General features: G+C 40.7%; 13 protein-coding genes across 19 annotated transcripts; 8 read left to right on the top strand and 5 right to left on the bottom strand.

The window, feature by feature from the left end:
• Nucleotides 1–9558: 9558 nt before the first annotated feature.
• On the bottom strand, nt 9559–32745 carry LOC117750400 (alsin-like). Of its 6 annotated transcripts, none has more exons than XM_034561598.1 (41): nt 32581–32745; nt 31713–31911; nt 30873–31033; nt 30322–30546; nt 29909–30099; nt 26413–26445; nt 26120–26314; nt 25929–25978; nt 25526–25740; nt 25145–25232; nt 24763–24932; nt 23419–23587; nt 23132–23228; nt 22811–22888; nt 22235–22450; nt 21849–22020; nt 21357–21552; nt 20661–20726; nt 20354–20513; nt 19428–19559; nt 18856–18984; nt 18559–18582; nt 17450–17520; nt 17049–17115; nt 16191–16369; nt 15933–15998; nt 15547–15645; nt 15116–15280; nt 14884–14995; nt 14348–14425; nt 13984–14120; nt 13587–13742; nt 13051–13165; nt 12392–12549; nt 12163–12255; nt 11749–11931; nt 11517–11562; nt 11277–11338; nt 10517–10666; nt 10331–10427; nt 9559–10147 (listed from the first exon to the last, which is right to left on the bottom strand). In XM_034561598.1, exons 2-41 carry the CDS (start codon nt 31730–31732, stop codon nt 10109–10111), a joined length of 4860 nt encoding a protein of 1619 aa, XP_034417489.1. In that variant the 5' UTR covers nt 31733–31911; nt 32581–32745; the 3' UTR covers nt 9559–10108. The 6 variants fall into 6 exon arrangements, with proteins under 6 accessions (XP_034417489.1, XP_034417488.1, XP_034417490.1 ...); XM_034561597.1 differs by having other exon boundaries at nt 32554–32745; XM_034561599.1 differs by having other exon boundaries at nt 32709–32736.
• Nucleotides 32746–47800: 15055 nt separating this feature from the next.
• On the top strand, nt 47801–52719 carry LOC117750937 (frizzled-7-A-like). The gene has a single exon (XM_034562399.1). It carries the CDS (start codon nt 48262–48264, stop codon nt 49960–49962), a length of 1701 nt encoding a protein of 566 aa, XP_034418290.1. The 5' UTR covers nt 47801–48261; the 3' UTR covers nt 49963–52719.
• A 10150-nt stretch (nt 52720–62869) lies between these two features.
• On the bottom strand, nt 62870–63790 carry LOC117750592 (olfactory receptor 6B1-like). The gene has a single exon (XM_034561857.1). The coding sequence runs from the start codon at nt 63788–63790 to the stop codon at nt 62870–62872; it is 921 nt and encodes a 306-aa protein (XP_034417748.1).
• Nucleotides 63791–71288: 7498 nt separating this feature from the next.
• On the top strand, nt 71289–72236 carry LOC117750595 (olfactory receptor 6N2-like). The gene has a single exon (XM_034561863.1). It carries the CDS (start codon nt 71289–71291, stop codon nt 72234–72236), a length of 948 nt encoding a protein of 315 aa, XP_034417754.1.
• Nucleotides 72237–79106: 6870 nt separating this feature from the next.
• On the top strand, nt 79107–80033 carry LOC117750740 (olfactory receptor 10A3-like). The gene has a single exon (XM_034562067.1). It carries the CDS (start codon nt 79107–79109, stop codon nt 80031–80033), a length of 927 nt encoding a protein of 308 aa, XP_034417958.1.
• A 4067-nt stretch (nt 80034–84100) lies between these two features.
• Nucleotides 84101–85045, top strand: LOC117750596 (olfactory receptor 6C1-like). Its single transcript, XM_034561864.1, has one exon. The coding sequence runs from the start codon at nt 84101–84103 to the stop codon at nt 85043–85045; it is 945 nt and encodes a 314-aa protein (XP_034417755.1).
• Nucleotides 85046–89364: 4319 nt separating this feature from the next.
• Nucleotides 89365–90294, top strand: LOC117750624 (olfactory receptor 11H6-like). The gene has a single exon (XM_034561893.1). It carries the CDS (start codon nt 89365–89367, stop codon nt 90292–90294), a length of 930 nt encoding a protein of 309 aa, XP_034417784.1.
• A 7002-nt stretch (nt 90295–97296) lies between these two features.
• On the top strand, nt 97297–98226 carry LOC117750703 (olfactory receptor 6F1-like). Its single transcript, XM_034561989.1, has one exon. It carries the CDS (start codon nt 97297–97299, stop codon nt 98224–98226), a length of 930 nt encoding a protein of 309 aa, XP_034417880.1.
• A 7247-nt stretch (nt 98227–105473) lies between these two features.
• Nucleotides 105474–106403, top strand: LOC117750724 (olfactory receptor 6F1-like). Its single transcript, XM_034562043.1, has one exon. It carries the CDS (start codon nt 105474–105476, stop codon nt 106401–106403), a length of 930 nt encoding a protein of 309 aa, XP_034417934.1.
• Nucleotides 106404–113094: 6691 nt separating this feature from the next.
• On the bottom strand, nt 113095–130500 carry agpat3 (1-acylglycerol-3-phosphate O-acyltransferase 3). The gene is made up of 10 exons (XM_034561374.1): nt 130264–130500; nt 121128–121185; nt 120756–120986; nt 120123–120292; nt 119832–119993; nt 118314–118467; nt 118116–118218; nt 116747–116822; nt 116209–116407; nt 113095–116016 (listed from the first exon to the last, which is right to left on the bottom strand). Exons 3-10 carry the CDS (start codon nt 120931–120933, stop codon nt 115925–115927), a joined length of 1134 nt encoding a protein of 377 aa, XP_034417265.1. The 5' UTR covers nt 120934–120986; nt 121128–121185; nt 130264–130500; the 3' UTR covers nt 113095–115924.
• A 1442-nt stretch (nt 130501–131942) lies between these two features.
• Nucleotides 131943–140035, bottom strand: LOC117751014 (pyridoxal kinase-like). Its single transcript, XM_034562510.1, has 11 exons — nt 139771–140035; nt 138767–138821; nt 135243–135347; nt 134841–134924; nt 134434–134468; nt 134202–134287; nt 134028–134073; nt 133825–133936; nt 133586–133722; nt 133430–133496; nt 131943–133108 (listed from the first exon to the last, which is right to left on the bottom strand). The coding sequence occupies exons 1-11, from the start codon at nt 139849–139851 to the stop codon at nt 132981–132983; spliced, it is 936 nt and encodes a 311-aa protein (XP_034418401.1). The 5' UTR covers nt 139852–140035; the 3' UTR covers nt 131943–132980.
• A 2607-nt stretch (nt 140036–142642) lies between these two features.
• Nucleotides 142643–150399, top strand: chpfa (chondroitin polymerizing factor a). Its single transcript, XM_034561884.1, has 4 exons — nt 142643–143124; nt 144227–144791; nt 146328–146510; nt 146638–150399. The coding sequence occupies exons 1-4, from the start codon at nt 142835–142837 to the stop codon at nt 147898–147900; spliced, it is 2301 nt and encodes a 766-aa protein (XP_034417775.1). The 5' UTR covers nt 142643–142834; the 3' UTR covers nt 147901–150399.
• A 2117-nt stretch (nt 150400–152516) lies between these two features.
• asic4a (acid-sensing (proton-gated) ion channel family member 4a) lies at nt 152517–225610 on the bottom strand. 2 transcript variants are annotated; one of them, XM_034562282.1, is made up of 10 exons: nt 224785–225566; nt 164539–164683; nt 164052–164179; nt 163801–163954; nt 160058–160111; nt 158133–158286; nt 157110–157201; nt 156878–156957; nt 156224–156340; nt 152517–155303 (listed from the first exon to the last, which is right to left on the bottom strand). In XM_034562282.1, exons 1-10 carry the CDS (start codon nt 225358–225360, stop codon nt 155166–155168), a joined length of 1638 nt encoding a protein of 545 aa, XP_034418173.1. In that variant the 5' UTR covers nt 225361–225566; the 3' UTR covers nt 152517–155165. The 2 variants fall into 2 exon arrangements, with proteins under 2 accessions (XP_034418173.1, XP_034418172.1); XM_034562281.1 differs by having other exon boundaries at nt 152649–155306; nt 224785–225610.
• Between the last annotated feature and the right edge of the window lie 62748 nt (nt 225611–288358).

The raw sequence follows: 288358 nt of genomic DNA on the forward strand, positions 1-288358 counted from the left end.
AATGTGCGATCGCTCTTAAAAAGCCTGGACGATGTGAGCCAGCTATGAAATGTCTCATGGTGCATTCAGATGGAAGGAGAAAGTCAAAGGTTGCACGATCGCACACAGACTCACAGTTTACTGTGACAACACAACCTGTTGTCACAGTAAACTGTAGCATCAGTTTGGCCCTGTTGTTCTGGGCTGTAATGAAAGCCAGGTTCTTGGACTTGAGTCTTGTTTGAGATGTTCAGCAGTAGAAACTCACAGTTTAAAAAGCTTTCTTTCTTTATTTTGCTTTGTATATTATCATTGCGTGGAAATGCAGCTGCGAGCAGAGACTGTTGAGTCAATATTGAATATCAGCTGTTGAAGCGTATAGTGTACAAAGAGAGCTTGAACCGCACCCTGTTTCATTTCCTTAAATGAATACTTTACCCACAAAATTAGCATTTGTCAATTACTCCCCTGTGATGTCTTAAATTCTTAGACAAAACTTTTCTCACAATCGCGGTGAACAAAGAAATAAGACAGAGAGAAGTCTAAAGTAAATGGGGGGCACGTTAAACTACATCAAAACATTGTGCAGTTTAAGTTTCATCGTCGTACTCTTTCTCAATACTTTTAAAAATCATCATCATCTGCTGAAAACTTGTTTTTCAAGATTCTTCTCTGTTGATCGTAGAGACATGCAAGAAAAACAACTATCTTCAGGGTTGCAAAGTAAGTGCGAAAACTGAATTAGACAATACACACAAAGTGACAATTGTGGATTTTCTCCTGTTTTTGCTTGCAATACAGTTCAGCCAGTAGCAATAAGAGAAGTCACACACGTGCAGTTAATGGTTCAGTTTAGTTTAGTGTAGCTGAGTAGACAAACTTCTCATAAATGGATGCCTCCAGTACGTGAAGGTGCACATAAGGTGCTGGACCCCGTCGTGGGAAACTTCTGATACAACAATGTTGTTCCACACGTTCATTCTATTTAATTGTGATGCAAAGGATTGTAACTGCTCGTTGACACGCAGGTACTCAGAGCTCTCCGCGTGGGCCGTCTCAGGTCAAGTCTTTCGTGTGGCGTTCAGGTGCTTTGGTTTCACGCGGCACACAAAGAGCTCCTGTGTCGTGAAGATGACACTGCTCACAAACCTGGCTCTTATCCGGTAGCTCGTATATGGCGTTGGTGTGTATGTGTGCGTGTGTGTGCTCTGGGAATGATATGCGACACCTGGCCTCATCACTCAAAGTGTACCGGTAATGAGCACATGGCGTGGGAAAAGCTAATTAATGCATAGCGACCTTCTTTGTCTCTCGTTCCTTTTAGTTACTAAAGTCTGACAAGTGACAAGAACACAATGGAGCAATTACAGACATCAGTGCAAATACATTGATTAACTAATCAATTAATAATAAACGGAATACATTTTAAATGATATTGTTATAAAATATAATATACAAATCTATCAGCAGCAACAAATCATATTTATTTTATTAATGTTAGTTGTAGGGCTGCACGGTGGTGTAGTGGCTAGCACTGTCGCCTCACAGCAAGAGGACCGCGGGTTCAATTCCCGGTCGGAGCGGTCCTTCTGTGTGGAGTTTGCATGTTCTCCCCGTGGCAGCGTGGGTTCTCTCCGGGCTCTCCGGCTTCCTCCCACAGTCCAAAGACATGCTGCAGGTTAATTGATCTCTAAATTGCCCATAGGTGTGAATGTGAGAGTGAATGGTTGTATGTCCCTACATGTGCCCTCGATGGACTGGCGGCCTGTCCAGGGTGTCCCCTGCCTTCGCCCTATGTCAGCTGGGTTAGGCTCCAGCGCCCCTGCGACCCTAATGAGGATAAGCGGTATTGAAAATGGATGGATGGATGGATGGATGGATGGATGGATGGATGGATGGATGGATGGATGTTAGTTGTTACTCTCTTTCTCCCTCCCTCAGGCTTTTAATTGTTTAATTTAGAAGTAAATAACATTAAATTAAATTGCAGTTACTAATCTAAACTTGATTTGTGTTCACTGGTAACACGTTCCTTTGCAGGAAGTCACAGTGAGGACTGTCTGGCGTACAACGTGCACGAGTCCCATCTCGTGCTTCAAATCAGTGTCTTTTTTCCCCTCCTTTTTTTTAATATGATATATTATAACTCAATACCTCGAGCGTGTTCCTGACGGTAATAAAGTATTTGAGTGCTGTAGGAAGGTAAACATATGTACTGTAAAATTAACATTAGCATTACATGTCCACTAGAACAATATAAGGCAGCAATGTGTGCTCAACGGTTTGTATGATATCTAACAAAAAATTATTAATTTTGTTTATGTTTTCCTACAAAAGTCGAGCAACATAAGTCAATATTCATTCTCTACATGTATATGGTCTTTTCAAAATAAACTTCCGAACAGCCTGAAGCGTGCAGTGTTTGAGAGGGTATTCAAATGTTTCTTTTTAGTCGGTCTGATACCACCTTCTAGTGTTACACAGGACTATCAAGCTATTTTTAGGTTTCATACTATAAACTAATTGATTTACTTTCTCATTTTTAGCCATGCTAGCATCATATGGCACTGACATATCTCAAGACCAACCTCCTGCAAAACTGATGACACTCCCATCTGCCTGAGGTGCACTTTGTGTTAATTAGAAGTGGGGTGGTGTTGTTATGGTGATTTGGTATGAAAACACAATGACGCCTTTATTACCTGCAGCTCAATTTACAATACACACCAATATGGTGTAAACTATGGAAGCCCATTTCTGCCAGTAAGAGAACAAAATTAAATGAAATGATAATAAAACAAAGAAAATAATTCTAGATTGTTTTATTAAAAAAAACAAAAAAAAACATGTTTACCTTCGTCTTTTTTAAATTATTCGTAGGAATATGGAATTATAAATGTTTTAAGCCACATCAAAGTGGCACTGTCTTCCAAGTCATTAAGTTGCATTTAAGGGTGCAGCAGTTGAGCTGGAACCTGCATTACAATATCTGCATTACTTTTACTTATTAGTAGGATAAAGGACAGCTAAGCAGTGTCTGAAAAGAAAAATTGGGGGGGCTTTTTTGTAACTTTCTTTTTGTAAAATCCAATTAGTTTTCCCCGAGACGTCAAAGTACCCACATTGTTAACATCTTGGGTGGAGCAACACGTATTTTGAGAATGATTTATTTTAACCACTTGTAGTAGGTATGCTATGATGAAGTAAATGATGCAGTGTGTTATATCTATGCATGTGGTTTTAATGTTTGAAATGATATCTATGTGGCCCTCCAGTTTGAAATACACTGAATTAAACCGGCGGCCATCATGAAAATCATAGTCACAGCACAGGGCCGGAGCAAACGGCTCAAACAAACACACACACACACACACTCTGATTACTGTCTGTGTGCAGACACATTCCTCTCAGCTTTTCACGAGCACTGGCCCACATTCCTGCAGACCACTTTCCAATATATGCAGGATGTGTGTACAAGATGCCCCAGCAGATTCCTGTTGACGCTTACACAAGGCTCGGGCTGAAAGAACAGGATTCAGGGGTGAAGTTTGACTTGATGAACGTTGACATTCTTGGTGAAGGTTGAGAGGTTGAAATGTCAGTTTGCAGTTCAAACTTGACCAGACATTAACGCTGTTGCCACCCCGATGGAAAATGGTGCAAGAAGTGTCCTGAGACGTCTTTGTGACTAAAGCAAACTCAATGTGTTTGTGTCAATGTTTCAATGATAAATAGCTCTACGGACATATAGCCCAAGTCTTCTATGTTGTTATATTAAATAGCATGGACTGTTTGACCCCCACAAGGACCGGAGGAACAACTACAACCACCAATAACATTGTCATATGGGCGGACCTATTTTACTCCTTTCTTGGTGCCGTCCGCAGGATTTTCAGCAGCAGAAGTAAAAGGGTTAACGTGATGAGACTTGAGATCTCTTTTTTCCTTCTCCTCCTGCTTTGTATTCTCAGCCGTGCTCTCGCTGTCTGTCTCTCTTCCGCCTTACTTTCTGTCATCCTCTCTGCAGTGAAGCACAGCTGAGGTGCAGGCAAACCACCAGCGTGTGTGTGTGTGTGTGTGTGTGTGTGTGTGTGTGTGTGCGTGTGTGTGTGTGTGTGTGTGTGTGTGCGTGTGTTGGAATCCGTGCCAACCTGAACTTGCTGAACTGCAGCTCGGACAATCCCTCAGCTTTCTTTTCTCTTTGCAGATGAGCTGAATGTCATCACCCACGACACAAACAAGTCCATTTGTTTCATGAGCACTTCTTATTTTCAGTTACATAAACTCCATGTGGGAGATGAACTACACAGGTTTGAATTTACCGATTAAAGCTGACGTCCTTTAGCCAAATGGGGGTGTACGATGGCGTCAAATCATGACAATTGCAAGATACTGCATCAAACATTTGGTCAACTGAATATCAGTGACTTTAACATCCCTCTTTTTCAGCATCCCTCTGCTGCAGGTCTTTCCAAAACACCAGCCAGCATGGTTTGATATTTAGTAAATACTCTGCAGTTCCTGTGTTTTCCTAAATAGCCTCCAGCTTTGACAACTTGTTCCAGGCCGCTGACACTGGAGGAGGATCAGTATGAACAAACAATACCTGCTGCCAGACATTGTTCAGTTTCTTCCTGTCACATACACAGAAATTACTATTTTCAATTGTAGCATTTCTCACGTCCTCCCCCATTGAGGAGTTTATTTCATAATTAATGTCTACTCTACATACAACTTACAGGGGCTATAGTGTGTATATACATACTATTCTGTCATAGGTTTTGAAGACACACGTTTAACATAATTTAAACACGTAAAAAATTAAATAGCATAAATAAAAAGGTTGCGGGAGCGTAGCTGAAAGTTCAGTTGCTACTCCTCTGCTCCGACTAACAGTCCAGAGCATTTAACTTAATGTTCCTTCACTGGTGAGTTTAAATCAAATCTTACCACCAAAGACACACACACACACACACACACACACACACACACACACACACACACACACACACACACACACACACACACACACACACACACACACACACACACACACACACACACACACACACACACACACACACACACACACACACACACACACACACACACACACACACACACACACACACACACACACACACACACACACACACACACACACACACACACACACACACACACGAGGCCCATCATGTGAGTAACTACAGCATGAATTAATAATGAAAGAAAGATACCGGCTCTAGTTACAGCACGGAGGCTGATCCACGATCAAACTCCATAGGCAGGTGTGACATTCAGGGTCCGCAGCGGAGGCTTTGGTGGCCCCGACATCTGCTGTGAGTGGGACAGATCTGGACTCGAGTTTCCATCTGCAGTCCAACACAGTTATGTATCGGCATATCACAGATGGTCCCGATGGCGGTCCACGAGATCGAGTGCGACATTAACAAAGGTCTTAATCATCGATGGACACGCGGCTGCGTCATGTCACGACACCGATGCTGTCAGCTTTGTCTTCAAATAAGTAGGCTGTGGGTCGTCACATTTATATAACTACAATCATGCTCAGTGGTGGGAGAGAACATATTTACTGTCTTTTCTTCATGTTATGAATCAGCCAACTCTGCAACCCCACACAGAACAGCAAACAATACTGCAGAAAGGTCAAAGCAACTGAAGCAATTTCACATAAAAGAGTAACGTGGCAGACATGAATCAGACTCAGTTAGTCTCTAATCTTGTTTTTTTTACATCTTGCATGCTTTTTGTTTGGGTTTCAGGGCACTTATTAAAAGTCTCCCCACTTCTCTGGATACAGCAGGTATACAGCCGCCGTGTTCCACACGCTCATGAAAGCCAACGGCGCCCCCTTGTGTCTGCTTTGTGCCACTGCTCTACTTACTAGAACTATATCTTGCAGAGCTGGGAAATTCTGATTCAGATTACTTGACTATCCAACAGATTTACATAAAATAGAAATGTGTCTTTGTCACTGGCACATAACAATACACAACAACAACAACACACAACGCACGCACAAAACAATACAACCAAGTGCAAGTGGCAGTAATGATAACTGTGCAGAGTGGGAGAAGTATTACATGGCTCTTACAGTATCGTATATATTGTGTCATTTAATTCAAGTCATAGCTGTTGCAAGATTTCGTCATCAGCATTCACCTCCGAGCTCTTTATTGTAAATATAAAGCGTCCAAATATTTGATCGTCATCGTCAAACTTCTTGTCAGAGATCTTCTTAAAGGAGGAAATTATGTTGATGAGCTTCAGGTGCCGGATTTTGGAGTAAGTGCACACTCTAAAGTGCTCATACAGCCGTTAAGAGGATGTAGCGTTAGTGGTAGAGACACTTGGCAGTGTCGTGGGTTCAATCCCCAGCATCTCTAAGTCTTTCTCCTTTAAAACTCTTTCCATTCTAGCTAATACTTTAAATTCAACCATCAAGCTGTACGTTCTTGTCAAAGACTTTCTTCTTAAAGGAGGACAGGATGTGTCTCTTCAGGGTTCTGATGTTGATTATGAGCACACTAACCCTCTGGAAAGAGCAACGGGGAAAAAGAAAAGCAACCTCAACTTTTTTTACAACTGTGTTTCATTCCATATCTTTGATCACTTTAAACTACGAGGGCATGTAGCTCAGTGGTAGAGTGTGTACAAGGTCCTGGGTCCTCAGTATCTCCACAATTATTTGATCAAATACACAACTGATTGACCTTTAAGTCTGCATTTACACAAAGAGCTTAAATGACAGTTAACTTAACAATGCATCACTGATAAATGGAAGATATACTTCCATGGTAGTTTTATCACTACTGTACATTTAGATGAAGACAACTAGGGACAGTAATACTTGTTAATAGTTTCTCAGAGACTTTGTATAAAGAGGACGTAGCTCAGTGGCAGCAAGGCCCCGAGTTCAATCCCCAGCATCTCCAACATATTCGACAAGCCTCTATTTGGGAATAATAATACACCGTCAGTAATCTTGTTAACTCTACATCTATACAGTCAGGGTAGATTCCGTCAGCTAATGAATAAATACACTTGTCAATAAATAGATCAAACAGAGAAGGAATAGGAATTAAATAGATAATAATCAGTACACATTTCCAGATTTAAACCAGATTTATTGCCCCTTTCTGAGTAAACACATGTTTAATTTGCAATCTCACTGCATTTATCTATCAAAACTAATGTAACATTCTGCAATCAGTTCCCCCGATCATCTCTCTCTATTAATGCAAGTTACAAAAATAAAGGCTTAGTTACAAAATTAATAAACTCAGGTCATACATTTTGTCACGTTATGGCCTCATGTTTTGAAACCTCTAAGAAATGTAGGTTTCTGCAGACCATGACATGTTTGAGCCCAAAAAACTAGACACTATGTGCGCTTATGTATTACCTCCGGCCATTTTAGAAATCAGTTAATTATTTTAGTTAATTTCAGGACAACAAACCATAATCAAGTCTTGCTAGTGATGTAAAATGGTTGGTAGATGGCTAAAACGTGCAAAATATCTGTACTGTGCTTTGACCTGCGTCAATGGAGGCCAGCTGAATGCTTTTGTCTCCTCCATCCTTCGTTGTCACTTCTATATTCAACTAAACTGCAGTTTTTTTAATAGCAAAAAGAAAAGAAAATCCGTCCCAACACAAGTTTACATTCTGCATAAACCTAAGTGACAATAAATTCAAACACATCTCAGTAACGCTGGAAAAGAGAACACTATTTTGAATCCAACAGCTGCTTTTCTGTAATATTGGCCAGTTATTTCAGTCTGAACTTTCTGCCGTTTTATTCCTGATAACTTAAAAACAAGCTCAGTTCATCAGTAATATGATGGTGGTTCTTAAAAACCTCCATAGTTCTGTTTGACTCCACAGGGATGATTAATATCCACACAGGGTTGTCGTACATTTTCTGATATAGGATTTACATTTTTAATATACCTCTAATAAATTATTTTAATTGCTTCTAATAATAAATAAATGTTCAACAATTCCTTTGAAAGTAATTTGAAGGTCCTGGGTCCTTAAAAAAAAGAAGTTTATACTTAAACAAATGTGACAATTGCTGAGGTTGGGACTGTTCTGGGGGCTAAAAGTGGGCATTGTGCCAAATTGTAATCATAAACTTTTTTTTTGCCAGAACAAGTAACAAGGATACTGAAAGTTATTACTCTAACTGATAGAAAAAGGAATACCGGTAAGTACCTTGATGTTCTAGTTAATTAGCTGCATTTAAAACACACAGTGATAGACAATCATGGCTTACACATGCCATATGTTTTCATTTTAGGAAGTGCAGTAGTTCATATGAAAGAAGTGAATGAAAAAAAAAATTATATATATATATATATATATATATATATATATATATATATGTATAATTATTTTTTTTCATTAACTTCTTTCTTATGAACTACTGCACTATATAATATATATATATATATATATATATATATATATATATATATATATATATATATATATATATATATATATATATATATATATATATTGGTAGTCATCACTTTTTGGGGGTCAACCTTCCACCAAAATCCGCAGTAGAATTTCTTTTGGACAAATCCTGCACACAAGCTAAGAGGACCGAACACATTATGACTGTTTGAGACTGGGAGAAATCCTGGAATATATACTGTATATATATATATATATATATTTTTTTTTTAAGGTGTAAAACAAAGTGAATATAAATTCCTGGCTGTTTGCCGAACTAAACTAAAAAGCTGTCAGTGCAACATTAAAAGTGTTCCTCGTTAAACTTGTTCATACAAGCTCGTTCATACACAAACTGAATATCAACAAAGGAATGTACATTCCCATAATTCTCAACTATTCAGTGTCCCTCAATAATTATATCAAGTAAAGTAAAAAACCTTCCCCTCTGTAGTGACATGTCACCAACACACACACACACACAACGTAATTTGAAACGGTCTGTTGAGTGTAATGTTTTGAACTACCTCTCCTGCATTCAAAAGATGTATAAGGGTCTAAATTAGTAAGGGGAGTCAAAGGGGAACATGTAGCCCTTTTCATTTAAATGCAAACAAAGTAAGACTTTTGCTTGCAGACTAATTTACATTTGCATGAACATACTGTTAAATAAGAAATTAAGCTTTTTGACATGGCAGTTTTGGTTTGGCTTCTGAGGAAGACATATAACTCCTAAGTTCAGACATTTAGTGCTTGAAGCTGATGGTTGTTTTGATTTCCCACTGGCAGTAAAACCCTGTTGTGTCTCCTGATGTTGCTGTGGGAACAGTGAAAAGTAATGAAGACACAGTGCTCACACTACTACGAGTGCTAAAAACAATCTTGGTTTTACAAAACCCACGCCGACCCAACAGCACAACATGTTTCTGCAGTTACCAAATCCAGTCTAATGTATGCAGTATTGATGCTGCGCTGTAGGCTTCTTTTGTTGATTTCCAACAGTGCATTTAGTGTAGTTGAGATTTACCGTTAAATGAATGCATGTAGAAAGACAGAAATTATACTTTAAAACCTTGAAGTTCCCTTTTTCTGGCCATTAAAACAATATATATATTGTTATTTCATATTTTCACTTGCCCCTTATGCTCACTTTAGAATCTGATCTGGTCAGTTATCTTTGCTTTGAGTGCAACAACTTACAGGGACATCACTATGTATTTCATCTGTTATTGTATACTCTGTAAAGTAATGAATGAAAACTGAACTGCTGTTACACCCTTTGCAAGAACGTTGTCAGCAAAGAGTTCAGAAATGAGAGAAACTGAGCTGATTAATATAAAGTATTCCCCCAAAAAATCTACCGTGACATTGAGGATAATAAAGTAGTTTTCTTGTCCAGAAGAGGGTGATGTGTATCCTATGAAAACGTAATATACAAAAGAAAGACATTTGTGTGCTGTAACATACTGACAGGATCAACAGTGAACGGCATCATTCTCCCATTTGACAGAAGGAGGAGGAGTAACACTTTCCCCTCCCTCCATCGGTCTGTGCAGCTTCCCAGTGGCCCCCAGTAGAATCCAGGTGGTTTGACTGGTTTTGTTCGGTCAGCTCCTAGGTGTGCCTGGTGTCTTTCTCTCCTCTTCTATATAGCAGACTCATGTAGGATCTGGGAGTAGCAGGCCTGCAGCAGAGAAATGTAACTAACGATTAAGTGATGAAGGACTAACGACTGATGACGATGAATATATTATATTAACTAAAAAGCATGAATATTGCACACATCTTTTAAGGTGGCACAACCTTCTAAATGTATTATTTTAGTAGTAAGAATTGTGTGTGTTGTGGGTGGGGTGGGGGGGTCCACCTGCAGTGTAGTGAACATCAGTCCCATCTCTCCGTGCTGAATGTTGGGATCCATTAAATCGTCTATCAGACTGACCTCAGCTCCCAGGTTCCTGATCCTGCAGAGCAGCAGAAACACAACATGTGTAGTCTGTTCACCACTATGACACATTGTTAATGGTGTGTGTGTGTGTGTGTGGTAACACACCTTGCTCTGAGCACCACATAGATGAAGAGAGGGAGCAGGTCATCCATGCACCACAGGAAGTTGTCATCCAGCATAGGTTTTACTTCCTGGGTCAATTCCTCAAACGTCTTCTGGATGACGAGGAGTTTGTCTGACGGCGTGAATGTGGTGCTGCGTGTGTGGGGAGACATATTTCCTGTTTATACACATGATAATAATACACTTTCTATTTTAGTCACAGGTGAGTCGATGGTTTTCTTTTTCAGTGCTGGTGGTTCAACTTTTAAAATGTGACTTGTGTCATATTATATTATATACGTCCATATATTACAAGGATTAACGAAAAGTCAACCAATTTTGTCCTATCAAAATATTCCGGCAGAAAAAAAAAAACTTTAATAAAATGTATTTCTTTTCAGAATAAAGTATCCTTGCAGAAAAACTGTCACAAGCCTCAACAATCCAACTTCTTACATTTCTGCTCCAAAAGCTGTCAACAAAGCACCACATAATCGTGGCTTTGCAACACAAGAGACCCCAGTCATGCAAACCATTTCAAACAATCAGTAAAGTTGTCTTTCACACGCTGTGAGCACCGTACCCCTCGCTGAGGAGGTGCAAACTTTGAATGTTGTGTTTACAAACAGCAGTTGAAAAATCCTTCACATCGTGTCTTTAAGTTGTGTATTAACAGAGATGTTGGACATTAACTCAATTTGTCTGAATGGGATTTCCTGCTTGCTCATCTGCAATCACACTGCATCGGGTGGTCAGATGGTACCTGATTTGTTGGAGTGTCTCTACAGCAGAAACAAAGCAGGCATCTTTACTGCTGGACACAATCTGTGTTACAAGTTGTAAAAGGAAATCAGTTATAGAGGACAAATCAAAAGAGCACACTTTAACCTCAAGTTGGAATCACAGGCGGTCCCTCATGTGTGTGGGTGAAGGATGGGTGGATTAAAAGCCGGAGGAGGAAATGGAGTAATGTGTGGGGAAAATAGTACATTTGTCATCTAACCTGCTTTTTCTCTCCCAGAATTGAAACCCACACTGGCCAGAACTTCCTAGAAGAAAAACAAAGTCAGCGTTCAGCTCTCAGAACGAGAAGGGGTCCGAATTTCAAAAGACTTTCAAAAACTAACCAAGAATGACGTTGTTGTTAAGTGCCATTTAGAGATGGCATTTGTGGGTGTGCAAACAAACGTGTGTGTGTGTGTGTGTCTGTGCATGTTTGTTGAATGTACACTCACTCATGCACTCCCAGGAAGTTGAGCAGTGACTGGTCGGGCTGTTTGTTGTGGTGGAGGATGCGCTGCCAGTACTCGGCCTCCTCCTGCTCCTGCTGCAGGCAGTACAGGGTAAAGAGAGGAGGGTAGAGTCGAGGGAGCAGCTGAGGGAGGAGCAGAGAGGAGCAGCTCACCACCATAACACCGCTGGAGGACACGGTTGAGGAGGAGAGAGATGGAGATGAAGGTTCAATGTACAATACTGCCTTCTATATTATAACATAACCATTGCATGAGCTCAAATACCAATAACTGCCTCTATTTCCATATATATATATATATATATATATATATATATATATATATATATATATATATATATATATATATATATACACACACAGTATATAGTGACATATATGTGTGTGTGACACTCACACTTGCTCTGCTATATTAGCGTTCTGTTTGCTTTGAGAGGCAGACGGGTCTGGGATGATGCCGCCATCATCTGGTAGCCCTGGAAACAGAAACCTGCGAGCAAATTACAAATGATGTTGTTTAGTAAAGTGAAAAAAATCCTTTTTAAATACACCAATGCGAAGAACACTGCATGCTACAAAAGGCTGAGCAGTGAGGAGGCAATCAAAAGAGAAAGCTCGGAGTCTACCTGACAATGCAGAAGAAATGAGTGAGGTAGGCCAGAAGCTCCTGGACGGCCTGCCTGAGCAGCCGGCGGTTGGATCCCACACCGACGTAGGTCATCCTGTAGACCGTCACCAATGTCTCCACCAGCCAGCCCAGAGGGTGGAGAGGGGTCTCGCACGCCTGACATACAACCAAGATCACACGAGTGCAAACTTAAGTATTACACCGACTAAACTACAGACAGAGTTTTCCTTGATTCAGTCGGACAATAAGTCAGTCCCTACTCTTCTTATGGTAAATCAAGTACTTTCTCCTGGTGCTCTTACTGCACATATCCTTGTTAGCCAAAGCCGGATAGATTCTCTGCTTTCCAGTTTATTAGTTTAGTACACCGCACTAAAACAAATGCAGTCTAATACAATAGTCCTGCAATAAATCTTCCCCTCATGAAGGTTCAAATGCTCAGTTTTAGAGTTGATTCAATTAATTTGTGGTGCTGTTGAATTCTATTACGTTCTGCTGAGAGGTATTTTTTATACTTGATTTACCAGATTCTAACAATGAGGGGTGGACTAAACAGTAGAAGCACTTCTCGTTAGAACTAATTTATTGCAGGGCTGTTGATTATTATAAATACAGAGAGAATGAAAGAGAGCATTTCACACACACAGACACTTGTACCTTGATGAGGTATCTTCGTATGTTGTTGTAGTTTGCCGTGGTCACCGGTTCTCCATGCTGAGGAATAAACTCCAAACACTCCAATACTTTACTCTGAGACCTACTGAGAGCTGGGCTACAAACACACAAACATACACTTATTTTAATATACTGTTGTTTTCCCCACTATACATGATCAGGCGGGCAACACAATTTGCTTAGAATGATTTGCTGCACAAAGCATTCTGGGATACCTGCGATGTGGAGCGAGCTGGCAGTGTGACGAGAGGGTGGGACAATTATAAAAATTCAAACAACATCCAGCTAATTCAGTGACAAGTCTTAGTTACAATAATATTGTTCCGCTGACTTCAGAGCAGGAGTAACATTAACAGAATTTTTTCCAAAATCCATTTCTTAAACAGCAGGCAAATTGGTAGAGACGGAGGATTGTAGGATAGACGAGCGACCGGCGGGGCGAGCGGATGAGAGTTAATGCGAGTTGATCGCGTACAGGGTGCTGCACCCTGCTTCTTTGTGGGCGTTGACGTATCTACCTTTGTCGTCTTGCAGTTGTTATCGTTACAGCAATGTTGTCCCAGGCCGCAGTCCTCTCTCCTCCCCCAGCAGAATCACAGCCCAGTCGACTCCAACATTCGTCAAACACACAGAGCCACCTCTGACCTGCAGGCACCGCATGCTGACCCACCCGGCTGCACATGCACACATAAAAATGTAAATACAAAACACACAACATGAGCACGAGATGATACAAACTCAAATATCCTGTTTTGAGTAACACCAATCAGCCTCACAATAATATTAATTTATAGATAAACTCACTTGAACACATGAACATTCACACAAAAGAATATCGGAAGGCAAAGAAAGAATATACACAAACAGATAAATATGTTTATATCAAGATTTAAAAGAGGACAAAGTAATACTCACAGCAGGCTGTTTCTCTCTTTGTTTTCAGGTTCATCCGCAGATGGTTTGATGTACGTTCCAACTACTTTCAGCCCTGCGGTCCACTCTCCGCTGAACAGGCCCTCCAAGCAGTCGCCGTTAGCCAGGGACAAAATACCCTGGAAAAGAAGGGAATAATGAATGTATAAGAAATTATATTATTATTTCATTAATTAATATTATTATTGTAGTTGTGTAAGTCACTTTGTATTAACAACTGTGAGATTTTAACAACTCATTTTCCAATTACTCATGTAGTCCTAAAGAAGGACAAGCGGTTCCTTTAGAAGGTTGTAAAGACCATTAGACACAAATGGCTCGAGAACAAAGAGCCAGAGCTTTCTACCTTTCCGTTGACAGTCCAGTCATCAGAAAACTCCCCATGTAAAGCCGTGTCATCATCTGACACCAACAGACCTGGGCCCTGACGAAAAGCAATAAAAAGATAATTACGTATATTATTTTATATTATTAATGTTTTCAGCACATCATTACCTGAAGCCGTTTAGCACCTACAGGCGATGAGAGAAAATCAAAACTTAGTGGCATCACCTTTTGTCTTTCAGTGGCGCTCAAGCACCACCTACTTTTAGTTCAAAATAAATTAAAGATGCTTGTAGCTTAAAATAGACTGAATGATAAGAGATATGGCAGGATAAAACTATACATATCTAAAATCTACTGGGAAATCCAGGTTTCAAGATCCTCAGAAATACGTTTCTTTCTTTTTCTTGATAACTCCTACTTGGTGATAGAGATAGCTTTACCATAATAGTTTTCACATACAAGTTCAATGTTTTTAAAATTGACAGGGGTAAGACATTTCATTAACTGGACCTCATTGACTGTTAAATGACGACCTCTGCTTTAGGCTGAACTTACACACATCTTGTTGTCTCTGAAGATCCCTTCATAGTACAAACCGTACTGGGTGACAACAACAGCGCTGCCATGCCGCTGCTCGTCCGACCACAGTCCCATGTACTTCTCACCTCTGGGAATGAACAACATCTACGTCAAATCATCATCATAGTCATTTGTTGCACTTTAGGACCTGATATTGTCAAGATCGAGGGAAATACAACAATGTCAATGGAGCTTTTACAGATCAGACCTCATGATGTCATCATAGACTCCATATCCCGTCTTCTTGTCATGGACCCACTGGCCAATGAAAACGCTGGAAGACTTTTTGGCCAGCTTGCCGGAGTTCAGCATGCCATAACCGTGCCTCTGCCCATCAGAGAAACAGCCCTCGTACACCTCGCCACTGGCATACCTAGGTAGAACCACCAGAGACATGGATACCTCATGAGCAAAAAGGCACTCTGGCTGACATGGTCCTAAGAGTCAGACTTGATTCAATAATGTGACTTTACATTTCGAGACTTGGGGTCAAGGACTGAAACTTAACACGAGACAGGACCTCTGTGATTCAAATACGACGTTGGTGATGAAGACCCCTGTAACTCTGTTCTATACACGTCATTTATCCAATACTACATACTACTTCACTAAAAAGTTAGTAGAAAACAGTGTACTGACTTGTACTTCCCGAAACCATGGATCTTGCCATCTCTCCAGTGTCCCTGGTAGCAGTCTGTCTTATTCAGCACTTTGTCAGGCATTATACACTCTCCATAGCTGGAATAAGAAAGAATAATTGCACAGAAATATTGAGAAAACCGTTGAATCTTCGCTAGTTAATAACACAGATATGAATAGGATAAAACACCTGCTGGTTTCACTGTTACATGCATACTGGATGTTTAAAACTGAAAAATTTAAATCATAAACACTATTCTTTGATTTCTGCAACTATTTAAAATGTTTCACGTCTCCCTAAAAGGTAGAGAGATGTGTCATATTTCAAATGAACAACATCGAACATAAACTAGCTCTTTGGTCCTCCACCAGGTTAATGTACTTACCCATCCTCCTGTCCGTTCTTAAAGTTCCCGTTGTAGGTCCGTCCATCTGGCCACTTCATGGTCCCTCTGTAAAGGCAAATACATTCAACGATCAAACTATTTGCATCAAGCCTGTTGTGAACTCGGTGGCCATTTAATTAGCTACTACTGGTTATAATCAACTTGTCTCACTGTGATGACATTTACTGCTGCATAGGATTTACCGATGCATGTTGAATATAAGTAACTTATATCTGAGAGACAAACACGCTCTCTGACCTGCCATTAACTCGTCCTAACAGCCAGCCCCCGGTGTACTGGGCGTCTTTAAACCGCCCCTCTCCAGTGAACTTGTAGGAGGCCGTGCGAGTCATTGCTGTCAACCCCGGCGACGATCCCTGACCTGCACCTCCCAGCACCTGATCCACCGCCTGGTTAAGAGACCGTAGCCACTTGTTCTGGAGAGAGAGAAAACAAAAGTTTGTTTTTAAGAAAGAATGGCCACGGGACAAAGAGGCAGAATAAGCAGAGAATTTTGAATTGAAGATCACGTCATGAGAGAACAAAATAAACATTATACACAGATAAACATTTCAGACTAAACTCCAAAAATTAGCTGGTCACCTTTGCTCCTAGGGAGTTGTATTTCATATAGTGACAACTAATCTCTACATCAAAAACAACACTGAAGGAAACTCGCAAAGACTGAAGAACTGAGCCGTAAAACAGCTGTTTGATGTTTTTAAATGAGCTGGATTGGAATGAATAAATCTGATTCCTGTTTAGCAATTCATACAGTATTCATCAGTATATGAGGAAAGCTAGTTGCATTTGATGCTTGCAGCTAATAAGCAAAACAAAAAATAATCAGTTCGTAGTGAAAAACACAGAATACAAATATGCCATTCTCTTGCTGTTTAGTAATAATGCCGACCCATTGATAATGCCAGACGTCATTGAATCCCATCACTAGTAATCACAAAATGTCGTGGTACTTAATACTTATTCATATAAAAGAAAAAAAGAATACTACTTAAAACAAGTTAAAATTGTGTATCTCAAGGTTTTATCTTTATTTGAAAAAAACTTCTTGAGTGACAACCAAGTGGGTAATGAGTGTGTAAACTATAGGTGTACCTTCTCTTGTGGTGTCGAGGCCACCAGGGTGAAACTCTCCTCTGGGCATGTTATTTTGATGGCATAGCTGAAGACACAAAGAAAATAATAAACTTTATCTATGTAAAATGTTCAAGATATCAACTCTTCTTAGCTTTTAGGGGAATGAAAACAATCTGACAAATAGCCAAGTAGTAAGCAACCACTAAATGTAACTAAACTACGCGCCACTAGATGCTGGAGCCAAAACATTTAGTCAATAAAAAGAGAACTCATTTCATGGCTGTGAGGAAATGGTGCCTTATCCTGGATACTACAGAGTGGTATGTTTCGTGCCAAATGTTCTTCAAATGACAGCCAATGTGTTTGGCTTGTTTTGCTTGTTTGATTAGCTTCTAACTTTTTAAATGCAACAAACTCACAGTCCGCTGCTGTCTTCTGTCACTGGTTTCACCCACAGACAGGTCAGAGGGTAGATGTGATGCGTGGCGAACTGCAGAATGAGAAAGAGCAGCGGTTCAGGTATTTATCACCATCTTTTTGCAGATGTGGAGCTTGATAGTTCTCACAGTATTCAGTCCAGTCTTCCAAATCAATGTTCAAATCCAGATCATGTGGGATGCGTATGAGAGAGATAAATTCCAAATGTTGATCTCATCTTATCTTAAGTAAATTTCAAGTCGATGACGGTTACTTTTATATACTGCAACTAAAAACAAGAATTCTTTGTCGGTATGGAATTTAAAAATCACTTGAATGACTAACAAACGATGCCAAGTACATATGTGATTTATTAATAATACACAAAAACATGTGAAACCTCTGATGCTTTAGTTCAACTTTGTCCAGATTATTTAACATAACAACAGCTCAACAACTAAATGTATATGGGAGGATGCATACACAATAGGCAATGCTGGAAAAATAATGTGTAAAAACACAACACCGGACATGAACCCAAAACCACAGAGAGAGAAACAGGACAGGTTTCACCACTATCGGCTGTCTAAGAACACATCACACACAACACACACAACACACACAACACACACAACACACACAACACACACACACACACACACACACATCCCTTTGGTAGCAGCTTAAGCTCAGAACCAGCCATCAGGACACGTGCAAAATAAATGTTAACTTAGGACGTCTGCAATGCTGAGGTGTGCAATATAACAAAGCCTGATATTCATTTAGTTAGTCTACCCTCATTGGGGTGGAAGAAATATTAAAGAATATCACAATACTGGGATTTTCAACATAACATTGCTGAAAAGAAAAATCTAATCCTCCGTGAAAGGAGGATTTATTGCTAGAGGGGAATTCTAAACTAGCAAGCGAAGAATGTTTTGGGTTTTGTGTGTACAGTTCCTTTAACATTACACACATTCCTTGTTAACATTTCTTTATTTGCTCACTAATGCCATGTGAACCTGTCAGATTGTAAGCACCAGAGGCTAGCCCGCCCATGCTGCTGCAGCACAAAGCTGAGGCTGGTTAAACTGGTGTCAGATATACTTACAAGGCTCTGAGAGGGAATGGCACCCTGAGTGAATGAAAGATGTACAGATATCAACTTTATCTGCAAAACATGGTAAATGTGCAGAAACACCAGGATGACAGATGAAAGCTTTGTCTGATCTGAACAAGACTAACAAAGAGTATGTGGCTTTTCTATACTACACTGTGTGTGTTGTTATTCACTGAAGTTAAATATTAAAAGTTCCGTCTGCAGAGAATTACTTGTGTCCACAGGTAGAAGAAAAATACAATCATTTAACTATTTGTGGATAGATGTCATGTTGGCATGTTTGTGTACCTGGGTGTGCACCAGTGTGTCGTTGAACAGTATGAACCAGTGGTTGGAAAACCGCCCGGCGTTCTGCAGAGTCAGAGATCTGTTGCTGCTTTCACACACCACACGACGCTGCGGGAGACGCAGAACCTCCTGATGGACACACACAATGTATATTTCTGATTAAACTTAACAGTATGATGACATGACACCAACTTTAGACTCTCTGTACCACTTTCACATTTCACCCATTTTGGGGACTTTTTACTTTTTACAGAAGTTGTCATTTTGGGGTGACATGGTTTCCATCTGGGCACCTCACAACTTGCTCTTCAATATTTGCAGCTAGTGGACTAATGACAGAATGACAAAAAGCTTTCTTTGTGAATAATATTGGAATTAAAAAGGAGCAAACAGACAGCCATGGTTGGTAAATTAAACGTGTCCTGTATCCTGTGAGCACAGTAGCTTAAATGGTTTCAAGATTATCTTCAAGAGCATACTCTCTTTTTCTTCTTGATTGAACTAACGTTTCCTAAGTACGATCAAGAGATATGATAGCAGGTTTAAATAACTTAACATGGAGTTGTGCTCACAGTAGTTTTTCCAGAGTGGGTACTCCAGAAGAGGAAGGTGGTTTCAGCCTCCTTCTTCCTCCTCAACAGGGACAAAGACAGGGAGTCATACTGACTACAGCCCTGATGGAGGGACTGGTATTCTGTAGTTAACTGGGGAAGAAAAAGAAAAACAATGAGAAGGGTTTATTTTAGATTCTACTTGGCCGTTCTTATGACAGTAAAACATAATTAATGGATCACAGTTGAAAATAGACCGTGCATTCAAGAAAACTGCCTGAACACTGGAACAACTCTGCCCACAAAATTAGGAAGATACAGTGGAATATATATATTTTTCTCCACTGTCGTACAAATGAGGACTGACTTCATCACAAATAACAACACAACAAAGCGCAAACCTCTGCCAAGACTGCAACATTCTCAAAATCTGTAAGAAAAGAAAATAAGTATACAGCATGTTCCCAAAATAATCACCAGTATGTTAAAGAGACTGAAATCTCTGTTTTTTAATGTCTATTACCTGCAAAAAGCATCAGAGAGCACCAAACTGTTAAATTCAGTAGCTAAGGCGTATTATTTTCAGGTGTTTACAGGGAAATAAAAGACTGTTAAGTTTTAGTGTGTCATACACAGGTATTTTATCTACTGCTAAATAGCTCAATTAAAAACATGATACCTTGTGTTATATTATTTAAGCTATAGTATCCTGGTGTAAATGTGACAATACATTTTAAGTTTTCTTTTTTTTTTACGTAAAAAAAGGACAATCATATTTATTTTTATCAGTGTCATATTCAGGCCAATACAATGACCGTAATAGGTTAAAAATATATATAAACTAACTCAATCGTGGGAAAAAAGAGAAACTAGAAGAGAGGGGGAAAACGTTTGTGTGGCAAAAGAGAGAGGAAGTAAAACAAGAGAGCAGTGAGTTTCCTTCTCACCACATCGTAACAGGCTGCCAGTTTGAGCAGGACTCGGCTGTACTGGTGGAGCTGCTGCAGAGGCCAGTACAACAAGGAAACCAGATCAACATTACCACTGACGGACTGGTCTGATACACACAGCTGAGCGAGCACGGTCTGCCGAGAGCCTAAACACTCACTGCACAGAGACAGGCAGAGAGACACAAAGAGGAATAAGACACTAATAGGACTCATTTATCTTCAGTACAAAATATGTGTCTGTCTTCAGCTTATGGGAGCTCGATTTACTTTTCTAAAAGCAAAGAAATAAATAAAAGGAGCTTACAGTGAGAGTTTATGGAGAGATCGGAATCCACCCATCACCTGGAAGTTACCTACTGAAGAACAATACCTGGAGAGAGACAAACGCAGAGAGAGATGTTAATCAGGGTTTTTGTTTGACTTCACACACTAGATACAAGATAAAAAACATCAAATGAGCTGGAAAATAACTTGTGCCACCCTCCTGGTATATGTCTTTAACTCATGTAACTGATTTTCAAAATTTGTTGTAACAAGCCCAAAGAGCAGAATACTGAAATTCAGGAAAACAAGTGCACAGTTTGGCTACTGTCCAAAGAAGAAAGATCTATTTCAAAAGCTTTGTATTCAAATAGATGAATAAAGTAATTTACAGTACAGATACAGTATGTGGAGTCTTTAAAATTGAGGCAGGTATTCAAAGCTAGAGTGGGTAATGTATTTTAGAAACTGAAATTCTCATTACATTTCAATATAAATCTAAAAACCAAATGCTTTGACAAAAAAAGAAAAATATTTTGTGTCCGTGGTTGTCTAGTGACTGTCCAATTATTTCATTTAGCTTGAATGAAATAATTGTCACTGCAAGAAATAAATTAGCAAAAAACAGTAATGAGAAGTAAATGAGTGGAACATATAAGCATAAGAAAATAGTGAGACAAAGAAATCCACAAAAGCAGGGAGACTAAATATCAAAACGAGATAAAAAGATAAACCTTACTCTTTATAAATCTCCAGAAAGTGCTTAGTGTGCGTCAGCAAGGGAAGGGAAGTGACATCACAACCCTGCACATCATGCAGGAAGTAGCTGAGTGACGTGGACTGTCGACCGATCAGGAAGCTCAGACGAACAAAACTCTCACAGAGAGAGAAGAAGAGATGAGTGCATGGTTCCCCTAACGACGGACACTCGCTCTCTGTGGAGGAGCGCACACAGACAAACACATAATGAGTTTTTGCATTCACTTATTAGATGCTCAAATCATGCATGCATTATTTCACAGATACATTGTTGTATTTTGCGGACAGTTCTTTCCATTTGTCACAATTAGTTTTTTTCCATTTATATTAAAGAGGAACATTCAATTCCCATATTCAAAACCACCAGTAATATGGGGGGGGGGGGGGGGCATCAGAGGTGAAAATGCAGAGTTGATACACCACAGCAAATGGTGCTGATCAACAGAGGGAGCCAGTAGAGAGTCCTCCTCACCTCTGTTACGTAGCGGTGTGAGGAGGAGCTTCTTCACGCTGCTCAACCAGCAGTAAAATTGTCTCTCTCTGGAGGCCAGCTCATGGATAGCTGAGATAAAACCCATGATGTTCTGGTCTGCCAACACCGCACAGCTCAGACCACCGCTGCAAACACCGCTAATGTAACCCATCTACACACAAAGAAGAAATAAAGGTTAAACATGCATGCACAGCATGATAACATTGTTAAGTTTTTATATAACTTTATAGCACATCTTTTTGTACTTCAACCAAACTTAAGTAATGAGTAAAAACAAAAATACTCTAGTGTTGCACTTCCACCCATCCTCTTTTTTGCCATCAGTCCTGTTGAAGGAAAACAACAAACAGTTTGGACATACAAACCTCCATGCAGAAGGGCAGCAGGTTGGGTCTGACTGTATAACTCTGTGCTCTGTTGGGTGACCTTTGAGTCTGGCATGACCTCCCCCTCTGCGTTGACGTTGGCTCTTGCTGCTGGCCGCAGTACAACAGGACCGGCTGGACACAGTCTCCATCAGCCAGGAAGAGGGAATGGCTCTGACCGGCTGTCACGTCCCAAACCCGAAGATCATCAGACAGCTACAGTGGCCAACAAGGGACAAATATAGATGGCTATGTACTGTTTTTTTGTAGATCTGTTAGTGTGATCACAGCATGATTACTTCACTGTACATTCTAGCATGTTACCTGGCATACAGTGTAATGGAAGCTATCTATTGTCTTCTCTTTTCAGTCTTATTTATGTGTATAATGCCAGGATATGGAATAAATTGATTGATTTATTAACTAACTAATTCATTGTGTGAATGACTGGATATATTTAAGTGCATACGAAAAGAAGAAATAAGCATTTCAAGAATTTTTTTATATTTGACTAAACGTGAAATACTGTAATTTAGAATGAAAGAATGAAAGATTAGACATGAAAGATTAACGTACCTTTGTCTGTTGAGGTACAGTGACAGGACTGTTGACATGTCCGAGCTGTCCACACATGTTGCTTCCCCACGAGTACACCTGAAAAAACACGAGATATGTTAACTAGTATAAATGTGTGTGTGCACATCTGTTTGTAAGAAGCAACTTGACTTTTAGACCTTAAAGATTACTACATTAGGTTCAGTTGTCAGAACACATTATTTACAGATTAAGGTTAGACTTAGGCTAGGGTAAGGCAGTTAGTTGGGATGGTTAAGAATAGTGGGGGGGCATATTATGTTAATGAGTCGCGTGTGTATGTACGCGCTGTGTGTTTGTTACCTGGCAGTGAGCTGTGAGAGCCAGTGAATGGTGTGACCCTGCGGCGACTTTCATCACCTCCTCGCCTGTCAAAACCTTGATGCACAGAGGCTGGAGTCTGAACACAGACACAAAAACACACGCAGTGACACAGCTTGTCTACATTGGAGGAGTTTAAGCTCTTTTTAAGTAGTCCATCCCACAACTTCAGTTTCCCACTACATACAAGTTAACGCAAAAAATTAACATGGCTTTAAATACAGGTGGTGTTATACTATAAGTGTATGTGCATGTTTGTGCATCCACACCTGGCGAGCTGATCTCCATGTCCCAGTTGCCCCTCAGACCCGCGGCCCCAGCTCCACACTTCTGTCTCCAGAGACGGCAGCCCTTCTCCAGCCTCCTCTGGTGCTGCAGCCTGTGTCCGACAAGACGAGGACGGACTGCAGGCGCAATACACCTGTTGCCGTGGAGACCCTGAAAGAAAAACACATGATCTAATGATAAAGCCCTGGTAACAGTGTTGATTCAACCAACTGAATCATCACCTACTAGTTACAGTACATTTGAGTGTCTCTCGAGACTTAACATTTAAAACAGCACACAGAGGAAGTAGATGATGCATCGCATACTGCAACACAATGGGGGAAATACAATACATGAGATAAATATCTATACACAATATTTATGTCACATATAAGATGCATCACAACAGTCTGTAACTGGTCTGTGTGGCCTTTTCACCACAAGAAAACTGCACTAGAGTCTGCATACAATATGCTCACCAGCCTAAATAAATAAATGTATGCTGACTGAAGAGACTTTCATTCTGACACGCCTAAAACTGGCAAACCAGAAAATAAGAAGTTAGTCTGCTGAGTCTGCTAATCACAATTCCCCTAAAAAGTCCCACAACATGTTGGCCTGTCTTTTGTGGCTTTATCCATACTGTCATACATTATGCTGTGGATATATAAAGTGTAAAGTGACTTTTAAATGGTCAATTGAGCAATGGGAAGGGTCATATATCCCAACATGTGTCTCATTTGGCTTCGGCAATACAAGTTATATTGCGTCTAAAGGACTTTCTCAATTTCAATGTGAAGTCATTTGATCTTGACTTGTATATCAGTTGATCTGAGCTGATAACATCAGATGAAGGGAAACCCCTTATTGTTCAGTGTGTCAAAGCAAAAGACAAACACAGGGAAAGGTATTGTATGTTTCTGTTGGAGATACCATTTATATTGTTCTTCCTTGTTAGCCATGCTGCAACTTTACAGAAGAACACATTTCAAGGATTCTGCAGATATTATTTACTCCATTGGTACCAGATAATTTATGAGAAGTGCATTTGCACTTTCTGTGGACACACATTTGAGAATATTGGAACTAATCTCTAATCTGTGCTCTTAATATGAAGCTGGACCAAACAGACAGTAAGCCTAGGACGAAGACTGAAAATAGGGGGCAGCAGCTAGCCTCACACATGGCAAAATATTTATTGGTAAACATCGTCTGCCAGTCTTTATGCTAAGCTAAGCTAATAGCCTTCTGTTTCTATTCTTACGGCTATTCTGATCTAACTCTTAGGAAGAAAGTAAATATTTCCCACAGGTGTGGCCAAGTTGTTCAAACCCTACCACTCCTACCACGGGTGGGTATTCCTGGCAGAGAGCGTCTCCTGTGTCCTGCTGCTTTCCCCTTCTGATTTATATTTGTGAGACTGGTGCTCTTTGGTCCCTGCAGTGCCTGCTTCTCTGTCTCCAGACAAAGCCGAACTTCTTCCAAACACACAGGCGAGGAGGAGTATGCCACTTCACTGTTACATTAGGAAAGAAAGTAAAAGATAAGGCAGCAAATACATTGTATAGGAGAAAATATCCTTTAATATGCTATTTTTTCCACACATAGATCCACACAAAAATGCTATTTCAGTGACAACTTCGCAACATGGGAAAATATAAACACTGATCAACTGTAGTGTCTAAAATGATTGTGCTCCATTGTCAACTACGGTGAACTTGGTCTTACTTGTTGGTTTGACTCTTAATTGGTGAATCTTCTTTGTAACTGGAAGTCAAAAGATCCGTCGAAGGAGTTGAGGAAACACAGCTGTCATCTGGAGGGAACAATGGCAGGAGAAAAGGAATAACAACATTTAGTAGAAAGAAAATAAGATTCAATTCTAAAGAACAAAGTAACAAACAATGAAGTGAACAAAAGAGTGAACGGAACAAGCTAAGCAATAAACAACTAAATGAACAAGGTGCAAACACCTATGAATAAATAGAAAAAATAAGTTTAGGAACAAAGATGCAAAAAAACACCGGGATAAAGATGTAAATGAGTTAATACACAAAAAAACAAATACACAAACTTCAAATTGAAGAAAGAAGGAACAGAATTACCAACCTGAAGTGTAACTGCTCAGTGAGTCAGTATCTCCAGGCCTGGTGGTCTGGCGCATCTCCAATGAGTGATTGGAGAGTTTCTGGAGGAGGTTCTGAAGTTCTGCTTCATCAGGGAAAGCAGGATTCTTATTGGTTCTCCAGTCTGACAGTGTGTGAGACTTGGGGCTGCTGTCTGTTTCATTGAGGGGGTGAGTGTGCCTAACTGGAATATTCGTCCTTACGTTTTGCAATGGAGGGAAAGGAAAGAGAGAGAAAGCAGAAATAGATGACGGTTAAATGCAACAAATGGAGAGATAAAAGAGAGACCACTGAATTATGTAAAACCATACTGCTTAATTTTAGATTTGACATTTTTAGAAATTGGACATAAACCAGCTGCAGAGCCAGGGCTGCTACCAACTAACCTTTCCCCAGGTTGTAACCTTCGTCTGAAGTCTCTTCTTCTTGAAGAGGTCTGGGAACGCAAACCAAAGACGGGCACTAACCAATACTGAAAAAGCTCTTAAATATGCATCTATGCTTTCTGTGTACAACAGGGTATTAGGCCCGAATCAATATATTTTTCTGTAATTTCACCTTCCTGAAGTATAGTTACCTCGTCTGTCATGACTTCAGTCAGCTCCACCCCAAGCGGACAGTAGTGACCAGTATCAGCTGCAAACGACTCCTCCCTCTCTGTCACTGAATAGTGAGGTGACCGACCCCGCTGTCTCTTCTCAGAAGGATTCTGGGTATTCTGTTGAGGCAAACTGCGAACCAGGGCCAGGCTGTGGTAGGCACCACAAGCCACCTGTGGATAAAAAAATAGAGATGGTATTTCTGGACACAGAACATAGTCTTTTTTTTCCATTTAAATGTGGCAAAGAGGATATAGGGAAGAGAAACTACCTGAAGTACATGTCTGCCTGCCAAGTGCTCCACCTGTGCAAGAGGATGGAAATAATACAAATGTGTTTTTTTAAAAAATTTTAAATATAAATTTGTGTCAAGTGCTCACATGCATATAGACAAAAAAAACATAATCAATTAGTGGACATATTTAATTTAATTTCTCTCACCAGCTAAAATATTCCATATTTAACAAAAGTATCACTATTCACAGCCGGGTTGAGTCCACGTTTATATTTTGGCTTGTCCATCCATCCATCCATCCATTATCACCCGCTTATCCGGGGTCGGGTCGCGGTGGCAGCAGGTTCAGCAGGCCAACCCAGGCTTCCCTCTCACCCGCAGCACTTTCCAGCTCATTCTGGGGGATCCCGAGGCGTTCCAAGGCCAGCCGGGAGATATAATCCCTCCAGCGTGTCCTCGGTCTTCCCCGGGGCCTCCTACCAGTTGGACGTGCCCGGAAAACCTCTAATGGGAGGCGTCCAGGAGGCATCCTAACTAGATGCCCGAACCACCTCAGCTGACTCCTTTCGACACGAAGGAGCAGCGACTCGACTCCAAGCTCCCCCCTGATGTCCGAGCTCCTTACCCTATCTCTAAGGCTGAGCCCGGCCACCCTACGGAGGAAGCTCATTTCGGCCGCTTGTATCCGAGATCTCGTTCTTTCGGTCACGACCCAGAGTTCGTGACCATAGGTGAGGGTTGGAACGTAGACCGACCAGTAAATGGAGAGCTTTGCCTTCCGGCTCAGCTCCCTCTTCACTAAGACGGACCGGTACAGCGCCTGTTTTACTGCTGCAGCCGCACCGATCCGCCTATCGATCTCCCGCTCCACCTTACCCTCACTCGTGAACAAGACCCCGAGATACTTGAACTCCTTCGCTTGGGGTAGGCAGTTTGCCCCCACCTGGAGGGAGCAATCCGCCGGTTTCCGGCAGAGCACCATGGCCTCTGATTTGGAGGTGCTAACTCTCATCCCTGCCGCTTCGCACTCGGCTGCAAAACGCCCCAGTGAATGCTGGAGGTCACGGTCCGAGGAGGCAAACAGGACCACATCATCCGCAAACAGCAGAGAGGCGATCCCGAGACTCCCGAACCGGATCCTCTCCGCCCCCTGGCTGCGCCTAGATATCCTGTCCATGAAGGTCACGAACAGGACCGGTGATAAAGGGCAGCCCTGGCGGAGGCCAACACCCACCGAGAACGTGTCTGACTTACTACCGAGGAGACGAACACAGCTCCTACTGCAGGCATACAGAGACCGGATGGCCCGTGCCAACGGGTCCGGCACCCCATACTCCCGCAGCACCCCCCACAAAAACCCCCGAGGGACCCGGTCGAAAGCCTTCTCCAGGTCTACAAAGCACATGTAAACTGGTTGGGCAAACTCCCAGGACCCCTCCAGTAATCTTGCGAGGGTAAAGAGCTGGTCCACTGTTCCACGACCGGGACGGAATCCGCACTGTTCGTCCTGAATCTGAGCCTCCTCTCCAGCACCCTGGCATAAGCTTTTCCCGGGAGGCTGAGCAGTGTGATACCACGATAGTTCGAGCACACTCTCCGGTCCCCCTTCTTGAAGATGGGAACCACCACCCCGGTCTGCCAGTCCATGGGCACTGTTCCCGACCCCCATGCGACACTGAAAAGGCGTGTCAACCAAGACAGCCCAACAATTTCCAGCATCTCAGGGCGGATCTCATCCACCCCTGGCGCCTTGCCGCCAAGGAGCTTTTTGACTACCTTAGCGACCTCTGCCAGGGATATGGGTGAATCCACCCCAAAGTCTTCCGGCGCTGCCCCCTCTCCGGGGGACATGTTGGCCGGGTTTAGGAGTTCCTCAAAGTGCTCTTTCCACCGCCCGACGATGTCCCCAGTCCGGGTCAGCAGTTCCCCCCCCCTGCTGAGAACAGCCTGGGGTAGACCCTGCTTTCCCTTCCTGAGCCGTCGGATGGTTTGCCAGAACTTCCTTGAGGCCAACCGAAAGTCCTTCTCCATGGCCTCCCCGAACTCCTCCCATGCCCGAGTTTTAGCCTCCGCGACCATCGTCGCTGCAGCCCTTTTGGCCCGCCGGTACCCGTCAGCTGCTTCAGGAGACCCCTGGGCCAGCCAGGCCCGAAAGGCCTCCTTCTTCAGTTTGACGGCTACCCTCACCCCCGGTGTCCACCACCGGGTTCTAGGGTTGCCGCCACGACAGGCACCGATGACCTTCCGGCCACAGCCCCGAGCAGCCGCGTCCACAATAGAGGCTTTGAACAAGGTCCACTCGGATTCCATGTCCCCAGCCTCCCTCGGGATTTGTGAGAAGTTCTTCCGGAGGTGGGAGTTGAAGACCTCCCGGACAGGATCCTCTGCCAGACGTTCCCAGTTCACCCTCACTACACGTTTGGGCTTGCCAGGTCTCTCTAGCCGAGTCCCCCGCCATCTGATCCAACTCACCACCAGGTGGTGATCAGTTGACAGCTCTGCTCCTCTCTTCACCCGAGTGTCCAAGACATACGGCCGCAGATCAGATGATACGATTACAAAGTCGATCATTGATCTCCGGCCTAAGGTGTTCTGGTACCAGGTACACTTATGAGCCACCTTATGTTCGAACATGGTGTTCGTTATGGACAAACTGTGGCTAGCACAGAAGTCCAACAACAAAACACCATTCGAGTTCAGATCGGGCAAGCCGTTCCTCCCAATCACGCCCCGCCAGGTTTCTCTGTCATTGCCCACGTGAGCGTTGAAGTCTCCCAGGAGAACTATGGAGTCGGCAGGCGGCGCCCTTTCCAGGACCCCTCCCACCGACTCCAAGAAGGCCGGATACTCTGAAATGCTGTTCGGTGCATAAGCACAAACAACAGTCAGAGCCTTACTCCCCGCAACCCGTAGGCGCAGGGAGGCGACCCTCTCGTTCCCCGGGGAAAACTCCAACACAGCGGCGCTCAGCCGGGGGCTCGTGAGTATCCCCACTCCCGCCCGGCGCCTCTCACCCTGGGCAACTCCAGAAAAGGACAAAGTCCAACCCTTCTCCAGGAGCTTGGTTCCAGAGCCCATGCTGTGCGTGGAGGTGAGCCCAACTATATCTAGCTGGTACCGCTCCACCTCCTGCACCAGCTCCGGCTCTTTCCCCGCTAGTGAGGTGACGTTCCACGTCCCTAGAGCTAGTCTATGCTGCCGGCGATCGGCCCGCCCAGGTCTCCCGCCTGGCCCGCCGCCCGGTCTACATAGCACCCGACCCCGATAATTCTCCCTGCGGGTGGTGGGTCCACAGGGTGACTGCTGCTCCATGTTGTTCTTTCGGGCTGAGCCCGACCGGGCCCCATGGGCGAAAGCCCGGCCACCAGACGCTCGCCGACGAGCTCCCCTCCTGGGTCTGGCTCCGGGAGGGTGCCCCGGTTTCCCTTGTCCGGGCAAGGTGGCTACAATCCGTGGGCTGCTTATCATCAGGGTTTGTTGAACTTTTTGGCTTGTCGACATATGAAAATTAATTGAGTTTTATATAAATTACCTTCTGTGGTCTCCACACAGGAAAGGTGTTGGTGACCAGGCCAAGTTGGCAGCCGCTTCCCCACGCCCAGAGCTCGTTCTGGGTTGACAGAGCCAGGCTGTGCTCCCGTCCAAGAGCCAGATACACAACCCGAACGACTGCTGGAGGAACAACATCACTGTCCACCACAGTGACCGGGCAAGGCTCTGAAACTGGAGGGTTTTATTAGCTGATGCTTCCCCAACATTTACCAACTGATTATTACACTTACCAATTGACTAAATAAAATAAAATGTAAAGAAAGGCATACGGAAAGGGTTCTGACAGAAGAGTAAGGAGGGCAAGCAGTGGGTAGGATGGACAAACAACCGGAGGAATGTGGGAAGAAAAGAACACGGGAAGCAAGGAAGGAAGGAGGTACAGTGTTTACTAACCTGTGATGCTTGTGTCTGTGCCCCTCTCAGTTAGCCCACATTGTCCTGCGGTGTTCTCCCCCCACATGTAGACGTTACCCTGCTCGCTTAGCGCTCCGCAGTGGAAACCACCAGCAGCCACACGGACCACCGTCTTCCCCAGCAGAGAGACCTCCAGCAACGGAGCAGACACTGGAATACTCAAATCCCTCCACGACAGCTCTCCAAAGGAATAGACCTCTCCACCTAGACAACAGCAACAACTTAGTGGAAATCTCTAATTTTGACTTAAAGATAGCTTAGGGTATAAATATGTAATTGTGTAAGAATGTGTAAAAGGAATTTAGTTGTTAAAGATGTAATGATGTAACCACAGCTACAGATACACAGAAGAAATGTCTTGCATACTGGTGAGGCAATATGGACAAAAAATCCTGCTCATCATTACAACATCATGTTATATGCACAAAACAGAGAATTTTAAATCACAATAGGATTATGAGTGTTATTATTATGTGTTAGTATACATTGAACAATCGCACAACCCTATTGTCTCTCTCTCTCTCTCTCACCCTGTATCAGCAGGAGTCCATGGTGTTCTCCCAGGCTGGCCTGAAGGACAGGCCTGGACAGCAGCACTCTCTCTGGACAGAGCTGCGAACTGGGGCCCGCTGACTGCCAGATGTGGAGCAGTCCTCGCTCTGAAGGTGTTGGGGCCTGGTCATCTGCAGGGCTGCAATGAAACAAGCAAACAAATCACTAACTTTAACTTGAAATGGGCCTTAAATTTAGACATAACCTGAGCTAAGACAAAAAACAATGTGTCCAAACCTGAACCAGCTGAATACCAGCACAATGTTGAAATGTATTGTGGTTTAGTGACACATACAGGATTTCTCCCAAAGTTAGATTAAATTACATCTCAATCATCCTTAGACCTCTACTTAAGGACCTGCAAGCCCCAACATACAGTTATCGTTTGAGGGTGAACAACATCTGTTATTTACTGGGAGAAAAATATATTGCAGAACATCAATGAAGAGGTACACTGTCCAGAAACTCTGATGAAGGTGGTCTGACGAGGGTAGCCCAGACATTGAACTGTGAGAAGTAAGTGTCCGTTCATACAACTTGCCGAGAGAGTTTTTCCAGACCATTGTGTTCATCATTAATTTATTTTTATTGCTGCAGGTCAATGGTCCATCATGGAGCTTAGCCAAACTATTGTGAAGCTACAGAGGCAGCCATTTATTGTAACATAACAATACAACCTTTAATTACTTTCACTTACTTAAAGCAATTTGAACTGAACAAATTATATGAAAGTTGCTTTATCTAATAATTGTAAGTGTAATTGTTAGGCTGAGAGATCAGAACAGGCACAGTGCATGTGTGTGTGTGTGTGTGTTTACCTTTCCTCTCTGTTCTCCATCACTTCAGACTCTCCCTTCCACAGGATAGTGATGGCATCTTTATCAACATGTTTACAAAGCACTTCTCTTCTGTTCACTCCCAATAATGAATCATTTTGCAGGAACAAAGAGAATCATCTTTCCTGTTTTAATATGCATGTGGTTCATCTGGCTTCAAGTGCTTATCTTTGTAGAACACCTGTTATAAGAAAAACAGATTTAAAGTGTGGCAACTGCACCTTACAGTCTGTAACAGTTGGCTCAGAAACCTTGAGTTTATCTTATTTTAGCAAACTACTAATTTCAGCTTCAACAAGTGAATGTTGTAGTATTCAAGTCGTAAGGCAGCTAGTTTGTAATGAGTCCTCTAGGAGCAATACAAATTTATTTTGATCTCTAGCGTTACTGGCTTCTGCTGACAAGTCACAACAACTCATGACCCAGTAAAACGATTTGAGAGTTATGCATTGTTGCACCATGCTCCGCCTGTACATTAAACTATATCACACGCGTGGCCACATATCCCTGACTTGTTACGGTTTCTATGTAAACACACATCTCACCAACACAGAAGCCGTATCTCCTTTCACTCTCACGTCAATGTAAAGCCATTTGGCTTAAACGCGACAAACACCGATTAGCTAGCTAATGAACAACATACATGTTCAGTAGGGGACAACGTAACAATGTTGCCAGGTATAACATTTCTACATACGGCGGAATACCTCCCCATTAAATAAAACACGAATGAAGTGTGTTGTCCATATCAGCGAGGGTACAGTGAATACATTGAAGTTGGTTAGCTCAGTGCTACCGCTGCTAATAAGCGAATTACATTTACCAACTGTCAGTTCGACCTCTGGAATACCTCGCGGAAATTTGTGACGCAGCTCCTCTGAATAAGTCCCAATAGTTGTGTGTGTACGTGTACGTGTGTGTGTTTGCGTGTATGTGCTGACACAGCAGGAACATATATGTATATTAAAATCAGTGCACCGCAATGAAAGCAGAAGTTGTCTCTGACAGTTTTGCGTTGTTGATGGGAACCACCTCTCCGACGGCGGCCGAGCAGGGACAAACACCTGTTGCTGCCGTGGTATGTCAAAGAGAGGAGGCTCGACTCTACCTCTGTTTCCAGCGCTGAAGTCTGGCTGCCAGCCTTTTCAGATTACCATCCCTTCTTTGACAGGCATATGCCAACATCTGCTTGTACTTAAAGTACGTTCTGATCGTTTGTCTTATAGTTTAGTCATAGAAATACCATGTTTTTTTCTTTTTCGGTTTGAAACCAAAAATGGTCAGCAGGGTCGTTTTTTTCGTATTTTCCGTCTAAATCCTAAAACGAAAATACGAAAGAACCGGTTTTAGAAAATCCTTATTTTGTTATTTTCTTTGGAAGAGAGACGCAAAGCAGGGCAGGTGACCGGATATACGAGTCTGTCAAAAATAAAAGCCACGGCAGTAGAAGGATTGTAAGCCATTTTTATTTACAGTCTATGACGCAAACATTAGAAGAAAATAAATTAAAAATGAACAACTCATTATAAATAAATAAACCTGGACCGATCGGAGCATGTTAGCAACAGTAATTGACTACAGCGGTTTAATATTCATGTATCCATGTAGCAATAATCAAGCTTCAATTAATGGATGCATTGTTTAATGCAACACAGTTCGTAACATAATCTAATCAAAGTGATCTTTGTATGCAGAGTTGTTGCTGTTAGCATTCATATTTAGTTTTCCATCTTATTGTGCTGTTTCTTGAGGGATCGCAGAGCAGAGTCTGTATGAGGAGAAGCAGAGTAAAAGGGTTTCCCCTTTCTACCAGTGTCTTTGATAATCATCTAGGTTATTGATACAGGTGTATTTAATGTTGTTTATTTTCTCTGATATTTGATGTTCATGGTTCATTTGCAACCTAGTTGTATGAATCATGTATTTACTTGTTATAGACTGCACCATTTATATATATTTTGATTATTATGTATATATTTTCTTTTTTATTAATTATATATGGATTTTTTTTATTGATATATATTTTTTATATATTGTAACCACATGGCTCAAGGCTTGCAACAAAAAGGGAGGCCACACACAGATCTTTGATCCAAAAACAGTAACCTTCCTCCTGTGTTAGCTTTCTGTTACCATCTCTTATGTTAACGGGTCAGTTTGCATATCATATAAATAAATAAATAAAAGGTTGTTGTGTTACCACTATTACTGAGGGGTATTGGAACACATCTCTTAATTAAATACATTTGTTGTATTTATTTATTTTTATTTTAATATTATTAACTATAGTAACATCTATGGTGTTGCGTGTATGGTATTTACTTCAAGAAAAAGGCTAAAAAGGCTTTTTTCAACAATATAACTTTAATACAAACACAAAATGAAAAGCAGAACAAGTCACAACACAACATATAGATTTGCAAGGTCAAACAAACAACAAATCAAGCAAATCAAACCAATAGAAATCAATTACTAGTTCCAAAACTAATGGCGCTGATGGCGTGGATGATGTGCTAAGTGAGCTCTGCAGCTGTCTGACCAAGGCTGCAGCATCTGGGTCTCGGGGCTCCTGTTCCCTTCGCTCAATATGTGGCTTGACAAGAAACATTCTCTGATTGCTTTTTTTGGTTGAGTTCCACCTGGATGTAGGTCCACAACACAAATGCATTACATGCAGACACATCAAGGATGTTGTAGAACACAACCATTGGCCATCTCCTGGTCATTTGCTGTAGGTGGCAGTCCGCTTGTCCACTCATTTGTTTTTGTTATAGTCGAGGATAATTGTGTGCTTTTTGTCACTTCCTGATGACACAGCTGCATCTTTGTGAAGAGTAGACATAATTATCAGATTCAGTTTTTTTTGTGGACAATATGAGACAACAGTGGTGGTGTCTGTGCCATGTTTGTGCCCACCATGGTAAAGTTATTGTCCAAGGTCATAGCTGGTAAAGAAATTGTCACAAGTGATATTGTGACCCTGCAGTCCAGTAGTCATATCGAGGACCACATGTTTTTTTCTCAGGGATGCCACTCGCAGCTTTGTACATCTGTAGATTCCAGGCATAGCTGGTTTTTGCATCACAGGCTGCCCAGATTTCTATGCCATACTTCCCTGGCTTACAGGGTATGCATTGCCGGAAGGGGCATTTTCATCCACTGTCACCTCTGGCCCTGGTTTGAACATCAGTGGAAGGAGCTGCAGCCATCTGCCCTGTTACATTCCCCGACTGAAGTCTAGGGGAGACGGGGAGCAACTGTTACCCTAGGGACAATAACTCACAGGCAACGAAGGTATAAACAAAAAAGGTGATTTATTAATCAAAGGCAAAACAAGAACTACTTCCTCAAAGTGAGGAAGCGACAATACTCTGTATCACTGGCTATGGCAATAGCAATATGTACAATAGTCTGAACTATACAACGGCAGCACCCTGCCGACCACACGCAACAGCACAAACACACGTCTCTGGGCCCACTGGGTCGTCTGGCTGGCCAAACTTCTTATACACCAGCTGCTCCAATCAGCCAATTGGCCTCAGCTGTTGGCTCAACTGCAGGCAATCGGCGTCACCTGTATGGATCCTGGGGTGGAGCCAGAGAGAGAGAGAGAGAGAGAGAGCGCAGAAACGCCACACGTAACATATCCTGAAATGTACATCATGAGGTACCGAGCTCCAAAAGAACTTACCATTTTTGGACTTGAATCTTTCAGTGGGAGCAGCTTCACCACCGATAACCTCTTCATCAGACTCATCAGATGTGTCTGTGACTTCTGGATGTTACTCCACATTGTGTTCCTCTTTGGAAACCTGTTCATCTATCAGTAAGCTGCTCTATGTCCTCTCCCTTATTTTCAACAAAAATATGATTCAGAACTTGTCACACTGAAAATCAGTATAGAGTCACCAACGTTATACTGAATTGACCTCACGTGTCTGGAGACATGCCCGTCTGTTTTGTTTTTGTGCAGGTATACTGGATAAAAAGGCAAAATGAGAATCTCCTTAAGCTCACATGATTGGGATAGGAGCTGGCTGTCAGTGCACTTATGATTTCAGTTTTGGCTCTAATTATTGCTTTATAATCTTATTATTATAACTGGGTCGACCCTAACAACACAAAGGTCATCATTTCAACCAGAGAATTTTATAATTTAGTGAAAACAAATGTTTTTGTTTTATTTTGTTGAAATAGAGGTTCCTGACAAAGTCAAAAAGCCTTGATGCAATAAACAAAATGTACGTGGTTCTTTTATGCATTAAAACCTAAAACGGGTCGGTGCCAACCCTAACACAAGAGGAAGGCTCAAAGCTCCACAACTGCCATTAGTAAACCAAGAATGAGGCTGGTGCAGCAGGCCATGCCGAGAGAGAGCGACACTCCCAGAAGTGCTGTCTTTAATGCCTTCTTGGAGGCTCCAATCAACAGGTCCTAGCTCTTCCCACCAGGAAGCCAACGTACAGCCGGAAAACAGCCAGCAGAATCGGAGGGTCGTCACAATATTTATTTAAAAAAAGATTTATACATATTTTATGATTATTTATATACATACATTTTGTATTATTTATATATGTATATATATGTTTTATATATCTTTTTTAATTTATTATATATATATTTGATTATGTGCATTTTCCGGGACTGAAAAATGTGAGGTCCTCTCCAAAGAGTGTCATTGGATCAGATAAAAATATACATGTGAACTACTGCTCTTAGCAATCCTTCTATTGCTGTGGCTTTTATTTTGACAGACTCGTACTTCCGGGTCTCCTGCCTTGCTTTACGTCTGTCTTCGAAGGAAGAAGGGGTTGGCAGTTCAATCCCCGGCCTAGCCGATGTGTCCTTGAGCAAGACACTTAACCCTGTAGCTGTGTCTACGGTGTATAATGTAACATGTGAAGTGTCTTTGAGTATCTTCAAAAGTGCTATATAAATTAAATGGATTAATGTTGTTAACTTGCAACAATGCTTCCTCCACGTGCTGACACACTTTCAAGGTTCTGAATTCAATTATTATCCTGTGTTTTTCATTTGATACCAGAAGCCAAAATGGCTTTCACTGTCCAAAGAATTTAACTAAATGTAGTTCTAATGTAGTTTTTAAAAGTAGAATATTAGGTAATTAACCAACATGTAAATTAGGGTTATAAAAAGTCATAATTATTATTAGCTTATTAGCCTTCTCCCATGATGGCTGTTATTATAAGACAACAACGTGTATGTACTATATCTGTGTGAATGTTTGTGAACACAGGAAACCCCATCCGCTCAAGTTGTGCATTGGAACAGCAGAGGTCTCCCTCTTCTGAGATGCAAAAGCAGCATTGGCAACACCTGCTTTTTTTAGGAGCTCAGATTGCCCCCCAGATGTTGAGCACCAGGACCACAAGACGTACTATCGCACCTTGGACTGAGACATTTACATTAACCAGGGTTTGAAATATAGGCTGCACAACGTAACCCTGTCATCAATGTCCTCAGGTGGTGAGATCAAAACAACATAAGACAAAACAGGACATTTTGCACAATATGTTAATACCAAGCATGATTTTTGTGATAATGTTCAGTTGTTATACAAAGTCTCTCAAGTGGGGTATCTTGTTATAAGCTCTGTTTTTTATTTGAATTGCTCCTTGTCCTCGACAGAGAAGGGCTACATCAACTTTTCCATGAATCTGGAGTCTGAAGATTCGGTGAGTCAGTCTCTGGAGAAAAGGTAAGTGGAACATCTGCTCATTTGCTCCTCAATACTTCAGTGTGATTTTACTACTCCTGACTCACACACCACCAATGCCCAAAAAGTGCTACGGGTGTGTTTGTCTAAGAGTGACTTTGAAATATTACAAATTCTAAAAGTATTTTAACTAAAACATGCTTTCTGCTGTTCTTTGTTGCCCCTTTGGCACCGACAACTTCTCAGCGAGTTTTGGACTCTCTGAGTTGAGCGTGTGCGTGCGTGTGTGTGTGTATATATACTGCTACGTCCTTTCCCCTCCCTTTTTTCCTTTCCTTTCCCTTTCTTTCACCCATGTTCGTGATCAGGTCTTGTTTGCCGTTTAAGTGTTTCTATATAAAAGTGTCCAGCAGGTTTTGGCTCCTTGTTTTATTGCCTGCAGTAAAACAAGAAAAAAGCATCAAGGGCAGGGAATTCAGAGGAACGGCCTAATATTTTGTGCCTTTTTGGAGCTGAAAACAAAACATTAAAGGATCACAGCTATTGGCAGTTGCTTCTAGGGTATTAAATGCAGCATGTGCTCCTTTTCTTCATAATCTAATATTCAGTTCCCCATACAAATGTCTTAGTGTTGTTGTGAAATTCAGCTCAACCTTCTTAAGCGACACACTGTTGATGTCATTGTTGTTCATGTTCTATTTTATAACCATCAGCATCATATTGGATATAAATTGTAAATTTGTAAATTTGCTATTCCCTGTTAAATAATCTCACCATAACTTGAACCCACCACATCAGCCGACTTTTGAAATGAACTTGTGTGTTCATTTGTATTTCTATGCAGCAATGACGTAACTGCATTTTCCTCAAACACTAATATATCTCTGCACAATCATTTTCAAACTATACAAATTTGGAAATGGGAAATGAAAAAGCAGTGGCGTGGTCCTTTACTGTAAATAAAGATGGGGCAGCATGATCATGCAACAAGCTAGTGAATGAATACAAGTCGTACTTGCAAGGGTCATATTTATTGCAGTTTATTGTTCACGCAAGATCAGACTTATCCTGCTATTTCAGAACATTTTTATCTTTGTTTGCTCTCAATCTTTCTGTACCTCATTTACACCCATCATAGAAACACACACACACACACACACACACACACACACACACACACACACACACACAGTAACCCCATGTCGTGACCTGAGCAGGCGTATTCCCCTGTCCAATCCCTCATAGACTTCTGCTGTTGGAAACAACACAATCTGGATACAAGACTGCAGGCTGTTTGTGTGTGTGTGTGTGTGTGTGTGTGTGTGTGTGTGTGTGTGTGTGTGTGTGTGTGTGTGTGTGTGTGCGCGTTTGTGTGTGTGTGTCTGTGTGGGTGAAACCATACAGGGTTACAGCCAGGCCACAAAGACACAGCAAGTCTGAGCGAGTGGCTTGATTGACCACGATGTCGTGAGGAGTAGAGGAGGAGGTGACACACACATCCATAGACACACACAAACACCCGCACACACTTATAATGTGTGCAACTTTGCAAAAAACGCATCCATATTTATAATCTACATTTACTCGGCTTGCTATTTATATTTGTTTGTTTCGGCCATCCCGGGTTACATTCAATGTTTTCTTCTTGAGAAGCACATTTTTTCATGAAAAACAAGAGAGAGAATTCTTTTGCCTTTATTATGACTTCCATATATAGTAATTATGACTTAACAATTTGTATTGATGAAGATAAAAGATATGAACTTTTGATTTACTCTGAAAAAAAAGACTCATATCATAAATTATCTTTTTGAAAAGTAGATAAGCCATAATTGCCAATTTTTACGTTTTATTTTTTTGTGGGTTAAACATACATTAGTGGTGCACTGGTGTGTTCTCAACAGGTGAATCTTCCAAAGTTAACGTGTCTAACGTGTATAAGATCCTACTTATTGTTCTTGGTATCTTGCATCTCTTTATCAGTTTGTTATTCACATGCAGTCTGATACCAAAAGAAGAAGAAAAATGAAGTCTGTCTCAACAAGGGAGGGGTTTCATTTGAACAATTTGGCCCTGGAAATACTGTGTGTGTGTGTGTGTGTGTGTGTGTGTGTGTGTGTGTGTGTAGGCAACGTATTTAAAGAACATTGGAAACACATGTTTGGAGCCTGATAAAAACATTTTAGGAACTGGGTAATTTGGCTTGATCTTTACACTCACACAAACTGAGGAAGTTTGACCTTCTGAGAAACAACATTTCCGTGCATAAAACACCTAGACGGGAAACACTCAAGAACTTCAATTTACACTACTTAGTTAGTTTACTTAATCTAAAAATACTTCCATAAAAGATCCATAGCACCATATAGTATACTGCACTTGCTACAATCTATGCAATGAGGTACATAATACATTTTGAGAAATGTAAAATGGCAGATATACAGTATGTACAATGTTGTGATATGCATAAGAAAACTAAATCTGTTAGGTAAGACATCATGGGGAGATACTCTTAACAAGTTTAATGAGCTGAAATGTATTTGTTTATTTTGGATGCAGAAAATACATCCTCTTGCATTAACTGGAAAGAGTTGTATGCTCCTAATACGGGGATGGGTTAATTGCAGAGGCTAAACTATCATTGCTGTGTAAATGTGCGACAGTAAAAGTTGATTTAGCAGGAAAGTGGTGAGGGAGATCTGCATCGTCCCAATGAATAAAGCTCAATCTGGATTATTTCATGTAAAATAGAATATATTCCACTCTACATAGTGGTCTTTTGTTTTGCAAAAATCTGTAAGTCTGTAAAAAGATTGCTTTAAACAAATGTTGATCTTTAATTTATTTTTTTTATATTCCTTTTTCTTAGCCTAATCTATTTTTCTTTTTGGAAGTGGTCCACCACTGAGACCTTATTGTTTGTTTTTACAGCATAAATTTAGAGGCAGGTTAATCCCAAACCTACACAGTGATCTCCATTGGCATTTAAAATGAGTGATTGCAGAGAGCTTGAGGGGACAGAAAATGTGTCCTCTTAGTATACAACTCCCTGTGAAGGCATGTTATTGATACATCATTGATTTGGCATTGTTTGCCTCGTTCACACTACAATGCTAGACTGGTGTTTTGAAACATATCCACTGTGGAGAGCGTATTTGAAAAGCTCTGTTTTTTTTAGGTGTGAAATACACTGGCTTAGTGTGGACATGGCAGAAAAAAGAGTCATAAAAAGAGAGAGCGGTGACCATCTGGCTCAGGTCAAACTCCCACAGAGGGTGATGATCACAGTAGTGTGTGTGTGTGTGTGTGTGTATGTGTGTGTGTGTGTGTGAGTGTGTGTATGAGTCCCCTGCAGTGAAAGGTGATGACCGCAGCTGTGTGTTTGACCTCAAAACTGCAGGAGTCCTCCCCCCTCCTAATCCTCTTCCTTCTCCGTGTTACCCTTTTCCTCCCTCTGCTCCTATTCTTTATCTTCCTCTTCCTCTTCCTCTACTCTCCTCTGTATTCTTTATTCCGATCCCTTGATCACTTCTCAATCAAAAACACATTCACAGGATACATAAAGTTCACTGAATACAAGCCATGCAAGCAAAAAAAGCTCTGTGTAAAGCTTAGCGGGGCAGCCATTGTGGCTTCACCGCCTCCATTACTTTGCATCAATTAGCACATCACCTCCAAGACTGCTGTGTGTGTGCTGTGGGGGGAGGGGAAGTAAAGGACTATTGTGTAAAGTCAAGAAAACAACAGAGATTTACTGTGTTGCTCAACTCAATCTGTTAAACCCAGTTTATCTGAGGGGTCAAATACAGCATCAATATTGTTGCTATGGTTACCTACAGGGTAATATCGTGGTACGTTTCCATGATAGTCCCTTTGGCTCTCTGCTTCCTGTGCGCTGGAGAATGGATGCTCTAACTAACTTGTTTTTTTTCTACTTTAACTGATGCTCTTACAATATGATCGACAAACAGTCAAACGACTTTAACATTACCAATTTCACAACGAGTACTAACCACAAATCCTCAGGTGTTTGTTCTTTGCAGAGCACTGAAAAAGTACTTTAACCCCCTCTTCCAAGTACCATGCTGGCTAATGTTTAGTCCCTTGACAAGAAGTAGAGGAACTGCCCTCTTGGATTAATTTAATGGTCATCGTCGCGACACAACCCTGTTAGATAACAAAAGATGGGGCTCTGAAATTAGCATCACACAAGCTCTCAGTAGAGGTAGAAGGTTCTTACTTTAATAGTTTAGAACTTGAGCTGTATGAGTCTTCTATTTCCCCCTAGAGGTCAGCTCTTCTAAAGCCCCTTTCCCACTGGACAAAAAACCCACAAACAGCCACTAGCGTCAGGCTTTTGTCTTTAGTGGGAAAGGTTACAATCAACATTCCTGGGTATTTGTCGGCTCCAGCTCTGATTGGCAGTGATGAAAACATGACATTTGGCTTGACACCCTAATTTTTGTCATTTCAGCCACAAATTCTGTCCACCTCCGATGATGCAGCGACCAAAAAAAAGGTTCCGTCAAAAATATTACGAGCATATACCTACTAGAGGTTAATACACATTGGACAACTGCTATACAACCCCCCCCCCCCCCCCCCCCCCCCCCTTACCCCCCCCCCGCCTTTGGGAAAGGAGATCATATCTCCATTCTCCTGCTCTAAGCATACAAGAAAAGACTGAAACTGGACAAACCAGTTCCACACAACTGTCCAGTGTTGAGTGACCACACAGTAGTCCAGTAGTCACTCTCCTGTTTGAGAATAGAGGTAGAAAAACTCATGGCAACATCATAGTGCATTGATGACACAATAAATGTACAGTCTCTCCCCAACCAAAGACCATGCCTTAATGATAACGTCCACTTTAATCTGGTTAAGTGTGATACACTGCCTATATTCCGATGACATAGACCTGGGACTTAACACCTTCTTCTGCAGCTGGGTCCTTGATCTCCTGATGATTAGGCCTCAGGTGGTGAGCATTCACAACTCAACCTCCTCCTCATTGACCCAAGGCACTGGTGTCTCAGCTGTGTGACCTATTTAATCGTAACTCCTTCGCAATACACTGCTAATGCATAATTGGAAAAACTGCAGATGAAACAGCCATCCTCATCACTTATGAGTCAGCATACAGACAGGAAGTCAAAGTCCTAGTGAGTTAGTGTTGACCTGACTATCTTCACACACTTTTACACAGGATTGAGAGCATGCTGACTGGTTGCAACTGTGGTTTGGCAGCTTTCTGCTCACAACAGCAGGGCCCTCCTGAGATTGGTCCGAACAGTGGAGCAAACCACCTTCAGGGAGCTCCCTGCCATTCAGGATACGTACCACACATAATGTCTGTGCGGAAGGCCCAAATGATGATCTTGGTCTCCTGCCACCCAGTGCAAACTGTTTACCCTGCTGCCACCTGGCAGACAGTATCAGTATCTGAGCACAGCCCTGCAGGCTGGAAGACCCTCAGGTCTAAAGGCTCCATAACATGAAGAGCTGCACTGGCTCACTTAATGATCATGTGACATTGAGTGTTTTTATGCTGCTGTTCTATTTGTATACTATAATAGCCTTAAGTATTCAAAATTGACAATTTTAACATATTAGCATCGTCATTGTGATCATGTTACGCTGACATTAGCATTCAGCTCAAAGCACAGTCTCACAGAACTGTTGTGTTTATAGCCTACTAGTTTTACCATACGACAGATACATCAATGTTGCTGTTTATGTTGCGAGATAAGTAACAAGAAATTACGGAACAGAAATGTGTTACAGGTAAATTAAAAAGTAAATGAATCCCAACAAATGCTCATAATTGAATTAATTTAAAGCTGAAAGTGGAACCCTATAGTCATTGTTTCAATTCCAATGCAATGTTCTTGAGTAGAGCACAAACAACGAAAAACACCTTCTTTCTGGCTGCACTGTGTGTGTTCCCAGCCATGAGTCTGCATAAATAGGGAGGCGATCGATCCATTGAGCTGTTTTAGCAACATAAATACAACAAGACTGACCTACATCCAGACCATGCTAACTTTGACTATATTTGATATGATTGTATTTTATTATTGCACACAAAATTGTGTATGTAAGTGTATGCATTGACTTTTTGCGCCACACTCGTATGGAGTTTTTGTCTGAGTAGTTGAGATGTCCGCCAGTGAGCTTCCTGCTGCCTGCCACCGGACCGAACACACTCTGTTGGTCCAAATAAATCGTTCTTTCATCAGTGTGTGTGTGCGTGCGTGTCTGTGTGTGTGTGTGTGTGTGTGTGTGTGTGTGTGAGAGAGTAGTCCAGTACTGTAGGCTCTCTGTGTTGCACTGACAGACACAAACCAGCTGCCTGCATTCCTCTCTCTCTGCTGACTTCTTAAGGTCGATCTCCCCTCCCCCATTCAGAGTGTCCCACACATACTTCTAAAATGCTATATATACCAGCCCATAACTCAGACACACATGAGGAAACTAGGCAAGAGGCAGCTTAATGAAGAAATGTATAGTAATTACAATCAAGCACCTTTTACAGCATGCTTTAATGTTGTCTTATTCAGGATGTGTTGCCATCTATCCTGAGTTTGAAGTAGTTTGACAAAATCATCCTCAGCGAATCCGATGCCTTTTCCCACTATGTTTCATTACGTTAGCTTCAGTTGTCTGGTCTATTTCTGCTTTTCTCCATTGGTGTTGCCATGACTACCTGCTGGGTGGGTATAGTCTCACCTTGATAGTTAGTAATCTTCTCTTGGTTACCCTTGAGTTTTTGGTTGGGGTGTGATTGTACATTAATTTTCGGATTAAACCGTTTGTGACAAAGTTGTTAGCCGGCAATTTCCTATTTATAGATCAAGCCGATATGGAGCAACATTAGCATGCAATTGGAGTTGTTTGTGTCCACAGGTTGAATGCAAACCCAATTAATTAATTATTCTTTCAGCTTTGTTTTGCTCGTCATCATTTCCTGAAGAAAATATCTTTATCTGCTAAATGATCGACTAAGTTCACCAGCTAGTCGCTTACTTTGTCTGTCTGCTGTTTGGTGCAGTACAAGTACAAGTCTTTTTCAGAGCTTTATAACTCTAAATAGTTTCTTTCTTCGGCTCAAAAAAACACTGTGAGAGTGGTGGGAGTGAACAAAAACACTATATTATAGTGACACTGACAAAAATATTACAAATTCATAGAATTTACATAGAAATCACACACAACATATGGATAAACACATGAATTGGGCCAGCACGGTGAAACCGTTTTTAGCTCACTCCTCAAAAACACTTAACGCTGGTTAGACCAACTTGGTCAGCCAACATGTTCTGTAAGCCGTCCTCAAATTTGAAATCCTCCTCAGACCAAACAAAAAGACTTGTGTTTTCCACCTCGACTCCACATCTAAATAGTTGTTCAGTATTGGGTTTCACACGGTAGCTCACATACTTTGCATGGCGGTCCTGCCACCGGTTATCATTGAACTGAGCAGTCCAAACCATCAACATCTTTTTTGTTTTGTTTATTTCACCTTGGTCTACTGTAAATCCAGTTGTTGTTTGTGTAACACTTTTTCCCCCTCTCCAGCAGATGTCCAGCTGCAGCAGACCGCAGTCCAAACAGTGACTGACTGTCTGGAAACCTGCTGGACTTCCCACATCTGCTTGACCACTGCAGACACATAAATACGCACGCACACAAACAAACGGCTACAGTTAAACGCGATGGAGTGCGTCCATTTGACCTGGCGTGGCGACTAACTGCTGTGTTTTACACCACAGGGAGAAAACACCAGCGTGTGAGTGAGAGAGATCAAAGTAATTTCCAGCCCCTTTAAAACACCATCACTGTGCCTCCATTATTAATGTACATTTGAACCAAGTGCATGTGTTTACATGTCTGTGCCATTTTCCCCGATTGTAGCTATAATAAAAATATCATAATGTACATGGGATATGTACACTAGAGGCCTTACAGCCCCCTCAGAAACTATCCGTCCACCCACCCAGCCACCTTAACCGCTTCCTTCGCGTCTACCACACTGGCTGTGACATTCAGATGGAGATTTGTCCAATATCAGTGGGAAATCAGTGTACTAAAACTTTCTTAATCAATAGCTTTAATAGCTGGAGTCTTTAATTATTACATTGCTGCCCATCAGCTCCTTATACCGAGGCTTAATCCAACCTGTGAAACCAATACTCTCATCAGAGGCAGTAGTAACCAGCGAATTGGACTCCTCCCTCAGTTTGATAGTTGAGCTATATCAAGCTCCCAGCTATAGTCGCTGTGTGTTTGTCATTTAGCGCATACGGATGTAATTATAGTGCCTTTTCTTAGCATACTTTGACAGAGGCCAAAGATCTGACCCCCACTACAGCTGTGTGTCTCTATAAAGCTTACAGTCTGGAAAGTGAACAAACTGTTCACAACCAGACACCACACTGAAAATATTTCCGGGCAGACCAACTTCCTTTGCTTATGCTCATCAATACAATCTGCTTTTCAGTAATCAGCGTGTTGCCTGTTGTGATGAGATTGAGGTCAGTGTGCATATGAGAAGCACAGTTTGGGTAGATGAAAAAGAAAAAGCTGCCAATAAGGTTTTAGACTGATTTTGTTTACAAAATCACTCTTGGACAACAGGCCGGTATCTGTCTGCATTTTTTGTACTTGCCACTTAAAGCTTCAGTAAGAAATTCCCTTTAAATGATTTAGTAAAATAATATATATATGTTAAGAAAAAAAAGAAGAGAAATTAAAGAAGGAAATTCATATAAGTGCAAGGTGGATAATGGTGAGTACTTAACATTAATCCAAACGCACGGGAGTACATACAATAGTTTAATCTAGTTTTAAAGTTACATAAAAGCAGCGACAACAAGAATCACTATTTTTATAACAATGCATCAAATGACAATGTGAAAACATTGTGTAATGGGAAAGAGAAAGCCCGCAGTGATGAACCAACAGAGAATTATGGGGCATTATAAATTATTGTTATACATTTCAGATCATTGTTGCTGCCCAGCTCACAACGTTAGTCTCCTATTTGTACTTGTGAAGAGAATATTTATGGGATTGTATTGCTGAACAAGAGAAAGTAGTCCCCGTCCCATAGGACCTGCTTAGAAAGTCCAACCCACTTTTCTAGAGTTTTTAGTTGTTTTCTGGTTAACCGTGTCACAGGCAGAACAAGGGGTTTTGGCTGAATTAGTTTCTAGATCAATATCAATCTGGGGTGGGTCAGAAATCCAGATTGGCCTACTTGCCTATTTTAATCTAACTTGCCTTCTTTTTTTATAGGCCATTTTACAGCAGGGAACTCTACTAACTTTTCCTTTTGGTTCAGCTTCTCTTTCTTCCCCTGCCCTCTTCGACCATCTCTCTTCTTCCTGTCCCTTCCCCCACCCAACCCTACCCCCACCCTCTTTTATCCCATTCGGGGTAGAAACACACCAAATGCAGCAAGGCCACCAGGAACCCTTCTCCACCTCCCACACTTAGTTGCCTGTGGGCAGATTGATCATGCTGTCAATCCAATTTACTGCTGCTTTGACTGTTGTTGCTGTTGATTCGCACAATGATACAGATCAATGCAGGAGCCGCATCTCATTGTGTGCAATGAAACCCTTTAGCAGTAAACAGCAACAGGTTCTTGCGGTGCTTGCTGTGGTCGAGTGGTTACGACGCAGGAATCCATTTAGTTTTTTTTCATGGTTTGCTCACTGCGCTGCAATGTGTTTACATGTCCTGCACACAGTGAGTGACTGTGTGTGGAGATTCTATGAAGAGATGGAGAGAACTCAACTTCGCAGCTGCACTAAAATAGTGTTGATTGGCAAAAAGCTTTAAACTTAAACAGATCATCTTGACAAAAGTAACAGTACATTTATCCTATCCTACATTAGCAGAAAAAGAAAAAAAAATTCTAACATTTTTAGCTGCATTAAAAATGACATCAAATTTAAGCAGTAGAACTATTCCGTTCCAGAAACAAATAAGAAAGAAAGAATTTGACAGTTGAGATATGTGTTAAAGTAGTTAGAGGCCTATTGCTGTTTAGGATTTACATCCTTTAAAAATATTGGTTTCATAAATTAAAAAAAAATTATTTTATGTTGTCATCAATGAAATATAAGTACTGAAAAGCCACTATTGTCATTAAAAAAAAAACGTAACCATATTCTTTTTTTTGTAACGTCTCTGTTGTAATGTAATTATTGGAACACATTTCCTTCTATAGAGAGTAAAGGCCAATCAAAAACGAGTCCTTAAGGAAAACAAAGGCCGTGATTGGCTGAGACGCGGCATTGGTTTCAAGGCGCCCTGCTCTCCGCTGGAAGGTCTTGTGAATGAAGGGGGCGCCTGGAAACCGGTGGAATCCGCACGGAGTGAGGAGAGCGAGCCTCTGGACTTCCAACCGCTCAGCATGTGAACCGACGCTCTGTGTGAAGTCAAGTCGAAAAACGATGGAAATATAAACCTTTTAAAGTTTAAAACGTGTCTCGTTTAGCGCTAGAGTAACCGCGGGGACGCGTCAGACGCTCCGGAGTAACTTGGGTTCGCGCAACTTGAAGAACATGGGACTTTAAGTTGTTTTCCACCGGTTCGGGAGTGAGAGTGGGCTGCTTGGAGTCACTTACAAAGACCATCACGAAGTCATGACACGGCGAACGTTTCACTTGGATTTATCTTCGTAAAACAGGAGGGAAAGACGGTCCACACGATTTCAGCTCGAATTACTCGGACCACAAGCGAAGTTTCGCGACATTTAATGTAGATTACTTTGCTTTTTCCGCCGTTTTCAAGTCGCTCTACTTGGATCAAAGTTTTTCCTTCCCTCCCCCCTCCTCCTCAACTATGGCGGCGGCCAGGTCCACCACTGGCTCCGTGTTGCTGCGGATCATGTGGCTGCTGTGCGGGCTGTCCTCGTCCACTTCTGCTCAAAATTACAACAGCGAGAGTGGAATATCGGTCCCAGAACACGGGTTCTGCCAGCCCATCTCCATCCCGCTTTGCACCGACATCGCCTACAACCAGACCATCATGCCGAACCTCCTGGGCCACACGAACCAGGAGGACGCCGGACTCGAAGTGCACCAGTTCTACCCTCTGGTGAAGGTGCAGTGCTCCGCAGATCTCAAGTTCTTCCTGTGCTCCATGTACGCGCCCGTCTGCACGGTGCTGGAGCAGGCCATCCCCCCATGTCGGTCCCTGTGCGAGCGCGCCCGCCAGGGGTGTGAAGCCCTCATGAATAAATTCGGCTTCCAGTGGCCGGAGCGGCTCCGCTGCGAGGCTTTCCCCGTCCACGGAGCCGGCGAGATCTGCGTCGGCCAGAACACATCCGAACCTAGCAGCCCGTCCTCCTCTTCCCCAAACTCGCCCGACCTTGTTACCCTACCGACAAACATAGGCCGACCCAACCAACGCCCGCCCCAAAACAACCAGTACCACCAGTTCTCGTGCCCTCTGCAGCTGGAAGTGCCGCCCTACCTGGGTTACCGGTTTATGGGGGTCAACGACTGCGGGGCTCCATGTGAGCCCACCAAACCAACCGGCATTATGTATTTCCGGGAGGATGAGGTAAAATTCGGCCGGCTGTGGGTCGGGATCTGGTCCATCTTGTGCTGTGTGAGCACCTTATTCACAGTGCTCACCTACCTCGTAGACATGCGGCGGTTCAGGTACCCGGAGAGGCCCATCATCTTCTTATCCGGGTGTTACTTCATGGTGGCGGTGGCCTACGCAGCTGGGTTTTTCCTGGAGGACAAAGTTGTTTGTGTGGATAAATTCAAGGATGACGGCTACAGAACAGTGGCCCAGGGGACCAAGAAGGAGGGCTGCACCATCCTCTTCATGGTCTTGTACTTTTTTGGCATGGCCAGCTCCATCTGGTGGGTGATTTTGTCCCTGACGTGGTTCCTCTCCGCCGGGATGAAATGGGGCCATGAGGCGATCGAAGCCAACTCCCAGTACTTCCACCTGGCCGCGTGGGCCGTCCCGGCCATTAAGACCATCACCATCCTCGCCATGGGCCGGGTGGACGGCGACGTGCTGACCGGTGTGTGTTTCGTCGGGATCTTTAACGTGGACGCGCTCCGCGGCTTCGTCCTGGCGCCGCTTTTTGTCTACCTGTTCATCGGCACGTCCTTCCTCCTGGCCGGCTTCGTGTCCCTGTTCCGGATCCGCACCATCATGAAGCACGACGGCACCAAGACGGAGAAGCTGGAGAAGCTGATGGTGCGGATCGGGGTGTTCAGCGTGCTCTACACGGTGCCGGCCACCATCGTGATCGCCTGTTACTTCTACGAGCAGGCCTTCAGGGAGCACTGGCAGCGGACCTGGCACATGCAGACCTGCAAGCGGTTCGCCGTACCCTGCCCGGTCCATAACTTCGCCCCCATGACCCCGGACTTCACCGTGTTCATGATAAAATACCTGATGACCATGATAGTCGGGATCACCTCGGGTTTCTGGGTCTGGTCCGGGAAGACTCTCCAGTCATGGCGGCGGTTCTACAAGCGCCTCAGCAACGGCAACCACGGAGAGACGACGGTGTAAAGTTTGGAGGAGGCAAACAAGGCGCCACGCTACGATTTTTGGATATAATAAGCATGTAAATGAGGTCAAATAGCTTTCATTTTTAATACTATTTTTGGACTTTTTTTTTTCTTCTTTTCTTCAGGTTGTGACTTTTTGTCACATAACCAAACTTTGATCTATATTCGATAGAAGTTGGATGATTATTTACTTCTGTTTTGTCATCAGACAGCACACTCCTGGCTTTTGCATCTTTTGGATTATGAACTGGTTTAAATGGCCCTACTGGTCCCTGGACTGTATTGCGTGACTGATGAGGTTACTTTTGATATGAAACTCCCTATTATTGATTATATCCTCAATATCACATTTTTAATGTACTTCCTGTCAACTCTGGTGATAGTTTCTCACCATAACAGAAAAGACTGATGTGTCAAGAAGTGTGGCCTTCTGTCCATGCTGCAGCGTAGAGGTCAACGGTTTGGCCCCGAGAGCCGCCGCACCCAGACTGTGAATTCATTAATTACAGATGCCTGGAGTATACATTTTAAGTCACTCTGCTTTTAGTTTGAGATTGAAATGCTTTAATATGTGTGAGAGAAATTGCAGAGTACAATCTCGCCTGTTTTAGTCTGAGAAATAATCCATCAACTCATGACTTTACCTGTCATGTGGCTGCCCATAAATCAAAACTTTTATTTCATTTTTACTTTATTTTTAAAAATGTTTCCGACTGTTGAGTATTTGCATTTGTATTGAATGTTCACTCCGAAGGTGAATGAAGTTATGTATTGGTTTGCACAGCTGTCCTAATGGTTAAAAGTGTTAAAATGACAGATTCAAAGAGTTAAAGAGACCACACACACACACACACACACACACACACACAGGCCTCCACTTTCTGCAATGAAGACACAACAGCTCATTGTTTGTCTCTGTGTGTGGTCTCTCAACTGTTGGATTCCTCCATCAAAAAGACTTTTAAGCTTTTAAGACATCCGAAGCACCATTTCAAGTATACAGATTTGATCCACACAGAGTGGAAATGTTCGCTCGGGATTCTGATGTTATTTTATCCCGGATAAAGATGACTGTACACATTCACGCTTGTATTCTTCCCAGTGTAACCCCCCCCCCATCCCTTATATTTTCACTTGAAGTGTTACACGGTTCACATGCAGACTGAACATTTAAGAGTTTTCAATGAATCATTTTATTCTAAGAGTCTGGGCTACGTTACAGAAGCCTTCAAACACAGATAAACTGCTTTTTTATTTTCTTTGCGTCTGGAAACAGGTCTCATGTTTGATGTTCTAAATCATGGAAATGCCGGGAAGGAGGTCAAAGGTCACAACTGTGTGGGAAGATTTTTTGGAGACAGAAAGAGAGCAGTGGAGACGCACTGTGCTGTGTTCAGCAGAGGTGGAGGGTACTATCTGGAACAAAATCACTGGAGACAATATAGCAATTTATTACTACAAAATTGTAAATGAAATTGAAGACCCACATTGCCAGTTTTAAAATTTCATTTAAAAATAATGATGTCCTCACTTAACAGTGCCGCATACATTATTGATAATAATGGCATCAACATAAAAAAAAGTTACCAGTGATTTAGTCCCATGAATCCTCTTTTGTATGGAGCACACTGGCTGTTTGAATTGATTCAACAGACCAGTTTATTTCTCGCCCTAAATAATAAAATCAGTCTGAAATCGTGGGGAAACCTGAGCAGAAAAGCGTGTTTTCATCCTGACTGATATAGCCGCATATGTTTGCCAGAAGGTTTTGGTTCTCGTTGTATAGCACATGTTCTCTGCATACGTCACCTGTAAATGATGAATTAAAACATTGTGCAGCAATAAGGGTGAACAACATAATGGCCTTATAGACCTGCTATTTTTGTTATGCTTAATCTCTTAAATTCTGTCCTGAATCCACACTAATACTAGATATATATATATCTATACCCTAAGTACCAATCTTATACTGTTAAAGCAGTTTGTATACAAGAACTGTCACATTTCCCATGTGAATGCACTACATACCTCAACCCTGGTTAAAGTTAGTAGGTAGTATTGAGTTAGGAAACATGTTAACACTCCTTTGTCCGTGTTTTAAGTAAATTGTGCAAAAGTATTTGTGGTGGCATGGGGCGTGGTTAAGCTCACCTGAGTGGCTCAGGGAACAGGTGCAGGGAAGAGGCTTAATTAGCCTCAGCTGCTTTGGATCAGGGGTAATGTGTCTTGCCCCTATATCAGGTGTGTTGCAGAGGAAGCATGGGACTGGCAGTGCAGGATCAAAAATAAAGATCATTGCCAAACATCACACAACATGTACTCATTCCTTGCTGCTGGGGGGTGGAAACCAGGGGGTTGTGACAGGACGTGTTACAGTGGCCCCCTGATCCAAAGCAGCTGAGGCTAATGTTCCCTGAGCCACTCCCCCGCTCCCCCCCTGCAGGTGAGCCTAACCACGCCCCATGCCACCACAGTATTCTGTGTAATTTGCCTTCAGGCAGCAAAAATCTGTTAGTGTCAATGATACCAGACCGATGTGTTTGTCTTGTACTACGTTTTCAGAAGGATTATGAGTGTGCGTGTGTTTTTTTTAAATGTTTTTTTATTTTTTATTGGAACATATGCAACCTACCAAGAAAACACAGACTCTGTTTTTAAAGGCATATTGTATTTATGGGGATACTCATTTTTGTCTTTTTCACTTGTTTTTTAATGAGATAAGCCTGTTGTATGTGTACAGTTTGAATAAAAATGATACGGTTTGTAATGCATTGATCCCTGTGGTTTGTGTGCAGCAGTGAACCTGCACATGTTGAGCTTTACAGTAGATTCCTGACCTTAGAAACCGCAGTTGACAAAACAATCACAGGAAGTAGACCTTGACATCAGATTGTTTTGTCAACATATGCATGGTATTTATTGTTAAATAACGCGCCACCTGAACATGTTTGACCCTGAATGCTTTCACCTACCATCGAAACCTTATGGCACGCTGGTGAAACAACTTTTCATTCATGGGCAGGACACACAACTTTGTAGACTTAGCGATGACACACAGGCCACATTGTGATGCTGCTTAGCAGGACGTTTGACCAAGAAGGGAACAACAAGTCCTGCAGTCCTAAATGCTATTGATAATAACTTGATACACTCCATTGCTTGCACTGTCTTCAGAATCAGATTCAGCTTCATTGGCTACGTATGTCTGCACATACAAGGAATTTGACTGCAGCTGTAATCGTAAGAGAAACAAGTAATTGGGTGTAATGTGAAAACAGCATTTTGTCAAACTCCCCTGACTTTCAGATAGAGCAACATAACAAAATAGTTTTTAAATCAGGTGATGCTGTTTACCTGCCATACATCTGTTACTTGATGAAAGTAAAGCATCTTAAATAAATATACCAGCATTGAACAAAAGGTGTTTTTGTTGTTGGTTGTTTTCAGCTGACCATCTGTAAAAAGCCCCTGCAACATATTGTATTAGTTTGCGGTGCTGCAGCATCTTCTACAGACAGTCAAACAGAAGTACACAAATGGTCAATTCTTAGGGAGAAAGAATAAATTTCCTTTGATGTTGGCTAGAGGGAAAGGTGCTGGCCTGAGAACAGAACTGATGTTTCTCTCTCATTGAGATTCTACTGAAGCAGAAGATCACTGATGTGCAACACCACCTCTTAAAAAAATGTACTGAGGTGGATACACAAACGTTTCCTATGTGGCAATGATGATCACCTTCTGTGTCCGTCGCTTCTCAGCAAATCCAGCAAGAACTTGATCAATTTATCAAATGTAGAAATGTAAGAGCCCTGGCGGGGCTCTTTGGAGTAAAGACAGCTGATGGATAATCATGCTGATTAACTCTGACAAGCTAGAACTGAAAAGAGTACTCACAAACTCCCTTGTCAAAACCTGGAGCCTACATTACCCACAATGCAACTCAACTGATGTCTTTTCCCCCCTATTTGTCAACCTTGTAGTCTGTGACCAGTTCTCAGAGGTCTCACACATGGACGCTCCGGTCTGATGCTGACCTCTGGTGGCAAAAGCTATTAATACATGCACCAGTCTGCCTGCTCTTACAGTAGGCCGGTATTACCTTTAAAACAATCATCCTGCTACATTCATTTGACTTTATTGCGTTTCGCCGTTGTTTGACTCGATTGTATGAAAGTAAAGCTTCAGTTTTTAATTCACAAAAGCAACACAAATCCTAAAAGAAAAAGAAAAATGAAGCAAATGCATTTCCCAAATTGTCTTCAAAACTTTACATACAATCAACATAATGTTAATAGTGTTTATGTAGACAATTATGTTGGATAACAAGCAACTCCTCACTCAAGATAGAAAAAACAAACAAACAAAATGTGAATATCTTCAACATAAAATCGTAAATTCACATCTGTAATGTGATGGTGGTGATATTGGCATTTTCTGTTCAAAGTAAAGAGTAAAAACATCCATAAATAAAAAAAAGTAAAGACATTTGCATTCATGATCCATGCATCACTTTATTTGAAGTGCTTGATTACATCTGGCAGAAGTAATGATAATCCTGACCTCTAGTGGTCACAACTAGAAATACATATAATAGCCTACATGTTAGCTAACATGATCTAACTTTATTTTAGATCATATGCACTTTATATTATTCAGTTTGTTAATTTGTCCACCAAAATCAAGTCAGTATCATTCATAATACACAATAAAACAAATCACAAACTAAGGGCTTTTCTTTGGTCCATGATTTTATATGGACCAAAGAAGTTTAGAGCATGAACATATTTTGTATTTTATCCTCTCTGTCATGCCTCTCAACTGGTTTGTAAGTGTTGCAATCTCTCCATTTCAAACAGAAAGTATTATAATTTTCAGAAAGTATTATAAGTTTGAGTAGTAGCAGTAGTAGTAGTAGTAGTACCTTGTGATGTTTTTGAGACTGTGTCTGTCACTTTGAGTCACCAAAGTCTGATATCTTCAGATGTTAGATACAGGTGCTTTATGAGATGAGATTTTAAACAGAAAGTTCAGAAGAGGACATGAGGTTTACTCTGATTAGCAGCAGACAAACTGAGAAATAAGCCTGTTGAATAAAAAAAAAAGAGCATCAAGTCATATTTACTCTTCTTTCCTTCAATTATTTGTTAGTGTTACTATAATAATATTGTAACTCACTGTAATATACTCTTAATATTTATTTTCGTTTTAAATGTTTTTATTGTGAAGAGTACCACGCATCCAGATATGCATGCGTGGTACAACAAGTCATGTGTAGCTTATTAAGTAGAATCATTTATTTGTTGTAATGCAAGTAAATAGTTTGTTATGTTCCCGATGTGTTTATGGGAAACAATTGTTTAGAATTTGGGGAACAGTGTCATTGTCAGGCAGTAGCACCAGTGGATTGCCAGTAGGTGTCATTGTTGTACTTGGATTATCTAATTTGGGTTTAAAGAAAGAAAAGAAAAAGGCGGGAGTCACAATTTGCATTTCTGTGACAGCAATACAAAAAATATATACAACAATGTTCTGCTTGTCTTATTGGTAAAGGATGAGAGTTCATTTAACTGTAACCACAAAATGGTCAAATTGAGATATTATGAATGGGCTGAAGGCTTACTTCCAAGATACACTTGTGCTTTACACCACAAAACAAAAGTAACAAAATAACCAAATTAATTTTGTCTGTGTTGTAAATCTTGTACATTTACTGGACTTTGAAAGTGATATTCCAGGTTCACAACCTGTCTACCTGGGCTCATGTTGGTCAATTTATCTAGATAATATAAATTATAAATGATTTATAAAATCAGTAGGTTGAAAGTGAAGGCATTAACCGTTTTACTTTCCAAAGTTGTTACTGTTACTACGGTCGGATGCAGGCAGCCTAGTTGACCCTTGACACGTAGAAAGGCTACTGGTGCCCTTCAACTGAATCTTTGAAGAACTTAACATTCAGGCTTTCAAGTGGCCTGTTCAGATTCAGAATGATGCCCTTTGGTTTGTACAGAACACCAGCAACATTTCAGAGATTCGTTGATACAGTTTTGAGACAAGCGCAGGCCTACACCGCAGCCTACGTTGACGACATCATTATATGCAGCCAAGCATGGGAGGAGCATGTGGCTGATGTCTTTCAACATGTTGATGACCGGTGCTGGTCCGGTAATTAATGGCAAGAAGTGTCACATTATTGCCAAGCCAGAAGTCCAGTACCGTGGCTATGTGATTAGAGGTGGAGGCATCTGTCCTTAGGTCGGGAAAGGTCGAGGTGATTGCAGCTTCACCACTACCCAACACCAAGAGGAGGCTATGATCATTTTTGGCGTTAGTAGGTTGGTGAGGTAAGTAACACCTTTTGTTTTCTGGACACATTTTCTTGGGTCTGCCTCCTACCACTTTCCAAGCCACTCCAGTCAGGCTTCCTCCCAACCTCAAAATAGGTTCAGAGGTGGTGTAATCTCTTAATTTATTCTGCTGTCAGGCTGCACAACCAGCTCTGCTCCCACTAGACCACAAAAACAAATAACCAAAAGATCTGTGCAATATAAATACTTATTATACATCGTGCAATTCAAACTTACTGCTGTCTGTAGATATAATATTAGTTATATTCAGTTATTGTGGATTTCTTTTTTTTACATTGTCTACTTTATACTTAGCTAATGTTCTACTGTTTATCTCTTATTTAAATTAATCGTATATTTTACCATGTCTCTTGTTTTCACTCTATGCTGCTGTAATCCTGCAAATGTCCCCACTCCGGGACTAATAAAGGATTATCTTATCTTATGTTATTTGTAGTATTTTGATATTGTTCATGGTGAATAAGTTAGATAATGAGAATCTCTGTGTACAAGATGGAAGCGTGCGCTGTGTTGTGCTGGTCAACTCACAGTGTTATATCTGTATTTTGCAGAACATTGTCATTGAATGTGTAGCACCAGATTATCACACAACCTTTTGTGCTTTGAACCTTGTTTTGGGCCTCAGTCACAGTTATTATGGTATGTCGTGTACGTCATTGTCCTAACACAAGGCCCAATCTGTTTTATGAGGGGCCGTTTAGGCCATAACTATTGAGACACTCTCACACACACTACTGAAACACTTACACACATATTAATGAAACACTTGTACATTCACTATTGAAACGCTTGTACACTCACTACTGAAACACTTACACATACATACATACTCTGTAAATACTCTTACGCATACATATGAGAAACACACACGCATACATATATACTTCTGTGTCATATACACATACATATGAAATGCTTACATATACAAGTGAAACATGTATACGTATCTATCTGTTTTCAGTTATATATATGTATGCTCTTACATGAGGATGTGCAAGCGTCTCACATGTATTCATACAAGTAATTTCAGTAGTGACCGTGAGAGTTTTGACTCCAAATATTGACTCCAAAAAACAACCGTCTCTCCATCAGGTCCTTCTCTCGAGCGAACCATAGACAACATAGAATTTAGGGTAACGGTGTGGTCATCAAGCTCTCTCAAACATCTCTTCTCCTGGGGCTTGCTGTAGGCATTGAACGCAGCGCAGCACCCTATTAAAAAAATCAGCGATGTCATCGCGATTGCCAATTACGAATAAGGCCTGCAGACTGATTAAAATATATAGAAGTTGCACCTTCATATTCAATCACAAAAAAATTATTGATTGAAATAACCCTGAAATGTCACGCTCTTAAGATTGGCGCGTTGTCGCTGTTCAAAACATGCACTCTTTGCTTCCGCCTTCCGGTTTAACTGAAATACCTTCCGTATGCTAGTGAGATGTCGTTCATGCATACTACTGAAACACTCGTACACTCACTACTGAAACACTTACACACATACTACTGAAACACTCGTACACTCACTACTGAAACACTTACACACATACTACTGAAACACTCGTACACTCACTACTGAAACACTTACACACATACTACTGAAACACTCGTACACTCACTACTGAAACACTTACACACATACTACTGAAACACTTGTACACTCACTACTGAAACACTTACACACATACTACTGAAACACTCGTACATTCACTAGTGAAACACTCTCACGGTCACTACTGAAATTACTTGTATGAATACATGTGAGACGCTTGCACATCCTCATGTAGGAGCATACATACATATAACTGAAAACAGATAGATACGTATACATGTTTCACTTGTATGCATGTAAGCATTTCATTTGTATGTGTATATGACACAGAAGTATATATGTATGCGTGTGTGTTTCTCATATGTATGCGTAAGAGTATTTACAGAGTATGTATGTATGTGTAAGTGTTTCAGTAGTGAGTGTACAAGCATTTCAATAGTGAATGTACGAGTGTTTCATTAGTATGTGTGTAAGTGTTTCAGTATTGCGTGTGAGAGTGTCTCAATAGTTATGGCCTAAACGGCCCCTCATACTGTTTTGTTGATGGACCTCATAAGTAAAAGTTTAATGGCGTGGTCAAACTTCTTTTTTAATGTTCTATCTGATAGTTCTGGTCACTAAAGAAAATCACCGGGGTTATTTTTCCTGCAGAGCCACAGAAGATACACAACATTTTTACAGGATGAGTCATACAGTTTATATGAATAAACTGAACATGATATGTAAAATCAGTGATATGGTATTATAAGCTATGAGGATTACTGTTGGGCTTTTATGGATTTAGTTAGAAGCTGACAAATAGTTTTATTTACTACAGATAATACCAAATATATTATACATACACGTTACACTGTACGGCACCAGCCTTCACAAAGATATCTTCTTTCATTAAAGTTTATTTGTGACAAACAAACACTTTAATAAAAGTTTAGCTTGACTAAACACTGGCCTGTAACACCAAGGACATCAGCCAACACATTTCCTAGGAGAGAACCTGATGTGCTCCATTAATTCGCAAGAGATGACCATGTTATTGACAATAAAGATCCGTTGATGTAACTCCCACCTGTTTTAATGCAATGTCACAGGGACACAGAAATGCAGAGTAAACATGATGATGAAGCCTCAGTGTCATTAGTCCATTATATTCTCTGTATCCCCAGGACATTAATCTATTGTTGATGTCCTGCACTGGGACCAGCAGTCTCCATGCAGAGGAAACATGCAACGGTGTGCGCCAACTCCCTATATGCACAGAGAGCCACTAACGTTAGCTACTGGATGACAAAGGCTTTTCTATCAATGTTTTTTGTACTTTGATATTGAAAAAAAAGAAGTATTTATGCTCTCAGATACATTGTAACAAAAATATCTGACCAAAATCTATTGAATCACCACAATCATTGGATTCAAACGAGGCAAAATAAATTGCTGCCTTTAAGTCCTCCTCTCACCCAAGCAAAGAGCAGATACTCGGTGGCTTGACCCGGCCTCGTATCTACATGGTATCTGCTTAGGCTTACCGACACTGGCTGCACCCACTGGGTTTTTAAAAACTTTATTTTTGTTCTGCATTATAACACAATAAACATGAGGTAACTCGGTGACATTCGATGACGTAAAAGGAGATGCTATGTAATGGCACATTTCCATTCACATACATTTTTATGTTCATCAATTGCATTTATAATAGTATCAGTTGTCAGGTATGTATTTCAATCAGACCAGTTATTTATCTTCCCTCTCCTCCTGTAATCTTAAACTGAATGTGCTATATTCCATATATGCTGTTTATAATATTTATCCATTGGTTCAGGTTGTGCCCTCGATGGACTGGCGGCCTGTCCAGGGTGTCCCCTGCCTTCGCCCTATGTCAGCTGGGATAGGCTCCAGCGCCCCCCCCGACCCTAATGAGGATAAGCGGTATTGAAAATGGATGGATGGATGGTTCAGGTTGGGAGACTCTATATGAAGGGAGCCCTTTGTCTCCCATTAAACCTATTTCTAAATATTTTTCTCTGATACTCAGTTCTTTAGATATGTTTCTTAAGTAGAGAAAGAGAGAGACACAAATTAACTCAGTATATCCTAATTTACTCCTTGTGGCAGATTGAATATCATTATAAAAATCAGCAAAGTGACGTGCCACTAGGAGACTCAGCACACATCTTTTGAGCAAACGCACCCACTCAAATCCGAAATGAAGGCACAGAAAATAAACCTCAGAACCAAATATGATCAGAATCTTAACACATACATTCACTGCCAAACAATGAATAGAGCTGAAACAAGTGGTTGTAATAAGTACAGATATAGTCCCTGCACACACAACGTTTTGTTTTTTAGAAGATGAGAAAAATATAATATAATGGTTTTCTTGGTTGACATCACTTCACTCATAATACACCTCAATTCAAAGCTGCAGAGCAAGGAGAGTTCAGTTAAATACATTTGTGTAAAATACTTTATTTTAAGATACATTTTTCAAAAGCTTTCCATTATGTAATTTAATCTTAAATGCATCCCTTGTTTTACTTGAAATGAGAGAATAACAAGTATTTATTTATATTTTATTTATAATTCATCCAGTTCAATTTGAAAAGGCAAGGCAATAACATGGCAATAACAAGTATTTATTTATATTTTATTTATAATTCATCCAGTTCAATTTGAAAAGGCAAGGCAAGTTTATTTATAGAGCACAATTCATACACAAGGCAATTCAAAGTGCTTTACAGCTACATTAAAATTACAAAAAGGCAAATAAAATCATTCCATAAAAATAATAATATATTAATTATATTAAAAGCGAAGAGTGCAGATAAAATACTTTCAGTTGTCAAATAGAACCGTTTTCAGCCTGGATTTAAACTTTGTCAGAGTTGAGGCCTGTCTCACATATTCTGGAAGACTGTTCCAGATTTTAGCATAAAAGTGAAACGCAGCCTCACTGTATTTAGTCCTGACTCTGGGCACCAGCAGGAGACCACTCCCTGAGCTTCTCAGAGCCCGAGATGGTTCATATGGCTCTAACATGTCACACATGTACTTTGGTGCTAGACCATGAAGAGATTTGTAAAACTCACAATAAATATTATTGAGATATTTATTCATAAAACTTTCTTTATTTGATTTGATAATCAGTTGTTTACGATGCATAAGTTGATACAACTGTTACTTTAATATATATGGGACTAAGTCATTGCGCAACTTAGACATTGTTGTGATGTTCCGAGCCTTTGCATGAGGAAATGCTCTCTAACTGGACCTCGTTGAATTTTAATTGAACGCCCCTGGGTTAAAAGTTCAGGCTGACATATTATGAAATTGGATTTTCCAGGTCAGCCATTCTCTTGAAATACTTGGAAATATATTCAACTATACGTAAAGCCGTTTTCTATCTCTGCTTCCAGAATTTTATTGATTGATAGAAGAACACATTAGGATCAGGCATGGGCTTTCTGAACTCATAGTTCTTTAAACATTTCATGATAACTTTTGGAAATTATTAAAAAAAAAACACTATTTGTGTTAAAGATATGCAGGCTGATGCAGATGCCACATGTTTAATAACTGTACGAACTCAAGAGGCCAAGTAGTCTTACATACTTTCAGTTGTGAATCACACTTCAGTTTTTGTTGATTCTGTCTCAGAGAGGTATTGAATACACTTCATGGTCATTCTGGAGGCTGTATTTCTTACTGCTATTGTTTTGATTATTTGAAAGTGTTTCTAATATTTGTCCATTCCTATTGTCTTGAATACTTATATTGTAATAAAATATTACATATCATTTCAAGGTTTTTTTGCAGTTATCATTTTTAACAGAAAATAGTGGTGCGTGTATATGGTTGCTTTTAGTTGAACTGTTTTAATAGAAGTCATTTTCTAGAGAAATGTGTTTAAAATCCTTAAAGACAATGTTACAGAAATACGTAGGAGCAGTGGACTGCTGTAAAGCGCCCGGGGAGCAACTCAGGGTTTACTGTCTCGCTCAAGGAAACTTAGATCAAATGTCCAACCTCGTGATCAGTAACGCTGCCTTAAATTACATCACTTCCATCAAGTTAACATCGGGGTGCCAGAAGAACACCCCCGTCCTACAAGAGATAAAATCGTATGAACGCACAAGGCATCAACCACGAGGCCACCTCAGGGCCGCCAACACTGCCCCACTCCACGTAGAGTGTGTAGGGTGTGTAGAGTGTGTAGAGTGTGTAGTGTGTGTAGAGTGTCTCTAACCGCCTGCCTCTAGGCTTGGGAGATGCACTCACAAAGCTATATCGCCAGATGTTTCTCGCTGGCCACACTATCTCTGAAGGACATGAACAGCTGTTCAGTGCTTCTAATGCAGTGGTTCTCAAATGGGGGTACATGTACTCCTGGGTGTGAGTGAAGGCACTCCAGGGGGTACGCTATATTTTAAATATATATATTTATTTAAATAGGCATCAATTCAAAAATCCTTTAAAAATAGTAATTTGTGAAATAAGTGTAAATTCATTAACAGAATTGTATATATTCTATATTAAATCTGACACTGATGGCACAATGCTTTGTATTACATTTTTCAACCAAAAATGATTTACGTTTGACTCCCTTTTCCTCAAAATGATGACGAATGAAAATTAGAAAATAAAGAAACACCGTGGTAGTGTCACTTCATGCGTATCACTAATGCAGCTCATACAATTCTCTGCAACAACAACAACAAATCCATATCTCACTGAAACTGCTTTGTTTTTTTTTGTGATGCGCTGTATGAAGATTTGTGCAACTTTCTAGATTATTTTTTGTCTGTGTATTTTAAACGCACTCTGGAGACAGACACATTTTTTTTCCAATCAGCAGAGATCTCTGTCCTTGTTCTAAAACATTCTTGCAACATGAAGACACATATTTATTTTTGTTTCAAATGTTTTTTATGGGGAAGGACATACATCAAAGAATTTTAGATCAGACTATACAATATACAAAATATTTATTCTCAATAAAACAGAAGTCTTTTACATGATGCTCTTATTTTGGGTAGCTTAAATCCATACATAAAGGGGGTGATCATTGGTTGGAAAACAAAGATATATACAGATAAAATAATGCGCACTTTATTTGTGACATGGGCCACATCAAACCTGGAATCCACAAAATGAAAAATGGCACCAACAAACATATTTGACAGTGAGACAATCTGAGGTGTGCAGGTGCTAATGGCTTTATGTCTGTTTTCTTTGGACGTATTTAGACAAACCGACAAAATCTTCACGTAAGAGACTAAAATAAGACTAAATGGGATAACCATAGTCACAAAGGCAAAAAACAGGTCGGACATGCTGGCAAGTACTGAGACTGAACATGCAAGTTTTATCACTAAGTGGTGGTCACAAAATACTTTGTCAATTACATTTCCACAAAATCTCAAAGGGATGATGAATGAAAATGAGAAAATAAAGTTAGCAAATGAATACATCCATATAAGCAGAAGGATCGCACCTACTCTCCCTGTGCTCATAATGGCATTGTAGTGTAGAGGATAACAGATACACACATGTCTGTCATAGGCCATAGCTGCTAAACTGCAAAACTCAATAGAACTACATGTGTAGACACAACACATCTGCAGAAAACACCATGGCAGTGTCACTTCATGCGTATCTGAAAACATCTGTGAGAGCAGAAGAGGATACACTGATGTGCTGCCACCCATTTCATTCAAAAATAAATTACATAATAGTATATACATCGGCTCATGCAATCTTCTGTCCATATATATGACCACAATAAGAATAGTGTTTGACACACAAATAGAGAGGTACCATACCAGCATTATGCTAAAATACAAGTATTTTAAGTTTCCTATATTACCATATGCAGCCAGCACAAAAGACACAATCTCAGTTGAGTTATCCATCTCTTTCTTATGCACTATGTGTGCCCCAAAGGAGAACACAGAGGCAAAAGCAGAAACACTGGTTCAGTAATAGAGTTATCGATTATCCTTTTGAATAATGCCTCAACTCAATATTCTACCTGCATTAAAATGTTCTTATAATCGTGGTAGAAGGCAGGGAACACATTGAGGAGCTTTTCTTGACCGTTAAATTACAGATTACAGAAACAACGAATTGGTTTAAATTTTTTCCCCATCAACTGAGATACATATCAACAACTCTGATGTGTAACAAAGCCAAATAGATTCTGGTTATAGAGGAATACAACATTGCTGATGTGGCTCATAGGTTATGATGCAGACAACTGTCTCTTCAGTCACCTGTGACAAAATATCAGGATGTAGATATCATTAATAACAGAACAAGATTTAGCATACAGTATATGAACAAAAATCACAATTTACACTCTTGGCCCGAGGTATCTCCCACACATGAAAGACTTCAAGCGGCTGCTGCGAGCCTCCCAACTGAACAAGACAAAAGCCTCTGCTGAACTTTATACATGTCTTGTACACATTGGTGGGTTGGGCTACACTGAATTTGCATTAGAATATACTATCCAATTTCAGATATTGGATTTGTGGTCTTCTTCTGTTCCTTACATACATTTTTACTTTTAATTTTTTTTCTGCAGTCAGTAAAAGTTTGAGCCAAAACCTGCTGGAAAAAAAAAGCATTCTGAGCATTAATAAAGCATCAAACTACTATTATCTATGTAAAGATAAAGTGGAGTAAAGTCTAACTAAGCAGAGAATGAGGGCCCTATGTTTGTTGTTATTCAAGCCTCTCCTTGCTTTTTTGACATAACCGGGCTGACCATATGTGTGTGTAGGTTAGCACTGGTTAGCTCAGAGCCGCCTCTCTGCACCGCTCTGCACTGCTCTCATATGGCGGTTACAGTTCATAACCTCGTCCCGAACGAGAGAATCTTCACTAAAGCCTAGCGCCTTTAATGTAATGGTACTATTTTATTGACATACAGAGCGGAGTGATCAGGTGTATGTGATATCAGAAGGGGGGCGTGTACAGTCTGCAGTCCGCACTTGTACGAACCCAGTCAGTCACAGTCTCGGTGTTATGCTAATGTTGAGCTAATAAAGTTAGCCAACGGTCTCCTAAACTTATTCTACACTATATAATTAACACTACAGCGCCCACCCTCCGGTTCCCCCTCAGGTATGCACTGTTTGTTAGCACTTTTGCCGTAGTTTGCACTGTTAGCATCGTTAGCTCTGTGCGAGCTGCCGACTTGCCTTCGCCATGTTGAGAGCTATTGAGAGACAATCAAAATGCTCCAAATCTCGTATCTTGCACGTTTAAAAGGAGGAGGATGATGTAATATTTCTTCCTTTTTTTTTGTCCCCCTTCAAGGTTTATTTTGTGGAAATCTTTCCTATTTTGATGTGAGGGTCAAAGGACAGTGGATGTTGTATGTTGTACAAATTGTAAAGGCACAATTGTGTGGGCCTATACAAATAAAATGTAATTCAATTTAATTTAATTGAGTTAGCAGTGACAGATTATAGAGGTAGTAAATAAGTGTAGAAGCAGAGAACAAAACAACCACAAGTGGAAATAGATGCAAATTGAAGTAATAGAAAAAGAATAAGGCATCAGATAAAGAAACGAAAGGAACCCAAAAAGAAAAGCAGCACATAAGAAATAATCTGTACACCGGTACTGAATAGACTGTTCTGTTGTGACCCCTGACCTCAGACCCAGCCAATACCTTTTGATGAGTTGGAACATTGACCGTGGATCAGACCTCATCACACAACCATTCGTTCTTTGAACCTTGTTTTGGGCCTCAGTCACAGTTATTATGGTATGTCGTGTACGTCATTGTCCTAACACAAGGCCCAATCTGTTTTGTTGATGGACCTCATAAGTAAAAGTTTAATGGCGTGGTCAAACTTCTTTTTTAATGTTCTATCTGATAGTTCTGGTCACTAAAGAAAATCACCGGGGTTATTTTTCCTGCAGAGCCACAGAAGATACACAACATTTTTACAGGATGAGTCATACAGTTTATATGAATAAACTGAACATGATATGTAAAATCAGTGATATGGTATTATAAGCTATGAAGATTACTGTTGGGCTTTTATGGATTTAGTTAGTAATATTTTAAACAAAGAAACAGCTGACAAATAGTTTTAGTTACTACAGTTAATACCAAATATATTATGCATACACGTTACACTGTACGGCACCAGACTCCACAAAGTTGTAACTAAGATGGCTGCCTTGGTGTGTTGTGAGCGTCAGTGTCATTAGTCTCCCTTTTTTCTCCATAACAGTGGATCTTAACCTTTTATCAACCTTGTGATTAATAACGCTGATTTAAATTACATCATTAACATTCTAGGGGTGAAAGAAGAGCCGCCAGACGTTTCTTGGTGGCCACACCATCTCTGAAGCACATGAACAGCTGTTGTAATGGGTGCTGTGCGTTTAATATAACATGACAACGCACAAACTGGGCTGAGCAGTTTTAATTTGTTTCCCTTTCCCAAGCATGGGTTGAAAGACAATAACTCTCGACCTTACAGAACTTGTTAAGTTTTAGGGAGTGTAAAAAAAGATGAGGTCAATGTGTTGATCCTCTATCAGGGCCACACTTCACCTATAACTCTCCTCTGGCAGATCCCATGATGATGATTTGAGGGCACAGAGCAATATTTTGGTTTATTTACTGTATATTACTGCTGTATGTGGATGTATTGAACACCATTAGTGATATACAAGTGAAATAAATAGCGTGTTACATGAGAAAATGGCAATATCACCCAAAAATCATAGATGCTCCATTTGGAGATTCGCCTAAACTTCTGAATTAAACAAATAAGAACACGTTTTACTTCACTTAATCAAAGTCAAACTTTGCACAGAGGCATATTACATATTGTGCTATGTTACGGTAGAGTTTAAAGGTTTCAATATTGTAATTTAAAAAGCATATTCATCCGGGAAGGTTTTTTCATTTTTTATATATATCTTTTTATATATTATTTTCAGTGTTCTATCAACCAACAAACCAGTAACAAATATACTGCTATATACACATCTTTACTAATATCACAAGGGGTTTTCTGTATAATATACTGTTGACATTATTCAAATAGCCCTTGTGGTTGAGGAGATAATCTGGTTTTAGTATGGGCATGCAAACCATTCGCAATTTTTGAGAAAACACAGCTGGGCCAATAATGGTTAATTCATTTTAAATCATGGCGGTACAATGAGGTATTGCTGAATGCATTTCTTTAATGAGAAAGTCTGATGGGCTGAGTTTCAAATCTTTTTTCAAAAGACTTAACAGGAGCCATGATGATGAGGTAATTGAGATAGAAGAAGGCCCTTATGCTTGTCACGCAACAACTGAAGTGCCATGTCTACACATCTGTTGAAGGTATGGGGGGGCCATGGCATCGCCAAAAGGCAGTCTGTGAGCTAGTAGGCTATCCCCTAGAAGGTGAAATGCAAGTATCCTTTGTTTAAAAGCCACCTTGACCTGAAAGTATAGAGCTTTAAGTTTACAGTGGTGAAACAATTGCCAGCCTGTTCCAGTAACCACTTGATGGTTATGGAGTCAAAATGGGTCTGAAATCTCTTCTTAGGAACCAGTAACCAGACACTTTCTGTCTGTTGCGAGTGTGAACAACAGACACAACCTGTTCCTGTAGCAGGTCTTACATCTCTGCTGAGAGGTTATTCATCTCCTTATGGGAGGATATATTCACATCCTTGACTCACATGAAAGGAGGAGAAAAGCTGGAGAGCTGGAGAGAATAACCCAGTCTCAGTGTCCTGTCCATCCAGTCTGATTTTGGGTGTGCTAATGTGTGCTTGTGATTGGAGGACAGTATTACCCGTAGAGTCCCGAGGGCGGAACCTGTCTGAGTTGACAAGCACGGATACGATGAATGGTGGGGTTTTTCCATTCGGTGAGAGCAAGTGATGTTGTACAGGTGCTGTGCAGAGCTAATTACACAATGTATTGTGCTACCGTTATTGAAAGTTATGTGGTATAATTAAAAAACTTGGTATGATAATGAGTATAACAAGTGAGAAAGTCCACTAAGGAAGGGGTCACTGCACTTTTACCCAGGAGCTGCTGTTTGGGTTAACTTTACACTCATGTAACGTTGCATAAGAAAGTCTGTCATTTTTATTGTTTGGCACAGTGTGTTTGACTGATAACAGCTAACATAACTATTCTAAGGGTAATTTAATTTAATTTAAAGTTTTGACGAAGACTTTGAGCCAATTGCTTGCATCCTTAGCCACTAGTCTTTCGATTATGAACTTATGACAGCTAACAGTCCATGGGTATCTGGACAGGGGGTTGGCCAATTGGGGGGTGAATACATTCAATCACACAATACAGCAATAGTAGCTTCTAGTTGTACAAGGCGGACACTTATGACCATTGTCAATTCAAAATATTTTAAGTTACCCATTAATACTCCATCCTCAGTCATCATTGAGTCCATCCCCACCTCACCAATCACCGTCTGGTTTGCCGCCTCCACTGCCAAGGACAGAGGCAGACTGCAGCAGATCCTTCGGTCAGCCGGGAAGGCCATCGGCTGCGACCTGCCGTCTCTCCCAGACCTGTTCCACTCCAGGACCAGCAAGACAGCAGGCAGGATCATTGCTGAACACCATCCTGGCCACCATCCGGCAAAATGTTCCGGTCCATTAAAACCAAAACCTTGCGCCACCTGAACAGTTTCTTCCCCAGGACAGGGGCTCACAAACAAGCCTTCTGCACCACACTGACTCGAACCCCGAATCACCAAGTCAATGTCCTGTATACGAGAGTATACTTGGCAATAAAAATAATTCAGATTCTGAATAGAGGAACATGTTCAAGAATAATTTAAGAGATCCATGTTGTAGAATAAAGCCTTTATTTGTACTCTATTTGTCAGCCTGTAAATGAAGGTGCACAAGAAATAAGAATTTCAGTTACAATTCATGCCAAAGCTCACACATACTTTAGGCAAAGGTTTGCTTTACACGGTTACACTTACATCCAGCTGCCGATCAAGCAATGCAATCTCCTTGCGGATCTTTCTCATTTTCTGTACACAAGTATCACTTGTACAGCTTCCGCACATCTTCATGGTCAACCTGAAAAAGAAAACCATTCATAACTTTGTTCAGTGTGTTGGTCAGATGCCAACTAAACTCAGACCTCCTCTCACAATGTGAGGGTATATGAGAACTCACCTCCCCATCCCCAGTTCCAGCAGAGTGAGAGGGGCCAGGCTCCGGCGGATCAGGCCGTGGTCCAGCAGGATTTGCCTAAAGGAATGCATTGATGTAGTCCAAATACCACTCACAAGGAGTATTAGTTTCCACATCTTGCATCACCGGAGAACGCCGACACAGTCTCCTCATCGTCTGTACTGGCCTCCTGTTAGTGAATTAGGAATTATTAGGAACTTTGGAAAATTGTGTTTGGTTTTAAAAGACACACACAATGAACATGTATAGAATCATTCCACAATGATGCAGAAATATCAACTTACATCAGTGGGCTCCTCTCCTCCGACCAACACTATGGGTGGTGGCTGCAGCAATATGACTGAAGTTCCAGCCACTGCAAAATGTGACAATGGTTAACCAAATGACTAATTATTAAGGAAACTCATAGAATGAACTGCACCTACCTTTGAGATAAGGCCTAATCCTAGTATTGCCCACCTCTCCAGAGGAGCTGCCCCCTGCTATGCCCTCTATTATGGGCCTACCCCTATTGTGCTGGAGTGCCAGCTCCTCAGCAGGAGTCAAATCTGGAGTCTTAGGTCCTCCCCCCGTCTTGACCATATCAGTCCTCTTTTCGTTTGCTAAAATATGAAGGATATGACCCTGACAAGCTATTCAATACATTACCATGGCACATATTGTATTGACTCACCATTCTGAATAATGTTTTTGTGCTTAGTTTTGACTTGCTCCCATGTCCTCTTGATGGCTGGGTTACAACCACATGGGGGTTGAAAGCACTCATAATTATATGACAGTGTTATTAGTACACTATAGCATATCATTGTTGTAGAAAATTATTAAGATGGACCCATGATAAGAATAGAGAGAATCACACACAATTTCTTTACACTGCTTCAATTGATTGGATTTCTGATTATGAATAATACATACATACATACATACATACATACTGATCCGCCCATACACAGATATTTTGCGTGAGTAAATTCCATGCAAAGTCAATGCACAGACGCGAATGGATGCAAATAAAATGGATTTTCATCCAGTTATCCAGACGTAGTCTGTGAATTTCCCCGAGCTGTGTGTGCCTACGGGTGATATTATGAATGTTCCGAGTGATGTTCCGAGTTGAGATAATTATTTTCGCTACCAAGATTTAATTCGATGATGCATCCCATTAAGCCTACCGCCAGCAGGCACATTTAAAGAAATACAATCTGATTGATTCGGGCGATGAGGCACTTAAAATTAGCCGATACATTTTTCCAACACTGTAAAAAAACCTATTCTTCAGCAAATATACTGGTTTCAACACAATGTTTATGGTCTTGAATTGCTCATATGCGTTCATGATCATCTCCTGCTTGTCAGCGGAGAAAAAAGAGGCTCTTCCTTTGAGTTTATTTGGCATTGTACCGTTTGAAAATCATGGTTTCGGTGATCAACGCTTCCCCCTTTTGAACTATCCTGATTACTGAGATGGTTTGAGCACGGATCAGCCTTTGAGAAACTGAGATTCTGATTTCAATCAATGGGTTAATTTAAGCTGGCTAATAGGACATTTGATCGACTTAGTTGAACCACATACGAGGAACGGGGCCCTGGAGTACATTGTTTGAATTTGCATCATAAACAGAAACAAAAACAATTCTCGGGGCAGATTATATGGCTGACATCTTCACATACAAAAATTCAACATGAGGAAAACATTGTCCATCAACTTTGACTGTTTAAGCACCAAGCATCATGATGTAAGCACAGAGTCCACCTCCTTTGTACCACAGAAGTCCTGCGCTCTGTCCTGCTGTCTGCCTGTCAAGTGCACCTTGATCCGGGATGAATGATGGATAATAATGATATTCTGCATTAACAATTCTGATGAAACAAAAAATATTTTTCGCCATTAATTAGATCAATGAAATATATTTAAGACTTTTGTCTTAAATATATTTCAATAAAAAAAATCTTCAGTATGACATAACCTCTGAGATGCCAGCCAATAACATGCCTGCAGTAGAGAGGGAGTTCCCTTTAATATTCAACTATAAATTTGACAAACACTGTGCAACACCAATACTGTACAGTTGGACATGCTGTTTAACATACACAGAGCACATTCCTGTCTAAGAATTCATGTTTGTTTTGACAGCATTGCATCCGGTCTTCTAATTATTGTTTGTAACTTTGACACTTTTGGCTTTGGAGCATTACTGCAAAATGAGTAATACATCTAATATAGTTGTATTTTCACTGTCTGGCTTCAGCGCCACTGCCAACTACAAAATAACCATTTTCTCTCTCACTTGTCTTTGTTATTGTCTAATTGTCTGTGTTAACATGTCTCTCATTTTAACTATAATATTGGATCAAAACTTACACGAACCCATGTATGCTTTTATATGTAATCTCTGCATCAATGTACTTTATGGGACTGCAGGCTTTTATCCTAAATTTGTCTATGATCTTCTGTCTGATATTCAAATTATATCATATGAAGGATGCCTTTTACAAATCTTTGTGATATACACATATGCAACAATTGATTTTTCTGTTTTAGCTGTTATGGCCTATGACAGATATGTGGCTATATGTCAACCCCTGCATTATCACTCTGTAATGTCTGTGCGAAGGACTGCAGTTTTAATTGTATTGTCCTGGCTGGTGCCTTTCTGCTGTGAAGTTATAGTTATAACCATGACATCTACATTGAAATTATGTGACTCCCACATAGATAAACTCTACTGTGAGAACTGGTCAATTGTCAAACTAGCTTGTAGTACAACGCCAGCAAACAACATTGTTGGATTGATTATTATTGTTTTTTATTGTGTGCATGTCCTCTTCATTGTGTGTTCTTATGTGCGGTTGGTAAAATCAGCTTTAAAATCCAGAGAGGGGAGGAGAAAGTTTATACAGACATGTGTGCCACATTTGTTATGTCTGCTTAATGTCACTGCTGCTTTGCTTTTTGATGTTATGTACTCTAGGTATGGATCAGCATCCGTGCCCCAGAGTCTGAGGAATTTCATGGCTATACAATTTCTCATGATGCCCTCTCTTCTCAACCCTATAATATATGGCCTGATCCTGACCAAAATTCGATACAGAATGGTGACATTGTGTATGAAGGCAGGTCAGAGATTTAAGTTGAGACTGAAGGCTTGATTTTTAGAATTAGTGTACAGTCCTGTCTGAAACACCACACTGGTCTGAGGTCTGTTTACAGAGACAGTTTATATTATCCATTCTGCACATTTTAATATCAAACAAGCAGGTTTCAGACATCAAATGCATGAAGCAATACATGAAGCTTACAGTATGTGAACACCTGAATCGAGTATGAAACTTCATTTCAAACAGGAAGATCACACTGCTTCTTTCCCAGGAGCAGAGCTCAAAGGAAAAAACTTATTCTCTGGTCCCTGACCAGTTTTCAAACTGTTGTCAAATTTTCCAAAGGGTCATGGGTGATTTACAACTGACAATTTCCCATGTCCCAAGTGGAACTGATGTCAGTTTGATATATTTGTAACAAGCAAACTGAATTATATAATATTGAGATATGTCTGGCGCCTGATATTGATTTAATGTTATTCTATAGACAAAAATGTATATTAACATTTTTACAATATTGTACTCTGTGGAAATATCCTTTCACTCTTTGGTCTCTTTTGTCCTTGTGATGACGGTAGACAAAATCCCACTGAAATGCATATTTCTACAAATACAAGGATCAATGAGCTTTTATAATTTGTATGACATTTTGATAACATTTATTATAGATTATTTATTTTCATTATGTTGTTCAGCATTAGCCGAAAGCTTTGCTTCACAAAGTTTCAGAATCATTATTCTTTGCAAAATACAGTATAATCCGGAAAGTATTCACAGCGCTTCACTTTTTCCACAGTTTGTTATGTTACAGCCTTATTCCAAAATGGATTAAATTATTTTCCTCAACATTCTACACACAACAACCCATAATGACAAAGTGAAAACAGTTTTTTGCAAATTTATTAAAAATAAAGAACGAAAACATAACATGTACATAAGTATTTACAGCCTTTGCTCAATACTTTGTTGAAGACCCTTTGGCAGCAATTACAGCCTCAAGTCTTCTTGGGTATGATTCCACAAGCTTGGCACACCTATTTCTGGGCAGTTTCTCCCATTCTGCTTTGCAGAACCTCTCAAGTTCCATCAGGTTGGATGGGGAGCGTCGGTGCACAGACATTTTCAGATCTCTCCAGAGATGTTCAATCGGGTTCAAGTCAGGGCTCTGGCTGGGCCACTCAAGGACATTCACAGAGTTGTCCCGAAGCCACTCCTTTGTTATCTTGGCTGTGTGCTTCAGGTCGTTGTCCTGTTGGAAGATGAACCGTCGCCCCAGTCTGAGGTCCAGAGTAGCTCTGGAGCATGTTTGACATTTTGATAACATTTATTATAGATTATTTATTTTCATTATGTTGTTCAGCATTAGCCGGAGCATGTTTTCATCGAGGATGTCTCTGTACATTGCTGCATTCATCTTTCCTTCAATCCTGACTAGTCTCCCAGTTCCTCCTGCTGAAAAACATCCCCACAGCATGATGCTGCCACCACCATGCTTCACTGTAGGGATGGTATTGGCCAGGTGATGAGCAGTGCCTGGTTTCCTCCAGACATAACGCTTGGCATTCAGGCCAAAGAGTTCAATCTTTGTTTCATCAGACCAGAGGATTTTGTTTCTCATGGTCTGAGTGTCCTTCAGGTGCCTTTTTGCAAACTCCAGGCGAGCTGTCATGTGCTTTTTACTGAGGAGTGACTTCCGTCTGGCCACTCTACCAAACAGGCCTGATTTGTGGAGTGCTGCAGAGATGGTTGTCCTTCTGGAAGGTTCTCCTCTCTTCATAGAACAACAATGGAGCTCTGTCAGAGTGACCATCGGGTTCCTGGTCACCTCCCTGACTAAGGCCCTTCTCCCCCGATCGCTCAGTCTGGCTGGGCGTCCAACTCTAGGAAGAGTCCTGGTGGTTCCAAACTTCTTCCATTTCCAGATGATGGAGGCCACTGTGCTCATTGGGACTTTCAATGCTGCAGAAATTTTTCTGTACCCTTCGCCAGATCTGTGCCTCAATACAATTCAGTCTCGGAGGTCTACAGATAATTCCTTGGCCTTCATGGCTTGGTTTATGCTCTGATATGCACTGTCAACTGTGGTACCTTATATAGACAGGTGTGTTCCTTTCTAAATCATGTCCATCCATCCATTATCACCCGCTTATCCGGGGTCGGGTTGCGGTGGCAGCAGGTTCAGCAGGCCGACCCAGGCCTCCCTCTCACCTGCAACACTTTCCAGCTCATTCTGGGGGATCCCGAGGTGTTCCAAGGCCAGCCGGGAGATATAATCCCTCAAGCGTGTCCTCGGTCTTCCCCGGGGCCTCCTACCAGTTGGACGTGCCCGGAAAACCTCTAATGGGAGGCGTCCAGGAGGCATCCTGACTAGATGCCCGAACCACCTCAGCTGACTCCTTTCGACACGAAGGAGCAGCGACTCGACTCCAAGCTCCCCCTGAGCTCCTTACCCTATCTCTAAGGCTGAGCCCGGCCACCCTACGGAGGAAGCTCATTTCGGCCGCTTGTATCCGAGATCTCGTTCTTTCGGTCACGACCCAGAGTTCGTGACCATAGGTGAAGGTTGGAACGTAGACCGACCAGTAAATGGAGAGCTTTGCCTTCCGGCTCAGCTCCCTCTTCACCAAGACGGACCGGTACAGCGCCTGTTTTACTGCTGCAGCTGCACCGATCCGCCTGTCGATCTCCCGCTCCAACCTTACCCTCACTCGTGAACAAGACCCCGAGATACTTGAACTCCTTCGCTTGGGGTAGGCAGTTTGCCCCCACCTGGAGGGAGCAATCCGCCGGTTTCCGGCAGAGCACCATGGCCTCAGATTTGGAGGTGCTAACTCTCATCCCTGCCGCTTCGCACTCGGCTGCAAAACGCCCCAGTGAATGCTGGAGGTCACGGTCCGAGGAGGCAAACAGGACCACATCATCCGCAAACAGCAGAGAGGCGATCCCGAGACTCCCGAACCGGATCCTCTCCGCCCCCCTGGCTGCGCCTAGATAACCTGTCCATGAAGGTCACGAACAGGACCGGTGATAAAGGGCAACCCTGGCGGAGGCCAACACCCACCGGGAACGTGTCTGACTTACTACCTAAATCATGTCCAATCAACTGAATTTAGCACAAGTGGACTCCAATCAAGTTGAAGAAACATCTCAAGGATGATCAGTGGAAACAGGATACACCTGAGCTAAATTTTGAGTATCATGGCAAAGGCTGTGAATACTTATGTACATGTTATGTTTTCGTTCTTTATTTTTTATAGATTTGCAAAGATTTGCAAAAAACAGTTTTCACTTTGTCATTATGGGTTGTTGTGTGTAGAATGTTGAGGAAAATAATTAATTTAATCCATTTTGGAATAAGGCTGTAACATAACAAAATGTGGAAAAAGTGAAGCGTTGTGAATACTTTCCGGATGCACTGTATTACACATTATTACACATGCTACACAGATGGCATGTTATTGGGATTTCCTCTTATTGTGTCTACCCGCATCTTACAGGGTAAGAGGGAAAGTGGGGAGCAAAATGTAAAATAAATACTATTCCTATTTGTTATAATCTATCACAAACTGAAATAAAGATTGTTTCCCCTGACTGTTACTTGGTGAACTTTTAGTTTAAAATGTCATAAGGTTACATTGACGTATATTGTAAATGCATCCTAAAAATTATGGGAAATATTATTTGATATGTGTGTGTACCCTATGCCTCCGCGAGATGAATGGTCAAAAATCTACAATCACAATGTTAAAATGCAAGTGATGTCATTTGTAATCTCCAGAGAGATTTGCCAGACGAAAGGCTGCCGTATTGGGTATCATTACTGTGACCTCCCTGGTGAGCCCAAGTGGAAAACAACAAGGCTCAGGGAGCAGGGAGGGCTACAGCCAGCTAATTAAGATCCAGTGGTCACTGCTGTACGCTAACCTCATGGGATGGTCTGTGAAAGAAATGCTTTTATGCATTGAATAATTAAAGAAAGGACACTTTAAATGATTCAAAATATAATGTTTGACAGTGTTTTATTCTCATTTAACAGTGACATTACCTATTAAAGACCAACAGAACAAGTTTCAATTCAGTCACGAGTACCACAGAGGGGATACTGAAACGTATCTTTAGAGTACATGCAGTAACTGGTCAACAGGTCATTAACTCCACCCTCCTCTGAGAGCAATTTTACAAAAAAACACCACTCTAGAGAGTCAGTCTAAGAACATATGTACACTAACAAGTTCTCTCCTGAAAGCAGAACTAAATACATTAAAAAAGGTTAATGTTCTATTTTAGTTTAATACATACAGTGCAGTATATTCAGCTGTTGAATTTGTATTCTTATTGTCCGTCTTCATGAGTGCAAAACCCATTAGAAACTATTTGCAACAGAATTGTATGTATAATGCAACCATTACCTACAGCCATAACATTTCCACAGTGCTGATTTAACAACTCTCATGCACAATCTCTCAAGTTAAAATCACAAGTTTTTTAATTGAAGATATACTGGATTGCATTATGCTTTGACAGCATGTGGTAGCTTAATAAGATATGGTTTTCCAACCAGCCATAAATTACTTGGCTAAATAGGTCTCGACAAATCTTCCTTCTATCATATGATTGCACTTAACTCATCCCTGGGTGTTAAACTATGCAATACCATAACAAATATGATCTTTGTCCACAGTTTGTGGTGCTCTGACACATTCTTCATCATACATGAAAGACTGATAGCACAGGAGGCCGTTTTGTAACTGCATTTTCAGTGTACCTATTTGCTGGCGTAAACAGCCATGTGTAACACAACTGACAAACCGCCCCCCCTTTACCAGTCTAGTGTTATTCCAGCAAGACTAGACCATGAAAGAGAGTATGACATGTCCAACAGATGGGACCTAGGATGACACCAAAAGGGTGACCTCAACACTCTCCAACTAAACAAGGCCGCCAGCATTGTCATGCTGCGTGTGGAAGGATCTCCTCCTGCCTCCATATCAGATTGGGATCACACTCAGAAAGCCATCCAGGCGGTTTGTGGATGGACCTTTGCAGCCACACCATCCTGAAAGAACACAAACAGCTGTTCAGTGCGTCTGATGGGGACTCTGTATTTTACATAACATCCATACATCCATAATTATTAACCGCTTATCCTGTTCAGGGTCACAAGGGGTCTGGAGCCAATCAGGGTAACCAGACTATCGCATGGTGGCCAGATAGAGACAGACACACTTTTAGGCTCACATTCAAGCACACATTTACACCTATGGGCAATTTTAGCATCAACAATTAACTTGTGGACGGTGAGAGGAAGCCTGAGAACCCGGAGAGACCAGCATTCAAACAGGGACCCTTTACCAAGGCCTCTAAAACCACAAGCCTTTCACTTGGGGATGGTCCAGAGCTGGGCTGCCATCATCTGATTAATTTCTGCATACAACCGCCAAATCTGCTTCACTACCTCGGGGTGAAGCCTCTACTCACTCTGGTAGGCTACCCCCTCTCAAAAGCACCCCTGCTGCGGGGCAGCAGACCGAACTCCACCCTGCCTGTTGATATAGGCCACCGTGATCCAATTGACCACCACATACTTCCTCTGTATCAGGGATCTGATTTGCTGGAGGGCCAAAAACATTGCCTGAAACTCAAGGAGGTTAATATGTTGGTCCTCCACCTAGACTACACACCACCAAAAGGTCTCGCTAGACCAGATGATGCAGCATAGTCAAATGGCAGCCTGTAGTATAGACTCATAGGCTATCACTAAAAAGGTGGAACACCAAAATTCCCTCGGTTTCAAAGCCACCTCGACCTGAAAGTATGCATCCTTTATGTTGACAGTGGTGAACCAATCATATGGTCAAGTTCCAATAACTGGTTGATGGTATGCATCAAATTAGGAGGCGCAGATCAAAAATGTGTCTAAACTCTCAAACACGCAAAGTAAAACCAATTATGTCTGTGAGTGGAGAATCTAGACATAGCCTGTTTTTGCAAAAGGGCCTTGGTCTCTGTTGAGATGTAATCTATCTCCTCATGGGAAGATCGATTTTCCTCCTTGACCCTCATGAAAGGAGGAAGGACACTGCGTTACTCGAGAGACTGACCCAGTCTCAGAGTCACGGCCATCCATTCCATTGACATGCAGTTGCATCGCCACTTCTCCTAAAACTGCCGTAGAGGACGATCAACCATCTTTGGCATAGCAGCTAAAAAGCTATGATATCCTGTCTCAGACCTTACTGCTGCCAGACACTCTATGAACAGAAGATTGGCCCAAAGAGAAAGGGCTAAGCCAGGTGGTGGCTAATCTGTGGTTTATCCTCATCCTGATGTTTAAAGTACTGAGTGACCGATAAAATCTATCCAAATCAGTGGTGATGGGGGCTCCCAGGACATCCTCCCTGTGCAGTGATTCCCAGCCCCACATGACAAGGACCTACAATAGCCAGAGACATTAAAATGCCCCGTTGCCTCTTCTTTTCTCAATTCATCAGTGTAGATAGTAAGATATTTTAAGAGAAAACTACAAAAAATCAGGGGGTCACCATATGGGGACCATGACTGTTTACAAAATTGTATGGTAATCCATGAGATAGTTGTTGAGATATTTCAGTCTAGACAAAATGGGTCATCAGAAAGTTAAACTTTGCATTGTGGAGAAGTTTTACAATTCCCTAGAAGGGAAATAATATGACGACATCAACTTTGCTAGACAAGATAAAAGACGGTGGACATCTCCCAGAACACACATTGGTAATTTATCTGTCGAGAGCTCGCCTAAACCAAGACTAAATATAGATTACTAAACAGGTGTAAAAAGATGTTTAATGAAGCTGCCTTTTTTTGTGATAAGAGGTTATACACAAATTAGACACAAATACTGACTTTTTTCTCTTGAAACAGGGGGACCTTTTGATTTAGAAAATGGAAAACAGAACCGACTCTTTATATTTTAACCTAACCATGTTCATGAACATTGGGTACTACCGTTATCCAGCCTTCATTTTTTCCCTCCTGCTCTATAGCTTTATTGTGTGTACAAATCTTGCCATGATGTTGATAATATCGCGGGACAGAACACTCCATGAGCCTATGTATATTTTCATTGCATTTCTATCAGTCAACTCTCTGTATGGTTCTACTGCTTTATTTCCCAGATTTCTCATGGACCTTCTTTCTGATACTCATTTAATCTCTCGTCCTGCTTGTTTCACTCAGATTTATATTATTTACACATATGCTTCCTATGAATTAACAATTCTCAGCATTATGGCATATGATCGATATGTTGCTGTATGTCTTCCTTTACACTATCATAGAAAGATGACCTTTAAAGTAGTCTACACATTGATTGTTTTTGCTTGGGTTTGTCCAGCCTGTAACCTTACAGTAAGCATTCATACTGTTGTCAGGCTTTCTCTGTGTGGTAACAACATACAAAAGGTATACTGTGCCAGTTGGAATATTGTCAAATTATCATGTGTTACTACTGCTGTTAACAATGTTGGTGCTTTGTTTGGGGCCATAATTATTGCATTCCTTCCCTTTGGATTTATCTTGTACACTTATCTGAGAATTGTGCTTGCATGTTGGAAAAAGTCATCAGAGGTCTCGGGAAAAGTATTACGAAGTTGTCTTCCTCATGTTATTTCATTTGTGATTTATTCAGTCACATCATTTAGTGATACTGCACTGAGCCGACAAAATCTTGAAGAAACAAATCCATTTGCTGCTGTGTTTTTGTCACTAGCATTTATTGTCATTCCTCCAGTTCTGAATCCCATTGTGTATGGCCTTAAATTGCCAGAGATTAGAAAACACATTTTCAAGATATTATGCTTAAAATCTTAGACTAAAAATAATTCATGTCAAACTTTAATTAGTCTGCAATGATTGTGTGAATGTTGAATAAACCACATATAAAAGATTAATTTCTAAGTGAAAAGAGAAAGTATCTTGAGTTTAAATTAACTTTCGTATACTACGAATAACCAGGTTAATTGAAAATACATCATGGTTGGGCTTTAAAAAAGTTCATGGTTAAGTTGAGAAAAGGCCATAAACAGTTTGAAATATATTGACCTGGTCTCACAGCAACAGACACCAGTACAAGTATACCAGCTTCCACAATTATGAGAGTAGTCTAATTAATTCTAAAGAAATTATAGGCCTCTACAGTACAAAAGACAACGTGCATTTGAGTGTTCTTGTTTGTATAATTGCATATATAAGAAACAGATATGTTTCAACTCACTAAAATCAACAATGAATATTTGTGGTTATTATAAATTGAAAAGAAAGAGTGTGATTAGTCAAGTGGAAGCTGCTGTAAGGACTTTGAATGAATAGGGGGGACGTTTTGCATCTCATATATGTACAGTTGTTCTTAATCTTGAGGAAATGTATCTGCATTTTAGCACATTTTACACCACAAAAGAAAGATGGCTGAATAAACTCAATTTCCATATGAATGCCTTGCTTAATAAATGCTACATATTGACTGAAGGATTAAGGGGACAAAGATGCTAATTCTTTTTGTCACTTACATTTGTATTCATTTTAGATATATTAACATTATCCATAGATACAGAAGTTAGACAATAATAAATAATAAATAAATAATAATAATAATTACAGGAAATAAAAAAATAAAAACATAAATAAAAGATACAATCACAACTTAACATAAAAGCAACTACACCCCTTTAATGATCTTTTACATGTAAATCCATATACACAAGCCTGCATTTTCCTATACACACAAATCCTGTCCACAAGTACTCAACCGCTCTAATTTGTAATGTAAGCATCAGATTTTTCCATGCTTGGTTGTTCTTTACCCTGGTGTGGCGGGACTAGGGGATAGTTTGAGTTCAGTAGCTTTATTAGTCCTAGCACAACAATGCCACCTTAGGAATTTCACTTAAAGAGTACATTTTCTCCCAGCATCAGGAACTCAAAAGGGGCCTGCAGATTCCTTATAATAATAATAATAATAATACACCATGAAACCTGTTCAAAGGTCATTTGAGCCACCCTTCTAGGTTCTTCAGTTCAACCTTCCAAAAAGGCAACTCATTGGAGCACTCCCACATTGCGTGGAGAAAAGTGTCCATTTCTTAGTTACATTTCCAACATTTATATGATACTTTAAGTAAATACTTCCAGAAATCTCCCTTCTCATTTACATTAAATAACTGCACATATTTTGATCAGGCTACAATATGAATGTTGTCATGTGGCTCATTTGCCACTCGCTATTCACAGGAGTTGTCGGGAGAGAGAATGTGTGGAAGACTTGTTATGTTATCACTGTCCAACTTTATTCATTGGTACAACTATTAAATCAACATAAAGAGCATAAAGGGGCTTGATCACACTGAGAGGCCTTATTTTTTCACACTGAGAGGCCTTTTTTTTTCTTCTCAGCAAGAGCTGCCCGAGCAACATAGGACTGGCCAACACACTAGCCGAGGTACTGGTAACGGATTTGTTTGGGTCCTATGCCCTGACCAATGGGCTATCCTGACCCTAACTACTCATGGGCCAACCTTAACCAATCACCCCTGCCGTAACCAAAAAAAAGTGCACCGTAACACAGGAAAACTTTTTTTTTTTTACTTTGGATTTATTAATCTTTTGATTTTTTTTCAGTTTCACTGAACAAACGCGACAAAACATCATAAATGACAAAAAGAGGAGAAAAAAAGAAGTAAATTAATACGGGGTCACCAATCGCTCTTTACAATTTTTGATCCATCAGCTGAGAACATTAGTCATCTTTTCCTTTGTATACAGACCATTTCCCCCAGCGTTGTTTATGGGATCCTGCTTGATCCTTAGAAAAAGAGTCAATTTTTCCATAGAGTATATTTCCTCTACAATGTCCAGCCACTGTCCTGGGCTTGGAGGGTCACTTTTCAACCAGCATTGTGATGGCCTTTTTACTTGTGAGTATCAGGATTTTAAAGGGGTAGATGTCCTTCTTTTGAATTCAGTCGGCAGGTATCAGTCCCAGGTACACAAACCGTGGGTCCCTGGGAATCTTGTAGCATAGGATCTCCTCCAGAGTCTGAATAACTTTGTCCCAGATGTGTCCAGAAAATGTGTGAGTGGTTGGCATTCATCTGCCCACAATCTCTACAGCATGGTGTGGGGTTTAATGAAAAAGCAGATTAAGTCCTTCCAACCAAATTCCTTCCATCTTCTAGAGCTGGTGGAAGTGTGTTGCGTTCTACACATGGAACGCCAATCACTCTTCCACAGTTTAATGTTCAGTTCTACTTCCCATTTCAGTTGTACATATAGTGTGTTTCTTAATTTCTGTATCAAAGAAATGTCTTAGCTGTAAATATCTGAACATGTCCCCAAATTCCATGTATGTGCACACATACATGGCCAATAAAGCTGGTACTGATTCTGAATAAACAAAACATGAATAAATAAATAGAGGTCTTAAATAAATGAAATGAAATATAAAATAATAGGAATCTTTAATACATGGTATACTTTACAACACCACAGTTAACCTTACTTTGCATGCACATGACACATATCTGCATTTTATTTTTTAGGACCTCAGGTCGAGTAAGAATGAGGAAAGTGTTACATTATTAGCTATGAAATATTTTGAGAACAATACAATTCATGGCCTTATCATATAGCATTATTCTATATATTTGTACGGTAAGAAATTCATTTGTATTTGTTTACAGACTGTAATTCAGTTGTCATAAATTTGCTATCACATGCACTGTGGCTATATGTACTGAATGGATTTTCCGTTGATATCGTCTCAAATACTATTCCTTCAAAACACACACCTTGTCACCTGGAAACGAGGAGGTTTGTAGTTCAGAATCGTCAAATTGGCGTAAGTGTAGACACATTTTCACATGGGAAGGGCGAGAGAAATATGACCCAAGAGCACTGAAATGCAGTTACTAAAATTATATTTTAAAAAGGTGAAGTATACGAAAGGCCATACAAATCAAATGTACCCACTTTCACAACAAAGATCAAGTATACCAGCTTCTACAATATTTATCAGAGTAGTCCAGGAGCAGAGCTTCCCCTCAATGCCTACTGGGAGCCGATACCAACACCATGCTGCTGGACGCCCAGACGGCATTGCTGGAGCGAGAGTCACTGGAGAACCAGAACCAGGACTGAGTGGGACAGACTGACAGACCCCGCTGCAGTAAAATGTGAGGTTTCCTGAAGGCGCTCTGCTCAAACACAGTACCACTTTGGTCCACAGGGGCCGCCAAAACAACACACATTGATAGCTCGTAGATTTAAATTCCCAAATATCTAATATAACTAGTTTTGGTTATTATAAATTGAAAAAAAGAGTGTGATTTACACATTCTGCATCCCACCATGTATACTTGATCTTGATCCTGAGGAAATTAAACTCTGCCTCTGAGCCAAACAAGGCTAAAGTTGACATGGACAAAGTTACACAGAGTGAAGTTAAACAGCAACAACATGTCAAGGAAACATTTTTGAGTTACAGGACATTTACTGCATTTTGAAAAGGCTGCAAGCTATAGCTCATTTTACATCCCCGAAAGAGAGAAGGCCGAATATACTCATAAGTCTTCCAAAATTCTACATACCGTTCTAAGGATTAAGTAGACAACGCAACACACTATTTGGTGAAAAGATGTTGTTGGAAAAGAATATTTGATTTGGAAAGAATTGCCAGGCAGATCTGCCACATCCCTGATTGGACGTTCATGTTAACAACGTCATTGAGAGTTATTGCCATTAGAGAGTATAAACAACTGGGTACACATCATGTTCAGCGTTGGGTGGGCACAGAAGAGGATGCACTTCTTTTCCTTCCACGGTTTAGGTCGAACAATTGCAATTTCTCTCTGTTCAGTATTAATACGAGAAATCTATAACATGCTATGATGGATAATTTTTCAGTAATAACTATATTTACTCTGTCAGGTTTAAGTGGGACAACACACTACAGAGTTGTTCTTTTTGCTCTGACTTTATTGTGTTACTGTGTGATTTGGCTGGTAAACTTGACTATTATTGTGACAGTCATTGTGGACAAAAAGCTCCATGAGCCCATGTATATCTTTCTCTGTAACCTGTGCATCAATGGACTTTATGGGACAGCAGGCTTTTACCCCAAATTCCTCATGAATCTTCTCTCTACCACTCACATCATCTCTTATGCTGGATGTATTCTGCAGGGTTTTGTGTTGCACTCTTCAGCTTGTGCTGATTTCTCTCTTCTAGTGCTCATGGCCTACGACAGATATGTGGCTATATGTCGCCCTCTGGTGTACCACTCTGTGATGACCAAACAGAGAGTTTGTGTTTTTGTGTTCTTTGCTTGGCTTATACCCTTTTATTTGATACTCATGAGCACAGCAACAACAGCAACATCAAGGTTATGTGGCTCACACATACCAAAGATCTACTGTGTTAATTGGTTAATTTCTAGACTTGCTTGTTCTACCTCTGTGGCAACAATTGTTATTCCAGCTTTTAATTATACTTTTTATTTTGGCCATTGTATGTTTGTTTGCTGGTCTTACATATACATCATCAGAACAAGCCTCAAATCCAAAGAGAACATGAATAAATTCATGCAGACATGTGTACCACATTTATTCTCTTTAATGGTAGTATTTGTTTCTTTGCTTTTTGATTTGTTGTACATGCGATTTGGTTCAAAAGACTTATTACAAGGTGCCCAGAATTTCATGGCGATGGAATTTCTCATTGTTCCTCCAATTGTCAACCCCCTGATTTATGGTTTAAAATTAACACAAATAAGAAACAGGATTCAAAATATTATGTGCAGTAAAAATGTCTTTTTTAGAATCAAGTCATGAGTTGGTCTGCAGAAAGGATACTTCTGTTTGTATACGTGTGTCATTTGGGAGAAATACCCAATATGTCTAATAACATTGTTAATCCTTAGTCAATGTGACATATACAGTACAAAAGTGCCAATTTACAATCATATTTTAAATGTTTCTTCAATCGTATGTGTCTTTCAATAAATTTGTATCTCATCATAAAATAATGACTTGTTTGACATAGGTGTGTTAATTTGGATGCGTAGATTAGATTAGGAAATGTTACTAATCCCGAGTGGGGAAACTCATTTGCCCCCAAAAGCAACAGACAACCATAGATGCAGTCCACAGTGCACAACAGACAACAAACAAACAAACAGCAAGTGAAAAAGGAAAAAGCAGCGCACACAAACAGAATTTGTAGAAAAGGGTGGCTGTTTATTTGGGGAGCATTTGTCAAGTAGTAGCTGTTGTACACAACATTCGAAAGCAATCTGAAGTAACTGTACCGAAATATCTAAAGCAGTGATTTATTTATCTTGTAAAATAGTGTTGTTTCTCTCATAGGAGATCCGTGTGTGAACATGTTGTTCGTCCATAAGGAGCACTGGTTACCTTTGCTTGAATTTTTTTTAAATTATCACAAAATGCGACTCAGACTTAATAAAACAAACTTTAGATGTGAGGCAATATTTAAGCATGTACGATGAGTTGTTGAGGGGAAGAGAACTGGTTTGTAGTTCTCTAGTGTGCCACTAGTTATGTTCGCTACCCACGAAGCTATACAGGAGTCCCTAGGTTTCAGTCCTGCAGAGTTGGTCTTTGGACATGAAGTTAGCGGTCCTTTGAAAGTTCTTAAAGAACAACTACCCAAGAAGAAGGTCCGAAGTATTCCTGACTACGTCAACAAGCTCAGAGAGCGCCTCCACCTAGATTGTTCTTTAGCTAGGGAGTCCCTGACCTCTTCCCAGGCAAGGATGAAGAAGAGATATGACCAACGCGCAGTCACACATTTGTTTAAGCCAGGTGACAGAGTTTTGATTATTTTGCCTGTACCTGGTTCTGCCCTCTCTTCTAAGTTTTCAGGTCCTTATGTTGTGGAGAAGAAGCTCAGTGAGACAAATTATGTTATTTAAACTCCGGACCGCAGGCGAAAGAATAGAGTGTGCCATGTGAACATGATGAAACTGTACCACTTGAGCAAAGTTCACCTAGGGTCACCCGAGACCCAGGAGTCAACGACTGTCTCACCTGTGGCAGCCATTTCCACGGTGAGCTCTCCTGTCGATGGTGATGAAGATGGGTTGGTGATGCGAAATGCTACAACACAGGGGGCCAGACTAAGCAACACTGAAGTATTGTCTCAATTGCCCCACTACTTGTCTCATCTCCCTGTTGACCAGAGTACTGATATTATAAAACTTATTTGTGAGTTTGTGTCTTTTCGTGCCATGTAGTTTCAAACATTATGTTTGAGCTTATATGGGTGAGGGTGTTACGTGTTAGTGTTGTGTTTTCCTCTCCCTCCATGTTTTCCTTTTCAGGTGCCCATCAGTAGCCACCTGTACAGGCCAACCCGGCTGCACCTGGGTTCCAGAAGGCCAGCTAGCCAATCAGCTGAGTGGGCCGTTATAAAAGGGAGAAGGCCTGAAGAGTTCAGGAGTGTCTTTTGTTTTTATGTATCCACTGACACTGCTAGAGGTGCACGTTTGTGGTGGGAGGTTGAGGACAGTAGGTACGTTTGGGGTACCCTGTACATTTGTGCACTCACATAGGTACTTTGTGTCTAAAACATTAGACTATTGGTTGGTGCTGCCTCTGTATTGTTTTGATGGACTTTTATTAGATAAGCAGGTGAAGCCATTTTGTTTGTTTCTTTCTTAGAGGTAGTTAGCCAGGCCTAGTTTTGTTATCTTGATTTCTTTTGTTTGGCACAACCACAACTGTCCCAACCTCTCCCACTTAGTAGAACTTTTGTGTTGTTTGTTTAAACCGAGGCACAATAAATATTATTTTGTAACCGTTACTCCTCCTTTTTGGCTTCTTTTCACTTATTCTTTGACTGCCATGTGTTCGTCTCCCCTAGACCGAGAAGGGGACGTAACAACGACATTATGACCTTTTTGCATCTATATATATATATATATATATATATATATATATATATATATATATATAGATATCTCTATCTCTCGTTTAATACATCTCTTATGTTTTACACAAGGCTTATACCCTTTTATTTGGTTTTCATGGGTACAGTAACAACATCAAGATTGAGGTTATGCAGCTCACATATACCAAAGATCTACAGTGTAAATTGATTGATTAATAAACTTGCTTGTTCTGCCTCCATAGTACATATTGCGATTCCAGCTTTTAACTATACTTTTTATACTGGCCATTTATTCTTCATTATTTAGTCTTATGTTAACCTGATAAAAACAAGCTTAAAATCCAAAGAGAAAAGGACAAAGTTTATGCAGACACGTTTTCCACATTTATTCTGTTTACTTACTTTTTCTGTGTTTAATGTTTGATTTGTTGTACATGCGATTTGGCTCAAAACAGTTAAAACAAAGTGGCCAGAATTTAATGGCAATAGAATTTCTCCATATTCCTAAATCCCGTCATGTGTGGTTTGAAAATGACACAAATAAGAAATTTTACCATTTTTTAAGTCCCTAAACTAGTACTATGTGTGTGTTGTTCATGGTGATGCCCATTTGTGCAATCAACAACAACATGTATATCATAATCGTTAAACATGTATATATTTCAATAGAAATAAAGGTAGGCTCAGATGTAAAATTAAGGATATTTGAAATATATCTTGCCCAATGACAGCTGTGTAAATTAGTTGGGATATATGATTTGTCCACAGTGGTGTCAACTTCCAAAAGATAGTGTGTTGTCTGTAAAACTAGGGCTTGTATACTAATATTATAAATAAACACTATTTATACGTAAAAAATTAGGCAAACCTTCAAATAAATGCCACCAATACAAATGACATTATACAATATTCAACTGCTGGACAGGTCAACTCATTTAGTCAGAAGTAAGAATTAATTCTGGCCTCAACATTTTCACAAATTGTGTTGTAATGTAATTGATTTTGTGTGCGGATTTGCTAAAAAAACAAACCTTGGGGCCTTGGTGACCATTATGGCCACTGATTGTAAATCTTACATGTATACATTTAGTAAGTTATTAAGTTGAATGAAGAAGTGAGTCAAAAGTTGAATTTTGTTGGTAAATGCAAGTGTGTGTGTGTTCACATCACACCACATTACTCCTTTTTTGGGTGTGATCATCTGACACTAAAACCTACTTTTCCCCTGTCATCTGGAGCAAACAGTTTGTGCCAGTTTTACATTCCTTACGAATGTCTCAAGCAAAATACATTTTTATTGTTTGTATCTAATGTCTTGTTTAAAAAAATCTGCCTCTTTTTGATGCAGGAAAACAAACTCTAAAAACGGATATTGAACAACACCAAGAATGAAAAAATACTGTTCTACTGTAAATAACATGTTTACATTTTGAACAATTGAACTAAAGGTTAGCATCTATTTGACTTTCTTACAATAAAACAAACTCACACAACAGACAGGCCAAGTCTCTTATCTGCCGGTGGACCATCAGAGGACCTTAATTTGGAAAAAGAAATGTATTGTAGTCAACAGTGGGAAACAAATGTTTTTTTTAGAAAGGATATTTTTTGTGTTTAATCTTTTGAGACCAGGAGAAAGGAGGCTGAGCCAAACAAATAACCTAAATGAAGCACCAAAGTTCCATAACATAATAATGCAACACAAAATATGAATTTGTGCACATTAACTTTTGCTGCGTTTTTTGGTAATGTTAAAAACAAAAACCACCAACATGGAAACTTTCAATTAAATTCTTTAAATGCAAAGGACCCAATCTCAAATAAGTCCACACCCCAATGTTCCTGTTCTGAATAGCCAGAAAACACTTTTTTTTCTTCCTGTGGATGATACGAATAGAACCATTCTACAGTTTACGTTCTCCATCAGGCATCAATTCAACCAAAATTATATTGACACACTGACTTGATATAAAAATAATAATGGCTGGTAATACAATCAGAAACACAGACACATGTGCTTGTTTGGATCATGCCTACATTATCTTTGTTAGCTGTGAGTTTTAATTCCCAGTGCTAATTGTTGTTGTTGCCAAAGGTGTTATAATAGCAGGGGAGAGGGACAACAGGTTTTGGTTGGGCTGTAGCTTCAGCCCAGTGTAACCCTTTTTATACTTTAAGCATTCATGTTGGGAAAGTTGAATTTGAAGAGACAGGTGGGACAATTGAGAAAAATCTAATCATGGATAATGTTTCTGTTGTAAGAATTTTCATTCTCTCAGGGCTAAATGAGACATACAATTACAGAATAACTATATTGACATTCTCTTTAATGTATTACTGTATGATCTTGTTTTTCAATATCTCTATCATCATGATCGTTATCCTCGATCAAAACCTACATGAACCCATGTACATCCTTTTGTGCAGTTTTTGCTTTAATGGACTTTATGGGACCACAGGTTTCTACCCCAAACTGCTCTTAGATCTGCTGTCTTCCTCTCAACAGATCTCATATGAAGGATGCCTTTTACAGGCTTTTGTCATGTATTCATTTGCCTGCTGTGAATTATCTATTCTAGCCGTCATGGCCTACGACAGATATCTGGCTATATGTCGACCACTTCACTACAACTCTGTCATGACAAAGAGGAGGCTCTCTCAGCTCATATGTTTCTCCTGGCTAACACCTTTCTGCATCTTTTCCATCAACATTGTGCTCACGTCAAGACTAAATTTATGTGGTTCAAAAATTGACAGACTCTTTTGTGTGAACTGGGTAATTGTTAAACTGACCTGCTATGACGTTGATACCTTTTCAAACAACATAGCTGCATATTTTACAATGTTCATTTATTTGGCTCATGGGTTTTTCATAATTTGGACTTACATGCATATGATTAGAACTTGTCTGAGGTCCAAAGATGACAGGGTCAAGTTTATGCAGACATGTGTGCCTCATTTAGTCTCTTTAGTCACATTCCTTGTTGCAATGCTTTTTGATTTGATGTATATGCGATTTGGCTCCACAGATTTACCTCAGAGCATTCAAAACTTCATCGCTATAGAATTCCTGCTCATTCCTCCTGTGATGAATCCTCTAATATATGGATTCAAACTGACAAAGATACGAAACAGAATTTTAGGTTTAATTAACTTTGAAAGAAAATGACATCCTCCACCGAGTTTAATCTCTAATTCATTCTAGCAAGCAAAAAAAAGTGATGTTTGAAGATGTATCATGATGTCTGCAGAATGTCCCAATCTGCTCGACATGACTGAATACAACCCTCATATGTTGACTAACAAGGCGGATTCAGTGTTCGTTGAAGAGCAACCAACAACGCAACATATTTTGTTTAATCAGTTATGTGTATGTCTGATATGCTTCAAGTAACATGTATGACCAATTGGATATTTCCATGTATGGTCCTGGATGTAATAAAGTTATTGTAAACCAGAAATTAGTGCGAACATTTCAAGAGACAAACATTATTCACTTTTTTTTTTAAGAATACACTATTAGATTTTTTACCCATAAAGACTTATTTATTGTTCAACTAAGACACGTGTGTCTGCATTGATCCCGGCTGTAATGTTTGATTGAATGAATACAAACCACAATGGTCTGAATCGCCATCTAGTCAGCGAGCGTCTCACATGTTATTCCCTCATGGATCTCACGCAACCGATACACTCATGTTTATCTGTGTGTCTGCATTGGCTCCCTGCAGGCTTGTGCCTCAGCTGTGTCAACTGAGGAGGTCTTCAGCGGTTTACTCTTCAAGTCTATCTTTTTGACAAAACGTGCCAACACACAAGGTTGATGCTCAATTTAAAAAGGCACTGAATAAATATATTCATCTATATTTTGCATCCTCTCCCTTCACTGTAATTGTTGTTGTAATTGCCAAAAGTGTTATAATAGCAGGTGAGAGGGACAACAGGTCTTGGTTGGGCTGTAGCTTTAGCCCAGTGTAACCCTTTTAACTCTAAGCATTCAAGGTGTGACACTGGGAAAGAAGAATCTGAAGAGACAGGTGGCACATTTTTTTACAATGTTCATTTATGTGTCTCCTGGGTATTTCACAATTTTGACTTATATGCATCTTATTAGAGCTTGTGTGAGGTCCAAAGATGTCAAGGTCAAGTTTTTAGCAGACAAGTGTTCTCCATTTGACTTCTTTACTCACTTTTGGAGTTGTAGAGGTTTTTGATTTGATGTATATGCGATTTGGCTCCATAGATTTACCTCAGTGCCTTCAAAACTTCTTAGCAGCAGCAAGCAAGGTTACAAAGTCATGCACTCTGCCTACCAACAGTACATATTTTATAATAAGTTTTGCATAATTGATCCCTATTTTTAAACTTACACACTACTTAAATTCTAATTATTTTATTGTATTCTTATATACACATGTGAATGAGCATTGTTGGAGGGAGCCTGATTATTATTATTCCACCGCCAACAACTTCTTCTCTGTTATTGTTTTGCATCTGACAATAAATTACGTGTAACACCAAACAATCTACAGAGATTTTCTCGATATTTTAGTCATCATGATGCGGCCTCTGGCTGATTGATGCATTTCAATCAACATTACAAAGAAACTCTTTCTGTAGAGGCCACTCTTACAAAAAAAAGAGTACAATAAAACAAAAAAAGCCCAGTTACTTGCACGGTGGTAAATATCAATTGTATATATCTAGAAACATAAAGGAACAATTGGAATCAATTTCCGTCAAAAATGTTTTGAGAGCTATATGAAATGTGTGGACACTTTCCATTTTTCACCTTCATAAAAATCCTAATTTTTTTGGTGTTTTATTTGAATTTCTGAATGTTTCAATACATTTGGAGAACGTTTCATCAAATGTAAAATCAATTGAAGGAATATTTTGAGTTTTTCTTTCTCCAAATCTTTCTCTGTCAATTATGTTTTCATTCAAATAGGAAAACTATTCTTGATGTAAAAATGTACATGTACTTTTGTTGGTGTTTTATTTGAAGCCGCTTCCGATTCCCGGGTTAGCTATTTTAACTAAAGGGAAACAAACACGTCAAAAATGACATTGAAATATACAATTACAATTTTTAGCTGCTTCAAATTACGGCACAAGTTAAATCTTCAGCCTGCGAAACACATTAAAAAAAACGGAAGTCGAGGTAAGTTAATTCAAACTGAGTTAGCTAGCTTGTCACATGTGGAAAAAAACGAAAAGAGTGCATAAAAGAGCGCATATTCACCAAACTCCTCATAAATTTAGGACACTTTCCACATTTGTTAGGCAACGGTGTCACTACACAACTATCAAAAAAAGGTCACTATGGTTGCATCCAGGTTTAGTTTCGACGCGTGCAATAAATAGATGCAATGTCCAGTTTTTAATGTGAAAGGTTATTTATTTCTAATTTCTGTAAGTTATCCAACATGAACCAAAATATACATTCCCTTTCCTAACTCATTTGCCTATTCCCATTAAATGAAAGAAATCCAACCGTTCGTTTGTCACACATTGTCTAGTTTCACACGGTCAAAAACCTGCCAGTCTAGGAACAGCTGGCATTAGTGTTCCTTTTGATTATATTGTCCTGTCTTAATTGACAGCCGTCCTACTCCCCTAGTGGTGGGAGGTCCAACAAAACAAAAAACAAACAAAATGGCTCTTTCAAGTTGTATCAGGAATGATCGTTATTCGCAGTTCATCTGCGTTAGCGTTTTAAAGTAACATGAAATACGGGTGTTGCTGGCGGGTACGTGGTTAAAAAGTGGCATTGAATTCATATATATAAAATTGCTTAATAGACCAGTGTAACGCTTTCCACGTTATCCCGTGAGTCTCGGACAGAATAGAGGACGCCACACAGAGTAATGGGGTTCACAAAACCTTTTTATTCCCATAGGAGACACACACACACACACAGCTGTAACGCAAACTCTCGCCTCCTGCCACTCTCCCTTCTCCGTCGCTACTGCTCCTTTTGAGGAAAGACAGACACACACACAGATTAACCCCAGCTTGGCTGATTAACCCTCACCCCAGCAGAGGCTTATTAGACCTGTGCCGGCACCGTTCCCTGAACCCCGCCCTCCCCGCTCCACCCATTCTGCAGCTGAGCCTAACCACACCCCGCTGCCACATACTTCCACCCCCCGTCTTAGGCGTGAATTAGGTGTGTGAAGGAGTGGTTCCCCACAAAGAGCCTGTTTTATCTTCTTGGACACCAATTGGCACTGCTCCGTCCACTGGACTGGATCTGAGGTACCTTTCCAGATCAGGTCAGTCAAGGGGCTGGTCAAATCTGCAAAATTCGGAATGAACCGCCTGTAGTAAACTGCCAGCCCTAAAAACTGCCAGCCCTAAAAACTGCCTCACCTCTTCTTTTGTCTTGGGCTGCGGGCAGGAAGCGATGGCGGCACTCTTGTCCACCTGAAGGCGCACCTGCCCGGCGCCCATGTGGTACCCCAGATACTGTACCTCCCTCCGTCCAACCGCAGACTTCCCGGGGTTGGCGGTGAGCCCCGTCTGCCTCGGGGACTCCAGCACCGCACCCACCCGCTGCACATGCTCCGCCCAGGTGGTGCAGTGGATGATCACATCATCCAAGTAGGCGGCAGCATATGCAGTGTGCGGACGCAGCACCCGGTCCATGAGGCATTGAAAAGTGGCTTTGGACTCTGGCGCCAGAGGAATCTGCCAGTAGCCCTTGGTTTAATCCAGGGTCGAAAAGAAATGCGCAGTGCCCAGTCGGTCCAGGAGTTTGTCGACCCGGGGCATTGGGTAAGCATCGAAACGTGACACATCATTCACCCTGCGATAATCCACGCAGAACCGTATAGACCCATCCTTCTTGACAACAAGAAGGATGGGATTACACCAGGCACTGTGGGACTCTTCTATTATCCCCATCTCCAGCATAGCAGCCTATTCCCTCTGAACCACTTTTCTTTTGTGTTCAGGTAACCTGTAGGGCCGTAACCGCAACGTCACGCCCGGAGGAGTGTCAATCTGGTGCTCTGAGGTTTGTGCGTTCTGGCAGGAGAGAGAAGACGTCAGCAAACTGCTCAAGGACCACTTTATCCACCACTGCCTGCGGCGCTCCTCAATCCCGGGTTGCAGCCACCTGTTGGTGGCGTCCCTCAGTCGCTGCGCGAACATGAATGTCCGGTTCTTGGGCCCCAGTCTGGCTTCACAGAACCTCCGTCGGAGGACCTTCGGAGACAGCCCCAGCTGGTCGATAATGGCCTTGCACACGTCCCTGTATCTCTGCCTTGCTGCCAGGGGAAGCCCGAGGGCTGCTGTCTGTGCCTCTCCGGCCAGCAGAGGCAGGAGCCGGACCGCCCACTCAGCAGCAGGCCAGCCACACGCCTCCAACGTTGCTTCCAACGAGTCGAGGAAGGACTGCGCGTCGTCCCCAGCATCCATCCGGTGTAGGGCCACCCCCGTAAGCGCGGCGGGGGCCGCCGCTGGCAGAGCTGCAGCTGTCCGCGACCAGTCTTGTCACTCTTCAAAGTCTCCTACTATCATCATTTTCATATTCAACGATGATACGTTATTTGTCAGAATAAGCAAACAAAATGTGGTGCTGTTAAATTTTCTCTACGAAATGCAATACGTTTTGCCAAAAAGCTTAATTGATATAATTTCACTGTTGTAAAGTTCCACTGTGGTGGCGGGGCGTGGTTAGGCTCAGCTGCAGAGGGGACAGAGCAGGGGTGTGGTTCAGGGAACTGTGCCGGGATGAGGTGTAATCAGCTCCAGCTGGGGTCAATCAGTGTTTTGTGTCTCTTCCCGATAAGTACAGGAGTAGCTGGAGAACGGGAGAGGAAGGCGGGAATCAGAGTTGACAGAGCTGAAACACCCGACACCAGCACGAGTTACACTAATAAAACGGATCGATTACTCAATTAAGTGTGTTGCCCTCTTTGTGCCTGCCCGAGACTCATGGGGAAAACAGAGGAGCGTTACAGTGGCTCCAAACGTGGGACAGGCAGCAGGGAGGAGCATGCCGAGATGCCGACCAGCCGATCCTGAAGCTGGAGCAGATGCTGGCGGGGATTGCGGCCATGCAGCACGAGCAGGCGGAGACAAACCCGGGGCATTGGTGGAGGCGTTGTGGGTGAAGATTAGGTGTGTGCATGGGGACGCTTGGGAGTATCCCATAGTGTCAGTGAGAATTAGATATTGGGGCAAGAAGCATAATGTAAAGGTTGCGGTTATCTCCCACCTTACGCACCCCGTAATCTTGGGAACAGATTGGCCAGGGTTTAACAAGTTAATGGGGAAGGCTGCGGCGGTGCGTTGACGGCAGACAGAGTCATATGGTATGTATGCTGTGAGCTCCTGTGGAGACTCCGCCGGCTCCCGAGTTCCACTCAATGGAAGATTTTCCACTCGAGCAGACAAGCTTGGACTGTTTTTTTGAGAATTGCCCCCCACCTTCCCTGAGCTTTCCAGGATGTTCAATCGGTAGGATGTGCTTTTTTGGGAGCACATATCTGTGTGAAAAGCTCTACTCCACCATGAACTCATGAAGTCAAAGTACAGGTCAAAACTCACTGATGAGCATCTTCAAGCCATGCTGAGGGTCTCAACTGCTTCCTCCCTCAAGCCAAATGTGGCTCAGCTGTGTCAGAGGAAGGAATAGACAAGAGAAGCCTATGTTCTAAAGAACCGTTCATGTTCTGAAGAATCGTTCATGTTCTGAAGAACTGTTCATGTTCTGAAGAACCTGTTCAACCGTTCAATTGTTATTAATAAAGATTGAGAAAATTGGATCAGTTGTACTTTTTTTTGGAATACTTGATGCGGCCCAGTCTGACCCAGACTCTACCTCCAGCGGCCCCCAGGTAAATTAAGTTTGAGACCCCTGCTTTACAGCCTTTTAATTTCAAGGTGATCCATAGGCCAAGGATGCAGATGGTTGTGGCCAACTTCCTCTCCAACTCCTCTGGTGGGGGGGGCTCAGCTGCAGAGGGGACGCAGCGGGGGGAGGTGGTTAAGGGAACGGTGCCGGGATGAGGTGTAATCAGCCTCAGCTGGGGTCACCCGACACCAGCACGAGTGTCGGGTCACTAATAAAAAGAATCAATAACTCAATTAAGTGTGTTGCCCTCTTTGTGCCTGCCCGAGACTCACGGGGATAACGGAGCAGCGTTACATCCACTATCAGGAAGATTCAAAGGGAGAATCTGATCTGGATTTCTGACACGGATCAGCCCCAAAACCTTTTTAAAACAGCCCAGGATCAGGAGACCTTGTTTAGTTTATTTATTTTTAGTATTTTCCCCTGCTGGACTTGAGAGGCTGTGGACTTGTGTCTGCTTTGATGCCTAATGTGAATGTGCCTATCTGTAAATACTGAAAGTGAGTGGTTGTGAGTCTGATTCTATGTGTGTGGGCTAACCTGCTGTTACGGTCATGTTAAAGAAATGATTTCATTTTTTAACTGGACTCTTCAATGATGCCATTTTTCTTTTATTATCTGTTGTCAAAATGCTGACGTGGACATTAAAGGGTCATATCGCTACAGAATAAGTGTTTAACTGCCTCTAGTTGTGTTGAGCCGTGACCTTTGATTTCCATGTGCGGAGATGGAGAGAACATCTAACAGTTTTACTGCTAATAGTTCCTTAAAAAGTTAAGGGTTTAAAGCGACTCAAAACATCTTTAAAAGTGCTGCAAATGAATGAAGCAGATGTTTATGATGTTGTTAAGAGGTGAAAATACACATGAACAAAACCAATGAGATAAGTGTGCCTCTGCAAAACAAATGTATTACCATCAGAAGACGGATTTGATATGATACATATTTTGCATTTGTAATGTAGCTGCAGATTATTTGACAGATGACCCAATAAATACATTTCCTATTTAATTTTTTTCATGTCGGAGAGATTAGTCCACTAATTGTTTTTAATCACTCATCCTCACGTGTTCTTGGACCAGTGATCAAAGTTTGAATTCCCACATGTGGTGTCGTCATAGTCTGACGACACCACAGTCGGAGAGGCATAGATCTGTTATTAATAAGTTTGGTGGAAGGAGACCAGAGTCAGAGCACACGGCACCTTCCTGCCTAATGCTCTGAAACCACTTCATGTATGTTGTGACACTGGACAGGTATTTGTTTTAATATTTGTTTTAAAACTGATGATTTGCTCTATACACCATGGATAATGTTTCTGTTATAGGAATTTTCATTCTCTCAGGGCTAAATGAGACAGTCAATTACAGAATTACTATCTTTTCACTTACTTTACTGTATTACTGTATGATCTTGTTTTTCAATATCTCTATCATCATGATTGTTATCTTGGATCAAAACCTACATGAACCCATGTACATCCTTTTGTGCAGTTTTTGCTTTAATGGACTTTATGGGACCACAGGTTTCTACCCCAAACTGCTCTTAGATCTGCTGTCTTCCTCTCAACAGATCTCATATGAAGGATGCCTTTTACAGGCTTTTGTCATGTATTCATTTGCCTGCTGTGAATTATCTATTCTAGCCGTCATGGCCTACGACAGATATCTGGCTATATGTCGACCACTTCACTACAACTCTGTCATGACAAAGAGGAGGCTCTCTCAGCTCATATGTTTCTCCTGGCTAACACCTTTCTGCATCTTTTCCATCAACATTGTGCTCACGTCAAGACTAAATTTATGTGGTTCAAAAATTCCGAAACTCTTTTGTGTGAACTGGGTAATTGTCAAACTCACTTGCCCTGGCACTGACACTGTTTCAAGTAATATTTTTTCATATGCAATAATTATCATTTATGTGTGTCATGGTTTATTCACAATTTGGACTTACATGCATATGATTAGAACTTGCGTGAGGTCCAAAGTTGACAGGGTAAAGTTTATACAGACATGTGTGCCTCATTTAGTCTCTTTAGTCACATTCCTTGTTGTAATAGTTTTTGATTTGATGTATTTGCGATTTGGCTCCACAGATTTACCTCAGAGCATTCAAAACTTCATCGCTATAGAATTCCTGCTCATTCCTCCTGTGATGAATCCTCTAATATATGGATTCAAACTGACAAAGATACGAAACAGAATTTTAGGTTTAATTAACTTTGAAAGAAAATGACATCCTCCACCGAGTTTAATCTCTAATTCATTCTAGCAAGCAAAAAAAAGTGATGTTTGAGGATGTATCATGATGTCTGCATTGACCCCGGCTGTAATGTTTGATTGAATGAATACAAACCACAATGGTCTGAATCGCCATCTAGTCAGCGAGCGTCTCACATGTTATTCCCTCATGGATCTCACGCAACCGATACACTCATGTTTATCTGTGTGTCTGCATTGGCTCCCTGCAGGCTTGTGCCTCAGCTGTGTCAACTGAGGAGGTCTTCAGCGGTTTACTCTTCAAGTCTATCTTTTTGACAAAACGTGCCAACACACAAGGTTGATGCTCAATTTAAAAAGGCACTGAATAAATATATTCATCTATATTTTGCATCCTCTCCCTTCACTGTAATTGTTGTTGTAATTGCCAAAAGTGTTATAATAGCAGGTGAGAGGGACAACAGGTCTTGGTTGGGCTGTAGCTTCAGCCCAGTGTAACCCTTTTTACTCTAAGCATTCAAGGTGTGACACTGGGAAAGAAGAATCTGAAGAGACAGGTGGCACATTTTTTTACAATGTTCATTTATGTGTCTCCTGGGTATTTCACAATTTTGACTTATATGCATCTTATTAGAGCTTGTGTGAGGTCCAAATATGTCAGGGTCAAGTTTTTAGCAGACAAGTGTTCTCCATTTGACTTTCTTTACTCACTTTTGGAGTTGTAGAGGTTTTTGATTTGATGTATATGCGATTTGGCTCCATAGATTTACCTCAGTGCCTTCAAAACATCTTCATAATAGAATTCCTGCTCATTCCTTCTATGATGAATCCTCTAATATATTGATTCAAACTGACCAACATTTTAGGCTTAGTTTACTTTGAAAGAAAATGAACTTCCATTGAGTTTAATCTCTAAGTCAATTTAATGTTATCTCTGGGTTACGGTTTTCCTGAAAACATCTGCAGAAAGTCCCAATCTGGTGAATACAGACCTCATTATATGAGTAACAAAGTGCAAAATGTTTATAATTTGCTCATGCATTTAATGCATTTATTGTAAACAAGGAGATTGTTAGAAACATTTTAATCTGTTTAAAAAGAGCCCATTTTCCTTCCTCATTGTAATGTCCCCGCTCCTCATCCTGATTGTTCTATATAATTTAGTAAAACACACGTAAACTTGTGCACTTTAACCACCTGAATTAACCTGTCCAGAAGATGTTAGTTGCATAACCTATTTTTGTAAATGTAACCGTCTGAACTGGAGCTTCCTGGTTGTGGTGCCTCATCCAGGACCCAATATTTCATTTATCAACACATGAAAAAGAACCCAACTTCTTATTTTTTAAATACATTTGAATGAGGTCCATCCATTTTAGGATCAACAAAAACATGTTTCTATGTTTAACAATGTTTGTTTATTATACTTACTATATAACTCCCCCACAGTTTAGATAGATAGATAAATAGGGAAATGTGGTTGTAGCAGCAGCAAGCAAGGTTACAAAGTCATGCACTCTGCCTACCAACAGTACATATTTTATAATAAGTTTTGCATAATTGATCCCTATTTTTAAACTTACACACTACTCTGTTTTAAATTCTAATTATTTTATTTTATTCTTATATACACATGTGAATGAGCATTGTTGGAGGGAGCTTGATTATTATTATTCCACTGCCAACATTTTCTTCTCTGTTATTGTTTTGCATCTGACAATAAATTATGTGTAACACCAAACAATCTACAGAGATTTTCTCGATATTTTACTTTCCCTTCTCCGTCGCTACTGCTCCTTTTGAGGAAAGACAGACACACACACACAGATTAACCCCAGCTTGGCTGATTAACCCTCACCCCAGCTGAGGCTGATTAGACCTGTGCCGGCACCGTTCCCTGAATCCCCCCCCTCCGCTCCACCCACTCTGCAGCTGAGCCTAACCACACCCCGCTGCCACATACCTCCACCCCCCGTCTTAGGCCATGGTGCCATCCAGCCTAACCTACTCCCCCCCCGCCCCCCCTCCCCCCCTCCCCCCCTCCAATGAGAGCTGGAGAGGAAGTTGGCCACAACCATTTGCGTCCCTGGCCTATGGATCACCTTGAAATTAAAAGGCTGTAAAGCCAGATACCACCGAGTGATCCGGGCATTGGTATCTTTCATGCGGTGGAGCCACTGGAGCAGTGCGTGGTCCCACCAGAGCGTGAAAGAGCGCCCCAGGAGGTAGTGGCGCAGCAAGTCGACAGCCCACCGGATGGCCAGGCACTCCTTCTCCACGTGCTGTACCTGGCGTCCCTTTCCGAAAGCTTCCGGCTGATATACAGGACCGGGCCGTCAACCCCCTCTACCTGGTGGGACAAAATGGCCCCCAGCCCTCTGTTCGACGCATCAGTCTGCAGAGTAAAAGGAAGAGAAAAGTTAGGTGTGTGAAGGAGTGGTTCCCCACAAAGAGCCTGTTTTACCTTCTTGAACACCAATTGGCACTGCTCCGTCCACTGGACTGGATCTGAGGTACCTTTCCGGATCAGGTCAGTCAAGGGGCTGGTCAAATCTGCAAAATTCGGAATGAACCGCCTGTAGTAAACTGCCAGCCCTAAAAACTGCCTCACCTCTTTTTTTGTCTTGGGCTGCGGGCAGGAGGCGATGGCGGCACTCTTGTCCACCTGAGGGCGCACCTGCCCGGCGCCCATGTGGTACCCCAGATACTGTACCTCCCTCCGTCCAACCGCAGACTTCCCGGGGTTGGCGGTGAGCCCCGCCTGCCTCGGGGACTCCAGCATCGCATCCACCCGCTGCACATGCTCCGCCCAGGTGGTGCTGTGGATGATCACATCATCCAAGTAGGCGGCAGCATATACAGTGTGCGGACGCAGCACCCGGTCCATGAGGCATTGAAAAGTGGCTTTGGACTCTGGCGACAGAGGAATCTGCCAGTAGCCCTTGGTTTAATCCAGGGTCGAAAAGAAATACGCAGTGCCCAGTCGGTCCAGGAGTATGTCGACCCGGGGCATTGGGTAAGCATCGAAACGAGACACATCATTCACCCTGCGATAATCCACGCAGAACCGTATAGACCCATCCTTCTTGACAACAAGAAGGATGGGACTACACCAGGCACTGTGGGACTCTTCTATTATCCCCATCTCCAGCATAGCAGCCAATTCCCTCTGAACCACTTTTCTTTTGTGTTCAGGTAACCTGTAGGGCCGTAACCGCAACGTCACGCCCGAAGGGGTGTCAATCTGGTGCTCTGAGGTTTGTGCGTTCTGGCAGGAGAGAGAAGACGTCAGCAAACTGCTCTTGCAACTGGGTAATGTCTGTTCTCTGGGTCCCGGAGAGATGGTCTTCACAAAGGAGCGAGGCCGGATTGGTGGATTTTAGGACCTCAGGCCCCAGCTCCTCTCTCTCAGATACCGCAGACACCAGAGAAACAGACTCCGCCTCCCTCCATGCTTTTAGGAGGCGAGGAGTTTAGAGCTGGAAGAAGGAAGCAATACAAGTACCTTCACTTCCGGCGTGAACTGTCTCAGCCTGGCCCCTCTGTCGTACAGGCGTTGACATCCCTGGGCCTGGAGCAAATTCTCACGTGACATCCTACCCAGTGTGTGGAGTTTTGCTCGCAGGTCCAGGATGTACTGGATCTCATTTTTGCTGGTGCTCGGCCCCTCCTCCCAGTTTTCCTTAATCAGGTCAAGCACCCCCCGCAGAGTCCTGCCGAACAACAGTTCAAAGGGAGAAAATCCCGTGGAGGCCTGGGGAACCTCTCGCATTGCAAACAACAGAGAATCAAGCCATTTATCCCAATAACGCACATCTTCGCTAATAAATTTACGGATCATGGACTTCAGTCAGAATCTCTTTCGTGTTCGAGAACCCCCCTGTAGGTCAGGAAGAGTGCCGTGGCTGGCTGCGGTCAGCGGCTCGAGGACCCGCGGGAGGGGGGCCGGCCACTGAGCCGGCGTTGGCCGCGCCAGGAGCTGCGGAGACAGCCTCCTCCATGGGAGGGGTGTCGGCGGGGCTGAAGCCGGCACGCAACCGCTGGCACCTGCCTAGAGGGATGGACAGCCAAGTGGTCCTCTGCCAAGGTGACAGCGGTCTTGAGGCCCGAGGGCCGGTGGCAGTGGACCCACGCCGACGTTCGAGTTGGCGTTCCACCCACAAACTGCTCAAGGACCACTTTATCCACCACTGCCTGCGGCGCTCCTGAATCCCGGGTTGCAGCCACCTGTTGGTGGCGTCCCTCAGTCGCTGCGCGAACGTGAATGGCCGGTTCTTGGGCCCCAGTCTGGCTTCACAGAACCTCCGTCGGTGAACCTTCGTCGGTGAACCTCCGGAGACAACCCCAGCTGGTCGATAATGGCATTGCACACGTCCCTGTATCTCTGCCTTGCTGCCAGGGGAAGCCCGAGGGCTGCTGTCTGTGCCTCTCCGGCCAGCAGAGGCAGGAGCCGGACCGCCCACTCAGCTGCAGGCCAGCCACACGCCTCCAACGTTGCTTTCAACGAGTAGAGGAAGGACTGCGCGTCGTCCCCAGCATCCATCCGGTGTAGGGCCACCCCCGTAAGCGCGGCGGGGGCCGCCGCCGGCAGAGCCGCAGCTGTCCGCGACCAGTCTTGTCACTCTTCAAAGTCTCCTACTATCATCATTTTCATATTCAACGATGATACGTTATTTGTCAGAATAAGCAAACAAAATGTGCTGCTGTTAAATTTTCTCTACAAAATGCAATACGTTTTGCCAAAAAGCTTAATTAATATAATTTCACTGTTGTAAAGTTCCACTGTGGTGGCGGGGCCGTGGTTAGGCTCAGCTGCAGAGGGGACAGAGCAGGGGTGTGGTTCAGGGAACTGTGCCGGGATGAGGTGTAATCAGCTCCAGCTGGGGTCAATCAGTGTTTTGTGTCTCTTCCTGATAAGTACAGGAGTAGCTGGAGAACGGGAGAGGAAGGCGGGAATCAGAGTTGACGGAGCTGAAACACCCGACACCAGCACGAGTTACACTAATAAAACGGATCGATTACTCAATTAAGTGTGTTGCCCTCTTTGTGCCTGCCCGAGACTCACGGGGAAAACAGAGGAGCGTTACAGTGGCTCCAAACGTGGGACAGGCAGCAGGGAGGAGCATGCCGAGATGCCGACCAGCCGATCCTGAAGCTGGAGCAGATGCTGGCGGGGATCGCGGCCATGCAGCACGAGCAGGCGGAGACAAACCCGGGGCATTGGTGGAGGCGTTGTGGGTGAAGATTAGGTGTGTGCATGGGGACGCTTGGGAGTGTCCCATAGTGTCAGTGGAAATTAGACATGGGCGGAAGAAGCATAATGTAAAGGTTGCGGTTATCTCCCACCTTACGCACCCCGTAATCTTGGGAACAGATTGGCCAGGGTTTAACAAGTTAATGGGGAAGGCTGCGGCGGTGCGTTGACGACAGACAGAGTCATGCGGTATGTGTGCTGTGAGCTCCCGAGTTCCACTCAATGGAAGATTTTCCACTCGAGCAGACAAGCTTGGACCGTTTTTTTGAGAATTGCCCCCCACCTTCCCTGAGCTTTCCAGGATGTTCAATCGGTAGGATGTGCTTTTTTGGGAGCACATATCTGTGTGAAAAGCTCTACTCCACCATGAACTCATGAAGTCAAAGTACAGGTCCAAACTCACTGATGAGCATCTTCAAGCCATGCTGAGGGTCTCAACTGCTTCCTCCCTCAAGCCAAATGTGGCTCAGCTGTGTCAGAGGAAGGAGTAGACAAGAGAAGCCTATGTTCTAAAGAACTGTTCATGCTCTGAAGAATCGTTCATGTTCTGAAGAACTGTTCATGTTCTGAAGACCCTGTTCAACCGTTCAATTGTTATTAATAAAGATTGAGAAAATTGGATCAGTTGTACTTTTTTTTTGAATACTTGATGCGGTCTGACCCAGAGTCTACCTCCAGCGGCCCCCAGGTAAGTTGAGTTTGAGACCCCTGCTTTACAGCCTTTTAATTTCAAGGTGATCCATAGGCCAAGGATGCAGATGGTTGTGGCCAACTTCCTCTCCAACTCCTCTGGTGAGGGGGCTCAGCTGCAGAGGGGACGCAGCGGGGGGAGGTGGTTAAGGGAACGGTGCCGGGATGAGGTGTAATCAGCCTCAGCTGGGGTCACCCGACACCAGCACGAGTGTCGGGTCACTAATAAAAAGAATCAATAACTCAATTAAGTGTGTTGCCCTCTTTGTGCCTGCCCGAGACTCACGGGGATAACGGAGCAGCGTTACATCCACTATCAGGAAGATTCAAAGGGAGAATCTGATCTGGATTTCTGACACGGATCAGCCCCAAAACCTTTTTAAAACAGCCCAGGATCAGGAGACCTTGTTTAGTTTATTTATTTTTAGTATTTTCCCCTGCTGGACTTGAGAGGCTGTGGACTTGTGTCTGCTTTGATGCCTAATGTGAATGTGCCTATCTGTAAATACTGAAAGTGAGTGGTTGTGAGTCTGATGCTATGTGTGTGGGCTAACCTGCTGTTACGGTCATGTTAAAGAAATGATTTCATTTTTTAACTGGACTCTTCAATGATGCCATTTTTCTTTTATTATCTGTTGTCAAAATGCTGACGTGGACATTAAAGGGTCATATCGCTACAGAATAAGTGTTTAACTGCCTCTAGTTGTGTTGAGCCGTGACCTTTGATTTCCATGTGCGGAGATGGAGAGAACATCTAACAGTTTTACTGCTAATAGTTCCTTAAAAAGTTAAGGGTTTAAAGCGACTCAAAACATCTTTAAAAGTGCTGCAAATGAATGAAGCAGATGTTTATGATGTTGTTAAGAGGTGAAAATACACATGAACAAAACCAATGAGATAAGTGTGCCTCTGCAAAACAAATGTATTACCATCAGAAGACGGATTTGATATGATACATATTTTGCATTTGTAATGTAGCTGCAGATTATTTGACAGATGACCCAATAAATACATTTCCTATTTAATTTTTTTCATGTCGGAGAGATTAGTCCACTAATTGTTTTTAATCACTCATCCTCACGTGTTCTTGGACCAGTGATCAAAGTTTGAATTCCCACATGTGGTGTCGTCATAGTCTGACGACACCACAGTCGGAGAGGCATAGATCTGTTATTAATAAGTTTGGTGGAAGGAGACCAGAGTCAGAGCACACGGCACCTTCCTGCCTAATGCTCTGAAACCACTTCATGTATGTTGTGACACTGGACAGGTATTTGTTTTAATATTTGTTTTAAAACTGATAATTTGCTCTATACACCATGGATAATGTTTCTGTTATAGGAATTTTCATTCTCTCAGGGCTAAATGAGACAGTCAATTACAGAATTACTATCTTTTCACTTACTTTACTGTATTACTGTATGATCTTGTTTTTCAATATCTCTATCATCATGATTGTTATCTTAGATCAAAACCTACATGAACCCATGTACATCCTTTTGTGCAGTTTTTGCTTTAATGGACTTTATGGGACCACAGGTTTCTACCCCAAACTGCTCTTAGATCTGCTGTCTTCCTCTCAACAGATCTCATATGAAGGATGCCTTTTACAGGCTTTTGTCATGTATTCATTTGCCTGCTGTGAATTATCTATTCTAGCCGTCATGGCCTACGACAGATATCTGGCTATATGTCGACCACTTCACTACAACTCTGTCATGACAAAGATGAGGCTCTCTCAGCTCATATGTTTCTCCTGGCTAACACCTTTCTGCATCTTTTCCATCAGTATTGTTCTGACATCTACGCTAAAGTTATGTGGTTCAAAAATTCCAAAACTGTTTTGTGTGAATTGGTTAATTGTCAAACTCACTTGCCCTGGCACTGACACTGTTTCAAGTAATATTCTCTCTTATGCAACAATTATCATTTTTGTGTGTCATGGTTTATTCACAATTTGGACTTACATGCATATGATTAGAACTTGTCTGAGGTCCAAAGATGACAGGGCAAAGTTTATGCAGACATGTGTGCCTCATTTAGTCTCTTTAGTCACATTCCTTGTTGTCATACTTTTTGATTTGATGTATATGCGATTGGGCTCCACAGATTTACCTCAGAGCATTCAAAACTTCATCGCTATAGAATTCCTGCTCATTCCTCCTGTGATGAATCCTCTAATATATGGATTCAAACTGACAAAGATACGAAACAGAATTTTAGGTTTAATGTACGTTGAAAACAAATGACTGCTTCAATTCAATTTCAACTCTCAAAGTCAAAGTCAAAGTCAGCTTTATTGTCATTTCTTTCATTTGTGCAAACATACAAAAGATCTGAAGTTACATTTCTCTCTTGGCCAACATGAAGTGATTATAGTAATAATAATAATAATAATAAAGTGCAAAACAGATAACAACAACAAAGAACATGTAGACAACATATAAGTTAAGATACTATAAAAACTATGAAACTTTACAACTTTACATCTGTATTGTAGCAGCAGTCTAATGTATGTATTATATTTTTTGTTTGATCGAAGGAAGTAATGCAACAGAATCTAATATGTCCCTGGTTAGACAATTACATTTAATGTGTCAAAGAAAAATTCTATATATTAGCAAGATATGTTATAATGTTTGAGTTTCCCTAAAATGTCCGATCATCCAATTTTTATCTACGTGTCTGAAGAATGCAGGCCTCATTATATGCATATTAACAAAGCATTTAACTTTCACTTTTGCTAATATATATATATATATATATATATATATATATATATATATGTTTTTTGTTCTGATCTTGCCTTTAATCATGGACATTTGTGAAACAACATCATACAAAATAGTAAATATCCTGACATATCTTAAAGCTTTTTTGGGCCTTATTGTGAATGTAATTCATAGAATATGCTTGTTTTCACCCCACAGCAGAGCACGACATTGAGCAGCCATGTTAAAAACACACTAGCTAAAACTTAATGAATTATTCACTGCAACTTGAATATACACATAATACATATATAAACGAGTAGAGCTTTTTCCATTCATACAAATATTCCAAGTAAAGCCTACATGTTTAGAATCCTTTCTACATGATTTTTAAAAAAACACCCACACAGATGTTTTAATTTATTTTGTCTGATCATACCTGGTGTGAATATATGTACAGACTTTGCTTGATGGAGATATAACGTATGGAATCACAGTTAAATTCCCCCGAGATGTTCTGCTACTAATTAGTCTCATGGTAGAGATTTACTTGTTGTTGTTGTCTGACTCCATTTCCCCCTGCTGGAGCCCGGTTCCTTGGACCACTAAGCTGCCCAGCAGAGCCCCAGCTGCGGCCCCCACAGCTAACCTGGTACTCATCCCTGTGGTCCCCCTTGAGGAGCCAGCAAGAGCCCCAAATACAGCTCCCAGCGCAGCACCTCCCGCCCTCAGACACGAAGGAGTCCAGTCAGCTTCAAGTTGCCACACTTGGCTAGCAGTCTCTTTCTATGGACCCAATAAGAATGACTGAATTAGTATACGTTAAGTGCACCATATCTTATACCTGATAAATAATCTATAATTGGGATGTATATGTATATGTATATGTAGCAGAGGAAGCTGGTCTGTAGAGACAGAGGAGGATTAAAATACAAGTAATTGGTTGAAATAAACCATCACCAAATCCCTCTATCACTTATAAAATATATTTCTCTCTTCTTTGAAAAAAGAGGGGGGGGGGAATTCATTAAAAACTGACAAAATAGACCTGATCTCAAAGGACCAAGGATAGGCATACCCTGATTATGAAACTAGTGGCAACTGCAGGTATCTCCGTTTAGCGTCCGCCTGCACCCTGAGAAAATCAACCAGACCTGCAGGGCTCTTCTTAGACAGCAGATGGAGTCAAGCTCAAATCAATAATACGGCAGCGAGAAGAGGTTTCGTCTTCAGTAGCAACTTAAGTGTTTCTGTAGTCTGATCAGTTTTGAGAAGAAAAGGTGAGCTGCCACCTCAAAGGCTCGGTCGCCACCGTTTTTGTGCAAATAGACTTGCACAAAAACAGTGAAACACTAAAGTGAAACACTGCAATCAGTTAAGCGAAGATCATAAACCATTTTAAGAGTTGTTTCAGTTCTATAGGTTGATTTAAAGCCACACTGAAACTTGTCATCAATGTCATGGTTAGCTCCAATTTTTTGCAATTGACTAAAAACTGCTTTTAAACAGAAAATGTAGCTTGTTGATGAAACATTCAATACAGTTTTCACAGAGAGCAAGCGTTGTCCGCACAGCTTGGCTGAGGGCAGAGACAGTTACTTGTACTATTGCACTCCTCCCCTAATGCAGTTTTCTTTGGGTTTATTCATTCTATGGCAAATAATAAAGACAGACAATTTCGCTCACCTTCTCATGTAGCATGATGTCATTGTCCAACACAACCACTCTTTTGTTTTCTGTCTCTGTGAATGAACAAGGTTACATTTACTTCAATATTTACACCAGGGTCATATCGCTCAGGATCTGTGCTGCTGATGAGTTTGTACTCACTGGGTTTAGCTTCTTCTTTCTCATGGCTGCTCAGTTGCACCTCAAACGCCCATTTTGGTTGTCGGGCAAGCTCCTCTAATGACTTGAGGTCCGTCATTGTTTTCCTGTGTGGGTTACTTTTATTAAAGTCCACAGTTTTTGTCCCATTTGTTCTCTCAATTTCTTTCTTCTGACAGTGCCTCTGCATCCCTTTGATTGTGGCCTTCAACACCTTCTTTGTATCTTCATTTTCTCTCTTCAGCCGTTTAATTGTCTCTTTAAGCTCCTTTGCTTCTCTTTTATGATTCATCATCATTTCATCAAGAGCTTGATCTTTCTTCGCACACTTTTCCTTAAAGGCTGCTGTCTCTTGCTCTTGTTTCTTCAGTCTTTCCTCTAGCACTTCCTTTTCCACCTCACTGCTTTGCGTTGTAGCTTTAATCACATCATCTTTCGCTGCACATCGTTCACTCAGGCTTCTTATCATTCTTTCTTTCCCCATAATTACTTGTTTGAGCTGGTTGTTCTCCCTCTTAGCTGCTAATCCTTTGCCAATCTCTTCTTCAAAGTCTCTATCTTTACTCTCCTCTGACTTCCTCGCCACTTTCAGAGCTTCAATCTGTTCATCTTTCTCTTTAGCTGTTTTAATCCTGTCCTCTACAATGCTGTCCTTCTCCTTGGCTGTTTGTGTAAGCAGATCAATGTCCCTCCTTGCCTTCTTGAGCTGTCTTGCTTTATTTTTGGAGCTTTGATGCAGCTTTTGGTTGGTTTCTTGCAGTTTAATAAACCTACGCAACAACTCTCCAGTATCATTCTCCACCTCCATTTCCTCAATCCTTTCCAGCAGTTCTTTAACTTGAATATATCCCACCTTGTTTAAATTATCAAACACATGATATCTATTCCCACATTTGTCCACCAACCACTTTAGGGCAGGCCAACTCTCAATGTGCTCCTCAATGGGAATGACTCCCAGTTTGTCTCCCCAAGTGAACAGCACAATGACTCGAGTCCACCCCCAAACTCCAAGCAAGCTCAAGTGTTCCTCCGCTCTCAAGCGGTCCATTTCAGTGAACGTCTCATCGCTGCGTACGATCACCAGCACAGCACTGGGAATGGGGGCGCACAGAGACACACCGTGGGCAATCTGCTGTTGGACCTCCCGTGGAGTGTCTTCAGAACAGTATCTCCCATGCCAGCCGGGAGCCTCAACCACAGTCAGTTGCTTTTTGAGAACTTCACCCCGTCCCTCGGTACACTGTGGTGTTGGAAGCCCAGCAGGGAATACTTCATCCCCAAGAATGGTGTTTCCGGCTGAGCTTTTCCCAACTTGCTTTGGTCCCACGATGAGAATTCGAAGCACTGAGATCGGAGGAGACTCTGCTTGATAAAAAAAGAAGGAAAAAGGTCAACAACAAAGGGATCAGATAGGATAGGTGAAGGTTGCCTGAACCCTTTCAAAAAGGGAAAGCTTTGTTTTAAGAAACTTCATTGGATATTACTTGGAAGAACCATAACATTGTTAAGTACGAGAGTAGCATTACAATTCTTTGTCGGTTCATCACCTCAAGTGATTCCTTTCACATCACAGATGGTCATTGGATCCAGTGTTACTATAACATATTGATTGATTAACTGATACTTACCCATGAGGATTCTGAGAGTCTTTCTGGACTTCTGCACATCCATCCGCCTCAGAATCGCCCTCTCTTCTAATTCTTTCCTTTCTTTCCCAGTTATTCTAGAGAATTCCTCATTTGTAGTCAACCAACCAACCCCTCCGGCCTTTATGTTTCCTGCAACCATTGTATCAATCTTCACCAGAAGTTCTGCAACCTGAGCGTCATCATCTTCTCCCCAAATGCTTGTGTCCAAAAGGTGGTATCTATGACCACACCTCTCCAAAACCGCTTTGAGAAAGCTGTGACTTGCAGCGTAGCCTTCTACGGACGAGCCTCTTAGTCTCTCACATCTGGTGAATATTACTATTGTGTTTCTCCACACGGTATCACTCAGCAGCTCGAGAGCACCCTCGACTGTCCACTCCCTGCCTCGGAGAGGGCCGATGGGTATGACCATGAGGAAGGCATGAGGTCCTGGCGGGCACATGATCACGCCGGCGGCCATGTTGTCGTTCACCAGGCTGGGGTCTCGGGAAGAGTAGTGGATCCACCTTTCAGGGCTATTGATGATGATAACTGTACGCCTATTTTTAAGAGCACCCTGTCTCCGAACACACATCTTCACGTCTCTGCTGATATCAAACATCTGGCGGCCGAGGATGGTGTTTCCTGTCAAACTCTTTTCCAGCCAGTCGTTCCCCAGGAGGACAATCCTCAGCTCCTGAAGACAGCGTTTGCCCCCTGGCAGCAGACAAGATAGTTCAACAGCAGTGCAAATATGTCATCATATCATATAGTCTTGCTGTCATGCAGGTATTGAAAATGCTAACTATGTCCTAAATTATTAGGTATTTCAATCTTATTGAATAAGCATGAAATATATTAAGATGTATTCAAATATCAATAACAAACCAACAATTTTCAATGAATTTGGATACAATTACAAGCTAATTATGGACCATGGAAACAGTAGTTTATGTAGTATGTGATTAGGATATGATTAAAAGCTCCAGCTACAATATGGACTGTGTTGGGCTTGTTTTTGTTTTTTAAAAGAATCTCAATTTGTAAACCAGCAGGGATTAGAAGTCTTGAACCACAGAAATGTGAATATGCCAGCTGGGCATACTCAATTAAAAAATAATAACTACATTGACCTTGCTGGGAGATTTAGTAGGTATGTACCCCTGCTTGCTCTTCTTTGACAGCTGTAAACTTAGTTATAAAACTGTGAGTTTGCAACTCAAAAAGACCAAATGTAATTCAACAGCATACCTTTCCTGGTCTCTGCTCTGCATCCCACTGGAAACCTTTCTTCCATCTTTCATTCCGTCAAAGACCTTTCATTCCGTCAAATGTGGAGCTGCGCTTTAATGTTTAACTCAGCTTTCTCTCTGATAAGTGGTCAAAGTCCAGCCAACTCAGCCTATCATTTAGGTCTATAAACATATTATCTCTCTAAGTAGAGATGTAATCATCTCAAACAGTGAACACATTTAGCACTGAAAACACCTTTTCTCAATCTTCTACATGTGATCTTCTCTCGACTTTGAGGTGGGCGAGGCTCAGTTGGAAAAAAGGTGATGACATTTACTTCTGTGCACCAATCACGGCTGAGTGACCTTTGACCAGTTGAAATCTGATCAGTCTAATCTGATCAAACCACACCCACACAGTCCTGATGAGTTTTTCTACATTAAACTCAGAATTAGTAATACCTTACGATGTTGTATTTTCTCAAAAATTAGCTTGGATTGTTGCTTATTTTGTCATATTTGATATTGAACAAGAAAAAAAACATGACTTGAAACCAAGGTTAATTTGGCCTTAAAAGAAGACAAATCAGCAGCAAGCATACCATTAACAAAAAGAATGACACTTTTTTCAGCTTCCTCAGAAAGCCTTTTTATTCAGGTTCAAATTCAGAGTTAATGCTACAGTTGTTGCATTGCAGTCTTCAATAAAGAGTCCCTGAGTTAGAATTAACTTGAATCAGTGACCGTACAATGGTGCACATCATGCAAAAAAGTGATTGACTACAGTAAGAAACCATGATTAATTACAAAGTTGGAAAACTGCTATGTAAGCATCATCTGTGCATGCCTCCTGCATTTTGTATGTGGCTTTAATTAGAAGAGAGGCATCACTGAAGGCAATTACAGCTCCAAACCTGAAAGACTTGGAGATCATTTTGTAAAGTGAACCCCGGAGGACAGCTCAGTTTAAAACTTCTTCTGCTGTGACTTTTCCAACACTGGAACATTTGGTTGTAGCCTGAACTCAAGACCAGTCATTCAAAAGAACTATTGCAACAAAAAAAACAACAGAAGAGCATTGCTGCCATTTCTAAAAGTGATCATAATCATTTACATTATGTACATATTTATACAGTCTCTCAACATCCTGTCTATATATCAAACATGTCCTCGACATTTGGTTAATGTGTCATTCATAAAGGTCTACTGCTAATGAACAGCTACTTACACCTCTACAACTTCTAAAAGTGACAGTCACCGTTAACCATTTGTACATATTTTCAGTTTACGCCGTTACACCATCTTAATGGAACATTGTGGATGTGTCATTATAAATGACGGAGGATAGATGTAAATGTGCCTCTGCGACAATGGTTCTGTTGATGGATGAGACAAGATGGAGGGAGGAAACGGCTCAAAGTGGCTTTGTGTGGATTCAGGTTCCCCGGCCCCTGGACTCACAGCTAAAGTCTTTGTATCGGAACTTCTGGGCAAACAGAGAAACTCACACAAATACAAATGAGTCAAAAGAGTAAGAGTTGCTGTGTGATTAAATCCTTTAATATTATCAAGTGTTTTAATTGACGAAAACATTAAAATAGCCTTAGAAAACAAAACAAAAGCTGACACAAGAAGTGCCACAAACTCAATTATCCTTGATTAAAAAAACAAAAACAAAAAAGTAGTTAAATTGTGTCAATTTGTAATGTTATTTGATTCCATTGGAGACCTCAGAAAAAAAAACAGCAACCACAAGTTACATGTATATTCCTTTACTGAATAGAAAACATCCAGTGTAAAAAGTTATTCTAAATACTTTGCTTAACTTTTCAGCATTCTTGCTTCTGAATATGATTTTTTCTGAATGACAGGATGAATTTGACTGCGTTGGTATCTGATCAGATCTCTTGAGAAAAAAAAGATAGCAAGCCAAGATACTAAAGCTGTAAACAAATAGGTAAAGCAACGTATCTTCTTGTAAAAAATGTGAAGTGATTACAAACAAAGCTCTTTGTGCACAAGAGCAGACGTCACCTAGTCTCGTCGCTCTTTAATTCTTAATTAACTTTAGAACAAGCTGCTTAGCAACTAATTCCGGCAACTTACTTGGTATACAGGACGACACAACAGGGGCTCAAGTTAGCGTCTACATTTTCACACAGAATTTAAGCAGCACTGTCTATTAAGGCTTGTATGAAATCGGTCTGGTCTGAGATGACTCCAGAGAGAGGATGTACACGACATATTGCTGCTGAGGAGTGAAAAATTAAATGATTAACACATGTGGCACGGGAGCAGGTGGAGCGGGGAAGAGAGTGGGACACATGTCCCCTCCATGTCTTGCTACCATTGCTTGCATTTTGGACCAGGAAAACTGGCTTTTAACACAGGAAGAGATCCACTCATGTACTGCAGCAGCCAGCGTTTAATTTGTTGCGGCAAAAACAACCAACGCTGGGATGACCGATTATAAAATGGTGAAATGTATGGAGCTGTGCAACAACAATGGCTAGGACATCCAGTGAAACAAAGCTGCCTGCACACGCTTTGTGAGCAGGCAGCTCACAGGTACGAGGAAGCAACAAACCGACAACTTCCTAGATTCCCACTTAAATAAAAATGGCTTTCAATTATTCATTCGCTTTGGTGATCTAATTAAATGAATGCACACTGCTTTTTTGCACTGTAATGAGGAAAAGGGTAAATATTCAAACATAATGCAGAAGTATGAGGTGGGTGCTGTTTTAAAGGGGTGGGCGGATGAGCAATCCCTTGCCTGAGCAAGCTTGATTTAAGGCAAAGGTTAAAACATCACTAATGCAGTCCGTCTGGAAAGAAATGACACGCTAACAGCTGTGAGGCTGAAGACAGTTCATGACCTTTTCCTGGAATCTAGTTTACACTAAAATTCAAACAAAAGCAAAACAGAGCAGTGTGCACTGCATTTAAACGGTCAACACCGGCATCAGAGGAGGAGGGTAAGTTGAACAGCTTCAGTGTTTGGACTGGGATTGCTGGTTGAATTAACATCACATTTAGGGGGTCAAATTAAATATTATGTATGCAAATTCCTATTTGTGTAAAGCAAGTGAAAATAGGAATAGAAACTGAAAGAAAACCCAGAACCGTGTCAATGAATCCATGGAAGTTGGTGCTGCGGGCTACAAAGGAGACCTGTAACAGATCGCAGGTTTTCACACTCGGCGCCCTGGCTTTAGTTTAGCAGACACCAGCCTCTCCATGCCAAGACGTCAATGGATCAGTTCACCAAAATCATGATCAAAAATATTTTGACACTTAACTTGCAGTATCTAGCTCTGGAGATGATGTGGGATGTGTTTAGAGATCTCTGTCATGAGACTTCTGCTGCTAATCAAATACAATTGAAAATGATACCTGAAAAACCGTAGTCTATTCCAAGAAACAATTATATTTGGATAATCCAATGAAGTCAATGTGGTCTTTTTTTTCTATTGTTATTATTTTTTTTACAACCGACAAATAGTAATAATAAAATAGTACGAAATGATCAAGCGTAGACAGAGATATTGGTTTCTGGAAAGACACAATGCTGTTAAGTTTTCAAATGTACTTTTATGGCATAGTCAACAATTCACTCAGCTACATTGTATTGGAGGAGCAGTAGAAGTGTCAGTGATGGCTCTCAGACTCAGGGCACATACAAACACAAACTATCCGCCTGGCCGGGTACATAGAAGTTAAATGGTAAATGTTTTGCGCTTTGGGTGAAAAGACCCTTTAACAGTAAGGAAAGCAGGCTAGGCCTCAAGGCATCAGTTCCCATTACAAGTCCCACTAAGTGAAAAAAAGGGAGTGAAATGTCCTGCATGTTACAGATTGCCGTTGCAGAAACACATTGCCCTTGGATGGTTCCGATTGAAAAGATCTGATACAAATCTGTTTGGGAGAATGAGCATGTCACCACACCCTGATTGGCTGATGACTGATGGTTAGGAGAGCAGAGCAGGAAATGGGCTGACTGGCTGTCCATGTGACATCAGACAGGTTAGGAGCTTAAACTTGGGTGTTAAATTGGATGTAGGCAGTGGGATTACGAAAGACGCAGGGGAATACTGTGCTGCATCTCCCCCTCCTTATGTTCTGTGTTACAACAGAGAGCTTGAACCCCAGACCCTCAATGCTCTCTCTCACTCTAGTGCCATTAGTATTTCTATCTCTGGTCTCCATGTTTTCAAGGCTGGGTCTCCTCCCCTGCCTGCCAACTGACTCAACATTGGAGGAGAATGGAGTTGGGTAGGGATGAGATACCGCAGGGTGACCGCACAAAAACGGCTGTACACTGAGGGGAGGGAGGGAGGGAGGGAGGGAGGGGGGGGGTTGACGACACACTTTAGTTTTCCTTCTTGGCCTCCGGGTTGCCGTAACTGGAGCCTGTTTTCTTCACCTCGGTGACCCCTATGAGGCGACGGATAGCTATTGAGGCTGGGAGAGAACAAAGGAAAAAAAAAAAAAAAAGAAAGTTGAGTAAATGAGGACAGCAAATCTAACTTGAAACAAAACTGTGCATTCAGAAATTTGAATTGTTTTCCCCCAGGTAAAGTCTAACAAGCTCCTGGTCAAAGAGGAGAGAAGTTAATATTCATTCTAAGGGCTGCTTGCACAGAGTTTACCTACCTATGATGAGGAAAATGATGAAACCAATGATGAGGAGGGGGGAGCCACTGACAACCACTCCACAAGCAAAGTTGATGAGGGGCGAAAGCAGCAGGGTGGCCCAAAACAGGAAGTTCAGCAGCGTCCATGGCCTGCGACGTGTGGTTATTGTGGGTCCGGGGAACTTGCCTTCCTTTTTGTAGAATTCCTGTAAGGCATCCTAAGCAGGACAGGAAGAAGAATTGGTTATTGATCACTTCGGGCTCGGCCATTACCTCTTTCAACCTGAGGCATAGTAACCTCCTTTATACTTGTATCTAACATACTGTACAGACTGTAACTGTTGATGCCACAAATCAGAATCAAAATGTCTCAAGGGCCACAGAGGCATATGGGGGCACGAAGGAAGTTTGCACTTTCATACTATAAGGATTCAATACATGTCCAGTCTACATGCAAATAGCTTGAATAGGAACTTATCAGTGCACAACCAGTGAGGGAAGGTATCTCAAAGTGTTCTGAGGCGACTACTAGAATTTTTAATGTTCCCCTAGTTTACCTTCTCCTGGTAGAGCTTGTGCAGCCAGATCGCACACTCCTTCTCATCAGCTGGTATGTCCTCTACAGGAAACCGCCTGGTTGAAAAAAACAACAACATTGCCTTAAACTGGCAACGGACTTTGAGATTCCTGAAACTAGAACGATTAGACACTAGCTAACCAACAGTCACAGATCGTTTTCGTTGAGCACATAATGAACTGAGAAAACACAATAGGACGACAATTTGACTTGCTGATCTATGTTGTAATATAAATGCACAGAGCTGAAGGTGAATTACCTTTAAAAGAATGCTGTGAACTTCAGGTGCATAGGAACCTGATGTTTGGGACACCACGCATTTTACTACTTGGTCAGGTTTTTTTTCCTCCCAGTTAAGACTTGTTCCGATACCAATACCAGTATCATAAATGCCTCCGATACAGCCTAAAATGCTGGATCGGGTATTTACGAGTGTGTGCAACGATCGGCGATCACGTTATCATTTAATCTATCAACTCATTTTCGTTAGAGGAACAACAACGCATCACTTGCTAGCTGATCTGTACTGCACATGTGCAAACTAGTACGACACACATGTGGTTAAACACTCTTCTGCGCCTCATTTGTACTCTGATAATGCTAACAGCTAACGTGCAGATGATGTATCGAGTTATATTATGATGTGTTGGAGCTGTAATATAAGCTATAAATAAAATAAATATCCTGATACGACTATCAGGATGTGTTCAAATTGTATATTGTAAAATATAATTTTACAACCATCAGTAAATTATACATAACATACATTCACACATCTAGTAATCAATTCATCCCATTAGGACATTCAGCTAACATTTCATAAAAGAGTATGACTCAAATCCTAATATAATGGACAAGATGTAACGTACATTGCAAAAGAAAATATTTCATGATGTAAAACCACTTGGTATGATGTTTCTCACCACCAGGGGGCTCCCTCACCTAAAGCTCTCTTACACTCTGCACCATAGATCCTCTATTTATGTCCTGAGAGATTTCTTTAAAGTCACTGGTATGTTTAATTAACTCTAGTCTAATGAATTATATTACCACAAAACAAAAAAAGGTTTTCTTCCTGTGCTTTCCTTTTTTTTATTGAGTACAAAGAAAAAACACTACATCTAATTAAGTTAGCTGGCCAGACACAAGACTGCTTGTCCCAGCCATTTCAGCATGTACTGAACGTGCTGCAAAGCACTCTTAGGTCTCTTTCATTGTTATGGGACAAGATGCAGTTGGTAGGAGGTATAAAAGTTTAGAATACATTCATCTTGTTCCATTTGAAGAAACTAAGTACAGCTAGCATGCATGGTGATTGAAGGTAACTTGAGGGTATCAGTGGAACTCACCGCACACTCAAGTCAGCTTTGTATTTCTTGCCCTTGACGATGCCCAGGAGAGTTGGAGTTTGGTTGTCTTTGAAGTTCAGAGTCACATCGTACACAGCAGTTACTGTAAGAAAGAGAAACAGATTAAAAACAAACACGTCATATGTGAACTGAGCATGATGAAATTTGTTTCCACACACACACACACACACACACTACCTGTGCCCTGAAGACACTGCAGTGTGGTGGTGAATCCTTTGGTTCGGGGAAGTAGGTGGTATTTGAGCTTGGGCAGGCCTTTACTCTCGGCAACCTGCATACTGATTTGGTGCTTCGTCTCTGTAAAGCGGGTTCCCTCACAGTACAGCAGAAACTATGGAGGGAGACGAGCTGTGTTAATGCGCACAAGCACAGATCCATAAAAATAATCGCACAAGACTTGAGGTGACCTCCTTTCTTTTGTCTTATCCGCTGCCCTTCTTCTGCTTCACAGGTCAATTCACCTCAATGTAACATTGTTGAAATAAAGTTACAAGTTTATCTCAATAGGCAGGTGGATGGCAACTCCATTGAGTGTTTAGCTTGTTTATCTGAACACATAAAATCTATGTCTTCAGCAGTGGCCTAATGCTTGACTTAAGTTAATTAGATCAACTGCTGATCTGCATAATCTCAGCGGGTGAACTGGTTGAGTCAAGGTGAAAATCTGAAAGACACAGAGCTTTACACCTTCAGTAAAAAGGTGCACAACAACCACCACCAGGTGAGTTGCCACAAATGTAAGTGACTTGCTTGTTTACACAGAAAAGAGCAATTTTGCCTGCGGCTGTAAATGCAAAGTGGAAAGTTCAGTTGAGGTTTCAGAGAAAAGAGAAAAAAGGAAAAGAGAAACAGACACCCTCCTGTTGAGAGCTTTTAGATACAGCTGCTGTGCTGTAAGACGTGTGTGTATATATCACGATACAGTAGAAAGAAACTATGTCAAAGGGCAGCGTCTGTATTTCCTCATGTTCTTGAATGGAGTATTATATACCTATGAATCCTTGAGAAGTGAACTTAATACATTCCAGTTTATCATAACCTGGATCATAATTCTTTAGTTTGAACTTCATTTTTGTTATTGGTTGTAATGACACTGTATTCACTAAGTTAACGGCTGAATATATAAACACAAGCTGTCATATACAATTAAATAGTTTAACAAACTTTAAGTCAGCTTGAAACTTTGTTTCATAGCTTTGAAGAAAAAAAACAAAAAAGGCAAATGGTAATCTCGTACCCAAACTGCTCAAATTAAAGAGTTTACTGGCAGTTTATGGTTGACCTTTGACCTGCTATACTAGGTGTGTAGACGTGATGCGTTTCTTCTGTGCTCTGAGGAATTATTACTCAAAGTATGGGTATAAACACATTTAAATAAATAATGTCTTGCCCTGTAGGTCTTGTTATGAGCAATAGACTTAGTGAGTGCAATAATCTTAACCAGTAAAGGGATGCATAGGCCACAGAAATTTATTTGACATGTCGTCAAGTAACGATGTGTCTGATTGTTGCCTACTCTGAGACTGGGTAAGAGTTGAGTGATCGCAATAGTACATGATAGTGTTTTTGCAAATAAATGTATAGTAGCAGGATAATGACCGAAGCAAACCGCTAAACCGTCCACACAGCTTACTACTAACACTTCTACACTCACAATAGAAAACAGACAAACAAAGACGCCTTACGTGTACCTACCCACATATATTCAGGATAGTCTTTGAGCCCGCTCAGTCCCTTGAAGACAGTCTTTCGGTCCTCCTCCCACTTTCTTTTGCAGAAGACTATTTCTAGGAAGTACCAGGTCCAGCCAATCAGAGGGACCTTCAGTAGCTCGTGTTTGGCTAGCACTTTTGAACTCTAGAGGGAGGATGGGTATATACACACACACACACGTGTATAATGATGAAGCTTGGATTTCACGCAATAAGGATTAAAGTCAGACTACGACAAATAATTAATTGGATTCATTTTTGCTACATTACTAACCCCTAGAATGCCAAATCGTTCACACATGGTCCAGCCACACAGGAAGTCGATCTCATAGTTGTGGTTGAGGATGGTGATGACATGCTCTTTGCCGAACTTGTCCACCGTAGCTTGGTCAGTGTATAGGGTGCATTCTGTGCCTGACCACCACTCCAGCAGCATCACCAGCTCTGCACAGAGACGACAAAACATCATGCGAACTGACAAGTACCAATTCACAGCATTTCTTTAAAATCAGGTTTGTTCCTCGGATTTGCTGATTAATATAACACAGATTTAGGCTACAAATCAGTTGCTCAGTGAGAATGCCACAGAATCACAATCAGCAAACTTTGCAACTGTATGGAGCTATGTTTGTGTAATATATATATACACACACACACACACACGTCGGTTTGAGCCTCAGCTGCTCGCAATAACCCACATGGGCAGCCACTGCCCACCAAATAGATTTATGCACTTAAAAGCTAAAAGGATATTGAATAATTGACACGCATATGGCAGGTAGTCAGGTCAAATGTGATGACGAACTACCTAGTGCCTTTTCTTTTACACTTTAAAAATTACATTTTGTATTGCATTAAAGAAAACTACAATGCATTGAAAAAAAAAACAAGAGTATAATGTACTCACGACTCCAGAGGGAGTAGGCCAGCCGGCAGTTGATTTTGCGATAGAGCTGCTTGTTTATTGGCCAGAGGATGCAGGTGCAGAGCTGAATGAAGTTTATGATGAGGCCGCTCACCACAAACACAAAGCCCATCAGCAACTGCAGGATGAACAGGCTCTTCAGGTAGTCCAGCACAGCCATAGCTGAGGAGCCTGGAGAGCTGACTAGGCTCCTTTCTATATACTAGGACCAACCTGAGAGAGGGCAGAAACACAAGAGACAGTGCCACAGTAATGAAAACAACTTTACTGAGATGGAACAGCGTAGACAACACAATGTGGTCCGTTTAGGTCTGTTGTGCTTTCACAAGTTCAATAAAAAGTACTGTTTCTTACCACGGTGGGATCCTTTTACAGCCCGCGTTTACACGGTCCGTCAGCCAATACTACAGACCTGATGGAGACAGAAGAACATAGGTTGAGCCAATGGGTCTTCAAACAGGCTGATAGCTAACCAATTAATTAGTCAAAATAGCTGTGTCGAAAAAAGTACACATATTGGTTTGACAGAGCATGGTGACAAAGTTTAGATTTTTTTTTTTGTCTGTCCTCGTTTTTGACCTGAGCTTTTACAAAAGGCTGTGCGAGAAGGTTGTTTACACACATTTCAATAAACTAAGAAAAAATATAGATATATTTAGATATTTTTTAAGTGATCGTATTAGTCAGGTCTGATCCATTTCTGATAGTTCCAGCTTCAAACTTGAGAACTTTCTGCTTTTGACAAAACAAAAATACACAAACGATCATTAGTTGCAGCCCGAGTTCATCATATTCCACCAATGATGCTGCCCACCAGAACAGACCCGTTGCCAGCGACAAGATTAAGGTTTTGTCCGTGCTTTTGTGAGTTGACTTTGGCAGCTCCAGTTCGCTCCAAACAGGCCAAACTAATTTGAACTGTGAACATCTAAACAATTAATTGCCCCTCGATAAGGATATGAACAGGTCCGGATTATTAACACTGCAACAGACTGGGGACCTATCCAGGATGATTCTGTAATTTTGAAAAGCATGCTGGGAAAGGTTCCACCCCTTTGTGATGCTGGAAAAGGGCTGGGGGATCTATTTGAGGCATCTGCCACATGTTTATACAATTTGTATGCTGACTGTAAGGTCGGGTACCCATTAGATCAGCTTGCTATTCTCAACCACTGAGCGTGGCTGAAAACTGAAAAAAAATAAAAATTACTAAAAACTGCTTATATTCAATAAGTAAAAACAAAGTAATTCAAACAAAGCATAATTTCAACATCTCCACCCCAATTTTGACATCATCGGTCGACAAAAATGTTTTGCCACCGTTTGCTAATAATGTTTCCGAGGATGCAGCGACACAAAATGGATCGTTATTTTTAAAAGAAAAAGTAATGTGTACACGCAAGTGTGTAGTGTGGAAATATGACCTTGAATACATTCAATTTGGATTCACAATGGCAAGCAAAGAGGGTAAGCTGAATATTTATTTTGGTCATAACAGCTGGCAGGGACATAACATACTTATAGCCCTACAGTCGTGTTTTTTTCTCATTCATTTTGGTAGGCAGTCCTTTTTTAACAATCCAAAGTTGGCCTGAAGTCTCTAAAAAGGTTGAGAATGCCTGCATCAGATAATGTTTTATATTTAACATCCCACATAACACTACTGGCCAGACTAGCTTGATTGCTTACCATAACAGTGTTTTTGTTTGAAGTTACTATCAATAAGTACTCCCCATCAGGCCGTCCACAGGCCACCCGCACTTGAGTGGACTGTTCCCACCAAAGCCCATTAAAGTGTAGGTCAAGCCAGTTTAAAGCTGTTCTGAGAAACTTTTCTAATCTGAGGAGTTGTCCTTTTGCAGATCTGTCGCGATCTGTGGACACTCAATCCACTTCTGCCAACTGGGCCGCCACCTGCGTTGTTTTACATTTTAAGCAGGTCATTTTTGTGTGAGAGCATCAACATCAGCTTACATGGCTAACAATCATAGAGCTATATGCCAACATTTTAGTTTACTTTTAATAAAACTAATTCACATGAGTGCTTAAATAGTTTAATCAAGCTATCTCACTGTAGATAGGGAGAGCTCAAGTTGATTCACCAGAACAAGTACTTTCAAAGTAAATCATCAATACTGCACTCAGTCATATTCATTGTGAAAGATTACATTTTGATTTATTATACCGTAACAATGCAGTGCTGGCAACATCAACATATGTGCAGTCACCTGCATTCACTGACACAACTGTGTCAGCAAATCAGCAAAAAAAAGGCTGTCTGGTGTTTGCTTTTTAGAACAGCAGCCTGCATGCTAGAACCAGGGAAACATGGTGAGCCTGCGTGTCACAGACATGACCCTGTCTTGTTCTGTGACGACTACTTTTTTGTTGTTGCTTTAATTGTTTTACAAATGTATTTCTAAAGTGCAGTGCAGAGAGTACATTCTCTAAAACCAGCCAAATAGTTGCCATTAGACTTGTATTCTCTGTCCTGACCAATAATTTGAAAAGGCTTCTAAACATAGATGACCAGAAATCCAAGAGTTTGTATCATATTCATTAAAGTACTATCTCAAACAAAAAAAATAAGCCACATAGCCACTTCATTGTGGGCAACTAATGAAGACAACTAGTCTGATCCAGTGCAATCAATCCCTCTCAAACACTGCAACACAACACACAGAATAACAAAGTAGCCTCAGAGTGAAGGCAAGATCTTACATGCATTTCACAGCACTGCAGCTTTCCTGGGCAAGCAGACATGAAATGTTTCCTAATCCCTGAGGTCGGGACACTCTGAAGTGTTGAAACACTCACGTGCACGCCTGTGTCATCTATCGCCTGATAGTTCTGAACATCAGTCCAAACATCCATACAGTTGTCTCAATACTTTATGCTCCAGATATGACCTTTGGTCCTACTGGGAGAGAGTAGCTAGAAGGGGTAAAGTCACAACAGTGCATATTTATCATGTGGCTCCCGTAATATAATTAGAAAGCTGAAGAATCAAAGAGGGGAGTGCGCTGTAAATACAAAAATGCTACAACAGATACATGTGATTGTTTGTCAGCTTGACAATGATGAACAGAAGAAGCTAAATGCGCTATGGACATTACAAATAAAGAGGGTAGTAGGGGAAATGTTCCTTGAAAAGTAACTCAACCTATTCATCTGTATTTGTTGAAAGTAAGACTAATCAATATATTTAATTAATTTGTTATATTTAGAAATGTAATCTAAAACTATTAACCAAATTTAGAACAAATAATTGCGTCAAACCATATACCGTTGTACCTTTATTTATTTTGGGAGTAGCACCTTAACTATTCGTTTCCCTTTACACTCAGCGACTGGTTTCAATTCTTGTCAATCAACTTGTGATATTGCTCAAGAAAAGATTTAAGTCGGTGTGGTTTGGCCACAAGCAGCAAATAGCCAAGTTTCCCAACAAACTTATATTGTGGCAACAAGCCGTTATCTGTGCGAGAGCTTAGAGAAACAGATTTCCAAAAACAACATGAACCATTTCTCCTTTTCTTCCAAATTCTCTTCTTTCGGTCTCTGTACATAGGAGTCATACAACTCGGAACGACCACACATTTCCATTCAAGTTGAAATGGAGGCCTTAATTCACGGTGCCGGGAGCAACCACTCTTACAACTGAATTTGTGTGCATTCATGCCGCCTCCAAAAAGAACTTCCCTTTGCAAAAAGCAACCAACCAGCAGCACTCAGCTCATTTGCTTTGAGAATTATAGTTAGATGGCAAAACAAGGTCTTAAGGTTTATGTTAGTCCAACAAAGTTGTTATTTTCTTCAGATATATTTTAATGATGAATGACGATTTGATGATACCAGTAATCAGAGACGACCCCAAGTCCATTCTCATGCCGTTTGTTTTTTTCTTTGCGTCATCATTGTACAGAGTAATTTGGGAGCAACAACATGGCACTCTGCAGACTCGACAAAAAGAGTCAAAATGACTAAAATACAAAACTAACTGATGGAAAGTGAGAAAGGTAACAGCAGTGCGAAGGCGGACAACACAAGGCAGTGCGGCGCGACTCGTGTTTGTTGGCTGCTCCAACAAATTTCAGGTACAGTGTTGACTGTAAATTACTTTTGAACCCCACGCTGGACCAACCTCCTACTGTCAGTGTTCAACTGACAGCACCGTCAGCAGCCCAGCAGGAGAGACGCTCTGGGTTGTTGGTATTTTGTAAATGAAGGATGTGCAGCTGGACGCAGATCTTTACTTTCTCTGACTATCTACAGATAAGAAAAAGACAACTGAACCGCATGACAAATCAGCATACTGAAGGCTACCCTCCGATGTTTAAGAGCAGAGTGATTCAGGGACAGCCCGAATACATGAATTTAAGAGTGTATTGTTCGCATTTGACACAAAAAAATAAGAAACTGAAAATATTCTGCACATTTTAATGCTTGTGTAGAAAAAAAAATAAACATTTCCCATTTTCATAGTACTCTTCGTTAAAAGTATTGAGGGTTTATCGGTCTGCCACTTATTGTAAATCGGACTGAATCCTGAGCTGAATTATATGTATTTGGCGTTCGGGGTGCGTTTCCAACACTAATGTTATGTTTTAGTTTGAAGAACACCTTTAAAATTACTTATTTTAAAATGTTATTTAACCCGAAGCTTAGGCCTGTTGGAAACCCTGGTGCTAGACAATGCTATATTTTCTGACTGATACAATGCATTTACATAGAATATAACATGCAATAAGGACCACATGAATTTGGTTAAACATTCATAACAAAGATAGATACTGACTTCAGACAATAATTAAACAATTCTGTGGTGCTCAGCGTAATTGATTGGATCCGTGCTCTATTTCAGTTATTCAGGTTAGTAGTGAGTTAAAAAAAAAAATACTCACATCAAGCCCAATCAGAATATCACCACTACTGAGCTTAAAATAACACAATGACTTCATCACATAATCACACGCATCAACTTTTCTCTGTGGTGTGGTGGTTGAACCAAACTCCAGGTGTTCTCTTTTTAAGACCATATTTGTTTGCATTGGGGTTTTCGAGGACCTCATAACAAAAGAAGGAATAAATCATTCAGAGAAACAAACATTTGGTTTGACCATAAACAGCCAGTGGAGATCCACCTCCCCGTGGATACAGTCCCATCTGTAACCACACAAAGATTAGAGATACTGACTGAGTTAAAGCTGCTTAAGGCTGGACAGCCGCTTCTGCTCTAAATGACTGCTGAAATGCACATACAAAAATACTCTAGCCTCATCCTGGCAGGCACTGCCCCCTTGTCAAGTCATTTTAATTTAAAAAAACAAACAAAAAAAACCTTCATTTTAACTCCCCTTACCACAGTGAACGGTTAAGCCCTGGAGTGCCATGTCGACTTCTATCTTTTACAAGTTCTACTAAAACTGACCTAGCCCGGCCAAACTACCTCTCTCGCATTTAACTTACCAGTAGACATAGTAGGCCATTGCCATGACCACCAATGCCCCACAAATCCCAGTGAAGATCATCACGGCACTCTGGTTCAGCATTCTGGCTCCTGGTATTTCACCAAATCAAAGCCAGAATAATAACAAAGTACATAAAGAGGAGTCCTGCAAAGAGCAGTGGATAGTCACAGGCTGTAGTGCTTCATCGCCACGATAATCCCACAAAAGGAAAGAGGGATTATGATGAGGACAGCAAGAACACAGCCAGATCCCAGGTCCTTTTGGAGGAGCTGACTATTCAGCAAAGAGTCCACTGAGTAACAGATAATTTCATGTAAAGAGGAAAATTACCAATAAGAATGGATCTTCATTGAGAGCAAGGGCAAAAACAGTCCAGGAAGAGTGAGATGTGACTCACTTCTGGAAGCAGGGAGACACACATGTACCGTAAGCAGTGTCTTACATGCATTCCCATCCTCTAATCCAATGGATCAGATTAGGGCTGATTAGCAGGTTATGGGCACCCTGGATATGTCACATTTCATTAAAATTAACAAAGAAGGCAGGACTCTCCCCAACTGTGGTAGAGTTAGCAGAAGGGCATCTGTTACGCTAAAGGAACCAATCATAATGTAGACTTTGTCACCCCACCTTGCCATTGGCCACCTGTTAGTAACATCTAGCATTAGACAGAAGTGCTGACCTGAAAGAGGGGAAACAGTTCCTTAAACAACCTCTTCATGTGTGTTGTCAAGCTGTGCTTTATTTCTCTCTGATCAAGTGGAATTGAGGATGAATCAACGAAAATCCTGGGAATCAGTGATGTTTATACTACATTGTCTGCCTGTCTCTTTTGGCAGTACCTTGAGAGCTGGACATTTACAACAGATCTGTACTGCTCAGCCACACAAGCATGGCAGACAGCGCTAATGGGCAAGCCAACTAAAGCCTTTGGGTTCTCACACAAAGTTAATGTCAAATGTGGTTCAGACAAGCTGGCAGAGAGATGCAGAAATGAACTCCAGCATTTATTGAAGCAAATAGGTCAAAGGTTAGAGTACAGTCCTGAGGCCTACAACCAAATATAAATAGAGATAAAAATACATTGGGGTAACTTGATAATGAAGGTCATTCATGTTTTAAAGTATTAAGTGCTCTCAATGCTGCGCATAGCAATACTGTGTGGCTGAGCCCTCAATAGCAATGTCAGTTATACAGTTGTTCTTTAGGCCAAGTGTGACAGCCACTGACTAGCACTGCAGACAAAAGTTACTTGAGGTGTTACTCTTGGCTGGTAAAATAAACTCTGAATGTGCATTCAATTCCTTTGATTATTTCAACATTGGGGAGGATAATACACCATGAAAAAAAATGGACTTGCACTTGTCAAAGTTAAATCCTAATTTTCGTTCAATATTGGATTTCTGTTTTAAAGATGGGCTGAAACGGAAATGATCACCATCATGGCAAAGTCAGGTCTCTTGAAAAGATTAAAATATGTAATTCATCGATCCTAAAATTGTCTGTGTAGTTATCTACCATCCTGAAAAATCTAAGCTATTTATTACAACAATTACTGTGGGTGTAGTTTATTTCTCTCCACAGTGTCCTTGAGCACGCTCAGTGATGCAAAACTACTCTTGAGAACAGAATAATCCAATTGCAGAGTTTTGAAAATTAATCTCGATACACAGCAGTTAAGAGGAAATCTTGAAATCTACTCAAACGTCCCAAGCAAAGCCTCAACAGAATGGCTTCTCAAAAAAAGGACATTCAGTATTTAACAAATAATATACATTTCTGACTGATGTAGAATGGCCTTGCGTCACTTTAAAAGGGTTACAACACTTTCAAAGCTCCCTATGAACTCTAGGAGGTAGCTAGAGTAAGAAGTGATGACTGACTGATAAGACTCAAGGATATATAAAAAAGGTCCTTCTTGCTGTAGTCAGCAAAAAATAATGGGACTAATGGCAAAAGGAGGAGGGAGGAGTTAACGGGTGAAATCAACTGCTCGAATGTGGACACTCTAAATTGTGTGAATACTAAGTTGAATGCAGTTAGTCACAGAAATGATTACAAGATTAATCAAACTTTACACTGCTAGAGTGGGATTACCTTTCAATATGGTGCTGCTCAGAAAAAAGGCATATCTACATATCTGTTCCAAAGTCCTATAGGGCAATACTTGATTAGCCGATAAAGAGTTCAATGGGTTACTAAGTGCAAACATGTTTGGACTTTGAATCAACAATTTGTAAATTTACCAAGTTTGTTTTCATGACATATACAATCTGAGCAGTTTTGCAATACATGAACATCTTAGTATACAATTTCTGTATGCACTTAGTTTATGAGGCCAACAAGGTTGTGAGACATTGTAATTACACTAATTGACATTTAGGCTTATATGCACAGCATAAAAACCCACACAGACTTCTAAAATGCTGTGGATCGTGAAGGGATAAACAAAATAAAATAAACTGACTTTAAGAGAAACTGAGAAAGTAATACATAATTTGATTTGGTATGCACATAAAGTAAAATAAAAAGCTAATGACCTAATGTTGGCCTGAAGAATTTCTCCCCATGTTGAAAGGTGCAATGTATCGATGTCTGCAGTTTTCTAATTTACTGTACATCATCATAATTAACATTTTCTAGAGGTGTTATCTGATTAATTGAGCAATGCCTATTGGGAGTCCCTGTGGTCAGCAGGATAACATTTTTATTACCACCTATACAGAACAGTCGAGGGGTGATTTTCAAAAGAAAATGAACAGATTGCAATTTAGATAAGTGGCTCTTTGTCAGTCATTTATTAGATGACCAAAAAGGATACTTACCTTACAAATTAACTGTTAATGTATAACAATAATCACTCCTCACTAGCGTAGTCCAGCACTAAAGCAGTGTACACATCTGTCAAGTTGTGTTGCATGCAGTTACATCTCTGCAATATCAGTGTGGAACCAATGAGTAAAACAATACATTTACATAAATGATTAATTATTGCACTGTATATCTACCAAGACATACACTGTATCAATGGACGAGTCACATAAGGTTGTAGTCTAATTCAACTAAGTGAAAAGTATTGAACACAGCTGCCTCGTGCACAAAGTGTTCAGGAAGAGTCAGAACATTTTATTATCACTAGTAACTAATAAACACATCATGTATAGCCCAAATGACCACGGTAACATTATTAGTTGACTCACAGACTAAAGTGAAGGTTATCTTCCTAAAAGAGTAGAATGAACTCCAGTAACCTCACATCTGATGTTGTGGTACCACATCGTTACGCAGGTCAACCCGGAGCCAACTTCCTCACGTGACGTACAGCGGGGCACCAACGACTTTCAGTGCGTTTAAAACGAGCCCAAAGACATATTACCATCTAGCTAGCTAGTTAGTTAACTAAACTCTGACATGCCGTACTGTGTGCCACTTCCGTATACTACGTTACTCGGCTAACATGTGCAGCCCTTTGGCCCACTAAAATAAAATGCACGAGTGCGCTGTTCATTGGTGCGGCATGGCTAGCTTAGAGAAGGCTAAAAAACCTCCTTCTGTCCAACCAGTGACCGGGCACACATGTTATGACTGCGGCCGTTAAGCTAGTTGTGCGGAGAAGTCATGAGTTGCAAAACACGGATCATTCTACGTCTTTAGCCAGGTTACATCAATAAAAATAAAAATGATATGGTCTGTCCCGCTAACTATATATTCAGAGACAACACATACGTATCACCTACCGCTAGTGTACAACAAGGACAGAGTGGGCAGCTAACGGTGCGAGCTAGCGTGCTAAACTAACAAATTAAACGTAGCTAAGGTAACAACTATATTTGGGGAGGAGCATGCGGACGGCTAGTTCGATATCCAACAGCTAATACGAGCCAAAGCCTTCATATAGTTACATATATAACTAGCTTATCTGTCATAAGTCAAGTGACCTGTGTCACTTTATGTCGTGCTATGCTAGTTAGGCAGCTAATGCTAGCAGTCAGTGTCAGTAACGGTCTGTTACAGCTCACCTGGAAATTATCCACTTGGGAGTCGGTTGTTTTTTTCTTATACTTTTTCGCTGCTTCCTTTAGGGCCAAACAACTCGGTTAAGGAGTTCTTCTTTCTTTCGCCCGTTTCCCGAAACGCAATAAAAAATGACTTGAGGTAATGCGATTTGCAAGAGCGCTATTGTTTGTCTGTTAAAGACCCACGCTTCCTCAAAGCCCATCTGAAGGTGGCATGTCATATATCCGGTCCGGTCCCTCATTCGTTTTCAGAATTAAATTGAATACGCAATCTTTTTATTTTGTTAAACAACGGGCCTCTGCAACGGCAAACATGCTGATTATTATATTACAATTCAAGTATAGTTTAAAAAATAAAATAAAAAATAGCAGCAGCGTAGTGCAAGTATATTTAGTGAAATTAGCTATGGGTTTTTTTCTCGCATATTAGTGATTTCCTGTGATCAATTAGATTACATCAGTTTATAGATTAGGTTATTGCTTTAACTGTTGAAATTGTATTTCATGTTTAATGTTGATGTTTAAGCATTCCTTGGTCTCAGAAAGATACATTGGAACTCCTGAATTTAAAACATGTACATTATAAATTGCTTGTTATCCACAATACATAATCTGGATACAGTATATGGACACTGTATGTATAATAATGCCGAAGGAATTAACTTTTTAACAGGCATTTTACTAACAAACGTCAACCGTACACAGCCATTGACATAACTAAAGTCATATAATTCCCTGAATAAGATGTGCACGTTTGATCAACTTTAGACCTCTTTAGCCCTCTGCTGGTGTTTCTGCATAGCTGCAGTATAAATTGGAAGGGGAAGTCATAATCTCTCAAACATGAACCAGTCACTATAAGAAATACATCTCTTCTCTTTCACAACAAAATTTGAGTTTATCATTTATTTTACATTGTAGATAATGCAGACAAATAGTGCGTCCTTCTACCTTTACTCACAGTATCCAGGTTGCAGTTGAACAGACATATTGGCTTGCTGGGTTATTTGGGTTAATGCTGGCTATTCATACTGTGGATTAGTGATGACAAAATAGAGCCTGGCCCTAATCACACAATATAGTAAGCACTTGGGAGCCAACTAGTTTGTCCTTCTTCTTTGTTTCTTGCTATTATTTCCTAGACTTTTAAATTAAAAACACCTGATTTCTCCTTTAATCCTCTACATGAAGATCAAATGCAATCATACCAGTTTTAAATAGATCATTATCATTTATTTTGAACGATTTTATATAACAAGACACTTTAGACTTTGTTCCTCAGTAAAATGTAATTGTAATTCTAAGTTTAAATGTACCAAAGTACTCAAGTGAACAAAGTGTCACTCTATATCTCTGTAGAGTACATTTTTATTAATAGCATGTTTATTTTCTTTTGATCCCAGACATTTTCTCTCATTTACTCATATTCAACCTGAACTTCATTTGGGGGATTAAAGGTCCGGTCATGTTAAACATTTACAAAAGGAATTCAAACGTTTTTTGTACGCAAGGGAGTAAAATTCCCTCCCTCATGTGAACACCTTGTAGAAAAGTGTCTTCAATGTGCTTTTACCCAGTTAATAGATTGAGAAAATGTGTCAGGTAAAAGTAATTTATCATGCTTGGGTGACTCATCTTGAAACCTAGCAATAAATAATCAATATATAAAATCAAAAACACAGTTTCAGTAAAATATGAATAATTTATTTTTGTTATATTGCTGTTTCATCTGTCAAAGCAACAGCTCAAGGTTTGGCACTTGACTTTCTAACATTTGTGAGGATACATTTTTACATTGGTACATGAAAACAGTCACAACCAATGTTTTTCTTCTTACCCCCATTAAGGCTATTATACAGCATGGTCTCTCATACCGACTCTTTTGTTGAGATAAGACAACAGTCAAAGAAGAAAACAATGATTGTTAGGAAATATATTAAAAGGATTATCTGTGCAAATACCTCAATTTGAGATGTTTAGGACATGGATCTAACATGTTATACATCTGCTACTTTAAGACATCAATGCATAATTAAAAAGTAGGTGAAACACATTTTCAGAAAGTTGATTAAAAGAACAATTTTATAATATTATTATTATTATTATTATTTTTATTATTATTAAGTTACAATTTAAGTGAAACCAATTGGGTTAATGAAACTGTATAGACTACATATTAATTTCATACGTTTGCCAATTTGTGAGAGTTACTATACACATTTCAGCATGTATAATGCATCCAATCTGCACATAGAAGGTGATAACACTTTACTTCAAATGCATGATAAACTATAAACTAGTCCTTACTTACAATCATAGCCAAAGCAAGTAGAGGCATGGTCATGCATGCATCTATTAGAGTTTTTTTTACAGCAAGAAATACTTTACCATGTTAAGGAGGATTGAAGTACATTACAATTAAAATCTTTATACCTAAACATAGTTGGCTAATGGTGTTTTTTCCTTTTGAATGGCAGATGAAGTCTACACAGACCATAGTACAGACGCATTTGGCAGTGCGTTTGTGAGCAGAATGTACATACAACACATCCTGCAGACAGTGCTCATGAAAACATAGTTGTACTCCCTCAGAGTTTCTGTAAGGCAGAGACACGAGACAGTCTTTGATGTGGAAATCCTACAGGTGTCTGGTGGCCTGCCCAGATTTGAAGTTGATTTGTACCAGCAAGATGTCAATGTCCGGGGTAATGTTACGGTCTTCAGCGTGAATACTTTTGTAAAACCTGAGCTTCCACTACAACGGCAGGTTTCTCAATGTCCGCTTTGCTCTGAACCATCCTCAGCTCCAGTTGTGCAGGACTGGGCCGTTTCCCAGGGCCAGCCATCTCTGAAAGACAGAAGAGCAGTTTAAAGAAAACAGTGTAGGACTTAGGGTGGCTGGTCAACCGCGCAGTGAAAGGGTCATTTTTGTCTTAGTGAATGTCTTCAGGCTGTTAATCCTCTTGTGGCATTTTAAATGCAGTTATAAGAGCAACGGTTATGACATGTTTTGTGTGCCTCCTTTTACTCAATACCTATAGATAGCAAACCTACATAATGCACACTACTTGTTGACATATTGCTACTGCTTGTGTAAATATAGAGCTAAAAGAAGGGGGCACACACAGTTCATTTGTGTCCAAAGAAGCCATAAACACACAATCCTTACCATTGGCGTAAGTCATAGTCCTCTTAATGACGTGGTGCATGACGGAAACAGTCTTTTCACAGGCAGCCTGTGAAAAACAGAAGGAAGACAATGTGTAAGTCCAGCAAAACCAGATTTCATCAGTTTTTGGATTAAATGGTGAAGTGTGCCACTGACCTTCAGGTCTTTAGGATGATGGTGAGTCCAGGCTAGCAACATGGCAGCAAACAGGTCTCCTGTCCCCACAAATACAGCATCCACTTTGGGGATGTCCATGCATATTTTCTGACTGGTTTTGGTCCCATCTGCTTTCACTACAATAAGGACGCATCCAAATTTAGAGTATAATCCCCAAATGTCTTATAAGCAGCAAAAAGTAGACGTTGCGTCTGGAGAAAGTTGTTCTGGTACTTTACCAATGTTTTGGCTCCCGAGGGCGACCAGGAACTGGTCCCCACGTTTCGAGGGCAGGTCTGTACTAGTGAGGACCACGGTCTCTGGACCCATTTTATGAAGCAAGTCCATCACCTGGAGTGTAGTAGGGGTCACAATATAGCGTTCTTACTTTTTGGTGTCACAAACTAAAGACAGCACAGTGAGGAATATGTTTCATGTTCACCTCAACAGCATCTTCCTCTGTGGTGATTTTCCTCCCAGTTAATAGTCTGTGTAAAACAGGGCAGTAGTTATAAATATACCAATCAGGTATTTACCTACATTGAATAATGAACAAATGGCTCACCGAATATTCCTCCATATCAGCTAATATTAGTATCAGTATTAGTGAACTCACTCTGCTTCAAACTGGTTGGGGGTGAGGATATCGGCCAAAGGCACTACTTTGTCCCTGTAGACTGGCAGCAGATACTCTGGAACGTACTGAAACAGACAGCAACAAATAGGGTCTCCATGCAGTTTCTAAACCTCCTGACAAGTTAACTTTCAAGTACAAAAAGAAGTACAAAGTACATTAAACCCTCATCAGGTGTGTAGTTTAAAAAAATAATTAACTGTAAGATGCTTACCATTGAACCATGGTCTCCCATAACAGGATCACAAACTGTGGACAAGAAGACTACAAATTAGGCTTTGGACTATGTTAAGAACAAAGTTTACACTCTGTTAAGGCTGTAACTAATGATTATTTAATTTTGCTGAGTATTTGATCAATACACAGATAAACTCTTTGGTCTCTAACATGTCATAAATTAATTTAAAAAATGCCCAGCATAACAGTTTGAAGCCTAACAATTACAAAGATGGAAATAGTGAATCTTTAGCCCTTTGGCTTGAAAGAGAATGATGGAATATCGAAATAGGTTATTATTATAATTTATTATTATTTCTGTCCATCGACAGATCGCATCAACTGACCAGTATTGGTTCTCAAAATTTGAAATGTGAACAATGTAAAAAAAAAAAGTATCCTGACCATATACCAGGCTGGGATTGGCCTTCTTCAGCTCCTGAATAATGTCCACCACCATCTCCAGGAAGGACGTGTCTCTGCTGTAACCTTGGAGATGAAAGTGTGAAGAAGAGAAAATGACCCACCGTCAGTGTGTTTCCTTTCCGAGTACTCCAACTAATATTCAAAGTGTATCAATCCATCTGTGGCAGCCCATAGGGTCAAACCTAATGAGTGAGAAATGCTAGGTACACAGGCTTTTGCACGTCAATCACTTTAGAGGAAGTTGTGCCCCTTCATTCCAAGTGCAGTACTGAGGCTGTTGAAGGACACTTTATTATGTCTTCTAGTAAATGGCAATGCAAAGCTGTAGCTGCTGAAGATCCACATTTCTTTACTCGACAGTGACACACTGCTGGGACTCACCTGTGAGGATGTAGTTATAGCGGTTCACCTTATTGAGCTTAATGCCCTCATACAGCTCATTTAGCTCTTCTGCTGTCAGTACTTGTCCTTTCCAATGGGCGTAGCCTAGGGTTTAAGAGGGAGAGCAGAGGTTCAAAATGACATGACATTTTAAAGAGAGAAATCAAGAGGCTTTCAGACTTTTTGAGGATCCGTGGAAACCCTGACACACAGTTAAACCAAGACAAACACTGTAATAATATATTAACCCGGTTTTTCTACATCTTTCTACTTTTCTCCTCCCCTCTGCTGAGGTTCCTCTACTCTGTGCAGTGTCCAGGGTGATACAGGGGCCCCCACACTGACTGAATGGGATGCTTGTCTCCTGGCTGTAAGCTTCCCCCTTTCTCCGCTGACCTAGAATAAACCCTACAAAAGCTGCTCTGACTGCAAATGATTGGACACAAACACACATCGGTGTATTCTTCATACCGTTCACACGGAGCCCAAACTGACCCTGAGCCAGCGAGAGACCACCTCCTGCAGCGAGGACTTAACAGAAAGCTTGAGGCCAAGTAGAGGCATGTGCTGCGCGGTTGGAGGGGAAACTTGTGCATTAACATTTCAAAACGAGAATTAACATTTCTAAATATTTATTAAAAAGGAGAATTACGGTCGACACAGTTATGCAATTTTCTCCACCAGCTGAACACTGACAATTTTCCTCTCAAAGAAGAGCAGATGTTCATATTGACTCCTGCCCCTGTGGTGTAAGCACATTCTTCACATGCTTTGACCCAAGATTATTCTTGTGGAAATAACTGTATTTCCTTGTCGGGAGTGAAATAAAAGGTGATGGGGAATTCAAGCAAATATGCCTTATTTAAAACAGAACATATAATAGATTTATTCTCAGAAAAATGATTAGATGGGGATTACGCACAGACACAGCAGCTGTGCACAGTAGAATCCACAAAGAAAATAGTTATAGTTTTTACTTTAGTAGGCTGGGCTATAGGAACCCCCCTTTCTCTGCAGCATGGCTGTTAGTATGCAACAAGAGAGCTGAAAGTTGAAGGACAAACAATAAACTTATCTCGTGAGAAAATGGCACGGTTAGCAGGAGAAGAAACAAGGAGTAACAGGTGTAACATTGGAGAGCGCTGAGAGTTGATAGACTGTTCAGAAAAACAAGTCCTTTGTTGGCAGACTGCCAACGAGCAGAAGGCCCCAGTGAAAATGGCTTCAGGGTTCACAGGGTACATATAGAGAGATGAACTATTATCAAAAGCATTTCTTTCACATTTTTCATTGTTTCCATAAATTGACACACCAATTATAACCCTGTCCTTTCTGCAGGTGTTTCAGCCAACAAGTTATTTTTGATGTTCTTTTCCTGACTGGTTCGGCATTTTTAAAATCGGCCCATTTCACAAAGTGACTTCAATAAAGCCCACACTGCATGTGGGTGATGATAGAGCGGTTGATTGATATGTAAAAAAGATGATCAACAAGCCAGAGATGAAGATTTCTGGCGTTTATATACGTGATCAACAAGATTTTGCAACATTAAGAGAACGAATGAATAATGAACAACACAGGATGTTTTTGCAAATAAGACTTCTTTGTTTCTGTTCTGTGGCTCTAGTTCAGACTATTACAAATACAATGCACTATAACTTAATCCTCACTGTGTAGTGGTACAGTTATTGATAAAGTTATACGTCTGCACCCCTTTTCGGTTCATTATACTGAGAGGTTTTGCGTGTTCAGCTTTACATGGTCTGGTTTACTATGACCAGTATTTTATGGTGGCTAACATAAGCCATTACCCAACGCTGACTAATTTTAGATATTGCTGACTTTATTTTTCTGCTTACGTCCCAATTTCACGTGCTCTCAGTCAAATCACCTAATGACAGTTTCTTAGTTTAGAGCAGCTGATTGCAGAGCATCTTGGGAAATGTAATGTTGCAAATCTAATGTGTAATCATCCTGTAACTGCTACTCGTGGCCACTGATCAGCAAAGGTTGCATGACCTTCCTGCCTCGTATTTGTTTAGATATTTTCAAATAAGAAACCTGATTAATTTGACCCAGGAATGCCTCAAACAACCATCTTCCTCAAAACCTGATTCTATGTTGCGTGTTAAAAATAATTAAAGTAATCAATTATAAAAACATTCATGAACTTTGAAATATTTATAGTCCTCTTTGACAATTTGCATTTGGCAATCATGGCACCATTTCAGCCTAAAAGTCATTCTGTCCCATGTTGTAGATGAACATTTGAGATGTAATAATCAATGTCCTGATTTCAGTGATGGGTTGTGAGGTAGTCAGATTAGAGACTAAAATAGGCATTACAGTAACAATGTTGATTCATATTTATTACCAGCGGTGTCTAGTTTGACAGTTTAATAGGAATCCACAACCAGTGATTAAAAGATGCATGAAGGAGGCATTTTCATATACAAATGTTGAGTATATATGTAAAGTTAATTAGTTTGTTGTGTTACCCATTTATGGACTCTATAAGAATGTGTTTTTCTTTGTTTGGAAGGTTTATTTTAGATGCAAGTCTTTAATAAACTCAATTTAAGGAAGAAACAAAAAAAAGGTAGGCTACATTAATTAAAGCCCAACTGTGAAGAATGCATATGTGATTGTTGCATCTTTTTGCCTTGAACAGCTGACTTTGCATCATTTGATCTTTAAACAATTAAATAATACAGCCTGCAACACAGTATTCATGCAAGATAATGTACTCCCACAGATACACCCATTGTAAAGTTACCTGAAAAGGAAACTTAACTTATCAGGGAGAAATGGTTTGTAGAAAACATTAACTTCAAACCCAGTAACAGATGACCAAAAAGATTATATTTCGCAGAGTTAGCTAAAGCATGCATGCAGAGCTCATCCAATGGATTATATACAAGCAGGCGGAGAAAAAGAGCTTTGGGCAGTAATTAACTCTGTACATCACACCTCTGACCCTCTCGGTTTGGTTTATGTGTCCAGTGTTTCTCATTTAAACATGTCGTGTATGACACACACACACACACACACACACACACACACACACACACACACACACACACACACACACACACACACACACACACACACACACACACACACACACACACACACACACACACACACACACACACACACACACACACACACACACACACACACACACACACACACACACACACACACACACACACACACACACACACACACACACACACACACACACACACACACACACACACACACACACACACACACACACACACACACACACACACACACACACCTTTATGACAACACATGGATCACAACTTCATAGTTTTTGACGAAAGATGTAAAGCATTACCAATCCATGCACTACGCCAGGAATAACTAAAACTCATAGCTTCATATTTGAATAAAAAGATGAGGGTTGAGTTGTTAAGAAAGTGGGGAAAAAAAAACTAAATATAAATATACTTTGTGAAACTGAATAAAAAGCACTTTGAAAGCACTCGGCCGACCTGTGTGATTGGAGAACTGCACAGAGTTGATCGAGTCCACTTCAAAGCCCAGCACCTGAGAAAAGAGAAATTAAGCAGCTGTTTACAGAGATGTATGAACTCCAATGTACTTGGGGAACAGCATGGTGAATTACAAGGAGTGCAGTTCAATGACAAAACCACAGATTCTGTAACGCGTCACACTGTGTTTTGTGATCATTGAAAGGACTGATATCCCTTTTGGAATATTTTAGTACACTTTATGTAAATCACATTACATTCTAATACAGTTATGTAATGCATTAGTTTCGGAAGGCTTTCCTCTGAGCTTAAATATGGAGACAGACATGTCTGGGTACTGAAAATGATCCCACAGATCCTTCTGCAGGAAACGTTGACATAAAAGAGAAGTAAAAGGAAATGTTTCAGATCAATGCAGTCCATCATTAAAAGAAACACTGACATAATTTCAATGACCTAAACATGATGTTGACTATAATTAATAGTGTGTTGTAAGTCTCAGATATTTTATTAATATGGGAATGAAAATAAACTAATTGCTGTCTAGAGTGGGGCATTCAATTTTAACATTTTGAAATCTCAATCCGCTTTTGAAAAAGTCCGGATATAAATGCGCAATGGTATTTCTGAACTATATGCTATCATTCTTACATTTCAGATTGAAAACTAGCTTTTGGGTTGTCCTATTACATCGGGTGTTTAAAAAAACGGGATATTTCTGTATTTTCTTTTCTTCCCACAGACATTATCTAATAAGATAACGTGATGTAGGTAAAGTATAAACATTGGGAAACGGCCTATGATGTGTAGGCAGAAGAGGAAAGGTTCCTATGACGTTTCAATGAAGGCAATTGCCTTCAGCCTTAAGACTCTTCTCGCTATCAGGAAGCCACGCTCCATACAAAAAGCATGTTCTCTACCTTTTGCCTTTCTCTGTTTTAAGCTATTTCCTACGTGTCAATGAAGTCTCGTGGACCCACCTGCATGTATGATCAAAGTCTTACCTGCAGAGGGAATGTTGCCGACTTGTTCCCAACGTATCCCCGGACAACATGACTCTGAATGGACAACACACGACACTCCATTACCGCAATGAACTAACGTGACACCGGCTGCGTGTCGAAACACCGAACAGAGAAAACAGACGTGATACACTCTAAATCTGCATGAAAAGCGTGTGAACAGGCTCGACCACGTTGATTCCTAGCATGTGAGGAACAACTCAAGCATTGAAGGGCAGAAGAGGCGCTGTTGCTAATGACATTTAGTTTTTCTTCAGGCGGATATAGGGACACCTAAACTGGTGCATTCAATTGCTTATGAGGAATATGGGAGCCCCCAGCTTCCTCCCAAAAAAATATACTTCACGTTACAGTATAGCTTCAGATAGTTAGCTACATTTTACATTTGAGTAGTTTTGTAAAATGTTAACTAAAAGTATTGGTTCACATGAACACAATTATAAACAATATCCAAGGTCCACGTGAATTGCAACAGTTTGGTTTAATCATTCATGCATGCGTGATAATGCATTTCTAAAGACAAAATCCGCAGCTCTCGCCCTGTACAAAAATACACTGCAGTTTATCTGAAGTTGATATGCGACTTTAGCATTCTCAGTTAGATCAAGTTCATATCTTCCAAAGTGACAGTTTTTTAGGACTGATTACAACGAGCAAAAACTGTTTCAATGTTCATTTGGGTACCTTGAAACTTATTGTTTGAAGACTAACTTGAAAATGGTGATAGCTAATAGCTGGATAGATATTTATACCACGCATGTTGGCAAATAAAATGATAGTAATGCAACATTGAATATTGCATTTCAAATTTGAGTGACGTCAGGATGCATACAATACAATTAATGAATATATGATTTAATGAATGAAATATGAAATGTGGTATGACTAATAATGTGTTATTTACTATGTTCAATAAAATTCACAGTTAATGAATATGCATACAGCACATACGTTGGTATAAAGATTTCCCCACATTATCTATCTTCATTCGTAGCCTATTGTGGAGAAAACTGATTCACCGTATGTAATTTACAAATGTTACATTGACCAACAGAAAAGATGGATGTAAAATAATAAACATAATAACAGTTATCCACTTAATTTGAATGTATTCAGTAATATATGAAGCCAAATGTAAAATAATGTTAGGCATTGTTTATTCTGTAACTCCTTGAACAACCCTTTTATCATACAAATTCAGAATAACCAAGGCAAGTATTTTGGTTACCACCAGAGAGCACAAGAGAGCTAAGAGACGATTACCTGACAAAATGCAAAAGCTGAAAAAAGGAGGATGTACACTAAAGCACAACAACAATATTCCAAGAGAGGACACTTTTTATATTTCAGTTACATATATGGAGAATGGAGGTCTTAGTGAGATCATTGGCTGCACGTTTCAGAAAAAGATGCAGTTGAAGGATCGACTGGCAGGAAGCACACTGGCCCTGACATCTGGGTGAGGAGCACAGAGGCCAGATAGAGAACAGTGAGAGCCAGGTGGGTGAGCTGTAAGCTGAGCTAATCACTAAAATACACATGAAGCAGCTGCAGGGAGAGAGAGACATCTGGTACAGACTTATTATACTTGTCTTGTGGATCTTTAATGTTGGTCTTGAGAAACTTGAGGTGTGTCAGCGCACTATTTTACAAGTTTTAATCTCTGGATAAATCCTTTAATCAAGAAATATGATTTCAATTAGGTGTAGGTAAATACATGAAAACAACAACAACAACAATATGTTTCATTAGGTTGTAAAATGTGTGACAGTCCAGTTTTTAATCACTCACACATGACACACACAAATCAACCCTCTACTCTTCCAGTCCAGTCCAGTCCAAAGCACAGCATTAACATCCATGGAGGCTCAACCTGACAGCCAGCAAGACCAAAACAAGTAAACAGAATAAACTTAATATACATATCATATATCAAACATCTGAATCATACAAATTATACAGAATGTATTGCACAGACATATACAGACATATATATATATATATATATATATATATATATATATATATATATATAAAAAACAGTTTGTATCATCATCATTGCTATTTTTATATATGAGAGATACCGCAAGATAGAACTTGAAGTGCAATGAATTTTAAGTTTTAAGTTTTAAAGAGCATGAAAACAATCCTTGTCAGTGTAAAGTGTTCGGTGTGTTCAGCGGGAGGTAATATCTGTGCCTTCAGTGATGTTATTGGCATGAGTCTGTTGAGTGAAGGTTAATCTAGAAAGACATGAAGGTGCATGTCAGTCCCACAATGGCGGAAGTATTCACAACCTTTAGCCTAACCACACCCATAAATAGTCCATCACTGTGCAAGTATCCTACATTGAAAATGTAATGTAAACTGTTATACATGATTATTAGCCCACTGATGCACACCACTGTTAGATGGTCGATGTGCAGCTTATATGGAAAGAAACCAGAACTGTCCAATAAAAAAGGTTTCCCTCTGAGTTGTAGTGGAATGGCTTGAAATAGTCACGTCTATAAGTTGTAGGTGAACACTATCATGTCAGTGACAAATTGGTTTTATAATTTCTATGGTTTAGTTATGGTATTTGCAATATGTAAACATTTGCAAAGGTTAATAGCTGTACGTGATTTAAGTTTCTTTTACCTTTTGTTTTTTTACAGTTCTGTAAATACCACCTCAGATGAATGGGCGTCACCACGTAAACAGACGGAGGGACTTTGGTTGTGTTCCAGGTCACATTTCCCCGCCTACAGGCCGGTGGGTCGTGTTTATTATCCCTCCGCGCTGCGCAGCCCGAATTCATCCACACAGTCTGGAACTAGACCCGCCTCTGATGCTGTCGTCTGGCCGGGGAGGAGCCAGGTAGCAGCTTCACTGACACGTACGAATCCTGCGTAAGATTTAAGGAGGAAGTTACATATTTTCCTTAAGTTTACACGGGTTGCTTCGACTCAGACTTCATGTAGTTGACCTGTCCCGGACCAGAAGGCCTGTTTGGACGCGTTTGAAGCGCCGCGGGACTCTCAGACAGAGGAGCCGAAAGCACAAGATGAGATTTTCGGCGTTTATTTCTGTTCTGCGGTCGGTCGGCCCGGTGGTAATCGGTATTTCTTTAGGGTTCACGTTGAGTTTATTGAGCGTAAACTGGACGGAAGAAGCGTGCTACCTAGACGGCAAGCAGGGCGAGGATGTGACTTCGGGTCACGAGGGGCAGCTCAAGGGAGCCCGAAAGCCCAACTCTATTTCCACCATCAACGATGTGGAGTCCGAAGAGGATTTTGAACCAAGAATAGTCCCATATAAACAAGTCCAGCAGAGTCCCACAAAGAAAGTGTTCAGGTAAGCGTTGGGTGGCCGTTAACCTAAACTGGTGAACACTATTTATATTAAAATAAATACATGGCGTGTACCTGTTCTGAAACAGGACTCACCATTATGAGCTCACGTTTGCAGTGCAGCAGGCATTGCTGCACTGCATATATTTTTCATATAAGTCACTGGTTGCCATGTGGCGATGAGATTTTACACTGACAACACATGATGAGTTTGACTAATAATACAAAACCAAATGGCCCGCATAAGTAATTATAATTATATATAATATAAGTACTTTTTTTTTCTCCCTCTACCTGATGCCACTGGTCTTGATCAAGCTGGCACACATAATGTCTGATGGAATAGGAAGTTTACAGTTTACAGCCCCACTGCCAACATTTACTGCCAGAGCTGAGAGTATCCACATGTTGGGCCATGCCCGCATGCTGAATGAGTTCTGCCTCACATTTTCTTTTGTAGAGAGGCAGACATTTCCTGGACTTTCTGGATAGAGACCTTGTTTGAAAGTTAGCTCTCACACCCAAAGTGGTTGCATTGCATTGCAATTCTGAGAAAGAGATTTTTCCCTGTAGGAAAAGTTCAGCTAAGGATATTTAAGCATTTCCGCACACTGGTTTCATAGGCAACCAGTGCCATGCAGTGGATTGTAATCTAAAAGGGAGAGCAACTATCAATAATTTTCATTAATACAGATTCTTTGCTCGCGTAGTGCCAAAAAGGCGAAGTAGCCACAGCCAGGTGGATTCTGTCCAACCAACAGCCCATAACCGCAGTGATGAATCACAATTCCAGTCCTTACATGTTAACTTTACCAGAAAGCCTATTTTTCTTGTTAGTCGGTATTTCTGCATATTTAAAAAACACTCAGGCGTTCCTTGACATTTAGTGGGCAAAATCACAGATTTGGTTTGGATCCAAAACATTTTCTTTAGCTATTTTCAGTCGTTGTTATTCCCATCGATTTTCAGGTCAAGATAATGTATTTTGGTGTGACAGTAAGATGAAGAATGCTTGGTGACAGTTTGTTTTTCTATTTTTCCTTTTGTGTATTGTTAATTCACACATATTTAACATGTATTCAGTAGCTCTTTGGTGTCTTTTTCAGGGCTAAATACATAAGCACAGAGTTGGGGATGCGAGAGCGTCTGTTCGTCGGGGTCCTGACATCCAAAAACACCATAAGCACTCTGGGCGTAGCTGTCAATCGCACCATCAGCCATCACCTGGACACTGTGATATTCTTCACCGGCATGCGCAACCGCAAAGTCCCTCACGGCATGTTTGTCGTCTCCCACGGAGATGAGAGGCTGATCTGGAACATGTTTCAGAATATCAAGTACATTTTGGACCATTACATCAATGAATACGACTGGTTTTACTTTGTCCAAGATGACGCCTACACAGAAGCGGACCGGATCAAAGCCCTGGTGGATCACCTGAGTATGGATCGAGAGCTTTACATGGGCAGTCCGGAGGAGTTCATAGGGGGAGAAATGGAAGGGAAGTACTGCTACGGTGGGTTCGGGTACATCCTCTCCCGTACCTTGCTCCTCCGACTCCAGCCCTTCCTGGAAAACTGTCGGAACGACATCCTCAGCGCGAGGCCTGATGAGTGGCTCGGAAGATGCATCATCGATTACACAAACACGAACTGCGTCAGTGAATATCAGGTAGGTTGAGTCTATCTGGGCACATGATTACACTGCACTTATTCAACACCATCTCGTTTTCAATAATACATATATATTTATTTTAAATCTATAATCGGCTTCTTAATGTCTGATTCTCAAAGGGAACAGAATGAGGCGGCTCGTAAGTTAAAATGAATGACGAGCAACGGAGGAAAAATAGATGCTGCGGCGGGCTACAGCAGGGGTTCTCCTCCTCCAAAGAAAAACAAAACTGTCACAGCAGAAATCCTGCAAAAAAAGCACTTAAAAGTGACAGACAGCTATATAAAAGTGTAATTACCATTCTAGCACAGAGGTGGTATTTATACTACAGAGTAGATTGCTAATAGCCCTCTTCTCCACCGCTCCAGCAGCAACATGGAATAGGTAAACAGGCCAGCAGAGCGCAGCTCAGTTCAGTCTTGCTTAGGTTCAATGGTGTGAAAATCCCCTGTGGGTCAACATGCTCTGCTCCTGTAATGTCATTAGCATTTAAGGTCAAACAAGCTCTGTGGAGACCTGATCTGTCCCAGTGCCCTTTCAGGTGATTGTTTTTTTGCATTCTGCTCCCTCCATGCTAAGAGTCCGTGGTCTTTGTTAACATATTCAAATATATTGTCAGAAGGTTATCGATGTAAATGTGTCCTTTTGTAGTCGAGTCGTTCCGCTGTCTTTTGCTTCCATTTTCTTCTCCTTGGCCACGACACAGTGCCGGAAACCATCTTGTCTCACAGTTGAAAGTGAGTTGCATGGTTAACTAAAGTGCCCCGAGCCAGAAGAGCTCCAGCAGAGCCCCCTAAATGAGAGAGGGGAGCAGGGAGAAAGTTAAAAGGGTCTGGTGTGGGTGAAGAGAATAGCTTGAACACAGAGCCAGACATAAATTTTTCTGTTAAGAGAGAACATTGATGACAGTTGGGCACGGATGATGCTTCACTAAGTGTACCACTACAGGCTGTTGGCAAACATTTACAACAGAGTGGCCTCGGTGCTCAGTTAAGCTGCGTCTCCATTCTTTGTTCTTTTAATAGCTTAATCAGATTGTATTCACTTTTTTTAATCACGCAAGCTCCTTAGGTGACGACTCGGTTTTCGGCTTAAGTGACTTTAAGTGGGATTCTGGTGCCAGTGTCACTCATTTGCTGTTGGGTTTCAACATAACCTTATTTTTCTCGTTTGCTTTTTAACTTGATGCTGCACAGGTCCTATTTAATTAGAAATAAAAAGCAACATTAAGATAAACATCACTTGAACCTCATGTTCCCAAAACAAATGTAATCCCGTAAATGATCAAAACTCCGGACGACTTTTTGTTTTTGTACAACAATAGTATTCAAATCTTAAAAATGTAATCACTGTTTTGCCTTCGCTATGCAATTATGGTTGAAACAGTCTGTTTAGCACAAGATGCTGTCTAGATGGCGTGTGATGTTTGTTCCAATGGAAGTAGCACAGCGTAACAATTATGCTTTGAAAAACATAAAGCATGTATCTGCCATTTAAGATGCCTTATGAAAAGAAGTCTCCGTTTTCTCTCAGGGACTTCAGTACCACCATTATGAGTTGGGAAAAAACTCTGATCCGAGTAAAGAACAAAGTGAAGAGTTCAAGAAGGCTCTGACTGTCCATCCAGTGTCTGACCCTGAACAGATGTACAGGCTGCACAGATACTTCACTGAGATTGAACTCCAGAAGACTTACGATGAGATTGCTAAACTGCAGGTAAGCTGATTTTCAAATGTCACAAATCTCCCATGGTCCAGTCAAAAATAACAAACCTTGCTTGTCATTGCATACTTCTGGCGGCTCAGCAACTGTGTAGATCTGAACGATTCTTGTGTTTCCACAGGCCGAAATAAAAAACGTGAGCGTGGTTGCTTTCGAGGGCAACCGAAGCTCCCAGTGGCCCGTTGGGATCAGTCCACCATTTGAGCCGAAATCTCGGTTTGAAGTTCTGAAGTGGGAATACTTTACAGAAGAGGAGATTTATTCATGCGTTGATGGCTCTCCAAAGTGTGAACTGCAGGGTATTGACCGCATGGATGTGGCCGATGTTATTGAGGTAGCCATGGTGGAGCTGAACAAGAAGTACAAGCCTGTCCTTCACCTGAAGAAGCAGCAGCTGATTAACGGGTACAGGCGCTTCGACCCCGTCAGGGGCATGGAGTACACGTTGGATCTTCAGCTGGAGGTCGTGAACCAAAAGGGTCACAGCCGTTCAATCACCAAGCGAGTTCATCTGGTGCGACCTTTGAGTCGGATTGAGATCATCCCCATGCCCTATGTCACTGAAGCGACAAGGATTCACATCATCATACCTCTTACTCTGCAGGACCGAGTCCATGTTGACCATTTCCTGGAAGTCTTCGCCGCAAATGCTTTTGAGACCAGTGAAAATGCCATCTTAACGTTCCTGTTCATTTATGACCCAGTGGAGGCGCAGCAGGTTAACCAGAATGATATATTTTCCGGTGTGAAGACACAGATAAACACTTATGAGCGCAAATACCCAACAGTTAAAATCCCGTGGATAAGTGTCAAGACGGAAACACCGTCCCAGATCAAGTTCATGGACATCATCTCAAAGAAGCACCCGGTTGACTCGCTGTTCTTCTTGGCTAACGTCAACACAAATGTCAATTCAGAATTTCTGAACCGCTGCCGCATGAATTCCATAAACAACTGGCAGGCGTTCTTCCCCATCCATTTCCAGGACTTCAACCCTGACGTGGCCTATCACAACCAGCAGCATCCATCCACGGTCGATCTGGTCAAGGATGCAGGCCATTTTGACCGCAGGTCATTTGAAGAAGCGTGCTTTTACAACTCTGACTACATGACGACACGCACGCGCATGGTGGCAGACGTCCAAGAGAACGAGGAGATTCTAGAGACCCTGGACATCTTCGACATGTTCCTGAAGTATTCGGGTCTGCACGTGTTCAGGGCGGTGGAGCCAGCGTTGCACCAGCAGTACAGCTACCAAGCCTGCAACCCCCGGCTGAGTGAAGACATCTTCCACAGGTGTGTACAGAGCAACTGGGAAGGCCTGGGTTCTCGCTCCCAGCTCGCCATGCTGCTGTTTGAGCAAGAACAAGGAAACAGCACTTGAAAGCACCAGTGAACTCCCCGCTCCCACTCGTCTTTTTGAAATGGATGGTAAAAGCTCTGTTTTTACTGTACTAGATTTGAGGGCAACCCATGTCTGGGGGCTAAAGTACCATTTGTGACCCCGGACTCACCGCTCTGTGTCAATCAAGGATCATTTGGTTTGTTATGAATTTTTAGCTAGTTTGGAAAAATGAATGCAGTACATTCCCAATGAAACCTCTCCTTAAATGTTTACAATACCCATTTGTACAGATGAGTTGCTTGAACCAAATGTTTTTGCTACTCTTGACGATCCAGAAAGCTACGTTAAGAAATTTCTGACCACTGGATGGCAGAAACTCACAGCAGCAGAGCCTTGGCTTAGTTTTGGCTTAACCAGTTATGTTTTAGGGTGTCAACTACACACCCAGCGGACACGTGGCTACATAGAATCAGAGGTACTAGCGGCAACGCGTTCACCCATCTAGAATGTCATTAGAATTCATGTTAATATTAAAGATATTGTTACATTTAATGTATAGCTCACCAAAGGTTGTGTGCTCCTTCACATTGAAAAATTGAGCTTTTGATATTTACATATTTTTAGTATTTACAAAAGCGCTTTATGTGCCTTGACACTTCCTTTTCTATATGCTGACTGTTTTGAAATGATATTTATGTTGCACAGTTTTGCAGGTCACCCCTTCAGGTGACGCACAGCTGATGTTTTTCATTAGAACTTAAAACATGAATAATAGTTCTGAGCAGGAGGGAGATCTTAGCTTTCACTGTGGATAAAGTAATGTTGCATAGCTGGGAGAACTGAATGGGTAGTCGCTCAAGCTTACGTCTATTTTTAAAGGTGTCTCGGAGATGTCCTGATCTCAACCGTCCACAGGTTGAGTACGTGCCTCAAAGCAGGGAGGGACTTGGTAGAAAGGATCTTCAGAGGTCAAAGATGACGACTGGTGTATTCCAGCAAGTTTTCCCCATGAAACCTTTTGAAGTTACAAGAAAATCTACATGCAGGAGGCAACGGAGATTTATGAATAATGGGGAAAAGAAAGCACCGTGGTAAATGTCTAAAGTGATTGCCAAGGTGAGTCCTCATAAAACAGGATTTAATTAGTTTAGAAATGACTGAAATTAAGAATGTATGAAACATCAAGTATAGCAGACCGTTTTTATACTCTGAAAAAAAGTGTTTAAGTGCTCCAAAGTATTTTGGACCACATTGCTAAAAGTTTTTGTAAGTTATTGAATGATGGGCTCAGTCTTAGAAATGGTTGCGTGACCCAGTCACAGTGCAGTCCAAAGGGAGGCCTTTTCTACGTTAGAGTGGTGGAGGTAGCTGTACTGAACACAGGAGAGTTATTGGTATGTTATAATGTGCAATATTACAGATGATACAACTGTCTCGGTGTCCGATGGAGGGCAGGACTTTTCATTTCAAAGACATTTGCTGTAAGTAGAGCAGTGTGTATACCAAAATACTGTTCCATAAAGACTTTGACTTCTTTCTGTTCAATGTCAAGTAAGTACACTGTAATTTCTTTTGACAAGACCTTTTAATGTATTTTACTGACACTAGACACTTTTCATCATCAAATTGACTTTGAAATACATCAAATGAAGGCATTTTATTTAACTTTAATTGGATGCAAACGTACCTATTGGAAACACTACATCCACAGTGGTGATCCTCAACACTTGCTGTATTTTCTGCCACGTGAACAAAGACCATGGAGGTCATTTTCTAACGCATCTCTTTCTTGACGAGAGCAGAAGAGTACGACACTAATAATGTGCGCAATTGGAAACCGAATCTTCCAAAAACCACTGTGAAAGATGGAGGGCTTAGATTACAATATAAAGTTATTGTGGTGATCTGCGTCGTCTCTGCCAGTGCAGTCCAAAGGGAGGCCTTTCCTACGTTACTGACGTGAGGAGCTTAAACGTAAGCGAGCATGGCAGATTAATCACCCAGTGTTGTTAAAACAGCCGCCCTCGCTGGCCGAAGTCTCTAAGTATTTTGTTCATAACTTATTTATCTGGCATTTCTCTATGAATTATGCAGATTCTGAATACTTCCGCACTAAGAGAGGCTTTCATGACATTCTCCGTGCATGTATAAATATTTTATAGATTCTATTTTTAAGCCTTTTGTAGCATTATGTACACAGCGATTGATACTATATTTTTGGTGACAAAAACGTACTGTATCGAACTTTGTATTTTGTGCATTGAAAATCATATAATTTGACCAGGAAGATGATTTAATAATATGCTTTTGTTGCTCTCACTTTCAATCAAGCAATTCATTTCAAAAAGCGGGCAAATGCATAGGCTCGTTTTTAAAATTTCCATTGATGTTTGGATTGGTTTACACTATTTTATGCATATGGGTACTAGTATAACCAAAGCAATACGTTTGAATTGATACTCATCACATTTAATTGTGTGCTGTAATTTCTAATGAACTGTGAATTATTGTGATTTTTAAATAAAGATTATTTGAATATAAACATTTCCTCTTTTTGTTTAATTTTTTTGTGAAGAAGAAACTAGTATTCATAAGTGCAGTTTGTCCTTTAGATGTCAGCAAAAGAGTGTGTTTCGTGTCTGCAGCACAGGTCCTCCGGGCCTTCCAGTCGCTGAGGTGAGCAGCGTTACTGAACAGCATTTAGAGATAATACTTCTAACACAAACATGAACGCTTTTCTTATTCATGTTCACAGCGTGTGCTCAGTAGGACTGCAGTTGGCCTTCTTGCGCATGACAGACTCGAGGTCTTTCTGATGTCTGGGTTGGGTTAAAAACTGGAAAAATGTTGCAACCTTAATAACAGCTTTTAGTTATTTCAAGGGTCCGTATGCACTACCCTGAGGCATGCTGTAAAACAGCATAACTACAGAGCAGCTGCGAGTTAATTGTAAGTCATTATTTTGTACTTTCTCCTCCCACATGGGGACACGGTCGTTTCAAGTCCCCTAGAAACGAGAAGCTCTCAGTTTTCATGAGAATTTGGATTCACCTGCAGGGCGTTTTAACAAGCAGAATTACACAAATTGCTAGACGTAAAATAGATTGGTCAAGAAATTACCCTTTTTCATGGGCCCTCTGAGTCGTCCCATGTTGTCCAACAACTTCAATCTTTGTAACCTTGTATATATCTTTTAACAAATGCCAATGGTGGAAAGTGTGGTAAAATTGAAATGCATGTTGAGTGTGTGAATAATGAATACACAATGTGGAATTGAATTGGGCTCTGGATTTAGAAGGCATTGGTTTTTACCAATCTAAACTTTAATAGTTTTTTGTATATTTACCATATTTAACATTTATAAAATGTGTTCTAACAGAAGAAAATAACCACAAGATCACACATCTGTACAAAATGTAAGCGTTTCTTGTTCCTGCAGTGAAGTCTGTCAGATGTGTGACAGCCTTCCTTCTTAGGAAAAGTTTTCCTAAGAAGGAATTCCTGACAGCTGCTTGTGTCACCCTGCACTCATATTCTTTCTCTTCTCAGATGACATCTCAGACCTCAGCCAAAAAACAAAAAGAGATCATCAAAAATTAACATCGGTGGCTGGTCGGATTAAATATATTTTTATATAATAATAATAATAATAATAAGATAATGCAATAAGCACATATAGCGGTGCATGTGACTGAATGTCACGGAGCTATAAAAAAACAGACCCACAGAGGTGTGCTTGAAGGGAGCTCAGAGTAGAGGCTTGAGGAATCCCAAGAATGTGAGCTACATGTTATCAAGCGGGGACGTTGTCCCATCTGCTACAGTACAGACTTCCTGGGGCGCCTCACGCGGACGGCATGCTGATGTAAGATCAACCATTTGTAATGTGTCTTTAATGGCTTTTGTAATAAAAATGAATGGGGTTGTGTTTTAAAGTGCGCAGCATCTCGAGGATAGAAAACCTTTCGACATCAACTCTGGACTCGACCATTCAAACACAATTCTACAGTGATGAGCAGCCCAGTATTCATCGCGACACGCCAGCCCCTGTGTGACTTGTCTGAGGATCGCTACAATTATTGATGACAGAGGAGAAGATTGTTATGCATAGCCTGTACAGGATGCCATCAGAGAATGTGATTGGGAACCTTTTGAAAATGTCAAAGTGACACATGATTATGAATATTAAACAGCCATGTATAGCCCATGATTACTTGACAGGAGGAGGGGATTTGACAGATGGAGGTCTGTGAATCTCATTTTGAGTTAGAGTGATGAATGGCGATATTGCGGCAACAGAATGCACCAATCAAATTAACAGGAAAGTGATGTTGTCCTTTGTAAACATGATCTCTTCTAATGTGAAGAATTCCACACATTCCCCAGACAAATGTTCTGAATTACATGCAGAGTGGATTGTCAAAGGCCTGTCAATAATGCCCCCATGTAGGGGGCATTAAGATGGCTTGATTTTGTGCAGTTTAGGGTTGGACTTTAAAATGAAGTCCAAAGAGATTTGTTGACAATTAGCAATGAGAGAGAGAGGGCGTGATGTTTTGATACAAATGACTTGCTGGCATGCTATGAGGAAAACATAATCAACATCTACACCATAAATACAATTGTCTTGATTTAGCACAAGCAGTCCTGCGGTTCAACTGAATGTGAGTCACTTTATTGTACCCCAGCATTGCTGAATACATTAGTGGAGAATGGGGAAATGTAATAAATTATGCTGCATTAATACGGCAACACGTCAAGTATTTGTGGTTGAGAGTTCATTCAAAAAGACCACATTTCTGGCATTGCATCATTTCTGAATGCACATTCCTCAATGCTTCTTCAATGAAGACGAATAAGAGAGTTCTATAAAGTGTGTCTGTACTGTAAGCAATATGAGATTAAAGCCCATTGATAATTGAAAAAAGGAAAAAAGGAAATAAATTGTGAGGTCCAGTTAAATCATTTCAAGTTATGGCAAATAGTCTCGATTACCTAATTTGTCCATCTAGTCCAGAGCCTGTTATCATTTAGATTTAGACATTTAGATCAAAAGCCATTTTCCTCTGCAGGAACTAAACAAAACTTAACGTTTAGCCATTGTCATGGGTCCTCTTGAGTGCCTGGAGCAAGAGATGAAGCTAGATGTAAATTCCAGGTACTTTCAGTACTTAATGGTGATGTGCAAGAAGATGTGTTGTCACATCATAACAAAAATGACTATAACAACAGCAACCGCCAATTTACTACTGAATCTATATTAAACAGGACAACCAATATAAACAAAAGAACAACACTGAAAAAATGGTTGTTAGGCAAAACAAAGATGTCTGGGTGAGGGTACCATTAAAAACAAAACAAGGACAAGAAGATGTCTCAGCATCTGGCGACGACACACAAAATAAAATGATCAAACTGCTGAACTACAAAGTGGTTTTAAAGAGCTGGACCCCATTTTTGACCACCGACAGTAACAATGTGCAAGAAAATTAATACCTGAACTACTTTCTGTGTTGTGGTTTGTCCCACTTATATGACAGTATAGTTAGGACCGTTGTTGCTTTTTTAACAGTGTAAATCCAAAATGTCTCAATTTATAGAGTTAGTTCTAAAGAAGAAGAACCAAAGCCTCACAAAGTCGGGGTAACGTGTTGTTAAAGTTCTAATGGGCAAGCCGACTCTCCGTGGTAATGACATGATTATGAGTGAATCAATGTGAAAGTCTCCTTTTTTAGTTTTCATTCACACTTTGCTAACTTGTGCTCTTAAAAAAAGTAGTGTCTTTGTCCCGTCCATTGAGGATTAAGTTACCCAGTAAGAATATTTCAGCTTCCAGAGCAATTCTTGAAATCTAACTCTGCGCTGCCCTAACTCTACGTTTATTAGATAAAAACCTTACTACTGCAATAAAACTCTACACTTTTTTTTGCTAACTATGTCGATTTTCAAACATTCCTTTTTTTTCCACAGAGTCGCATCAGCCTATAATGTGCTCAGTCATGTGTGCAAAATGTTAAAGTGCACATGCAAACAAACACACGCACACACACACACACACACACACACACACACACACACACACACACACACACACACACACACACACACACACACACACACACACACATATTGTAAATAGCTGCTGCACTTCTACAGAGGCCCCACAAGCTGAAGGAGATGACTCAGCAAAAAAAAAAATCTGTTTCTTATTGCTTATGTCAGCTTACAGTTATGGTGCTAACCAAAGTGAAGAGTGGACGGTGGGCAGAAATGCATTGAATAAGAAGAAGAATCTAAGTACAACCATTTCATAACGGTTGTACTTAGAACACATAACTCCTAATCCAGGATGTGTGTGTCGTCTTGGAAAAAGCAGGACACACAAAAGAAAACAATGTAGATAATAGTCACGATCCATACAGTCCGTTTTGGTTTCCTGGACAAATGTATTGATTGATGTTTGGCAGTCTAACATATCTGCAGATTGTAAATGTGAGTATTTGCTACAATCCTGACCGCTATTGTCATATAAAAGTCTTCTCTATTAATAACTCAAATTAATATTACATAAGTTATATATTAACTGAATATAAACGACAACCATTGAAACAGAACTTTAGAACTTTCTCATTTTAAAGTTGGACTTTATGTACAGGTACAATGCTACTCTCTAACACCTCAACCACAAACCAGACAAAGTGTATCATGTGGAAAGATGCTGCTAGATCTAAAGCCAAGGTCTACAGTTCAGCCTAAATAATTCCCCTCGTATTTTGGATGGATGTAACACGAGTAAGATTTGTTTTCTGTAAGTATTGTCACCTTGTATACAATATAGAACATATATATAATAGTATCTCTTTAAATAATTACATAATTTAGAATGTGTAATGGCTTTCTATGGTACAGTGTGTTTTCCGTGAAGTGGGAGGAACAGTTGGAGAAGGGATGAATGGAGAGATACAGACAGAAATAAATCAGAGACGCTAGCTGAATAAATAAATCTAGTATTAACTTGATCAAGGTGAAATACAGTCCTCTTGTCCCGTTGTAGTGATCATGTACCAAAAATTGGTCATGATGCACAAAGTTGAGAGGTGTCCTGTCCAGAGAAAAAAAAAGCGGTGTCCAATTTGTGCCTATATGTACAAGTGCTTTGTTAGCAGCACGAGTTTGGTGTTAGACTTTGGCTGGAGCTTTTCACTGGTGACAGCAAAGGAGCGACGGAAATGCCAAGGGTCCGTTATTGATCTGAACGCAGACGTTTTTTTAATCTTTTGCCGTCACCAGGACGACGGTTGGTTCTAGCAAGCGAAGTCCTCAAATACCCCGTGGTGCCCGGCGTGGTGGTGGTGGGGGTGTGGGACAGGGTGGTGGTGGTTGGGGAGGATCGTGTTGGCGTACGCCCCCTCTGGGTGACTCCGTGTCATGTCATTCGGCTCCTGCTGAAGGCACAGCAAACACGTCAACTTCATATGGGACAAACCTAAATGATAATGCACATTGATATTACATCGATCCAGAAAGATCTCTTGACAAGGTCCTTCAAAACCAAGACACTGCTGAAGTACCGTGATCATGTTGCAGATTCAATAGTTCAACATTTTGGGAAAGGCTTATTAACTTTCTAGATGAGAATGAGATGAATGGATTGATATTCAATTCAATTCAAATTATTTTGTACAGCCCAAAATCACAAATAACACATTTTCCTCAGAAGGCTTTACGATATGTACACACACGACATCCTCTGACCTTTGACCCTCACATTGGCACAGGAAAAATTCCCCCCCCGAGATGCTGCCTCTCCCCGGATGGACAGATGCCAACAGATGTCTTGTGTACAGAATGAACAATATCTGTGGGCTAAGTACGCAGCTGGAGTTAGGAAATAGATAGCCTAGCTAGTGTATCCATATGTCTGTGCAGTGGCTATAGATTTAGATACTGGGGTCTTCTGTCCATATTGGAAAACTAATTTGGCTTCTACATCTCCACTGGAAAGTAAAATGTGATGTTAGCCATCCACACCAGGTTTCTCTGGCAGCCTTGTTTAAAAGTTATAGTTTTAGTATTTTGTTTGGAAGTATGACACACTTGTGGTAAAATGTGAGACAAGAAGTCTATTGTTCAGATATACGCAGAATGAAGTTGTGCAATAACAAATCCAAGCTCCAGGGGAGGATGTGCTTTGCACTGTGGTTAAGACTAATTAGGAACAATGCAGTAATAGTCATATCATTATTTTAAAAGTGAAACAATATGAATTTGTTTCTCCCTGAATTATTCCCTTGTGGTTTCCTGGTTACAGTGCTGCATGGCAAGTTGTGGAATAGTTGTTAGAGTACAGTGTGTGCTGTACCTTTGCTTTTATTTCCTCGAGACCCACTGTTGCAACAGTGCTGGTCGGCGGCTTGTTCTTGTTCTTCTTCTCCTCTTTCTTGGGCCTCAGCAGGCGTTGTAGCCGGTGCTTAATCATCTGGTTTTACCCATCGTGCAGCAGCAGGGAGGGTGGAAGAGCAGAGATGAGCGAGGGAGACAAGAGACCGAGCAGAGTTAAGAGTTTGTTCACTGTGCTGTCCGCATTACAGTCCCCCCCCTGGCTTTGCTTTATTCATATATGATTGGTAGTCAGCAGGACGTCGGGTAGTAAGCTATATATCAGCTGAGACAGCTGTTGTTAGTGGCATGTCAGACCTGAGCGGACATTGCTGCAGTTTCGCCAGCCTGGAAATACAATACAACTTCTTATAACTACTGATACCATTTACACGGCCAGTCCCAAGAGTTTCTGATGACTAACACATGTCACAAATACAATAACAATAATTAGTCAATATTGAGGAAAAATGTAAATGTACAACAAATACTCCAATGGGTTTTCAATAGTGACAATAGTTTGTAACATATTTCTTGCTCGAGACAAAAGCCATACATGTGTGCTAATTACATCACGGCTAATTCTAGTTTAACAATGTGAGTGACTGATGTGTGTGGGCTTGCACAGGCACCATACCTCATAGATATAATCCAGTATTTCTAAGACTGTCAGGATGCTGGCTCCGATGAATAAGCCCATCTGTCCACCAATGTCACCTGAAAAGAGGGAGCACTTAAAGAGAAGCACATTGGACATAATGCTAAAGTAGTTTCTGTTTGCTACTAATGTTGACGAAAAGTAAGTGCAGCCACAACACCTTTCACTCATGCTACTGCGAGTCTATTTGATAAAGTGACGGAAATCTTACCTAATAAACCTGCAACATCGTAGGCTTTTTTTTGCTCAATTGTTTCATAGTTGAGAGCTTCAAAGAAGATATCTAAGACCAGGAAGTTGTCTCTGGAAAAACAAGTGTAGTGTGGATGTCAAACACAGTGAAATGCATGGAATGTTTTTATAATTCACAACAAGTCTAACGCCATTTGAAAAATACCATCTCCAGTCATCTTTATGCTCACTGTAAATTGTCATGATTGAATTGCCAGGCCTACAGCGCTTCACACAGATCAGTGATTGTGAGATAATGAGGTGTTGCAGGGTTTAACTGAGATGAGGAGAACAAGCACCGACAGCATGCTCAGTCACTGCCATGTCTCTGATCTCCCTGGAATTACAAAGTCTGGTAATAAGTGTTGTACGGCATCATGGGCTCTTTGGTGTAGGCATGTTTACCTTTTACCACATCCCTGCCTATTAGGTGCTGAGAGGAATGACAGTGTAAACACATTGTAAATGCATTAAATTGATTATAATCTGAATATTAGTAATGGTTTCTAATTCTAGTAAATGTTATTATTGTGCTGAATGAATTTCACTGGATCTTCCTCCTTTCACCCCTCTACTACGGGATAGACACATCATAGGGTCATTCAGACCACATTAAGTAGTAGCAACTCAGTTTCATGATATTTTTTTGTTTGACAGACCATCAGACAGACTGACAGACCAAGATAAAGCAGAGAGTACAACTTCTCAGAATCTTATAATTCACAATAATAAATACATTCACTTTTCATTTGAATACTTGTAATAACCCCATAGTGCCTTACAATCGACTTGCAGATTTTCTAATTCCAAGAAGATCAACTATTCTCCTAAAGACGAAATAAAAAATGTATGCTTCTATGAAAATATAATAGATTTTTGTTTATATTTACGGTTGTGTGTGTTTGTTATCACCGACCAGAGGTCATAGTTTATGGACCTTTTTATTGAGCGCCACATCACTGCCCATACGTGAGTTTAGTCATGGTGAACATCCCTGTCATACCTGATGTAGTCCTCTGACTTGTCGTATTTCCTGGAGAGATAGCGAGCAGAGCCCTTGCTGGGGATTTTGACCATGGAGAGCTCTTTACCGTAGCGGGTGAGATTACAGGGTGTCTCGCATGGACAGGCATCCCCACTGTTCTTCTGTAGCTGGGCTGAAACACAATTGAAACAGTGGTTTAACAGGCACAGACTGGCTCAGTTTCAGGGATGATTTGATGGCAGTTGCTCTACCAGAGAATCACACAAGATAAATTACACAGAAGGAAGAAGCAAACTCAATCTGCAACAAAGGAAACAGTGTGAAGGAATAGAGTGTGTCCTATGAGAATAGAAGTGTGGGTTTTTTGTGGGTTTTTTTAACACTTAGGTAAGGCAGGAACTGCTGTACACAGAGCACTTACATATTATCACCATATATAGTTGCATTAACAATAATTTGGAGCTGTGTTTCTCACTACTTCAGCTTTTAGCTCTGTTTTGGTCTCCCCCAATATTTGGATGCTAAATGCTCGAATATGCAGCTGTAAACAAGATTGATTTAATTGTGGTGAGAGTAAACCAAACCAGTAAGACCAAAACAATTAATCCATTGCTAGAATAAAAATATGAATTGGTCCATGGTAATGTTGGTCCATTCAATAACCATAGAAACGTCTGGTAAGCAGGCGTCCAATAATACTATCCAATATACGAGCAAACTTCAATTACAAGTTCCAGTCAACACTTTAATCACAATCTCTGCACATTGTATATTAGACTGCAGGTAACCAGAGCAACATCATTTATGGGACATGTTACATTACATTACATGGGTCATTTTGAGGATGAACAAATTCATTACAGCCTTTGAAAGAAGAATTAACGGTTTGCAAAATCATTAAGACACCGCCAAATATGCAACAGACCATATGATATTAATAAACCAATATTGGTCTGGATATATTAACAAAATTATGTGTTTGTCTAATGGTATTATTTAATAAAAAACTGTAGCAACACTGTTTACAGTAATTCAGTCACGGCAAATTAAAGTAAGTGCCACTAAGGGCTCTGCAAAGCATACCTTGGCTTAACACCCAATTAACTTTCAGGCATGAATTGTTCACACATTAACAAATAAATGTTCACAACCCTAACTCTGAAACAATGCTACATACACAGGAGAGTAAATAGCTTTGCACAATCGCTCTTTTCAAATTCTAAATGCATTCAGTCTAAACACAAATGGAGAAAGGGAGCACTGAACATAGTGATTAAAAATTGAGGATTTTATAACTCTAACAATACGATTATGTGTATGCAGGAGCATGGTGGCATATATTCTTTGTCTGATATGGGAACAAAACCGTTACAATTTAAATATATAAATTATATTCTAATTTATTACCTCTCATGGAGGGTGAATGTATTCTTTGATTCAGGAATATGACCCACATTAATATGGCCAACTCTTGTAAGATATAAATAAGATTTTATTCAACCACATTTTAAATAGGGTTTGAATGCAGCAAAGGGAGACATAATTACATTTTCTGGCTTATTTGACGGAGTTATGATAATTATATGTCTGCCATTACCATGAAACATATCTTTTTTACATCAACTCCTGATGGCTTTGAAACCAAGGCACCTTTGTTCATTCAAGATGGAAGTCGTAGCTGAGGGTTAGGGGATGCAGATAGGCAGGAACTGAGAGTCAGTTTAATATTAACAACAACAATAGAAGCAGCAAAGCCATCAAGCTCTAAAGTGTCTAAATCACAATGAGGAAAAGTCATTTCAAAATATCTAAAGTCTACCTCCAGGTATTTGTGTTACAGCAAAAAAAAAGAAATCCTTATCATGCTTACTGAGTGTGTTTCCATTTCCCTTTGGGGGAATCTATTGTAATGAGAAAAGAAATGAGGGAAGATTGTTTCTTACCGAGTGCTTTATCAACACAGTTGATTTTACTGGGAGGGCAGATATCTGCAGTTCCTGGAGAGGAGAACAGAAAAATGAGTCTGATCAATCTGAAACAAAATGATCAGTGACCCGTGTCTGCTGCAAGGAGGAGCCGTGGCTGTGAACAACACTCCACAGCTTATTAGTCATCTTCAAATGAGGGCAGGCACACAGAGGGTGACTTCCATCCACGGAGCACTGAGGACGCCTGTCCTCGGATGCACTGAGAAATGGAGCATGCTGGCTTCACACATAACGCACATTTAGAAAGTCTTTATAAAACAATCAATGAGTCATTTCCTCGCAGAGAAACATATCGCCCAGGCTATTAATGACAGGTATTCATTAGCAGCACAATTAATTGGCAGAGGTGTGTTTGTCCGTCTGTAAAATGTTCATGGTGTTAATGTTTTGTGGAAGTCTCCTTCCGAATCACAAAGAAATGTTAATTAATAGGTAGTTAAATAATGTCTGATGAGCTGAACAGAGTTAGACTTATTCTGTTGTGGAAATAACGGGTGATGATTTCACACAGAAGGAACCATCATTATATCTTTTTGATTGGAGAAACTTTTAATCATCTTGTGTATTTTTTTAAATGTTGTAATCTTGTGTGTGGAAGAAAAAGCTGTGCAGTGTCTCTGCATGCTGTCCACACACTAAGAACAAGAACAACTTAAAAGCCTTTTTTGGTGGTCATCCAAATATAGAAATAGGATGACATACTGAAATATTAATCTTGGACTAAAGAATCCAGGAAAACACAATTTTGCTTCTACACATCCCAGTTCAGGAGCCCTGAGCAAAATATAAAATACTTTATAAATAACCATCTCAAATGGCCAGATTTTAGGAATCTGTGTTCTGTTGGAGGCAACAGCAGACACAACATGAAAACAACCTAACAATATAATATAAATTCAACATAATACAATATAATTAAAAGGACAAGAAACATGAACGCACAAACCATACAAAGACAATTAAACAAGCACAAAAAAAGTGTAAAAACTAGAACCGAGAACAGCAGGGGATTAAACAAATTGTGGGATTATGCAAACACATGTCAATCACAATTTGCTGGCATTTTAAATTAAGACTGTAAACAGAAAGAAAGAAAAATAAATAAATGGATTATGAACATTTGTGCTGTTCTCTCAAAATCAACACACAACTTTAGCGACAAACTGCTGCTGTGGATACAGCGGAGTGCTGGGGAAAATAATTATTACTGTAAATTGTATAAGGCGCAGAGCTCCTGCCTTACACACAGTACTGTTGTCACATCGGGGCCATAAAAGGATTTTCAATTCACAAGCTGGCCTCAAACTCCTTTGGCAAGTGTTTGAGTTAATCGCTCTCTAGAACCTCTTGAAGGAGTTTCAGCCAACTTAATATGCAACAATACATTTTATCGCCTATTGATAAGTGCATTGAACTAATGCAAGCTTCCCACTACTAAGCTCTCTTCGAAATCCGGACTGGGCAAATGGCCTGGAAAAAGCTCCCACATTTATTACATCTGAGATAATAAATACAATATCTGGAGTAACAGATCATCACAGATAACAAAGGGGTTCTGCTGCTCTCTAAACACATCTGCTCTGTGAACAGCCCTCACTATCTATCAAGACTTCTTCTGACCTGTGACTGATTGGAGGGTTGGAGGGCTTTTCATAGGTTAGCTGATACCCGGAGCACAAGATGTGTTTGCACTTGTGTGAGGCTAAACAACAACAGGGATGAGTAAAGTGAAAGCAGTGAGAGGTTTCAACGCAGTGACCAGTTTTACAGGGCAGTCAACAGCCATCTTGGCTGGTTTTCATGAGCTCATAGCTGACTGCAACACAATCAGTATCTCGTAGCGAGGCACTGACACCCTGCAGAGCACACAGATCGATTAGAAATGCGTCCGCTTCACAGCCTGTCCAGATCAAATGATTGGCGCTGATTTCTCTTTGCAGATGGCACCACCACTTTGGTGCGACCGTTATAGCCTGCGAATGCCAGTTTAAAAACGAGTGCCGTATGTGTTAATGTGTCATCTAAGATGCACACAGCGAATATATTCTAGAGACTGGTGAGACTCCATTTGAACAAACTCCATCTATGACGCAACAGTTTAGTTACAGCAGTGTGGGGTAAAATTAGTATTACAACTGGTTTCTACCTCAGATGTCTCTGACTGTGTTGCTTACTCACATCAATAGACGCATTTGTCAGTCGTGCCAAATTGATTCCTGCATCCAGTGTGAGTTTCCTGCCGTCACTTTAAATGCGACCACCTCAAACATCCCCACTTGTCAGAGCCATGAGCCAACATCAGTTTTCATTCAGTGAGTCAGCTCTTTGACTTCCTGCAGCCCGGCCATGATGACGCATGCGCTGAGTGAGTCCAAACATCTTATTATGTGTTTGTTGGCCTCAACTTTGTGTGTCATATCTTCAATGTGCTGGATTTGTGTCTGTTTGTCATTCTGCTCTGCACATATTATCTCATTCACTATAATTCAACAGTAGATTTCTCTCTCTCTCTCTCTCTCTCTCTCTCTCTCTCTCTATATATATATATATATATATATATATATATATATATATATATATATATATTGATTTAGAGGAGCCCCATAATATTGAAAAGATGAAATCATTGATATCATGTTTGTGGTACACATATGATCACATATTGTAACTTTGTACAGTTATGGTTACAGACTCTCGCTCCACCTCACTACACTTTTATTTTGAGTGTTATTATTTTGCCAAAAAAGGGAAAATAACGTACAACAAACAAAGTTAATGATTCCGTTTACTGATTTCATTGTTTAAAAAGAAGTTGAAATAGATATTGCAATATCGCAAACTCTTTTGGCCATAAAAAAAAAGTCTAGTGAAAATTGTAAAAGCTCTTTTTTTTCTCTTTGTTTTTTATCGATCAAAGATTATAATAATTGCTTACCGTACATACAGCCTCATTTGAAAATGTTATTATTTTTTGTTATCTTAAAATTGTCCTGAAAATGAATCAGAATGTTCTCTGTGCTACATCTGTAATGTAATCATTTGGCATTTTAAATTGATTGTGCGTTTGAGGCAATCTCCCAGTGTGTAAGTCAATGTTAAATGAATCCTATAAAGGGCTGTTTGAAAACCATCTACCAGTGGAAACTAAGCACGAGAAACACCGGGACTGATAACAAAAATCAATAAAAAATAATGAATGAGCACCACAGAAGCACAACAGCTGAGATGCTTAAACAAATGGTTCAAAAAGTCATTGAGACTTGTAGTCTGAAGAGTCAGTGTCCAGAGAGCCACCAGCACGGCTGAAGGGCATTCCACTCCAGGTATTAAGCATCAAGGTCAGGCATGTGGCAGCCCACATTATGTCCGCGCTGGAATTATTCAAGTGAGCAACAAAATAATGTGTACATTGTGTCATCGACAAACACAGGGCTGGCTGTTTTTCAATCACGTAGACCAAACAATCTTTAAAGCAGAGGGAAATACTCTTTTGGAGGATTTTGATTTGTCTTACTTTATATATGCTTCTCATGTCTTGACCTTGAAGTCTCCACATAACATCGTCCAGATTTATGTTGGTGTGTTTCTACAACTGCACATGCATTTCATTCCTAGTTTATTAATGTATTAATTCAATAAGTCTTACTCCCCATGCCACCTGCTGTGCTGTGTAAATGGGAGGTGGGGTTTGATCTTACCGGGCATGTGCACCATCCTGCAGCTGCACACTCGCAGGACCTCGTTGGTCTCGCAGAGCAGGCGACATGCACTGATGCTGTATGTGTCGTATCCCGGGAACTTCTCTTTGCTGGTGGAGCGGCAGTTCCCCCAGGGCTGGGGCAGGTAGGTCAGCTAAGTACACAGAGATGTATTAGACCTCAGTCTGAACCACCAGGCGCGAACAGTTGCATGAAGAAGAGTAATCATGTCTGTGATGAGGAAGACCTACCCTCTGCTCCTGACATGAAACAAAGGTCTGGAAACCCGGAGAGACGCCGAAGCCCAGCTGGTGGATGTAGGGAGGCTCGTCCTGACTGTGGATCTGAACTCGGATGCCGGCCTCCAGGGATGTCTCATCTTCAGGATGAAACGGATCACAATCACGGAGCATTGCAAAGGGAGAGTACAGGGAATTACAGATGGCTGCCATTTATGACAGATAACTGCAAACCATATTTCAGTCATGTTTGAAAAACATGGCAGTCAGGATTAATATTATGTGACAACTACAATGCAAACACAAATCTGAGGTATTGTGTTCAGATATTTCCTCTCACAAATCACATTTTCCAGGTTGCAGGAATGCAATCAAAAAATGCATTATTTACAGTGTGTGAGCCATAGAAATGGATGCAGGTTTTTTTAAAGCCCAGCAGAGTTATCTCATGCTGTGGCATATGATGGGATTACATGGGAAAAATAGTTTTGAGGCTTACTTGTCTCTCTCCAGATGGGCAGATACTCATCCTGCTGGATATCCAACATGATCTCCAGCCCATTTCCCATTCCACCCTGCTTGCTTTTCCTGGATGTCGTCTTGTTGCCATTAAAGGTATAGCATTTCCCATATCTGGTGTAAACCTGGAAAAGAATAGATTCCTATCATGAACATCACCATAAACATGACAAAGTCCATGCGCTGGCTGTGACAATATCCTACTTGTAGTGCATTGCAATGAAGGCAGAGATATGGATGACAAAAATAGATAAACAGGCAGAGTGTCTGCTTGGGCAAGTTACTGAATATTACCCACAAACCTCTGGATACAGTCTGCCGGCTGGCTTAGTCCCTCATGGACTATGATAAGCTGTTCCCATTACCCACCACATAAACCCTGCACAATACTGTGCAACAGTACTACCATCCCACTGAAATATCAAATGGTATAATAGATTCTTTAATCTTCTTTCAAGAGAAAACTAAAGACAATAAGAGAGACATCATGTCACCATCTATCAGAGGAGCCGTCTTTGTCGGGGACACATTGTCTCTTCTAAGGCGCTGCACTGCAGAACATGTGCTTCTCACAAATCATTTATCTGGTATCTCCCTGCCAGTTTTAAAGGGATAATCAGGGATCTACATGGAAACAACAACATAACTAAGCAAGCAGTCAATAATATGTGAGGATATTTGGCTGCTTACATTTTTTGTCACAAATTACATTATTATTATACAGGTGTTCTGTGAAAATGCTACAACAAGGGAGACAAATAAGAATAAAAAAAAAACGTTGCCCTTTTGAGAATGCCTCACATGCCCACAACTATCATGGGTGAACATCTCTCTCCTCCCTACACATTTATAATACATCATAATACATCTTTTCACAGGGCGAGTAACCTATTGGATTTGTTTTGTTCAAACATCAAATAAAAAAGTAATCACATGGCAGAGGTCAACTGACGATTGGCTGGAGAAATGACAGTGAGATAGCAATCGAGCTGAGAAGACGGCAGACGCATCATTAAAGAGACACTGCGACAGTCCTGGCATTCTCCGAAACATCGACATCTGTGTTCTGACTTTGATATCAGCTTGCTCCACCTAATGAGTGCTGTGATGTCTAAATAAGGGATGCTGGTGGAACAACAGACGCTCTCATTTGGAGACCACAGGGTGTATTCACATCTGAGATGGTTGAACAACAAATCAAAGTCCCGGTTGTGAGGTTCAGTCCACCAATTCCCTGGAACAGTTGGCAATTTAGCAATATCCACAACAGTGATTAGAGCAATAAATGAGTACCAGTTCCAAAAGCTTGAGCTTGTGTAGAAGGAGAGCTGTATTTTACACAATAATAGACCTTGAGGCTTTTGATCTGCGTGTGTGTGCATGTTTGTATTGAGCGAGTTTTTGAATGCATCAAAGTGTGTCGTAGATGAGGAATCAGAGAAATGGCAGACTCAATTACAGATCTCCGTTTGGGCTCTGATGTGGTAAAAAAAGGATCTCCATGGTGAAAAGTTGTTCAGTTAGTTCTGCATTTCTTTGTAAATAGTAGACATTTCTTCCGGGTGGTGTGATTAGAAAATGGGAGGTGGCAAAGTGGGGGTGGGGGCCGGAAAGAAGTTTTCAAGTGTGACTTTTGACTGACACGTGCTATTAGGTTGAAATGGTTTAATCTCTATCTGGCTGGTGCGGAGCAGTTGAGGAGGTAAGCTGCACTTATCATTGATCCTCCCCCCCCGTTCATTGACACACTTAAGCCTCCGCAGGCAGACTTTATCTGATGGAGCAGGCAACAGAGGCAAAGGAGGATTTCACTTTAGAAATGCTCCAAACACCCCGACCAAGTGCCTGGTTTCCGCTCTAAAACCTTGGGCTCTGGAGGAAGCCGGTGAGTTTACAAATGTCCCCAGAGAGTACGGAAAAGTTTTCCCATCATCTCACGCAGGAAATGGTTGTTGGCAGAGCTTCCACTGGTTTGTATCTCTCTGAACCCCCCCCCCCCCGCCTTCTCTGTCTGCATCTGCAACGTGATTGATGGATGCATTTTTCTCTTGTTACATCGTGCACCAAATTTAGCAAAGGCAACAGGGCTGACTTGGGCAATTCCCAAGTGGGGACTTGCACTGCTGTTGACAAGCTGAAGCAGAACAGCAGCATGGCAGTTACAAACCAAATAAAAAGAGGGTTCGTACTCCTCTGAGTGACTCAGTTGTTTACAAGAGCTAATTATTGCTGCTCCTAATGTGGCATTGTTCACTTTGTTGCCATTCGGAGGTCTGAAATAATATCACTGCAATCAACGGACATTTAGATGGTAATGGAAAATAGATCCAAACAAGTGTTTCAGTTCTGCATTACTCTGTGAGTTGGGTCTGAACACAAACGTATTACACTTAATATTATATGTTCTGACCCCATGTTGTGTTATTATTTATCTACTGATTTTACATAATATTATTATACTGTTTATCCATATTGTAATTTTACCATTCAAGGATGGATACTGGGCAAATGGCCCGGGGCCCTGTAAACTCAGGGGCCCCAAAGTAGCAATTTGCTTGAATAATAGATAATTATGGCCACATGACATGATCAGACTTTTTGTCGTAGGACCCTGAAATGAAACTAAATATAGAATTAAACGATTGCTAATTTGACCATTTACAACTGGGCACACCTCTCTACAGTGACACATCAATGCTTTTTCTTTGAAAAGGCTTATTGTTTTGGTTTCACGGCCTCCAACTGGACTGTTTTGGTTCAGCCTCAACACTTCTTTTCAACAAAAGAAATGGCTTCCAAAAACCCCTCTGTTCCTGACAAAGTCAGCGTTTATCTGGTGAACATACTGGAACATTTGGCAATAATTTTTTCCTTAACTTGATGCTCGGTATCTAGTGTTAACGTTCAATTCTAACACCTTTATTAGTAAATAACTTTTTTAACCACAAACTCACTCACACAGCAAACCTGGAGGACAGTATTTAAGAGAGTACTGGTTGTTTTCTGGGTTTCTGTGCACAATGCAGAATGAATGGGAGGCCTTATTTAATGTTGTACCTATTTTACCTTGTTAATCCGGCAGTATACCTGTCTACTGTATTTATTAAAATATATATTCAATGTGTGAGGGAACTTTTTTTTGTGTGGATTTTTTTACTTATTAAAGTTGAGAGTCTACGGGTAGAGGGTGTCTAATGTTCACTCTGTCAAGCTTTCTGAGGAAAATCTGTGATTCTGGGCAAAATAAACCAAGTTGGCTCAACTTGACGAGACTAGACATTAAGATGGAGCCTCATCTATTGCTGCAACATATTATGGAACAATGCTAGACTTCATGTCATTTGCATATACTGTATGTCACCAATTATAGCGTCAGTGTCCTAAATGTCAATTCACTATGTGTTTTTTGGCCATGTTTTTTCTTTCAAAGTGTCTTGTTTCATTCTCGGTCTCTCCATGCTAAATGTATTGAGAGTCCGACCCCATACCATGTAATTCAGAGGCCCTAGTGGGAGAAACCCTTTAAAACCTCTTTATGGCTGTGATCTGACAATCCCATGGCACTTTTCTTTTTAAATAACTTCAGTGCTTCTCCGGAGGACATCCATTTCCAGGCAGGTGGTGTGTCACAGGGTAGCTCTCTGAGTATGAGGAAGGTGGATTTGAATTAATTTACGGAGGGTGGTAGAATATGCCAGAGCACTGATTGGCAGTTGAAATCCATTAAGGCAGGCTCATGCAGGTTTAAGGTTGAGACAGTGCGTTCTTTGATTTAATGGCTTCATTACAAGCTCCCAGCAGTAAGACTTGAATCACAATGTGGCATGAACTGAATATTTACATTGTTTTTCTGAATGTTTTTGCGGTGTAGGCTGCTGGTCAATGTACTACGCTGAAGAAATCTTATTTAATATATTATCACCTTTGTAATAGATAATGTGGTCATCATTCAGTTTGTTTCAATAATTGTATTTTTTTGTTAAATGATTATTATGTCGAATAAGTCTAATTCTTTCAAAATACTCTTTTCTAGAAATCCCTGGTATAAAGGAAACTGCACTGTGAGCAAATGGAATTGTATCCCATTTGGCAGACATGTTGTCTTGTTGTAAGACAAACTAAATTTGAGACAGTGGACACAATGTAATTTTTACACAGGTCATTTGCATGAAGGAGCTGTTTGACAAAATATATTCCTCACTTTTCTGCCATAAAGACAAAGAATTACAAAATCTAAATATAGCATTCACACCACAGATAAAAGTGTCCCGGTTCACATTTGTATGGACTATATGGATAGGTCATGCATGCAGTTTGTATTTTAATGCACAAACATCCCTGTTAAAATAAATAAATCAGCACTGCCATGACAATGCAATAATCTTGCATCTGAGTGTCACTATTTTACCCAACCTGAACTGGAGGACAAAAGAACATCCTGTAACAATGTTTGATCCAGAATGCTGCAGCTCGTGTACTCACAAAAACTAAGAAAAGAGATCACATTACTCCTGTATTAGCTGCGCTGCACTGGCTCCCTGTAAAATCAAGAATCACATTTAAAATTCTTCTCCTCACCTACAAAGCCTTGATTGGTGATGCACCATCATATCTTAAGGAGCTTGTAGTACCATATTGCCCCACTAGAGAGCTGCGCTCACTAAATGCGGGGCTACTTGTGGTTCCTAGAGTCCTACAAAGTAGGATGGGAGCAGGAGCCTTCAGTTATCAAGCTCCTCTTTTATGGAACCAGCTTCCACTTTCAGTCCGGGGGGCAGACACAGTCACCTCATTCAAGAATAGACTTAAGACTTTCCTGTTTGATAGTGCTTATAGTTAGGGCTGAATCAGGTTTGCCCTGGTCGAGCCCCTTGATATGCTGCTATAGGCTTATAGGCTGCTGGGGGATGTTTTAGGATACACTGAGCACCTATCTCCTCTTCTCTCTCTCCTTATGGATGGATTTACATCTCTCCATTGCACCTTATTAACTCTGCTTCCTCCCCGGAGTCGTTGTGACTTCACGTCTCATAGGGTCCATTGGACCTGGAGGTGTCTGATGCCTGGTGAGCCGGCCTCCCGCGTTGGCCCTGCTGATGCCCCGCCCCCCCCTCCTTTCTACCTCCTTCTGTTTCATGGATTGGAGTTCCATTCATACATTGTCATATTCATGTAATGTGTTTATGTAACTTTGTAAATGCTGTTCATTCTGTACACATGACATCTATTGCTTCTGTCCATCCGGGGAGAGGGATCCTCCTCTGTTGCTCTCCTGAAGGTTTCTTCCCTTTTTTCCCTGTCAAAGGTTATTTTTGGGGAGTTTTTCCTGATTCGATGTGAGGTCCTGGGACAGGGATGTCGTATGTGTACAGATTGTAAAGCCCTCTGAGGCAAATTTGTAATTTGTGATATTGGGCTATACAAAATAAACTGAATTGAATTGAATTGAAAAAGCCAAATCGCGACACAAAGTATTTAGGGAGACGCCTCAGTTTGGTCAAAACTGTTGTTGACAAGCGGATGTACAAGAAGGACGTAATGACTACACCTTAGGACCTTGCTGACAGAGAAAACATTTTGCTGCATTTCTTCCTTTCACCCTTGCACTCGGTACTCTCATTTGTGTCCTGAAAACAGAACTTTCCTCCATGAAGTGACTGTTTCCCTCTCACCCAAAAAGAACAACAAAAGGTGACACTAAACTGCATGTGAGTTTCTGTTAAACAATAAAAGAGGTAGAGGAAAAAAGGGGGACGTCACGTCTTCATTGCTGATATTTATGTGTACAATTCTGTTTTGCTGTCTTTTCTTGACACAAATTAAACAAAGGGCTAAAGGTGCAATTCTATTGCCTCTCAACAGCTCTCACCATGGTGACGATGGTGGCTTGCAGCTAACGGTGATAACAAAGCTAACATTGCAAACTACGGCAAACATGCTGACAGAGATAACAGTGCTGTAACCGCCATGTGAGCAGTCCCATGCATCTAAAGCAGGCAAATATGTGAGTTCCCTTAGATTTCCAAGACTTACACCATTTTTAGGTATGCTTGCACTATTCAGTATGATAGCACTGCACCTCTCGTGGGGTGGGCAAAACATGAGCAACACCTTTCAATGAAAGACAATCGCCCACAACACAACAGCCTTATGATTGACTATACAGTTAATAAAAACCTGTAACAGTGACAACAAAAACATATTTCATATATTGATATATCATTTTGATATGGTGTATTTCAGTGCCATTAGATTTGACACAAAGTGTTAATTTAGGATATTTTCTTCTTTTATCCTAAACTCAGCGCAAACAATCCTTAACAATCTGCCTCTGCTGAAGAACCTTCAGGTCTTCAGACAAGACTAAGAGCAAGGCTGCAGAGATTCTGAACATGTTTTAAGGTCAAGATTAGAAAAGAAAATGATGGTGATGTGTTAACCCAGCACACAACTGCCAAAAAGTGATAAGTACTAAATCTTTCTTCTTCTTATGCGCCATGGTTAAGCTGCATAATTCATAAAGAATCCTCAATCAAATGTCAGGCAGATTGCTTTTATCCTGGGTCAGCGCTTTGAGATCTCGACAACAGTGGGGAGTACATACCAAAATAGCAAACATCATAACCCCCCTAACCCCACAGTTTACCTAAACAGAGGAGAGGCTCTGACATGTCGCACCAACAGTGCCGACTGGAATGTGAGGCGCACACGTTTTGCACCATTAACCTCCATCTCAATGTCGCAGCTTAGGTTTGCTATTCAACACATTACAGTTATTGTGTATCAATTCCAACCACCATTACATAGTGCCGAGATCTTAATGGTAGTTTAATACAGTCATTCAAGTGAGATAAATACAGTCATCATGGTTGGTCTTGCTCTGCCGTTGGCCAGAATAACATTTTATAAATACAATTTTTTCCACAAATAGTCATAAGAAATGTAAATGAAGGCTGGCTAGCACGAGTGTTCCCAGAAGATCTTCGGATTAATAAGAAGAAAAGTAAATGTAACCTTTTCTGATTGAATTCGGTCACTGACCCACTGTGTTCATGATCAAACACTGGGGTTGGTTTACACTACGAGGTGGTGAACTTGCTTGATTTTAAGTAGTGTCTTTACATTTTGCTCTTGCGTTAAACTAAATACTATACATTAAAATGATAAACTCTGTATAAAGCCGCAGGGCTTGTTTCAGTCATTAGTGTAGGAGTTCTGACTCATCTCTTCTCTGCTGCCCTCTTTCCGTTTTTCTCCGACAGAGCATCAAAATAAGTGGAGCACCAAAGTCAGAACAGTGCACTCAGCAAACCTCTCTCTCTTCAAATGTTAGTATTCACATTTTTTCTGTCCCCCCAGCCCCCCACCCCCACCATGCTGCATATCCGAGCATACTCAGCTAATGGAGCAGTGAGAGAAGCTCTTGAAAACAAGGTTGTAAATGGACAGGCTCTCCAGCACAATACAGCAACTCACAAATAGAATAGTCACTACATGCAGCACTCTCAGAGATGTGGAAGCTTCCTTTGAGTACAGTATGCTCTAATATCATGGCCAAGGGCCCATACAGGTGCTGTTTTATAAATGTGAGGAGAAACTACTGTCATATTGGGGATAATTCATCTGGATCATCACAGAGAAACAGGTCCCTAATCAGTCTTTATGTGTAATTGAGATGAATAATTTCCTGCAGCTCGTGCCCGGGTCTAACCAAAGTGGTAATAACTCTTGACCTGAAGAGTCAAACTAAACAGCTCTTATTAATTATGCTCCATATGGAACGATAGTTGTCATTATCCATTTATCTATGTAAATATGACTCAACAGGAATGGTGATTTTATGTCAAAATGTCTTCAATACTCAAGATAATGACTCAAAACTGCTTTGAGAACATATCAATGTATAACCCCTGGCATGTTCGAGGTGTCCTGTCAAACTCTGCTTCATCTGAGCCGTTTAGGATCCTCTGTAAAGTCTTACAGCGCCTCTGGTTAAGCTATGATTATGTTTTGGCCTATGGGGGTGTAGGAACAATTTGCAGACTATTTATTCCACTCCAGCGCTCAGGGTCATGGCTCAGAGGAGAGGTCATGGTACAGTACAGTCATGCCGAATGTATGAGCTAATGGTACGCTCAAGATAGCAAAAGAGTATATTGCCCGCTGTACAGCGGCCAAGAATGCTTTGCTTTTCCACTTCATTTCTCACACAGTTCTGATCAGTCATTCTGTACGGTCGGCACTGATACTGAAGAGAAGTCTGCCCTGGGCACTGTACCAGCAAACATTCCCGCCTTAGGCATTTGTCTAACTGTCGACTTTGTTTTTCTGCAGTCATTTAGATATTCAGGTTTAATTAAGGCACCTCCGTCATTAACACAGGATTTTCATTTCCTAAGCTTTCAATCTCACACCACTCTCTGCTTCTCTCAGACTCTGGCACCCACTCCGAAACACAAACACTCCCATCCAACTCCCACTGAAGAAACGCCGTCACAGTTCCCTGGCCAAACTTTTATTTAGTATTCATCATAACCAAGACACCTGCTTGGTTGTTTTCCTTTCCAGGGAACTCTAGGGAAATGATATCTGTTGGGTTGGTGCTACATGTTAGTTTGATGAAACTGCTGAGGAGGAAAAGCAGGATCTAATATCTCTTGACATGAATCATCAATATGGCTTTCCTTCAGACGATACAGATGCAAATAAATATCAGTTGCTAGCTCCTGTCATTTTGAGACAAGTGTTTCAGAACTGAGCACATGCATCAACTTATACGCATGCTTGTGATGAGATAATAATGAATACATGTTTTTTTCCCCTCCTCTTGTGCCCCAGTGGAACATGTCTAATGTCCAAGGACTCCTAATGACATGCAACACTTGCTTTGTTCACAAGATGGTGCAATAAGTGCACTTACTTACCCATTTACGGTGTGCAAGAGTGAAACAATAATAGCCTCTCAACCGTGTAACATTTATGAGCATGGGGATTCATGTATTTCATGCTACATAAATCATCCAAGTAAACAAGTCTGATTACTGTTTTTGCTCAGCTGAAAGAGCTTGTTTTGAGTCAAAAGCAGATCTCACAGTCCATTAGACTAAGCTGGATCTAAAGCCAGAGCCCAAGGAACTTTGGCAGACGCAGGGGTTTAAACTGCACACCTAAACACGCCCACTTTAATTTGGCCTCTAATCAGAGTCCTGAGTTAAAGAAGGATAATGCAGCAATGGAGCAAAGGAACAGAAATCGAGAACTTCAGACCTCTGATCCAGTCCGTAACTGACTCTGATCAAAGTCTCAGCTACACGAAATGCCCTAATTTCTGCACTGTGTATCTGCAGGGGTGAAACCGTGCTTAGTCCTAACTCGTTAAATACCCTTTAGCGGCTGTATGGGACGCATCACACTTTTAACTAACTACAATGTAAACCAGCCTGCAGCACTAGTGGACGGTACGAGCATGCAACTTAGGGTAGAGTCCTGTAACATACTAAATAGTCAACGTTGACATTTTGTTGTTAGTCACGTGAGTTGTTACTGTCCTGATTCATGTAAGTTGTTACTGTCCTGATTCATGTGAGTTGTTACTGTCCTGATTCATGTAAGTTGTTACTGTCTTGAGTCACGTGAGTTGTTACTGTCCTGAGTCATGTGAGTTGTTACTGTCCTGAGTCATGTGAGTTGTTACTGTCTTGAGTCATGTGAGTTGTTACTGTCCTGAGTCATGTGAGTTGTTACTGTCCTGAGTCATGTGAGTTGTTACTGTCCTGAGTCACGTGAGTTGTTACTGTCCTGAGTCATGTGAGTTGTTACTGTCCTGAGTCACGTGAGTTGTTACTGTCCTGAGTCATGTGAGTTGTTACTGTCCTGAGTCACGTGAGTTGTTACTGTCCTGAGTCATGTGAGTTGTTACTGTCTTGAGTCATGTGAGTTGTTACTGTCCTGAGTCATGTGAGTTGTTACTGTCCTGAGTCATGTGAGTTGTTACTGTCCTGAGTCACGTGAGTTGTTACTGTCCTGAGTCATGTGAGTTGTTACTGTCCTGAGTCACGTGAGTTGTTACTGTCCTGAGTCATGTGAGTTGTTACTGTTCTGAGTCATGTGAGTTGTTACTGTCCTGAGTCACGTGAGTTGTTACTGTCTTGAGTCACGTGAGTTGTTACTGTCTTGAGTCACGTGAGTTGTTACTGTCCTGAGTCATGTGAGTTGTTACTGTCCTGAGTCACGTGAGTTGTTACTGTCCTGAGTCATGTGAGTTGTTACTGTTCTGAGTCATGTGAGTTGTTACTGTCCTGAGTCACGTGAGTTGTTACTGTCTTGAGTCACGTGAGTTGTTACTGTCCTGAGTCATGTGAGTTGTTACTGTCCTGAGTCACGTGAGTTGTTACTGTCCTGAGTCATGTGAGTTGTTACTGTCCTGAGTCACGTGAGTTGTTACTGTCTTGAGTCATGTGAGTTGTTACTGTCCTGAGTCACGTGAGTTGTTACTGTCCTGAGTCACGTGAGTTGTTACTGTCCTGAGTCATGTGAGTTGTTACTGTCCTGAGTCATGTGAGTCACTAGTCGCTGGTAAGTTGACACCAATGACGATTTTTTCTTCCTTTGAAGATGGAGGTTTATTTTGAAAGGACACTATGCATGTGTTTATTTTATTCTGGAATAAAAACACCTCAAGCCCTTTCAACTACACACACGCACACATGCACGCACGCACGCACGCACGCACGCACGCACGCACGCACGCACGCACGCACGCACGCACGCACGCACGCACGCACGCACGCACGCACGCACGCACGCACGCACGCACGCACGCACGCACATACACACATCCTTGCAGCATCTCTAGACATTCAGTTTCTCTCCGTTAGTTCACACGTCTCTTGCTTGCCTCTCTCTCTCATATATTACTGTTGTTGCAACTCCAACTGTTCGCCAATGGAGGTCGATAAAGATTAAAGATCATTTGATGCACCTTTAATGCCAGGTTATCATGAGAGCAGAGGACTACTGTAATCCCTGTCTGCAGATCAAAGACAGGCCTGCTATTAACTGGGTGGCTGGATGCCACCTGCCCAGATGTTTGGCATGTGGACTCCAGGTCTGCCAAATGGGAATCATGAGACCACAGGACGCCTTCCAGGAAGCATCTGAGGCTCCCAAACTTCAAGGACAAGCCTGCAGGCAAAATGTTTAAAACATTTTTTACATAGTTTCTATAATAATCTATCAATCCTTTTATTTTTGCCATATATGTATTCTGTTCAATGTCAAGGTTTTCTAAACAACATTTTCCCAAAAATCTATTTCACGCCTCGCTAACAAGGTTATTAGATTTCATTCAGACACCTTTAGATGATGACACCGCTGCCTCACTGTTAAATTTTAATTTTCTATCAACATAACAGGCACTTTTGATACCCTGAATCAGAGGCCACAAAGCTTGGTGTGGATTAGAAAGGGTTGATGTGGGGCTCTGCATATCCCACAGTCGTGACAATGAAAAGGCCTGTTGCCTGGGCTCTGACTGTCAGTTAAAGAACTTGATTGTGATAGGGCCTCAAAACATTGGAAGGCTTCCTGTGGTTACAGCCCTGACTGTCAATGCGTATTCGAGCTCCTTGAAGTTTACTCACACTGGAGCTGTTTGTTGTTATTTACAGCCAGAGCCTCAGAGTGAGCCAGTGCCATTGTACACTCGGCCGTGCTGTGGAGCTTGAGTTGATTGTTGCCATTATGTTAACCATTATCGAAACACATTACTCACTGTCATAATAGGCACTGAGACAAAGACCAACATAAAAGCAGCAATCAACATCCCATTCAGTGGTCACAAAGCCATTTTGTTCCACGACGCTCATGTGACCTCACCAACTCTTAGCAGCAATGTGATATTGCAGTCCAAAACAACCACAGAGGTTAAACGCATGTAAACGTCTGTCATGTCTAAAATAAAAAATTATGAAATGTTATGAGGTCAGTCGGTTGGTCGGTTCCAGATCAAGACTAAAATATCTCAACAACTATTGGCTGGTTTGGCATGACATTTTGAACAGACATTCATGGCACCCAGAGGTTGAACCCTCAAGACTTTGGTGAACCCGCTAGACTTTTAATCTAGTAATTATACTATAAAGTATTAATAATAGCATCATAAACACATTTATTTCAAGACATTAATAAGTATTTATAAAAAACATGTTAACAGTTTATACACAGCCTAAGAATGTTAATAAACACTTAACTATGCTTTTTACAGCTACCGGATTCAAAGCGAGAACAATTCTGTATTTAGATTAATAAATAAATAATTTATTATGCAGTTATTAAAAGTACACTTTTTTGAAGCCTCCCTATATATATATATATATATATATATATATATATATATATATATATATATATATATATATATATATATATATATATTGTTCCATCTCTGTGTCACAGATGAATCTGGCTTCAACATTTATAATATGAAAGTATCAAGAGCATGCATTTTTTTAATACACATTTGCTCAATGCGGATGAATCTGTGTCAAATCAATTTCAAAGGTGGCACCCTCGACTTTGACCTTGTCCCAGGCTGCTCAGATTTTGACTGAATTCCATTAACACAACGCAGAGCAATTTCATTGCATGTAACGGACACAAAGCCAACCTTGATGCCTCCAGTGACGAGCACTTTTGGAAGCAAAAGTGAGATGATATCATGCAAACGCTTTATATATCTATCATATCTAGAAGTTCTTGCATTTCAAATATTAATCAGGCCATTTGAATGTTAATGCTTAGGGTTAGAGTGTAGGCATACAATTAATATATATTTATATAACATCATAAAGTATGAAGGAGTATTTTTTTCTTGCTGCAAGATGAGTTGCACCGCCACACACGCACGCACGCACACACGCACGCACGCACGCACGCACACAGACACGCACACGCGCACACACACACACACACACACACACACACACACACACACACACACGCAGAATCAACCCCACTACCCGTAGGTGTTAAGCAGCTGCAGTGTGGTTCTCCTTGTATTCTGCCTCTAGAGCACGTGTAGTATAAGTCAGACCCCAGTCAGGCATTACAAACGCATGACTTATTATAACTAACAACAAAGCTGTAAACCAAGAACAAGAATTGTGACTTCTGCAACTCTTCTCGAGATCTATAATTCACTTTGACAGGTGTCAGCAACGGAGCATGTTTATATTCGCAGTGTTGTGACAACAAGCAGCAAAATATACCTCTGAAAACATCAGAGGACTTAACATCCCACAGTCTGTGAATTCTGTGCTGTGCATGATATATCATTAGCGAGCGTTGACACCATTGAGATGACTAAATGATGATAACAAAGCCCTGTGTATCAGAGTCTTCAATGTGATGATGTAGAGAAGGCCCACCTGACTCTACACAAGGCGTGTCTGTTCCCTTCAGAGTCTTTAGACATTTTACTGAACACGAGCAGCTGACTTTAGTTAAATGACAGTAAGTGCAATGCAGTAGAGCAAGCCTACTGTTCGCACTCGAACACCCCTCAGGATAATCACATTGGTTGTCATCATAGCTTGAACAGAAAGTCAAGGCTTCTTTTGTAAACTGACGCAACATTTCGGAGATGAAAACAGTCAAAGTAGAATTGCCCCCCCCCCCCCTGAAAAGAAACAGAAAAAGAAAGCAGCGTTCCAGTGAAATTAAATGAGTATGGCCTTTGACTCTGTGACTCAGTCTGATAAAATTCTGTTCGCGGACTTTCAGCTCCACCAAACAGTGACAAACAGAATGTCTCTAACTGATCGGTACAGCAGTCAATACATCAGTGTGTGCATTGGGATGAAGAAATCAATGTCAGTGCATTCCCATGCCTCCTCCATCTCTGCCAGCGTGCCCTCATACAGGGATGGAAAGCCATCAACTGAACCTACCCAAAGGGGATGGCGCACACCCGATATTGATGTTTGAAGGGTTGCCTTGGTGCCAAGAAAGGCCCTTGTAAAAGCCATGGTAAAAGATTACCCAAGCAAGCATGTCCTCCTTCAGCGCAGCCGAGAACACTAGTTTCCACCCTTGGTACCGTTTTGAAGGGTCATTTTTAAACACAGCAAAGGATGAAACAAACAACAAACGAGGCTAGGAGGAGCCATCCATCACCCCTATTTGGCTATACCCTGCTGTTTGTTGAGCTGGAGATAAAGCTGGCCCTAACTTCAATTAAGCTTGATCAAACATTGTTAAGGCCCAATCTGTAATGCTAAACTAAAACAAAGAGGCTCACCTGGGACGCAGTTTCTATTGTCAAATTGACTGATAGAACATTTGCATTTTATTATGTTGCTGTGATGGGTATAATAGTGATGCAAAATTCTGCAGCAATAGTGCACTTAAGGATATTATGGGTGTGAAACTACAGTCACATCTATATCATTCGCCATAACATTACTGCTGCAACAAGTCACATTCCAATATTTTTATTTTGCCTAATCTCTCCTTATTTATGTAAATCTAAATCTCTAAATCTACATATGTAAACCAATTCACATAATGTCAACACACTGTATACAGTTATATTTTCTACATTCACTCTCACTAAAGTCAGTTGTGATCATTTCTACATTTTAATATTACAGATTCATTCATATTAGACAGAAGGTAAGATTCTAAAATGATGAACAACAAATAGGTTTTCACTTGGTATTGACGAAACACAGAGCAGATACGTGTTGTACTTCTGTGGCAGGTGAGAGGGTTTTGTTGAGGTTTGTGGGTTGTTGCATGCAGTTTAGTAGATAAGATTAATGTGCCACTGCTCTACCTAACAGACAATGTAATTAAAGTCATGGAACCATGGTCTGCACCATAACCGAGGCACATGAAGCCACGTCCTTTTTCTCAGGGTACTAAGTTGAGGACACTGACACAGAAACAGTTTTGTTTCTACAACAAGACACTTATTGTTTCAAAGTAACAGCCTCTTATATCTGGGAATACACACGGTTTTAACTCAACATTTATAATCCATTGCCTCCAAACCTTGTGGTGCATTTCTATCCAATAGAAGAACAATGTGTAACATCTCAATCTGGAACATGGTAATACAGTAATGTAATGTACTTGTATACCATGTGGGCATGTGAAGACGGTGACGTGACATACATGACATGTATATTTAAAGAAAGGGAGTCTAACATGTTGTTGGGCCAGTAAAGTTATGTCCACAATGAACTGCAGTTGTCCATCTCCATTTAATTTATATAACACAGTGTAATATTTCAGTTGGAGGAAAGATATGCTGCAGTTTAAGCCTTCACAGAGTTTGAGTGTGTAAGGAAATCTTGAATAAGAATTGGAGCAGGATTCAGACGAGGTGATCAAATGCAACACTTTCGACTTTGTAGAAGTGGAGAGGGATAAAATAGAAATACTGAAGAGGAAATTTCAGGACTATTGTGAGCTCAGAAATACTTCACTCAAATCTTTCTTCACAGAAGCCCAGAACCCGTTGGAGCCCATTGATGCATATGCCACAGTAAAGCCAAAGAGTGTGAATTTGGACAGCTGCATGATTCCCTGCTATGTGACAGAATAGTTTGTGGTTCAACTAACAACCAGGTGAGACGCAGACTGTTAGGAAAGCCAGATTTGACATTAGAAAAAACGATCGATATCTGCTGCGCAAGTAAGATTATTTCCAGCCGAGCATAAGCACTGACAGAAGAAGTGGAAGTCAACAGTGAAGCTAAAATACAACAAAGTTATAGCAAACCCAGTAAATCCTGAAAAACAATTGACAGAATCTGAGGAACAAAAATATACAGAAAGCTTGAGAACAAACGCAATTTTTAAAATGTTTACACTGGCGCAGACTGCAATGTCAGTTGAATCCGATCCATGCCCTGGATGTTAAGAGTCAGGTTAAAGCAAGTACGAGAAAATGTGTTGCCTTCTCTGATTGTCAGCTAGCACCACCGGGCAAGTGAGCGCTGTCATGTGAGTACAAGGGCCAAGAGCAGTGACACAAGTGCACAATGTTAAAAAGGAAAATTAGTTAAATACTATGAAGATTTCTTCAATGGTCAACACCATAAACAGATTGACCACACTGTTACCAATTGCTCACTGTTGAATAACTAGTTCATCATGGGAAAAATGCAAAGTACTTTTTGTGCTAATCAGGGCTTCTGGCAAATACAACGTAATGATGAAAGCTCAAAGTTGTGTACTTTTAATAGCCCCAAAAGAAGATACAGATTCCTGTGATCGTCATGTGAGATTTTCATCAACATCTGGGATGTTTCAGTGAGGCATCGGATAGATTGTTGAAGGTCATTGCTTGTTGGGGACAGCAGGAGGGTCAGCAGGAGCTTCTGAGGGTCATGAGGGGGCGCCGGTATCTTGCCAAGTTCCTTAACCTGTCAGATATCAGCGTGTCATTAAGAGCTTAATGCTTTAAGGTGACACATGGCAGCACTGGCAGGAAACGCAAAAGAGGACTTTTCAACGGCTTAAACATCTGGTCACCATTGTCCAACACCAATGTCAACAAACCAATCACCCCACTCAGTAGATGCCAGGCCGCACAGCCCATAGTGTATGGGTTAGGAGCACTTATTGACTGTAAGCACAGGTTTGCACAGATACATAGGAAAAGAGCTATGGGCATTCAAGTTGAAAGGGACCACAAACCACTTCAGAGCGTCTTTAAAAACACACTACACTGTGCTCATTTGAGGTCATTTGAGGTGGGCTGCAAAGATACAGTCATAAAACCACCTATTGGCCAGACCAGGAACTTCATCCTGCAATTGCTTTATGTCGAGCAGAAAGAAGATCCGCGGGAGAAATAATTTAATTCTTCACAGAAAAACTGGACAAGATCAGGAGACTCTGAAATGCAGATAATAATGAATGGATGGTGAATTAAAGATGTGCAGTATCAAGATCTCGTTCACTACAAAGATCACAAGATGAGGGACATCACCAGAGTAACTCTTTTGGGGTTGGAATGGATGTTTGCTTGGCATTCCTGATCTTGGATAATGGTCCACAGGCCTCAGGTCAGAAATGGTGCATTTATGATCTTATAGAGTAACATTTTGAGTAATGTGTTACTAATCCTGGTGTAGGATATTTTTAGAGTTGTCAGGTTTTAACAAGTCCATGACCCATCATATAGAAAAAGGAAAAAAAGATGAACACGGTCTTGGATTGTAATCCGAAAGCAAAGACAGGGCGTCTAAAATGTTGCTGCTATAAAGCGTGGTGAATAAAGTTTTTTTCACAATGAACCTATAAGTTGCCTGGCTCCATTTATATAACAACAGGAAATTACTGATTGGGATCTAGTTGTAATTGTGAAAACAAAGCCCTGATTAAATCCTTGTGTTGTAAACACTGCCAGCAAATATTCATCCAGAGGAAATGACAAATAATATGAGACACACACAAAGTTGACAGCGGTACTATCTGACATCGGAGCTTCTAGATGCTTCACCGTTTTTTGAGCAGCTTGATGCTAACTTTGTTTGTCATTTGGTGCTGGACAATCCGTATAGCTTTCTCTGGAATGATCCACGAGTGCGGTGAAAATGTAATAAAACGGTAAAACCGCTGTAAAATGCAAACAATGAATACCAACACGGTGAAACACGCCGTGAACTCGTTGAGTCCGGGTGGAAATTGACTGACAGTGGAGCTACAGGAATGTGGATAATTAGGACTCATTCATTGGGACAATAAGATGTCCACACCAAACAGTCTTAATACTTCCTTTCACATCGTCCAATTTGAGCAATCCGGGCAACACATCCGTGTTTAGTTTCCATCACCAGCAGGACAAATCATGCAGTCGTATTCCTTGAAACAAGAATTATTAATCATGCCCGACCACAGTCCTGCTTTAGATACACACACAAATAACACACCCACAGAAAAACAACATCCTATATTGTTTGTATATTGGCTGCCAACCGGTCTGCAATTTAGTCAAGGCTGGTAAAAACATTAGCCTCAGGTTTAGTTTCTTGAATTAGAATAGATTCACAGCGGTCGGCTGTGATAGGGCAGTACATTGCAGGTGTTTGTACTGTTGTGAAACTGCAGGTAGTTGGTGAGTAATCATTTGTAGATTGGTACAGAAAAACTGAAAAGCCTTGTTAAAACATACTTCCTCTGCACAGCTTCTTAAAAGGTTAATCTGACAAATTAGAAGGTGACATTACAATCTGATAATTAAGGACATAACAGCACATTTTTCACAGGGGAAGGCCCCTCGATGTCAAGTCGGCAAGTCAGAATAACAGACAAGAGAACTTTGTGAGATCTTCCCTCGCCCTCTGCACTGCAACGCAGCTTTTATCACCTTACAATTTTAGTTTATTGTAACACATAAATCATCTCTGTATCATACTTGAGAACATACAGATCTTTGTTTTACCCATGAGCTTTGACCTCAATACGCCATACAGTCTTTACAGAAGACCAACGCATTGGTATAAACAGATAAATATGAGAAGTTGACCCTACTGAAATCCCCAGTTTAATTAATGCCAGGTCCCCTCTCTGTAATTTGAAGTCTCCTTTATTAGAAATTTTAAAAGTGCTCTCCCCAGGGACGCCCTGAGTCAAAGGGAAATTGTGGCACAATATGTTTTTAATTTCCCAGGAGGTCCGTGCACAGCAACTATTTAACGATGGAGAAGCTTTGCTGAATGAAACTAAAAGGTATGCTTTCCCCCCACCGTCTTTTGTCATCATGCATGGCCCTAACATGAAATATTCTGTCTATAAGCTTAGTAATACTCACTCTTGCTTTCCACTGGGACACACACCGTAGTGCTGCTGCAATACAACTGGAAAATGGAAATCCCATGAAATAATTAAAGCAAAAATCGAATGGTTTTATCAGAATGCAGCATTTCAGAGATATAAACATTCTAACATGCTGATGAATGTTTTTTTCAATATTTGCCTTTAAATCATGCCATAATTAGGTTTTCGGATTGAAAACACAATTGACATAACAATTGAAAGAAGCTGATTTTAGTTGAGTCTTTTTGACATGATGAGTTGAATGACATTCAGCATACACCACGACACAATAAGTCTCATTTTGGTGTTTTATATTGAGGCTACACGAAGAAATGTTTCAGTTAGTTCAGAGAGGAATATCCGATCATACTTACAAACCTGCTTTATTTGGTCATAGATGCTAATTCTAGTATCATAATATATTCTTTCTTCTTTACCAAGCTAACATTTGATTGGCAACAGTCAAACACACACACACACACACACACATTTTGATGATCATGTGATCACCCAGACAGTCCAGTAGTTTCCCTGTGTTTCCTTTGTTTCCCTGTCCTTTTGTCTCCTGTGTGTTTTGATTACCTACCCGCCAGCTGCCTCCGCTTCCTGCTTACCTGCCTGCTCACTCTCCAACATCATTGTCCACTCTCCTCGCTCCCTCGAAGACTTCAAGTCGCAATCCCAGCCAGGTTCGATGCTGATCAACCCTGCCCTGTCCACCTTTTTTATTTATTTTAATATTATTAATAAATCCTCTTTGTTACAAGTGTGTGCTGCTTTTGGGTCCACGTTTTGAATATTTGGGTAAATCTATTTAAGTCAGATGAAATAGGAGGCCAAAGAGATTAAAGGTCAGATCGATGCTTTCCAATCAATGTGGTACTCGTGGAGATGTAATTTCCAATGGCAGCATAATTATCTTGGGGCTTCTCATGCAGTATTTCCTGACCATCTTCGTCACAGTGCACAACGGTATCAGTGAGACTCATCTATCCCTTCATCTACATCTATAATAGAAATACACCAGCTTGTAACCCTCTTGTGATCCCTTAAATGAGGCATCTCAGATTGTTTTTCTTTGAAGTCTGACAGTAGTTTGACCACAGCTGTCATCAGGCTCCTCTCTACAATTAATTTGTTCCTCTGCTATAAAGTAAGTTTTGATTTGAGTCAAAGCTGAGGACATCCATTCACACAATAAGTCTGATTCAAATGATAAGGGTCCATTAAGGCCCTATTTCCCCAAGTCTGGACACTGTGTCAAGTCTGTCTCTTTCATCTTTATCCCACGGGCTGAGGACACATCCATCAACTGCTCCTGCAGCCTAGCAAGCCTGCTGCTGCTGCTGCTACCGAATGGGTTCCTCGCCCGGTCAAGTTAGTTTAACAGATGTCCTGTCAATATCACTCAAATGTGAGCTCAACTCACTGTGGAGCTCAGAGAAACACGTCCTGCCCATTTGCACCACAGGAGCTCTGCCTGTCTGAGAAGCAGCTCAAATGTTCATCCTCACATCTCCTCTTCAGCAGCCTGACCTTGCTTATGAAACCATTATCCTTGTAAGGATTTTTGTTTTTTTACCCTGTTGTGATAAGGACATTTTGTTCACTCTGGATAGTTTAGGCGCTCGTTTATAAAAGCACGTACAAGGCTGCGAGTCTGATCCGCCGACTTGACAAAGGCTTTGAATCAGTCTGTGATTCACAGGCCCGGACTGTGCAATGCCGGTCATTTCACTGCATTCCTGCACTCACAACAGAACCTGATGATGGAGGTGAGTGATGCAGTCTTTTCCACATCTTCTAAAACTGCTGTGCACTCTTCTCATTACCGCTGTTGCCCAGTCGGTATTTATTCAACCATATGATTTCAAGTTCAAGGACTCTCTTATAAAACATGTCCAACACCTTTTTTTTTTTGCAATCCATACTTTTGGGCTTGTCTGCTAGGTGTGTGTTTACAGTTTGGTGTTGTGGTGTTACTATTCACACCTCCTGTAATTTAGTTATGTCTAGGATTTTAGTTCTCTTCTATCCCCAACTATGAAAACATACACTATCTATCTTTATATCAACTTAGGTCCCTCTGTGAGTGAAAGCAGTTGAACATGCTAGGATGAGGATAGAAATGATTTAGCTTTGCTGGACATTGCACATGCGTGGTTAGCTATTCTGACTCCAGTTCAGCATCTGTGCTGGTGTGACTCCGGGTCAACACATCGCAGAGTCAACACCCTGTCAGGCCTTGTGGGAGACCTTAGGCAGACAAAGCCCTGAGGACGGCTCCTGGTGGAGTTCTGGTCACTGCAACCAGCATGCTGTTTTTGAAGTCCTATCAGATGTTGTATTCTTGAGCTTTGTGAAGTTACTTCCTGTACATAGATGTGAAGTCCTCAGCCCTGCCTAGTAGATAGGGATTTTTTTTTGTTTGCGGCTTTGATGTTGGAGCTCTAATGAGAACACATACTACATACCTGTTGGGAAGAAACACATTCAGCAAATCAGTAAGCTTCTAAGCAGCTGTTTGAAGTTTCCTGGCCGGTTCCCTTAGCTTCACATTGTAATGTGGAGAGATACTGTCTTCCAATGTGCTTGTAATATACTGCGTGTTCCTCAAGATGACACAAATCAATAGATGTACTAATCCGGGTGTATCCAGTGGGGCATTCTCTTATCCTGCTGGATTTTCACACACTAACTTAAAAATCTGTTGAGTGGTCTTTAGGGCAAGTTTCTTATTCCTGTCAGAAGCAAGAGGGATTATGTACGATACTTAAAGCTTCACCCACTTAGAGATGAACTTTTTTCCACACAAGGCTAAAAAAGAAACTAGAAAAAGAAACTGTTTACATTTGCTGACATTGTAGGACGCGATAAACAAACCTTAAACACAGGGGTTGTGAAAAAATTACCCCACCAGACTGGCTGACAAAATGCCCTTGGTTTTCCTTGTGTTGACAGTTTTTAAATTCAGAAGGGAAAATGGCAGATTAAAAAAAACATGTTAAACTGAATCAACAAGAGTGCAATTGCTCTAAAGGGAAAAAAAGACGAGTGGGGTGCAGTGATGCTGCGTGGAGGAAGCAAAGAGGTTGCGGTTGCATTTCAACAGCTACACATTATTTATTGTTTGAGCAGGTTAAAACCACATCTGCAGCTCTGACGGTTTTAGAATCACATTTCAGCCGCTAATTGGTGAGCAGTCTTCAAACATCTGGGCAGTAGCAGGCTACAGCCAGCCATGGGACGAAATAGGTTTAGTAGGCTGTGTCTATTGCCTGTTTATTCACTGTGTCGAGATTATAACGTGTCACCATTATGTGAATGACTTCTTAAAGTTTAAACCATAGACTGCTGAGGCAGAAGGGGCCAGGGCACCTCAGCCCTGAGTTACTTTGCAATCTGATACAATCGTTTTAAGAATATAAGCCTCAACTATTTCTGTGTTTTTTCTCAAAACTTAACCTTTAAACAAGCCAAACGATATTGGTCCCCCACCCCAACTGACTTTTTTAAATTTACAGTACTGTCCGTAGCACTGAAATGTAATCGAGGAGATTGAGAGAGACCGACACTTAAATAATGACACTAACGACCAACGTGACTAACAGCTCACGTGAATCTCGCCCTTTATACGACGTCAGTGGCTCTGGGGTTGTAATAAGAACCCAGGTGGGTTTACATTGGAGTTAGATGCAAGCCCGGTGCGTCGCATACAGGAGCTAAAGAGTGCCAATGTACATACCTCCTTTTTCAGATGCGTTTAGTGTTTGGTGGTCCATGGTTCAAAATTCAACTTCTATCTGAGTTTGACATTTGTGTCATCGTGAGCAATAAGTGTTAATTGTCTTGTTCAAATAACAAATATGTTATGAACAATTTCCAACACTTGCAGTGCTGGTAGTCTTGGTCAAGCACTGCTTTTAGGCAGACTCATAACAGAATATGTTTGACTTTAATCCACTCCTCTGTTTGCTTCAGTGATCCTCTTACTATAACGTATTCCACATTAAGGGTGTTTAGAGTTGACATATTCCTGCCTGCTCCCTCCTTCCATCAATCTACAAATCCAACGCTGCAGTTTGTTGCTATTTTGAGAGGATCCAAAGAGGATAAAACGAGACACCTGACTGATGGCAAATTATTCGTCCCAATCCTTGAACTGTGCGTCAAAGCTCAAATTTATGACTCAACTCACATCTAAGAGGGCTTGATATCTAACATTGTCGCAGGGTAAAGAGCTGGCGTGTAATTGAATTGAAAAGCACAAAGCCAATGCCAGATCACACTGGAAATTCCCAAAGCCTGCAGATTTGAAACCAAGTCACGACCCCAGTAGCCATAAGTGCCATCCAAGTCAAATCGCAGTTGCTTGCATGTGTCTCTCTCTCTGTCACACGAAATCCAAATTCCCTCATCAATTGTGGCGGTGGGCGACACGATCCCTGACAACTTTTCACATCAGTCTGGGGATTAGAGGCATAAGGTTTACGCTGGCCTTGCCAGAATCCAGGATAACATTTTTTGATTCAGCAATTTAAACTAATTTCAAGGCTGGCTCTGCAGCAATTTTCTGGATCAATGGAATGTCATAGCTCACTTGGTCACTAGTCCTCTTATCGCAGGTACCTAACACAGGGGGATGCTTTGCTAATTGCCTGGTTTGGAGAGCAAGGAATTGTCATTTCCTCAATCTTAGCCTGATGTCTGACGGCCAGAACCATTTGATATGACATATTTGCTATCTGCCAAACAAAAGCATATACATGCAAAGACAAAATGTTGATATGATATGTTGTGTTGTTAATACTGAAAGGTATTTTCAGTAAATAGCAAGGCTCTATTATGAGACACTGCAGGAAATGCCAGCACAAACTGCAAATATAGATAAATTAGAAAATGCACACATTTCAATATAAATCTAGTGGAAGCATAACAAAACTGTTCTGTTGTAAATTAAGTTTTTATATAATTGCAACATAAGCTTGAGGCCAAAACAGTTACAATACAGTGTTTTCTGAATGCGGACTGATTGTGCCATATCATTTAGGTAAATACATATAGGGCTATTTAAACATACATATTTTTTTGATTGCTATTTAAGTACCATAAAACCTGAGAACTGGACATGTATTGACGTAGAGTGTGGCTGCAATCATGAACACTGGAGCATGAAATAAATAAATATCTGCAAATCCCTTCAGTAGTGTGGCTTCAGGGTGGCAGAGCTAAAGGATATTATCTGTTCGACTGTTTATTGGAGCTTCTTGCTCTGCTTATTCCTTTGGATATGGATAACTAAAATGTTACAAATTAATCGTCATTAAATCTGGCAAATGCAAAGAAAAAAAAACAACTGACAACGTCACCACAATTGCTGTAATCTGTGACACATTCAGCACGGTTTCCTTTTCTCTTCGTTTCTGCAGACATGCTGTTCCAAGACTAACTTGGGACGAGACCAGAAAACATTTTGGGGAGAACAGTTTTTGCCCCCCCCCCCCTGGCAGGGCCTGTTCCATTTTCTTATGTTTCAATTGCCAAGGACAGAGCACAGCGACATATAGGGTTAAAAAGCAATTTCCTACATCGTGACAACTGTACAAATGTATGGTGGCAAATGTTGGAGGAGAAAAGGGGGAGGTGGGGGTAGATAAGGGTGAGAAAGACACCGTGGTGGCAGTGGTGGAGTAGAGAGGTTAATCCTGCTGTTTAATCTGTGGAGGTATGGGGGGGGCCTTATCTCTGCCGCCTGCTGCCGTTGCGCTCTCCTTCAGCATCCAGCATCCCTGACTGTCTGACATCACTCAGCGCTGGGCTGTGGTGGGGGTCGGCCGGGGTGAAGGGGGTGAGGGGGAGAGGAAAGACAAGCTAGCTGCAGCTACATTAAGTAGCAATGCTACGCCAGCCATACACCGTACGCCGCCTGTCCCACCACCCTCCCACATGCCCCGTCGTGCGGCTTTGTGGTGACAACAGAGTCAGATTAAGCTGATTTCGTTCAACATCCTGTGGGACTGAAGACGACAACCCCCATTTCTATATTTGTCTTGGTGAAACTGCGATGAGGGAAGGAACCAGCGAGGAAAAGCTGGAACTCACTGGCCTGCTATCTGACAAGACTGTTGGCAAACCGAACAGCTGTCAACAAAAGTTCCCACATGGGCATATATTTTAGTTAGCATGCTTATTTGGAAAAACTGAAGCGTGGATATTCATATTTAAAACCACATCTCACTGCAACTTAGCTTATGGCTCAGATTAGTAGATGACAGTATAATATGAATAAGGGCAGCTAGTACTAAAGGCTTGAAGCAAGCTCTACTCGACTGTTATTAACAGCAAAAAATAACTGGCCTGCCTCCAGGACGTGGGAAAAGAACACTAAATCTTGTGATGATGACTTCCACTTGACCTTATAACCATCATTTAGGTTTCAGCCTTGGATCCAACAAGCTTTTCTGGAGGGTGTAACACACAGTAGCCTTGATGACTGCAAATGGAGAGAGGTATTACTGTATTCACTGATTTAGAGTAGCGGTAATTAAAGAAATCAACATAATGAAGGTGACGACTCTGTGACTTCCTCATTCATTTGATTTCTTGTACATCCATCTCATCAAAATAACCAATGCATAAATTCATGGAAAAAATTTACTAAAAGATGTCCCTCCCTTTATTTGTTCTTTCTATTGACACTTTCACATTCATCGAAGACTTCTACTCCACTATTAATGGTTATACATTTATATTATGTATCTCTGTCATCCTTACTAGTCAGTGAATAATCTCCCTAACTGCAAGACAAACATATCTAATATGATTCATCAAAATGTGGTTAAAAAAGGTTTTAAAAAGCGAATTATAATGCAAAAAATGATATACAGATTGTCAATGTGTTCATGTTGCTTTAAGGTGGAAAGACAACTTTACAAACCTTTAATAACAACACTGTCAGAAGCCTTTAAAGCATTACAACTGTCAGCCTATCAGAGGTTCCAGTGGTAGTTTGACAGACAGTTACTAACACAACATGAAGAAGAGTTGCAAGTGTTGGCAGGAAAGTCCCTGTTTTGGACTTCTGGACCAAATGTAAATGACCTGGCGTCCACAGTTATCCAGTAATATATTCATGCAGAAAATGGGCAACCTTTAGCTATGATACTGAAGAAATAAACCGACATACAAAACAAATCCGCATCCTAAGCCTCAGGCTACAAAAACAATTACCAGAAAATCCATTTCTACATATGCAGCTACCTATTCTTCTAATGACTCTATCAACGATAACATTCCATTGACTGGCTAAGGTCCCAACTCTGTTGTCCGTTTTGCTTGTTTTTATAGAGCAAAAAGACAGCAAATGCTTTGAGATAAACTGCCTGTTGTCTTTACAGAGCAAAAGTGCAATAAAAACCGTGGTTATGCATCAGCATGTGTGAGATGTTGGACAGCTCAGTCGATACAGTATTAGTTTACACAGACAACTTCATACAAATGCCAGAATCAGGAGAACATTCCTGACGTGTGCTTTTATCCACAATTTCTGGAGGTGATTCTCTGACAATGCTGCTAAGGGAGCTTTAACAGTCTCACATCTCTGAGCTTTTTCATAAAAAAGAGATTTGCAGATACACAACTTTATACTACGGATTGTTGATGTTCGCAAATAGCCACATTGAATCTAACAGTTCCAACAACTATAAGCCCCAGGAACAAATTTTGGGAGCACATGTTTCTTTAGTGCATTTTTTCTTTGTGTTTCCACTGCAAAAAAAGTGTAACTGATTGGGCAACTATGATTGCTGTCAGGTTAAAAAAGTGTGTTTAAATGTCCCATTAGCATGCAGTGAGACATCAACAGTCATCCCAGAGATGTTCCCTGGACAGGACATGTGCACAGTTGGAATGGGAGAATAAAAACACCGGAAAAGCAGACAGTCGTCTCCAAAGGGGATTGTGCTTATCAGAGAAATTACCAGGGGTCATTTATTGAAACACTTTAAAGCAGTGAAGGCAGAAGAAGTGTGACGTCTTTATACAGCCAGCATAACATCTTAGGCGGGAGGTCAAGGTGGACAGTTGGGCTTTTGAAGCAGGCGACGGCGCCGCCAGAGACTGCAGCGCCAGAGACTGCAGCGTCTGATCTACTAATTTGTGTGTCTTTAATTCCCAATCTTGCTGTTGATATTGTCGTGCACCAGTTGCAATACAAAGTGGGAAGAGTACACAGAAAGACTGCCAATATAAAAGTATTTTATTGCAGTTCAGAGTGTACAAGAAACAGATGAAGTTACTTTGGCAATGTTTTCATCGTGTTTTTCCTAACAGGATTTGTGCCAAGTCCCTGACTGTGCAGTGAGCGTGGGTGTGAATATCATCGATATTATTGCTTATATTTATTGAAACTACAGATAGAAGGTGTTCAGAGGTCGGTGGCATTAGCCGTAGAGTATCCGAAAGCCGTCGAGCATCATCAGGGCAGTCCATCGTAGGCTGACAACTTTAAGTACTCCCCGGTATATGTGTTGAAAGAAGATCAGCTGGTGGTGCAGCCACTGTATATGCATTGCATGTTACATCACTTTATTCAATAACTAGGGCTGCCTTCATCCAACATTGATCTAGCCTACAATTTTGCAACAACTAAACAGTTATTTTACGATAAGATACAATAACATCGTCTCTTGTAGGAGCATTGTGCAGGCCTGTTTCTCTGGGATACAGAGCATTACAATGTCTCAACCAACAACTCAAACTCAAAACTTGGTGCTAATGATGCTATTTTGTGAAATGTTGTGTTTTTAATTTTGTTTTTTTCGAAAGATTTTGTTTTCTGCAAAATTGTTTTTTGAAATATTGTCGTGTTTATTTAAATGTTGTGATTAGTGAAATTTTGTTGTCTTTTGTGACGTGTGTTTTTTGTGTGAACAATAAGTGTGTAACACATATTTGTACTTTCTTTAGAACACTTAATAGTGACCAGACAAATTGACAACATTTGACAAAAAGGAGTGTATTATTTTCATCCTCCGTGGTAATCCCCAGCTAGCTGTGTTAATGCACAGTTGATGGCTAATGACAGGTGTATTAAGTGATCATGGGATTTTAATGGCCACTTATCCCTGGCTGTCAAAGGCAGACTTTCCTGTACCGAAAGCTTCTGGGAGCTGCTACAGCTGCTGTCTGTCTGCCTAAGGGGCAGCTTTCTGTTCTCAGCCTCTCAGTTTCTGTTTGACTTTGTTCTCTTGAAGCAACACACTCATTTAACTCTACAGACCACCTGTGCCATTGTTCACGAGGGCCTCTGTCATGTTGGTTTCAAAGCTGTTTCAAAAGACCTGTCGTTACCCTATTTCTTGAACCATTGTTGATAAGGCATGTTGTTTGGATGCGAACATATTTGTAACATGGCGCAAAACACAATGTCTATTAGTTAATCATGAAGCTAATGTAATCCGTTATTCCTTATTTTTGTTCTTATCAAATCCTGCAGCCTGCTGATAACAGCAGTTCTTAATAATTAAGAGTGATTACCAATATAATCAGACATCAGCGTATTAACATTTAAACAACAAAGGGCCTATCAGAGCAAAGCATCGAAATTATATATTTTAGTCCTTCTACTTTCATTCACAATTTTTACAGTAGGGAATTTAAATAACAAAAACTGAAAAGTGTGCCCTTTGGAAATATAAAATGAAAATGCAATGGGTGGAAATCCTCGTTGTAAGAGAGTTGGTTCAGTGTCACACATCAACAGAGAAGGAGCCTTTGCGCTGTATGTTTGTGGATCATTGGCTTTACAATGGACAAACAAAAGCAATGCAAGTAATGAAATGTTTTTTTGTTTTTTTTTGAAATGGCAAGAATATTATTTGTTGTAGAAACATGAGAAGGTGAGATGAGAGGTTTGCGGTTCACCTTTGAGCTGTGTATCGAAGAGAGGAGAGGTAAGAATATATTGCGTCGCTCCCTTTTCTTCCGGCAAAAAATATTTCTCACTGCGATTCTCGTGGGGAAGCTTCTAAAACACATCCAACACCCACATAACTTCGATTTAAGATCTGCACCTCAGCTAGTAATATCACAGACTAACATCTCACAGTATCATGCCCCGATACTTTGTCTTTCGTAACTGCTGGTGTGATTACCCCCGGGGCATCAGTCCTCTGTGAGCTCTTGGCTGGAATCCCCTACGGCAATATTACACAGCAGGTCTTTTTTACATAATGGTGGTTGGGTAACAGTCCGCTACAGATCTCTCAGCCCATGCTTGGCTCACATCCACAACCATCTGAGAAACATTTTAAAATACCAGCCTTCAGCCTTCTATCAATTCATTCTTTCGATCAATTTATCCCTTTTCTCTTGGTAACTTCAAACATCTCATCAAGCGACATTTGAAATGCCAGTGGATTCATTGATTTCCATTAGCACAGTTCACATCTCTTGGGTGAGGCCTCAGACCAACAATCCATGACATGCTTCCCTTCCCCTCAGTGACCTTCTTTGGCACCTTTCCACCAACCTGACTACCCTCCGAGGAGCAGCTCTAGTGGTGCCTCAGGTCCATTTGGGAAATGAGAGGTGATCGGTTCATCCCCTGTAGGATAGTAGAGGGAACCAGAGAGCCGGGTCTCTTCTGAAGGCACACAGCACTAAGAGCTATTCGGTGGTCCAGGGGACATACTTGAATGTCATGTTGGATCACATCATACATACTGGGAATAAGGTCAGCATCGAAAACGTGGAAGACCGCTGTGGCTACAAGGACGAAGCTCAGTCAACATGGGAGTATTATTAAAAAACCACAGCTGTCTCTTGAGGAAAGAGAGTTGCACTTAAAAAATAGACTTTCTTAACGAATGGAGCAGCGGCAAAAAAAGGCCCAGAATATGTTGTGATTACCCCGAGAAATCTTGCCAATGCAAACGTTGTTGGGCATCATACCTTGCAGATACTGTTTAATGCTTTTCCAAACCATAATCTAAATGGCAAGGCTAACCGGAGTGTATTATCAATTCTGCATGGGGTTTAAAATGGAATCAATATAATCACTTGTTGGGTCCTACACCTTGAGTGTAGGACCCAACATAAAGCTCAACAGATTATTATTCAACCATAATGTAGCTGGATAAATTAATAAAATAAAATCTACAGAATCTATGAATTATGGGCTGTTTCAAGCATAGTATTATATATACAACAATGATTAGTAATATAAAATTAAGCATTTCATTAGTTCAGTTGTTGGACTGTAGCTTTATATTGAAAAGACATTATAAAACAGCATATTACATGTTTATTAAAACTTAATTTTTAAATTACAGTGGATTAACATTCAGTTTACCTAACGCTAGTACATTCTATGCTAACATAGTCCACAGGTTTTTATGTAGAAGTGTAATATTTAAAAAAAATGTTTCCTTTCAACCTCCAGCTCGAAATCCACAAAACTGGCCTGACAATGAAGAACATCTGAAACGATTGCCTGAGAGTCTTTGCAGTAAAGACGGTTAGTTACTGGACTTTGGTCAGAGCTGGCAAAAAGGAGAACATTGTCAATTATGGGCCGGATATTGGTCCAACCCAAATAAAATGCATATGCTTGATTTGCATATTCCGGTACTTTAGTGTTCAAATGAAATGTGAATGCACTAAAAATAAACTGTCTCCACCTATTGCTCTGTAACATACATGAAATGTAGTAATCAAGACTCCTTGTCCATACTGCCATGAGCAGGTACATTAAAGTCATTCACAAAATTGCACAATCAACAAAATCCCAGCAGGGTGTTTCTCTGTCACCTGATTAGGTCCTCGGACCGCTTGTATGATGATCGTGCATCTGAACGGCCAAGATCAAGCACAGAGCTACACAGCAACATGTGAGCGTCTTTGCTAAATGTCAGCTAACAAGGCTAAAGGTGTCAGGATCTGTAGTGTTTTGTCGTGTTTCCTGTTTTATTTTGAAGTCCTTGTCTCTCGTGTCCTCTGTTTCTCTGCACTTCCTGTCTTTGTGATTGTCTGCCCTGTCCCTGAATGTTTCCTCCTGTGTCCAATCACCTGCACCAGCCCTCTGTATTTAAGTCCTGTTCGTGTCATTCCCCTTTGTCGGTTCGTCTTGTCTAGATCATTGAAGATCATGTGTGTGAGCCTGTTTTGTTTGAATCCTGTTGAGCATTAAAGTTGCCTTTTCCCTCATTGATGGCGTTTGGGTCCAGTGTCCTGCAGCTGCGCACATAACAAAAGGAAAAAGAAGTGCATACACACACAAGCTCATTAAGATATACTATGATCTCCCCGGCCTCACTAGATAGTTTTGAAGAGAATTTAGCCGGGGAGAAAGTCAATGAAGTGATGATGAAAATGAGCCCCCCGATGCAGCTGATTGATTTTTTCAGTGAAAAATGGCAGCTGCGTAGGGAGCACTTGTCGGCACTAGACACATCGCAGATGGTGTGGGGAATCGTTTTCACTAGGTGTTCTCATGATACCTGAATTTATCTTGGAGAGGTTAATGCAGTATGTTGAGAATTGAAGGTGTTTGACCTTGACTGACATTTGTTTGTTTGTTGTTTTTGCAGACAATTTAGGTTATATTTTTGGGGGAAATTAACTTTATTTTCCAAAAGAAAAAAGAAACATCAGCTAGACCATTCAGAGGAAAATAAATTAAGTGGAAGATCAGAGGAGCTCAGAGCGCTACAGCTTGCAGCTTCAGAGCCCAGCAAATAGATCGATAATGATATTACAACCAACTGAGTAAGGGTTAACAGAAGCCTGAGTAAATACAGCACCAAAACAACACTGATATGATGTCTGTAGTCATTCATAACTGCCTCTTGCACCATTATGTGATATCAGGACCTAAACTTTAGCATCATCCAGCAATATGCAACTTAATCAGGTGCTTCTCAGCTCAAGGACAGTCAGCTTCAGAAGGGAAAAGGAGTGGAGCACATGCATTGACTTTAATTCCCTTAATTCTACTGGGTCTTTATGGGTGTCAAAATGCACAAAGACATGAGGAAAAGGTTTTGTTTAAATAATAGCTGTAATGTAGTGTTTGCTGTGCTAGCAGAGCGGCCCGAAGGACAACAAATACTGGATGTGTTTTGCTGCTCTATATCAAACCTGCACAATAGAAACTAGACACACAGGACATAAAAGATAAGTGGGTATAAGATGCACCGCTACCTGACCTTATAGAGCCCCATGTTCCGAGGCTGAGTCCTTACCTCAGAGGCTGGGGTTTAAATCTAACTCCCGTTCCTGGTTATCACTATCACAATCGAAGAAAGCCAAAAAGAAAAAGAATTGTTTGTATTTTAGCTATTTATTTTTGCCATTAAGTTGGAGGACTAAAAACAAATTATACAAATCAAAGTAGCAGAGGTGGGCTATCTTTTGACTTTTAGTCAAAAACATTTCCCATGATGTAACTCAATTTAGATTTCAAGTCCAGCCAAAGCAAGAGAACCCTAACATCCACCCCACATCTTTCCGGTGTTGGATCGGGGGGACTTTGACCGAACATTTCTTCACAATCCGTTGATCCAATAATAACACCCTCTTCATTCCATGCTTGGTCTAGCTCTCTTTTTTTCCATTTGTTACACCATTGTGAGGAACCAAGTTCAAAACTAACAACAACATGTTCCTTCTCTTTAGACAATATCATGAATGTGAAACCATTGTTACATTTTTGGAACGTTGAAGCTCGGAAATGAAGTGTATCCTGACATTTCCATGTGCAGCAACTCAAAATGACAGATTTCTACAGGTGAGTGGGTTCACATAGAAAACAACAGGTGCCAAGATCATCTCAACAACCACAAACTGACAAGAAATGTTTAACAACATTGATGGTCCGACAAATATCTAATTATGACTCCTAACGTTGATCACGTAGTGGGTACCATCTTTACATTTTTACCACAACAAAATCATCAGCATAATGTTGATTCCATCTCGATCTGTTTGAACTTATCCACGTCCGTCTTTTTTTTAAGTGTTTACTGCAAGCTTTCAGTCTGTTGCAGTACAAGGCTGTACATAGGGGGTGAACAGATTAAACGTATAGACGGAGAGAAAGTATCTTTAATGGCAGCTTAAAGTTTTTTTTTACTGAAGTGGAGGAGGAGGAGGAGGAGGAGGAGGAGGAGGAGGAGGAGGAGGAGGAGGAGGAGGAGGTGGTGGTGAGGACGGGACGGGGGGTGAACAGATGAACTGATGGCCTTTTGCTGTGTTTGACAGAACTACCGGCCGGGCCACGATTGTTCTCTGCTTCCCAAAAGACACCAGTCAGCTGCTGGAGGCTAATGTTAATTAGAGCTTGTCAGCAGAGCAGTCTTTTAAAAAAAAGGGTCAGAGAAAAGGTCAGTGTGCTATATTGTAATTATTTTACATGTCAAAAATGGAATTTGTCTAATTAATAGATAGATATTAAGGTATTTTATTGTTGTTGACTGACTGTTGACTCATACAGTCTTTGTGATGGATGTTGAAAAAGTAGAATATCAGCTCGGTACTTATAGTGATGGAATAGAATGGAACTGACTTAATATCAGTGCCAAGTTGTTTTTTTAATTCTCTCTTTCTACTACGTATTTATCTGCGCATGGCAATGACATCATGGTCAAAGTTAGAGAATTACCGTTGCTATGGTAAATAAACTATGGTTATGGTGTCATTAGAAAACTAAAACACTTTGTTAAAGTGGAAAGAATAGTTTGACTTAGATGAGAAGATCAATACACATCTCATGTCTTTATGTTCAATATTAAGCCACAGAAACCCATTAGCCAGCTAGCCAGGCTCCATCCAAAGGTAACAAATTCACCTAAAAACCGGGTAAGCAAAAAAATAAAACACATCTTTGTGTGTTGTTTGTTTAATCAGTATTTTTTTTTAATTACTGTAAAAACGAGCAGTCGCAGTTTTAAGGTTACCTTTAAGGTAATATCATGGTTTGGGTTAAAAAATACTGTTATGGTTAGAAACTGACCGTTGTGATTGTTCAAAGAAACCAACATCGGTTGTCACACGCTTTACTGATGTAATTCGTACTATCCCTCGGAATTTTATACATGTAAAATGAATCTGTCTTACCTGACAACTTTCGTCTAATACCAACCTTGAGGAAGTAGTGTGTTCACACTTTTCTACCATAACATGTTTATATACTTTAATGTTCAAATAACACAATATTTTTCTCATACTGTCTGTCTGCATACCTGTATTGTATCTGTCTGTCTGAAGCTCTCCATTTTAGTCACCTGATGAGATAGAGATGCCAAATCTGAATGGCTTTGTGAATCACAAAATCTATCGCTGATCTCGGTAGCATACACACACTGATTGTGTTGTCTTAATTCACAGTGTTATGGTATGGCAGGAACTCAGGATACCTAGATACAAGGAATGAAAAAGTTACTTTTTCATGACATGTCCCCTTTCAACATACATAAATTCAGTAAGACAAGCTTCAGTTGCGCAACATCAGAGGCATGCAGAGAAGAGGAAATAATTCAGCTTTGTTTCACGGATGTCTCTATTGTAGGCTGACCCGATGGCAACATCACTCGGAGGCTGTTAACCCACAATACATCAGGTGACACCTGTCGGTCCTGTGCTGCCCTTCCCATTCGGTCCACGACCCACTCCCGTCCATCCTCCCTGGCAGTGTCAGACAGAAATCTCCCTGGGCCAAACTGTGCCATGTCCATTCACTGCTTCCACCCTGTCAACCAGCAAACATCTTCAGATTGCATCGCCTGACCCGACTTCCGCCCCCGCGGCTAAATAGATTGCCCCCATTCCCCCTCCAAAAGACAGGTGGAGACAGGTAGAAATGACTGACTCTCTCTGCTGGACATTCATCACAGCTGCTTCCTCTGTTGTAGCAGCCACTAAAATATGTAGCAGAGATAATGCAGCATTAGAGTCCTCACCTTCATCATGCTGACATGTGTTACGCCTCGGCAGAGCTGCTGTTTCATCCAGCGCGTGTTTCAACATCACATCTTTAATCTGTGTAAACAAGCCAAAGGCCAGCGTGGTTTAGGAGCGAGAGGATGGAGCAACTTTATTCAGACTGAAGCACACGGCACGCCGGGTGAACCCAAACGGAGATTAGAGTGTATAGTCATGTCACAAGGAGTCAAGACAGTCACGTCTCGTGTGTGCGTGTGCACATGAATGTGGCTCTAGCAGGTGTTTTCTCTGTGCCAATTGAGTGAAGAGTCCTTGTTCAGATTCCTCTGAGCACGTCCAACCCCAGGCTGTACATCATAAAGAAAAGTGTGACGTTTGAAATTGACATTTTTAATCTACAGCGCCTCTCCTCGTGATGTTATCTACTGTACTGTCTAAGGACTGAGAGGAGGGGGAAACATTAATCTAAGAAACTCACTATTTTAAAACCGTCATAAAACATTATTTATTATATATGTTACATGCAATACATGTGAGACAATATACTACCTATATGGGGAAAAGACAGCAGGTATACCTGTCAATGGTAAATATGATGTTTCAAAACATTGCAAAAATAATATTTATACGCAGTAATCCATAATGGAAATGTTCACATTAACTAGGCAAAGAAAGTGTACAAAACACAGTGATATTTGTTTGAAAGAAGAATATGGATAATGCATACTGATGTCCTCCATCTTTCTAATGTCTGTTGCCAGCAACAGTGAACATTTGTCTCTGATGACTAATGCCCGGGATGTTGATAACAGATATCATAATAACCTGTGATGCATGTGGACTATTATGCTGTATTATTACATTTGTTCTTTAGGCAATTTTATTTGTTATGCCAAGTATTTGAAAAAAATTATGTTACAAGATAATGTGATGCCGATTATTCTCAAAAGTCTGAGGTCAATCTTGAGATGAACCACAAAGCCAATTGGTCACAGTGAGCGATTTCATTGACATTAATTGCAAACTGCACTTAATTTGTCCTATTTCTAAATATTGTATCAGGGTAACATATTGTTTTATTAAAACAGATGTAGAGGTTGAGAAAGCAATTGTGGTCTCACAAGCAAAGGAAACACAGTGCAGATGAGGTAAAAGATGAAATAGATAAAATCACATGCATGCCCTCTAAGTGAAAGCCCACAGCTCAGATCAGTCTCAGCACTGTGAGACTTGACAGTGCATACAAGTTGGCATATCTACCCAAAAGCACTCTACAATATTTCACTGACCAGAAATAGAGCGTGCATCTTTCATTGAGCGGCACGGTGAGATGAGAACATCAGTCAGAACAGAGTTTCTATTTGAGGATGTCAATTTGTACAAAGTAAATAACAGGCTTGCACTGTCAGTTCCACCATTTAATGTGATGCAGTTTCAATGCAATGCGGATCCTTTCCCATATTGAATATGGGAGTATTTTTACGAAAGGAAACTTATTTTCATAGCTTTTCAATTAAAATGAAATAAATCTTTTAAAAACCTTATTTGAGAAATACATGTTGTCTACCACTTTGCTCAGTAGAAACAGCTGCACAACCATCGGGTGTTTGGATATGTCATTTTGTGAATTCAGTTTGATTTAGGAAGATCTATCCCTATTTATACAGACGTTATTCTGAACTCCACTAGATCCCTTCAAGATAATGTTTAATCTTACCAGAACGCGTTTGTCCTTTTCATTAAACCCTCATAAAATGGCAAATTCTTCCGTTCTATGATTGAAGGGTTTGAATTTTAGATGATATAAAATAATAATACAATAAAATAAAGATTAAATAAGAATTTGCAAAAGCATAGGTCTGTTCTATTATAGTAATGCTATGTTTCCATATCCATATTAATTTGAATAATTTCCAAGGAGCAAAAAGGATAACAAGTTAATATGAAAACGAGTGCACTGAAACATGGACATCAAGCCAGAGCATGGACGTTTTATGCTTTGTTAGTAAAGGTCAGACCGGCACATTGATGATGTGCTTATTATCTGTCTCAGCGACAATCTGCTTAAAATTACCTAATTATGTTGATGACCAAATCAAGTGCACCCCTGGGCCGCATGCACTCCTCCTTAGATACTGCTTATGCCAAGTCACGGCTACCAGTGCTGTCATGTTAGACCTGATGAGAGCTGTAGGGCATCTGATACTACATGTATGCCAGCTTAGCCATGACAAAATATTAATTATGTTAATAGGCTCCCTGTCAGGCTGCCTGATCTCATTAGGAGGATCACAAACAGGTGAGGCTTCCGGCTCCTTCTCCCTTTCTGAGTCTGCAATGAGCTTTTTTGTATGTATTCATGTAGCAAAAACTTATATGTAGTCTTCATAATTCCATAATATTTTTGCTTTCTTATGCATATATAAGACATACAAGTAATGTTTTGTATGCTATTTTTTTGTATGTTATTTACAAACAACAGTGGGACAATAGGAATCACATCACATATGTTATCTTTGTGCAGGTGAAAACAAGCATGGAGGACGAAGAGGACGAACCAAGGTTTGAAAAGAAAAATGGCTTTATATAATTTGCTTTTAGGTTGTATAACTAAACATACATAAGTATAACTAAATCGGAAGAAACATCATACTTGATTTATTGTTTTTTCTGTAGTATTATATGGAAATGTATAGCCTGAATCTGGTCCATGCATTCATTAGCATTTTAAGCTCAGACAATCTTGTTGTGTTCATATGCATAACAGCAATAAAAACATGTCCATTCATGTTATCATTATGTCTTGCTGTAATTCTTCCAAGATGCAGGCGGGGAGATGCTACAGAGTGAAATGCTGACGAAGAAGAGGCCGTCAGCGACTTTACCTGACAACAGGCTTTGAAAACATGCCTGTAAGGTTTAATTTTGAGAATAATATTATACAAAGTGCTTTCACATCCCCACTTACCTTCCAGTAACACTTTGAGTTGTGGATGTGTAAAGCCTGTAGTGTAGCCTAAAGAAAAAACACATCAGACGCTTTCAAGAAGTATTGAATTAGTATTCTCGAATTATTCACTATTCCTTTCACTCAATTTCTTTGGCGCTTTGTGAATGCTTTCATGCAGAACATGTAAGTGGCCACCCAAGTTCATATTGATTAGTCTATAGCAAACTGAAAGATCAGGCACTCACAAAATGTTGACAGGAATCAAAAGCAGTCAAGCCCTGACACTTATCCCACTGGGATCTGTACTATTAACAGCTCTGTATGATGGGTCACTGCTTCAGTTGAAAACAGTTTACAAATACCAACAAAAAAGTCAAATGAAAGAACTATTTGGCAGTTGGCCGAAATATACAACTGCTTCATGAACATAACAGGACATCCACAAGGTGGACAAAACTGAGTCTCCAAGCTATAATCATGCAGCAGCCACATTAAATGCAGATTTGAAAAAAAAGAAAAGACTGTGTGGAGAGCCACCCAGATAATTCTGACCATTATTAACCTCTGGCTGACCCTAATTCAGCTTCACAATCCCCTGGATTCTGAGGATTAATGCTGCATTTAAATAATTAGGGTCAGCCATGGACAAACAGCACATATATAAACCTCTGCTGACATGACCGCTATTGAATTGAATAAGACTGTGGAGCCACAATGAGCTGTCATCCTATATGGAAGCGGTGGATAAAAACTGTGGCTGGGAATAACACGTTGATTTGTGTGTTTTATGCAGCAAGCGGTTCTGTTTTATTAATCAACAGTTGGTATGCATTATAACAATAATTCAGTAGTGTTTCTCATTAATCCGACAACCTTTGAGAAGCAAAGCCTTATTACACATCATGTGTAAGGGTCAGATAAGGGTTTGACATTTTCGTAGATCAGCCTGTGATCTATTGGCCATGAAAACAACTCTGAAATAGGTATTAGCAGCTAGGTACTAGATTCAGAGTCCCTCAGGAGTCGGTAGAAAGAGACAGACAGGAGAGTGATGTTGGACACATCCATATTTGCTGGTTCTGTAAATGTGTTCATAAAGTTATACAACGTCAATGTTGTACACACCTGGCCCTGCAGCAATTTGGAGCACCGTTTTGTTTCCATCTCTTGCACCCACAAGAGGATGTCCATGCTCAGCCCTACAGATGGTTTCACGCTGGTGGTGGTAACATGCCAAGAAATGTAGGTGTAGGTGTAGGCGAAGAAGACTGCTAGCAAGGCAAGAAATGTAGGTTTAACAGTTAAAAAAAAACTGTTGTTGTTAAACAATTGTTTAATGAGTAAGGAAATGCATTTAACATGTTCATTAGGTCTACACACAATGTATTTGGTGAGAAAAACTGAATCAAAACCTAACTTTGATTGTATACAAACATACTCAACAAGGATACCGTTATAGTCACAGCACATAAATGGAAACATGCCATATGAACTAAAGCCTCCTTTTGAATTAAAACGTGTCCACATACATTGTCTGCAGCAAATACTGTACGGCTGAAGGCATACAGTATCTGTGAGCACTGAATGTAAAATACCCCCCCCCCCTACATAACACAAGGCGTTATTTCAACCTTCATCCATCCACTACCATTCATCGCACTGCATCTCATTTAACACCTGCTGTTGGTATTTTGGATCAGTGTGATGTACAGCATTAAATGCCATTTAAATGTAATGCATTCAGAAAAGAGTAGTTCACCTCCAATAAGGTAGAGGAATCTTCTATCGGGCTAAAAGAGAGAATTGCAGTAGCACAAGTAAGATGACACTCATCCATAAAATATAATCTGAAAATAAAAATATAATCTGAAAATCTGAAAAATACTTTCGGCTGCGTCAGAAGTGCTAATTAGAAATATTGATCCCATATAGTGGTAGGAGGCCCCGGGGAAGACCGAGGACACGCTGGAGGGATTATATCTCCCGGATGGCCTTGGAACGCCTCGGGATCCCCCAGAATGAGCTGGAAAGTGTTGCGGGTGAGAGGGAGGCCTGGGTCGGCCTGCTGAACCTGCTGCCACCGCGACCCGACCCCGGATAAGCGGGTGATAATGGATGGATGGATGGATGGATGGATCCCATATAGTAATGTCTAAAAACAGAACGCCGGTCTTTCACCACGTAATCCACAGTGAGACTGAGGGTGCCAGCTCACCACTTTAGTGAAGGTCATTTCTCCCTGAAAGCTTTGATGCTATAACGTCTGTGTTATTTGGTGTCTGCATGTGTGTGGATGAAGGTGAAGGGTGTGTGGTTGGTAAACGTTCCTCCTCTCTTCTTTTTCCTCTCTTTCTGTCCCATCTTCTTTGGTCACAGCTTACGTCTTTGCTACTATTTGAGGTTAAAATCAGCATTGCCTTCGGCTTGAATTGCAGAGTGAGTGACAGGTCAGTGACAGGAAACAAATGTGTGCCTTCATCACACCGGGCAACCGCATAAACATTCGGCAACCCCAGGGGCACGCTCTGAATTGCTAATTCACTTGTGATGAGGGAGACAGGGAACGTACTTTGAGGGGGGAAACCATGGGTGTCACAAGTCTACCCCAGCCTCCATTTACAAAGTCATCAATTCAGGGTGTTTCTCACCTCCCCCACCACTTTCAGACCGAATGGACAGTTTTCCGTTTTCAACAACATTGATCAGCTTCTGTGCTGCAAGCTTCCAGGACTCGGATATTAGAGGGAAAATGATCAGCTAGGCCTGGAGAAATGGCTCACCGCTGGGAGGGTTTGATTGACTTTCCTTGGGGGGCGATACTGCCTTAGATCTACTTCGAGGTCTCTGTAGAAATACTAGTCCACAATGCAGCTGGAAGGGCAGCAGGTATGTGTGTGTGTGTGTGTGTGTGTGTGTATAATGTTGAAGAACAAAAGGCCAACACAGGAGAAGGTGGGATGTCTGGCCCACTCTGTGTGGGCTGTAAACTACTTGTTTGTTTTTCTATTTTGGGTGAAGTGCTGCTTTGTGTTTCATATTTGAGGTCAGAGCTCCAACGTGAAATGTAAAAACGCTACAGTAAAGCAGAAAAAAGTGTAGAGATAGACGTGTGTACAAGGTAAAGAGATGACTGACCCCATATGAACCGAGTTTAGGATCCCATGCGATCCACGTCTTACAAATAAAGTCTGACATATTCATTTGCAAAACAATAAGCCCTTTATTCATTTACTCACTAACTAAGGCACCTTAATGATGCAGGGGGGATATATAGCAAGCTACATGAGGCAACGATACTGTGTGAGGTTAAAGGGACAGGTGCATGCTGGGGCTCTGAAAACAACGGGAAGTTAGTTATTGTTGTTTGGCCCACTTACTAACATGGTCAGCAGTTTTAGCTGTGGCAGTGGTTGTGATGGCTAATAATGGCAATTAGCTAAAAATAATTACAGTAAAACTGTGAGCAGATAGTTGAAATTAGCAGAAAATATTGGAACAACGTCTTGGAGTCAAAGCTCAGTGAAATCTGATATATGACAAACATTTTAGAATTCCATATTATATTATTATGACAATGTCCATCGTGAATAAACATACATAAAATACTTCAGAATGTACTAATTTTACCTTAGATTGAGCCTTTTATATGTAGATATAGGAGTGTGCACCCTTCACGAAGCCGGCTACCATTTTTCTTCGGCAGCCCAGAACTGGCCAACCCTTGGCTTTAGATAGGGTCATTCATGTTTTTGCCTCGTTTGCCATGTTTTTTGCCTTTGTTCTCTTTCAAGCTTGGTACAAGGAGAAGTTTCAGCTTGATGACGTCAAATCCTAAACACAGGCCCTTTAAACAATATGTTCGTTATGAATGTCCATATAGTCAGAATACAATGCAAAGAGCTCTTGTAATTGACTCAATTTGTGGTCGTTACATTTACTGGCCAGAAAGAAAAAAAACAATTGTAAAATGGGCGAGGCAAAAAAATGAAATGCTTGCTCAAATGGTATATTTATTACCCGATCTATCAAGGCCACCGTGCAGGCATCTGTGTTAGTTTATGGTCCTGTCTAGCTGCACGCGGCATTGAATGATGCAGTTGACTGTGGAGGGAGTTGAGATGCAGTCTGACAGGCAGTATCTTTGGGCTGCCAGTGCCTCCCGGGGTCTGGTGCTCTGTTGTAGCATGGAAATAATATAGCCTAATGGAAATAATGACCATGCTAGGCTACTACAACTCAATGGATGCGAAGGATGCACTAAGAGAAACATCTCAGTGTTCCGATTGAGGTTGCTGTTCATATCAGTCATAGCCATGCAACATAAAATTTAAATAGAATTGACTCAAACCCTGATGTTAGAGTCACGCTATGCAAAAACTCAAACTTCCTCACATTTTAAATGGTGGTATACAATGTATATATACAGGTTGTGTAAAAGTAAATGATGATGCTTTATTATATGTTTTATTCTTTATTCAATGCAATCAACAATATGAGTGATTTGACACCTTTTTCTTGATCCAAAGCACCGTCATGTCTGTAAATCAGTCTATTTCCATTCTACACCAGCTCCCTCATTCTAGACTAATGGCAAACGATCCCTTGTGGTGCAGCATCCTTTTCCATCTCACTGCCAATTGTACAGGACATCTTTCACATTGTCTCTTCTTTGACATTGTCCCCTTTGGGTTGCCAAAGCAAGCAAGGAATACACAATATGTGGGTGCATCTTCATACCTGTATCTGACTGGAATACTGATTGAAAACACGGTGTCCATGTCAGATATATTTCTTGAATTGCAATGGCTTCCAACTTTTTACTTTGAACATTTGCACACACTTCCGGCACACCATACATGGTTGAAACATGAACATGACATGTTGAGAAAACATAGTCTTAAATGACTATGAACTCATTACAAGTAAAGAGTGTGTGGTTGTGGCCAGCCTCTGTGTCCGTATTAGAAATGCAGGTAGCTGAATATGAAGTACAATGCCATATTCAACGGATTCCAAAAGGCATCGTAAACATCCTCATGCAACCGCTGGCCTGCTGCGGGGAACCAAACAGAATGCAAAAATAATCAAACATTCACTCCCTCCCGCTCTAATCTCCATGACTTTCTGCACTATGGCTGATAAAGTCCATTAGAGTGAAGTTAATATATCGAGACTTGACACATTTGGCCTCTGAAGTAAAGGCACCGCGCTTTCTCCCACCCCCCCCACGCATCAGTGAGATGACGGCAAGAATAATGTGCAGCACATATGGGAGCAGTCCAGTACGCGACGCAGTAAACAGGCTCAGTGCACGATTCTGAACAAGAGATGTCGGAGGGGGGTGCAGACCAAACACAGTCTAATGTGAATAACTGGAATAAGTTATGTACGCAGATATACTGCAATGACGGGATGTGTACACAAACATTTTGCTCCGTAACACAGGCAGTGGAAGGTTTACATTAATTTACCATGAAGGCTCAACTGAGAGGATTTGAGATCCTGTAGAATTCAAAAGAAGCTTCCTCCCAGTAGACTGCACTTTACATCAAGCAGAGGCCTGGTTAACATTCAAATCATGAGCCACTTGGCTAGTTTAAAAAAAGAAATGTCAGGTCATTATAGATCGCAATTTTTGCCGGGGTAAAACGAATACATGAAACCTTTATTACCCACAAGGCCGAGCAGCAACAGAGAAAAGACACCTTCAGAATAATTCCTTTCTTCTCCTGGTTTACTGGTCAGATCACACCCTCTCCCGACCCCCCTCCCCCACCCCACGCTTCTTTTACAAGTTCCTGGGCCAGTCATGTCAGGGTCACTGCCTAATCACATTAGGGCTTGATCAAAGTTGCAAGAGCAGGAGGGAGAGCAGGAGAACCTCATTTCTCACAGTGTGGGGATTAAACCTCCAGTAACATCTCCGGATGGTCGGCAGCGCGCCACGTCCCACAGGTCCCACAGGCCCCACAAAGGGCTTCCGCTGAGTGGTGGGCGGTGGACAGGCTGCTCAACCTGTTGTAATCTGGAAGATAGAATACAGAGGGCAAATCCCGGCTCCATGTGCTGGGCCAAGATAGATGATCGGACGGATTAAATATAAAATAAAATACAGGGAATAAATCACTGCTGCGGATGTCTCTGAGGTCGGTGATCAAATGATCTTAACTTTCCAGCATGGGGAGACTGTTGGAGCAGTAGTTCCCAGACACACATATCAATATTTCACAGGAGGAGTTAGCATATTTAAGATTGTTTGAATTCTACCCGAATCCCCAGATTTACAGTGATACATTTCCAGATATGCATTTTCCCATGATCATTTTGATTGATCTGCTACATTATTCGGCTTTTGAAAAAAATCTGAAGAACCCATTCAATGGGAAATTCCCACCAAACAATAAATAATGTCAAAACTTGTTAGAGCTGCAGTATTCATATTTTAGCCAATGTCCAATTTTCATGGTCCTCTAGGTGGATTTAAATATTGATATGTTTTATTTTTGTGAAATATTCCATGTAATTAGTTTCGACCAGAAGAGTTTATCAATTTTCGAATTCTTTATCAATACTTGTTCTGATTTAGGACAAAAACGTCACAGTTTGTAAGTGTTCTTCAACAATCAAGCACTCATTCAAATACAAAAAACTTGAACAACATTTTCAAACATCATGTTTATCTGAAACCGAAGTTTATTCAAAACAGAAGTAGACAATTATGGCCTATGGTAATTGCTGTATATATATATATATATATATATATACATATATATATATATATATATATATTGCTGTGTGGCAGTAACATTTGACTTGTCCCTGCTGGCCTTTACGCTCACTGCCCGCCTGGAACATCAAAGCCAGGCAAGAGAAGCTCTCCATTATTCGGTCTTCACAAAGCATTTAAACTTCTGTTTTTGCGCTGCCTGACGGTTCTGAGCAACTGCAGCTTTTTGGTTTGATCATTTTCTCTCTGTCTCTGTGAATCTGAAATAGAAATTACACGACTTGCCTTGGGAGAGAATAACAATGCCTCCCACCACTTTTCCATTATATGATCATGTCCTTTCTCTTTCCTTATACATTATGGAATAATACATTCTATTGTGAAGTTGACCTTTACTAATAATCAGAGCGTAAACAAGCAAAGAACTCTATTATCAGCTACACATCAATGATAATAAAAATATCCGCTGAGAAGGTTGCATAGTTAGAATTAGGAGGCTGGTAACTTCCTAGATTTCTATCGGCAATGGCAATTATATCCACTTCTGCACATTGATGGATCTGCTTCTTGTTTCTCCCAGTGCCCCATGTGAGTGTTGTCCCTTATCTCAGCACAACATTGTTTGCCAGTGGCTGCCAAAACATTTACAAATGACCGTTGTTATTTGTACAGCCATTTTCTTTGGTTAGGTTTAACCAAAAACAATCTTGCAAAGGAACAATTGTAATCATGCAACAGCTGTCTTCCACGTCAACCCGTTCTGACTCCCAATGTGTCTCATACGCAGCTCGGTCAGCGCTGCTCGCTGGCTCACATTTAGCGTGCGTTTACTATGCACCGGGTTTGCAACCAACACACTTGCATCCTTCTTGCTCAGTGTAACGTTCAAGATAGTCTCTTCACAGGGCCAGCAGGGAGGCGGTGAATGTGTTAAAAATAAATTTAAAAAAGCTTTTTCATGTCTCGTGAAACAAAAACTAAACGTTGACATTTAGTCACTTCACCCTAATAATCATGTTAACCATGTTGACTAAGTTCACATCAAACAGGCTCTTTTCCTAAACCTAACTCTGGTTATGTTGCCTCATGATGCAATAACACCATTATGTTACTTCCTCGTTTAGGAAGAGAGAGCCATGGTCCAAACTTCCCAGTCCTAACTCACCACCAATTCAACCACAAGAAACAAACAGGAGGTTGTTTTCGGCATTTAAACAAAGGACCTGTTGTTTTATTTGTGAACACAGCCCCACTTCGGAATAGACTGACACGTAGCTAGTTAGTCAAATCGGTTTCTAATCAAGAAAAAAATCTATTACATTATAATTGTATAATACTACAGTGCTAAACTCTCAATTGTGTCCTCTGTTTCTAACTGTCTATTTGTAAAGTTCAGTTGCAGTCTCATTTTATGACCAGCAATTTCTTTGTGAGCTCTTTTGTGACAAGATGAATAAAGCGATAGAGCACAGTGAAGTGCAGCACAACCTTCTATCAGTCATCAAAATAAACTAAAGTTTTGATTTCCCCTGCAGGTCCATGTGATGCTGATGATACAGGACGACAAGCCACCAAACGTGTGCAATAAATGAGTTATCTGTCAGTTCATGTGAATTCATGTTTACCTGACTTGGTGTCTAATAAGTCACTGTGACCCCAAACTGGACAAGAACTCAAGGACAACAATGTATCATTTTTATTCTTCCAGACGAAAGGCCCCAAACATAGCAAGTTACAGCCGGTGCTCCTCTACTGTAGGCCGAGTAGGTTGTGTGGTGTTCACACTATCTTCGGACCTGGGAAATGTCAAATCTATTTTATTATGAAGAAAATCAAGTTTTAACATCTTAGAGTTTTATACAGTTGTATACCTAAACCCTTGCCAGGAAAAAACTTAGTATTTCTCTCTTTACTATACCAACGGGGTAAAATGAAAATGACAAAATATATGTTTTATATCCTAATGATTCCAATCTTTAGTTATTTGTTCACTGTTTAAAGTATATATAGTATATTTACTATAAAGCAGGGCGAGGCAACCTTAGGCATGTGTTCTTTTTGAGTTTTTGGGAAATGTTGAAGTGCCCCCTCATCCTCATGCTAAATGACCTCTTACACAGCCAATGGCAGTTGTGCAGCCAGTTATTTACGGTAGCTTGATTGATTTTTTCTCCAATGATTTTAAATCAGATGTGGATGTTTTTATATGGTTTTCAGCCATCTTGTATAGTGCGCTTATATATATGCTGATAATGGGAGAAAAATATATATATTTTTAATGTTGCTATACATACAAATTTATATATATATATATATGATGGAAGCAAATTACAGATCCGTTGATGTGTTGTCATAATAAAAGTAATGCAAACTTTCATGATGATGTGGTTCACTGATTTACAATCAAATAAATAAATGGTTCTTCATATCAATACAAGGTTGATGACTCCTGGTATATAGGTCACATGGCAGTTTAAACAAAGCTACATATGGTTTAATTAAAACACACAATGGTGCACATACGGTCCATTGCTGCTACGGTTGTTGTTTTTTTTAGGGGGGGGGGGGTTGCTTGTGTTTATACCCTTTGGTATCAGCTTCAAAAACAATACATGGGCTGTTTGCTATGTGGCTGATAAAAAAACAACCTCTCTCACCTATCAGCAGGAAGAGAGGCTCAATGTTTATGCAGTTAAATAGACTTGTGAAACATTTCAGCAAATCTGAAAGCCAACTGTTTAGCAAACCAATGAGTCTGACTATCTGGATGGTTAATTAAATCAGTGTCATCTCTAGTTTAACCCTATTCCACTGGGATTAAACTGTACATATTGGGTATGAGTATGGCAAGTGCGTATTAAAACTAATCCACTTGCAGTACCTGACTCCATTCAGAAAACCCTCTGAATGTGTAGTGACATTTCTCTATGGAAAAATAATAAAGGGCGGTATTCTTGGTAGTAATTTTTTTTACATCCCTTGGCAGTGAGCTTAAAAATTAATTTCAGACACTGCCTACTTGTCACAATGACAAGGCAGAGCAAGACATTTTAACTTTCACAGTATGATTTCTTGCTCTGCTTATAGTGACAGGAATATTTGTATGATAGTGTTGCACACTAACGAGGAACAGCCCTCAAAGTTGGAAAGAGATTATGGCACTGTCAACAGCCAGAAGTAAACACCACTGCCATTTCAATCAACATCCAGACTTCAGCCTCCATTTAGAGCACATATATGCCAGGGATGTCATTTTACCTTAGATATGGAAATGTTTCACAATCCTTATGGGACTAAAAACTGTCTAGTTCAACTTGCCACACTGCACACCTGGGAATGCCATTCAAATACCAATAACCTTATTTTGGTTCCATGCACGTCTGTAACAACAATGCTGCAAAGTGCTGTTTGTTTGGCTAAATTGGGGTGGTGGTGTTGGATAGTCCTGGCTGTCCAGGCCTGACTAATTTCTTTCATATCTGTCAGTTATAGTACATCTCCCAGAGACATCTAGCAAATCAGAGTGGATGTAAAGGTTTTGCTTCATATTGTGGAGTCATGCAAGAAGAAAAAACTGACATCCACGTTTTGGCTTAATGAATAGATGCTCCAGAAGAGACCACATGTTAACTGCAGGCTGACAATCTGAATACCTAAAATGTTCAGGGTTTGAATTTGTCTCCTCAGATAGATTGTTACCACTGTCTTTTGGGCTCTTACCTTTTGTAGTTTACTGCTCTGCTGAATGTGTTTACTTATCCGTGGGAAGCACAATCAAGGGGAAATTGCATGTTCATGGCGCAGATAACACAGACTGGACACCAGCAGGAGACACTTTTACTGAGGCCAATTTATCTCAGAAGCAAACTGTCACCTAGTCTTTCAGTGCATGTATTCTCTAGATAACACTGTCTTTCTGGGTTTACCGATTTCAGCAATAATCCTTAAGGATATCACACAGGTGAATTTTGCCTTTTGAAGTTTGTTGGTACCGCCAACTAAGATCTCTACGCCAGTATTCTGTAATGATGCAGCTGGTGTAACACAGGAGGCGATCATGCCTCATAACAAGCTCACAGTACCCACAAAAAGGCAGATCCTTTACAATAAAAATGAGGCTGCAGTCTTTGCATTTAGGGTCGGCTGTAGCTCATGGGGGAGAGTGGTCGTCCCGTAACCACAAGGTACCCGGTTCGATCCCCGCTCTCCCCATAGTTGCATGTCCTTGAGCAAGAAACTGAACCCCCTGATGCTTCACTGCAGCCCACTGCTCCTTAATAACTAAGGATGGGTCAGATGCAGAGAATAATTTCCCCACGGGGATCCAATACAAGTGTACATTTATTTTTCTTTCTTTATAAAAATGAAGTCTCCAGAGAAGGCAGAAACCTAACTAGCTTCCACATACAGGGAAAGGACCTCAAACAGTCCTTCTTTTGCTCTGCTTTTCACTCTTTTGTCCACAAACCACCAGTCTAATGAGATGCTAATCCTGGCATCTTATGGTGGTGTTTGGAGGGGTGAGGGTTTTATTTATTCAGTGGCATCTACTCTGTAAACAGGCGATGTCTGGTGAGATCAGGCCATAGTCGTGCATAACCTGCATCAGAAAGAGGCACGGTTAAAGGTGACTTCTTCTGAGTATCATCATAAGATCTATCAGGATCAGTTCTGATTCATTTTTAACATCATAACTGAATAATAAGAGTTGAAAGTTCAATGATTCAGAGGCATAACAAAGAAAACCAGCTTTGTTGTGGTCATACTGAAAAGAATCTTTGATGAATAAAATTCATGTCGACACTTTGCCCTTATTGTTATTCTGGTCAACGTTAATTGGCCTAATAATTATCTGTAATGTATTGATTAAATCACTTTTCAAAGCTCTCAACCGTAGATATTTTTCTAAGCGGCTCCATAAGAGCTGCTGACTTACTTGCAAGCTGAGTCAAGCAGCAAGGAAATTAAGCAAATAATGGCTTGATTTGGAGCACTTGAGCCTCATACAGCAGGTGGAAACAAGGGGGGAGGCTCTAAGGCTGCTCTCACGCCAGCTGGTCCTGAAGCAGGGCTGCAGCCAATCTCACTGACCGCTCTGTTTCCTACTGAGCTTTTCCAGCCGAAGGAACTGTGCCAAGAGGTGTGGCAACTCTCTCTTCAAATCACCTTCTTTTCCAGGCTTTACGAGGCTCTCTCCGGTTATTATCGCAACATAATCATGCCCACTACATCTATCGATTTGCAGCCAAATGGTATCCTTGGGCGAAGCGTGCCAAGAGAGATATGGTGACACCAATTAGATAACACTGATATTCAAATACACAATGGATGTAGGTGGGGTTGGTGAGAGTCTCCGACTTACTTGGCTTACAGTGAAGGTAATTTGGTAATTTGTCCAGTTGTCCCAGAAGTCCCTCAATGTCATGCTAATTAATTATTTATCATTACCTAAACGCACTAATTAATTGTCAGTTTAAGGGCATGCTTTTACGGAAGACATGTTCAATCTGTCTCTGGGGATAACTTTCATCATGGTATACATACCAATTATTTATTAAAATCCTGCTAATTCTTTTTGGAGCTGAAGTAGTGAAGGTCAGAGAGGAAGAAAAAAATGCACAGTGATTTGTGAGTGAAGCCCACTGACATTTATCCCTTCCGTGGACTTTCAAGATCTGTTTAGAAAGATGCCGTTGCCCCCTTTCCTCATTCTCAAAGTGAATGTCAAGAACAGGCGTAAACAGCGATGTCATACCTCATTACTGGTCATATTTATTCTAAGGAGATGCCCTTATCACAGTGATTTGTAATTAAATGGATGAGACAATTTCGAAAAGATCTGTCATTTTCTCATTCCAAGTTCTTGGGGGGTGGGGTGTGTGTGGGGGGTTGGGGGTTGGGGTGTGTGTGTGTGTGTGGGGGGGCGGGGGGGTTAATGGATGAGCTATTTGTCTTTTCCAGCCATGATGCATGATAAATGCTTTTCATCTCATTGTAAGATCAGACAATCACAGTTTGAGTGGGTTTAATTATAGAAGCCTCCTATGAGTTGGCATTAAACTACAGATGCAAGCAGACATCTGGTAATAATTGGCACATTAAGAAAGGGTCTGTGGCATTTTACAGATGTTCCTGTGCACTGTGTTCCTGTTTCAAACTCATTTTGAGATGACATCGAAAGTGCAAGAAACTGTAACTAGGAACTCAAACCTCCCATTTTCAAATGCTCCGTCTGATGTTAAGGGCATCATCGGCAGGATCTTAAAACATAGCAAAAAAGAAAATCAACAAAAAAAAGGTTAATGTTTACTCATTAATAACGTTAGAGTACAGACTTCTATGCCAAAGTCTGAACTTGTGAAATGACCGTGAAATTAAACACACTGATCAACAAACGGCTCCCTGAGAAGGTTAAACAGGTCCTTATTGTTCTACAATGTCCATGTTGTTTTGGCCCTACGTGTCTCATAAATATAAGCATTTTATGTTGTCTAAGTAAAATCTAGGACAGTGGGCTATTAATGTCCAAGGGACTCCTCTCCTGGGGCAACAGTGTTAATCGGAGCAATAGGTCTCCTTCCTGCTGGATCAATGTCAGCACAAATTTCAGATTGCTTTCCTGATGTGCGCCAAGTTATCTGTGATTCAACTTTAATAGGTTATTGAACGGAGCCAGCATTTAGGGAGCAGGGCCGTATTTCACGTTATTGACAATCAAATGCACACAACTTTCTCATTAGCATGCATTAGGAAAAAACTGAATTAATCTTGACTACACCATTGGGGAACATGACGAGAGTTACACGCTTGTTTAAACAAACATGGCGAACAGTTACTCGGCATCACGCGATAGGGGGGACATGAGGAATGTAGGTAAATGCAGCCTGACATACGGTACACTGGACAAAAAGCTCCCGTGTTAACTGAAGGAGAAGCATCGGAAGAAAAAAAGGGTGAGCAGAAACAATATTTCATTCTAAAAATAAAGGAAACATTGCATTATACATATATAATGATAAAGCAATCCACAATATCATCTTTAATGTTGCAAGACCTCAGTGCATTGTGGCTCTGCTCACTATCATCATGGTTTTCAGCATGAATGCCACTTCAAAGATTTGTAGTGCATACATTTCATATCTCTGTTATGCAGGGCAAAAGAGGTCTAGATGTTTCACATTTATTTGACCAATACATTCGTATCAATTTGAAGAAAACTGTGTAATGGACAGTCATCCATTTTCATATTCTTTACAATTACACTGGAGAGCACACACACACACACACACACACACACACACACACACACACACACGTACACAGCTATGCAAATAGTCGGTCCAAATGATTTGAGGACATACGATGGGCGTGACTCTCCAGCTTTAAGCAAGCTCATTATACTGTAATGCATTTGCTCTGACAATTCTTAACCGATATGCAGCGCTTGAATAACAAAATGAGTGGTGGCAATTTAAACTGGCTGCGCTAAATCAGATGACATTTCACTGCACCTGAAGGTCAAGTGTTTTTGTCAACATGGACAGAGCCTGACGACTAGGCTGCCAACATCAGGTGAACGATATACAGTACATGTATTACTCAAACAGGAAGTGCACATAACACTTCTGAGAGGAGGAAATGGTAGATTTACAGTTATAGTTTAGGTTTACATGTAGAATGACAATATTCATATGCCTGTATTTTAGGCTTGTGTAAGTTAAAGTGTTAAACAATAAAGAAAAGAACAAATACATTAACGTTGTATTGGCGTTTTTTATGATAGAAAACTGTTCTTTTCTCCTGGCATACATTGAGTAATTTATGTCAGGTATTTACAATCAGTATTAACATTGCTCTGGAGAAATAAGAGTCTTTGGTGCATTTGATGCTGACCCAACCTCGAAGCCATTTGACAAATCATTGAACGCATCTCCCAAGAGAAAGCTACAAGGTATACCGAAGCTCTGTAAAGGTGGTTTACACCACAGTCATAGTTTCAGACAAAATATCGCACCTGTCATGACATCTCAGTGTTGATGTACTACGGTTCAAACCTTGTTTGCATAACTGTATCCGACAGTAAAGTAGCCGGAGAGGGGAAAAGAGAAAAGGGATGTTTAAAAGCATGTACTTTATGTCAACCATATCTCATGCAAAGGCATATAAATAGAAAGAAAGAAATGTACACTTTTTTTTATCCCCGTGGGGAAATTCTTCTCTGCATTTGACCAATCCTTAGTTATTAAGGAGCAGTGGGCTGCAGTGAAGCACCCGGGGAGCAACTGAGGGTTCAGTGTCCTGCTCAAGGGCACTTCAACATGCAACTATGGGGAGAGCGGGGATCGAACAGGCTACCTTGTCCACTCTCCCCATGAGCTACAGTCGACATATCCCGATCTTTTAGCGTGCCATTGGATCGCATTTCAGTTTTTTTCCCACGGGTCATTTATATGCTACTTTTTATACGTCATATATATGCCACAGGGTTAATGTTAAAACCATGCGTTATTGTAAATTGGTCGGAGTTATGTTGAGGCACGAAACCACTTAGTTAGGTTTAGGAATAACATCAAGGTCTGGCTTAAAATAACTTTATTAACTAAGTCAAATATGTGCGTTTACAACATAAATGCAGAAAAAAGGTCTCTTGCTTAGCTTCAAAGTTATGTGTTTGTTTGACCCATGTAACTCCACACCCATCCACCAAAGCAGTCTCTCTCACATTAAATATGTTACTTGTTAATGGCTCATCATAGTTATGTGAATGCGTTTGTATTGCACTCACTACGGACTACATGGCGATTAAATTACATGCAAAAAGCAAATATAATGCATGCAAGAAAAGCACGAAGATTGCACTCAATATTACTTAAAATGATTCTATCATTCATACAGCATTTAGTGAAAGCGGGCTGGTTGTGTGTGGTAACAAAGTCCAAAAAGCAGCACGGGGCACAGGCAAGTATTTGACATTCGACATAATACAGACTAAGGGCCTCGTGTCCAGCCAAGCAGACAGACGAGGCCTTCATATTTCGACTATGCCAGGGGTAAATATTCACTATGACATTTGTGTTGTATGCTATTTCCATCGGCTGATTTCTACCCAACTGACATTTTCATCCAAGTCACACTGGCTATGATTTCTACATTTCAAATCTATTTAAAATATTGAATATACACAAGGAGTGGAAACACTGAAACATATTGTAAGGTGTTCATGGTGTTCTTGCAGTGAAGACCAGTTATAACACCTCTCTGGCTCAGTCCCACCCGAAGAGTTTGAGTTCATTTTTCTGGGCTTTTTGCCATGACAACTTTAGTTGTTTCTGCCTTATTTTAATGACCTTTAGTTTAGAAAATATATATATATATTCTAGTTAGTTTTACCTCAATTTGGAAATTAACAAGTAACAAACCGAAAAGCACTCTGCTGTATTTTAACTTTGGTTCAAGCTTGGCTCAGTATATCTTTTGAAGTTTCCACATAATCTGGGAGACATCCCTGATTTAACAGTCACCACAGCTCTCTCTCTTGTATTCTGCAGACTTCCCACCACAGCAGCTCTTTTGAAGCATGGCATTACACTGCTGGCTAACCGCTTTTCTCTCGATCAAGCTAGTTATTGTATTGTTAGCTATCCTTTTGGCATCTATGCCATTCAAATGTTGTAACACATCTTTATTGCGACAGTTGAGATATGTTTTGAGACTTTTCTTTTCATTCAAATTCACAAACTGCTGCCAGGAGACATTAGGCACTTAATGTTGATACTTTCTGGTATGAACTTAAAATGATCCCACACACTGATTTGAAACCTCTAAATTGGTGGCTGAAATCCATCACCTCAAACGACCGCTTCTTCTGTGAATAACGTGATACATTCAAATTCATTCTGTGCAGCTCATTAAGATAAGGAATTTAAGATAAATAATTAGTTTGAATAAACAATATAAGTTAAGTTGCAAATAAAACTATTGCAAGGTGTCTCTATTTTTTTGTCCACCTCCTCCATGTTCTATCTCTCCCAAAGCAATTAAACCATACGAGCGAGGGGAATGAAGAAGCACGAACCCATTATGTGGCGGTGGCCTAAAAGCAAGCTTGGTTAATTTTTCAGAAGAATTTCCACTAATGTATTCAGAGACTGGGAAACATGACAAAATAAAAAGCTCACTTTGGCAGCTAAGAAGAAAAGTGTGTCGAAAGTGTGCGTCATCCTGAACGGAGAGTGTTATTCATCATCAACAATAATAAAAAATACCCAAATAAAAAAGTGGATGTGCAAATGGTGCTTTAAGTTTAAGTCTACTATATTTTTGAGAAGACATGTATATCCACTACTTAATAATGATAATGATTTAAACATAAATTAAAGTTTTTCCCCGAAAGAAACACACTGCTAATATTTATGAGTTCTTTTAACAATGACACCAGCATTGTGGGCAGTGCTTTGAGTCAGGTTGAGGTGTATTTGTTTGATGGGGTCGCTGGAGGCAAATGAAACCTTTCAAACTCATAATACAGACCCACATTTTAAATGCCACAACAATTTATTAGCACAGTTGATGTGGAGAACATGTGCAATATGGAACTTGAGGAGAAGCTTACATACATGTCATTGCCCCTAAGACGCGGCAACACACTTTTCATTTGCAAGCGCTAATTCAAATTCAGTAATCTTTGAGTTTGTTAAATTTCTGAGTAATCTAATCAGGCCCAAGGGTGCAATCTCCATCAAAAGTCCCCTTTGCTCTTTATTAGGTGGATCCTAATTCAGACGGTGCTGTTTTGGAGAAGCCCCCGCCCCCATCCGGACAAAGTCCAAGCTGTGAGTCATCTTGTGTTGCTCGATTATTTCAGCGCCCTTTGGGAAAAAGGTAGACCGTCTATATAGATTGATTTGGGCTGGATATATACGCTAAAACAAACAGATATCTTGCTCTAAAGATCACATTCTTCACCAACTCTGGCGGCATTAACAAATGCAGCTGATACTGGGTCCAAAACACAGACACAAGATAATTAGTCACACCAAACTTGGAGTAGGAAGGGCAGGGAAGCAATCTGACTGAAGGATGTATTGATCTGCAGAGATGGAGGGGCCCCCAGTCAGGAGTCATGATCAATCATGCGAGCTAACTCTCTCAATCTGTGATGAAACCTGTGTGTTTGTATGGGGACGCATTGCATCTACACCATACACACACTAAATATGCATGCATGCCTGTGTGTGTGTGTGTGTGTGTGTGTGTGTGTGCAGCCACATTAACACTACCAACAGTTTGGTTAATATAAAAGAGAAAGAGACAAATGTCTGTGTGAGTAAAAGACTCCCAGGGGTCAGTGGAGGGGGCTTTGGTGGTACCACAACATCCGAAGCCTTTATCATTGAGTTAAAAGCCATCTCTGAGCCGGAGAGTCCTCCCATCAAACCGAGCGCTCCAAACCGTGGCACAGTGAGAGCTTTAAAACCGGCTCAGGGAGTGATAAAAAAGGTAAATCTTCCCAAATATAAACTGTTTGCATATTGGTGTTATCCAGTGGCTGGTCACAGGTGGGTTTCATCTGATTAGACAGTGGTGATGCATATCAGGCGGTGCAGCCGACCAATTGCACTGTAATTCATCTTCCTCTGATAGAAGGATGAGGAGGATAAGGTGGGGAAGGAGTGCATTGGGACTGAAGTGGATCGTAAAAGCTGTAGTCCTCCCTTAAGCCTTAAAACATATGGGATCAATGTTTAGTTATTTATTTTTGCATTTTGCAAGAAGGGTAAAATAACAAGAAAAAGACAAGAAAGTGTTTGTTTTGTTTCTGGGTTGTGGGGGTGTAATAATGCTGAGTTAGGCCTCCAGGGTTGGGTGTGTGGATCAGATATCAGACAGCATGCTAAGCTGCAGGGACACCCACGGCAGTGGAACTGTAGACGGCTAATTGACAGGCTGTTGGAGACGAAGCAGGTCCAGATAGCCAGTCACTTTCACGCTCCCACACCAGGGAGAAGGCGGGCAGCAAGGCAGAGTGCGAGTGTGTACTCGTGGGTGCGTATGCTGTCAAGGGGCGTGTGCAAACCCACTGGGGAGGTGGATGTCACTCTCACAGTCATCTGCACATGCAGACGGGCCATTTCACACAAATATATCTTCAGACACACACACATACTCACAAATCTATCTATATATCTATATATATAGAACTGAGAATGAGAGCCTGGGCTTGTTTCACAGGACTCGCAAACAACCACAGGGATGTATTTATCATGGTTGCAGGGACGATCACACTTATTTCTACAGATGTTCGAAAACCACTAACTGAGTAAGAGACTGACAAGTGGTGAGACCTGAAAGTTAAATAAAAAACTGCGCATGGCTTCAGCACGGGAGGAAAATATTGAACTTGGTTTTCAAAAGAAGTAAAGTTGGGTCACATGTGGCATGTTTGGTGACTCATCTTGGTGTGATAGCAAATCAAAGTCTGTACCTTTCTGCTAACAACCCAATAGGTACAATTCACACGTGTAACGCAATGCTACTCTATGTGCAGTCTTCTAGGTGTAAGTGCATGCTCTACCCACCGCTCTTTATCATCAATTTGCTTTTCATACTTAGGCTGTGTGTATGTGCTGTATGTCCTTTTCTCATGGTATTTTATTTTTTTGATTAACCACCCTTATTGAAAACAACTTGTCCTTTTTGTCCCTTTTTTGTGCCATTTGTTCACAGTATTGATTTACAATGTGGTTTAAGATTTAATCCCAGTATGAAGGACAGGCGGGGGGTTGAACATCATCTATAGTTTACACTGTAAAACTTTTAATTATCTATAAAACACACTATGGGGACTTCAATCAGTGTAATGACAGATCGCAGGTGTAGAGCCTCTCAGTTGCGTCCCCGTTAACCCAGATTTTTATAGCTCATCTCACATGCCACCCTATAGCTGTTTAGTTATCTCCATGAATATATGCAGAAGGGATCTGTCCTTGCTGAGAGCAGAATCTGATAATGCAGCAGCAAACACAGCTGAGAGTCAGAGCAAACCAATTCAGAGCTCTGTTTAAAAAAAGCCAAAGGGCTCGCTGCTCATCTCTGCGACAGCACAACACAATAGATGAACAATTATTCAGTGTTAGACTGGAAGAAAAATAATCTATTTATTCATGGCTGGTTGAATTAGCTTTATCTTCTGTGATTAATCCAAGTCAATAATGTAATCTTTAATTATAAAGAATGGCCTTATTACTGATGTCAAATAATCACGCCGGTCCACAATGCTGAAAAGGGGAAAACAAATTTCTCTGCTACGTGATTATGTATTTTCCTGCCATAAATTAGAGCACCCGGACAATTTAGTTTGGGCCCTGAGACTTGTATTTATTTAAATCTTTTAAAACAGTGAATTCACAGAAGCCAATTAATGGTTGTCTGTGATAAACTAATAACTTAAAATGGAAGGAAAAAAATTATAATTGTGTCCTTTGTGATTCAAGCATTTTATAGCAGACATTTGAGACAGTGGATTTTGGCTAAATTTACCATTAAAATGTAATGATAAACTATTATGTATGTTCTGTTCTGTTAATTATGAGCAATTACTTGTTCAATAAAACAAATTACTAACCAGAGGTCTATTGCACAAAACAGTGTACAGAACATTGTATTTTTACAGAAGAAGCTTAAATGACGGAAATTATTTCAATTGTATTTCATCGTGCATTTTTCCCAAGAGCCCCAAATCCATGTAGCTATTATCAAAATGAAACATCTGGAGCTCCCGGGAAAATCAATCGAAAGAAAACACATTACAAGAAGCCGATCCTGAAGGAGGGCCCCATGAGACAACGAATAATGGCTGATGTGCGCAAGAGACTTTTGCATGTGTGCGCATGTAGCTCTGTATATGCTTATGTGTGATTAATAGCACACCACCTGTAGTAATGGTTTCCTGGCTGGAACAAATGATGAGCGATTTGTAGTTACAAAACACACAGTCACAGAAGCAGGAGCAGAGGAGTGAACGCGTGTGACTGGGTTTGTGCTCTCCTGCCGGGTCCCACAGCTCCCAGTCCTCCCTCCCAATGAACTCACAGTTTTGTTCCCCATCAGGAGTCGGAGTAAGTGATTTGTCATGCGTGGAGGCAGCAAGTAGCCTGTAACAAATCTAACTGACAGCCCCCGAAAATGCAGATCACATAGCCGACAGAGAGGAAACAGCAGCTTCAGGAATTTTCAACAGGATCTCAATCTGTGATGAAGTCGCCTAGTGTCCAAAGAGAGCTACAGGACGCCTTCATAGACTGACACGGGACAGACATTTCCAAGATGTCAGAATTGTGCGCTAATTAATGGACTCAGGAAGGACTGCGTGTCATAGGACATTGTCGTCAAACGTACTAGAAGCACATTATCAACTTTTAGTCATGTTGCTGCTTCAGACTGCATTTCGTCAAACTCTTCAGGTCCCCCGAGGAGCAAGACATTTCCTTTTGCCTGATAGAACAAATGAGAATTGGTTTTGGAGATGGATCCATTCTCAAGATCCAACTGGATCCATGTGGGCTGTCTTAAAGACAACAAAGGCAAATTAATACATCAATACGCTATTAGAGATTCCAAATGAGAAGCAGTGAAATGTCATTATTTCTTTGGTGTAATTTGACACATCAGAGGTAATGTAGTGCCATCCATGTAATAATACAGAATCTTTAGGTCTCAGGAAGGTGAGCATATCAATGTTCAACATACCCTATTAAGACTTGACACCCACACTTTATCATCTCTAAAGCAATTGCATATTTCTATTCCTGCAGGAGAGATGGGGAAATCCATCTCCTGCAAGGACAGTGCCTTTAATAAATAGTGCATAGAACACAGGCACAAACTCTCCCTCTTTCACCTGATCTCTCCCTCTCTTTCTTTCCCTCTCTTTCTTTCCCTCTCTCCCTCTCACACACACACACACGCACGCATGCACACATACTCCCTCTCTCATGGAAATTGTTTCATTGCTTTTAGTCAATCTGGCTAATGCAAAAATCATGTATGTCTGTCTTTAAATATTTAATCTTAACAGCAGCGAGATTGAAATACAACGTTGAAGAAGCATTACTCCTTCCCTCCTGATAGGTACAAGAGCTCAGCGAGAAAGGCAGCGAGAGAGGCAGCTGCTCTGCAATGTCAGAAAGAGAGAGCGACAGGGAGAGATGGAAGAGAGAGGAAGAGGAGACTACTATATTCAATGACAATTTTGTTGCCATGCACTCTCAGCTGCTGGAGCTGGAAGCAGCATTCAAGCACAGTTTGCTTTCGAAAAGTATACAACCACATACGACAGCTGCCTGCTTCTCTTCTTCGGCAGCAGCCTTTGTTCTTTTGACATAATGGATTCTGGAAACAGGCTGAAACACACGGCTGGAGAAAAGCACTGTTGCTGCTTAGAACTTCGTGAGAAGAAATACAGCTCGACGACTGAGACAAAGTCATGAATCTTGCATACGGAAATGTATCGTGGGAACCACATGGCCCCTGGAGATGAGTACACGCAGAATTTCAATTTCTCTTTCCTTGAAGTATTCATTTTTGCTTTTATGCTCATCGGTAGTTTTGTGTGAACAGGACGAGTCTCGTAAAGTTGCGTTTGTGTGATTCCTAAAATGTGAAACTGTTACTCTACTTGTTTTGTTCAAAAAGTTTTGATAAAGACAACACATCACGATTAAGTAATATATTAAGAGTCTGACAAAGACAGAAGTTTGAGAAACTTTTTCACTCACCACAGAGAAGTCCTCGACTGAACAGTTCTGTCCACTGAAATTGCAGCTCTTGAGCATCTCTTCTAACTGATGTCCTGTCCTGTTGAAGATGTCCTGCATGTCAGGGGCGGGATACATTAAATCAGTAGGTTTGTGCCCATCCTTGTTTTTGGGGGGCAGTCCTGTCAAGTTTGCCAGGTGGTAGATGTCGGCATCGGTGAGCGCAGAGAAGCGAAAGCGGTTGATATTGCAGATGGTCACAGCGGGGAAAACCATCTCTTGGCTCGCCTCCTCATTCAGAGCCGTCACATGAGGGTGCTCCAGGTAAGAGATGGCACACTTAGCCGCATGGTACAGAAACAGTGCCAGGGAAGTCAGAAAGGCAAGAGCCCAAATAGTCTGCCGGATGCCCAGGCGACCGGAGACAAAGATGTGGTTAATCCCATGAAGAGAGCAGGAGTTAGCAAATCCGGCCAAGTCCTTAGCCGGAGGTGTGCAGCTCTCCTCGATCAGGCTCTCCTTGTCCCCATCCTGCTTGCTTTTCTGCTTCTCATCCTCCTCTGCAAATTTGATTTTGCAAACAAATTCGATAGGCATGGGGGCAGCCAGGTCTGCGTTTTGTTTTTGTTTTTAATGGCAGCTATCAGCCCCGGATCACTTCTCTTCTACTTCCTTGGCTTTTGTCCTCTGAGCAGGAAGCAACTCCAGAAAGGAAAGAAAAAGACAGGAGAGAGTTTGTTGCTGCTGCTGCTGCCGTTGCCGTTGCTGCCTCTGCTGTGACTGATAGTGCTGCTGCTGCTTCTGCCGCCACCGCTCCCAGTGACTAGAGCGCTGCTGCTGTGCTGCTACTGCTCTGAACGCTTGTCTCACTACTTGATCAGCTCACACAGTCTCGCTTATCAGCAGTAATACAGCTGTCAAATAAATAAAAAAAACACCCTTGCACACTGCCTCCGACCCACAGATGAAAATGCAGCATTTTCAGTCGGACTAAAATAGGCACAGTGGACTTAATAATTCATGAGAAGGTAACATTGTGATTATTTCCTCCTCACTGGCGTGAGTCGCAACTTCCCCCGGTCATCCCAGCGCTTCCATCAGACAGCCCCCCTCCTGCCTAATCCTCTTGTTTGGAAGGCTCTTCTAAATGTTGACCTGAATAAAGTTGGTGTCAAAGGTTGTTCTGCCAAACATCCGGTGTTTCAATGCACCGCAGGAGGTCAGCGCGTTTTAATGACACCCCCAATAAGGTCTCTAGAGAATGCCTAATTGGAACGATAATGATAATAATGAGGAGTGCGAGTAGTGGAATTGAGCACAAGCGACTCCTGGCAATCAATTTTGTCTTTGCAACAAAAAAGTAAAAGACTATTGATTGAACAAACGTGTTTGTCAGAGATTAAGAGAGGCAGTGCAACAGTGTTGTCTTATCAGAAACTAAGGGTAGCATCACAAGACTCCTGTATGAATTTGAATGAGTGAAAGCCTCCTGAACCGGACCCCGATGCTGCTAAAGATGTTGAAATAAAGTATTGATCTGCCTCCGACCCTATCCTTTACAGTGTGTGTCTTAGTGCTGTTAATGGCCTTTTTCCAAATTGCCAAACAAAATTATGCAAATTCCAGGCTGAAAAGGGAGAGCCCTAATGCATGTTATTCCCCTTTAAATGGAATTAGTCATGCGGGTCACATTCACATCACAAGGGGCTGGGACCTCGAGAGAAAAGGCATATTTAAAAGGGAGTTGAACCGCAAACACATGCCGAGTCAAATCCGAGAGAGCATCAGAAATGCACAATAAAGGGTAAAAAAGACCTTTCTTAAGGATGTTGACCTTTGAAATATCTTAATTTTTTTAAATCATATTTGTTGTAAATAAAAGGAACATTTCAGCATAATCAAACACTAACTGATAAGATTAATCAGATCTAAATCAGATACATATTGTGAAACTATTCTCTTTTGGTGGTTAACAATCAGCATCTCCTTTAAGGACAAAACAATGTAACGACAAATATCGCCAGCCCTTTTTCCTGTATGTTTTTTTGTCATTGCAGTGACTCAGACATTTTCTTTTTATGCTTTATTTTATCGTAGGATTGCATTTTGATGGTAAGATAAACAGAGATTTCTTCGATATTGCCTTTACTTGTTGGAAGTGAAGCATCCATGGTTTAGCTAAGCCTCTGCCAGGCACCGAGGTCTGCTAACCACAGAGTGTTTTATGTAGTCACTCCCAGAGGATGCTGGGCTTATTTACAGTCTCACAGAGGAAATGAAAGCTCACAGTCCACGCCATGACTAAATACCAAATGTGAATAAAAAACACGCAGGCACATCTGGCACATGAAAACTGTTCAAGGAGTGCATGGCATTATGTTTGTTTGTCAGAGCCAATAACCCTCCAAAACCGAGGCCTGTTTCGTGTTTGATGCCCTAAAAATGACATACAATGGTTTAAATGTCGCTGACATTCATGTTATCTTTCACACTGATAATCATGTCTCATTTTGGTAGAGAATACTATACTATAATTTAGTACAAATATATTAGCAATTTTGGAGGGTTTCAAGGTCACTTCTAACACAAGTAATGTGAATTAAATCCTTTACAGTTTATGATTGCCATGATCCAAATGCTTTTTCCCTTTTTCAAATGCAAGGCTCATCTAAAATATGCTTGAAGGGCTTTAAAATGGGTGGATAAGTAAAAATGGAAGGTATAACTGGGGGATGTGGACGGATGATGAGAACGGGGCCGGCTGATCTCATCCAAAAGCTCTGGCTATTGGACGTCTCTGTGGTCAGTTGCTGCTGTGATGTAAACTGCAGTTTGGGCATTTAAGACAGATTCAGCTCTCTGTCCAAATGTCAAAGAGGATGGTTTAGGCCAGACATGCTTATATTAAAATCAAAAGAAAATGTAATATGATTAATATATGTTCTTTGTTTGTAGATATTTCAGATCTTCAAATTCAACATGTTTTAAAAACACAATATAAGGCATTTAATTATTTAGTGAAAACAACACAGGGAAGAGCGAAACAAAGATGGAAACTACAAAGCTTAAAATGTAACGATATTTGGCAATAACAGATAATAAGCCTTGCAAACTCTGTTCTTATAGTTTTATTGGAAAGTGCTTTCCCTGGAGGACTCTTTGTGTATCAATAGAGCATACAGTATATGTTGATCTATTAATCAAAAGTCATACAAATTCATTATAGTAGTCAAGGCAAAACTTTCTGAAGAAAAGTGTGTGTTTGCGTTGGTTAAAAGAAAATGTCTGTGCATATCATGGAACTTAAAATCCTTGATTAACCAGCTCCAATTGTGAGGCCAGTCTTATGGGGTAATGGTTGGATAATATTTGTTAACCATTATACATTATAGCTAAATTGTGGTTTGACCACCAGAGCTTTTACCTGCAGGAACCTAAGCCTTCAAACTGCAGCGAGCAACTGAACTTCATCATCAGCCAGGAAACCGACTTTCCTCAAGTCTCCTAAAGAGGAATTAGCCAAACACCGTGCACCGCTGTGAGCTGGAGCAACATTGTGTGCATAAAGAGTTGTGAGACAAACATGGAAAATACAATGTGAGGCAGCAAAACTAGCTAAACATGGTAATATGGACACCGTGTTTGAATTCAATTCAATCAAGGGACGGTCCTTAAGTTAGAAGAGGAGAAAGGAAGAAGGATTCTGCTTTTAGGTTCTACGGCAATGAATGACACTGACAGTGCTCTCCACATCTATCAATTAAGAGTCAATTTTCCTGTGAGTTACATTTTTATATTATGAGATAAAGGAGGCTTGTGGTAACAAGTTGATGCATGTTTGTGACTGTGGAAGCTGTAGTACTGCGAACAGTTTCTACATTTTTTTAGTGTTCAAAAATAGAGCTTCTCACTCTTGCAAGCAAGCACACTAAGAAGGGTTTTTCAATTAAAACTCAAAATGGTCCAGTTACTACTGGTCAAGGTGGGTAGTGCTGCTTTGGTTCGACCAGAGAAACGGTCTCAGACGCGGTCTGTGGTCAGAAAATAGCAGCTGTCACCTCTCTCACAATGTTGTTCCCTCCAGCACACTGTCAATGCATGGTAAGTTATCAATTAAAAAGTTTTAAACTGCATCTGAGCATTTTCATCTGCTGAGGAAGATTGTGACACGCAGTTGAAGGCTCTGGATTATAGTGACCTTCAGATATTTTTTATCAAACCTGAGTTGATAACATAATTCATAAACTGATGTAACATTTGTTCCAACAAGCTTTGTCTATAAATATGGATTTGAATGTTTAAGAAAATGTATTGTAGAGATTGAGACACATTTCACCGTCACTTGAACAAGCAGAGTGAGTTTTTGTGTTGGAAAATTAAACAAACACAAATGTGCAGGTCTGAAGTGATTTCTTTTATGTATTTGTTATAATGTTTGTACATTAAATGGATTGCCAGTTAAACATTATTATTATAAACTCTATTTCTACAAATTGATCACCCGACACTGCTAAATTGGAGTTGTTATTTTGTATATAAGGCCTGTGCTGTTTCTTTCAATCTCCTTTCAATATAAAAACAAATGAAAAACCGCTGACTGTACAGCAATTCAGTCCCGAAAATGCAGCCATGAGACAGGTTTACTGATAGATTTGACATAAACATTTTTAGACTTGCAAGTGTGTAATTTCTATTTGACAGGTATTAATGTGTCCATGACTAATAATGAAGACTCATGCAACAGAGGCTGCAGTGGCCCCCGCAGTTACACAGGCAGGTATCTGCGGTCAACAGAGAACATGGCTCTGAGGAACTGGCAGGGGAAATGTCATATTTCCATAAAAGCCATAAAATATTGTATTTCTTGTTTTTCTCGATGTTTCATATTTGAAGGCGGCAGACAGCAGGCTGATATTTTATCTCCCCCCTCCCCCCTTGAGCTAATAACAGAGATCTCCACTGAGTTAGAGGAACCTTTAGATTACACTTTTACAATCTAATAAGGACATGTAATCACTTATGTCTGTGTTCACAAAGCTTTTCATTGTAGTGTTTTCTCTGCTTCTCTATCTGATGACTAGAGCACACCTTTGCATGTTATAAAATTACAATTTACTTAAAAGCACATGTTTGAAGTGTGTTTCCAATGTTTCATATGCACCTTCTTCAATCAATACAATGAATGTAATACTCAACGTCATAGCTTTCATATGGATGTACCTGTGCTGGGGAGAGCTTTGTTCACTGAAGGCTATCGAGTATAATTATGTTGTGATGGAAATTTCTGCAGTTTCTGAGACTCAGTTGTTTGAGCTTTAGCAAAGCAAATGTGTCTTGTTCACGAGAAATGTATGCACACCAAGATGTGCATAATAAATAAGCCACGATAAAGAACTCTGCAAGAAGCTATCTCCATCACCATGTAAGCTGTAAATGTCATTCACAGGGGACGGCATCCATGCCCCCTACAGACCATTTTTATTATCCGGCCTCTCTGATCTGCACGTGTGACACGGTAGTGACCCATCAACACCCTCCCACTGTCCTCATCGGTCTGTTTGATGGTCATATTGGCACCAAATCCCCAAAAGATCCAACTTTCAGGGACAGTCATTCTGAATGCAAAATTGCCAGTAAAGTATCAAAGTATCGTCTAGTCGCAGGTCGACGAGTCGCGGTCAATTCAAAGTCAGTTCAAGCGTGTCATAGTATATGTAACTATATTGGCTATATTATATTGTTACATGTAACCATTTGCTTTTTCTCAATGACTGTTCTGGTTTGTCATCACAAACTGAAGGATGTCCCCAAGATTTCACATAAAGCAGCCAAAATTGTAATTTGCTTAAACTTACCTCCTGTGACACGGGGATGCACAGTTGTCACAAACTCCAACGAGCTGCTTTACTGTCCCACCTTTCAGCTGAAAGTGCAGGACATAAGAAGGACTGGGTTCGCTGTAAATGACTGGAATCACTGAACTATAGTTCACATGAGGAACCTTGCTATAGGTATACCTATTTCAAGGTTCCTCATGTCCGCTGTAATGTGAGTTGTTAGCGTGTGCTTGCTGTTAGGGCTGTGTACGGTTACGACTCATCTAGCTATCTATATTTACACAGCAATAATTGGTTTGTGTGGCAAACTGAGTATAAATAAAAAATCCATGGCCTCTATAATAAATGTATATTAAATGTTTCAAATAAAATTAACATTTAATTTGCATGGCATCATGACCATGACGCCCACAAAGTGGTTTCATTTTGCGATCAGCACCACTTGGCTGCTCTCCCCTCACTGCAGATGGTTAGTGAATACCATGGCAAACTATTCTGGTCATCTTGATGACACTGAATACGTATACAAAAGCTACGAGCATATCATTGTACCAATGTAGTGTTTTTCAAGAGAAAGGACAGTTAAAAACACAAGTTTGGAGATTGTATTCATCTATGGAACACAATGGCTGTTTCAAACAGGTTTAGTGGTACAGTTAAATCAATAAATGCATGATGCAATGTCAATATTTACACTGAGCAAAAGGCTCAAATCAGGCCAACAATTCAAAGTCAATTTCCAGTAGAATTCTAACAAGACCTAGTGTATTATTATTATTATTATTATTATTATTATTATTATACTATATCGTGCTGTGAAAGGAAAGCATGCTGGGAGTCTTCATGCTTGCTCATATGATCCCAACGGTCAAGAGTGTCTTTTCACAATCATTTACTACGTACCACTAACAAGTTACTGTACATTTGAATGACAATAAGTTACTTTATTTACCCAATGCAGTTAAGACACTGTAAACTGTCCAGTATCAAACATTTTCCAGTAAAATACTGTGCTTTTTTAATCATTACAGCAAATTACTGCATGCTTTCATTGTAAGTACGTTGCTTAATGCCTTTGGTACAGTAATAAAGCAGTAGACACTGTAAACTTAACAGCTTATGGCAAAATTGCAAAATTGCTGATTTAAAACGGTTTACAGTAGGTGGTTTAAATGTTGAGGAAAATAAATAAATAAAATGATAATAGCCAGTCCATATGCTAATAGATAACTCTGTTTGTAGTAAATGATAGGACCTGGTGAAATGTCATAACACACAGTGAGACAGAAGGATCAAAGGTCATGCAAACCCACACAGTCTAAATGTCTTTTCATTTATGATTAGGCTGGTTCTACTGTGAAACTACAGAGGGACATTGGGAGGCTTTCACTCATCACTTCATTGCTAATTCAGAACACTTGAGTTTTACAGTAGCTTTAATCACTATGAAAATGCTGAAATGAAGTGTAGGTGTAGCTTGCTAGGTATCATATCAGCATGTATTAATGCTGAGATTGGACATGGTGTGGTTCAGTAGCTTAGTTCAGCCTTGGCGAGCACAAATTCTGCTAGCATGTTATAATAGTAGATGAAAGTCTGAGGTTCCACTGCCCAATGAGAGCTCTCATTATTACGGTTGTACTATCTGCTGAAGGACCATATGGGCACTCATTTTTCTGTATATGTAAGAACACACTGCCCAAAGGGATGAGAAAAATATGGGAAGCTTGTGCAGTGGACTGAGGAATTGCCATGCTTTGCACATGAGTGCAAAGAGCAGGGTTCAGTGATTCTTTTTTTTTTATAGCCCTGAGCATCACTTCTCTTCAAGTTCACACAGCATGCTGCTTTATGTGGCATTGCAACGTATTACTCATACACACCCTCAATATGTATATGTTAAACAGTGAAAACAAGCGAATGTGACCACGGTGTCACTTGCTGGGGATAAAATAATCGTGCAAAACCTCTCCAGAGGCTTGAAATATGTGTCAGAACATGAAGAGTGCTCAATTTGGCGTTAAGTTAACTTTGGCATCAGATATTTCTACAGAATGACTTGCAGTTATACTCCCATGAGAGTATACAAAGTAGAAAAAAACAAATGGAGGTAGATGTATAGTTATTGATCTAAATCTGAATTAAAAACAGGTTGCTGTTGACAAGGGCACCTAATAATCGACTTGCAAAATGGCAGGGATCCGCCTTTATAGCTGAAGGTCACAGCAGCAAAGCAGGCGACTGAGGCGAGCCTTTGCTTCCTCCTTCTAAAGTGCATTTGGTTATTTCTCTAAACTGACCCCCGCATGAAAAATAAAAGAAATTCCCTCCCATGAGAAAGTGGAACAAAAAGCTAAATGTCAGCGGTTGAATCTTTTCTGACCAAAAAACCATTCATGCGAAACATCTACAATATATGTTGTTTATTATAAATAATAAATGAGCTTACTTTCGTAAAGCCTCTTAAGAAAAGCACACTCTCACTTCTCTTTTCAGAGTTCATGGTGTCAGGTTTGCCATTGGATGAGGAGGCAAACCATACAGAGAATAACTATTGTGTTCTTGCAGTCAGGAAGAAGGCTGTGGCAAACACTGGCCTGTTAGCCAACAGTTTGTTTGAATGTATGAGATTAGAAGAATTAAGGTCTTGGCAAATATACATATACCTATCTTGACCTGGAGTTAAATTGTTGTTAGTCCAGCTTAGCATAGCGGGTCTCTGTCCAAACAGAAACAAGCCAACTAGCACCTAACATGTTTCATATTGGGTGATGAATCCGTCTCATGATCACAGTGAGGTTGCCAGGTTTGGTACCATTGTGCCCTTTCAAAGACCAAAGCCTGTGCTCGCCGACCACATCGGGCACACTGCATGTCGCAAGGTTCTTGAGACATGGATACACTGGTTTGTCAAGAAATAGTGACAGCGCTACTCCTTAAACCACAGTTTGTTGTTTTTTACGTTTTCTCAAAAAAATGTGATATGTGTTTATTGGTGAGTTTAGAGTTGTTGGAAAGTATATTGTTCAACTTTGCAGAAGCTGTTTCCCAGTTTCTGATCCATTCTGTACTCTCTCTGTATTTTATTATGAATAACTTAATTGTTAACTTTGAATGAAAATGACAGAGTTGTGTTGAAATTGGATGGATTTCATTCTACAGTACACTTTCACACAACTCATCCAATTGCTCACATTGTAGTTTCTGCCCTGAACACTTGAGACTGTCTTAAGAAAATGACACTGTGTAACAGGTGTCAGTGGGAAGCTGAAGTGTTCAGACCACTGCTGCATGTGCAATGCAGAACTGTCTGGTAATTTAGGGTGCTCTGTAGAGGAGTATGTGATTACAGCGAGTGAACTGATGAGGCTACACTATTATCATCATCTACCTGTTAACATTTGATATCTTAATGCTGAGCGGGGAACCTCAGCACTGGACAGATGCTGACTTGTTATTCTGCTCACAGCTTGTCGGTGCAGGACAGATGGGATGGGGGGGACGGGATATGAAGCCTGGGAGGTACCGCTGACCCTCTTCCCCTCCCCATCAGCTCTACCAACAACATGCCACACGCATCATGGGCCCGACCCATCCTCTATGACAGAGGCTCACCTGCCCTCAAGCCCTCCAGAACAACAAGGCATGCTCTCCTGCCAGCTGTGTCTAACGCCCGCACCACTGGCCTGCTGAAGCCTGAACAAATTCTCTATCCACTGGGAGACTTCTCTTGCATTAGGGCTGTGACATTTATTAAACAATGGCATAAATAAGTATTGTTGTGGAATAACACTTTAAAAAAGTCTTAGAGTGAAGGAGGAGAATAGACGGCAGGCACTGAGGTACTGAGATGATCCGTGTTAATAGACAGTATCACTGTAAGGTGCCTTTTAACATCTGGCCAGGGACAGAAAAATAATTTGTGTATTCTGATAATTCAATATCAGAAATCAAATAGGTATATGAAATTACTCTAGCATTTTTGGTTAATTACTTCTGTGAATCCAAAAACACTGAATCCTACATTTCCCTTAATGTAACTCAATAGAATATTTTAATTGGACTCTTTTTTTAACTTTACAAAGCTCCTCTTTGTGGGTATTTAGTAAAATAGCTAAAGAAGACATCATACAACAGTTTTCACAGGCTACTCAAGTACTCTTTATAACAGGTAACCTGAACTTCATGTTTAGAAGGGAACCTATCTTGTTATATTCTCTATATATCTATTTTTCAACTTTTGATATAACTGCAGTGCCAATGTAAATCTAATGTGTGTGTATAGTTTGCAGAGTTCCAGGGAGATGATTTAGAGGCGGTAGTAAAAGGTGTATCCGCTGAAGGTCACAGGCTAAAACGTTTATACTTCTGTCAGCTGCTCATTAAATTGACTAAAGAGCCTCTGGCATCACATGCTCGTCTTTTATTCTTGTTTTTTTTTTCTTGAGTACCAATCTGAAGTTATTTATCATCAGCTGTGCAGAACAGCCTGCTTCACTGCCCCGCTGAAGCATGAAAAAATTCTCTGCTCAACACTGGGAGACATTGTGAACATTAGGTTTTTTGAGATTTTGTAAACAAATGGCTCAACTACTCTTAAGTACAGCATGCACATGCAGTGAGTATGTCTGATGCATCACATATGAACAACTTCTTATGCGAAAGCTTTAAAATGTTCCATTCACAGAATGCAAATTGTGGGACTGATAAGGGAAGTGAGAGGCAGGAAGGAATAACAATGAATGGATAAAAAACACATGTTTTCAAACTATTCAAACAAAGGGTTTGTTTGAATAGTCAGTCTCACCACTAAGAGGAGACTGTCACTGCCTCTTGCATTTGGAGACATTTAGGCAGTAGTTGTGAAGAAGGTCTGATACTTGGATGGATGATGAAAGTACACAGGGCTTCGACAGCCAGGTCCCAGAGGGCAGTCCTGACGCAAGATATTAGAACCTGAATAAATCATGTAATGTTGCTGTATCATCCCTGCCCTGATCAATTGTGCCCGGTCAATACATCAGTCTCCAGGCATGATATCTGAGGGACAGTAGAGCAGGCAATTGGTCATTAGCATGAGGTGAATGATTGGCTGACAAAGAGGCTTGATGGTGGCAGAGGTAGCAATTATAGCTGGAGCATTGAGGGGTGAAAAGCATGAATATTGCAAAACGATCACCCAATAATAGCATTATTGCAATAAAAAATAGATACATGATTTGGTAGGCTTTCACATCAGCCATATGCTCTGTGAAAACTCTGGAGATGGGTACTGATTATTATTTATTTCGAATAATACCCTACTCTGGGTCAGTTGTTCATAACAAAATCTGGCCGTTCACGGCGAGATGTTCAGTTATCTGAGAACACCTCATATTGTTCAGTCAGTTTATGAATGCATGTCGATTCTTATTTTGTTGTGAACCAGAGATAAAGAAAGCAATAATCCTTTGTATTAAAAGGATTGCCATGGCTCCCTCCGTTCCTCAAAGAACTCAGTGAAATAACCACACACCCTGCGACGAGTTGCTGATTAATTCATATAAAAATTGCTCACAGCACGAACAAAGAGTCGCAATCTACAATCTCACAGGGAATTATTTTCTCACTTTTCTCATTTGGTAACATTTAACTTTACTGTGCATCATTTTGTTTTGTTTTTGTGACACTGTATATTTTACTCACTTTATAGGCAGAATCACTTGAATCACTTGGATGTGTTTGTTTTCCTCCAAACATTCTTTGACAAATTGTTTCAAATGATTTGGTGATTTGAACCTAATTGCCATATTAACAAATCCATATTTGTTGGTATGTTGGTACATCAGTCAAAACTAGCTGTTTGCAAAATTACTAAATACACTCCGTCTTAGGTCCCTTTTGCAACTGTAATTGTGCTTTCCTCCCTCATACAAACAATAAATAAATAATTGATCACAAGCAAAAAACTGTGGTGTGAATTTTTCAATATAAATTATGGCTAACCAGCCTGAAAACATAAATACACAAACAACTGTAGACAACTCCTTTAGTTTGTACCAGAAAAACACAACTTTTAATTTGAATACAAATGATGAAACATTGGAGGAATCTTTGAATTACAAACACTGTTCACCAAGAAAAAAACAAACAATGATAAATGCAAAACTGTAAACTTAGTCGGTCTCTACTGTAGTGGAGACTCAACTTATGGTCTTTCATTTTAAATGATGATTGGAGTTTGGGTAAAGTATTATACAGTAATGCTATGGAAACGTCAATACACCAAGTGTAGCCCACTGACCAACGTTAAATGTATCGAGCTTCAGCGTCAAAGAGTTTGCCTCACAGCTCTGATACTTGTTTGTTTTTTATTGAAATATCCAGACCTTTTAATATGAAGATGTGTCTGTGGGGCGAAAGAAGAGTACACTGAGTTCAAAGCTAGGTTAGTAGTTTGATTTTCAATAAAGGCATTCATAAATATGGTAAGGAAGAACCAAAGATATCCTGCCTTAATGCATCACACACACAGTCTCTACTGAACGTGTCTATTCATTATTTTGTGGCTCTAATTATAAAATGTTGCGGCCCATTATAAACAATTATCTCTCTGTTGGTAGTAGCGGAGTCAGCCACTCCTGGCCTGGATTCAGATTGCATTCACAGGCCTGAGAGATTAGGAAAAGGATGCATGTATGTAATCCAGTACAGTTTCCTGTTCACTCTCAGCGGTATAACGTTACTGCTCATTCAAACTGAAATGTTCATTGTTGAAGTCTTTGTTCAGTTCATATAAAGTCAATCCACAGATGCACGTTGACCTGAATTTTCTCCAAGGAGGGGTGAGTTGGGGCAAGGACACACTTCAGCTAAATTTCCACTAAAAGCTTTGTGAATCCAATTCCTGAATACATGGAAAAGAAGCAGAGGCCGTGGTACATTTTCAGATTAGACACAGTCTGAACATTGCACCACTTCTGGCACCAAACATACACATTGATAAATGTTTTGACTGCTTCACCAAATGGCCATGTGCTTGTATAAAATGAGGTTGTTTCACAATCTGAAATGGTGAATATTCTCTCTTTTACTGTTATTTTCTAATTAATTTGAGTTAAATTAAAAAAAGTTAATAAATTCTTATTGATGAATAGTTGTATCAATTAATTGCTGATCAGAATAACTGAAATAAGTGCCATCGAAAGAAATAGGACTGCAAGATTTTGTTCAGTTGTTTGTTTGTGGTTTGTGCACTCGGCTTTGTTGACATTTACTCCAGCAAGGTTTTGCCACACAGCTGGACTCAGTCATTGTAGCATGAAACATAAATAAAATAAACAGCTGCAGGCTCATACATCAAGCCATATATTTAGTTTAGAGGCTTTGCAATCTTAAAGGTATGTTTCTGTTAATCAAGACAATACACTGTTTGTGTGGCTTTTTTAAACACTAAAGCTAAAATAAAAATGACAAATAAAAGACAAGTACAATAAGTCTTGCCTATGGCACCAAATATTCCAAGACAGCTACTGAACAATGCATCTTATTTCACTAATTAGTTCCTCCTCTTTCTTAATAAGTAGTATCCTTAGAACGGAAACTATATTCTCTGTGGCATACTGTTGGCTATTCCTGCTGCTGTAGATCAGGTCAGCATATAGATTTAGGAGGAAATTCATGAAATGTCATGCAATAGTAAAGATATACACTTTATATATTATAATTTAAATAAATAAATGTTTTAATTATGCATTAGCACTATAAAAGACACACAATCCTTACTGAGTAACTGGGTATAAATGCCAAAATTGCACCAAAAAAAACAACTAATTGTATTACCTAAACCAGATTGGCTTTAAATCAAGGGAAGGGGAATATTTTTAACCTCGGAAGTATTTTGCCTATGAATTGATGGAGGGTCTTTTGACAGACTGCTGCACTAATAAGATCAGCACAATGTATAATGGCATGTGACCTTTTACAGTGCTTTTGGCTTCATCTCCAGATTGGAACATTTAGCTGTCGCTGTGGCCAATTATTTCTCAGGTACCTCCTGTTGTGCAGGATAATAACACTTAATTAGCCAGAGAATGCAGGGCGGGCTCTCTCTTTTTTCCTCTCATCTCCCATTCACTCTATCTCTCTGTCTTTCCCTGTTGGAATGCAGCTCTCCGACAGGGTTTGCAGTGAGAGTCAATCATGTCCACTCTACTGCCTCAACACTCACCTTCACAGTGAGGGGCCGCAGGCCGATGCAGTCTGGCCTCGCCATAATCAGGGTATTCACAGGTATCGTGCTTTCAAGGGACGTGGAGGTCAGACCAGCTGCGAGGGACGGGAGGATGAGGGCCCATCTGCCTCTCTAGCCCCAAAGCTACATGCATCATCATCATCATCATCATCATCATCATCATCATCATCCAAAAGGACACATGGAGGAAAGCTTGGCCAGCAGCCACTGAAATGTATATATTCTGTTCCTACAAACTGTGTTAACTATGAGGTCACATCCAGGAACCTGGCCCAACTAAAGACTAGGTTGCGGTCGAATAGTCCAAAAATGACATCCTAATCTTCCTAACTACTTTTCCTTGACCTTGGTGGAACATGTAATGTGGTCAGAAAGATGTGAAAAGCTCGAAAGCATCTCCAACCGGCTGAGAGGACATCCAGCCGACAGGAGAAACAGGAACCGGAAGAAGTACCTTCCTTCACTTGTTTCTAAAATACTACAAATATGATGAGTAATAACTTTGAATCCTGAACACCAGATCTCTCCCTCGTGGCTCTGCCGGTTCCGCCTCTTCTCCGGTCTTGGGTTTCTGAACTGTCCACATTGGCAAACCCGTGCTGTTTAATGTGCTATGCAGATCCGACCTGTGATGCACCAACCCACTGAAGATGTATTCTAGGAACTTTATAAGTCATAATTGAATAACCACAGAGAAACGCTTTGTTCATATAGCTGTCTCTAAGGGACTACACCACCTGAGCTTCTGAGGAGATGGCCCTCACTCAAGATCTCCACTTCCCCAATTCCCACCAGCTCCCCTCCAATCATCTTTCTGCGACCCCCTGTACCCTCCTTGTTTCTTCTACCCAACACCCCTTCATACCTTACCCGACATCCCCCATATTTTTCATTCATTGTGTATCACCAGTTTGCAGTATTTCATTGCATAGTTCACAGGCCATTCTCACAGCAGCCCCCGATCTTTTTGCTATCATTTGTGGCTACAAAGAAACATGAACAAAACTAATGAACCAGAAAGACACTTGAACATGAACCAATTACATCTTAAGAAATGTGACCACTGCTATGTCCAGACAACAAAGGGCACTTGAGTTCCGTTGACCAAATGCCATTTTTCTAGCGTTATATTCAGTGACGGTTCTGACTCTTTGAAGTGCGGCTCCCCATGGGATGTTCCTTTGAAATGCAGTAGTATTTTCTTATGTCAGCCCGGAATCGTATTCAAAGTCCATTATATTTTTTATAATAAGATTAAATAAAGTTTGGGTCACGTACCAGGTTCTGCATTCGTATGGCATTATGCCACAGTCACCTCTTGAACATTTGGTACAAAACGTTTTGATCCTTTTCTTTTTTATTGGACATTAACTATTTAATGCATACATTATTTTTTTTACAGTGTGTTTGAATAAAGGCTCGGACTTACTTTCCATGTTCCGTCTTCCCGGATAGCTGCAGACCCGCACGATTCCATTCATACTATTATTGAGGGTCCACGTTGTCCATGTTGGTCTGATGTTCCACGCTTTTGCATTTACCGATCCCCTACTCCTTTAAAGTTATCAACATTTTAACTGATCGAAGCATGATGATGCGTTTGCATTCAAAATTGATAATAATTCATTAATATTCAGACATCTTCCTCCCTGTGCGCTCTCGCTGCACATCCATATAGGCCTATCTGTCTTTCCTCTCTGCCGTGCTGCTTGACTGCGTGCTCAGTGTAGGGGCACAAAACCCTCTAAAGGGAGCTTCATCCACCATTACAAAAAAATGATGTCTGTCATCTTAGAAATCATGACATTCTTTCGCCAGAAACAAATGCTTTCCATAGAGTGTCAGAATATGTGCATTTGTAATTGTACCAGTATATCTCTCTCTCGCTCACACTCAAGCAATTACAACTATCCAAACCGATGACAATAATTGTTTTGGTATTGCTTGTGACAGCCTGAGAATCTACCTTCCAGTTGCAAAATGAATCTGCGTTCTGGTGATGTACCAGAACTGTTACTTTAATGGGAAATGAAAGCCATAATCAAACCACAAACTTGCGCCTCGGTGTTGATGTGGATGGGGGTGGTTTTTAAACCACAATGTTGGGCTATGATAAAATTGGTTTCCGGAATAACTAAACTTCAAATCAGATTTAGTTCCCTGGTTAATGATATATTAAAATAACCCAGAGCTTTGCTGCTTTAAGATTGAGTAATGTCCTATTACAGTGTATTTTTTAGGATTATTTAACTTATTAATAAAAGAATATAGATACAACTAAATAAAAGTGTGTCTTTCCTTCTGGCTGTATACAGATGTATTATTCTCATGCCACATCTGTGCTAAACTGCCCTCTTAATTTCGTTAATTTAGATTCGTTAATTTAGTTTAGTCAATATGCCAAAAACACATCTGATTATATTGTGTGACTATGCCTGTCTATGCAAAGAATAGCTTTGTAGCATTCAGTAATGTTGAATATAATTTCATTATTCTCATAATACAACACACAACAACATAAACAGTAGAATAGCTCCATCTTCATGTAGTGTATGTGGTTTGTTGTTTGTCCTGAGTGTACTAGACTTTCTGTGATTCCGTTTTTTTAATTTGTTGACAAAAAGAAACTTGACCTAAGTATGTCTTTATTTGTATAACAACATTACCAGTCAGTTGAACTTTCTGTCCAACCTGGTGAGTATTTAGCAATTGTTGCACACAACCAAGCAACCAAATATGTATCATGTGAAACCTTTTGGACATTTGCGACAAAACTGCAGATCTACTGTAGCATGCACTTTCTTGTAAAAATACTTTCTGCTGCTACATTAAATGTTTCTGGTAAAAAGACCACCAGAATATGACTCACGTCCATATTTAAAGTTTAAACTCATATGATACTGTAAGGCACAGTTTGGTTCCACATTTCTATTGAATGATTTTCACAGTATAGAGAAATTTAACATTCATCACATCTTTTCAGCCAACTCTGGGCTAAAATTAGTGCAGAGACACCATAAATTGCTTAACGAGACACACTATTTCCCTTTTGATGTGGCCACAGTGAAAATCAAAGTCTTAGCAAACTAACTGATGTCTGCGGTCTTGGTCAATCATTATAAAAATGGCAGACGGCAGGGCTGAGATCAGAACAATAGAGCAGACAGTCAGTAAATGACTTCAGTCAGTCATCAATTACCTATGTGGGAAGTACAAAAGCTACCTAATTACATTTAATCTCGACTTTAGATGTAAAACAGGAGGTTAACATAATATCACTTAAGCATCTTCATGGTTCAGTGATGCCAAATCACTAGGCTAATGAAAGCCAGTCTGCCTCACTAACACCCTCTGACTGGTCATTTTTTGCAAGACAAGGCACTCTTGAAAATCCAATTTTCTGTGTGCTTGGTTTCTTTTTTATGTCTATTCACTTGTCATGTCTCGCGTCAAAGAGATTATTATTTTTTCTGCGGTTTTCCTGCCTTTCTCTAAATCTATCATTTACAGCAGGTACAATACGGGGATAGGGCAAATCCTTTCTGCATGAGCTACCCTTCTGTGGCAAGGACTTGAAAGGGGACGGAGACTGTTGAGCAGAAGGAATGAGTTCTTGGGCTTTTGAATGTCATTGGCGTTATAATCTCAGGAGGTTAGACTTCAGTACAGTTAAAAACACTGACATTAAGAATTTAAATAATTTGAGGATAATGCAAGAAAACCCTGCGCAAGCTGCACTTTAAAAGACAAAAATAAACAATGCTTTAAAACACATCTCGGGAATATATACATAGGCATAAACCTGCACGCAAACTCCTGCACAGAGTCCCAATGGGACAGTCGTAGATCACGAGGAGTTATTATGGTTGTAGCTTGTAATGGGTCTGTACAGGTAATGGGAGAATGGGCTGTATGTGACAGACAAATGGCCCATTTTCTCTCCAACCTCAGAAGGCCTCTAATACTCCCCCGTATGCTTTGTGCTCTCAAGACACATTGCCGGACTTTGGAGCTCTCATTTCAGGCAGAACATTTCTAGTAAAAAGGATTATATGAAGGAAGATCTATCAGAAAAACACCAGCAGAGGCTTGATTTGATGTTGAAAACCCTGTTTCAAATGTTGCAGTGAGCCTTGTCATTGTCAGACAATTACCCCAACCGTGTTTACAGAGACCAATGCGTTGAAGCAAACTCTACAGCAACCCAAGGGCATTCAACATCGAACTGTACAACAAAAGGCATGCCACCTAATGTACACATGTTTATAAATAAATGACTTGCCCTGAGGCTGACATTGACAGCCTTTACTATACAGATCCTAATGAATCTTGATTAGGTTTCTAGGGCAACATTATGCAGGTTTTAACCTTTTCAAACCATTGAGTAATTAAAGGAGCTGTATTTAACATCCTGAACATTAATATAGCAGCAAACAACTGTTTGTTATGAAAAGATATATTGAAGTAAAGTCTACCTAAAAAGAGAGGTACGTCTCCCTCTGGGTGTGTTGTTATCAGAGCTTCTCCTGGCTGTGTTGACATAGTCGGGCCAGCCATGCATGCTTTTAGTGCATGTTCATGGATGTGAGTGCGTCCCGCTGGTTAGCTCACAGCCGCTGCTCTGCATTGCTCTCATACGGCATTGCAGCTGAGACCGACAGCATCGTGGCTGAAGCATAGCACCCACCCTCTGGTTCCCTCAGGTAAACACTGTTCTGTCATAATCTCGCCGTAGTTTGCACTGTTAGCCCCAGCAGCTTGTTTGCTAGCTCGAGAGGCAATATAAATGCTCCCAATCTCAGATCTTGCACCTTTTAGAAGAGCAGTGCCATTATCATTTACAGCCAAAACACAACTTTACAACCCCTTTATTTGATCACCATCAGATACAGAACTGGGTTAGCCTACTGCTGCATGTGTCCGTTATCATGAACATCCTGGAGTTTTACACAAGTTGAAGCTCTATTGTTATTGTACATGCTGATTAAGAGCAATTTTGTGCTAGTACAAGCAATAGTTCCACATTTTAGGAAATATATCAGATTGATGACATTCTCAGGTCTATATTGTATAGTTATGAAGCTAGTTGGCAAAGCATAATGACAGGTGGGAAACAGCACTTGTAAAATAGCACAATGGGGGGTATATGGGGGACTACTTTTTGGTCTTGCTCAATGACTTTTAAGAAATAGTGTTTGTGTATTAATATATTGGTTTTGCTTTGTAGCTTTGAAGGTGATGGTAGGCACAATGTCATACCTTTGGATAGAGCCCCTTGTAAGCAAAACGGGCTGCTGGATGTTGCTTTATATTTACCGTACAGAAACGACAGTGGTATAAATCTTATTATCTCTCCAAAAGAAAGCAGAAAAGAAAAACCTGGGACCTGACCTGGGCTCCTAAAATTAACCCTTTTCATGATATAAAACTGTATTTTACCTTAAGCCTCATCTACCTTTATCTGTTGTTCCTCTGATAACTTATCGCTGACCTTTTTGAGTAAAATCCTTCTTTCTGGTCACTCAGATTGGAATAAAAAGAACACGATAAAGATAGAAACAAGGTCTCCTGTTGACACCGTGTTCCAATAATCTCCACCAGCTGCAGGCAAGTTTAAGCCTCTGGGGTCAATCTGCTGTTTAGTAGCAAACAAGAACACAGAAGTAGATTTCCATTCAACACAGAAAGAAATACGAGACTGATTTTATTCAAGGGCTCACGCTAGTTGAGTCTTGGGCCAAGATTACAAACATTTTCATTCAAAGAAGAATGCCATCACTGGTATGTGGCCTGTGCTCCTGCCCTTTGAGCTGTGTGTGCCAAAGTTCCCTTTTTTTAAAACCGTTCTCCAGCTAGCGTATGCCTGTGCCCTAATGGGACACTTTCAATGCTTAACATTTAACCTATGATGTCACAGCAGAAGGGAATTTGAGATTGCTAGATGACCCTAACCATGCGCCTTTTATTTTCACCCCCTGACCATGAGAGAGTCTATGTATGCCACAGATACATATGCGTGACCAAACACAGTCTCTTTATAGTGATGAAAACATCCACTGCTATGCTATGCAATGAATTGTGAATACTCTGTACCTCAATTACAGATTATGGGTATTGACTGAAAAATATATTTTTAGTGGTTTCTTAGTCACAGAATGAAAATACAGCATGTGTTGCAAAAATGGTTCTCAATTGTTTGTAAATAACAGTAACATGCGCCAACAAATAATTCCAACAACGTAGTTTTGTGGCCTTGTGTCAGCCTCGCACAGTCACATAGTGTACAACATGTTGTGTTACTGTTGCTTAATCTTTCCCTCATCATTAGTGCCACATTATTGACAGAAAATAAAAGATGAATGTGTTATATGGCCATACTCTCAGCCTAAACCTCTTTCCAATTCAATGTGCTTACAGGCTATTGTGCATGTGAACAGAATACTAATGGTGCATGTGCTGAGGAGATGAGAAAAGTGCAAAAGCCATCATTAAGACTTAAACAGACACATTTGTCAAATTTAAGTTAAACATAATTGAACACTGAATAAAATACTATATATGCATTAAAGTACTTGCTGTTCCCTTTAATTAGTCCACACATTCAACAGCAGAAAAACAATCCCAACATCCTTTGTGGATTAAACCTATCTATTTTGAATGTAACTTTAAAGATGCAAATACATATTCTATATTGCTCATGCTATTCTACATTTTGCCCCTTTTAGAAACATCATGATCCTAACTTCTTAAACCTGTTTTTAAACTCAAGGACACAACATAAAGTATCAAAGGATTTAAAGTTACCCTGAAAAAGTGACTTCAAACTTCAAATCCGATAGTCAGTTGTCCAATTGGCTTGTCCTGACCTTTGACATTAAAACAGGAATCAATTATCTTACTATATTATCATGTAGTTCTTAATATTAGCTGTCCATCAGTGCACTGTCTGGATTTATTATAATATGAGTTAATATTCAAATTAGTTCAAAGATTGAACAGACTTTTAAATTGATCGTGTTTACATGGCAGTAATCAGCATTCAAAGATGTGTGGTGCTTTGCAAAATCCTGAAATGTATCACCTCAATTAGGAGGGGTCATTGCAGTCACTTAGGGATATGTTGTATTACTTTTTGTTATATAATTGGCTTAATCTTTTGAGAAAAGTACTATAAGGTACGAAAATAGTAATACACATTTTCCAGGTTGTTGCTCTTTGTTTGTTTATGCATGTATGATTGAGTATATATATACTGGTAGGAGGCCCCGGGGAAGACCGAGGACACGCTGGAGGGATTATATCTCCCGGCTGGCCTTGGAACGCCTCGGGATCCCCCAGAATGAGCTGGAAAGTGCTGCGGGTGAGAGGGAAGCCTAGGTCGGCCTGCTGAACCTGCTGCCACCGCGACCCGACCCCGGATAAGCGGGTGATAATGGATGGATGGATGGATGGATGATTGAGTATGATGTTTAATACCTGATCTTGATAAGATGGTGCCATTAACTAATTTGCCTCTCCATATTCTGTATAATGGCTATAGCATTGTTCCCAGTGTCGAAAGGTTCAATAATGGCTATGCCATGTTATAGAAAAAGGGAGAAGGTGAAAGACAGATGTAGCAGGATGTCTGGAATGTAGAAAAGAAAATTGCTAATAAGTCAGTGAACATTGTTTACTCCTGATTCATGTTGCTTCACATTCTCACAAGCCCTTTTTAATACTCAAATTATGCAATTCTGACTAAATGACGATCCACCATCACGCCGGCCTAGCTTTATCTCACTAAAGCAAAGTTTAGCATAGTTCTGCCCTAGTGTGTGATTATAGATTGCAGGAGCAAAAGAGACTTGACTTAAACCTCAACCCCATCAGTGTCTGATGCGTGTGGTCCAGCCAGGCTGGCTGTCTGTGGCTCTGTGACTGCATCTGCTGCCAGCGCAGCACCTCTACTTCACCTCTACTTGTTTGTGTTCTCATGAACTAAAGGGATACTGGACGCTACAGTGACTCACTATCGCCTCTCAAGGTCAACATGGTATTACAAGGCATGACGGGCCGGGGCTAGCTCTTTAGCACGCTCATTTAAGTAGGTATACCTTCAACACAATACATAGAGGTCTTTGACATAAAGTCAAAACTGTAACCTCTTCACATACAATTTTTAATTTTTAACTATGTTAACTTTTTTTATTTGATTTAAATAAAAATTCTGGCTGGTAGATTATCAGAGGATCAGTGGTTCGATCCCCACCTCCGCTAGTCTGTGTCCATGCGTCCTTGGGAAAGGTACTTAACCCTAAATAGCTCCTGAATGGATATGAATGATTAGTTGGAATCCTGATGAACAGGTGGCACCTTGCATGGTAGCCCCTGCAATCAGTGTATGAATGGATGTGAATGGTGACATGTAGTGTTAAAGCGCTTTGAGCGCAGTACAAGTACAGTTTAAACCATTTACCATTACATGTGTGACATTCTTCATTGTATTTTATACAACTAGGACTCGCATGCACCAGATGTAACTAAACATTTAAAATCAATGTTCCAGCACGGATCAACTGATGTATTGTAGAAATAACTTTCAACATGTTTGTTTTGCAATTCAGAATCCACTTTACGCTACAAAATGGTTGAAAACAAAAAAGCACTTGTTCATCATCTTGTAATTCTTTCTTTTCTACATTAAAGTTTGAAGTGGATAGAAGAACAGAGGAATGACATAAACCCCTCTGCATTCTCATTAGCACACAAAAGGCATCTAATAAAAGGCTGACCTTCACATCATGTTTTTCAGGGAACCTGTAGTTTTAAAGTCAAAGTCTTTATGCCAGATAAGCAGTAGTGCATTTTAATCCTCTCTCTGCTGAGTGGGGCATCTGGTTAAATAACTGCCTTTTCACCTCTTCTCTTTGTAGTGGGGATTTCTGTTATGGCTCTGCTTTTTTCCGCAGATCCCCAAGACCTCCGAATCACCCATTGTATAGGCACATTGTGTCAAGCTTAAGCTCCCGCCCCAAATAGCCTTCACAGGCTAAGGCGGCGAGAATATGCTGTGTCCGTGGCATGAACCAATCCTTATTTCTGGTGAGTTCTGATTATAAAAACATGTTTTAATATTTCTGAACGCCTTCTGTGTTTACAAAAGCTGCTGTTGGTCAGTTATGGTTGAATCTCAAAACCAATCAACGTATTTTCTCTCCTCACTGAGCTGATGCTGCTTCCAACGTGATCTTTTCCACTGCTTGGTGCTTCCAATACGAGGTTTCCAAGGCAACAAGGCATCAAGCAAGATGCTGGGGGTTTGCCATTTCAGGCTATTTCAACTATTTTCAACTATTTCAACAGTCAGGTTAATTACTTATTAAATATGTGAACACACACACACACTGACATGGTCAAGACATGTAGTGAGAGGTGGGTGGATTATAATGAACCCCATTATTCTTACCTTGCTATACATACCGTAATAGAAAGGAGGTGAGATTTTGCTGACTAGTGTACTGTCTGGGAGGCAGTATAATCCAAGTTGTCTCCATGCCATATCTGAAAGATGACAGGTGATTTCAGCATATAACCATTTATGTGCTGTTGACTTTAGGATTGATGCTGTGGTAATCTCTTTCAGGCAAGTCTTTCTTATGACGCCTGTAGATGATACATACTGGTTGAACTAAGTAGCAATCCATTCACCCTCTACTCCTGCTCTACTCTACTATAATGATTAAAAACCTTCAACTTCCTTTTTAAAGTCCTTCATATGGTCCTTCAGATGGGAATTTTCAGGAACTAAATCCACAAAGTGCGACGCTGTCGGTAACCATCAAGTTAAATAAAAGAGACTAAACCAAAGCGTTGGCGTGAACAGCATCTTAAATTGAAGATCAGGTTGGAATGACCTTTCTGCCAGTTGGTGTTACAGTACATGGAGTCACAGCCATGTTGCATGACAAGGGTGCACGGCCTCAGTCCCTAGTGACTGGCACACTGATCTTTCTCACTGCAAAGACTTTGACATAAGGTAACCCCCCGACTGGATTTATTCGCAGATATCTTTCCTGGTCTGACTATCTGCATAGTTAATTTATGGTATGATAAAAAAAAAAACATTTTAAACATTTCAATACTTATAGAAGACACTATTAAATGTTTATATTTGGACATGCATTAATTAGTCAGTAGGAATACAATACAGATCAAGCTGTGGTTGCATCCTCATGATATAATCCTGTGTCCTTCAATAATACAGACAACTGCAAATAAATAATAATAGAACTTCTGTCCTAGTTGCATGTGTGACGACCCTCTCTGCCACTGGCTCGTGTCTCTGCATGTGGGCGTGGCCAAGGGTCATCAGGAGAGTGGAAACACCTGTGGTAATCAGCAGCACTGGCAACACCTGGGCCTTGTGTGCCAGTGCTGCTGATGAAAGGCCCTCTGGTCTCAGGAGCTCTCTCTCCCTCTATGTCCTGAGACCCCGTTTGGCTGGTTGTAGGAGAGTATGGTTTGACCCGACACTATACAACACATCACACACTATCAACGTATGCACTCACCTCCATTACTGAAACTACTGACTCCACACGCCACTGTTTATTCTACATAAGTTATGTTTATGCTACCTAAGTTAAATAAAACCCTTTCTGTTAACTACTTGCTTGTGTGTATCCCCCTTTGTTGTCATGGCCGTGCGGCCCGGTTCGTGACACATGACACATGTTTGGTTGTTCCACCTGTCCATCAAGACCATGTAATCATTCACACCCATTCATACACCAATAGCACAGCCTTCGGGAGCAATTTGAGGTTAAGTGTCTTGCCCAAGGCCACATCGGCATGGAATAGAGGAGCTGGGGATCGCATTGCCGATCTTCTAATTGAGGGCTGACCCACTCTATCTGCTGAACCACAGTTGCCCCGTGATAGGATAGGGGTCATACTGTAACACCAGTTCCACAACAAAAAAATAGGAGGTGATTGCAGCACATTCACTAAGTAAATATTAGAAAAACTGGAAGGTATGACATGTTTTTTTTGTAACATTGCTTATTTGGGTTCTGCATTTTTATATAATTTGCTGTACTCTCAATGAAGCACTTCCATGTGGGCTGTTTTTGGCATATTTGCCCTCTTGGACAGATAAAGGGGGATGTGATTCAAACCCGACATAAAGTAAAACACGTACACAGGGCTGCATGCACCTTCAACAACCATCTTTCCTACTATCACAACTGACCTATTACATTTTAAATAATGTGAAGATATTTACAATGGCCAGTGTTGCCTTTTGAATTTAAAATGATAAGCATGTCTCATCCTTGGTTACTGGGTGTGAGATTTAATTATGCATATATAAATATTTTTTTCAATCAAATACTCAAACAACTGTACAATGCATTTTTTTTTTCATTTTATCATGATTTTATTAGAACAGTCTTTAATATATATGGAAAACTCTTCCTGCATGAGCTTATGAGTTGACCCCTACATTACCGGTAATAATAGTCTAATATCTCCTATGTGCATTCTTCAAAAAATAATGAAGAAATCATTATTTTTTACTTTATGTTACATATGTGAATGCAATTTGACGGTGTGGAGCTGGAATACCAATTTGAGAATAAATGGGGACACTTTCAGTGGAGCTCACAACACATGATTTAGAATGAGAATAATGAGGTGTGAGGAACGGCAATTAACATTTAAAAGCCGAGCCTTCCTCATTGGAAATGGCTGTGGTGCGGTGGCTCTGTATGACTTGGCATGGTGCAAACATTTAATAAGGTCCTCACTGAAATGGATGAACGTAAAGGATGTGATAGAATTTTAGAGAGGAAATGAGAGAGAGAATACTGTCTCTGCATTTCACTTGTTGTTTATAGATAAGATGTAAGAAGCAAAAAGAAAGATTTTTGAGCATTATGTTTAGTGAAATGATTAAGTGTTGACAAAGATACATGCTTGAGTAAAGTTAAAAGCTGGTGTTGGAATGTTCTATGTTCAGATTAGCAAATGTTCAATGTTTCACTCATAAAGGCTGCAATAAGGATAAAAGTGTAGTGGGCACATTATAGCCGTCTGGTCCTTGTCGTGAACATTAGGAGCAGTATTCTCCAAAGAATATAAAAAGCAAAGTATTTTGCTAAAACAGTTGATGACAAATTAGGTAGTGGATAAGATATGTGGACTGACAGAATCTTGCACCCCATGGTGCAATGTGCATCCGATATTAGCTATGCAGCTTCCACTGCATTTGGATTTTCACAAACACACCCTGATGCTAAGGCCTTGCATTTTGGCAGTTTTGGATGAGTATGAATAAGTGCAGTCGAAGCAGGAGGCACTACTTTATGAATCTGTACCACTTGCATCCATCTCGTTTGACAGAAGCGTTTCCAGTAGAGCTCATTCCCACGGCATCTGACGTGGGAATGACAGTGACAGTGAGGATTAGTTTTGCAAGATGCAAACTTCTTGGAGGAGAGTGAGAGCATCCCGGGCCTGCTGTCCTTGCCTGCCCATTGTGAAGGACATTTCCCTCTTCCTGACTGCCCAATCAATCAGCCTCCTGCAGGGTGAGGGAGCTTCCTTGTCCCTGTCACAACAAGTGATTGCCTTGGCTGCAGTACGAGCAGAACGTCAAGCTCTCAGCAGCTCATAATCGTCCATACCTGACTAAAAATGTCCCAGTAGATGCAGGTATGGAATTGAATGAAAAAGATTATCAGATTTTTGACCAGAATGTATAAATAAATTTGTGTAAAAAAAATGAAGTGGTTCTGATTTGAGATTAGCACATTACATTTAAAAAAACTTGAAACTCGGTTGAGATGGATAATCTGTCACAGTGAGCATCGTATTTGGTTTTATTGTCCCCTTGCACGCAGGGTTTGCTAATTACATAATCATCACTGTCAGTCTGTATTCAACCCCGTTTTTCCAAGCTTGTATGTTTTACCTACAGACACTATATTTATCTCTCTAATGGCAGTGAGTCCAGAGATTCTGCCACCATTTTTCAAGTTATTAAAAGCCTGAAATTTTAAAGCTTAAAAGTCTGAAAAGGTTACTAAACACAGACCTTGACTGGCGATTACATGAAAATCTTTTTTTGTCACTTCATCTTGCTGATGATATGTTATTAAGTTCTAAGAGAAAATTGGTCAACAATTAGGGGCTGAAATATTTGAACACAATTCATGTATTACCTTACACAAATAAATGGCAAAGCCCCAAGTTTTGGCAACAGGAAAGATTATGGTTTTAGTGGTAACTTAGAAATTAATATGATTTTGGATTAATGCCTGATAATGCCACATTTCCAACTGCCCAGAGTGTTGGAAAACCAAAATATGTATGCTGAAACTCTTTGGCAATGAAAACCGATGGAATGAACTTGATCCCAATTGATTTCCTGTTGCCCAGAATTTGCCAAGTACTGTTGTCATTAGTTGATTGTAGTTGGCAGAAGTCAGTACTTCTAGTAATTGTTGAACAATCCACATTTGATAGCACAAATCTGAAAGTCTGTATTTGAAAAACAAAATTGAGATTAAGCATAATAAATGTAACGTGGGGTGGTTTTACAGGAATAAAGGGCAAATGAAAATGATCAGTGGCATTATCTAAAATGTCTGTGTAATCTTCTAATTGTGCATCCATCCAAAGTTGTTGGTTCCCCACTATTGCTACAGTGCGCAAACCATTTAAGGTGCAACTATTTCGTAAGCAGCCACGCCCAAAATCTCTCAACTACACATTTTCATTGGCCACACTGGTGCGCCTGATATTTAGCAGTATGTGTTTCTGTAAAGACACACCCCCTGCTCTGCCTCTGATTGGCTCGGACCCTGATATTTCTTCTCAATGAATGTGCATGAGGAAAAATAAGGCATGTGTGTATGTTGGAAAATGCGCCCTGTACTCCGCCTTGATTAAGTTGAGATGAAATTAAAAATCACCCTTTATCCTTTTTAGATCACAATTCCACTCATATTGTGCACTTATTTAGCAATGAATGCAAACAGCATATACATTTCTTCTTATATCACAATCCAAATATCTTTTGGACCTGTAATACAATCAAATACGAAGGTTTTGATTTTAATTCGGGCTGGGCAATATGGCCAACCTATTTTATCCTCAAAGAGGTCATTTCATATCTTCATAATATCACAATATATCACGTTTTATGGTAATTCATGGTTGCAGAATAGCTGTGCTTGGGCTAAATCTGGCCCTAAGAAATTATCTTTCTCCCCAGTTAAATCTTTTCATAAATGTAAAAATCATTACTATACACACAAAACTATTGTAATTAAAATTGCAGTTCTGAAATCATCATCTAAGAGTAAATGAGATACTGTGCCTTTGGCACCAAATACTGTCTAAAGAGCTGTACAATAGACAGCACACAGTTTTTATTACCTTCCTTTCATTTGCTTGGTTTTGAATTAGAAGTCTTTTATCTGGAGGTGCTGACTTTGACTGTAGCCTATCTTAATGGAAAATGTCATGAATTTCCATTCACATCCGTCAGAACTTTTAAGTCCATACTATTGCAGATTTATAAATCCATTTTATCCCAAAAATACAGGGTGAAATATGAATACCAATACCTATTCACAGTAAAAGCTTAAAGCTTGGAGGACATCAAGTCAGCATCTCTGCAAGTGCTGGATGGGTGTTGGCTGACTAACCTGCTCCATGTCATAGATCCATAAGACAATGTGGGTTCAATTTGGCTCACAAGTTGCACATAATCTAATCCACCCATTGTTTTGTATGCTGTAACAATATGTGCCGTTGTTAGAAAGTCATATATGTTATGCAGCACCAAATCACATGAGCTTTTGCTTCATGAAACTGAACTGTGAGTGAAATACGTATTATTATGTTGATTCATTGAACTGTCAATCTGCAAGATTTTAATTTTTGTCTGAGCGCCTCGTAGCTTAAATGGCCTCTGCTCTGACCGCTGCTCTGTCTGTATATGTGATGGTGAAATGAGACATACGGTGAATGGGCTGCCATTAAGGTAGCCTAACACGAGAGACAGAGAAACCAAGGCCCAGTTACAAAGTGAGAGTGGGTGCTTTTAGTGCTATTTCTATCCTTTTTGAATGCAGGTGAGTGATGTGGAGCTGTTGCTTGTCTGCTCTACTCAGCCTCAGGCACCATTTTCTCCTCTTTTTTTACACTGAACTGTCAAATGAGGCCTACTGTCAAATGAAAAAGAATTTCTAAAATTAATTGCTTGAGTGCAAAATATAAGAGTACAGTAGATTATAAGGGGAACATTATCCTATTTATTCATCCTGTTCCACTCTGGCTCTGGTAAATCTGTGAAAGTATTATGTTGTGAGAAGGTAATAATCTAAATGTTTGTACAGGTGTCCAATTATTAAATATTTCATTTCCAGCTATTGTCTATCAATACAGTACTTGCTACATAGTGGGGGAGGGGGGGCTAAAAGAGTACCGTAAAGGTTTCTTGGAATCACCAAGAGATTCTGTTTTCATATCAGACCAAAAGAAATCAGAGTTGTGTTGTGCTCACTGAAAAGAGAATTATGGTCACATAAGTGCAGTTTGTTTGTGGTTGTAATAATGAAAAGCAAAGCTGAAATGAGTTTTGGGGGGGAAATGTTTTCCTGTTTTTGCTTCGCAGTGCATGTTATACAGAATCATGACTGCGAACCAGATAACCTTTACTGCATATCAGACGGGAAATCCTCTTTCATCAGGAGAGGCAATGGAAGGCGCATGTCCCCACAGATGCCTCCATATCCCTGTGATGATGGGTGGACAGAAAGATCAGGGATAAAACAAGCCAGCCAGAGAAGTAATATTTCCTCAGAGGCTCTAATATAATGGCTTGGATCTTAGCTGTGATAGATTTTTCTTTGACACTGTGTAAAGAACATTTCCACACTATCCAGTTTCCATCTGTAAGTGCAAACAATGCCGAGATGGGTGGACGGCTAGTTTATTTGTTTCACGTTTGTTCTCCGCTCCCTGTAGGTAATAGTTTGCACAGTCAAGTGTCATTGAATAAAACAGACAAACATTTAAGCTGAGCGCTGCCTTGACTGTAAAACAGTCTCTGAAACCAGCTGTATCGATTTCTTGTCCTAGGCACACAAACACAGTAACAGGGTAGAGTACCATCTTATCTAGACTTTCCATCGCTGCTGTGACTGATAGGAGAGGCCCTTTGCTAACAGGTCTGTCCTCTACATACAGTACATGGACAGCTCAGACCAGCTATACATTGTCCTCTGCACACACCCTGCCAGCCCCCCAAGCCAACAGTTAGAGTATTTGACAAATGGACTGATGCTATCTCGCCCAACAATACATTGACTTCAACAAAAAGCAATTCACGGGGACATTTCGGTATTTATAAATGTCAACTTAAGTAAAAGCTAAGGTCTCCCACTGCAAAGGTTTTGTAATTAAAGGTCAGCGTTTGTGATAAAGCTATTGTTTTTTTCAAACTATTCCCTTTTTCCATTTACTTGGGATAGGACGAAAAACAATCTGAGATTAGAGGTAAAGGTCTGCATTTCAGGAAGATTCGAGAAAGCAACAGATGCTAATTTTAAGATTAGCTGTATATTCTCAAGGTATGATACATAACACAGTCCACAGAGCAGAGGAAATAAATGGAATAGAAAAGATGTAGCTAAGAATATGAATGCATCAATCTTATACATTCCTAAACCATTTCTAATTAAAGTCTCAAGCCACACACATGAGGTCATTACTTCTTCACAGTTTTCCAAGTTACATACCAACAGTGAAAACCTGAATGTGAACTGTTTGATTAATTTGTGATGGTGACCTTCTGAGTAGATTATTGCTGGCTACTGTATGTGTGTCTGTTTACTGCCCATCAAGCTTTTCCCCTGCCATCCCAGGAGCTGTCAGCCACTCAGCAGAGTGCCCCGGTGGGAGGAACAACTCAATTTGAGTAGAGCATGTGAAGAATTGAAGCAAGAAAAAAAATTAAAAAATCCAGAAAAGTCATGGAAGGCCTTGAGAAAAAATGAGACATGTGTTTCCCCTCCAGTAACATGGCAACAGATAAAGAGCGGGGTAGAATTCCCTCTGTGAAGCAGGACCCTCTCAACCGGCCACATCATGACAGACAAGCTTTATGTAGTTATTTACTGTTGAGGGTTACAGCAATTTGTATTATATGCTGATTCATTGATAGACAGGTCCAACACACGATAATTAAAGTCCCTGAATGAAGCTGAAAGTTGTGCAGCTGTGTGTAATACTTTGTTGGGAAAAGTGACAACGAGAGCGCGCCAGTTTTAAATGAAGTGTTATTTAGTTCATCGTTCAATTAACTTGATGTTGATGATCTCTTTCTCCTCATTTAGCCTACTCTGATTTTGCATTGAACAATATTCAATAAGAAATATGTTTTAATAACTGACATGACGTCAGTTATTAAAACATATTTCTTATTGAATATTTAAATAATGCATTCATCACAAATTATTAACGATTATTGATTTCCGGTTAAAGAAATTGCTGGAAATGTACATACAGGAAGTAAAACTAATCAATCCTGCAATCGTGTAGAACCATGTGAAAAGCCGCCATTGAAAACTGTTGGGTATGGGATAGAATACACTTGCCATGTGATTGGATTAACCATATGTCAATCAAACTCTGGACTGAAGTCTTTTCCATTGAGAAAAGTCTTCACTGCAGGTCTTTGCTCTTCATTCAATGAAGAAATACTTTCCAGTTCTCATATAATCAATGCTATTTCAGCTTCTACGCTAACCTCTTCAGGAGCCGCCACTATTGTTTTGAACAAACAGTAGCCTCTCGTGGTCGTTTCGCACACTCCTACGCTACGCCTGTATTTGCCTGTATCTGCCAGTAGCTGCCTGTAGCTGCCTGTATCTTCCTGTCTCTGTCTGTATCTGCCAGTAGCTGCCTGCATATGCCTGTATCTTCCAGTAGCTGCCTGTATCTGCCAGTAGCTGCCTGTAGCTGCCTGTATCTTCCTGTCTCTGCCTGTATCTGCCATTAGCTGCCTGTATCTGCCAGTAGCTGCCTGTATCTGCCAGTAGCTGCCTGTAGCTGCCTGTATCTTCCTGTCTCTGCCTGTATCTGCCATTAGCTGCCTGTATCTGCCAGTAGCTGCCTGTATCTGCCTGTATCTTCCAGTAGCTGCCTGTATCTGCCAGTAGCTGCCTGTAGCTGCCTGTATCTTCCTGTCTCTGCCTGTATCTGCCAGTAGCTGCCTGTATCTGCCTGTATCTGCCAGTAGCTGCAGTAGCTGCCTGTATCTGCCTGTATCTGCCAGTAGCTGCCTGTATCTGCCAGTAGCTGCCTGTATCTGCCTGTATCTGCCAGTAGCTGCCTGTATCTGCCAGTAGCTGCCTGTATCTACCAGTAGCTGCCTGTATCTGCCAGTAGCTGCCTGTATCTACCAGTAGCTGCCTGTATCTGCCAGTAGCTGCCTGTATCTGCCAGTAGCTGCCTGTATCTGCCAGTAGCTGCCTGTATCTGCCAGTAGCTGCCTGTATCTGCCAGTAGCTGCCTGTATCTACCAGTAGCTGCCTGTATCTACCAGTAGCTGCCTATATCTGCCAGTCGCTGCCTGTAGCTTCATGTATCTACCAGTAGCTGCCTGTAGATGCGTGTATCTGCCAGTAGCTGCCAGTAGCTCCTCACAGGACGCTGATTGGTCTGTGCTCTGACTTACCAACACAAACGCATTACTTAAAGTCAGACAAGATGGATTTTTGTGTGATAAGTGATCGCGCTATTCTCACGTGATGTTGTCACATTGCATGTTCGAGGGAACATGAACACATCAATATATCACATATGGGTGAACCAATTAATCTTAAATATACTTAATATGAGAGATAACTAATCACACATGCATCAACACTTCTATCGCTGCGAACACCACTGTTATAAAACATTTTGACGCCAAGATCAAGACGCCAACTCAACTCGTTCTTTATTTCAGTTACAACCAAAACAGATGACAACACCTTTTCTGGAATAAGTCTGATTGTGTGTTTATGACCCTATATCACATATATCTGAGCCGCTGCTTAATTTACAAAACTTAAAACCTCTCTTTGTTTTTTTTATTAAGCCTCAGAGACTAATGCATCTCTCTATTGTTGGGTCACGTCTAACATTTCTTGATGATGATGCAATACTAAAGTTCTCGTTTTGTGGTTGTTTTTTTTAAGTAGGAAGTGTCATCAGGGAGTGTACAGTGGGCGTGCGGGTAAAAAGGGATGGGCAACACCAGCGGTTCCTAATTTACTCTAGCCTTGAATTTAAGGGCCAAGCACAACAATGCTGGGTTTGTTATTAATTGGAGCCAAAAGACTCCTGATTAATCATAATATTCATAAGGCTTCTGCGACAGAGAGGGAGTGACCTTGACTTCTCGCTCAATGTGCTTATGGGTGCCCTGAAGTCAAGGAATATCAAAGGGGACACAGTCCTGGAGATCAGGGGCACAGACATAACCCACATCCGTCACATATCTCTGGGCTAAACCAACACTTGAAGTTGAACCACACTCCGAGTAAAATATCTGACTTTTAGCGGTCTTCCTAGCTGAAGGTATTGGCCAAGGAAGGTCGAGGAGTGTGTGTGTGTGTGTTTGTGAAAGTGAGATGGATATAAGTACAGCTGAGCAATAATATAACCTGAAAACTGCACCGCAATAACATTTACTTAATTAGAGCTAGGGTTGGTAATCTTGAGAAACTAGCAAGAAGAGTACGATAGATTTTTTAAATGATCCAGCCGAAAAGCCCAACCCAGCCCAGTGTTGCCAACTCTTTTCCAATAAAAGTAGCGAGCAGCACTAGATCCAAAAGTTGCTAAATCTAGGAAGAAAGTCACCAAGTCGGCAACACCGATAGCCCGTCCCTTAAGAACATGCTATTGTTGGTACTCACCATTGTAAATTTAGCAGCTTGTGGAAGACTCCGATGATGAACAATGGGAGGTAACCCTTCATTTTATTCAGGCTCAATTGAATTATTGGACAGGCTTATTACAGTCCTGCAACTACCAGGAGAACACCAGATTGTTTTTCTTCTTTTTCTTTTGTCAGAGCATTTTAGTTATGGTTTGCTGTCAGGGTGTGATGAGAATTTCAATAAATATAACAACATGTTTTTTAAGGAGGTTCTAATTGATCAAACTGTTCTAATTGTTGGATTTTTGGAGAGTAGTTTTTATGATTAATCCAATCAAACTGAAGCCAATCATGATGTAGTTTGTGTGGTGTACACAGTCAAGTTGAAGTTTGCTTGTACATTGTCACAGTTGCATTTACAAACTGGTAACAGTTATGCTACTGGTAACAAAAGTGGGAGAAAATACATACAACTATCAGGGGAACAAAATCATCAAAACTTAGACATGAGGAAATTATTGATAAAAAAAGTCAGTGACACAAACTTGGATAAACTCGGGTGGTTCAGACAAATACATGTTTCATGCCACAGCCCAGTCCAAATCACAGTGACAGTAGCGAAGTGAACCGACCCTAAAGTGCTTTTATATCTCAATAACTAAAGAAGAAAAAAATAAAATCACAATTACCTAAAAAATCATTGGGGTGGGTGGTTGACTAATAATAATAAAATACACAATTTACCTGCATTATGAAAACGTGTGTTTTTGGAGCTTTACCCAAAAGGCAATACATCTTGTCCTCCAACTTTATGGAAGTACACCAGTAAAACTCTGGATTTTCACTGGAATAATATCCAACATTTTAGGGAAGTATTGTCCCCCAAACACCAAGAGGAAGAAAAAAGGGTGAGCATTAGAGCAAGAAATCTCAGTACTCACTCATGTTATGAACACAGAGTGGATCACAAGAACTGTACTTTCGTGATAGATGATGCTGCTATTTGGTACAGGATCTTGAAATGTGCATACAAATGAGTGATCTCTTTACCTGTATAGGCACCAGTACACTGGGCCTGATTTACATCCGGGCCTCTGATTATATTGTATTGAGTAAGGCAGCATGTATTTATGTAATCACTGACTGAGTCTGTCTAATTTGTTAATTCTGTGTATCAAAAGATACTATTCAAATGTTTGAGAAAAATAAAATAATAACTAAGTCAAATACTCAGTTTCAAAGTCATTTTTTAATTTTGTGTTAATATAAAAATATAATGTCACATTTATTTTGTATAATTTCACCTTTTCTTCATAGAAAAAAGACAAAAGAAATGTTCTTTTAAGGATGATGGCTATTTATTGTTGTTGTTTTTGTCCTGAAGCACAGCCAGGAACACTGACCATACTGTAGTAGCAACATCAATCACTGAGGGTATCGCTGAATAATGCATTTAATGCCGTAGTACAAATTCAATAATATCTGGTTCATCAATACAACTGAAATGCGAGATGTTATTTAAATGATCTTATACGTATATGTTTGGGGCAATGCAATGAAAGTAATCTTGGCTAATCCTCAATTGTTTTGTGTTGCACTAACTATTTACGTCCCCATTTGAAGTCTCATAGTGTCACGTTAAGAATCTTATTAATGGGGAGTGTTACTCATTGGAGCTATCTCATCTATTCTGCACTGTCTCACATTTCTGTCAATTTATAGCACTCCAAGGGAGGCACCTGATGACCAAAGAGCCCAGCTCAGCCTTTTCTCGAGGTTCACGTTTTGCAGCTTCAGCATTGGCTGTCAGGGACATTTAACACTAAATTTGCATTATTTATGAGGCTACCTTTGAAATGCTTTCCTTAATTATTTTCCAAATGTCCATACAGAACTCGTGCAGTCTACTGAAAACATCCTGAAAATACATGCCTCACGCAGTAATCGAAGGACAGAGCTTGCTGTCTAAACAAATTGAGTTGTGACACAGTTGCTGATTGATCATGTTTACCTCACCCATTTCGCAACTCACATTACGGAATAAACGAGTTTTAACCAATTTACAACACTTAAAGCGATATGGTTTCCTTGGTTACTTTTCTGCCCAATCAGAAAGCTTGATGCCTGTCCTCACCCCCCACCATTCAGCCCATAAATGGCAGATTAAGTTAGGGGACTTGGGTAGATCCATTCTAAATAGCCTTGGGTTACACTAAAACAAATAAAATAAGGAAGGAACTAAATTACCTTTGTTTGTGCCTGTGAATGATATCACTCAAACTCACTTTCATATAGTGTATCGGGGGGGAAATCCTCCTAATTGTCTATGGGACTGCTTAGTGAGGCAAAATCCAGTCTATTTTCATATATATATATATATATAGAGAGAGAGAGAGAGAGAAAGAGAGAGAGATATATACGGTATATATGTATGTATAATTCTTATTTATTTTTTCCCAGGATATGTACTGCTCTAAGTCACCAATCTTCCCCAATAATTAGGCTTTTGAATTCACAGCATTTAAAGACCATGCGATGTGTAATATACTATCTGCCACATTCCTGTCTTCCCAAGCATACACATCTGTGTGGACCAGAGTTTTGAATTTTAACACACATTGCCTTATCAAGAACTCACTTTTAAGGCACAATAATCTATTATTGTCTTTATATTTTGGCTGCCAGCATAGCTATTTAAAGGTGGCATTTAGCATTTAAGTGACTGTAAAAAAAGCTGTGTCCCTGCCAAGTGAGTGATACCAGCTGAGGCTACTGCTATTCTACTGGTAAATAATTTTTAAATATCGAGACATAAACCAGAATTGCTAATATGATAAAACATATTACCAATCCTCAGAACCTGGGATTTGGTAAAGCAGATTTTGAATAAACATAATCATAGGAATTGGATAGAAAGATAAATGCTTTTTCGAGAAAACTTGGCTGTATTTCTCATATGCATGACTAAATAATATCTCCTTTCCAAGTAACAGAGAAGTAATCAGGTGTTCCCTCAGCATCTGGCAGAATGATGAATTTCCTCATCGGATCTTTCACTGAGATGTTAATGTATTTAACAAATTGCATTCCATTCAGAAGCTGATACATTGTGGGGAAGGGGTGGCTGCACTTCTCATTTTCCTTTGCGCTACTTCTAATGCAACCTTGACAAAAGCAAGAAAAATATGTCATGTGAAATTTTGTGTAGATGTTTTGAATTTTTTAGGATATGTCCCATATTGATGACCCTACAGAATGTACAGTTTGTATAAAAAAAGACACAGTGACAGTAGCGAAGTGGACCGACCCTGAAGTGCTTTTATATCTCAATAACTGAAGAAAAATAGAATCACAATTTACATAAAATTCATTGGGGTGGGTGGTTGACTAATAATAATAAAAGACGCAATTTACCTGCATTATGAAATGTGTGTTTTTGGAGCTTTACCCAAAAGGCAATACATCTTGTCCTCCAACTTTATGGAAGTACACCAGTAAAACACTGGATTTTCACTGGATTAAATAATATCCAACATTTTAGGGAAGTATTGTCCCCCAAACACTAGCATTGGAGCAAGAAATCTCAGTACTCACTCATGTCATGAACACAGAGTGGATCACAAGAACTGTACTTTTGTGATGGATGATGCTGCTATTTGGTACAGGATCTTGAAATGTGCATACAAATGAGTGATCTCTTTACCTGTATAGGCACCAGTACACTGGGCCTGATTTACATCCATATGCGATTTGTCTGTAAACTGTAACTGGGAATACTTATCGATATGTGACATCGTAAAGACTAATGAATAAGACCTAAACAGGGGACATGATCCATCCAATCTGTAAGCATGCTCTTGGCTTTGTCATTAAGCCATCGGATTTCTCTAAAGCACATCACAGGGACTGAATGCAAACCCTCTTCCAAGATGCCTTTGGACATTTTGCACATATTCATAAATGACAAGATCTTAACAGTGCAGCTTACAAAAAGGGAGGAGAGACAAGTGAATCAACTATGAGAGTGGGTGGTGTGACTCTGCTTTAAGGGGACAGAGCCAGAGATGTGGTGAGAATGTGGGAAAGACGCGAGGTGGAGGAGATATCTCCAAGAAAATGAAAGAGGAGAGGGAGACTTGGAAGATCTAAAATAATAGTGACATTGTCTCTAGACAGCACTCATTGTTTCTCCATTCAGTGCGCTCAGTGCTGAGGGGACATCGCTGAAATGCAACTTCAGAATACATTTGACAGCAAGAGCAGAGATGAGGCGGTGGATTTACAGTGCCATACAGTATCAGTGTAATATTCAGGTCCTGTCATCACAAATCACAGTGTGCTGCACACTGAATAAATCCTGCAACTTGTTTGCAGTGCAGAGATATTTTCTGTTTGTTTAAAGGAAAAGGTAAGAAAGATAACGGCCATTTGATTTAAAAGCCCAGATCAAATCTTGTGCTGCAAACAACAAACCTGAGTATGAGATCAAATGTCAAATGATTTGTGGGCCATCAGAGCGAGGACGCCACTCTGAGTTTGAGTTAGCTTCAACTGCTATTTGGTCTAAGACTTATATACATGATCTCCTGGTGCATTTACGTAGCACACTAAAAATAACGGTCAGGAAAATAACACCAGTTTTGCAGTGCTGCAACAAATGGTAGTATTTTCCTGATGCTGCATTTGCCTGAATAAACAGGATCTTTCCAAATACAAATGTCATTCAGCAGAAATGCATATACTGTGCACACAAATAGTTCTAATTTTCTAAGGATCATTTGGACTGTGTGCAATAACTCACTGAAAGTCACTGTTTTCTTGCTTCTAGTCCCTTTGTTGTGTCTGCCTGGTATGAAGAACTCTGATTGCAATAATATGCCAATGCTTTGGAGAAAGAATGGTGTCACAGTCTGGACAGTAAACAGAGCCGGTCTACATGTGACATCATCCTGATCCTTGATGAAAGGTTACTGCGGAGAAAAGGAGGAAAACTACACAGGGATAAAAAGGGATCTAAAGACATAAATAAGTAAGTAAAACAAATCTGTCTGCTTGAAATGAGTCGCCCATGTTAATCAACTAAATGACTGCATATGAGTTGCCCTTTAAAATCCCGGCTGTCCCTGGGGAAGTGCTGGCTGTTAATATTTAATATGAACACGTGTAGTGTCACAAATCAATCTGTCCTGCAAATTAGCTCAAATTAATTTGATTGTTGGTCAAAAAGCCATCTGATTAACATGAAGTGCTGACATCGGAACAGTGGAGATCTAAAGTGCTGTCGGCGTTGTCACAGTCGCTTTTCATAACACGATGGCGCTTTCATTTTTCTGTCCAAACTGCACACAGCGGCTAACAGCTTTTCATGTTTTTGTGCCATCCAAATGTAAATGATAGTGGAAAGTTGTCCTGTGGTTTTGTTAAGGTTAATGTGGCACAGGCTCTATTAGTATTAAAGAGCCGTTTTGTACTGGCTCTGCTTTGGTAAGCATCCGACTGAGCCGGGTGTTAAACAGATATTTCTAGCTGGCGTCAAGGTGGCAGCGCATCATAAATATGTATGTACCTGAGGCGCTCATGGAAAGCAATAAGACATCATCATCACAGAGATCACCCTGCTGTCACTCCCCTCTGCAGGGCTCATTAATAAACACTGACAATCAGAGCCCTTGACCTGCCCCCTGCCTCCCTGGAGGGGTGAGGGAGCGGATCATCCCGATTTCCCCAATGGCCGTTTACGCTCCTTTCAGAGGTCCTGCTTCAAGCTTCTTTACATTTTGATGAAAAGGTAGGACAACATTTTCACTGATGACCATAGTCAATTTGTCCGAGAAATATACTTTGATAATCATCATTACTTAAAATCTAAAACAATACTGAAAGATTGTTGACCAGACTATACTATGAAGATGCAACCATTATTGAAGAAATGTATACTCAACATTACAGGAAAAGCATTTAAAATGTTCACAGAGAAAGGTTTATTAGGAGACTGATCACAGCAGGTGTTCAGCTGTCGGTGAGTCATCAAGACACTATATAGGCTGGCCACTAGTTTGTGAGTGTAGTGCAAGAAATAAGTATGCAATGAACCACTAAGGCGTTACTCCCACTGTTCGAAACCCTTACTATCTAACTATCAGAATGGGAGATGGCAGACCTTCTGAGTGGATTAAAATGAGAAAATGCTCATCTGAGGTTTTCATTAATCATGTGCATTTACGGCCTTTAAGCTTTTCAAGCTATGCGTTTAATTTTACCTTGGATAATGCCTCTCAGACAAAAAACAAGCTATCCTACCTTCGAGGAGAGGTTGTTAGGGCTGGATGGAATAAAGTCTAGCGGTTCCCCTGCATTTTTTTATTTACAGATAATTCTCTTAAGAAAGACACAATATCTAATCATAGCAAGACAAAATAGCACTCTTTGTAGTAAAAATAGAACTTAAACATATCTCTAATATTGGTATTGGCCCTGAAAACCGGGTGCGCTCTAGTGCTTAATATAAACCATAAGAGATTTTGCTAAGTGCTTATGGGAAAAATGACATAGATGAACAAAATAACTGAATTACAGAGCAGAATTCCACACTTCATTTTCATTCACTCAAGGACAGCAAGTGTCTAGCCGTGTTCAAACAAATAGCCTTGATGGCGAGACAGGGAGGATTGTGCCTCCAGGTAGCGGAGGCATTGGTGAATGAACAGGAGACCTTTCACACTGAAGCGGTTCTCCTCTGCCTGTCTCAGAGGATTAACCTTTGTTTATCCCTATACCTCCACTCAGAGGGCTTCCATCCAGCGCCTTACTATTTCAAGTGTTATTACTATTATTATTACTTGTGTTATTAAAGAAAGATAAAAAAACTAAATTGCTTAGAGTGCAACAAAATCATTTAATTTGTCTTTAGAACAGTGCTATGTATATTTAGATTGTGTCCAGAGACAGCAAGCCAACGTCAAAGAACTAGCAGCTACGACGGCTGTTGCGTCACCTCACAGCACCTGCGACTTGGCCATAGACAGTATATAAGAAGTGGTTTTAGCTCTCATAACGTCACCCATTGGTTTGTGGACCATCTTGTTTTTTTCAACAAGTGGACGAAAGTGACCATTTTTGGACTGTGACTTTGGTAGTGACCTGACAATCACAAGGTAGCCATGCCTTAAAGTATACCGATCTGTCTATTATGGGACCATAATCTACAAAATGGACATCATACTCTGTTGAAGTAAACTGGAAACTATAAACACATGTTCACAATGTTTATTGGGGTAATAAATCAAGTGAGAAGTAGAGTATTTTCATTTTTATTTATCATAGACGTCTATAGAATCATATTTATTTTTACAACCAGAGGAGATGCCCTCTGATGGCCAGTAGAGAGAATGCAGGTTCCTGGTTTGGCTCCTGGTTTTGGCCAAAAATATGCAATTGAACACACTGCAAAGTCTAAAGGCTATGGTCAATTGGCATGTATGTTCTATTAACAGTACCAATAGTTTAGTAGGAGTAATGTTGTAAACCATGATGTACAAAAAAAATATATATTCCCGAGCTATTACATGATGTAACTACAATGTAATACTTTGCACTCTGGATGTATGCCAATTAAACACACAGGGTGTCAACAATCCCGAAAGATGGAATTTGATGATTGTTGCAAAGTAGCGTGGGATCATTGGTGTTCACTTTATTGATAATAATACATCATTATTACTAATTTCCTTTCATAATAGACATTAAAAAAATTGGGATAATGTATGTAAAATACATAACGCAGACCCTGCATTTTTTTAGGCATTTTAAAAGGTAATGTCACACACACATAAGTTATTATATTGAATTACTCTTTTATACGTACGTAGGTTTAGAGTCAAAGTCTTAAAAGATGTGTAAAAAAACTAGTCAAATTAAAATGCTCTGTGAAGAAATAGGAATATGACTAATTCTTTATAGTAAATTAACTGGCAATATACATGAGTAGACAATTCCACTGAGAAAGCACATGTCTTTTAGCTTCACTCCGCTCTCTCTCCTATTAAGCTCTGATGTATGGCTTCATAACCATAATTGCTGAAGGGCAGCTGCACCATTGCATGATTCAACTGAGTTTCCAGGGTGTCAACTGCATCACCTGCTGTTCTGCTTGGAACTAGACATCACAGGTAGCAGACTGCTGATAAATAACACCACGAGCATCCAGGCTGAAGTCAAGAAAACCTCAGCAAGAAATTATTTGAACCGAAGGCAAAAAATCACCAGAATATCTTCCTTCATTTCAAGTAATTCATCAAATAAGAACCCTGGATCCCCTGCATAAACCTTGTGATTTAGAGAAGCTTAATACAATTACTGCATGTGTCCCAAGAGTAGTAGGTGGATACAGGAGATAGTTGCCTGTTGTGTGCTGTCATTTGTAAGTACATTTAGAGATATTTAATAATAATGTGATGAAGTTTGCATTACCTTGCAAACTGCTGGCATCTCAGCAGCCCTCCTTCTTTAAAAGGCTTTCCTCGTTTTGCATTTCAAATGCAATCACGACAATTCTGCCGCAATTTATTTGTGACAGGACAACGGTGGCGTAATGGCTGCGAAACAGCAGTTTCTCATGTCATAACTTCATATTCCAAAGATACAAACCAGAATGTCTTGACTTCCCAAATGTGGTATTTTTTTTACCTCTAACTTTAAAAAACCACAAAAGCCCTGTCTTTGGAGGATAACAATGTCTGTATTCAAACATGGCCATCACATTATGTATTAATACAATTGACCGTTAAATCTTTTAACCAACTTCAGTCCTGATCAAAACTACCAAATATTCATTCATTTTCAGAATGTTAACACTTTAAATGCTAGTTTGTTGAGGGGATTTTTTTTTACTTCTAATCAGAGATATGTCAATAATTAGGAACAACAGTGATTATGAAACACTGCAGTGCTCCATAAAACAGCAGCAACCAGGAAAATAGTAACAGCTACGTTTTTGAAGCCAGGGATCTAGATAACCTGATATAATAGAATGCGTGATTCTATGCAGTAGTGGCCATATGGCGGGATACATTTTTTTTTGTTATAATGGGTTTCAATGGGCCCATTGAAACCCTATCCATGGGCTTTGTCTATCAGTGTGCACACAAACTCCAGCAAAGCTATCAGCGAAGGAACTAAAAAGGCATAGGTTTGGTCAATGGCAGTATATATTTATTCTGCTGTAAATATACATTTATTCCTAAATTCCAAAATCCCAGACTGTATCTCATCAAATCAGCCCTGAATCAATCTTCTGACTGATCTAATTCACCTTTAGCTAATGTAATGTGTCTATTTCCAATGATGCCCTTCTGAAACATATTAATGTGTAGAAAACATACAACAAAATGAAATGTACAGGTCACTAACGGCAAGAAAGACATTTTAGGCAAAATCCATAAAAGCAAACTGAAATATCTTGAGTCATCGCCACTTATTCCAGCATTGAGAGTGTATGAATGCGTATGTAGTTAACAAGTAATGACTTTGGGTTTACTGAAAGAGATAAAAGAACACAGGCTAAATTAAATTAAATAACAAACATGAAAATATCTTTACGACAAATATTATTGATCCCTGACAGAATGATATCAGCACAATATTGCTGTGCAGTTCGGAACAATAAAAATCAAGCTGCCTTTTTCACAAAAACATATTTTTAGGGGCTCAGAGTAGAATGATTTAAAGTGTTAACGCACAAATAGAAGATATCAAATGTTTGTATTCTGTAAGGACATGTTGTGTTACCTGGTGATATCAAATATAGAATTGTCAGATTTTCTCTTCCACTAAATAGGTCCACATTTCATTGGCTCATGGCCGTAATTTTATGGCAGCAGTGATTGTAACTGGGTCACAGATGACAATGAGCTCCATGTGATTTTCCTGTCCAAAGGGGGAACAAACGGGTCTCAGAGATCTAAAGACTGGCTGCAATGTCGGCCAATACATCTCTTCTATTGATTGTGTTCTATAGCCTTGTGTTTAAACAATAATTGATTTGTTTCCTCTGTTTCTGGAGTCATTGATTTGAACACATCAGCAGCTGCTATTGTACGGTGCTAATCAGTTTTGGGGGGGACAGGGGTGGGGGTGTTCAAAATGTCATTATGAGTGAAAAAAAAATGGAGAAAGACAAGCTGGGTGATTCTGAGGAGATACAAAATTTCAACAATATCAATGCACATATATTTTATTCCTGATATGATGGTGCCACGTTGACTGTTTTCGTCTTAGAGAAGGACATTATTAGAGGTTGTGGATGTTATTATTTTCTTCACATGATGGTATAATTGTCCTAGGCACAATAATTACCATGATCTCAATTTATCAAACTTAGTTTTTTTGTGGTTAACAGAAATTCTATGTTTTTTTTTAAAAGAAATTACATTGTGTGTTATGTACATACATATATGAATACTGTGTGTCGTGGTGCATATTAAGATTGAGGTTTCAGTGTAATTTTTAGCATTTGAATGGAAATTATAAATTAATTAATTATTTATACCTTCTTTATTATAATATACTTTTTTTAAAAATATATTTGACTGATAATGCAAATAGTATAATTTCTTTCATAAAGAAAACTAAACTAAAACAAAAATGTCATAAATAATACAAAACAAACATGGCCTCTTTAAAATAACATTTATAGAGCAAACCTTTGAACTTTGTAACATGCTCTAGTTAATTAATTAACTAAGGCCACAAAACACATCACGGTTTTGGCATAAAAGCAGTAGCAGTCATGCAGAGTGGAGACAGTTCACAATGTCAATGTGTGCAACTTATATGTGCTGTCATGACAACAATTAAGCTTGAGAGGCTGAAACATTGGCTATCACTCACTAAGGATAACTGTTGACGAGCAAATGTACCCTATCAATTCAAATGGGATTATTACACAAATTGATCATCTAATTTTGATTTGTAAAGCATCTGTTGAAGTCAAATGTGAGGGACATACAATATATTTAAACTTACAGGTAGATAAAGTTCTTTAAGTATGATCATCCCCTTTAAGCTTTAGGTGGCTGTAAACAGTATATTTATTTGCGGTCAGATGAAGTTCAGTTAGTTTTTTTTAATGGCAGAAAAGATCCTTAAAGCATCGATAGAAACCTCTCAAGCCATAAGATCTGTATGTTCAGCATGCTGTCATATTGCTACTAAAATGAGACTAAATCCACTGCTTTGTCTCCATCCTCACGAAAAGCTATTGATCTTGCCACATGCCCAAAACCTCATGGCCCCTTGGACAACTATTATATACTAGCGTACTTACTGTCATGGCATTATTTAATGAGAAAAAAATTGTGTGTATGCTTTCTACTTCCACGCCCAACATTGCTCCATTATCATAAGATTATCATCTTATTATTCTTTGAGCAACAGGGGAGTCTTGAGCACCAGCAAGCCTGCTAACTGGGTTTATGTTTGGAGAGTTGAGGAATAATTTGAGAAATGGGCAATCAGGTAAACTATAATGTATTCAGTAACACTGTCCTTATTAGGATAAATTAAACTGACTACAGCTTAATAAACATGACACTGGATGTGACTGTTTACCTTTTGCTATTTAAGAATGCCACATCATATTGTATGTCTGGACCAACTAATAAGAAGGAACTTTTTCATACTTGAAAGCAGGTACAATTTAAGTCAAAGTTTACTTTTCAAATGATGGATTCTTGAATTTAAAGAGTGCCTTCTGTGACACTGAAAGTAAATTAAACATTGGAAGTCTCCTTCTGTCACAATTTACTGCACACTGGAGTAACTTTCCTTCCTGCTTTTGCCAGTACTTTGTTCATTTGTTTAAATTGGAGCATTTTCCACAGAGATCCGCCCTGCGTGGAGTTGAGTTCTGAAAACATCTGCTGATTATCAAACAGCATTGCAGAGCTAAAAATGAACTGACTCCCAGGTTAACCCCCTGAAACCCTGTTGTCTCAAATGTGAGCCCATCACTCAGTGCCTACATTTAGAAAGCAAGTATTGAATGGATGCGGAGATGTTTTCTGATTTATTCAAAAAAAGATGCAGATTAAGAAACAGACCACCACAACAATAATATTTAGGAAGAAGGTTGATTTACACATTTGAAGTATCAAGGGAAGGAGATGAACAGTTAAGTGATGGGAGCTGAAAAAAGCTGAAATTCTTCAGTGAGAGATTGCGCCCTCAAAAGTCATGTGGGTCGTGCAAGCAGCTACATTTAGTTAGTGCACCCTAATTACATGGGGGTTTCATATTCTGGTGAGTTATAAAATACACACTGTGTACTGAGTACTCCTTCAACATTGGATGAATAATAAAATCAGATTTGGTCAGAGCTCCAGATTTTAATAGCAAGTTGGCTTATTTCCAAAAACGAGGGCTCGGAAAAATCTGTTTTTAATGAGCAGCGCAACAGTTTGACAAGTTCTGTGATCAGCGCTTCACTGACTGGTGTGCAAAAACAGGCCATGTTGGCCATAAATTGTCCAACTTGAAAGATGGTGGGACATAGAGAAGCTTGTGTATTTATGTGCATGTGTGCATGTTCTTCTCTTATCTGATGCAAAAGCAGGATTGATGCAAATAAATCCAGAGGGTTCATTTGGATTGGGCTGATCAAATATCGGATGGAGTTTAAGGCCTGACCCATTCTGTATTATTTCATCATTTTAACTCATCCATCCATCCATCCATTATCACCCGCTTATCCGGGGTCGGGTCGCGTGGCAGCAGGTTCAGCAGGCCGACCCAGGCTTCCCTGTCACCCGCAACACTTTCCAGCTCATTCTGGGGGATCCCGAGGCGTTCCAAGGCCAGCCGGGAGATATAATCCCTCTAGCGTGTCCTCGGTCGTGAACAAGACCCCGAGATACTTGAACTCCTTCGCTTGGGGTAGGCAGTTTGCCCCCACCTGGAGGGAGCAATCCGCCGGTTTCCGGCAGAGCACCATGGCCTCAGATTTGGAGGTGCTAACTCTCATCCCTGCCGCTTCGCACTCGGCTGCAAAACGCCCCAGTGAATGCTGGAGGTCACGGTCCGAGGAGGCAAACAGGACCACATCATCCGCAAACAGCAGAGAGGCGATCCCGAGACTCCCGAACCGGATCCTCTCCGCCCCCTGGCTGCGCCTAGATATCCTGTCCATGAAGGTCACGAACAGGACCGGTGATAAAGGGCAGCCCTGGAGGAGGCCAACACCCACCGGGAATGTGTCTGACTTACTACCGAGGAGACGAACACAGCTCCTACTGCAGGCGTACAGAGACTGGATGGCCCGTGCCAACGGGTCCGGCACCCCATACTCCCGCAGCACCCCCCACAAAAACCCCCGAGGGACCCGGTCGAAAGCCTTCTCCAGGTCTACAAAGCACATGTAAACTGGTTGGGCAAACTCCCAGGACCCCTCCAGTAACCTTGCGAGGGTAAAGAGCTGGTCCACTGTTCCACGACCGGGACGGAATTCGCACTGTTCGTCTTGAATCCGAGGTTCGACAAGCGGTCGGAGCCTCCTCTCCAGCACCCTGGCATAAGCTTTTCCCGGGAGGCTGAGCAGTGTGATACCACGATAGTTCGAGCACACTCTCCGGTCCCCCTTCTTGAAGATGGGAACCACCACCCCGGTCTGCCAGTCCATGGGCACTGTTCCCGACCCCCATGCGACACTGAAAAGGCGTGTCAACCAAGACAGCCCAACAATGTCCAGCGCTTTCAGCATCTCAGGGCGGATCTCATCCACCCCTGGCGCCTTGCCACCAAGGAGCTTTTTGACTACCTTAGCGACCTCTGCCAGGGATATGGGTGAAACCACCGCAAAGTCTTCCGGCGCTGCCCCCTCTCCGGGGGACATGTTGGCCGGGTTTAGGAGTTCCTCAAAGTGCTCTTTCCACCGCCCGACGATGTCCCCAGTCCGGGTCAGCAGTTCCCCCGCCCTGCTGAAAACCTGAGCCGTCGGATGGTTTGCCAGAACTTCCTTGAGGCCAACCGAAAGTCCTTCTCCATGGCCTCTCCGAACTCCTCCCATGCCCAAGTTTTAGCCTCCGCGACCATCGCAGCTGCAGCCCTTCTGGCCCGCCGGTACCCGTCAGCTGCTTCAGGAGACCCCTGGGCCAGCCAGGCCCAAAAGGCCTCCTTCTTCAGTTTGACGGCTTCCCTCACCCCCGGTGTCCACCACCGGGTTCTCAGGTTGCCGCCACGACAGGCACCTATGACCTTCCGGCCACAGCCCCGAGCAGCCGCGTCCACAATAGAGGCTTTGAACAAGGTCCACTCGGATTCCATGTCCCCAGCCTCCCTCGGGATTTGTGAGAAGTTCTTCCGGAGGTGGGAGTTGAAGACCTCCCGGACAGGATCCTCTGCCAGACGTTCCCAGTTCACCCTCACTACACGTTTGGGCTTGCCAGGTCTTTCTAGCCAACTCCCCCGCCATCTGATCCAACTCACCACCAAGTGGTGATCAGTTGACAGCTCTGCTCCTCTCTTCACCCGAGTGTCCAAGACATACGGCCGCAGATCAGATGATACGATTACAAAGTCGATCATTGATCTCCGGCCTAAGGTGTTCTGGTACCAGGTACACTTATGAGCCACCTTATGTTCGAACATGGTGTTCGTTATGGACAAACTGTGGCTAGCACAGAAGTCCAACAACAAAACACCATTCGGGTTCAGATTGGGCAAGCCGTTCCTCCCAATCACGCCCCGCCAGGTTTCTCTGTCATTGCCCACGTGAGTGTTGAAGTCTCCCAGGAGAACTATGGAGTCGGCAGGCGGCGCCCTTTCCAGGACCCCTCCCACCGACTCCAAGAAGGCCGGATACTCCGAAATGCTGTTCGGTGCATAAGCACAAACAACAGTCAGAGCCTTACTCCCCGCAACCCGTAGGCGCAGGGAGGCGACCCTCTCGTTCCACGGGGAAAACTCCAACACAGCGGCGCTCAGCCGGGGGCTCGTGAGTATCCCCACTCCCGCCCGGCGCCTCTCACCCTGGGCAGGGTCCAGAAAAGGACAAAGTCCAACCCTTCTCCAGGAGCTTGGTTCCAGAGCCCATGCTGTGCGTGGAGGTGAGCCCAACTATATCTAGCTGGTACCGCTCCATCTCCTGGCCCGCCGCCCGGTCTACATAGCACCCGACCCCGATAATTCTCCCTGCGGGTGGTGGGTCCACAGGGTGACTGCTGCTCCATGGTGTTTTTTCGGGCTGAGCCCGACCGGGCCCCATGGGCGAAAGCCCGGCCACCAGACGCTCGCCGACGAGCTCCCCTCCTGGGTCTGGCTCCGGGAGGGTGCCCCGGTTTCCCTTGTCCGGGCAAGGTAGCTTCAGTCCGTGGGCTGCTTATCATCAGGGTTTATTGAACCGCTCTTAGTCTGGGCTCTCCCCCGAGACCTGTTTGCCTTGGGAGACCCTACCAGGGGCTGATGCCCCGGACAACATAGCTCCCAGGATCACTGAGCCACTCAAACTCCTCCACCACGTTAAGGTGGCGATTCATAGGAGGAGCATTTTAACTCATGTTTGTTATTATTTGAGAAAACCATACAATTTGGGCTCCATGTTGTCAATAAACTGTCAAAGTGACATAAGGAATATGTGTTACTGCTGTAAGACATTTGAGTTTCACAAGCTTCTCTCTGTAGCTAACCCTTCAAATAATCAGAGCCAAACCTCAGCTACCTCGGTCAAAACTTTGGATATTGTAGTCTGTTCTCCCTGAACACGGAGACCCTAAATCTGCAGGCTGAACCGATGTATGAGGACACATTGAACAATTGCAAGTGATTGAGCTCACTGGCCAAAGGACAACTGTTGTTGGTCATATACCATAGGTTTATACTTGATTTCAACTGAGTTGGCTATAAACCTTAAGGCTGTAAAATTAAGTGAATTAAACCTACCTCTAAAAGGTAAACGTTTCTTGAACTCAGAGAGAGGCTTTGTCCAGTTGATCCAAATTACTTTTTTAATTGTACGATTATCTTAAGAATTAGAGATATCTTCTCAACCCATAAAGGACAAACTTGATTTTTTTTTTTTTTTTTTTAATCAAATACGTTCACATTCAAATTTACGAGATATGGGATTTTCACTGGACAGTAACGGTATGAAAAACTATAATCTGAAAAGTATCTCAAGCTGTTAGACAAATGTAGTTTAGGACAGAGTGCAATATTTACCTCCTGTAGTATGGAGTGGAAAAGATTTTAGTTGGACAAAATAGAAATACTAAAGGGAAGTACCTGCAATTTGTACTTAAGTACAATACTTGAGTGAATGTACTTTTTTACATTCCACCTCTATGTGTACGTAAATGTTTGATATGCATCCATTAACTCCATGTTTTGGAACAGCACGCTTGAGATTTCTATAGGATCGACAGACACAATGACATGACATGACAAGCAATAATGTACACGGAGCGATTAACATTCCATTTATAGCACGACCATTTGTCTAATCTAATTTCAAAACAAGAGCTCTGACTTCGGGAAGAAAGTTGATCATATTTTGAATGAATGTCGTTTGACTATATTTGTTAAATTCTCAACAGGATTGATGATCAGTGATTACTGCAATGAAGGCGTGTACACTCTCTTCCATCACTGCAACTCGGGATAACATGGGATAACTTTGTGAATATGAAATCTTTTTAGACTCATTAGGAGTATGTCCACAGTTTTTTGATAGCGAAACATGTCCCAGTAAATCATAAGTGCAACATGTTGATGTCAAGGATTAGTTTATTTTCTGTAAGTCAATATACTATAGCACACATTTTCTTTTTATAAAGGCCACAGGTGAGTTGAGCTGTTGGTCGCAAGGTTTGGAGACAGATGAGCTGAGAAGAGGTTGGTAAAGTGTGTGAGAAAATGTAGTGTAGTCGGTTGGGTTTCCTTTTACCAGGTCTCTATATTCACTTGTACTGTGACAAATGCCAAATAAAGAGATAAAATACACTTCAGAATATTTCATCATATTATACTTCCACAGACAGCCACTCTGAACAGACATAACTGTCCATGATGCGAATAAAATGTGACTGTCCCTGAACTGTATTTTCTAAAATCACACACAGCTATTCTAAATTTGAGAGCACAGTATATGTTTTCCTTTGGGGGGCTCCCAGTGGCATGTTTCCATCGCCTTGGCTATGATTGCTGCATCCCCCAGCAGCTGGGGATTGTAATGTGCTTATTTTGTGAAGACCAGATGCACAAGAATTCTGGAGAGTGAATGAACAGTCAACAACAACCTACTGTTAATAAAGGACATCACCAACTGCACACGTGCCTTTGTGTTGACAAAACGCATCAAGGGAGCTGCAAAAAACAGTATTTTTTTACTTAAACAGGCCAACCTGTCAGGTCAATAATTGGACATAAAGCCCAACCAGGACAAATATTTTCTGCACAGTAAATTTCTGGTGACATTTCTCTTAAGAGTAGGAGTCTAATCCATCTTTTTATCCATCAACATCTTTCCTTCTGTTGTCTATTTTAAAGCCCATTTGTGTGCTATTCGCATAATCATAGTTCAAGGTTTTATTAATGCATTCTGATGCAAGGATATTGCACTTGAATTTGTGAGTGCTGATTGGGAAACATTTGTATTTGGCCTTCCCTTTGACAAACACTTCCCTCCAAATACAGATTCCAATTATTTTAACGCATTTATAAAGAATTTTGGACGAGGGACCACTTCATGTAGACCGTGGGAGGTTTGTCAGTATATTATTTTTCATGTTTTTCGAGAAAAAACTTTATAATAGTTTCAAATAGTATGCATTGAAGGTTCATATTCAATAGCACATGGGCAAAACCAAGCTTCGTAAATATTCAAAGCCTTTGCAATGCAGTGGAATTATTAACAACCATAACTGGATATACAAAGAAACGTTTGGCAAACAGCAACTACAAGCACCTATAATCACACCTCATCGTGATGACAGAGTTGTCCTTTAAATAATAGTGATCAGTGACAAAGTTTTTTTGTATACTAGAAAGCGTTATTATTATATTCCTACCTTGTGTTAATTAGCAAAGATGCTCTAATCACGGTTGTTAGTGCTGATATAAATGTAATGTAATCAATAAGAACCACTTGGTTATCTAAATGGTGATCAGCGTTCTCCTGTAAAAGCCACTTGCCTCAGATAACAATTGTATAGGCACAATTTGGACTCACTTGTACAAAATGTTAATATTATAATCTATAATTCCTTTTAGGTGATCTATTGCCTTACAAGTTCTTGACAGGTCTAGATAGTGTTTTTATAGAGAAAATATACTGTTTATCAAAAAGGCACTGAGGAAAAATGTATAAGCATTTGGTTACTTCAATGGGTAATAAAATCCAAACTAGGCTGCAACTACTATTAATACTCGATATATGTGATTAATTGGTCTAAAATAAACTTACAAGTCAGTGGAGGCAATATGGATGTTTTCAAATTGCTTATTTGTGTGATGAACAGTCCCATGGATATTCAGTTTACATTGAGAAACCTCGAAAGTGTGTACAAATAAACCAAAAAAGGTTGTATAGGCACGAGAGACTTAAACAACCTCTTCCTGAACTGGGAGCCACTGTAATCCCGGAAGGCATCCGCAGATTTTTTTAACATTAAAAAACTAAATAGAATACTAGAGTATGAAAATGCTTAAAAACAAACACTTTCAAATGACATCTGCATATGTAGGTGATCCAAGCCAGAGAAATGACTGTCTACACCAATCTTTAAAATACCAGAGCAAGAACAATGGCCTCAGGCTAACCTGGGGAAAGTGTGCAAAAGGCCAGTCGCAAGAGTTGCTTTTTTATTGATCCTCTTATCTTAGATTACAGTTAACATCAAATTAGGCAAAATTGTTGTTGACTGAAGTGTCTGGATTTAAAATACTCGTAATCGTTAAGCATGTCCGATGTGTTTCCATTCGCATACCCAGCAGGTGGAGCAAAGGCGTCACACTATCCTTGTCTCATAAACAACTTTATCTCTTGCTGTTGAAGCTGACCGCTAACCCGCTGGCGGGTCTTCCAGCTTGGGGGTTTCACTTGCGTTCCCCACAGTACGACTGACTTGCACACAATCGGCTTGTCGTGTTAACCTCAGCATATGCTCCGGGCGGAACTTGTGCTGTTGGCGGAGTTTAGAGCACCTTCTTTGATGCCTCTGAACACTCCCCTCCCCCCCCCCCCCCCCCCCTGCCCTCCCACTTAAAAAACTCATCAGCTCGAATCACGTAGGTGACCTTGTGGATTTAAAGCGGCAGATTTTGCCGAAAGGTGACACGTTTGCATGCTTGATGGAACAGAAGTTCAATGAAATTCTCACATCATAGCCGTAATCGTGAGTTTCCCAAGATAATCAAATTGGCTTCAAAGTATTAACACGTCGTAGACGAAAGACTGCAATATATCTAGATGACTGTGGACAGTGAACTATAGCAACTCAGAGCATTTTTTAGCTGTGAAAAGTCCAGATGGATTTTGCAGTTGCTATTTTCTGGACAGGATTAAAATCACTGACCAGTGCATTTAATATTGAAATCATCAGACCACACCAAGAGAAATAAATCCCATCCGGATGAGTCTTAAAACTAAAAATAAATTTTTTAGAAAATTAACACCCCTGTCATGTCAATACAAACTGCTAGCCAGAATGGATATCATAAGGAAGCAAGGAGGGACATGCCAGTCCAAGCTGTAATGAGCGAGCATATGTCTGTACATGCATCGTTGCTCATGATGCGATCAGAGAAATTAAACTTGGAGTCAATAGACATGATCAAATTGTCTCTAATCTGTCTCATTCATCACCCAAAAGAAGATTCCTTCCTGTCAGTGTCAGCCTCTCAACCTGTCCTGCTGAGCTGCACGGATTGAAATATGAAAGTATTGTTTGGGGTTACTGAAACAAGCTCAGAAGAGAACTTAATTTTAAAAAATACTTATTATTTCGTCTTTCAGTTGCGATTATAAATGCTTAGGACAGAAACACTGTGCACAGATTAACAGTTTCTGTTGTCGAGCACAATACAGAATTCCTAAACAAAACTATTTAATTGATTACCGTATCTCATTTATTTGGGCAAATGGTGCACAGGTCAATCTGGCACTCCTACTCGCTCGAGTCTTTTCCTCAAAATATGTTGCCGTCATGAGAAGCAACACATGTAATAGGAAGCTAAAGGGAAAAAAAAGCTGTGCATTAGTTCAGTAATAATGATGATAATATCTTCACCATAAAGGAGATTGTCTGCCATCGTGCATTCTGCGTTGTGGAGATGAATTCCTCACTCAAACCAGGTGATGCACAACTCCAAATAAACAATAGTTATCAAATAATTTACTTACACCCCTTATATACTAATTAGGCATGTTTACTTTGGCAATAATAATTTTCAATTTCACGCCATTTTAACTTGAAGTTAATTAAAACAAGGTTATTCATTAGCATGGTTCCAGACCTTTCCCTAGCCACTGCACCTGCACAGTATTGCAAATGCAAATAGGTAGCAGGGGGAAACTGAAGTGCTTTCACATTTCCTTCAAGGAATTCTCTAATGAAATGGCCAGCAAAGAAAAACCAAAGAAAATCAACAATTATAAATAACTCCACAAATATTCTTACAGATGAATAAAACACTGGAGGTGAATTATACTTATTATTAAGTGTTCACATTCATAAAATAACACATGGACAATAATGTGGACTCACCACAAGTTTAATTTATTTCTGTTAAAGAAACATTTTCATTTAATTTGCCTTAGAGCATCTAATTTTAGTTAACATGTATAATATACAAAGCCCTATTTTGCCCCTGCCCCCACGTTATAGCATCACATCATGCAGATGAAAGACACATGAACAATCAGGTGCTTATCAACATGTTAAATGAAAGACTCTCCAGATGCCTGTGTTTGTCCAATGAAAAATAACCCAATTAAAAGCGCAGTGACAAATGACCTTTCTGAAGGTAAAAATAATGAGCAGAATAGTGCCCGGTAAACAGTTGTACTGAGAAACACAAAACCCAAAGGATCTATGAGGCAACGTACTCTGTGTTTCAATGATAAGTTATGATAGGAGATTGTCTCAGCTCTATTTGTTTTAAGCAGCAGAGAATCCAATGTCTCCAAAAGTACCAATTAAGTTGAAAAGCATTGCAGGTATAGGTTTGTTGAAGGTTTTTAAAGCTGCAATTCTTATACATTAGGTTTCTGTAAAGGAGCAATAGAAAATGGAGATGATCCAGTCTTACTTGCTGTGGAAAAATACATTTGCCAGGGGAAGGCCTTTCAACATAACAGTGATGCAACACAAGCTATTACTTTCATGTGTCAAAATTCAAAGGACAAAATACACAGCTTACTTTGGGGGAAAAAAAAATACATTCCAAGATATGCTTTATAGCCATGAACGGTCTTATTCTATTCTAACCAAACCACTTCTACACAATGATGTTAGACTTTTGCAATTTATTGTTGGTAAACCCACAGAAGAGCCTGAATTATGCCCTCCCAGTTCCTGTGTCATGCAGTGTGGTATCTCAGGTTTTCAAAAGTAATTATCTTGTGGGCCTTGCACAGTATGTATTTACGTTTGATCTGAATAAAATGTGATTTTAGTACTGCTGTGGAGTCTATATTCCACCAGGTTTATTTATTGTAATCCAATCCCATTTGAAATGGGCCTAATGAACTGTCTCTCCTCCCACAACCGAGATGAAATGTGTTTTGTTGCAGGCACAGAGACGACAATGCAAAGACTAATCTACAAAAACGATAATCACTTGTTTTCATTATTTCTTTATTTCAGGGAGAACGTATATCCTGTTATGTGCTTGTGGCCATACAGTATGTGACCAACTCCATGGTGTGTTGCCTGTTTGTTCCCAGCTCTGGTACACAGCAAAGGTTGTGCTCTGGTTTGCATGATGACAGCATTGTGATATGTTTCTTCTGTATGTGGCGGCCACGCACAGCGCCAGCGTCTTCATTAACCGGGAGAAGGAACCTTATTTCCCTCTGAGGCAGGGCTTGTTCACAGTGTGAAGAGTGGGGGTGGGGGACCTCTGGTGTTTCGCGATCCATGGCTTCACAGACCATGCTCTCTGATTGATGCTTTTATAAGTAAGACCTTGCACTGCTTTCCCCCTGGGCTGTGCCTATGCTTCCTGGTATCAATCACATATCATTTCCATTCTCTCGCCGTCGCCTGACAGGAATACTGTAAAGGTGATCTATGTTTGTGTGTGTGTATGTTAAGTAATTATTAAGTGTCCAGCTACACAAATAAATCATTCACATTGCACCCCTCCTTCTAACCTCTCTCTTTTGCCTCTTTACATTTTCTTTCCTGCTTTCTCAAACAATATCAAAGCTGCAAACTAGTAGTTATGAAATGGTTCATTTATTTTTCTCTGGAGTACAGTTGGTTCCCAGGGGGCTTTTAATTGCATTGCAGCAGCCTGAGAGAGGGAGGACATGCCAATCGGCCATGTAAGGAGGCCTTTGACTGCTAAGGCGTTAATGAGATGGCTGCCATCAATCAAGGGTTGCGGGAAATGACTGTAAATAAGGCTGTGATCATGGGAGGTCGGTGGTGACTGGCGTGTGGAGTTTCAGGCCATATGTACTCCCTCACATTTGACTTATGTAAACATGTCATGTCAAAGTGGCCGAAGTCAAGGGTTGGGGTAGATGTGGTACATGTTGACCAGCGTGAGAACTGTTAGCGTCAGACATGTTAAGTTTATTAAACCATTTAGCCGGACACTGTTCAAACACTGCATTTGGTATTTACATGTGAACATTATTTTTGCCATATGCAGCTCTTTATTGTAACATGCTATTTTACTGATCTCAAACTCATCTTGTTAAAGCATGCAGGTGGTCCCTGTCCATCTCCCTCTTACATTCACAGGTGTGTATGTAGTACCAAACTGTTCTATAAAGTTCTAAAATCTTGCCGTTTAGACATATTGATGTCAGATTAGTGAAAATTAACCGAAACAGTTTTGGTAAAAACAAATGAATTTTACGTTATGGAACAGAGAACTGACTATCGTGACTAGTGACTATATAGCTGAAGGCTTTGGAGGGGAGAGGTGTCAGAAAGAGCAGTCTCATATGATTTTGCAGTACTGAAATATATATATATTTAAACTGTAAGCCTTGGAAGGAGAGTCTAAACCTCCCATTTGTCAAGAGAATATTGGCCTAATAATAGAATAGTTTCTTTCAACTCCATATACACAACGCAGATTTCGTAGCTTTTCTATGTGTCAGAGCAGAACAGCTAAATCCGTGTAACTACGTTTCCTGTGTATTGGACTGGGATTGTTTCACAGCAGTACTCTGTCTGAGTGGAGCCAGAACAAACAGACACATTACAGCACCTGCTGCTGTTGGTTTGCTGATGTGAGGCATTTTGTTACACTTTGTTGATGGCAACATGTTATACGTGCGGCCCCTTTCTTCGTCAAAGTTGCAACTTCATAATCAGTTTGTCATTTTGATATCAAACACGGAATAAGAAGTAAAGTAGCCAGGATCAAAGCTGAAAGCCCACATAAAGCCCACCCACCAGTCCGACGCAGGACGATAAAACACTTTGTGACGGTTTTCTGTTTGTGCCAGATTCACTGTTGGCCCACAGGTCAACCAGCCTACAGTGGAAACCCCACTCCTCCAGATGGCCAGTCCACCCTTGTTGTCAGATCATCGTTTTATTTTTTAAAGCTAACTTTGATCACAGTCAATCAGTGACAATTTACCGTCTCTCTTCATTTGTCGATGGATAGCAGTCTGATCTGAGAGAATCAAAGACAGCTATATTACAGAATCGGCAGACCCACACAGCTGACACACTCAACAGCAGCCAAAGAGGTGCACATGTGACTATAAGACAAGCATCATGAGGCCAATAATTGTGTCACGGATGATCTCATGGTCCGCAAAACACTACAGGAAAGACTACCAAGTGAGATCATTTTATTTTTCATTTTGAAACCAGCTTTGCAGTAATAGATCAATTATAATTGTGGCAGGACACTATGATAAAAAATATTCTGTATGGGAAAACATCGAAGGAAAAAGCCAATTTTCAAAAGGTAGATTGTTCAGTCTGTGACTAATTGATGAGCTGATTTGTGAGGTTTCAAAATAGACTGAAATTTAACTCAATTAAAGTTGTGAGTTTGTGTGCAGATGTGTTTGTGAATTCTAGGAGCTCTTGTCCCTCCTGATGCCTCGCCTTCCCTGCAGATCAGCTGGCCTTTCCTTTCCTGCAACCACATGCTTGTTAGCCACCTACAGTAGCTATTGATAGTGGTCTTTGAGATTTGCTTCAACTAGGTGCCCACCCACAGTGATGTCTGTGTTATAAAATAAACAGGCTGCTGTAAATCAATGCCCCAAACTGCCCTCTCACCCGAGAGCAAATCTGTAAATGAGTGCATATTGTGTAGTATAAAAACATTGGGCTGATACAAATAAGAATGTTTCTTACAAGACTAAATAGCTGGCAAAGCATCTATACACAGCACTCAATATCAATAGCATTATGACAGATTGCTTCAAGATTAAACATGCACATTGCCTCCCAGCCATACTGCTACTAAATAAAACAGCCAGCTGAAGAGGAGACTAATTACACATTACTGTTCACATGGGCTTCAGAAAAGCTTAGAAATCTGAGTGAGGTGAAGAGGTCGCCAGAGAAGGGCTTTGTTACCTTGTCTATTATGAAGCAGTCGTTGTATATGCAAGCCCTTAGGGTTCACAGTGCCCTGGATTTCAAGACTCGATATGCACACATGCTATTTGTGATGCAAATTAGCTGGAAAATGACCTCTTTTGATTTTGTTGTTCTGGAATTTTAAAAAAAGAAAAGGAAAAGGGATCAGCATGTATCATAAGAATTCAGATAAAAGTATTTGTTTTTCTGTCCATTTTCTAGGTCGGCTTTATCGAAATCACCTCTACTCCAGCTCTTTCAAAAGTCAATGCAAATGCATGGTTTACATATTTCCTGCATTAACAGAGTCTCTTGAGAAAGAATATAGACTAGAGGCATCAGAAAAACTTATCATATACTGAGAATTTGTATTTTAATGAAATCTGTGTGAGGCAGAAATATGAAAATTCAGTTTGAAACAGATTTCATGAAATACACAACTTGCATGAAATGGCCACAACCTCTTATCAGCTCATTACGTGTCGTTGGCAATAAATAAAAAGATTTTCGTTTTGGCACCACACATCGGTGCAAATGGAAAGTCTATTGCGGTCCTTTTTTGTGGTGGACACACAAGGTGTACTTCTACATCCTCTTACATTGAACTGAGGGAAGACTAGACACTACTGTGACTCACTATCCCGTCACGTGGTACAAGTGGTATTACGAGATTTCAGAAGATATTTCTGCAACACAATACATAGACGTCTTTGACATAACGTCAACACTGTAACCTCTTCACCTTCAATTGTCACACAGACACTGGCTCTGATATATTCACAATTGTACTTGTTCCGGGACTTGTGTTAAAATCCCTGCCTGTCTATTTGGTCAGTCTGTTGAAGTGAAAAGAGTATGGCCCCCATGGGAATGTGTGAGAAGTAGGCATATTGGATGTCTGTACTGCCTTGTACACAAATGCAGTAAGTTTAATTACTGTAGCTCCATGTGAAACTCTCCAGTCAATTGACCATCTCCTCAAAAAGAGTTAAAATAGGTCTATGCAGTTTTACAATCAAAATGTTTGTATCAGATTAAAGTAGTATGCGCTGAGACTCCTTTGGAAAATGGAAAATGATGGCGTTGCTGTTTTAGTCTACAACATTTAACCTAACACACAAAACCAATTAGTATAAAAAGCCACTGTCAAGGTTTGTCACTATCACTCATGATCTGATGCAAAAAAACATTTCCAATCCATTATTTCTCCTGCGTACTGCCTCCACTACTAAGACTATAGCCTGTACCTTCACTCACCTGAGAAGGCCTGAGCACCAAACCAAGGATATAAATCTACTGCTGAGCTGTGAGCGATGTGATACTAATAACAAAGAGAGACTGAGAGACCCAACACACAATTGCTATGTTCTACAAACTTATACTCTTAACTGCAAAATGAATGGCGCAACTTGTAAAACACACATAATGCAATCACTGTAGGTTTTAGGAATGTGCTGAATGCAATTTAAAAATTAGGAAGCCAACAATGCCTCATTGAGATTTAGGAAATACAAATAATAAAATATTGTAATAGTATTACTGCTTTGAATATTTTTCAGTTATTAAGACAATTTAGCTGAACATAAACACCTATTGTTTAAATCATACCAATTGGTACATGCTTAATATAATATTGGAGAGTAAATCATAATAATAGTATAGATTCCTACAACATACTGGAAATTATGGCCTCATGTGCTTCCACTGTCCTGTAAAACTTGAGACTGCAGGGCCAAAAGTCCAGTTTCTCCAATTACAGACCCACTCATCCATTTCAGTTGTTTGGGAACTGCCTGCATGTTTATAGTTTCTTGTTTCAAATCAAACTACTTCTTTTTAAACTTCCACAGTCTGTTTTTATTTATTTGGTCTCATTAGTTCTGATGTGTAGTTTTCACTTTGTGCAGGGCATGGAGAAATTCTGCCATTATATTGGATTATTTTGCCATTTATAGATATATTGTCAGAAATACACATCTAATTTCAAAACAAAAATTATATATTTACACTCGTGTTTCAGACATGGCTTTTTTTCATTTATTTATTTCAATTTCAAATTCAAGACACAAACAAAAATAAGATAACATTTAGGAATTAGTCTCAGTGTAACAGGTTTACATTTCTTCCTTAGCTGGTCCTTAAGCCACACACAGGTTGTATTGCTTTTTCCTAAGTTCATAGTTCCGGCTTGGCTCAGTGGGACCCCACTCACGTAACTGTGACTGCCCTCGGCTTGCTCTATTAAGCATGTGGCTCAGTGAGATCACTGCGTGTACTTTTTCTACATGGTACAGTAAGTAGCCCTTGCCTTGGCTATCTGAACTTGGCTCCTGCTTACTGCCACTGCCTCTATGACCCCTTCATCTTCATAACACTTCAGATGATAACCCTTTAGACACAAACAGACCCCCTCCACTTTGCAGACCCCTCTCCTCACCCCATGCACATCTGTCTGCATCGATTTTCTAAAGCTGTCGTCTGATGTGGAATGATTTAGCAGACCTCATGCCCCTCCCTTGGTTTGAACTCCACGTATGAGCCTGTCCAGAGCAGGGCAGTGCTGAATATATCTCAGACTTGCTGATGGATTTGGATGAGACCCTGTCCGCCCTCCTGTCACCATAGCAGCAGTAATGATGGCAGCAGCGCCAGTTAAAGTGCACAACATGCAGACGGCTATCCATATAGATAAGAGGGACAAATCAAAGCAAGTGTCTTTCAACTGAAATTAGCATCCACCCCCTTGAATTACTGAGCCAACCTGTGCCTTATCTGCCATTATCAACACTAAAGTAAGAGAAATACAATACATCTGGGCATGAATGATCTTTAAACCAAGTCACCAACCCCTCAAGAGGATTACACCTTAACTGGAACAATGATGGAGAAATTACCACATAGTACTAAAATCCACTGGTTTCACACATGTACATTACATTACATGTTACATAACATGTCCTGGATGTAGACCGGACCCGATCTGTTCGCAGCACGGTACTAATGTTTTGAAGCGGATGCGGGCAGCCACCGGTAACCAGTTAAGTTCGCGGAGGAGCGGAGTAGTGTGGGTAAACTTCGGGATGTTAAAGACCAGTCAAGCTGCTGGATGAGCTGTAGAGGTCGAATGGCATTAGCAGGTAGACCTGCAAGGAGGGAGTTACAGTAGTCTAGACGCGAGATGATCAGAGCCTGGACCAGAACCTGTGCCGCCTTCTGAGTGAGAAGAGGTCGTATTCTCCTGATGTTGTACAGCATGTACCTACAGGAGCGTGTTGTTGCGGTAATGTTGGCAGTCAGGGAGAGTTGATTGTCAAGTGTCACAGCGAGGTTCCTGGCAGTCGGAGTCGGGGTCAACACTGAGTTGTTGAAGGTAATAGTCAGGTCGTGGGTGGGAGCGCCTTTTCCTGGAAGGAAAACTAGTTCAGTCTTGTCAGGGTTCATTTTCAGGTGGTGTGTGGACATCCACTGAGAGATGTCAGTCAGACAAGTAGAGATTTGTGCTGCTACCTGTGTTTCAGATTGGGGAAACGAGAGGATCAGTTGGGTGTCATCAGCATAGCTATGGTAGGAGAAGCCATGCGAGCGAATTACAGAGCCGAGAGAGTTGGTGTACAGAGAGAAGAGGAGAGGACCCAGGACTAAGCCCTGAGGGACCCCAGTAGTGAGAGGACAAGGCTCAGACACAGATCATCTCCAGGTTACCCGGTAAGTGCGGTCGTTGAGGTAGGATGAGAAGAGGCAGAGCGCAGTGCCTGAGATACCCAGGTCCTGGAGGGAGGAAATAAGGATCTGGTGGTTCACTGTGTCAAAGGCAGCAGAAAGGTCTAGAAGGATAAGGACAGAGGAGAGAGAGGCTGCTCTAGCAGTGTGAAGCTGCTCGGACACAGCAAGGAGGGCAGTCTCTGTTGAGTGGCCTGCCTTGAATCCAGACTGGTGAGGGTCAAGAAGGTTGTTATGGTGGGGAAAGGAGGAGACTTGGTTAAAGATAGCTCGCTCTAGAGTTTGGGAAAGGAAGGGTAGGACAGAGACAGGTCTGTAGTTGTTGACTTCAGACGGGTTGAGAGTGGGTTGCTTCAGGAGAGGGTTAACTCCTTCTTCAGAGAGTTAGGGAAACAGCCAGTTGAGAGGGAGGTGTTAAGATAAGATGGGTGAGAAAGGGAAGAAATTTGTATAGAAGTGTATAAAGTTTAGAGTTATGGCTGATTCTAACTTTTGGATTTAGAGGTTTGTGCTTAATACTATTGACAGATCTGTTTATACTATGAGTATTGCATAAAAGACTTCTGTTGTCAATGGTGGCACATGTAGATCTTCTTTGTTTTCATTTGTTGTGTTTTGGTGTTTATTACTCAAGCACCTTTGGCATATGACAGAGATACACCCAAAAACATCAGAGAAGGAAGCGTGGGGATTGGATAAAATGCTGGCAAGACCAGCCGGACCTAACGCCCCCAAAAGCAAAGTCCACCGCCCCAAGAGGAGAGGGAGCAGGCCGAGATGGAAGGTAAGCTAACCCAACTAGGACCTAAGGTTATTCACTTCCTAGCCTACTCCTGGATAATGTATGGTCACAAGAAAATGAGGTGGAGGAAAAAAGACTTCAGGCTAACCCAGCAAAGGGAGCTCTCTTACTGTTGTGCCCACATCTTTACTGAGACTTGGCATACCGGATCAAGCTGCCCTTGACGGGTGGACCGCAGGAGAGAGTGCAGGACTCCAGTGAGACAAGAGGAGGCGGACTCTGTATGTACATCAATAATGCTTGGTGCTCAAACGGTCAAAGTTGATGGACAATGTTGATGGTTTTATGTTAAGATGTCAGCCA

Source organism: Cyclopterus lumpus, chromosome 21 (assembly GCF_009769545.1).
Source record: "Cyclopterus lumpus isolate fCycLum1 chromosome 21, fCycLum1.pri, whole genome shotgun sequence".
Classification (NCBI taxonomy): domain Eukaryota; kingdom Metazoa; phylum Chordata; class Actinopteri; order Perciformes; family Cyclopteridae; genus Cyclopterus; species Cyclopterus lumpus.

Excerpts from the sequence above, each read along its gene's own strand:
- LOC117750400 (XM_034561598.1), bottom strand. The coding sequence starts at position 31,732 with ATGGAGAACAGAGAGGAAAG. Across the intron at positions 26,446-29,908 it reads CTGTGTGGAGACCACAGAAG|GTGGAGCACTTGGCAGGCAG; the intron begins GTAATTTATATA and ends CCTCTTGCACAG. Across the intron at positions 22,889-23,131 it reads CTCTCACAGCTCACTGCCAG|GTGTACTCGTGGGGAAGCAA; the intron begins GTAACAAACACA and ends GTGTTTTTTCAG.
- LOC117750937 (XM_034562399.1), top strand. The coding sequence starts at position 48,262 with ATGGCGGCGGCCAGGTCCACCACTGGCTCCGTGTTGCTGCGGATCATG.
- LOC117750592 (XM_034561857.1), bottom strand. The coding sequence starts at position 63,790 with ATGGATAACTCAACTGAGATTGTGTCTTTTGTGCTGGCTGCATATGGT.
- LOC117750595 (XM_034561863.1), top strand. The coding sequence starts at position 71,289 with ATGAGTAATACATCTAATATAGTTGTATTTTCACTGTCTGGCTTCAGC.
- LOC117750740 (XM_034562067.1), top strand. The coding sequence starts at position 79,107 with ATGGAAAACAGAACCGACTCTTTATATTTTAACCTAACCATGTTCATG.
- LOC117750596 (XM_034561864.1), top strand. The coding sequence starts at position 84,101 with ATGATGGATAATTTTTCAGTAATAACTATATTTACTCTGTCAGGTTTA.
- LOC117750624 (XM_034561893.1), top strand. The coding sequence starts at position 89,365 with ATGGATAATGTTTCTGTTGTAAGAATTTTCATTCTCTCAGGGCTAAAT.
- LOC117750703 (XM_034561989.1), top strand. The coding sequence starts at position 97,297 with ATGGATAATGTTTCTGTTATAGGAATTTTCATTCTCTCAGGGCTAAAT.
- LOC117750724 (XM_034562043.1), top strand. The coding sequence starts at position 105,474 with ATGGATAATGTTTCTGTTATAGGAATTTTCATTCTCTCAGGGCTAAAT.
- agpat3 (XM_034561374.1), bottom strand. The coding sequence starts at position 120,933 with ATGGCTGTGCTGGACTACCTGAAGAGCCTGTTCATCCTGCAGTTGCTG. Across the intron at positions 118,468-119,831 it reads ACTATCCTGAATATATGTGG|TTTCTGCTGTACTGTGAGGG; the intron begins GTAGGTACACGT and ends CTCCCTCCATAG. Across the intron at positions 118,219-118,313 it reads GCAGTGTCTTCAGGGCACAG|TAACTGCTGTGTACGATGTG; the intron begins GTAGTGTGTGTG and ends TCTTTCTTACAG.
- LOC117751014 (XM_034562510.1), bottom strand. The coding sequence starts at position 139,851 with ATGGAGTGTCGTGTGTTGTCCATTCAGAGTCATGTTGTCCGGGGATAC. Across the intron at positions 134,469-134,840 it reads CAATCCCAGCCTGGTATATG|TTTGTGATCCTGTTATGGGA; the intron begins GTCAGGATACTT and ends TCTTGTCCACAG. Across the intron at positions 133,109-133,429 it reads GACTATGACTTACGCCAATG|AGATGGCTGGCCCTGGGAAA; the intron begins GTAAGGATTGTG and ends TCTGTCTTTCAG.
- chpfa (XM_034561884.1), top strand. The coding sequence starts at position 142,835 with ATGAGATTTTCGGCGTTTATTTCTGTTCTGCGGTCGGTCGGCCCGGTG. Across the intron at positions 144,792-146,327 it reads ACTGCGTCAGTGAATATCAG|GGACTTCAGTACCACCATTA; the intron begins GTAGGTTGAGTC and ends GTTTTCTCTCAG. Across the intron at positions 146,511-146,637 it reads ATGAGATTGCTAAACTGCAG|GCCGAAATAAAAAACGTGAG; the intron begins GTAAGCTGATTT and ends GTGTTTCCACAG.
- asic4a (XM_034562281.1), bottom strand. The coding sequence starts at position 225,360 with ATGCCTATCGAATTTGTTTGCAAAATCAAATTTGCAGAGGAGGATGAG. Across the intron at positions 158,287-160,057 it reads CTGTGTTGATAAAGCACTCG|CCCAGCTACAGAAGAACAGT; the intron begins GTAAGAAACAAT and ends ATTGTGTTTCAG. Across the intron at positions 157,202-158,132 it reads AAGTCAGAGGACTACATCAG|AGACAACTTCCTGGTCTTAG; the intron begins GTATGACAGGGA and ends TTGTTTTTCCAG.